Source organism: Neolamprologus multifasciatus, chromosome 7 (assembly GCF_963576455.1).
Source record: "Neolamprologus multifasciatus chromosome 7, fNeoMul1.2, whole genome shotgun sequence".
NCBI classification, from domain to species: Eukaryota; Metazoa; Chordata; class Actinopteri; order Cichliformes; family Cichlidae; genus Neolamprologus; species Neolamprologus multifasciatus.
In genome coordinates, this window is record NC_140445.1 from 59,388,698 (window position 1) to 59,674,028 (window position 285,331).

Consider the following 285,331-nt stretch of genomic DNA (forward strand, 5'->3'; position numbering starts at 1 on the left):
TAGCTCCTTTTGCCACCGGTTCCTCCTCATGTCCCTACAGGACATGCCTGGACATTGTTATATCATGAGTAATAATTTTAAAACATCTATACACATCAAATATGCACACACTGTGCAGAGTACTATACATACTATTGCCACAAGTTTTCATCATGGTGGTGATACATAATACTTCCCTCATTATTTAGTCATAGTGCTATAATAATAAAGTAAATAATAATAATAATAATAATAATAATAATAATAATAAAATATATTAATATAGCTACTCTTTGGACTATTCATCTATTTATTTGAAATGCGCCAAACTGCACAAAAACTTAACTTTTTTTAATTTTTTTGATGGAAGCACATATCTTTGCTGGAAGAGACATTTTGATTTTTAACATACTTTTTGTTTAATTTTGTATTTGCTGCTTGATCGAGTGTATAAGACTGATAAACACTGGAAAAGCCTGGAAACACTGTTACAGAGGAAAAAAAAGCCAGTTTCTTTGTCTCCCTCCCCACTGTTGTGGTTTTTTAAAATGTAAAAGTTTTTTTCTGAACACAGGCAACTGCCTGTCTTTCTTTCTGTAATGAGTTTGAGTAAATGAATTGCTGCATTTGGGCAAACTCCGAGGAGGGTGCATTTGCTCGCAGATAAGATAGGGTGCTGTTAAAACAGCGCTATTTCTTTTTCTGTTGACTTCTTCTATTAGCTCCATCATTATTAGCAAACTTACTCATGGGCAAATTAATAAATCGTCCTTGTAAAAGCAATCGAGGATAGGATAGTCGATATATTTGTCCAATCGCCCAATTATAATCATATGGTTAACTGAATGCACTTTGAAAAGTTGCAAAGCCACAATCTATTCACAAAACGCTCACCATGTACTCCTGCACCAAGATGTCAGGGATTGTAATTGAGACAGATGCAGAATCCTTTGATGAGGGACTCCCTTCGAGCATCATTTTTCTTCAAGTGTGCATCAATGTGAGTCCAGTAATCCCTCTCAGACACAAGATCCTTACAAGAACAGAAATGATATTTTAATGACAGTCCTGACTGATGACGACTAGTTTTAACAACATGACATCTATTCAAATGAATTAATAGTGTATTCCACGTTTGAAAAGTGCATTGGCAGCTTGCATGCACACCTGGAATACGATTATCATTTCCGTATTATTGCCCATGTCTCACTCGACAATGCCTCAGTATATGGGACCTACTTGGAAAAACTGAAGGGCAGGCCTAGCATTGCTACATTTATCATGTCACTGCAACACTTCTAGCACCATTCACAGTAAAAGAGGAAACAACGAATAATTTATATCTAGGAGGACAAAATGGTGTTTGACATTTCAAGAATGCATTTTTGAATAAAATGTGTACAACAACTAAAGAAAGGTATACACAACAGTAGTGCTAACCAAATGTGGGACAGAGCCTTTTTCAGGGTCAAATTCAAGCACTTTAAGCACTTTCAAGGTCCCTTTTCATGCTTTTCCAGCACATCTCCCCCCAAACAAAAAAAAAATGCATGTTTCAATTCACATCACCTCAGTAAGACCATGTGAAAATTAAAACAAATCATCCTAGGTGAACACCTTTGTTCCCCTTTTGTTAAGACAGAAAAACGCACCACACAAAAATACTGCTAAAGGGAACAGTCACCTGTTCCCTTTTTATACACTCAAAATGCACATTTCACTTAAAAATTAAGATGTGAAAATGTGAACAAATCAACTTGTTGGAGAAATTCTTCTGTTGAAAAACAAACAACCAAAACAAAAACACAAAAGGAAGAAATAAGTCTTCTCATCTGATATTGATGCTTCCTTCCCATGTGACAAAAAATAGAAGACAGATGTTTGTTTGTTTATTTTTTTAAGTTAATTCCAGATAAAACTGTTTTCTTGGTAACTACATTGCTGTCTCTATTATTGCTGAAGTCCTAAATGATCGCCTTTAAAGTGTTTGTGCTAATAACATCATGTACAGTCAGACAGGCATGGAGAACAGCACTGACTGGGAGAGGCTTTGAACAGATCACACAGTTCAATTCAAAATATAAGACTTTAAGAATGCACAAGCATCCAGCGAACAGCGAAGCACAAGTACGGAAACCAAGGGGTTGTCACATGATTCGGAAGGCATTGTAGGCTCAGCCAATCAGAGCCAGTGGATTTCTTTTTTCCACTCAATAAAAGTTAACGTGAGGGATTCTGGTGGTTAGGGACAAATGCAATCGCATAGCAGGATGCTGTACACGGGGCAAACTTCAGTCAGGAGAACAACTGAGATTATTCATCCACAATACGAGGTTAGTTATTAATATACTGCAACAATATGGGAATAGAACAGCTGCGAGAGAATTCAACATTAATGAATCAATGTTACGGAAGTGGAGGAAGCGCAGTTTTTGGCTTTTCCCATATTTCAAAAGTGCTTCATCTCTTTGCTATGACTGTCGCCCGGCATAATTTGCAGATGATAATGCAGGGCTCTAGAGTGCGACCAAATTTTTCAGTGATGCGACTAAAAAAAAATATTCGGTTGCACCTGTGCGACCAACTGTTCGGGTAGCAAAAAAAAAATAAAAAATCTGCAACCTTCCCTGTGGTCAACAACAGACACACATTAAGCCCCTATCATGGACTAGTAAGGGGCGGGACCTCTCTGATTGGCCGTGGTCCAGTTGAAAGTGCAGGTGGAAGTGGGAGGTGAGTAGCTTGAATAAAGCGATATCAATTCATTGAATCCTGAATCCACTTTTAAATATAACTGTGTTTTGCCAGAAACGCCCGATTCTCAGATTAAAGCTCACAAAACCATTTCAACAACAACCAAACAGCAAATGAGAGCAGGTACACGGATTCCACACAAAGACGTAAACACAGAACGGACCCGACGCTTCAGAATCACCTTTCTTTCTCGGCTTTCTCACCCGACGGCCCGTAGACGGACACACTGTTGGTGCTTAGCAATTCTAATGCGTCCGGTCCGCGCTGTGATTACGTCTTTTTGCGCCGATTCTGAGCTGCAGGTTTTGTCTCTCTCCAACCAAAATTCACTGAGCCAGAAGCAAAAGTAGCAGCAAATTGCGCTTCACATTTGATCAATGTCGTCATGAATTTTGCTGTTTTGCTTCCACGACTATTAAAATCACACTCCATGCACAGCTAGCTCTCTCTCTATCTCTCTCTGTACTTCAAGAACAGTTTCCCGTCTCCAATCTCTGTTTTCTGTATTATTCATTCGCTTATTACCCACCAGTCTACCGTTGTTTACAGCGCTGTCTTTTTCTTTTCTTTTTTTCACTTAAATGACCTCGGACAAGAAAGCCTATTTTTTCTGTTGTTCAATACTGAAGAAATTTAAACTTTATATGCAGAACATTGTAGAATATTTTTAAGGTTATCTGCTATAAAAAGCCAGACCAGGAAAATCTCCTTCATGTTTTTCTGTGTTTTATTCTCAGTTACTTTCACACAAAGGCATCTGCTGTGATGTTCACAATTCTGATGAAGTCAGTACTGATAAATGATCAGAATTATAATATTTCTGACTGTCTGAGGCGAAGTTGAATCGAATCGGGACTTTGAAAACCGGAATCGAATGGATTATAGAAATCAGTGATGATACCCAGCCCTAGTGAGCAGCCTAGGCACGACAGAAGTGGATGTAGCTGTAATAGGAAAAGAACTATTGCTAACTTTTCTGTTAAGTTAAGGCCTGATCCTTCTGAAATTCATAGCCAGTGCTCTGACACTGTGTCATCAATCTTTGAATGCTGAAAAAGCACAGTGTATCCAGAAAAACACATTATATTATATAAATTATTATAAAATTTGTGTGCGCCTAACTTTTGTGCCGGTACGCCTAACTTTAAAAAGTTAGGCGTACCGGTACGCCCATGAAAAAAAGTTAGTCTAGAGCCCTGTAATGGTTGTAGCCGCTGCGATGCTTTCGACCAAAACAGGCGCAGCTTGATGACATCATCAACATGCACTATCACGATAGAGCGGTATTGTCGAAAATCTCTATCATTGGCCAAATTTATATTGTTTCTATCGTATATCGTTTCTATCGCCCGCCCCTAGTGTCCACTATAACACAGATGAGAACAGCACAGGGATAAATCATGCAGGTCTGACAGCAGGTGTGTCACTCAGCGTTTACACTGCAATCTGCCTTTGGTGGCTTTAAGGCAGCAACTGTGACATTCACTAGTAGAACTGACACACAAAACAAAACAACGACTACACTACACAATAACTACACAAGACAACACACTAACTTGAGACTCCAAACACGGTAAATGTCACAAATCTTTCACGTATCCAAACTCTCTTTCCCCCTTTCGCTCACTCACTCTCTTTCACCGGTCACTCCTAAAACTTCCCCCTCTTCCCAAAAGACCAAATGCCACATGTCGCCATATCATTTGATTGGTTGACATGGTACATTTTTCCACCAATAGGGAAGGAGTGTTTTTTTTCTTTGTCTTACTCACAAACGCTCTCCTTAGAACAGTGCTGAAGGGCAGGGTTGTGTTGATCTGAGACTGCAGATTTACAAAGTCCATAGGAGAGATGGTATCTGATTAAACAAGTGTTACAAGATAATAATAAAATGCAAAGATTGGTGACAACGCTTGGAACCATGAGGCAACAGATTTAAAATACTGTGGGAAATAAAACAGGTTCTGCCTGTGACTCACTCTTTGCTTCTCTTCCTCCTTCCATCTCCTCATCTCATCTATCACTCTCCTGTTCCTGTCCATCTGAGAAAAAGGCACAATTTACTATTACATTAATTATTATTTAATTATCCACACACCACAAGTCTTGTACCTAATCCATAACAAAGTAATGATAAAAAATGTTACAGAACCAAATCATTGCAATTGTGTTTACTATTATTATTTTTATACTTGAATACCTCTGCAATTCAACAACTGGTACATGTGTTATTGCTGCCTGTGGTCTGGTGAAGGATCCACTGCCTTTAGCAGCCTCACATAGCTCCTTTTGCCACCGGTTCCTCCTCATGTCCCTACAGGATATATCTGGACATTGTTATATCATAATTAATAATTTTAAAACATTTATACACATAAAACACGCGCGCACACACACACACACTGACATTCATCATGGTGGTGATACATAATACTTCCCTTATTATTTATTCATAGTGCAATAATAATAATAACAATAATCATAATAAAGTGACAATAAAAACTAAGGTAAAAATATAAAACAATATATTTCTGATTATTCAATTAGTTTGACTAGCCACTCAGTGCAAGGCAGAAAGCTTATTATATGTTTAAACGATAGAGATACAATAATTTTGCTGCTGTAAAATCAGCAGTCATATTTGAAATTTAACTCTTATATAACCTGTTTCTTAATGTAATTTCTCGAAATGTGTTTTTAATATCATAATTATAATAATATATTAATATATAATAATATATTATAATAATCCATACTTATCCATACTAATATGCATATCAGGTCGTTTTTAATGTTCTCCAGAAATGCAGGGAATAGCCCTGTAACTTATTTTAAATGACACCTTTACCCATTTAGCAAACAGCTAATGAGCACCACTCCTTATGCAGCTAATACAAGTACAGGTAATGTCTGTCACGCGCGTGACGCGGCGGTTAAGCTAACCTAATGCAGCTGCAGACATTAGCTGAAGCTGTTCGATGGCCAAAATCTCACTAACACCACGGTGCAGTTAACACATAATGCAACTGAACAGTCAGTTGACAAACCACTCACACAGAAGACCAAAATATGTTAGGAGCGCCTCAGAATTAAGTTAAATGCGACATTACTGCTCCCACTAGAAAAAAATTTCAAATGAAAAAGCGCCAATTCTTTCACAACAGATAAAACAGCGCGAGCAAATAAACCAACGGCACTTATTTAACATTAACGTCAGATGGTGACACTCTAGACATTAAACTACATTTGGCTGAGATTTGGACAATATTCATACAGAAAAATCAAGGCTTACCAAAAAAAAAAATTAGCGGCGGACGACTCAACTTGACTTATTGCTGCCTTCCTCAGTCTCAGATCCAAAGCGCGCGAGACAAAATCACGTGCGGTGTCGCGAGATTTAAAATTGCTAGTCGCGATGTCCCGTTTAATGACTGTAGAAAACAGTTTGGATTTGTCACTACCCCATACCGTACCTGTAAGGATGCTGCTGCATTTTAAATGAATAAGGGAAATCCAACTGATGATTTGGGGAGTCCTGAAACTAGAACGTTGCAATAAACTAACCTCCTGGATGTGAATGCATAGTCCAATTTCTCACAGTCAGTTTGAGATAGGGATTTTCTAACATTATATTTTCTAAGTTACAGAAATCAGTTTTGGTAAACTTATTGATGTGGTTATCTGGTCGTTTTTGTTCTGATTCCTTAGCAAGTTATTTTTGCCCAAAGAAATACGGATCACTATATATTTTCTCTTTTTTTCAGACCTTTCTCTGTAAATTGATACAGATACATTGTTGTTAGGAAAATCTTAATATATCAGCAGTTTGTGAAATACTCAGACTAGCTTGTCTGGCACCAACAACCATGCAGCGCTCAAAGTCACCCTTCTTCCTCATGTCTATATGTCTAAATGCACTCAGTTGCTGCCATGCTGCAATATAATTAACTTGATATTTGCATTAATCAGTCGTCGATCAGTAGTCGATCCATTGATGTTTTATAGCGGGACGGCATTTTCGTAGAAGTTGCCCAATAAATCAAGAAACTCCACTAAAAGCACACCAGTTTAGTAAAAAATGAAACATTAGAGTCCAGTATGGCCATGATATAATGAAATATTGCCATAATGACCAAATATACCCTGTACAATGTGTCTTGTTCTTTTACCCTGTTAAAGCTTTAGGTCATGGACCTTCTTTAAATTACTTTTTTTTGGTCATCAAATATCAAAGTATCTTCCTGTGTGATGATGACAGAACAGTCTACATCTGTGTGAGTAATATTATTTGGGAGAGTAAACATGTATATCATGTTGTGTGTTTTGCAGGTGAAAGGTTTGGTAAAGCAGCACATTGACTCATTCAACTATTTCATTAATGTAGAGGTAAAACACGAGCATGTCTTTGTCTGTTGCTGCTTTTTCGTGTACACTTGGATTTTGAGCATCGATGTCTCATTTGTTCTGCTTCTAGATCAAAAAAATTATGAAGGCAAATGAGAAAATCACAAGTGATGCTGATCCAATGTGGTACCTCAAGTAAGTCACTGTGTGCATCCATCATCACTGACTTTAACACTGCAGACATGCACAACAAGTTGTTTTGTTTGTCTCAAAAGAGGAAATTTTTTTTAAAAAGAATGGAGATACGTCAATATCTACGTTGCCATACGTGGAAGAAAGCTTCAATGTGACCAGAACGGTCTCTCCCCATGAGGTGAGAGTAGCATGTGTTTCTGCTGTTAAATATGAACCATTGTTTACTGTGGTTTAATTAAAGTTGAATAAAGTTTTTGAGTAATCAAATACACAGCTTTAAATGAGTTTTTTATATATACGTATCATTGCACATTAATTCTCTGCACTTTGGATAGACAGTCGCACATTAAATACAGAGGGAAGATGTCTCACTCAGGCATCTATAGACTCACTTAGCACTTAATTGTTAATTATTATTTGTTAATTATATTTGAGTGCCTACACCTCCAATACCTTACTTTAAAGATGATGAGATATACCTCATAATCATCTGTCTCTTCCCAAAGACCTACTCTGCGCACATCACAGTGGACATGGAGTACACCTGCAGCAGTCAGAGGATGATTCGCAATGCTCTGGCCATCGGAAGGTATCTTTTTTTTCCCCTCCCCTGCTCCTGTTTTGTGATGCAGACATATTTATCCATCCATCCATTCGCTTCCGCTTATCCTTATCAGTGTTCCGGGGGGCGCTGGAGCCTATCCCATCTGTCATAGGGCAGGAGGCGGGGTACACCCCTGACAGGTCGCCAGTCTGTCGCAGGGCCAACACACAGGGACAGACAACCATTCGCACTCACATTCACTCGCACATTCACACCTAGTGGCAATTTGGATTATACAATTAACCTATCCCCACAAGTTGCATGTCTTTGGACGGTGGGAGGAAGCCGGAGTACCCAGAGGGAACCCACGCAAACACGGGGAGAACATGCAAACTCCACACAGAAAGACCCCGGCCTGAACTCAGGACCTTCTTGCCTTGCGGCAACAGTTCCACCGTGCTGCCGCAGACATATTTATATTAAATTTATATCACATATATATCAAATCCACAAATTTCAAACCTCTCCAGAAAAGCTCAGTAAGCCAATAAGTGCCAAAAAATAATTCAGCTTTTGTGATTTTTAAGCTTCATTTGCTGATAAACTGACCCTCTTCATTCATTTGCGCTGATGCATTCTTCGCCCATCGAGTTTTCAAATCTCAACGAATGTCCCCTGCATCCAGGCACGTAACCATAGCACTCTCATTTGAACGCTTTCAAACTCCGTACAGGCAGTGATCACCCTCACTAATTTTTGGTGCACACTCAGAAAATTTGTACTATAAGCAGGTCTGAAATATGACAGAAACGGCTCATTACTGAAAAGAGTTTCAAGGGGTAAAGAGTTATAACTGCCTTTACACACTCTGAAAGTAATTAAGTAAAAGAAAATGACTTGCCATCAGGTCATCCAGTTGAATTGATCCGTGCCCCTTGTCTTTTTCTCCACAGTGGTTTATTTCATTGTAAAAGGTCAGGAGAAAGTCATTCTGATCCAAGAACAGCTGTCCAAGTACTGAATCATTGTGGAGGAGGACAGGAAGGGTGCAGTTGGAGTCTCAGTTACCAGGTAATGTAACAACATTTCCATCAGCAGCTGTTCATCCATCACTTCATGCACTAATTACTAGGAATTGTGCAAAATTTCAGGCCCCTATTTTCATTCGTTTTTTCCATTTCAAGTGTTTTCTATTATTGTATTAATATTCGGTTATCTAGAAAAGTACTTGAGCTGGGTTCTCAGAATGATTTAGAGGACTGACACTTTGTTTACAAATTCTCGTACATAATGTCCATGATATTGTTTAATTATGATTTCAAATTAACAGTTTAATTCATGTGAATTGTTTTATAGAGATTAAAGCTTTAATATGAAAGGAACAACTCTTTTTATCTGGCTGTAGTGTCACTTTTCAAGAAAATCTCACATGGTCAGGTGGGAGACATTTGATGAGCTGACACTGAATGACCTTTGTACCCTTCCTCAGTTCTGCACTCAGTTCTCCAACTTTTGTTATGGTTCAGTCTGGTTTGCACTTTTCTGTGAAGGGTGTAGCAAACTCTACTCTTCTAATATAGCAAATACTTTAGTCTTATACTTTCGAGTATATTGTTTGGTTTTCTTTTAAGAATATGCAAGAAGTAGAGTGTATTGTTATATTTACATTTACCTTTGGGGGGCAGAAGCTTAAGCTTTTAGTCTTATATTAGTGGATCCATCTAATTTCTGACTCATTGTCCAGTTTGGGGTTGTGTTGGAGCCAGCTGTCATCGGGTGAGCTCTGCTCAGATTCCCAGATCAGCAGAGAAAACCATTCACACCTTTGACCAGTTTATTATCACTAATTAAGTTTTTGGACTGTGGGAGGAAGTCTGAGTATGCAGAGAGACCTCACACAGTTTTAGGGTGAACATGCAAAAGAACAAGAACATGACACTAATCACGCTCGTGCTCTGCTCTTTGTGTCCAGCTCCACTCATGAAAAGAAAAGCAGAACTAATATTACTGTTATATAGGGCCAAGTCTACCTGAGGCACAACATGCTGTCAGAGGATGACCCCATCACCATCATATTGAAGGTAGGGATGATTTTTTTTATTTATTTATTATTTTACAGAGGACTGATCCTCACTGCAGGCATCACTGTCTGGTATGGGAACATCACACAGGCAGAGAGGAAGGCTCTGAAAAGAGTCATAAAGACTGCAGAGAGATCATAGGGACAAAACTTCCTTCCATGTAATCTGTATGTACAATGCTACTGAAAAAGAGCAGAGGGAATTATCTGGGACTCACCATCCAGCTCACTCTCTGCTGAGACACAAAAACTGTACAATCTGAGACACAACAGAGCGGACCGGATCATGACACACAGAACAAGGTTTTTCAACAGCTTCTTCCCCGCCACAGTCAGACTGATGGCAAAACAAAACACTGGACGTGTGAAATAATACAACACTACCTCACCTCACTTCGAATGTACAATGGGATAAATCACTGTCTGTTTAATGTACGATATGCTTACTGAAACTGATTTGAGAAACAGGTGCAATATTAGGTAAAATATTCTAAATGTCAAAATGTGCAATACTATGTGTGAAATACCCAGAATGCTATTTGGATTCTCGCCAGCGAATACGTGCATTACCACCCTCTCTGTACAGAGTTTTCATGTAGGAAATACTATTAGTAGATTGCTCTATTTTTCGCTTTATGTCTTGGGGGCCTTATTGTTTTTTAAAATATCTACTTCCTCTCCAGCATATTTTGAGCCCGTTTGAGGACATTCGCTACCACTGCTATGCAGACGACATCCAGCTATATATGTCTTTTAAACCTGAAGATGTTTCTAAGCTGCAGATTGGTTGTCTGTCCCTGTGTGTTGGCCCTGTGACAGACTGGCGACCTGTCCAGGGTGTACCCCGCCTCTCGCCCTATGACAGATGGAATAGGCTCCAGCGCCCCCCAGAACGCTGAAAAGGATAAGCTGAAGCGAATGGATGGCTGGATGGAGGTTTGAAAAAAAAGAGAAAATATATAGTGAGCCGTATTTCTTTGGGCAAAAATAACTTGCTAAGGAATCAGAAGAAAAACGACCAGATAACCACATCAATAAGTTTACCAAAACTGATTTCTGTAACTTAGAAAATATAATGTTAGAAAATCCCCATCTCAAACTGACTGTGAGAAATTGGACTATGCATTCACATCCAGGAGGTTAGTTTATTGCAACGTTCTAGTTTCAGGACTCCCCAAATCATCAGTTGGATTTCCCTTATTCATTTAAAATGCAGCAGCCTTAGAATCCTTACAGGTACGGTATCGGGTAGTGACAAATCCAAACTGTTTTCTACAGTCATTAAACGGGACATCGCGACTAGCAATTTTAAATCTCGCGACACCGCACGTGATTTTGTCTCGCGCGCTTTGGATCTGAGATTGAGGAAGGCAGCCATAAGTCAAGTTGAGTCGTCCGCCACTACTTTTTTTTTTTGGTAAGCCTTTTTTTTCTGTATGAATATTGTCCAAATCTCAGCCAAATGTAGTTTAATGTCTAGAGTGTCACCATCTGACGTTAATGTTAAATAAGTGCCGTTGGTTTATTTGCTCGCGCTGTTTTATCTGTTGTGAAAGAATTGGCGCTTTTTCATTTGAATTTTTTTTCTAGTGGGAGCAGTAATGTCGCATTTAGCTTAATTCTGAGGCGCTCCTAAGATATTTTGGTCTTTTGTGTGAGTGGTTTGTCAACTGACTGCTCAGTTGCATTATGTGTTAACTGCACCGTGGCCCCCCTTGTTTTACAAGAAAAATGTTCGCGCCCTCCCCTCGCGCGCGCGCGCACGCACGCAAGAACACATCCTCCAACCACACACACCCATATTTTGCTCCATTGCGGTTTATTTCACACCTCAAACATTTAGTAAACAATTAAGCAAATACAAGTAATCTGCAATAAATTACAGGTAGTAAGAAAATAAACTAATAAAGTCTTTTACGCTATGTCCACACCTACACGGGTATTTTTGAAAACGCAGCTGTTTCGTCCACACATAAACGGCGTTTCGAATCACCGAGAATGGAGATTTTTTTAAAACTCCTTTTTTGCGTTTACGTGTGGACGAGGAATACAGAGTTCGTCATGCAACGTCAAAGGTATGTGCCTTTTTTCACGTCACGCTGTGCGCCACCTTATTGTTTACATGAGATGAATCGCAGAATGGCAGATAGAGACGAAATACTGTTAATCTGACTATCTGCAGGTTTTACACGCTTACATATACACGCAGTTACTGTCCCTCCATTTAGAAAGGCAGAGGCGTCACGGTGTAATTATTTTACATGTAGTTGTTTTTTTTTCCTGTGTAATAATATTCAACATTGCTATCAATACATTTTTCAAAAAATCCCTCTGCAAAATGGGTTCAAAAACATAAACAACTGTTGGATGCTGTTTGTCCGTGATTTGAACCGGGGGAACAAATTGTGGCAGGATCAGCCTGATATTATTTGTATCCCACTGTAACTTTAATGTATAAAGAGCTAGCATCTCCAAAATGTCAGGAGTAGTTAGTCATTACAACAAGTGTTTGTGAACTACAAATCAAGAATGTGGGATACTGTTTGTCCGTGATTTAAACAGCCCAGCGCTGCTCGCGACAAAGGGAAAACCAATCCTGCAGGGAGACCTACCTTGGCACTTGTGCAGGTAAAACCAAAGGGAAGATGTGCTTCACCATATTTTCTAGTCTTTGGCTTAGAATGAAGTTGGTTTGGAAACATATTCAGCTATGCTTCATCTCCTGCTTTGCGTTTGTGTGGGCGCCCCGTGCTAGCAGTGTCCAAGCGTTGTTGGTTTTTTTTTTCCCCTTTTCATGCCGCGCCCCCCTTGCAATGGGGGCCCCACACTTTGGGAACGTCTGGGTTAGCTTAACCGCCGCGTGTTGTGAAGCGCGCGACAAACATTACCTGTACTCGTATTAGCTGCATAAGGAGTGGTGCTCATTAGCTGCTTGCTAAATTGGTAAGGGTGTCATGGGTCTGTAGCTTTGTCCACCGTTTTAGGGAACATATTTGGTTTTAAAGTAAAACCAAATATGTTTGGTTTTACTTTAAAAAAAAATAATGTACAGCTCTATCAAAACAGTGTCTTTCCCTCAGAATACTTATTAACAACTACTTAAAAATAAATAAGGAATATAACAAAACACTTTTACAAAAAGAAAACATTTCAAGTGGGGGAAAAAAGAGTGGGCACGTCAGATTAAAGTCAGAATTCTGACTTTTCTCAGAATTCTGAAAAAAAATAATTTTGATGAAAAAAAATCAGAATTCTGAGAAAAAAATCAGAATTCTGACTTTAATCTAGGAATTCTGACTTTTTTCTCAGATTTTTTTTTTCCAGTGGCCCTAATCCTCTTCTGTAGGCAGAGCCTAGTTTATTTCCCACAGTTTTTTTTTTTTTTAATCTGTTGCCTTATGGTTCCAAGTGTTGTCACCAATCTTTGCATTTTATTATCATCTTGTAACCCTTGTTTAATCAGATACCATCTCTCCTATGGACTTTTTATTGTAATACTCAAATGAACAAAGGAAAGTAAATATTTCCTATATTCCTATATATTGTTTACCTTGCCAGTTTTATTTGTGTGCCCAGATGATTGAAAATTACCAGCAGTGCTGAAGATCCATTCTGATGGTGTGCTTGTGGCTGGGATACACAGATATTTCTGTGCCATGTGTGACATCAACGGGAAACGTTTTTCGTTCATTTTCCCACCAAGCCAGTGGATCTACGATCTCCTCACTGAGGTAACATTCCATTTCTGTCTGTGCCTTCTCCTCCAGTGTGCGGCAGGTTGGAGGCCTCACTCTCCCCAAAAGGCTGCCCAAAGAATGAGGTTTCTTCTTTGGTGACGGTTTTACTGTTTCTTCTCCTCCTTCATTTTTCACCTGAAACATGAAGAAGGGGGAAGATTAAAGAAACAGTCATATAGTTTTCTGCGGATAAAATGTCAGTGAAATCAGCAATGGGCCTCAGGGCTGCGTTCACGGCCTCCAAAACACTGATGTCCTGCCAGGTCAAGTTGGGAAGCAAACAGCAGCTCCTGTCTGAAGCAAAAACTCATTTTTTGTTTGGTTCCTCAATGAGGTGGATAATCCTTTAATCAAAGGAATAAAAAAAAATGTTAACTTTGTAACCCTGTGTGTTGTGCTTAAAAGAAGCACATTCCTCCTTTGCTTTGGCATGTAGGATATCGCAATGGTAGTTTTGGTGAAGCCAAAGACAGACAACAAAAGCTTTGTCTGCTGCAACTGGGGAGCTGGGGAGGTAGTTCTGGGTTGTTTTGTTGATCTCTGGCTGCTAGTGCAGTGAAGTGCACACAGGTCGAGCCCTGGTTTGATACCAGTGGGCACATGAGATTGTAGAGCAGTCTCTCCTCAGTACTGGGATCCCCATCCTTTTCCCTTCTCTAAATATTCTTTTATGTTCTTTGCCATCAGCTGCTTGGCCTCCACCTGTCAGTAAAGTATATATTATTCGTGTATTTAATTTGAAACTGAAAATTTAAAAAAAAAAATCAGAAAAAAAATCTAGACCCTTGGGACGTTTCATTCCATACGCATTAACGCATTGAAAATGGCCCAAAATAAGAAAGTGGACACAAATAGCCAGCATTAGAGCCCAGAGGGTTAAACAAAATGCTTTGTATTGTTCCCTTCCAGGATGCTTACTTGTAACATTTTTCAAAAGGTCTAATTTGTATGCCATGATGGATTTGACAAAACACAGAAAATTACAATTAAAATTATTAATTACATTACTTTACTGTTTCTTTTTATTTCAGTAGAACAGTAATGTCCATCCAATTTTTTACCTACTGTCACTGCAGTGAAATTAGACAGTTTGTTTTGAAAGGTTACAAGTGGTTATTGGCATCCATCTTGGAAGAGAACAGTACGATATCTGTTATAAGGCCTCCGTTGTAAAATTGTATATATGATACTAGAATACAATGTCATCATGTAATGTGGCTGTCTCAGCCACCCCAGACTTATTTAGACTTTTCCCTAGACTGAAAACAGAACTATGAAAACCTTCAGAAGACACATTATTCACATCATCATAGTCAAAATGTTCATATGAAGCTCTGGCCAGGCTGAAATCATGAAGCGGTGGCCTCATCATTCTCTCACCATAATCCAGGTAGGAAGGAGGCAGTCAAAGAGTGGTAAGGTCGAGGCGATGTAGAGGTGCTCGCCCGCCCGCCCTGACAGAGATGTGGACGACGTGGACATGCCCGGCTGCTGTGGTGGTGACGTGGACAACATGGACGTCCTTGACTGCTTCTGGGGCAATGTGGACGTGCTCCCTGTGCAAGTGCAAGTTTATTTGAATTAACTGTTTTTTCTGTAACACATCTGAGCCTGTTTGCTTTTTTTTGGGGGGGGCGGGGGGTTCTGTGTTACATTTTGAAAATTAAAAATGAAATTATAAAAAAAAATATTTAGGCTGGAAGAAAAAGCCAAAAAAAAAAAAATTCAAAATTGTTCATAACCAAGATCTCATAGATGAACTTATGGAACATCTAAAAATGAAAAGAGAGATTATTGAGAATCTCAAGGACCAGATGAGAAGGGAGGAGGAAGAAAAATATTAGCTCAACCTCAGGAACTTGATTCTCCTGTGTCTCCTGTGTAAACATTTCTTGAGATAACATTTCTGCTGAGATAAACAAGTTAAAGCCAGAGAACACAAATATCTTGCTCCTCAACCTGAGGACCTTGATTCTCCTGTGTCGGAACCACCCAGTGATGTTGTTCTGAAGCAGGAGCTAATCATAAAACCAAAAGAGGATGCGATATTAAAAAAAAAAATAGATGTAGACAATTTTCAGACCTCTGGTGAACTTCTGCAGCTGGAGAATCAAGTTCCTCAAACTGAGGAACTTGATTCTCCTGTGTCAGAGCCACCCCCTGATATGGTTCCGACACAGGAGCTAGTCATAAAACATCAAAAAAGGATGAGATATTAGAAAAACAAAATAGAACATCTGTTGACTGAGAATTATGACCTTAAAAAAAGAAAGGAAGAAAGAAAATTGAAAACTGAAAAAAAGAGATTATAGGGAAATATTTCGCAAGACAGAACTCATTTGAGCTGAAAAGAGAAATTGTCATGTTCCTGGGTCTGTTGACCCAGCGTTTTAAGTTTTAGCTTATTTGGATATTGTTTATGTTTAAGTTCATTAGATTAGTGAAGTTTATTTGGTTATTAGACTCCTTGTGTTTTCTTCCCCTGTATTTAAGTTTCCCTCACCCTTTGTGTTTCATGCTGCGTGTCTTATGTTATCAAGTTTGTATTATCATGTCTGTCTCATGTTTCCGGTTTTATTTTAAAGGAGTCGTGTGTTCTTTGTTCATTGTATTTAGTTTCACTTCCCTTGTCCTGTCATTAGGCTCATGTCAGTCAGCTGTTCCTCCATGTGTTCCCACTTCCCCTAATCACCTCCTGTGTATTTAAGTCCTCTGTTTTCAGTGTGTTATTGTCAGGTCATCTGTTGTCCTTTGTGTCATGTTTCCAGGTTCTGTGCTCTAGGTATTTTTGTGTCCATGTTAGGGTTCATGTTTTGGGTTTTTATGTTATCTTAGCTCTCCCAGTTTAGGTGAGAGGGGTCGGTAAGACATGCACTGGATGAAAAGCAGTCACAGGTCGAATCTCTGGAGGCTAAAATGCAGGAGCAGGTTAGCACAATTAAGAGGATGGGCCGTGACTTTCAAGAAAAAGAAAATCTCCTTAAGGAGAACAGCAGCATTGCTGCTGAGATAAACAAATTAAGAAAACAGAAAACACAAATCTCAAGAAACATTTACAAAATCTTGAGTATCAAGCAAAGACGACAGGAAGTCTGACACTACAAATATTTTGGTTGGAAGAAAAGGTCAAAAAGCAGAATTTCAAACTTGTTCATAAACAAGATCTCATAGATGAACTTTATGAACATCTAAAAATGAAAAGAGAGATCACTGAAAATCTTAAGGATGAGCTGAGAAGGAAGGCGCATTGCATAATGATGAAGTCTAAATTAACAGTTCATGTGACAGTTCAAGATCCTTCTTCAAATGCCTGTGTAGATGTGTTAAATGTTCAGGATATAGCAGATGTGTTGTAAATGTTCATTTTTATGCAGTCAAATGGAAAAAAGTGGTCAAAATAGTTTATTTTACTTGTCATTGGAAAGAGTTTGTGCAATACTGCAGAATGTTATCTAGCACAATTTTGTAAAATACATATTTTACTGATTTGTTTGTGTTTTATTACTTCCATACAATTGTGTTTTGAGGTATTTTTAGAAAAATGAAAGTATTAATTACATTTGAGCAAACTTAATTATCACCTCTCTCTCCAACCCAACGTCTTCAATAAGCAGCCTTTTATTTCCAGGACACAGTTTACAGTACACACAAGCCACTCCCATTGTAAACCCCCCCCCCCCCCCGGTTCTAAAAGATAAGGCACTATGTATGTATGTGTGTGCATGTGCAAGAATGTGTGTGTGTGTGTCATGGGGGTGCGTTTGTGTGACCTCCTGCTCACCAAAAGGATCATAAAAGCAGGAAGCTTACCACACAAGAAACAGATCTTTCAGATAAGATGTGCCTATAATAAAAAAAAACAAAACGTCAGCCTCCCCCACCAACAAATTGGCTGGAGAGGTGGTCAGAGACAAAGGAATGTCTTTGATCCTATAGTTTGAACTAAGACTTACAAATTTAAGTAGCACAATGACAGCATTTAACAATTTGACTCCAACACAGTCTAAAAGAACTTCATCTGCATCTGACAACAATATCAATATAACTCTTTGGAATTCTGTTTATGATCATCTGGAACTGAGAACATTTCGATACACAGACCATAATGTTCTAGACTTAGAAAAGGATATAGACCCAGAAAATAATTTCTTCTACAACATCAGCAATAACTGCTGCTACTTCACCGATGAACAGTTTAAACACACCATCAACACGAAAAACAAATGATCAATAATCCATTTTAATAGCAGCAGTCTGTATGCCAACTTCAACAATATAAAGGAATATCTAAATGAGTTGACAAATCCATTTGGAATTATTGAAATTTCTGAAACATGGATCAATGCTGAGAAAGGACTGGACTTTGGACTGAGGGATATGATGTGAATTTTGTAAATAGAAGGAACAAAAGAAAGTGGAGGGGGAGTAGCTGTGTCTATCTAAAGGAGCTGCTGGATACAATTACTTCAGAAATGTGCAAAATTAAAAAATGGTTTAACAGGAACAAACTATCCCTAAATCTAAGTAAAACTAAATGAATCTTATTTGGGAATTTCCTTAGAAATGCACAAGTGCAGATTCATATAGGTGGTGTGGAAATTGAAAGAGTACTTGAACATAAGTTTCTTGGTGTGATTATTATTATTATATATCTATATATTACAAATGTTCACTATCCATCCATCCATTCACTTCCGCTTATCCTTTTCAGGGTCGCGGGGGGTGCTGGAGCCTATCCCAGCTGTCATAGGGCGAGAGGCGGGGTACACCCTGGACAGGTCGCCAGTCTGTCGCAGGGCCAACACACAGGGACAGACAACCATTCACACTCACATTCACTCACACCTTGTGGCAATTTGGATTATCCAATTAACCTATCCCCACAAGCTGCATGTCTTTGGACGGTGGGAGGAAGCCGGAGTACCCGGAGGGAACTCACGCAAACACGGGGAGAACATGCAAACTCCACACAGAAAGACCCCGGCCTGATGGTGGAATTGAACTCAGGACCTTCTTGCTGTGCGGCAACAGTGTTAACCACCGTGCCACCGTGCTGCCCATGTTCACTATCATCAATCTTTATATTACAAAAAAGGGCCATAAGGATAATCCATAAATCTGGTTACAGAGATCATACAAATTCACTATTCTTAAAATCAAAAATTCACAGGTTCATTTTCTCACTGCACAGATTATGTATAAAGAAATAAATAACCTGCTTCCTGACAATATTCTGAAACTGTTTTCTAAAAGGGAACAGAGAAACAATTTGAGGGGGGAATTAAATTTAAACTTGTAGTAGTAAAATGTTTATTTTTAAAGATGGGGTTGATTTACTGTCATAAAACAAACATTTTGTTGCTGTTTCTCCCTCTCATGTTAACTTTGGGCAGACAAACAGGCTGTGTGGTCAATCAAATTTAACTTTCAGTTGATCTCCAGTGATTACCAAGGCAAAAAAAACTTGAGATAAAATGATCATAATGCAACATTTTGTTTTATTATGCTTTTAGTGGTTTGTCTTTCAGTGCACAGTTTCCTAGCTGCACTTCCTGCCGGGCTGTAGAAGGTTTGCTATAGAAACTAATAGTGTCAGCTGAATTATGATTATGGTACAAAAGTTCCCTTGTCAGAGGAAACTTTCAATAAATCTGACTTTTGTCCAACAAATTACTATTTTTCATCTGCCTCCATCTCACCCCATCTCTAGCATCCTCCCACATCACACCAACCCTCTGTCCTCCTTCATTCACAAACCTCCTCTGAGGTTGTCTTCTTTTACTCCTGCCTGGCAGCTCCATCTTCAACATCCTTTGACAATCCTTCCTCTGCACATGTACAAACAAGCTCAACTTTGCCTCTCTAACTTTGTCTCCAAACCGCTCAACCTGAGCTGTCTATTTACTTGTACTTGCTTATAATCCTGTTTATAAACAACAATCATAGCATCTTTAAATCTGTAACCCACACACACACACACACACACACACACACACACACACACACACATGTGGTCACTCTACAAGACATGCTCACATAGTTAACAAATATGCATGCTCCTGCTCAGAGGTAAACCAAGGCAGCTACATTCGTGGGCAGAGTGAGACCATTAACCTTTTTCCAAAGAGCTAAATTTAATCTAGGCCGTTAACTTTTAAATTTAGCATGTTGGTGAATTTTAAAGCACAGAGGCTTTCATTTCTGAGAAAACATTTTCTGCTGTTTGACAGCAGCTGTTTGAAAGCTCAGTACGCTCCCTTGTGTTCACGGCATAGACCCCTCTGCCTTTCCCCAGATTTACATTTCACCTTACTTTTGCACAGCCTACTTTATCTACTCAATGAATACAGTGTCTACCCTTCTCTTATCCCCCTTTACACTGAAACAATACATGAGAAACATTTCACTGAGACTCTGGATGGGACCTGATATTAAATTGTATCAAGTATGTGATGGTTTATAAGCTAATTTGCATGAAAAATAAAAATTAAAACCACCTGAAGCTGCATCGCTGTATCACTTTAGTAAAAGTTCATGCAAAACCATAGATAGAGGCTGTGCCCTGAAACGAGGCGCCATCTGGTGGTTAAAAGTGGGTCTCAGGCTCAGAAAGGCCCCTGCAAGATTCTGGGTGGAGGCGGGACCTTTAGACAGACAGGCTGTGTGTGAGTACTCTGCTGCAGTCCAGGCTGAAACAGTGGACACTTTCATTTGTCATGTCTGCGAGGTTTGTATTTTTATTTACTGACTGAAAATTAGTTTGTTTACTCCAACGCTTCACTGGCTGATGAGCTGAACAGGTTTTATGCTCGCTTCCACGCTGCAGCAATGAAAACAATTAAAACAACAAACGGCTGGGCACGCTCGGAGTGCACCAGTGAAGACGATACATTCATCATCACAGAGCATGCCGTGAGGAACACCTTCAGGAGGGTGAACACCAGGAAGGCAGCAGGACCAGATGCAATCCCTGGCCGGGTCCTGAGAGCCTGCGCTGACCAGCTAGCACCAGTGTTCACTGAGATCTTCAACCTTTCCCTGGCCCAAGCAGTGGTTCCCATGTGCTTCAAACAGTCCATCATTCTCCCTGTTCCAAAGAAACAACAGCCCGCTTGCCACAATGACTACCGTCCAGTAGCACTGACTTCAATTGTAATGAAGTGTTTTGAAAGACTGGTGAGAGATCACATCACTTCTTCACTTCCTGCCACCATCGACTCACTTCAGTTTGCTTACCGGACTAATCGTTCCACAGACGATGCCATATCTCACCTGCTCCACACATCCCTGAGTCACCTGGACACTGGCAGAGGGAATTATGTTAGGATGCTGTTCGTGGACTACAGTTCAACACAATGATTCCCTCTAAGCTTTTCACCAAGTTGACGGATCTAGGACTCAGCTCATCACTGTGTCAGTGGATCCTCAACTTCCTCACAGACAGACCCCAATCAGTGAGGGTGGGAAAACAAATCTCCATCTCACTCAGCACTGGAGTGCCTCAGGGATGTATTTTAAGCCCCCTGCTGTACTCACTGTACACTTATGACTGTGTAGCCACATCAGACACCACCTCCATTGTCAAGTTTGCTGACGAAACTGTTGCTGTGGGCCTGATCTCCGACAACATTGAGACGGCCTACCTGGAGGAAATTAGGAACCTGGAGACCTGGTGCCAGGAGAATAACCTCCTCCTAAATGTCAGCAAGACTAAGGAGCTGATCGTGGACTTCACTACAAAGCAGGCGAGGAATTACAAGCCCCTCATCATCAGTGGCACGCCAGTGGAGAGAGTGGACAGTTTCCGATACCTGGGTGTCCACATCACTCAGGACCTGTCATGGTCCTGTCACATCAACACCCTGGTTAAGAAAGCCCGTCAACATCTCTTCTTCCTCAGAAGATTTAGAGACTTCCATCTGCCACTGAGGGTGCTCAAGAACTTTTACTCCTGCACCATCGAGAGCGTCCTGAAGGGAAACATCTACACCTGTTTTGGGAACAGCACCAAGCAGGACAGACGAGACCTGCAAAGAGTGGTGCGCTCGGCCGAATGCATCATTCAATCAGAGCTCCCTGACCTGCTGTCCATCTACACCAAGCGGTGCAAGGCCAAAGCTAGGAAGATTATGATGGACCTCTCCCATCCCAACAATGGACTCTTCTCACTGTTGAGGTCTGGGAAGCGCTTCCGCTCCCTAAGGCCAAAACAGAGAGAATGAGGAGGAGCTTCTTCCCCCAGGCTATTTGGGCCCTGAACCAGGTGTAGGGCTGGACTCTCCCACACACATCACATCACTATAAGACTGGACTCTCACACACATCACATCACCACACGCACTCTGGTTTTTCTTCATGCACACTTCCTATGATTTTTAATCTCTTTCTGCTATTTGCACATTTTTACTGTAAATTTCTAAGTTAAATCTGTAAATTTTGTAATAGCCTGTAAATTGTAAATACTGTAAAACGACTGTCATTTAATGGTCGGGCATTGCGCAGCTACAAGCATTTCACCTCATGTCATACTGTGTGTCACGGTCTGTCGGGGCAAGCCGTGTGGGAACTATTTAGGACCCGGAAGCGGCAGCTCTGGTGCAGGTGAGTATTTATTAACACGAGTAGAAATAAACAGTAATGGCAGGTGAACATGAGCTGGAAAACCTAAACTGGGCAGAGCTAACAAAACAAACCAGAACAAAGATGCAGGGAGATCCGGGGAAATACACACAGAGCGACGGATGGAGAGACGCAGGGAGACCGAAGGGAAACCACACAGACGAACCAGCAATGACTAAGACAGAAGACACGACTTAAAAACACTCAGAGAACACAGGGAGATTACACACAGGTGGGGGACACAGCTGGGAGCGATTAACGTGACAAGACTAGGGAGGCAAACTGAAAACACTCACATAAGACGCAGACCTTCACAATAAAACAGGAAACACACACACGCAAAGACACAGACTAGGAAACGTGGACTTAACACAGGAATAGATGGGCAGAACAGGATACACTAAACAGGAGGAACAACAGAACCAAAATCACTAATAGAAAACACAAAACACTGGGTCAAAAGGACCCAGGATCATGACACTGTGTATGGTTGTGTGTGTGACAAATAAAATTTGAATTTGATGCACGAGCAGCTGAATACAGGTCAGAACATTGCTGCTTTTCCCATGTATAGAAAATGTTTTTACATCTGTTATATGCAGGTTGTTCTGTGGATTTCTGCTCCTTGCAGTGTTCCTCAGTGGACTGAATGGATCAAGGTACGGTGGTATAAACCAAACTCTGCTGATGTTTCCTCTATTTGTGTGTGCATGCGTCAGATGTTTGCATAGCCTCTGTCTGACACTTTCTATAACCGACCAGCTGTAAAGCAGGAGCTGTCAGCTATTCTCAATGAGCTGTGGAGTTTATGTGTAAATCACATGACACCTGGGATAGACTACACAATCTCTGTTCAGGTGACAAACCTTTTCTAGTTTATTTAACGCCTGCTATGTCTTGTGCTTGTACAAAGACGTGTTCTATGTTTGAACTGCCTAGGGTAGAGCAAGCTTTTTAAGTCAGGGCAGCCTCACGGTGCAGGATCACGCCTCCCAGCCGCTCTTCTCCAATGTTAATGAGAACAAACTGAGAAATGTAACCACTTTCTTTAGTGTGTACTTTCAAACACTCTGAGCTTAAACATTCAGATCGTGTTTGCAGTCATCACTGTAATAAATAGGATTTGTGGGCTCGCAGGTTACATGACAATCCTGGACAACTATGAGCGGTCTACATTAGCAATAATTAACAGTATCAATGAATTTTATGCATCTTTGTTTTTGTGCAGTGACAGAAAAACAAAAAAACTCCCTCTCAGCTTGTTCGTGGCCAAAATGGCCACCTCCTGTTTACGTACACAAAATGCTATCAAATTAGTATATATTAAATCATTTTCCTACTTTCATTGACTTGATTTTTTAAATTCGCAACGGTGCTAGTCATGAAAACCAATATATAATTTAAATTCAGAAATTATACCCTTAGAATACCAGTCAGATTACATATTATTACTACATTTTTCGGGGGGGAAATGGCAATAAAGTTCACATTTTTTCATGATGAAACATGTTAGGCTTGTCTAAGTACAAACCTTGCTGGAACAATTGAGACAACCTACTGCAACTAGAAAAAGCAAGATGCAAGGCACCAGAGCTCTTTGTGTGATCTCGTGCACGAGGGAGATGACCGGACCAAGCGCTGTTCCTGCCGCTTCCCCAGTCACTCTCGGTCAGCTCCCCTGTAGCACTGCCTTTTATTGTGGTTACATGAATATGCATAGTTTCATTAACATTTGGCATCTTAAACAAGCATATATGTGAACAAATTTTGAAGAAAACAGCCAGCAGCTAGTTTTCCTTCAACAACTCGAGGTGCTAACATCATCTCTAGGTTATCCAAGCTGTATTTGTGCCTACTGTAGTCCAGGATTGCTTCGTTCTTCCAGACTTCCTCTATTCCCCATCACTGACTGCTGGTTCCCTGTGTGTTGTGCTCAAATGAAGCACATTCTTCCGTTGCTTTGGCATGCAAAGATCAGGCACTATGTGTATGCATGTGCAAGAATGTGTGTGTGTGTGTCCTGCTCACTAAAAGGATCATAAAAGCAGGAAGCTTACCACACAAGAAACATATATAAATGCCTATAATAAAAAAAACGTCAGCCTCCCCGACCAACAAATTTGCTGGAGAGGTGGTCAGAGACAAAGGAATGTCTTTGATCCTATAGTTTGAACTAAGACTTACAAATTTAAGTAGCACAATGACAACATTTAACAATTTGACTCCAACACAGTCTAAAAGAACTTCATCTGCATCTGACAACAATATCAATATAACTCTTTGGAATTCTGTTTATGATCATCTGGAACTGAGAACATTTCGATACACAGACCATAATGTTCTAGACTTAGAAAAGGATATAGACCCAGAAAATAATTTCTTCTACAACATCAGCAATAACTGCTGCTACTTCACCGATGAACAGTTTAAACACACCATCAACACGACAAACAAATGATCAATAATCCATTTTAACAGCAGCAGTCTGTATGCCAACTTCAACAATATAAAGGAATATCTAAATGAGTTGACAAATCCATTTGGAATTATTGAAATTTCTGAAACATGGATCAATGCTGAGAAAGGACTGGACTTTGGACTGAGGGATATGATGTGAATTTTGTAAATAGAAAGAACAAAAGTGGAGGGGGAGTAGCTGTGTCTATCTAAAGGAGCTGCTTGATACAATTACTTCAGAAATGTGCAAAATTAAAAAATGGTTTAACAGGAACAAACTATCCCTAAATCTAAGTAAAACTAAATTAATCTTATTTGGGAATTCCCTTAGAAATGCGCAAGTGCAGATTCATATAGATGGTGTGGAAATTGAAAAAGTACTTGAACATAAGTTTGTGTGATTATAGATGATAAATTAAACTGGAAGTCTCATATTACAAATATATATATATATATATATATATATATATATATATATATATATATATATACATATATATATATATATATATTACAAATGTTCACTATCATCAATCTTTATATTACAAAAAAGGACCATAAGGATAATCCATAAATCTGGTTACAGAGATCATACAAATTCACTATTCTTAAAATCCAAAATTCAAAAATTCACATGTGGGAAATTGCCATAGTAGTGCTCCTGAACCCGACGAGCTTGTTTCTCCAGTCTCAGAACCATCTACTGATGTGGTCCCGACACAGGAGAATCTTGGTCCTCAACCTCTCCTGTCTCAGAACCGCTAGTACTCATCATCAGCGGTGATGCAGTCAGCCTCTCTGACCAGATCATATAGACCAGGGGTAGGCAACTCCAGGCCTCGAGTGCCAATACTGTGCCGATACTGTCCTGCAGGTTTTAGATGTGTCCTTGATCCAACACAGCTGATTCAAATGGCTAAATTACCTCCTCAACATGTCTTGAAGTTCTCCAGGGGGCTGGTAATGAACTAATCATTTGATTCAGGTGTGTTGACCCAGGTTGAGATCTAAAACCTGCAGGACACCGGCCCTCGAGGCCTGGCGTTGCCTACCCCTGATATAGACAGTGCTTGAAGCAGTTATGACCTTCTTGCCATATTGGCAGAATAAATGACCTGGAAGCTGTTGCACTGTCTATACCTGTAAACTCCAGGACACGTTTACAAACAATTTTCGTTGTTATTTGCGCTGCAGCTGCAGGTTAGGGTGGAGTTACTGTGTGTGTGTTTACAAGTAGTTTTAAACCTTGTGATCCACAAAACAGCATAACAGTAAAAGAAGAATTGACTGCGTTACAGTCAGTGCGGGAACGGCGGCTTTGCTCGTGCGCGATTCATTTGCAGTTTGGACGCACGTGAACATCTCCTGCCCTGATAGCGGCTGGAGGAGGACTATCCTCCGCCTGTGAGCGCTTTGGCACGAGCGAGGTGCCCACGGCGGCACCCGCTGCTTGTTGAGAGTAAGAGCAACAAGCGCTTTCACGTCAAAAGTCGTCATAAAAAAGCCTCCAATAACACCAGAAAAAGTCGCTAGATTTGTCGCTGGTCGCTTTTTAGAAAAAAACGACGTTAAGGGGGTTTGAAAATTCCCTAAATATAGCGACAAAATCGCTAAGTTGGCAACACTGTTTGGACTGTTTTCAGGGTATTTAAAAAAAATTCAAAACAAAACAAAACCGTGCATCTCAATGGGTATATTCTGAGCATGCGCAGAATTACGCACAGCTGTCCTGTGATCGAACAAAGGATCAAAGGCTCAAAGAGCGCTGACGTCAAATTCGCGGCCACAAAAGTCCTTAAATACCCCCTCTTCACCTTCGCAAACACAGTTTTACTTGGAACATTTTCAGAAACAGCGAGTTGTGTTTTGCAAACCAGAAACCTTTCAGAAAGGGACTATTTTTAAACTTAAACAATTAAGCAAACATTTTTTCTTGTCGACACTTTGCATTAAACGTTTAAAGAAATGTCACACGAAACATTTAATAATTCACAGTCTGACAGAGAGATTCGAGAGGAATCACAAAGACTGTATGGGATGATGGAGAGAGAAATATCGGAGCCTAGGGAGCTTCAAATGAAAATACAAGAACTCCAGTTGGAGTTAAGCACCCTAAAGCGCAAAAAGAATTATTACAAAAAAAATTACTATCGCTTTAAAAATGAGCGTGAACAGAATGGTACAGATGCGCAAGCAGAACTTAGAACCTTTCGGATGATGCGCCATGAATTTCAGGAAGATCTCAAGGAAGAGAGAGAGAGACTTGAGCACCAAGTGGGAGAGGCTCATCATAAAATAACAGAAAAAGAAGAGATAATAGAAAAACAGAACAGAGAAATAGATCACAAGACAGAACAGATAGTTGAGCTGAAAAAAGAAATATGTATTCTTCAGCGTCGGGTGAGACAGGCACTGGACGAAAAACAGTCACAGGTGGAATCTCTGGAGGCTAAAATGCAGGAACAGGTTAACACCATTCAGACGATGCACCATGACTTTCTGGAAAAAGAAGAATATCTCCTCGAGCAGAACAGCAGCATTGCTGCTCAGCTGTCACTGATTGAAAGTGAGAGAAACGAAAAAAAGAAAGAGAATGCAAAACTCGAGAAAACTTTAGAGACTCTTGAGTACCAAGTGGAAAAAGCTCATATTGAAACAACAACAAAAAATGAGATAATACAAAAACAGAATAGAAAAATAGATCACAAGACAGAACAGATAGTTGAGCTGAAAAAAGAAATATGTATTCTTCAGTGTAGGGTGAGACAGGCACTGGATGAAAAACAGTCACAGGTGGAATCTCTGGAGGCTAAAATGCAGGAACAGGTTAACACCGTTCAGATGATGCACCATGACTTTCTGGAAAAAGAAGAATATCTCCTCGAGCAGAACAGAAGCATTGCTGCTGAGTTGTCTCAGATTGAAACTGAGAGAAACGAAAAAAAGAAAGAGAATGCAAAACTCGAGAAAACTTTAGAGACTCTTGAGTACCAAGTGGAAAAAGCTCATATTGAAACAACAACAAAAAATGAGATAATAGAAAAACAAAATAGGGAAATAGTGCAAAACCAGAAACTGATAGTTGAGCTGGTACAAGAAATATGCAATCTCCAATGTCAGGTGAGCCAGGCTCAGGACGAAAAACAGTCACAGGTGGAATCTCTGGAGGCTAAAATGCAGGAACAGGTTAACACCATTCAGACGATGCACCATGACTTTCTGGAAAAAGAAGAATATCTCCTCGAGCAGAACAGCAGCATTGCTGCTGAGTTGTCTCAGATTGAAACTGAGAGAAACGAAAAAAAGAAAGAGAATGCAAAACTCGAGAAAACTTTAGAGACTCTTGAGTACCAAGTGGAAAAAGCTCATATTGAAACAACAACAAAAAATGAGATAATAGAAAAACAGAATAGAGAAATAGATCACAAGACAGAACAGATAGTTGAGCTGAAAAAAGAAATATGTATTCTTCAGTGTAGGGTGAGCCAGGCTCAGGACGAAAAACAGTCACGGGTGGAATCTCTGGAGGCTCTGCAGCTGGAGAATTTTGCTCCTGAACCTGAGGAGCTTTTTTTTCTTGCCTCGGAACCACCTCCTGATGTGGTCCCGACACAGGAGAATCTTGGTCTTCAACCTGAAGAGCTTGATTCTCCTGTCTCAGAACCATCTCCTGACGTGGTTCCGACTAGTGGTTCATGGCGTCATGGTGCCAAACGCCTACTTACAATAGGTTTAGGTGTTGCCGCAGTAGGCCTTATTATACCTGCAGCTTACTGGGGCTTTTCAATGCTTAGCAGTGATTGCCTGTTTAACTCTGTCATATTGCCATATTGCTACCTTGCTGGTGGATTAGTTCCCTTTTAAAGAATAGTAATGATGGACTGCTTTTCATCCACAGTCCAGTAAACCATACGTTGTTCATGTTAGACAACATGAGCAACATTTAGCTAACTCGTGCTCTCATTTTTCTTTTCTTTTGCCTCTCACCCCCAACCAGTCGTGGCAGATGGCTGCCCCTTCCTGAGCCTGGTTCTGTCAAAGGTTTCTTCCTGTTAAAAGGGAGTTTTTCCTTTCCACTGTGCCTAGTGCTTGCTCACAGGGGATCATTTGATTGTTGGGGTTTAATTTGTTAAAAAACATAACAAATTAGGTGAGGGGTTCACATAAGAGCACAACAAAAACTACAAATTTTTAAAAAATTTGTTAGTTGCAAATAAAAATAAAGAAAACAATTTCTGAAAAACATCTCTTACGGCTCTGTTTATTTGCTTAAATGAACACTTGTATTTTTTGTCATTGAAGAATATACATTGTCTAAAGTATTTGATCATTTTAAAATTAACACTGCGCTACATGAGATAAACTGTGGCACTGACAGCTGTCGGCCTGGTGAGGGAAAGTTCCTCTTCAACCTCCAAACAGAACCCAGTTTGTTAATCGCAGCATCGCAAAATTAGACACAGCAATTCCTTAGAGTCTGGTTTAAGTCCTAAAATGTAATCTCCTTACCAGCATAGGAGCATCCCACCAAGCATTCACAGTCATTACACTGTATGTACACTATATGTGGAAAAAAAGAAGAAAAACAGGAAGCTAAATAAGAAATGCTGCTACGCAGTAGAAGGTTGTTGACAGTAGCAAGCTACAGGTCTCTCAATATTGTTCTCCCTGAGAACCCTGTGCATTCCACAGCTAGCTTTAAGGTATTCCCAGGTATTAGAATTCTACATATTTAAGTATAGTGACATAGGTAAGTTGATTAGGGCAGCGGTCCCCAACCTATTTTGCGCCACGGACCGGTTTATGCCCGACAATATTTTCATGGACCGGCCTTTAAGGTGTCGTACACAAATACAACAAAATAAAACTCGTACCGGTACCGAAAAAAAAAGAAAATTTATTCATAACACACGTGAAAAGACCAAGGAAAACCGAGTAAACGATAAAAACGATAACAAAATAACGCTGAAAACCGATAAAAACCCTGAAAACTATACATGTTACACCTGAGCCTCAACTCTCGCGGCCCGGTACCAAACGACTTACGGACCGGTACCGGTCCGAGGCCCGGGGGTTGGGGACCGCTGGATTAGGGTGACCAAACGTCCTCTTTTCCCCGGACATGTCCACTTTTCACGTTCCGTCCGGAGCGTCTGGGGGGATTTTCGAGAATAATAAAAAGTCTGAGGTCATTGCCCATGTCTGGGCTCAAACTCCGCTGCAAGTCCCTAAGTCAAATGATCACTGCAGCATTACTGAGAGTTAAAAACTGTCTGAATTCTCTCATCTGTAATAAAATGATCAGTGTGGCTGCTCTAGCAGGCGTAACAATTAAGTTTAACATCCAGACATCCATGAAAACACAATTTAACGGAGTTAGAAGTTAGCAGGGAGTTAGCTCGCTAGCGCCCATCTAAATATAATATACCATGTTCTGACTGAGCAATTTATGAAACAAATTTAAACGTACAGCTCTGCTATCACTTCCAACATAAATGAAGACAGAAAACTAAACAGCAGCGATGTTTGTAGGGCTACTGATGTTGGGCCAGTGTTGGGAAGGTTACTTTTAAAATGTATTCCATTACAGAATACAGAATACATGCCTTAAAATGTATTCTGTAACGTATTCCGTTACGTTACTCAATGAGAGTAACGTATTCTGAATACTTTGGATTACTTAATATATTATCATGCTGTTTACAACTACATGAATGTACTATTGCTGTGATTTATTACTGTTACTGAAGGTTCGCGGCTCCGAACCGTAGTAAAGGGACCTCTGGCTAATACAGTGGGTTCTGTGTCGGCCAGTAGCCGAAAAATAGCTTTACTTTGTTGTCTGGGTCAACTTTGCTAGCGAGAGACAGAGAGAGGTGTTGAAAAGCTGCTCCAACGGAACTTATTGTTTTTGGAGGAAAACACGAACACGGTGTACAGTCGAGTCTTAATAGCTTACTTACAACTGGGCTCGTCAGGCTCTCTTCTTGGCTGCAGTGGTTATTATTATATTTACATGCTTCCAGCTCCCGTTTTTGCTCGATGACAGCTAGTACTTTACCTTTTTCTACCTCCCTCGCTCACAGACACATAACGGGTACAGCAGTCCATTCTCCCTGCAGCGGACTATGCTGCCTATGATGCTACATTCTTTAGAGCTATATCTGTAGCATTCTGCCTATTAGCTTAGCACAACAACAACAGGCGCTCTCTCACCCAGGAAACACGCAGAGAGAGAGCGTAACCCTGTAACCATGGCAACCGTAACGCTGCCGCCTGGAAATTTCATCACAGCAGTTCATTAAAGAAAACAGGAGAGCGATAGAGAGATAGAGTAAATATGAAGTTAGGTGAAATAAGATCTGGATCAGGCAGCTGGTTCAGAAATAACTCCAATAAGGAAGAAAGAAAACATTGTAAAGGCGTGCAGGCTGTTCGCTCACAGAGAGATGCAGAGTGAAGGGGAACGTGCTCTGTCCCAGTTTGTCATTTCTGACATATTGTTTTTTCTAGTGTTCAATTTGGAGACCGTGCATGCACCCAGTGCGAATAGTTTTCCATGATTTATGAATAAAAACCGACTTGTTGTTTATTTGTTTGTTTTCCCTTTTTAACTGGAAAAATGGAAGTTGTTACATTCCTGAAGGTAACAGAACACACCAGCCCTTACACACTTTTATAAATTTTAATGCTTCTTGATTAAAATATGTTTCAAGTATGGGAGAAACTAATGGGTATACAGTAACAGTGTGCTGAACTCACTGTCATGTTTAACCCTAGAACACTGTCGCTATAAAGAGTAACACCATCACTAACATCAGGTGATTTTTTTTAAATATACCCAACAAAAAGTACTTGTCATCTAAATATATCAAATTATGACAACAATTAGAGTGGTCTTCTTTTGTTTTCAACTGTGGTATTTTCAACATGTCTAACAAAAAAATGTCATGGGGGGACCCTAAAGAAATGCTCCATACTGTATGGAGCATTCCTTACTGACAGCATTCCTTACATGCTGTCAGTACACGCAGGGTAATAATGGCACGGACACACTTCCTGTCCAAGCCTGCGGAGCAGTCAGCACACCTCACTAAGGGAATACTACTTTCTGCTACTGCTGGTCCTGACTTACCTGCAAGAGTGACAAGGGTAGGGATGTCGAGCATGTTACAGATCAGGACTGTGAGTTGACGTGTCAGATTTGAAGAGGGGAGCCTCTGCTCTGCCAATGGTTTGATAAGTGCCGGTGCCAAAGCCTGCATATAATGCCTCCTCTGCATTTGGTTGTCACCTCTCTTCACTGCATTCTTATTGTGAATGATCCACGAGTTCACACCAACAATGATCATGCCATAGAAGACGCAAAGGGGCCATTTCTTGGTTTTTCTTCCACAGCCATCTGAGTGCACATCTGGTCAAAAGTATCAACACCACCTTTGCTTGGTTTTAAAATCCAATCACTTCAGGTTTTCAGTAGGTCCTATGCTTGGCTGTATGTGCATGGATGACAGGAGCAGGACAACCTTCTTTTTTGAAGCCTCATCAGGGAGGAAGGACACATGATTTTCTTTACTTTTCATCACTTGATCTCGCTTTTGTTCGCTTTTACTGTCCCCACAAGGGTCATGCCACAGTTCTATGTTCTATATATATTACATTGAATAAATGTTAATGCCTAGAAAGACTTGTTTTTCAAAAAAAAAACCTGTGCAAAATAAAAATGTTGAACTCCAAAATAATATTTTATTGAAAGCTACTGAGGTCACAGTGATCTTGAAATACATGTAAATGTCCTTTGCAGTACATTAGGCAGGTCAGTTCCTTATCAATGAGGCCACGTATTGCTGAACAAAGATTAGTTTTTATCAGAAGTGAATAAAATGATGGATCACATCAGTGCGCGTGCTGCCTGACATGTCTGCCGTTGCTGCTGAGCAGTTTGGGGTACGCCGTTCCGAGTGAGCGCCCGTGTCTGATCACCACCAGCTCCATCTGACACTGGTCAATGTTGACCACAACTGTGGTGCTTCTCTCCGTGTTCATGAGGAAGACGATGGTGAAGACGGCCATCTCAAACTCGGGGCTGGTGCCGATGAAGGCGCTGCCAACAGGCTTCACCACACCGTGCCAGCTGAACTGGAGGTTGAGAACGTGGTCATCTTGATCAGGCTGTGACAAAAGCATGAACATTAATGGTTATGTTACCAACGAAGGAAATGAATCTCTTCTGTCTGGTGAACTGTTATTCTTACCAAATCATGCTCCCTGGCCTTATATCCTTTGTAGTCCAAGTGTTGGTTTTTCTCTTGCAGGTAGAACTGGACCCAGTTGTGAAAACCAATGATTTCTGTTCCTGATTTTGTCTCGCCAACAAACACATGTTCAAATCCACTGGAGTCCAGGCTGGTGATGATCAATTTAAGAACAGAAACACACATACTTCTTACCAAAGAAATGAATATTAAATTATAGTGTTGCAGAATCTCATGGATGAATTCAACAACTGGACACAGTTAAAGCGGGATGGTTGGCAGGAGGAGATCTCACCCTGTGTTTCTCTGCCTGTGGTAGAGGTGGAACCAGATCAAGCTGAGCTGCTTCTTGAACAGCCTCAAGTCCGTGCTGGATTGACCTTTTCTCACCAGGTACTGATGAGCCCGCTGTGGAGAAACATCGTTGATGATATTTATGAATCTAAACTTGACTTGTCATAATAATAATGTTATTATTGTGATAATAACACGAACAGATGTATTTATGTCATTATTTTGAGCTTTTACACTTAAAATAATTATAAAAACGTAAAAGATGTTAAAACCCTGATGCCATCTTGGAAATAAAGCACTTTTGTTCATGTAATTACAAGATTTAACTCTTTAAAAAAACAAATCATACCTCTAGATGTTATGTCAACACTATATTTAATCTACTTTATAAGAGTGTCTTTTGGATGAATATGTCTTTAATTGTTAAATTAACTTATTAAATATTTAATTTAACTAAGCCCTAAAGATGGAGTCATGAGACTTTTTCTCCAAATGTCACCTGCAGTCATCTGGTTCATCCAGTGGTGCAAGTTTCATGTGTTTAAGAACAGGGTGCAGGGAGGGTGGAGTTGAGTGTCAGGGTGATTTGTGACAGCAGCAAGAGAGAAAGGGAAGGTTTACAAGATGGCAGCGAGACCTGCTGTGATGTATGATTTGGAGATGGTGGCACTGCCACCATGGATGGAGAAGATTACAAATGAGTACATCAGGGGGACAACTGGAGAAGATGATGAACAGGTTGAGATGATTTGGACATGTCCAGAGGAGGAATACTGGATATGTTGGAAAAACTGAAGATTTAAAGAAGAAGAAGGCAGAAAAAGTTCACTGATGTAGTGAAGGAGGACATGCAGAGGGTTGGTGTGACAGAAGAAGATTTTAGAGATTGGGTGAGATGGAAGCGGCCCCTAAAGTGAGCAAGATTCGATTCAAATACATGTTTATAGCAATTAATCACAACACCAGTCAGCTGAAGAGGTTGAATATTGTAAGGTAAAGACCCTGTCTTGGTTGACACGCCTCTACCATGTTGCGTGGAGGTCAGGGACAGTACCCCTGGATTGGCAGACCGGGGTAGTCGTTCCCATCTTTAAGAAATTGGCTAAGAGGGTGTGTTCCAACTATAGGGGAATCACCCTCGCATAGACCTCCTTCCTGGGAAGGTCTATGCGAGGGTGCTGGAAAGGAGAGGCCGTCCATTAGTTGAACCACGGATACAGGAGGAACAATGCGGTTTTTGTCCTGGTTGTGGAACACTGGATCAACTCTTTATCCTCTCGAGGACACTCGAGGGTGCATGGGAGTTTGCCCAACCAGTCTACATGTGTTTTATGGACTTGGAGAAAGCATTCGACCGTGTCCCTCGGGTTGTCCTGTGGGGGGTGCTCTGGGAGTATGGGGTGTCTGGCCCATTTCTATGGGCCATTCAATCCTTATACAACCGTTAGAAGAGCTTGGTCCACATACCCAGCAATAAGTCGGACTCGTTCCTGGTGGGTGATGGGCTCCGCCAGGGCTGCCCTTTGTCACCAATTCTGTTAATAATTTCTATGGACAGAATTTCTAGGCGTAGTAAAGTGGTGGAAGGATTTGGGTGGTCTCAGAATCTCATCGCTGCTCAGAGTAGAGCCACTGCTCCTTCACATTGAAAGTAGCCAGTTTAGGTGGTTCGGGCATCTGACAAGGATGCCTGGGCGCCTCCTGGGTGAGGCGTTCCGGGCATGTCCCATTAGAAGAAGGCCCCATGGCAGACCCAGGACTCGCTGGAGAGATTATATCTCTCAGCTGGCCTGGGAACACCTTGATGTTCCCCCGAACAAGCCGGAGGAGGTGGCTGGGAAGAGGGAGGTCTGCTTGGACTTGACTCTGCTTGGGCTGCTGCCCCCATGACCCGGCCCTGGATAAGCGAAAGAAGATGATGGCTGGAAAGACCCTACAGAACAATACCACTGTAAGCAATCACTTGGCTACAGTTGGAAGGGAAAAAAGCCCTTTAAGTGGGAAGAAACCTCCCAAGGAACCAGGCTCTGGGAGGGGAAGCCACAACTGGCTGGGGATGATAATAAACTTTGTGCACCTCACCTATCTGTGTTCTGTTCTGCGATGATTCTGTGAATCATATTGTCTTTAGCTGTGTTATTAAAGATTCTTTTTTTTTGTTGTTTTCTAATTTAAACTTTGTGAGAAGTAATCCTCTAATATCTGACGTCCTCCTCCATTTTCTTTCTGGCTTCTTCATGGTTGCAAACCTGAGCGTGCCCAGAGCCAGAGGAGAGGAGGAGATGCTGTGCTATTGCTGAAGAGAAAAGACCCGGCGCTGTTGGAGGGGTTATTGTGAGGAATTTGTCTCATGTGTCCCCCCTGAGATCTACACATAAAGCTTCACTGAAAAGCCTGGCTTTCTTCCACCTACAAAAAGTACATCATGTCCACATTCCTGCAGCGATCCCCTTCTGGGAGACCGCTGAGGCCAGAGTGACATTCCACAGCTGCACACAGATGTTATTTTGCGTCTGTAATGTCTTGAAGTAATGTGTGCAGAGCAGCAGTGCAACAGGAAGAACATAAAACTCCCTCTAGAGTTCATCTGCAGCCTCAAAACCATGAACTGTAGGAAACAATAGAAAGTTGTGCAATACCAAATAAAATTCTCTTGTTGCTGTGAGGAGACATTCAGACTGAAACTACCAAGTTTCTCCAACAGAATGGAGTAACTGAAGTGCTCAAATTTAAACTTTCTGCTCGACGGAGCTTGTTGTGACGCATACCTTCATGACTTTTGTCTCTAAGACGGCGTCCAAGAAGAGATCCATCTCTGTGAGCTCCTCTGTGGTGACTTGTTCCGTCACGCCAGTAGACCGCTCATAGTTGTCCAGGAGTGTCATAAAACCTGCGAGCCCAGAAATCCCATTTATTACAGTGATGACTGCAAACATGATCTGAATGTTTAAGCTCAGAGTGCTCACAACTACACACTTACGAGAGAAAGTGGTTATATTTCTCAGTTTGCTCTCATTAACGTTGGAGAAGAGTGGCTGCGAGGCGTGATCCTGCACCGTGTGGCTGCCTTGACTTACAAAGCTTGCTCTACCCTAGGCAGTTCAAACATAGAACACGTCTTTGTACAAACACAAGACATAGCAGGCGCTAAATAAACTAGAAAAGATTTCTCACCTGAACAGAGATTGTGTAGTCTATCCCAGGTGTCATGCGATTCACATCCAAACTCCACAGCTCATTGAAAATAGTGGAGAGCCCCTGGTTTACAGCTGGTCTGTTATAGAAAGTGTTAGACAGAGGCTATGCAAACATCTGACACATGCAAACACAAATAGAGGAAACATCAGCAGAGTTTGGTTTATACCACTGTACCTTGATCCATTCAGTCCACTGAGGAACACTGCAAGGAGCAGAAATCCACAGAACAACCTGCATATAACAGATGTGAAAACATTTTTTACACATGGGAAAAGCAGCAATGCTCTGACCTGTACTCAGCTGCCCGTGCAACAACGTAAACAAACTAATCTTTAGTCAGTAAATAAAAATATAAACCTCGCAGACATGACGCCAAAGTGTCCACTGTTTCAGCCTGGACTGCAGCAGAGTACTCACACACAGCCTGTCTGTCTAAAGGTCCCGCCTCCACCCAGAATCTTGCAGGGCCCTTTCTGAGCCTGAGACCCACTTTTAACCACCAGATGGCGCCTCGTTTCAGGGCACAGCCTCTTTCTATGGTTTTGCATGAACTTTTACTAAAGTGATACAGCGATGCAGCTTCAGGTGGTTTTAATTTTTTTTTTTTTTCATGCAACTTAGCTTATAAACCATCACATACTTGATACAATTTAATATCAGGTCCCATCCAGAGTCTCAGTGAAATGTTTCTCATGTATTGTTTCAGTGTAAAGGGGGATAAGAGAAGGGTAGATTCATTATTCAATGAGTAGGTAAAGTAGGCTGTGCAAATGTAAGGTGAAATGTAAATCTGGGGAAAGGCAGTGGTCTGTGACTTGAACACAAGGGAGCGTACTGAGCTTTCAAACAGCTGCTGTCAAACAGCAGAAAATGTTTTCTCAGAAATGAAAGCCTCTGTGCTTTAAAATTCACCAACATGCTAAAATTAAAAGTTAACGGCCTAGATTAAATTTAGCTCTTTGGAAAAAGGTTAATGGTCTCTGCCCAGGAATGTAGCTGCCCTGGTTTACCTCTGAGCAGGAGCATGCATATTTGTTGACTATGTGAGCATGTCCTGTAGAGTGACCACATGTCAACAGCATTATTATAGTAGGTTACACTGTAGTGGTGTGATGTATATCACCAGTACAGAGGTGTCAGCAGGGGCCAATGGGTGCATCTCACCACTAAACACAGACTTTTGTGCAGAACTGTAGAAAGGCTTTACTGTGCATGTATGAACATGTGGAGACATGACAAGAAGAAATGAGAGGAGAGCCAGACAGACTAGACAAAATAAATAAATCTGAGAAAGACTGAAAAAAAGAAGCAGAAATAAAAGAGACTTCGAGCTCTTGATTACACACAGAAGACGCATCTCATAAGTTTAGTGAGTGTTCTGTCATTTAGAACCACAGCAGTTCACACATCTAAACTTAGCAGCATTCAGATTTTGTGCCACTTCACAGCGGTAAACAATGTCAGGCCTGGATGCTGTAAAGGGTAAACTCCAGAACCGAGTGCTAAAGAGGAACAACCATTCTCCGTCTCTTTGTGACAATAAAATTGAGGCTCTATAAATAAAAGTCTTTGTGGAGGATTTAATCGTTGAACAAAACACAGAAATCCTGATTACAGAGCAGTTGTGTAGAGCAGATTTTGTCATCTCCAATTATCTGTCAACATTAGAGAGTTCTTGAGTCCCAGACTCTTGAAAAAAATCTGACATTGTGACAGGTGTAGATTTAATTTCTTCAAAGAAAACAAACGTATTTAAATTACTTTATTGATTTATTAATTGCATAAGTGTACAAAAAAGACATCCTTTCAGGGAAGGTGGAGAGCTGCAGAGGGCATTATCGCTTTGAGAAAACCAGACGTTTCCTTGCAGCACAACATTTCCCCAGAATTAACTGCAGGTTTCCATTAAAAATCATTTTTTGGTAAAAACAATGATGAGTTCTTATATGACAGTGTTGAAGTTTCAAAACATGCAGCGAGATTCTTGCTTTATACTGTATATGCACATTTGTAAATGTATAAGTGACAGAATAATATTTAAAGACTGTTCTCATTTCTTTAGCAGGGTTCAGTTGTGTAGAAAACATAGCAGCTGTTTGAGGGTTTTTTCTTTATAACTTCAAAATGGAAACAGTCTCAACACATCACTTCTAGTCCAACTCTTTCTTATAGCATTGCCACAGTCAAAAGGCAATTTAAAAGTCATATATTAAATCTATATAGGCATTTTCTAGATGTTTTTTTTTATTTTTTATTTTTGCTGGTTTTCACTTCAGTTAAAACAGGAAAGTACCCGAATAGAACACAGTAATAATATCTCCAGAAACCAGCTGGCAGGCAAACAGTGGTGTTATCCTACATGTTCCCTCTGACATCAGTCGGGAGTAATGAAGACTAAGTTCAGGAGTGAAAGTGGCCTCTGGACCGAAGGCTTCAACATTTAAAAATCAACTAGAAAGACACGACGCTAATACTTTTGGCTCTTCTTTGAATGTAACACTAAAAATGAGGAAAATGTGGGAGCATTCTTGTTTTTTTGTTGAGACGTGTGTGTGCAAGTGGAGAGGGTTGGCACAGAGTTTCATTCACAGCAGGATCAGGTCTGATGCTGACAGCCTCATGCGTTGGAGTCGTCGTCGGTTACGCTGGGGTTCGGAGAATTGGAGATCTCTTTGAAGAGTTCATCATCTTTCAGCATGCTCTGGTAAACGAGAGAAAAGCATTAAGTTTACTATCAGAAGCAATAATCAGTGAGTAATTGTTCCTGGTTCTCACCGTCAGATTCTGAATGCCCTCAGAGAAAGCACCAATCTGTCTCACGGTTCCCTCAGAGTCCTCCATCTGTGAGCAGAACGCAATAGAGCACAAATTTATGACTTTTTTTTTTTTAATTTTAAATTAAGCAAACCATTATTGAAGGCTGAAGAATAAGCTCACCTGTTCTAGCCGGTCGAGGTCATCTTCATAGATTTGGAGCTCGAAGCCTTTTTGGAAGCTCCGACCCTTTGGCATCTCCACGTCCATCGGACACACATACTCCTCGTTCTCTTCCTGCTTTTTCTTCCTCAGACCGCCAAAATTACCGAATGATAGTTTCTTTGGCTGGTGTGAACCGGACAGAGAGGACAGGTAAGTACTACATACATTTGCACAGGAACGCACACATACCAACCTCTGATTTAGAAAAAACACAAAAAGGTCATCATATTTGATCAGTGAGTTTTTGAGACCTCTGCATCATCAGTGTCATTTTTCCTCCTGGAATAAATTGCACAATAAAATTTTAAGTAATATGTTGCACAAAAACGCCAGATGGAGCAAAAAGGATACGAACTAAAAATCCTATGCAAACTGACATAAACTGATATCACAAGATTTAAACAAAACAAACAAACAAAAACTTAAAATGTTGAATTTTCTGGCAATAATTTTATGGTTACAGGGTTGATGCCAGTTTTAGTGACTTAAAATTCCTTTAAATTAATGTGTGGGCACATTTAATTTCCATGAGAAACTAAACTTTAATATCACGTTGTCAAATCAAATCTCTCAACTTGTTACCCATTTAAAGAAAATACGTAGGAAAAAGCATTTCCAACATATTTTCCTTGTAAGTACTCTGAGAAGTAGTTGCAGTACTTGTAAGTAAGAGCGGACGGTCTGTCTGTGGGAACTCGTGCTTTACCTTGACCTTAGTGGTTGCAGTAAGCAAAGTGTAGTCTGGGTTTTCGAGACACTCCTGTTTGAGCTGCTGGGCCTCTGAGCCAATGAGCAGGTTGAAATGTGTGGCAAGATGGCGCCGCAGCAGAGTCTTGTTGGGGGGGATGTTCAGCAACAAAGCCATCGTCTCCACATTGAACCGTGGCTCCAGAACCTGAGTGGGAATTTGGTGTATTAGGAGCGGACACAACCCAGGACAGCGTCTGCTGTTCCAGGGAAATTAACAACTAACTCTCTCACCATCAGGCCCCCATGGACGCCGCTGCCTCTCAGGTTGGGAGCATATTCAGCGAGATCCACAGACCTCAGCCACTCCATCACCCTGTGGTTGGTCCACTGGGAAATCTCTGCCGGTGAAATGTTGTTCTACAGACACAAAGTACAAACCACAAGCACAGTGTGTTCACACATAGCTATGAGTATGTAAAGTCAGTGGGCCGAGCAGCAGAACAGGCTGTTAAAGCGAACGCACCTCGTCTGACGGCCGGCGACGGAGGCAGTTAGGCTCGTAGTTGTTGAGTCGGAGGACTTGAATAGCTCTCTTGATGCTGAGGTGATGCAGAACGCTGCCCACCTTCAGGGAAAGCAGGTCATCCTGTTGGACAAAGACAGATATCAGTGATTTGCTCTAAAATTGACTAAACTGTGATTATTATCCTTAAAAACACAAGACATCAGAGCTTGAACAGGATCAGAGAGCTGAAATACAAATACCTGAGAGGGTGAATCTGGGATTAGAGAGGAAACTTTATTTTTAAAGTGCACAAACTCATGCTGCACATCTTACCTGTTCCTGTGAAACATTGTTTGAAATAACAGATCAGAGCTTTCTAAGAGCAGAGCATACCAACCAATCAGTTCTCTGGGAGAATAATTAAAATAGATGCCATGAAGTTCAGTTCACAGACTGTAAGGGGGTCTTACTGCCTTTCCCAGAGCACTGAGGCGCTATTTGCTGTAAATGTTCTTTACTTAAGGCCAAAGTTATGGAAGCTCCTTTCTACCACTGGAAAAAAAACAAACTCTTTGCCATCCACACAGCAAAAATTGTGATGAGAAAACACAGGTTTTTTCCATTTTCTCAAACTTCTGAACTGAAAATTGAGAAACTAACTTGAAATTTCAAGTTGTTAACTTGAATTTTTGACTTACCAATGGCAAAAGAAAAGAGAAAAAGTTTGCGCTTTTTTCAACACCAGGATTAAGAAGAGGGTACATTTAAGAATGAGTATTAAAGCTTACTTACCTTGAGGGAGCACCATGAGGGCCAAGTGAGAAAATGCACAAACCAAACATTTTTACTTTGCGTCTGCACCGTTCTTTTCAGAAGTTGACTACATTTTGTATTGACATTTTTCCTTTTCAAGCTTTTAATTATTTCGCTGTTAAATTTTCTGAAACCAGCTGTTTTTTGTCAACGTAAGGAGGGTTTAGTCCGCTGTGAGGCAGAACAGAAGAGGTGGAAGAGAAATTCTCTTGGTCTTTTTTTCCATAACATGATGTGAAAAGAAATGTCTGTATGCAAAGAAATATTGTTGCTATTGACCTCTCCATCCACTGGTGTAAGTGCTCAGAGTCTATGTAAAAAAAATTAGACTTTTTAATCCTCCTAATAAAAACATATTCCTGGTTTATTAAACTTGCTTTGTAGTGAGGCTTCCATCACCACTGGAGCTCTGTGCAGTAACACTAACATGAGGTGACACTAGAGTCATCAGCCCAGCTTATCCACAGGGTCTGTGAGGGGAGTGAATGTCTCCTATCGGCACTCACCACAGTCATGTAGTGCAGCATGCGACCGTCCACTCTTCCCTCATCAAACTGGGTCTTATACTGAGGCAGGCCGATGTCATCCAGCCATCCTGAGAAGAGCAAAGAAAATTACATGAATTATTAACTCAAGTAAACATCAACTAAAACATCACAAACATAAAAAACAGACCAGCAGACTCATATCTTCGACTAGCAGCTGGTACTTACTTGTCACCCAGTTGTAGTCCAGCTTTCCCTTATTGTCCTCCTCTTCTGAGCCGAGGGCCTGAAGAGCCAGCTGGAGCTTCTTTCTGTGCAGCGGCTGTTTGATGCCCAGCTCCTAAACATCCACAAGTTTGGATTAAACACACAACATTCCCCAGTTACTGCACAGGAAGTTCAGGGCAGGAATGCTTTTCTTCCAGCGTTGGTAAATTTATTAAATTCTTCTGCTTCATCGCACCCTCTCCAGGTCCAGCTGCGAGGCCTGTAGCAGCGTCTGTCCAGAGGAGATCCACACGCGAGCCATGTTTACATAAAGACCAAGACCCTGCTCCTGCAGCCAGTCGCACACCTGATCCTTCGGCCAGCGTGCAAAGGGAGCGTCTACGTCACTAAACAAGAAAAGAGAAGAGTCAACAATGAAATAGGCATGCAGACACGCCCCTGTGGACGTAGATCACTTGTAGTACATGCACTTGTTACATCTTTATTATTCAAACAAACACTACATTTCACTGTACAACACAGATTCAAAACAAGGAAACCACATTGTGACTTTCATTATTCATGCTGAATGCACTGACTCACTTGTTGACTCTTTGAAGGTCACGAGACCAACCCAGTCTGGGTCCTGCTGTGGCACGCACTCCTCCTCGCTTGAACTCGCCCTCTGGTAGATTGTCATCCAAGTTAAATGTGGTAGACTGGCTCCTTTTTAACCTGAACAATAAAACATTAAAGTTAAATACGTAAAAAAAAGAACACTCAGAGGGAGGATGTTTACAGGTTTTCTACTCACTTCCCAAAGAGCTTTTTTATTCCTTTGGATTTTTTTCTGCTTTCTGGAGTAGTGGGGAGCGTGTGTGTGCTGTCGCTGTTGTTCGACCTCTGCGGCAGCCCTGCCAGATCGAGATGGTCCGTACCCTGTCGTTCTGTTTCAGCTGTGCAAACAAATGCCAGCAGATCAGCATCAGCATCATGAGGATAAGGCAGACAGAGCTGCTGCACAGGGTCAGTGCAAAGAGCCAGAAAACACTGAGACAGGCACATGACGACTCCTGAGAGGTCACTGTGAGCAAAGCGATACGCTCTCTAGAATGGCATGCATGCAGACACTGTTCACTGCCTGAGGAAAGGATTGTTACTTTGTTTTAGATTTAGTTGGAAGGTCTTTGAGAGCCATTTAAATTATTTTATCGAATAACCTGGATCCCAGCACAGCTTTGTGCTCGGGGAAAGCTTTAAAAGAAACGAAGGAGTGTAGGCAAAAACATGCAGGAACATGGCAAAATCTACGTACACTACAGCACACTCAACATACACAGGTACAGAAGTTTGTGCAACAAAGAACAGAGACAAAGTACTGCAGCTATTAAACTAAAAGAAGATGTCAGCTGAATGGATGAGATCAGAAATTGCAGACAGAAATATTCAGCGGTTTGCTTTCTCTGGACAACAAGTGCAACTCTACCGTGACTTGTGATCTATACTGTACCTAGCATAGGCGCACTCGCACTCCTGCTGCGGTCTTCATGTGTTACAAAGAGCACAACACACAGGACAGGGTCCAACAGAAAAGAACAAGAGGCCAGAAATTATGAGTGAAATAATAACGGGATTGGGGAGATGGGATACAGATATACAAGTGTACAACACACACACACACACAAAATATAAAAAGCACATAGACAGGACGAAGGACAAACACCAGCCAAGAAACACAGTTCCATAATTAAACTGGGACCACAGCCTGTGGGCTGTAAATTATGGTCTTGGTCCATATAGTGTACTCCATGGGTGTGTCTTGGAGGGGGAGAAAAAAATGTGAAGAAACTCTCACCATGTAGTGGGTTAAAAGCTGAACAAAGCACATTTCCACTAACTCCATGATCTCAAATCATGCCGTTTGCACTCACCGAGGCTTGGGCTACTGGTCGTCTTCTTGCCTCCGCGGATCTTGAAGAAACCTTTTCCAAAAGACGACCGAGCCTTTCTCGAGCCAAAGGGATCGTCCTCTACGGTGGCAGGTAAGGTGGCTGAAGGATTTATGGGTGGCTTTTCACTGATGCTACCGATCTCCTCACTTGTCTTCTGAGAGTACAAAAACAAGAAGGACAGTCAGAGAGGCGGAAGTGACAGTCAAGGTAAGCGACTAATGTTGTAACTGACGTCAGACGCCGGAGATTTTGGCGGAAAATTAAAGCAAATGGTAGTTTAGATTTGAACAAATTTCTTTAAGCTTCAGTATTACCAAATACACTTATCAATTGTCTCATAACTAACAATATTTGTCTAAATTATCTCCAACACCCTGGAGAACAACGGGGAGAGTTTAGACGCTCTCCAAGATTATATTGATCAGTGCTTTCAGGATCTCGTGATGAAGAAGGCCCAGAGTACAGCTTCCCCGGCCAAATCTGAGACACCGTCGTCGAAAAGACAACGCCCGGCAGATTCCCCCGGCACAACATCGCCAGCTGGCAAAGATATTGCCGACATACTGGAGTCAATCGACAAGCGATTGTCCAGTTTCGACGCAAGGCTGTCCCTGGTGGAGATTCTTCACCGGGAATTTAAATGCTTGCGAGAATCCCTGGAGTTCAGCCAGCAGCAAGTGGAAACGCTCGCTGCTGAAAATGCCACGCTAAGGGAGTCGGTGAAATCTCTCACAGAAAATGTTACTCAGCTAAATAGAGAAAATAAAAAAATAAAAGAAACGGTTATTGATCTACAAGCTCGTAGCATGCGTGATAATCTAGTATTTTCTGGTATTCCAGAAGCCGCTGGAGAGGACGCGGAGACCACGGTAAAAAGCTTCATCAAAACCCACCTGAAGCTGCCGGAGGACATGGTGAAGAACATCGTCTTCGATAGGGTGCATCGCCTCGGCCCCATTCGGGCTACGGCCGGGAGACCACGTCCTATCGTGGCCAAATTCGGCCACTTCAAACAAAAACAACATGTGAAAAGCCGCGGCAGGGAATTAAAAGGAACGGACTTCAGCGTGAACGATCAGTTCCCCAAAGAGATCCTGGAACGACGCAGGGTCCTCTTCCCACTTCGACGCGGCTTCATCCAGAAAGGCTCCCGCGCTGTCATCGCTGTGGACCGGCTGTACGTGGACGGACAGCTCCACCGCGACCCCAACATCACTCCGTGGCTGTATTAACTTCAGACCAGATAAGAATCCGCTACACCCTTTCCCTATCCACTCACACTAACTTGGATTAACATTTGTTTAACTTACCGGTATCAAATCACATCTTAAGTGTGATTTCATAGCAATATTAACACCGTCACTCTCCGTCAGTGATTTAATTGGAATGTTTACGTTTTCTTTTCTCTCTTCTCGTTTTTTTTTTTTTTTCCTCTCTTTTCCCCCTCTTGTTGTTATGCTGCTCACCCTCGTCCTTGGTTTCTTTCTTTATTTCTTTCACTGCTTCGATCACCTGCTTCCACACTCTTCCACAAACAACATCATTTATTTCGACACTTACTCACTGCACGATCACGCACAGTCATGCGCTCAACGGCAGCACATTTACATCAGTCAGACAGCGCACACAGACCTACAGGATACACACACTTAAGCCAAGCATACTCATATTAGTAAATATGCAAACACATAGTCAGACTCGGGGAGCATCTCGCCACACATTTTTTCTCTCTCTCCCTCTCCTTATTTATGAACAAGTGATATATTCTCTCCACCTGTCTAAGCGACACACACAGAGTACACCCCTAGTTATGCACAGACATCTATGGGTGCACTAAGATTCGTTACATGGAATGTAAATGGAGCTGGCTCCAGAGAAAAGAGGTTAAAAATATTTAACCAACTCAAAAAACTACAGGCAGATGTTGTCCTTTTACAAGAGACCCACAGACCTCTTAGAGGTTCGAATGAACTTAAAACACCTGAGTTTCCTAATGTGTTCTCAGCCTGTTATAATTCTAGACAAAGGGGAGTAGCAATTTTAATTCATAAAAAAATTAATTTCACAGTACTCGATACAGTTATAGATCCAGAGGGCAGATTCTTAATCATTAAACTATCTATACTTGATAAAAATCTATGTATTGTAAGTGTATATGGTCCAAATGTTGATGATCCCTCATTCTTTCACGGTTTTTTCAGTGCACTCTCTGAACACTTAGATGGCACACTTGTGCTTGGAGGCGACCTCAACCTTGGACTGAATGAAGAAATGGATAGGCTCAATACAGCAGGAACTCAGCGTAATTGGCAGTCCACAAATATAATCAAACAGTATATGAGCGACTTTGGTCTTTGCGATGCATGGCGCTCCCTTCACCCCACCAGTAAGGAATATACTTTTTTCTCACATGTTTATCACTCCTACTCTCGTCTGGATTATTTTTTGGTCAGCAGCTCACTGCTGAGCGACATTTCAGACATTGAGATTCATCCTATAGCTGTCAGCGATCATGCTCCTGTATCTCTAACACTAATGCACAAGAATAATACTATGCCAAGTAAAAACTGGAGATTTAATACATCACTGCTTAATGATGAAGACTTTATTAAATATTTTAAAAAAGAGTGGACTTCATATTTAGACTTTAATGACACTCCCGGAACATCAGCTTCTGTTTTATGGGAAGCAGGGAAAGCTGTGATGAGAGGTAAAATAATTTCTTTCTCATCACATAAAAAGAAAAAAGAAAACAAAAATATTCAGGAATTAGAAAAAAACATCAAATCACTAGAAGAAGCCTACGCGTCCCACCAAGATCAGGAAACATTGAACAAAATACGCAAAACAAAACTAGAATTAAATGAGATAATTGATAGAAAAACAAAATTCTTAGTACAAAGACTACGCTTACAAAATTATGAACATAGTAATAAATCCGGTAAATTTCTAGCAAACCAGTTAAAAATAAATAAAGAAAAAACAACTATATGTGCTGTTCAAGATTCATCTGGGAACACAATATATGAACCGAAACAAATAAACAACATTTTCAGGGATTTCTATAAAACGTTGTATTCACCACAAATAAACCCATCTAAAAAGGAAATTGATCAATTTTTAGACAACATAACTCTCCCAAAATTATTAGAATCTCAAGCAATGGCACTGGATTCGCCACTGACATCAGGTGAACTCCAGGAAGCCCTGATAAATATGTCCAATAATAAGGCTCCAGGTCCAGACGGCTTTCCTGCAGAATTCTACAAAGAATTCTGGACGATTCTAGCACCAGTTTTTTACAGAACGTTGTTAGAAATCAAAGAAAAGGGCAGACTTCCATCAAATATGAATTCTGCAAACATTAATCTCCTGCTAAAACCAGGCAAAGACCCTGTATATCCCTCAAGCTATCGTCCAATATCCCTTATTAATGTAGACCTCAAAATAATCTGCAAAGCTCTCTCGAAGAGACTAGAGAAAATAACCCCCCTCTTAATTCATCCTGACCAAACTGGTTTCATAAAAGGTAGGCACTCATCAACAAATACACGTAGATTACTTAATTTGATAGACTACTCATACAGTAAAAACCTTGAAACTACAATATTTTCCTTAGATGCAGAAAAAGCGTTTGACAGAGTTAACTGGAAATTTCTATTTGCAACTTTACACAAATTTGGTTTTGGATCTTCTTTCATCAACTGGTTAAAAATATTATATAATTCCCCAACAGCTTGTGTCAGAACAAATGACCAGACATCCTCCAGCTTATGTCTCCTGAGGGGCACCAGGCAGGGATGCCCACTCTCCCCTTCACTGTTTGCAATTTTTATCGAACCACTAGCAGCAGCAATTAGACAGAATTCAGCAATTAAGGGCATAAAATGCAAGAACGTAGAACATAAAATCAGCCTTTATGCTGATGATGTGTTACTCTTTCTCCAAAATTCACAAACCAATATCACTGGGGTGATTGAATTGATAAACTCTTTTGCAAGAATATCAGATTACTCAATTAACTGGTCAAAATCTACAGTCCTTCCTATTAATTGCTGCTTCCATAATTCCTCTTCTACTCCACTGCAATCGGGAAATATAAAATATTTAGGTATTAATATTTCTCCCAAGCTTGCAGATCTAACTAAATTAAACCATACCCCACTTTTAAAGAAAGTAGAAGGTGATCTGGCTAGATGGAAATGTCTACCCATATCACTCATGGGAAGGGTTGCTGCTATAAAAATGATGGTATTACCAAAAATAAATTATTTATTCTCAATGATCCCAACTAAACCGCCGCAAGATTGGTTCAGATCTCTAGATTCATATATGTCCAAATTCCTTTGGAAAAATAAGCCCCCACGTATAAGCTTAAAAACACTACAAAAGACCAAGGATAAAGGAGGATTAGAACTACCTAACTTTCAGCACTACTTCTTAGCCAACAGGCTTCAGTTTATCTCAGGATGGCTAAAACATACCCTCTTAGATGAACCTTGGCTAGATGTAGAACAAGCACTTTGCAATAATCTAGAGATTTCAGATCTACCATTTATCAGCTCAAACATCCAACGACATGAATGCTTCAAAAGCATCAACATCAGCTCTTCTCTGACAGCATGGTGGGAGTTTCTGAAGTTGACAGAGTCTTCATTAATCCCATGCAAACGTACACCTATCTGGAACAACCCTGACATATTACAAAACAATAATATGATAAACTTTTCAGATTGGAATGGTAAAGGAATCAAATATGTAGAACATATACTAGAAGGAACAGAATTTATTTCATTTGACAGACTAGTTACACAATATGGGATCAACAAGAAAAGATTTTTAGAATATCAACAAATTAAATCCATAATAAAAAAGAAATTTAAACTGGGTCAAGTTGAACTACAAACACCACCAAGTGTGGTTCACTTTTTTACTCTTAAAACCCCCAAATTACTATCCAAAATATACAGAATGCTTTCTAAAACAGATGAATCAATATCACTTCCTATTGCAAAATGGGAAGCGGATTTATCAGTTAACTTAGACCAAAACTTCTGGTCTCAGATTTGCTTAAAAACCTTTCATCTAATCAGAAATCCCAGTCTTCAATTGATTCAATACAAAATACTACATAGAGTGCACTATACAGGTCATCGGATGTTCAAGATGGGCTTTGCATCTACCAACAACTGCTCACACTGCCAAACCAATTCACCGGACAATTATATCCACGCTCTTTGGTTCTGTCCACCAGTTCAGAAGTTTTGGCGCGAGATATGTGAAGACTTATCAAAGTGTCTGAAATGTAACATTCCAACTTCCCCCTTAGTGTGTTTGTTGGGCAGCTTAGATAATGTCACTTCAGAAAAGAATATAGCCCATATGGTTTTCACTGCTCTATGCATAGCCAAGAAAACAGTCCTCATGAACTGGAAAAATAAAAACAATCTTAATTCTAACCAATATAGAAATGATCTATTAGATTACATTAGTCTTGATACAGCCTCTGCCACCACATCAGATCAATCGCTCTGGGCTCCTCTGATCAGCTCCATCACCTAGTGGGGGTGGGGGGTCATATTTTGGTCTCGCCTTCACTGTTGTGATTGGTGTGGGGGTAGGGTCAGGCTTGGGGCGTCGGGGGGTTCCCCGGGAGCATCTTCCTTGGGGGGCTCAACCCGGGGTAGCGGTCATGGCCAATTAGGGGCTCTGTTGGCTCTTAGGTGACGGCTTCCTCGTGGCTACGTGCAGCGGGGCTAGGGGAGGGTCTGTGCTGACGGACGGGGATTACTGACCTGGTAGCCTGGCTGCCCCTGGGTGGGTCCGGGACGGGCGTGAGGTTCTGGGGGCGCTCCGGCTCTGGCCTGGGGCCCTGGCCGGGCCTCGGGGGCCTGGGTCCTGGTTGGTGTGTTGCCGGGGTTGTGGGCCGGTGGGTATATGGGGGCCCGCCACTGGCGCAGGGTGCCGCCGGTGCGCCGAGCCAGCTGGGGGGCTCTTCAACTGGTGGGGGGGGGGGTTGTCACATCTTGCAGGGGCTTTCCTCTCTCAGGAACTCTCTCTGCAAGAGGGGGAGATACAGGAGAGGTGGAGGAAGATCTCAGCCTGGGCGTCTATTGTCTTATGTAGTCTGGAAGATGAGTGGATGATGGGGTGGGTGCAGTTTTCTCTGTTGTGGGGTTGAGTGGACTGCCCCGGGCTCTGTGGGGCCGGGCGGCGCCGCTGCGCTGGGCCCCGGTTCGGATGGGCCTGGGCCCCCCTTCCCTGGTGGGTCGCGGAGTATGGGGGTGCCTACTGGGGTCAGCGGGGGAGCTGGCCCCAGGGAGGGGTCACTTGCTCCTCCCTTCCTTCCCTCCCCATCTCCAGCTGCCTCCCTCTTCCCGCTCCACCACAACCACCCACACATGCAGGGCCTTGGAGTGGGGGTGTGTCACCAGGGTGCAGAGGAGGTAACCCCCCCCCCCTCTGTCCCCTTCTGGCTGCCTCTGCCTCAATTTTATCCCGCAACTTAGACATTCACATTACTCACATTCTCATTACACATAAATATAGGATCTTGGGGGTGGGCACGCTACACGGAATCCCAATTACCATCAGGGTGTACACCTCACCCCCGGCGTCGTTGCCCACCTCTCAATTTTAAATACACGTAGACATTGAGGGCTAGCAGGAGGGACTATGCGCTTACCTGCTGCTCTCTGGCAGGTAGCTCCATGCCCTCCTGGGTTTTAAACGCACCTTAGAACACACATACATCAACACTACAATGAGCGGGTGGAGGGAGGTTAGGAGTCTTCTCTCACCCTCGTTCTCTGCTTTCTGCTGGAGCAGGGGGGCTAGGAGGAGGAGTTGGCCGTCCGACTGGGGTCCGGAGTGTGGGGCCTCCCTGCTGCTGCGGAGTCGGGGCGGTCTGCTTCTCCCCACTGCAGGGAAAAGGGTAACACAACCTGGGTCTGGGTGCAGTTCCCCCCTCCAGGGGCAAGGGTACCTAGACCCGGTTCGTAGAGTACGCTTGGGGAGTGTGATTGTGTGTACAGCGTCTCTTTATGTCTGTCTCCACGTTGGTTGAGTGTGGAGTAAGTGCATATGAGAGCATGAGGGTGGGAATGGATGTTTGTATCTGTGTGTGCCTGTATGTCTGTGTCTGTATGTCAGGTTGGGTATCAGATGCCACCTCTCTGAGGACAGCTCAGGCCCTCCAAGGTTTGGAGGCCTATCTCCCCCCACCACTTCCCCTGCCGGGGGCGGACTCCCTCAGACGTCGGTGCGTTGGTGGTTCTTTGTGTCCGGGGGTGGGCGTCCGGGTACACACCGGCTCACTCCTTGGCGGCTGCTTATCGGGGCCTGGAGCCTGGGGCTCGCTTGGGCCACTTCGGAGGTGGGGTGCCCCCAGGCCTCTCGGCCTGGGGCTCGGTCACTCAGGCACAGCTGGCTGCCGGCGGAGCTCACGGGCACGTCACTGCAGCCCCCCCTGGCTTCTGCTCCGTGGCTGCTGGGTGACCCCTCATCTGGGACTCTCCTCAGCTCTTTCTGGGACAGTGGCGCGGCTGCCCCTCTGTTGGTCTTCCTTGGTCTCTTGTGTTCTGGGGGCCTCTGGATGTCTGGGGTTTTGATCTCCTCCATACCTGCTTCATGCCCTGGAGGACGGGGCAGTGGCCCCCCACACCCTCTAGCAGATCATTACATGAGGGAACCTTTTAAGAAAACAAGCGCGTCCATGCTCACAGGTGTACACACGGGTGATCACACACACAAACTACACCCTTTTTGGCTCCTACCTCAATGCACACTGTGCTGTCGATCTTACGTGCTGCACAATAATGTTTAATATTTAGTATTTACTGTCATATTCCCATATATCATTGTGATGTGGTTTATTGTATTACTCTCGTTTTCTTCTGCTTGTTTTCTTTTTTCTTTCTCAACAGGTGATCCAGGTGATCGATATATGTATTTTTTTTTTTTTTTTTTTTTTTTTCTTCTGCTTATTCTGTTGGTTTTTGTTTTTTGCCCTTCTCCCCCGTCCCTCTTCTCAACTGTTTTTCTTCCCCTCTTTCTTTCTCCCTTTTCTTTCCCCCAGTCAAGTCTGTCCCGTATTCAGCAAGTGAAAATAAAATAAAGAATAAAAGGTGAATCAAATGGACCATTACGGCAAAGCTGGGATGGTCAATTTGGTAAAGAAAATCCGTTGGGCATCTTTCTTCGCCTTTAGACAATAATTCTGATGGCAAAAGAACCAAACGGGACAGGCAAAAAAAAAAAAAAAAAAAAAAAAAAAAAAAAAAAAAAGAGAGTACAAAAACATTGCTTGTATACAGATTCTGTACTTCCATATACTAAATGCCAGAAAAACTAAAATGAAAGACAATTCAAATGTGAAAGAAAAAAAATGGGTAAGGCTGGAAAAAGCAGTTTGAGGTAAATTAATGCGAAAAAAAAAATCACAATAGACAAAAATCAGTCTTCAGTTTTTAGCCAACGTCATTTCTGCCCATACCTGCTCAGTTTTACTCCCATCCAGGTGATCCTGAGTCACAGTCTTTGTGTTCTCTTGACTGCTGAAAGCACAACGCAAATCACTTTAAACATTATACTTCACTTAGCAGTGCGAGTCTACAGGACATTATTAACCACACGTAGATACTTCCCGACACACCATCTGCAGGAAATGGACAAAACATGTGTCAGCCTGCTCACGAGGACTACAGCAGCATCTGTCAAGTGAATGGTTTAGTCGATCCTAATATGTTACGTCTTTATATTTCCGTACTAACAAGCATGCAAACATGCATTCACAATAAAATGAAATAAAAAATACTAAGGAGATGACCAATCCTTAACAATAATCACACTCCTTTCTCCTTCCTTGAATGCACAATACCATGCCTTATACTTATTAAATGCTCCATTGTGTTCATTTTGCAGTGGAGTGTGACAGGAAATTAGATGAGAACAAGCACTCAGTGACACGTCAAACACGTGGTGCAACGCCACATGGACTGCCCCGGATAATTTAAACATATACGTGCATTAAACAGCATGCTTCACCGCTCTTACCACAATTTAGTGTAAATTTACACTTTATTTATAGCGTAAATTGCAGTGAGAGCTTCCAATACTCTGAGATTTTAATGTGAAAATATGTAATTCCTGGCAAGTTACAGCATTTTAATATAAATACAAGACACATGCAGGCAGAATGAGCACTATTTCACAGTGTTCGTCAGTGAAGAATATGAAAGAGATTCCACTAGGATTCGTGGTTTGCCATGTTTGGATTTGCTGTTTGTTTGGTTCTTTGGCGTCTAGTGTTCTCCGGTTATTTGTTTTTTAATTTGTAAATTAAAAATATTGTTAAAAGAAAAACAAAGTCATGTATAACACATAAAATCTTTACCTTTCTGCATCTGCCGGTTCAGATTCTGACATTCTCTCTGGATCAGACGGGCTGGGTGAAGGCGAGGGCTCTTCACTTAGTCCACTGGGGCTTTCCATCTGAGTCAGAAAGACAAAAGAAAATTTAAATGCATTAAAACTGTGACTTAAAAACTCTACAGAGTCCCTGAGAACAGTCTAAATCTGCATACAGAGATCTGACAAAAGACGTTATTCAACTAATTGGTTGTCCAGCTCTTCAACACTCATTTCCAAAGGAGTGAAATTAATGTGAAGTTTTTGTGAGAGTGTTTTACTGAGCACTTTAGAGTTTAATGATATGTGAAGTCGCTCCAGGGGAGGAAAAAGAGTAAAAGCAAAATTAAAAATATCTCATGTTCTCTGCTATTTAAATAGTGATACCATGGGTGCCAGTTTAGCTTAGTGGGTGAACAGGCAACCGCATGCCACGTGACTGAGACGCACCGACCAAGTTTGAGACCGACCCGTGGCCCTTTGCTGCATCTCCTCTCCCTCTCCACAAACCTCATCTGGGCTTTTCCCTCTCAGTTGTTCAGCATCCGTGCCTTCTTGTTTTTCTGACTCCACAGACGGAGGGCTAGCTGGGACTGTGGCCCATCCATCACCAGAACTCTCAACGTGCTCATTATCATTTGTCTTTGTTTCTGTAATGGACCAAAATATAAAATCAAATTATTTAACACATGATCCTGTTCACAAGATGTAGGAAGTAGCTCAAAAGTTTTCGCACACAAAACTATACAAACAACAAGGGGAAAAGGCAAGCAACCCAGGGATAGCTGAAGGGTCTGTGTGGCAGCTAAAGCTTAAAATGAATTATTATAGCACATCATTAATGTCAGTTTTTAAATGCTGTGAATCAAATTTTATGTAAATTTGTCAAAATACTTAAATTTTTAGATTGTAAGTCTGAGTCTAACCTTTCTTTCCCTGCACGGACATCACCATGTCTTGTACTTTCTTGTACCGCAGCAGTGACTGTTTCAGTTCTTCAATTTTACGATCCTGCAAAGGAAAAGGTAATGAAAAAGAAAAATGAGGTCAGTTTATCCCCCCCGGAGCAGCTTTGGGTAGCTGGGATGTGATACACGGTGAATCCTAGTTGGTCACATGTACCTTTTCTTCATTTGCTGCCATCAAAGACTCCACTGCCTTCTTCATCCTCTGGACTTCCACATCTAGAGAGGAGAGAAAAAGATTACTGAAAGAGTTCCTGGTGTGAAGTTTGAGGGTGTTAAAATGTGAGGATATGTAAAATTTAACATACAGGATGCAACATTACAGGCTGTCAGTCCAGCAACATCACGGCCACACTGCTTTTTAGAAACCAAACGTACACACAGTGTTGGTGTGAGCGGGTGTTTTACATGTTAACCTTTGCTCAAACATTTCCACTTTTCAACACACTGACACACACTCTGATAGCGGTCCCTTTCAGTACTTGTGTATTTTGGCATACCTCAGCCTTTTCTACCAGTTTCCCTTCTTTCTTCACAGCCACCCTTTCACTGAGAACAACAGATGGATGAACAGAACTTTTTTTGTCCTCCACTTGTTCAGTTTCCTAATTTTTTTACACTGCAAATTATGCTTATATCTCTCAAACTGTTATTGTTGGCAGTAGGGATGCACCGATACCGATACTGGTATCGGGGCCGATACTGTAAAGTGTGTGTGTACTCATACTCGTAAAAGTTAACCGATACCATGAACCGATACCAACTTATTTCATTAATCAGAGGGTGGCTTGTCATTTCTGTTGTAGTTTTTTAGATTGGCCACTAGGGGTCCAATTATTATTTTATTTATTATTTATTTTATAATTTTTTATATTTTATTATTTATTTAATAATAATTATTTTGTTTGTTTGTTTACAATATGGACACTCTGCAATAATTTAAAAGTTTATTTTATTCGCAAACCTAATTTGTATTTATTTTATTCCAAACAGAAGTGTTTATTTATTATTCTGAAAGCTCGAGACAGTGCCAATAGTTCAGTGATATTTTGTAAAATTACAAAGTGGAGACTGCAATAATTTAACAGAAGTGCTTATTTTTCACTTGAAATTTTTTTGTGGTCATTTTTATTAAGATTTTATTTTTTATCGGCAGGGAATATAATAAAACCTGTCTTCCAATTAATTGTATTTGTGTGTGTGGTAGAAGTATCGTTTTTTGTACTCTGTATCGGCAAGTACTCAGATCCAAGTATCGGTATCGTATCGGTTTGAAAAAATTGGTATCGTTGCATCCCCAGTTGGCAGTGAAACAAAAGGCCAAAACTTTGAGATAAATCTACTCAAGGATGACTACAAACAAAGAAAATCCTTCTTCTGGAGTGAACCTGATAGAAAAGCTGCAGAATGACCTCAAGAAACTCATTTATACTGAAACATTTTGAGAATCTGGCTGAGCAGAAGCAGTCCTAAGGATAAACTGTCTGTTAAACATTAAACTGGTCTGGTCTACAGCTACAAATGTTTATTCAAGGTTACTTCTACCCAAGAAAAGTTTGACTAGTTATTAAACTCGGGGGCCTCGCTTATTTTTCCTCACCTGCACTGTAAATGTTTAAAAGGTATGCTCAAGACATGAAGGAAGCTTGTGTTTTTGCTTTAGTCAATAGGATTCTTAAAATGGACACTTGTAATTTGTACTTCAATATAGAGAATCATGGAGAGTGCGTGTGCTGTGCATGAAAAATGAAACTGTTCTATACAGATGAATGTAGAGTATAGTATATATAACTGATGGGAAAGTGGACATTTATTAAGACAGCTGTACATGAAAGAAACTGAAAAGCACAACAGCAGGACAGGTTAGCAGGGTGCGCACACACGCACACACAGGTTGCTGGTGAAGAGAGGTAGGTGATTAACGTTGGAAGACATGAGTCAGAAGGTGGAGTAAGCAGTCTGAAGGGTCACAACAAACAGTTCATTCTTCATTCCTGCTAACAACACAAAGCAAACTGTTCTTGTTGCTGTTGTAGCCGGGCATTAAAAACTCAGTGACAGGATTCGTGCCATTAAAAAAAAAAGTTGAGATGTGGCGCGCTGTGGTCGGGTACTAGCACTGGAACTGGTTATAATGGACAAGCAGAGTTCAGATGGCTCATGCTCGTTCATGCAAATAGGGGTGGAGGTGAGTGCAATAATAAAATCACGGACATAAAAACCCCCCTTACGTTTTTCTTTCAGCCTCTTTCTAAGAGTTTCATCTGGATGAGAGACTAAACAGGACAAGAAATTATAAAGTAAAAACTTGCTCCAAATAAACATCAGGAATGCTGATCTTCAGCGAGGCGTGTGATCTGTCTGGTTTCCCCACCTCTGTCTGTGGGCTCTGCACCGTTCAAGCCGATGGCCTTGAAGCCCGTCTCGTCCTGCAGTCTCCTCATCTCTCCGTCTTTGCCCTCCAGCTGCCGCCTCAGTATGGATAGCTCCTCCTGTTCACCAGGGGACAACAGTGAGAAGATTTTGCCACTTCCCCCACTCCCAGTCCAAACAAACCAAAACACAGGGGTTCACGACATGGCACACAGGCTGCAGGAGGGTAACAAGTATGAGGAGGGTGATAAACACTGATCTCTGGAAGTGTTTGGATATTATTAAATATGCAAGCCATTTCTAAAAAGAAAACACCAACATGTTTAAATGACCAAAGCAGGAGTCAAGCACAGAGACATATCTTGTACATGTTATAATAGAGTGGATTAAAAAAAGAAGAAAAAGGAAATGAGTGGGACAATTGTAGCGAGGGATAGGAAAGAAGAACTCTGCCAACTCTCAACAAAAGCCCAGCATTAAAGCATACTTGTGGTTTAAAAATTAGCATTTGCTAAAATTGGTGCCTAGTAAATGCAGACTTAAGGAAGTGGTGTTTCTGATTGCACTTGACTTAACCATGCATTATAGCAAAATGCAGTGATGCGTGGTCAAGTAAATTATTTGCAAAAATACATACATTTTTGAGCGTGAAAACAGAATCTAACCAGATTTAATCGTTTTATGCCTCAAAAATTAAAAAGAAGAAGAAGAAGAAGAGGTGCCAAAGGGAGAGGTCAAAAAACCATAATCATACAGCAAGCACAACAGTCATCCTGGGAAAAGCCGACCTTCATCGCCTGGAGTTTGTGCTCTTTCCTCTGTTTCTCATACTGCATCTGGCCCATTTTGATTTTCAGGCTAGAAAGCTTGGCCATTAGTGACTAGCAGTAAAGAGACAAGCCACGGAAAGAAGAAGAAAACAGAAATGGGAAGGAGAGAAGATAAAAAGAGATCAAGAAATGTTGAATATCTAAATTTCCAGGAAAATGACCACTAAAGCAGATTAAAAGTAGGCACCGCAACAAACAACAAAACCCCCAAAGCTACACGCAGTTACTACATGCAGTTCAAGAAGCATACGATAGAAAACATCCAAAGCAATCATCTGGAAAATTCTAGTAAGCAGAGTCCCTCCTTCACCTTTTCTAACGTCAGCATATAAAAGGGTGGTGGCAGTCTGATAGTCAGCTGGCCTTCACCTAGTTTAGTTTAGCTTTTTGTGTTCTTGGTTAACTTCTCTTTTCAAACTGTAAAACAAACAATTTTCTTGCCTGTGTTGTAACAATTAAGGGTCCATTTGATATTTGAACTCGTTTCCTTTTGCAACCAAAACCTAAATTCACAGCATTCAAACAGCCATGAGAATCTCTGAATGAGAAGGAAAAAAAATCCTAAATAACACGAAAAAATCTTAGATGTTGTTAATGGAATTGGATTAAGAGGCAAAAGGGTGACAAACTCTTTGGGACCAGGAGAGAGGAAAAAAACATGGTGGTTAGTAACCCCCCAGCCTCTGACTGACCACCTTCAAAGCAATTGCATCAGTTACCTGGCAGAAGGCAATTTGACTCAAAATAACTGAAGTCCTTCTCAGACAATTTGGTAAAGGTTTGTCAATATGTCATCTAATTCATAACACCAGAGTCACTGTTCCAGTGAGTGCAAATCATCTATGATGAGCCTTTTTGCAATAGAGGACTCAAGTCAGTGGTTGCATTGTGGTTATATCCCACATAAAAAGGAAGGCTGCTGAGCACCAGTGTCATTTTGAAGAAGCTGAATCACCATCCTGCAGCAGTGTGGCACCATTTGTGGAGAAACTTTGAAATTTCTGTTTCAAATTTATGATGTTCTGGCTGGACCCTGAATATAAATACATTTTTTTGATGTAAAATTCTGTGTACGTAGACAGCAACAGATTGGCCACATATGTCAACAGATTTGCAATTTTTGCAGATTAATCACAAACACATTGCAAGTACAAAAAAATTCCAAAAAGTTAGAACTCCTATGGACTTTCTGTCCATAGGAGGTGTAGAAGTGGCGGAAGCTTTTCGTTTCAGTGGTCTCAGAATCTCCTCTCTGCTTTTCAAAGATGATGTGATTAAGCTGGCTTTATCAGATGATGGCCTCCAGCTCACACTAGAGCAGTTTGGAGCAGAGTGTGAAGCAGTGGGAATGAGAATCAGCACTTCCAAATCTGAGGCCATTGTCCTCAGGCGGAAAAGGGTGGAATGCCCACTCTGGGTCAGGGATGAATTCCTGCCCCAAGTTGAGGAGTTTAAGTATCTCGGGGTCTTGTTCATGAGGGAGGAGAGAATTGAGTGGGAGATCGAAAGATAGATTGGTGCTCTGGGTGCAGTGACGCGGATGCTGTGCGGGTCCATTGTTGTGAAGAGAGAGCTGAGCGTGAATGTAAAGCTCTCAATTTACCGGTCGGTGTACGTCCCATCTATGGTCACGAGCTTTGGGTAGTGACTGAAAGAACGAGATCGCAGATACAAGGGGCAGAAAAATGCGCTTTTACTGAGTGGCTGGCCTCTTCTTAGAGATAAGGTGAGGAGTTCAGCCATCCGGGAGACACTTAGATTAGAGCCGCTGCTCCTCCATGTTGAAAGGAGCCAGTTGAGGTGGCTTGGGCATCTGACTAGGATCTCTCCTGGGCGCTTCCTGGGTGAGACATCTGCCACCTTGAGGAGGTCCCAGGGCAGATGCAGGATATGCTGGAGACATATCTCTCAGCTGGCCTGGGAACACCTTGGTATTTCCCTGAAAAAGCTGGAGGAGTTAGCCAGGGAGAGGGAGGTCTGGGCTTCTCTGCTTAAGCTGCTGCTCCAATAGTGTAACAGAGCCCCGGATAAACGAAAGAAAACATAGATGGATGGATGAATAGATTGCATTCAGTTTCCCCCCTCCCCTTCAGATTTTACACAGCATCGGAACTTTTTAGGAATTAGGGTTGTAAATGCCAACTCAACCCCATTTCAATTTAAAACCGACACTGTATTATCACCATTTTGATCCATCAAATCCGCTCTGCAAATACCAGCTGACTGAGTGATCACAGTCCTCGTCCACATCTGCAAAGGAACCATTTCCAAGGCAACAAGATCCCAAGCTCATTGCATAGTTGCAAAAATTCTGGCTGTGCTGTGGTCTCAAACCACTGTTTTCCCTACTGTGACTACAGCATAATACTATACAAATAGCAGCTGAAATGGTTGCATGAATAACTTTATCCAGGTAACAAGAGATGTACAGATATTATATTTTTTTAAAGGGCATAAAAGAACATTTCAGCTGTTAAGTATTGACTTTAAACAGAATGGTGGATTTTGGCTGTTTAAAAAAGGGTAAAACTAGTCCTTAAGATACATACACAGCCAGTAAAGGGCTCTGGGATGACTCACCTTAGTGGATTTAAGTTTCTTTTCATACTGTAGTTTTTCAGTCTCCAGTTCAGTCAGTCTGTACCGCAGCTCATTAATTTCGAGAATCAAATCCTGACAAAAGAAACAAAGAACAGGTCACACCTTAAATACTGAAGGATAATTCCCCCCCCCCCCCCGCACACACACACATTTTTTTTGTCCTCTAGATAAAAATTTAACTCTAAGATTCCAAAATGAAATTTAAGTGAATAATTTTAACATCTCATTAACTGCTCCCATCTTGCAAATGTGACTTGTATCAGCAAAAAGTTCTATAAAGTGACTACAAATGCATTTGAAAGCAGCAAATCAGTGCTTCCAAGCAGCAGCAGTGACAAAATGAGGGGAAGCTGCCTGTAGAAAAGAAGTGATTTATGTGCTGTGAGGCGGAACACGGACAGCAGCTTTTTGTTCCAGCGGGGTGGAAGAGATGGCCGCGCTGCTACAACAAGACCATGACGTGTTTGAAAGCTTTCCAGACATTCTGCTCGGTCTATCTGGGAAGCAGAGAGCTTCCCATCTCTAGTAAACAAATGACTGACAACATCTTTATAAAAATCTTGTCTAATAAAGTAACAAAAAAAAATTCCAATTAATATTACAATAATGTGGGTATACCTTCAATTGCTAGTTTAGCAAATACTAACAAGGAATAAAAATGACTTTGAGACTGATAATAAGACGGGATCCTCTCTCCCCGAGGTTTAGGACAAAATAAATGAGTGTTTCATTATTGTTGAGCCTGTGTGTGTCTGTGTGTCTGTGTGTGTGCGTGTGTCTGTGTGCGTTAAGTGAGATAGAAAAGAAACATTCAGAAACAAAGAGGATTAGTTCACCTCGCTGTCCCTAAATCCGTCATCAAAGTCAAGCCTCTCTTTTTTCATACTGTTGAGTTTCAGCTTAAGGTTGGACACTTCAGACATAAGCTCAAGCTTCTGAGTCTCCAGAGTAGTTCTACACAGAAGCTCCTGTAATAACAAACAAATAATCTGTGTAAACAACACTGGTAGTACAGGAATTATTGTGTAAAGGTGGAGACACAAAAAGTCATTTGCAAAACCTCAATGAGTAACAGTTTTAACAAGACGCCCCTGTTACATCCACTTATAAACTTAGCACAGCAGTGCACACAGTAGATGTTTACTTGACAGGAGGGTGTGAACTCAGCTCTTCCAGTTGAGAGTCAGCACCACCCAAACACATCTGCACCATATGTCCATTTGCAACTTTCACTACTGGGGGGCTTTGGTTTGGGAACAGCCTTCCCGTCCTCAGAGTGTAAGACAAACACACAAACACACACAGACCTGTTGCAGCATCTCCTCTGTGGCGTTGAGCTTCTCCCTGTGCTCATCCAAACACAAGTCCAGATCCCGAATCTTCTCCCCCTGAGCCTCAACCTGGTCTGTCAGTACACTCACCTGCATGAACACAAGGTAACACATTTTTAGAAAGGACAGCAAAGCCTGATATTAAACAAACCAAGGGCCAAGTTATTAAAGAACATGACGAGCCAAAGTTATCAGTTCCACTCTTTGTACTATTATAGATTTTTAAGAGTTTCAAGTCAGAAGAGAAATCTCTCTTAGTGCGTCAGGGGTGGCGGCAGCTGTAGAATCATGCAATCAACACATACAGATACCCTGCTCCTAAAAACAGTGAGGGAGAGAACTAAACAAATCTGATCACAGTTCAAGTGCAATAAATCTTTTGCATGTGGGGCAGAAACACGAGCAAGCTTTGAAACCTCCAGTTAGGTTTTACAATGTTTCAGTTCCTTTCCAGATCCTGGAGAGTCCACCTGTAGCTACCCATAAATTATACAAACACTGTCTAATAATTACATTAGTAACCATTTGCCACCCCAGGGAAATTCATTAAAAATCAACAAACAAAAATGAATTCAATAATAAAGCATTATGTGAACTATTATTCAGAAATTCGCAGTTTCTTGACGTTTTCAGAGCTGCAGCAGATTTATTGAGTTTATTAAGGACGTCAGGCTGTGCTCCATTTTCACCTTTTAACTCTGCGTTGGTTTAAGTACTAGGAGTATTTTCTTAAGTAAAACAATATTTATCAGTAAGTGTTTTTTGTGTGTCAAACTCCTGACCTAATTTTTAGAGCTTCAAGCATTCTTTCAATGCTTGATGTTGCTAGGTTACAAAAATGGTTTTCTCCCCTGCCATTGTTTACAGTGTTGATAACGCAAGTCCTGCCCCTTCTTGTTTTTGACTGGTCGATGAGAGGGAGAAGTAACATCGATGAGCTTCACAGGACTTTTACAGAAAATAGACGGTGGAGGAGATGGTAAAATTATGGAATTACTGCTAGGCAGGTACCTGAAGCACAAGAGACTCCTTATCACTCTCTAGTCGTGAAAGCCTCTCCTGGTAGTGGTCACCTCCACCCAATGAAATGTGTCCGTTAGACTGGGGAGAGAAAAATAAATTATTAGAAGAACTCTTTAATGTCTACTAATGTTCTCAGCTGAAATTCTTCACATCAAAGTGCCTGAGCAGCTACACCACTTCACCCTGCACAAATAAAACCTTAGATGGTTGAAATGGAGAGCTCACATTCAGACTGCTGTACACAGAGTGGGTTACAGCATTACACAAAAACTCTCACTGGCCTGCAGCCAGTCACTGCCCTGATTCACAAGAAGTCTGTGCGTTTCTTGCTGCACATCAACTGTGACACCAACACAGCTAATCCTTCTTGGATTCCATGGGAACCCAGCAGAGCAGGACAATTGTTCTGCGTTTTCGCTTAGCAAACAAGCCATTTGTGGACTTGGATACAAGACTGTTTGCCCACACTGTTCTGTATTAATACAGCTTTAATTTGGCACAGGCAACAATCAGAATCAAACCAGCTGTGCTACAGTTTGTTTGAAGGACTTCATGCCCAGCCATCACAGGAGAAACTCCTTCCATGATTTTTTGATTTATTATTAGTCCTTTATTTATCCAGGTAAAAAAATCTCATTGAGATTAAAAATCTAATTTCCAAGAGAGATCTAGCAAGATTACACAACTTGCACCGATTTCAAAAACAGAAAATGCAACACGAGCGCTACAACGGTTTACCCTGAGGCTACACTTTTCTGGATGGCAGAAGAGCAAAAAGTGGTCTGTTTGCTTTAATTTCTAAAGACCTGCTAATAAACTTTATCTCTTTCCATGAATCCAACTGATATTTCTAACATCTACAAGTAAGGGTCTTACCATGTGACCGTGGAGCCACTCAACAAGGCTGTCAGCTGTGGAGTCGGGGATCTGGCATCGTAGACTCTCCCTTTCCTCAGAGTCCATCAACTCTAGGACACTTCTTAGGTCTTCCAAAAGGTGAAGCGCTCGCAAACTACCCATAAAAGGTGACGTAGGCGACTGGCAGTCAAACAAACCATTGGAGTAGTCTATAGCTTTGGAACCTGAGACAAAAGAATCACAACAGGAATAAATATGAGGATAAAATTAGTCCAGAGACAGACTGCAGTGTCATCTTATGCTGCATGTGATGTTTGTTGACAAGCTTTAGTGAGTAAAAGAAAAAGCGTATGTTAAAAAAAAAGTGTATTTCATAAAGGTTGGAACATGTTTACCACTGTGTTGCATCACCTCTTTTTCTAGCAACATTTTAAGCCTTCTGATGAGGACACAAAAGGCTGGCAAAGTCACAAATGTTCCATCCTTACAACAGGTTTGCCTCTCCTTTCTGGACCCTTCTTATAGACCTTTGCTACTTTAATTAAAGTAGAATCTGGTTTGGCATAATCTTGCTAACATAATCAAAGATCTTAAAGACATTGTCTGGATGGCAGAATACATTACAATTAAGCTGCAGCATCAATAGCACCTTTACAGATTTGCATGTTACCCATGTCACAAGCACTAATACACCTCGTCACATCAATACTGATTGATCAGACTAAAGAACTTCTTTTTCTCTCGACTTTTCACCAGTTCATGTCAAATGATGTCATGCCAAGTCATTTGTTTTTTATATATATATATATATATTATATATATATATATATATACACACACACACACACACACACACAAGCATTGTAACATTACTCTGAACAGGTGAACAGACATCTGGGCATAGACCCACTGAGGGGGGAAGGGATATGGAGAGAAATGTAATGCATATAGGTGACTGAATGAGATTTACATAGGTAAAAAAAAAAGAAGGGACGACCCCCCCCCCCAAAAAAAAAAAAATGATGCTATGAGATTGACCTTCACTTGGATTCTTTTATTGCTAAAGACTGATAAATACATGGGGTGGGGCATTAACTTTTCCCAGCTTTTAAAAGGGGTAGAAAAAGTTTAAGAACCACTGGTTTAGAGTTACACAGACTCAAAGTGCAAAGAATAAAGGCTAGATGGAGCACAAGATATCACATGACAGCTTGAATGTCAGCTGTGCAACAAGCCATAACAAGACACCAGATAAGGGCTTATCAATGTTGACTCAACCTGGAAGACCTGCAGAGACTTTGTTGCTTTAGGCTTTCACGAGTACTAAAAGTCATGGTAAAATATTGCGCTGATGCTTTTTAACGGGAGAGGTTTACCTGCTATAATTCCATCCATCTGCTCAAGAGCAGCAGCCAACATGTCGCTGGCATCAGACATCATCTTCAGTCACTGACAAACCTATAAAGACCAATAAAACCAGTTTAAAGGGTTAGCCCCGAAACACAGTAAATGTTTTAAAACTATTTTTTAAACTACAGTTCAGTTCACATTTCAACTTACAGGCTACAGATTTTTTATTTTTTCAAACATGCCTGCTCATGAACATAAAATAAACTTTTATTGTTATGTATTTCCAGTTCACTCTTGAACAGGATGATTATTTTTAATGTTCCAGCTTTAACCAGTCATACATTTTTAAAAACTTCTTTGAGCCACAATAAACAAAACGAAACAAAATAAAATTTCCTGATTAGCAGAGGCAAATCAAAATTGTTAGAGACCCAGTTGGGAATAATGATTACAAATTTTGACGTATGGATGGCAGCAAAGTGGCAGAAACCTAGCGCACCGTGGTGCTGTAAGATAAAAATTGTGTTTTGCTAAGAATTTTGATTTTGATCTGATGTTATGCATATTTTGATATGCCAGTTGTTTCTGTCACAGCTAACCACATTCATTTTTCACAACTTAAAAAAAAAAAATATATATATATATATATTTTTTAAACTGCAGCCAAATCACTTTTACACACGTTGTGTTATGAGGAGGCGGCTAAATCTGATAACACACTGCCTGCTTGGATCAAGGCCTTTTAAAAAGTAATTTTGTGTATCATTAAACATTAATTCAGCTGCAATACTGTTGGGTTTCTTTGAGCCATGAATTTCGAGTCTTTAACAGCTGGTAAAACACCATAATTCTGAGTAGGGTTTGACTGTATAAAAATAAGTCAGTTTTTGCATGGTTATATGATAGCAAGGCATCTCTGGCAGCTTAAAAAACAAAACAAAAAACAAACAAAATCAGGTGCTTTGTTGAGTTCCTTTAACTTCCTGTTCTTTAACTCTGTGCTGAAGAGTTCTCATGTATATTTTCTAAAACTAATGAATGCCACACATAATATTAAATTAAACCAATATCTAAAACACTATTCTGAATGTCCTATCAACAGGACAGTGGGAACTTTGTTTGGATTGAAATAAAGATGCATTTCCGTGTCCCAGTCTTGGAGATTTGCCCAAACAACACAGCAGTCGCTTTCTCTTCTGATGTTCGAAAGACCCTGCTGTATATTTGTACATGTTTAAGCATGCAAATAGAGATGTTCATGTGCACACAAACATCCACTGACACCTCTTCTTTATTCAGCTACCTTCAATCCTGGGAGTGCCCAGCACTGGGACGTTCCACCAGTTTCAGACTTTATGGAAACCACCCACAGACTGAGCACTGTTATTTAAGCATTTCTGTGGTCACAGTTTCCATTATGTGTAAAAGAAGCATGTACTAAAACACAAGACTCGACACAACACACAGCAGACTGAGAGGAGATGAGCACCCAGCATGCCACTGGTCCACAGTAAAGTGCTGGGTGGTTTCCAACAGTAAAATCCTGAATGTGTGTAAAAATGCTTCTCTCAGTAACAACAGTAGCTGCTTACTACACATTTTGCAAAAGACCTGACATTTAGAAAAGGCGGGGCAGAATTCGAGCATTTTACAATGTTTCCATGGAAGGACGAGGGCTGGTATACAAATATTTCTGCACATATATCCATAAATATTTCATGCCTGTGTGTGTAGACACCCCGAAAAATCAATTGCAACCCATTAGAAACCCTGCAAGGGATGACCTTTGAATGGTTGTCAGCTAAAATCTAAACTAAACTGACTAATTGATTAATTATACAAATCATGCTAGTTTATATAAGAATTTGGTTTGCTAATAAGCAGCACGAATTCAAAAGTCAATATAATTTAGAAGCTAGAACTAAGAAATAGTTGACATAATATCAGCTACAGTAGTGTGCAGGGGTACTAATGTACATTTTTTACTTTTTTTAATTTTAATTACACTCTCTTGTTAACACAATTATAACATCAGAGCCATCTTTGGATCCTTGGTTAACATCCTTGCAAGCTTTGATTCGGCTGCTGTTCACAGTATACTGCTCAGTGCATGGTTAAGCTGCTCAATTAACACTTTGACAAAGTTGGATTTCACTCACTTTGCTTTTGCAGGCAGAAAAGCAGTTTAGAAGTTAGTAAATTAGAACAGCTTTTCAATATTTTAGTCATTACAAACAGAAAAGTAAAATCTCAGATGTTAAGAGTCTGCTGATAATGTGAATGCTGTTAGCATCGTGATGTGAAACCGGAAACAATGGGACAACATCTGCCCATATCTACTGCCAGTGCTGAGTGCTCCCTTAACAGTTTCTGACGCTTGAATCCTCATCTCAGGGATATGATAACCAACAAAGGACTGGGTGGATTGATGAACATCTATCCTTCAGCTGATGCCAGTTTACAAAGAGCCAATAAAAATTACCTGCAAACTAGTGGTAAAAAAAAAAAAAAAAAGAATTAAAAACAATTTAAAAATAAAGTTATTGTCTAATCTGACTGTTTGTGTACTGCAGCAGCTTGGTTCGCTCTTTGAGCTTGTTTTTATGAAGTTCTCTGGGCTAAAGCAAATATAGATGAAATTATTTTATGATACGGAAATGTTTACCTGGCTGCTGGTCTGCTGTTTGATTCCAGGCTCATTACAGATTTATGGGCATGTGTGCTATTGGTGAGGTTTGTGCAACTTGAGAAAAGAAAAAGGACATCCTGCCAGCACTGCTTGAAATGCATAAACTACAAACAGATTGAGGGAAGGCTTTTATTGTGGCGATATCTCAGCATTTCACAGCAGCCAGCACAGAGTTTGGATCATGATGAGACAAAACTGGAATCCAGACCTGCAGGGCATCCCCTTCAAAAGCCTGAGTCAGCTTTTCTATCACATCAGAAAAGCAAATATGGGTTAGCACATGGCCTTTAGCAAACATACTTCAAACAGCAGCTCAAGACCAGACATGCTGCTCTGAAGCCTGCTAATAAGTGCAAACAGCCTTCTGAGCACTTCCACAGCTTCATCCTGGATGTAGGATGGACACAGCAAAAAGAATTCCTAATTACAGGGACATGCACTCTTTCCTCAAGTCCCAGGAAGCCTCCATGTTGCTTTAGTTATGTGTAAACATAAGATGGTTGTCTAGAAACCAGCCAAGGTAACAGTCTGTGCCCTTTTTTTTTTTTTTTAAGGGTCTGGAACAAGTGATTGTTTTGAATTACAAAACAAGTGTTCATTAAATGTCATAATTTTCCACATTTGAAAGAGACCGGTACATATTATATATGACAAACTGTAACAAAGCACTTTTACTTTATGATGCATGTAAAGCATCTGTCCAAGACTGCCATCAAAGGAGACATCTCAAAATTCCCAATGAGCAAGCATCGCTCTCAAACAGAGTCCCTCTGTCTGCCTGTCTATAAGCACCACTTACACCAGCCATAAGACAAAACAGAGAGCTCTATTGTTCATCATACTGGTTTGTTTTGACTGAGCTGCATAAGCACACAAAGGCTGGGAGGGAGGGAAAAAAAAACGGCATTGCAATGCTACAGTTGACACCTGCCTGCATACTCTTTTTAGTCTCAAAAGTAAACTGAAAGAACATGCAAAAGCAGCTTTTCCCCTTGGTGAAATCAGCCATGTAATTCACAGAGACATGCAGAGAACAATGAATACAGGAGGGAGAGTGGCCCACTATAATTGCTTTTCAAATCCTGCAGCTCAGGTCCCTTTAGGCAACATAACCCTACTTCACTGGGTGCTCCCCTAAGAGCTCCAGTACTTGTGGTATAGAAAGAAAATAAAGAGTGTATCTTAATTCCTGAGTTACACGTGACCAGCGAACTATGCTTCAGCACATGTGGCAGCAGCACACAACAAAACACAAGCCTCTGGCTCATTTTCTTTCACAGATAGTTGCATGTGCCTGTAAAAACTGATAGCAGTCTGTACTGAGATGAAAAGCTGTCATGTTAGAAAAGACTAGAAAAGACAAACCAGGCCAAAATCACACCACAGTTTGTTTTACTTAGTCTGTTTTTATCCAAGTTACGTGGCAATTTCCGTGGACATGACAGCGTAGGCCCACATAATAACACTTTATATGTTTTGACTCATGCAGGCCTTGACTCATTCTTCACCTTTACGCAGTTTTTCTATGACAAAAGCCAAACTCCTTTTCTACCACAGACAGAAAACAGTATATTTAGCACAAAATAAGGAATCAACTCACTGCTTTTCATTTAGAAATCAGAAGAGTATCTAAGATATTTATCATATACAAGAGGCCAAAAAATACCTATATTCCCAATGTTTTTCCTGATTAAAAGTGGGCTTTTATTGAGGTTACTTTACTTAGCCATAAGCAGTAAACTCCTGTGCCTGCAGGGATTTGGTGTATGTGTGGACACATCTAGAGTATTCATCAGATACCTGCAGGAATAACCTGCAACTATTTCCAACATGGCTGAATACCTGGATGCCTATCTTTACTTTTATACCTCCCGGCAAGAGGTTTGAAAAGTGGACAGGGAATTTTCTCTCTAACTTTAGACTGGCTGGAAATAAAATCATGAAAAACCTTAATGGTATTCAAGCAATTAGTGATGTAGCAATGTAAACACAGCTTCCAAAAGGAAAAGTTTTTAAGTAATGTAGTTTTTAAGATGAAGTGTTTCATGTGAGAAGGGCTTCCAAGAGCTTTTCCTGCCTGCATGTATGTGCACAGTCGTGGCAGAAGTTCATTTGTGTTGGATGGAATCACACATTCTTTTCATATTACTCACAAATGCACAACTTGTGTCTTAACTTGACTAAGAAGTCCTTCATCTTCATGCACATGCAATGAAATGCAACACTGAATAATATACACGCCATACAGAAGATTGGTTATGCTGCTGCAAACAACAGTAGGCTTGTTTTTTGGGGAATTTTTCTTAATATAAACTCCTTGCATTTCCTTTTTTGGCTGCAATGCGGTGAAGACAGGAAGATGCTGAAAAGTGACCCCTGGGAGTGTGTGAATAACAAAGAGCAAAGACATAAACTGCTTACAATTAGCATTAAAAAGGGGATTAAGTTAGTAAATCAATGAATTCAAGGAAAAGCTCCCAAAATTACTGTTGGCAACATCTGGTTTCCAGACAAGTGTGCTGCTTTCAAGAGCTTTTTTTAAGAAACAAAAAGGCCAAACTATAACACAACAACTGATTAAGTTCCACATCTCTTAGAGGAACTCCAGAAAGTCTACTTCACATTCGGGGGCAGTTCACGATCACTACTAAAGCTAAATCCCACTAATTCAGCACCTAGGGCAAGGCAAATGAAGCCAAATGAATGTTACTTTAGAAACCGATAAAAACACAGAGGGGGAAAGAGGGTAAGAGCAGCCTCAGGCGATGGAAAACAATGGCACAGTGCAGAGATTAGATATGTGGCAGGTCATAAACAGACTTCTTCCAGTTAGCTTCTGTTACATATTTAACGTAAAGCTGAAACATTAACGTTTTGTCTACAGTCGGGTATTTAGGACACTTTGCGTCATTCGTTTCTTACAGTGTTAACGAGTCAGTTTTCACTAATACGAGTCAGATTTCACTAACCAGACAAAACCTAACAGCTCAGGGACCTGCTGGTTATAAAAAGTTAGAAAAGTGACCATAAAACGGTCGCTTTGTGAGACATGCGCGCGCATCTGCGCGAGCCTCAACTGCGGCAGCTTGTTCGGACTAAACGGTAACTTTAGCAGACTACAACAATAAATCACAGCTGTAGCCTCAAGACGGACGCGTACCCAAACTCTTCTCGAAGAATTTCAGCGCTTCCGTAGTTTCGTCTTCTCGTTTTTTCTGAGAAAAATCCACAAAAGTTGTGTTCTGAACTTCTCCGTGCCCACCAGTACGACCCTGCCGTCCGTGCACATCGCTACGCCATGATGTCGAAGTGACAGGGTCGCTGGAAAACTTTGCCTGTCATGGCTGAAAAATCCCACCCCTGCTACAGGCTTGGATTGGCCTGGAATTTAAATGGGAGTCCTGGTGCGTTCACTGTAACGTGCCTAACATAGGAGCTGTGAGTTTTCTGCGGGAGATTCAGTCATCTCCGGTACGGGAAATGATTCAGAGAAACCAGAAACTGTTTGAAAAACAACAACAAACAAAACAAACATTTTTATTGTCATCTTGATGTAGGAATAGTCACAACCAACAGCTTTCACACACAGCGGTCCGTCGAGCTAAGTAACGTAAAAATGAAATTTCCCATGTTTTCCTGGATCAGGGAAGAGACGTATTCCTTAAATTCTTGGAGGCCTTACTTTTGTGGGTAGTGAGCTTTAAAGAAGTACAGGCGACACCAAGTGGTGTAAAAGCGTCAGTGACGAAAAAAATACAAATAAATAAATACATAAATAAAATAGAATAAAATAAAAATAATAATAGCATGATTCTCCGAGCGTAAATTTTAAGAAATAGATGTGTAAAAATTACATTTTTTAAAAATCACATTGGTCATTGACTGTCCTGTAATTTCAAAAATACATGTTTAAAAATTATGTTTTTTTCCACAGAAAATGTTTTAACACTATATATCTACTGTAAAAATAAATAAATATTTAGTAGTAGTAGTAGTGAAAAAAAATTCTTTAATTTTTATTAGTCTATTACCCAATTACTTTGATGTAGCATGAATACCCATTGGTGAGGCCTCATTAGTGGAGATGTCATTCTTATAATGTTATTAGGGTCCATTACTTTATGCAAGTTAATCTGGCCACAAGTGCAGAATTTAATAATAACAGTTCTTTTTTTTTGTTTTTTCACTCACATGTGTCATGTGTACATTATGGATTTACATATGTAAATTCATACTTTTTTCTAAAATCTGGTATGGTTGAGGAACATTAATAACCCAGAACAGAGCAATACATAAAAACAAAAACACAGCATTTCATCTTGTGGAAGCTAGATAAAATAAGCTCCAAATGTTACAGCACTCTAAAGCAGCTACGACAAAGTTAGATGAAGATAGAATTTAATTCCTTGAATTTTTAGCCCAAACACGGGCTGGTCCAGTGTGCCTAAATAATGAACCACTTCAAATTAACCGTGGGTTTTCCAAAGCGGTGTCCCTCTTCAGCGGCCTCTCCACCTTCACGGTGCTCGGGTCACATTCCAGCATCTCTCTGATCCAATTATCATCCAGCGCTCCCTCTATGAACTCTTCCAGACTGATGATCGCTGCAAGGACGGGCACCGATTAGACAAACACCACTGGACTGACTGTTAATAATCTGTCTGTGAGGGTTGATACTAGTGAATGGAAAGTTTTGGGGCTAAATTTGGGGAACCACCGTCAGTAAAATATGCCTCTGTATATTATCCAGAGTATTGCAAATCATATCTTTTAGATTAACATTTTTACCTCTTACCTATTTTGTGGGTTGAGCAACCCATTTGCATTTTGTTATTTTTAATCAGCATCATACATGCTACAGTTTTGTCTTCAATTAGATGCCTTATTAGGCTTCAAGGATGTTTTTATTGTTTAAAGTTGTTACTAAAGATACTTTTAAAAAAACCCACATTTTAGTGGTGGATTTATTTATTTATTTAAATTGGATTATTTACCTTTTCTATAGAAACATATATAATCAACTTTGATACACATAGAAATAACATTGCAGTATGATTACACGCAAAAAGGAGGGAAAAGTTGCCACCTTTCCTCACCGTTATTGTCTTTATCTAATCTCACAAATATCCTGCTGGTGCATTCTTCAGCTGTAAGTGGGTTGGGTTTGGTTAAACCAGCAGCCACGTTCATCTTATAAACAGCCTGTACGAACAAAGAAACGCACATCAGTCAAACTGCACTATCTGGCACATCTTCTGTTTTATATACCACGACACAGAGCCTGCACACCTGCATGATCTCCAGCATTTCCTCCTTTGTGATGGCTCCGTCTCGGTCTTTGTCATAGAGCTTGAATGACCAGCGCAGTTTCTCAACAGCTGAACCTTCAATAAGCATGCTGATGGCCATGACATACTCTCTGAAGTCAACCACCCCATCCTGAAAAAAGAAAAAAAAAGCACCACACAGTTAATGTTTTGTTTCAGTTTTGTGATGCATGACTATGAAAGCGTGTCCTTTCTTTTAGTTGTCTTCAATATGCCTGGAGAACTATTTCTGAAGGACATTCAAAGATATTTGGATGTTTGCTGCCTTTTGTTCAGTTCTGTCAAGATGATCTCTCAGATACGCCTTTAATTCACTGGCAGTGTGTTTGGGATCACCATCATGCTGAGAAACGAAGCTGTTGCTAATTAGTTTCCTTCCAGATGGTATGGTATGATGGATCAAAATTTGATTGTACTTTTTGACAAGATCCCCACCACCACTGGCCGCCCCCTACAGAGCCTCCATTGCGTTTTAGAAAATGGCTCTACACACTCACTGTTGTACCCATCCCCTGACATGACCCCTACATTCTGACAATCATTTAAACATTTCACATTTGGATTCACCTCGCTACCAGACCTGTTTTAGCTGATTTTCAGTCCAGATCTTGTGTAATTTTCATTCCTCAGCCTTTTCTTCCCATTTCCATTCTATATGAATGGTTTCTTCACAGACACCCTTCCACCGAGACCATTTCTCTTTAACCTCCAAAGACCTGAACTCTTCCACGGCATGCGTTTTTATTTTCTCTTTGATATTTGGGCTGATTGGGACCTGATGAATGTAAAAACAAAGAATTACCAGATTTTTATTTTTTTTTTACCTAATTTTTGTTTCTAAGAAAAATGAGAGCCACATATGAGGATATTCGTTTCGATAGAAAAGTAGCAGTATAATGTCCTCGTAAGTGGATATCAGGCCCTTGTAGAGCAAAATTGAGTATTTATGTCTAAATAACCCCAAATGTGATGTCCACATATGTGGACACCAGGCCCTAGGAGGTTAAGCTTCAGCATGATAACCTGATAGATGGATCAACTGAAGGCTCAGATGCATCTCTGAGCAAAACTACCACTAATTTATGCCTGTCAAAATATCTAATTTTTGGCACTTTTCATAGATTAAATGACAATAAATGCTTTGAATCTCTTTGAATCTAAAGATATTGGAACAAATTAAGTACTCTTGAGACTGGCTCCCAGGCTTCCTACAGATACAATTTTAAATGGGCTATTCGCTAAACTTATGTGACGACAACACTGGTTCATCCCTTGAATTAGGTGCCCTTTTATTGCCTGAATGATTCAGTGTTAAGTGAAAAAAATAATTCCTCTAAAATATTTCAGGCACAAAGAGTGAAAAAAAGGGTGTTTTTCTATGAATACTTTTTTGGAAGACCTGGATAATTATTACTCAGGTTTACTTTAACCTCCTAGGACCTGGCGTCCACATATGTGGATATCATATTTTGGGTTGTTTTAGACCAGAATACTACATTTTGCTCTACAAGGGCCTGATATCCACTTACAAGGACATTATACTGCCACTGTTCTATTGAAATTTAAAGCCAATGTCCTTATACGTGGATCTCATTTTTCTCAGAAACAAAAATTAGGTTAAAATAAATAAATCAATCAATCACATAATTCACTGTTTTCACATTCATCAGGTCCCAATCAGCCCATACAGCAAAGAGAAATTAAAAATGCATGCCATGAAAGAGTTAAGGTCTTGGGAGGTTAAAACTTTGCAATTCTGGATTTCATGGAGATATAAAGAAGTGAGTGGTGACTCAATACTTTTTCAAGACTCCTGTACTGTATAGACCTACTCTATAGAGTCATGCTTACCCCATTGCTGTCGAGCGTGCGGAAAATCTGTTCTGCATACTCTGCTGACTCACTGCCCACAGTTCCATCACAGAAATGCCTTTGAAACTCGTGAAGAGCGATCAGCCCACTTGGACACTCGATAACAAACTTTCTGCCACAGATAAAAACAACAGTTTGTGTTTTAATACATTAAAGGAGTTGGAAAACAAGGGTAGTTTGAGAGAGGGGTCTGATTTTAGAGAAAATGTGTCTTAAATTGAGAATCAGTGGAATTAAGGTCAACCCATCCCCAACCTGTGTGGATTACATGTGTTTGAAAGCTTATTTACAGAGTGCGGCACAAGTGCCAAGATAATTAGGCCAGATGACATCATGGCAGAGTGAAGCTGATCAGTCCACAGGAGATAATACTTTACTTTGTTGCTGATGCTGGTAGTTTTGCAGATTTGCCTGCAAAAACAACAAATTCTAATCTGGCTAAATACACTGGCAATCCCTACAATGCTAAAATCAATAAGAGTAAAAATAAATGTATTGATCCCAAATTAAAGTACACTCTCGCGCTGATGGATGCTTATTTTAAATATGCTCAAACATTATTTAACAATGAAATTAGCATATGTGCAAGTAATTACAATGAGCGCCAGATTGCTCTAAAAACTACATTTCAGATTTTTGTAATACTCTTGGCTCTGGATGATGTCAGTGAGAGCAGATTTCCTAATATGGTCAAAAGCTCCCATTCAGCTGCTGTTTATACCTGTTGTTTGTTTTGATTGGCTGCCCCTCCAAAGTTGCCTCAGGAGGTAAAACTGCTTGTTTCAGTCAGAGAATGAATTGAAGTCCAGGATAATAGATGTGCATGGATTGTTTTGAACAAAAAAATCTCTTGAAGTTGTTCTATAAATTTCATTCATTTTCACCCCTGTGTTGAGCAGCTGGATAAAACAATGACAGGTCACCCAGTCTAACTCAGGGCAATGCAGAGGCAACCACTCAGCTTATATTTACGCCCATGGTCAATCTGGTTTCAGGACTTCACCTAACAAGGACATCTTGGGACTGTGAGAGAAAGCTGGATTACCTAAAAAGAACCCACGCAGGAACAGGGAAACCATGCAACCTCCACACAGAAAGGCTCCACCCAGCTAGCAGGTTCAAACAAAGAACCAACTTGCTTTGAGTCTGCAGTACTAACCACTGCACCACCATGCCATGTCTGTTCTGTTCCGGGCATGAACGTAATAATCAATTTAAGGCTAAAGAAAATCTGCATTCGTTTTCAACTTCCTGTAAAAATTTAAGACAAATTCAAAAGCTTACCTGAACCATTCATACAGCTCTGTAACATATGACTTGCTTCTTCCACAAGTCCGGACAGCGGCTTGGCCCATACTGTAAAGACAAAGCAGCTCCGCACTCACCACTGACTTTACTTTGCAGAAATCCCAGCTTACGCTATGCTTTCTTAGTTGCTCCAAGCACTGCCTTATCACATCTGACAAATTACTCTGAGCTAATCTCCTCACATGAGGGGGGTGTTGGGGACAAAGAGAACAATGTAATTACTCAAGACAGTGCACATCACCAAGGGCCATGCAACTGCAGACTGAAGGGTGTTTCTATCAGAGCCAAAAAATCATTTAAAAATAAATAATCGACCAAAGTTTCAGCTGAAGTTTCAGTAAACTAATATTTATTCACAACCTGGGAAGACGGCCCAGACATGTTGATAATAGCAGCAATAATCCACCAGACAACATCGTCTGGAGCCCAAATATCGAACATGACTAAACTTGTGGCAGAAACCAGTATGGACAGCGGCAGTAGCAAACTGGCAAATAGCCTGGAAAATATAAGCCCAAGAGTTCAGGTCCTGCCTCTGGTGGAGCAACTGGTGCTCAAGTCTCGACTTTCCGTTTCAAATAATGCAATTGTTTTTAAAAATTAAATCAGTAAAACCAAAGCAACATGCAGCTACACACAGACACGGACATGAAATAAAACATTCCCTACCTTACAAAAACTATTTTATTCTGAACAGACAGAAGCAAAACATACACCTCTTTAAAAAGGTTCATCACTAATAAACCACATAAGCTGATGTGGGCCGATTCCTTCGTTTTCTGGGAAAGTGGCGGTGACAAGAATGCAATGACATCCACAATACACAGGATGAAAAAAATACTGACTTTTTGCCTTTCAAAACGACCAGTCTGCATCTATGGCACAGCTTCATAGCTCTACGCGTTCGGTTACAAAGAGAGCACTGATGCAACTACGTGCAGCTCCAGTTTCATCTCTGATGTGCACAGCATGCCACGTTTCATCAGGTTTATTCAGTGATACGTTTCAGCCCTCCTTTTAAAGTCTGCAGAGGCGCCACGTCAGAGACTGTTTCCAAAAAGCCGTGGAGGTTCATTTGGTGTCCAAAGGCACTTCAGACCGGACACAAGTAAGGAGGAGTCCTCTTGAGAGTTCAGCTGCTCCATCAACCGGCTCCTTAAAAATTCAGGCATTAGATATAACAGACAATTTTCTGCATGATCCACAACAAGCTTTTCCAGCCTCGAAATACAAGTTCTTGTTGAAAAATCTTGACGTGGCCTTCAAGAAATGAGGGGAAAAAACAGTATTCCCAAGAATCAAACAGGAACTTTTTTTTAAGACTGCACCGTTTCATTATAACGATTATGTGAAGATAACACATAGACGTGCAGCCTTTTTGACCCAAAAAGCTCAGTGGACAACACTGGTATATGTGGACAACTGGTATCTCTCTCTCTCTCTCTCTCTCTCTCACACACACACACACACACGGTATAAAAATCCATGTGCCACAAACCAAATGATTTTGCTGGATTTCAGTAGTTTTAATTGAAAAACAATCTCCTTAAAGTTAAAGATTTCAGTTAAAAGAATGTGTAATCACTAAATGTTTAGACATAGAGGATTTATTTTTAAGTAACTTATAACAGGGGATGTATATACTCAAGTTGTTAAATTTCTTATAAAAACAAAAAACAAAACAAAACAAAAACAAAAAAAACAGCCAAATGCAATAACTTTATTATAATGGACCTATAAAGTAAATTTCTACATTATCTGGTCTCACCAGTATCTCAAGCTGACACCCTTTAATTTAGCATACGACAACACTTTGGTAACTCCATAACTAAGAGCCACTCATGGCCACGCTCAGCAGTGGATCACTAACAAATAGATCATCAAATCATGGCTATCAGAGGTTTCATTACTTTAGTAAAAAGCTAGAATGTGCAACTGAAAGCATGGCCAATCCTAAACTCTACATGAGGTATATGGCAATGGGATCCATACTGCTCCGTGGACCATTCAAGTTCTCACAAATGTCACACCACAGCTCTGCAAATGTTCTACACTCAGGAGTCATGCACGTGGCTATTACACAAGAGGAAATAAAGGGGAGGGGGGGGGGGAAAGTTTGGAATGACACTTCTGCATAGCACAATCCCTTAACAAACATATCAATTTCAACCCTGTCTGCCACATAACAAGCACATAAACATGTTCTCAGACTGTCAGTGCATAAAAAGAAGAAACGGTAGAAGGTATGGCTTACCTGCACGACTATAGAGACAACAATAAGAACAAAGATTCAGAGGTGAACAAGTACTGATACTACTTGTACAGTATGCAGGGAAGTGTGTAAAATCTTAAAAGTTGATAACTCCCTGACTCGCATCAGTCTCAAACACGTACTGAGAAAGTGTCACAGATGTGAAATGGGTTCGCTCGTCAGCCATCGCTACCAACCCTCAATATCAGCACTTCTAAAGTGCCGTTCTGATTTGCATGAAGTCGTACTGTAGTGCTCATAAATGACCAGCCATCAAAACTGGCAGCTCATCAACTAAAATTTTTTGAAGGTGGAACTAGTAAATTCTGAGGCTTTTTATGCAACCTATCCCTTTAAGACACATGTGGCCTGAAGACATAGTGTTTGCAATCATATCGACCCCACATATGTACAGCGACATATGTTAGCATACAAGAGAAGAGGTTACTACACCGTTTGTGAGAAAAATGTTCAGATACTGACAAGAGAAAATCTCAGAGCGCCATGTCTGTAGGTGACTCTCAAAGAGAGTAGAGGTTATGGAAGTGTGGTTCTGCCGCGGTAAGCTTTAAACCCACGGTTTTGGATCCTGAGGGAAGGGTTTCAAAGCTTGGCCAGTTTTTTAGGGTGTCCTCTTGCATTTTAGTCAAGCATACAGTACCTAATGAAATTACAACTTTAAAAAAAGAAAGAAAAAAGAAATTAATTCAGTGCAATTGTTTTTTGCGTCACCACTCCCAACCTGTGTTTAAATTTAGGTGGAGAGATGATGTACATCATATCACTCTTCTGTGCGTTCACGGCTTCTTCAACCTTTCTGAAGCTGACGGCAGATTTAGGAAAGCAGGGAGGAGAGGAACAGCGTTTCAAGGTGAGTGGGCGGGCAACTGCAACGTTTAAGAGGCACATCCTCTTTCTGAAGAGGGAAAGCAGGTGTCCCTTAATGTCGCCGATTCTGCTCCTGTTTGAGCAGCCACCCAAATACTAGACAGCTTATGTGGAGAAGAGTAACTAATATATTAAATTTTAACAAAACAAAACCAAAAAAATAAAACAAAAACAGAATGCTGCTCCTTTGAGTAAGCTTCAAGCAGTTTCTGCCATCATCAAAATGAGGATCTGGGTGTTTTCCAGCGTGCCGTTTCACACTGTAATGCAGATTCTATAAGGACCAGTGCATCTCTTCAAAGTCCACAGCTTCTCCCAAGTTTGTGTCCGTCTCCAAAAGGCTCCAGATCACTGCCATAGCTGCTTCATCACTGCTGAGGCTATTCAGGCCTGGTCCAACCACGCTCTCCAAATCCAACTGGGAATTTTCTCCTGGGGTAAGGTGGAGTGAAAACAAAAAGGAAAAGTGACCAGGTTACAATAGGGAAGAAATAAATACAGCGAGTAACTCAGTTTATTATAACAAAGTTTATAGACAGGATGAGTGGAAGTACCCATAAGAGTCTCTCCTCCTGAGAATGCAGCTCCTTGAGGCTCACTCTCCGAGCTGGACTTTCCTGGTATTTCCATGTCTGATGTTTCTCCATTTGGGACCTGAAGACCAAAAGGGAGCACACTATAACCCTCACATCACATCTTAGACATAGTTCAGCTTCTAAAAATGTTTTATGTGAGCCAGAATAGAATAGAATAATCCTTTAATTGTCCCACAAGGGGAAATCTGGGTGTAACAGCAGCAAGAAAGACACATATACAAACAAACAGTACACAAGACAGAACAGAAACATACACAATTTTTACATATTTACATCAAGGACAATGAGTACTGTACTGTTATTAAATTAAATAAAACTAAATACAGATAAGAGGCAAACCCTGGTTATAGTGTGAATCGGTTGATAAAATAGTGCAAGTTACAGCGCTGATGTAAACCTCTATGTTTGTTGGGAGCAGTTTTGATTGTACAGTCTGACAGCTGCAGGGAGGAAGGACCTGTGGAAATGCTCCTTCATGCATCAAGGATGCATGAAGTTGATTGGATTGATTGGATAAACAGCCGGCATGACTCACGCTGTTGCTGATTTGATTGTGAATTTGTGGGGACTTGTCCTGTGGCAGACTGAAGGGACTGACGTTACCACTGGAAGGAGATGAGTTCGTCCTAAAGGAAACCCACACAGAACAACTTAAAACAGCAGTATCCTTCATCTACAACAACACCAAGTAACCAGAGCATAGATGCAGATGCTGGACTTGTGTGTTTGTAAAGTAATTATATCCAGTACATACCTGTTGAAATCCAGCAGCTCATTGGCAATCTGGGTTCCTATGCTTCCGGCATATATCATAGTCCCAGGTGTGCTGGAAATGCCAGGTATAATAGGAGGGGACTTTTTACAGTCTGACAGGGAAAAATAAGACAGAGCAGAAGAGTTAAATAAGTGAAAGGGGGGCCCCCTACAACCAAATAATGTGTTGATAGAATAATTTTATAAAGACCTTCAGAAGCCTTGGGATTGCTCGACTGTTCAGATTTATTTCCTGACCGGCCTGCTCGACTGGGATCATATCTGGTCATAGGATGAGCAAAGAGAAAAATTTAAATTAACACAAATATATACAGACGCATTCACAGATACATAAGCAAATGTACAAATCCACTGAACCATATACTCACGAGATGACTGTGTTAGTTGACACTATATATTCTAGTTCTTTGGTCCACGGATTTACAAAACTAAACCACTGACTTTGCAGAGTGACAAAAGAGCCGTATTTTGTTTTGAATTTGTAGCAGTTTGTCTCTATTTTTTCTTTACTCCGCAGCACTGTGGAAGAAAAACAGCAAGAGGACAAGTCAGAGAAACACTAGAAAACAAAATCTTTAGATAACGCTGTAACCTAAAAGTACATCAGTGATCACAAAATACTTAACACTAGAACCGCCAACAGGGACATATTGATCCCCTTGCTTTTAAAATCATATAACTTAAACCAGTGGTGTCCAAAATCAGGCCTCAAGGGCCGGTGTCCTGCAGGTTTTAGATGTGTCCTTGATCCATCACAGCTCATTTAAAATGGCTAAATTACCTCTTCAACATGTCTTGAACTTCTCCAGAGGCCCGGTAATGAACAAATCATCTGATTCAGGTGTGTAGACCCGGGGTGAGATCTAAAACCTGCAGGGCACCGGCCCTCGAGGCCTAAAGTTGGTCAAGCCTGACTTATACTAAAACCATCAGCTCATTTCATGGCTTTTTGTAAAATGGATTTATATATATATATATATATATATATATATATATATATATATATAGTTACATAAAGGATTGACGCTTTCTGCATCAATGGAATGTAATACTAGGGTACAACAGGTCGGAGTGAACACATGGACAACAGAGTAAAAACTAGAGTAGAAATTCAGAGCAGAGCTGCCATGTCAAATGGGTTTCATGCTTGAGGAGATGAAGCGCTGCAGCCTGAGGTGGAGCAGTGTGGATAGTGTGCTAAACTGTCAGTTTTACTTTTACAGTAATTAATTTAATATAATGTGTTTGACTCCCCACCCCTCCCCCCATAACCATGAATTGGATAAGTGGAGGAGAATGGATGAATGGAGATATATTACTTAGTATTTGTTTGTTAATTAATTGTAATAATTTTGATTTAAAATCATTTGTAAATTAAAAAAACTTAAAATTTTACTGCAGTTTCTGCAGGATGGAGTTAAAAATAAAACAAACAAACAAACAAAACACCCACATTCCTGGCAGTTTTGTGTTAATTAGGTATTTATCTGACCTATATTAAACCTAAGAATGAAACCATTTGTTAAACATGGAAATGGCTTTAAACATATCCAAAATAGAGAAAAAAAAACCCACACATAAATAAAAACTGCACCTTTTCGATGTCTGTCTGCTAAATGGGGTAAGTCATCTTGATGGAAGTATTCGTAGCACGATGTCCCGAGCAATTCTTGGGGAAGATAACCTAGAATGGTCGTCGCTCTGTCAAAGAAAATTGAAATATAATTAAGAGAGATCCAAATATCCTATTACATCAGCTAAGATTTCCTTTAAAATGGAAAAATTTATACAACATAAACATTTCAGACAGTGCAAGAACAGAAACATTTTTAATCTGTTAACTGAATGTTTTACCTACCACTTTTGTTATGTTGCTATAGATACACAAGCTAGTTATTGATGAGCACTATTATTTATGACATGAACTACAAACGAGGAAAAAAAAACAATAAGCTAACCAATTAGCTTTATTAGAAATGCTAATCAGTTGTACATTAATAATGTGCGCTGGACTCTCTGGGACTTTTAAACATAAGGCCAGATTAAAAATCAATAGTTATTTTAAAAGTAAAAATCACCACAACTGCCACACTTTGACAATAAACCCCAGTTTTACCTTTGATCAACAAAGGTGAACTTGCCATCCATGGCATAGCGCGTGATGAACTCTGTGGGTTTAACTCGGACTTCTCCATTAACCTGGGGAGAGGAGTGGTTGTGGACGCGTCCCACCGCCACTAGACAGCTGAAGTGGGAGCTTTCCTGCTTGTCCACTTCACCCTCCCCTTCTGCTCCCAGCTGACTGGTCGGCCAGCTGCGCATGTAGCCTGTACAGTGGACTGTGCAGTACTTCTGCGACTCTAAAAGCCGATGCAGACACAAATCAAAAGCAGAACACAATTAACATACTCATTAAAAAGCTTTTTTTGAATTTAGACCTAATAAAACCTGCTGTGTAACATCTCTACCTTTCTTTTTGGAGACATTTCCCTGGGATTCCTTCTCTTCCACTTTGATAGAAATTTTGTTATACTTCATGCGACAGAAGAATGAACGACGAGCACCCGAACACAACCGTGCTGCACCGATTGGAAGGTCAGCCTGAACCTGCAGACCGGCTAAAGACACGAGAGAAACGTTAACCGTAATCTCTTACACACAAAAACAGAGACAAGAATATTTGCTTTACTTTTAGCATCTATTAGCCGTTCACGAGGATATAATTCAGAAGCGGACAGCTGCTCCTTCACTTTTCCCATGTCCTTTGGGTGTATGTAATCAAACAGGCTCTGCCCAATCAGCTCCGCCTAGAGGAAAACAAACAGCTCATCAAACTGACCTAAGCAAGGCTCCTATGGCGTATATAAAAAAAAATGTCAAAGCCACTCTAAGACCTAAGGCAATTACTTCTTATGATGAAACCCCCTCCCAAAAAACCCCAAAACACTGATGGTTAACTGTGACCCTTGGAGCACACCAGACACTGTGTGGAGCACAGATGGCTTAAATGACAGCTTAGGACTATAGTGTTATTTTGATCATTATTTTATAGTCTTATCAACAAGCACACGAATACACTCAAAAGCCACTTTGTTAAGTACAGCTGTTCAATTGGTCATTAAACACTCATCAGCTAATCAATCAGCAGCAACTTGATGCATTTAGGAATGGTCAAAACACGCTGAAGTTCAAACTGAGCATCAAAATGGAAGAAAGGGTGATTTAAGAAACTGAATGTTGGAAGGTTGTTGGTGCCAGATGGGCTCACCAGAAACTGCCATTTCTATGGTTTCCAGTGCGCTGAGGAGTCTATTTCTCCTGCAACATTTGGATGGTAGGATTAGAAACTGGCATAAACAACGTGAAAACATGGACCCATCCTGCCTTGTGTCAACAGTTGAGGCTGCAGCTGGTGGTGTAATGGTGTGAGGGACATTTTCTTGGATACATGAGAACACTGTGTCACAAATCATGACAATAATTTCACTCAGTGGCCTCAACAATCACCAGATCTCAATCCAATAAGAGCACCACTGGGATGTGGTCGAACGGGGGATTAGCATCATGGATATGCAGCCAGTAAAGCTGCAAAAACTGTGTGATTATGTTGTATCAATATGGACCAAAACCTCTGAGGAATGTTTCCAGCACCTTGTTGAATCAGTGCCATATAGAATTAAGTCACTTGTAAATGCACAAAGAGATCCATCTGAGGTACTAGCATGGTGTACCCAATGAAGTGGCTGGTGAGTGTATGGCATCTTTCCAGTAATCACTTGTCCTGCAACAGACTATTGTGCACTAACTATTAGGACCAACATAACGATAGATTTAGATGACATTTCCATTTCTATTGAGTACTACAATACATAACAAATGCTGTGCACTCAAACATCTCACTACAGAGTCACCTGATGGTTGTGAATTGAAATCTATTTACATTAGTTACAAGATAACAAAAGCCATCTGGTGTGTCCCAGGTTTTCATAACAAAAGACACTGCAGAAACAGTAACAAATGTAAAAGTTTTACCCGGCTATAATTTAATATCTTCGTGACAGACTCTGAGACAAAAACTATTTTCCCACGATCACAGCCCACTACAAACAGGAACCCATCTGCAGCCTGCACGATAAGGAAACAAAGGGGAGAAAAGGGGAGCCAAAGTGATGAAATGTTCTAGAAAAAAATAGCAAGAGTTTGTTATTAAAAAAAATTTTTTTTACAGTAGTAATGTAGTTTATTGGCAACATTTCAACTACTTTGTTACACTGTTGTGTGTCTGCAAAGACAAAAACGTTGAACCATGTTCAGACTTTTCTTTATAATAAAATTACATGAATAAAAAAAAACAAAAAGATGAGAAGCTTGGCATTGTTATTTGAATAAATAACAAAATAATAATCTGCAGCATATGTGGACTGTACAGAGTGTTGTTCTGCTTTTTAAGGAAAGGTTAAAACATCCCCAAAGGGACTTGCAGGTTACACTTCATACCAGAGAAACCGTTAGATTTGTCACTTCTGCATTTACCTTGAGAACAAGATGTTTGAGCTCCTCATCAGGAAGGAATGACGGTTTATAGTTGGCTTCAGAAAAAGAACTTGCTGAACCTGAAAATATACAGATATTACACAAAGTTACACAAATAAAAAATAATGATAATTAAAAAGAATACTGACGACTGCCAGTGCTGCTCAGCTTCCTAGTAGATGCACCTATGGTATAAATTTGAAAGTCCTTGACAATATCCTTCTTCAGTTATTGTGTTGACAATCCCCCATCAGCCTTTCACAGCTCAGGGATATAAGTAACACTCCAGCACAATGCCAATAATCTAAATAACTGGCAGTTACCACCAGTAACAACAGAGTCAGAGTAGATTATTTGAACAAATTTAAAAAAACAACAACATTGAGTTGGTACCTTTGAGAGACTTGAGGTGCTGTACTGCCATTCGAAGCACAGTGAGTTTGTCCAGCTTACGAGACATGGGGTTACAGGTGGGGATCATGGCTGAGAGCTTGTCAATCAGATTGTTCATTTTGTCCCGTCTCCTCTTCTCAATTTGGCTATGTGGCTCCCTGCAGACACATGAATTCAGAAATAATGCCACAAAAATAGAAACAACTTTTCTGCTTTGCCTTTACAGACTTGCAGTATATTGCAAAACTTAACCAATTGGCCTTTTAAGATTCCCATGATCTTGTAACATTTCTGGTAAAGTTTTATCAGTTAAGTCATACTCTACCTGAAGCATTTAACTTTGACATGTTGGTCCTCTCCATCTGACCTGCAAGTAAAACAAATCTGAAATGGTTTAATGCTGATTAAAAGCATACAAAAAGGTATAAAGAGGTGTTAGCACCTGAAGAAAATCCTTTAGGACTTCAGAAAATTTCTTCTCAACAAATTCCATGAAAAGCAATACACCAGCAAGTAACATACTAAGGCCTCAGTTACACAGGCTTAGAAACCAGCCAGTGACCCCCAGGCAACCTCTGATCACTAGCAGATTGCTGCAGAGCAGACCATCCCAAAGTGTGGGGCCTGCCCCCTAGGGGAGGCAGAGCCATTGCAGGGGGGGTGTGGCATGAAAAGGGGAAAAAAAACCAACAACAATGCTTGGACACTGCTAGCATGGTGCGCCTACACAAACGCAAAGCAGGAGATGAAGCATAGCTGAATATTTTTCCAAACCAACTTCATTCTAAGCAAAAGACTAGAAAATATGGTGAAGCACATCTTCCCTTTGGTTTCACCTGCACAAGTGCCAAGGTAGGTCTCCCTGCAAAATTGGTTTTCCCTTCGTCAGGAGCAGCGCTGGGCTGTTCAAATCACAGACAAACAGTATCCCACATTCTTGATTTTTAGTTCACAAACACTTGTTGTAATGACTAACTACTCCTGACATTTTGGAGATGTTAGCTCTTTATACAGTAAAGTTACAGCGGGATACAAATAACATCAGGCTGATCCTGCCACGATTTGTTCCCCCGGTTCAAATCACGGACAAACAGTATCCCACAGCTGTTTATGTTTTTAAACCCATTTTGCACAGAGAAGCATTTTTTTGAAAAATGTATTGATAGCAACGTTGAATATTATTACACAGGAAAAAAAACCCAACTACAGACGAACTCTGTATTCCTCGTCCACACGTAAACGCAAAAAAGGAGTTTTAAAAAATCTCAGTTTTCGGTTATTCGAAACGCCGTTTGCGTGTGGATGAAACAGCTGCGTTTTCAAAAATACCCGTGTAGGTGCGGACGTAGCATAAAAGAGTTAGTAGTTTATTTTCTTACTACCTGCAGATTACTTGTATTTGCTTAATTGTTTACTAAATGTTTAAGGTGTGAAATAAACCGCAATTGAGCAAAATATGTGTGTGTGTGGTTGGAGGATGTGTGCGTGTGTGCGTGCGTGCGCGCAGGCGAGGGGGGGGGGGGGGGGCGCAAACATTTTTCTGTAAAACAAAGGGAGGCCCAGCGAAAAAAGTTTGGGAACCACTGCTGCAGAGTATTTCCTAACCAGCTGGCGAGTGGCTGCTTGAGTCTGTTGGTCAGTGAAGAGTGAAAACAGTTGCAAAGAAGATGGCAACTACTTTGTTAACTGCAAATGCTCACTACCCAACCACCCATCTGTACTGAAACTTTGAAGGCAAACTATCTCCATTTCCAGTTTGGATTTTCACACTTTCAGTACCGTATTGAGTAGTCAGCAAGTGTTTGCAGACAAGTCAGCGTCTTCCATGCAACGTCCTGGTGACTGCAGCAATTTGCAAGCGATCAAAGCAATCACAAGGAGGTCCTTGGTACAGAATGGTATACCTCTTCGAGACCAATTTCTTCTAACGACAGCCAGCTACCACCTGTGGTTACCAGAGGTCACTGACCAGGGCTCATCAACACAATTTCATAGCGACTGCCAAAAAATGCTCACAACTAGTTGGGGAATGCTAATTTTCTAGGCTTGAAACTGAGGTTTAAATACTACCGTCTCTAAAAAGTAGGTCTAAAGTTTCATGTAGCATTCCTCTGCATCACATTGTGTCATTTATCAGTTAAACTGTACCTGTTTTGGTCATCTTCCATATCTACATCAGGGACTGAAACACATTTTGAATCCCTAGAAAGAAAAACAGCAGTGTCTGTATTAAAAACAAATATTAGTGTGGGTCTTAAGATTTAGATTTCCCTGAAGCAAGCACTCCCATACGTACTGGTTGTCCACGCTGCCCTTGCGCTTTCGGGTTAACTCCACGCTCAGGGACATACCAGCAGCTGAGGGTGGGGTCATCAGGCTGGGCAGAGACACAGAAGTACTTTGTTCTTCCTCAACCAGCACATCATCTGAAATGCAACACACGGAGAAGTGTACCTGGTCATAAAACATGAGGAATTGATATAATTTTCAAATACAATATAAGAGACCACACACTACTGCAACAGATTGCTCCACCTGTTTATGTTGAGCTAATATATAATAAAGATGCCAAATATATGCATATGCAATGGCGCTAGCATGGCTGGCAGCCTTAACCCAATTTCCCTCGGGATGAATAAAGTATGATCAATCAATCAATCAATCAATACTACCTTCTGGCTTTAAAAACAATTTTAAATACTTGATACAGAAGTTACACATACAGATACATTGTGTGATTTAATAGGAACATAATAAGTGGTTCTCAAACTGTCAGGTGGGCCCAGTGCTATGGAAGTGGGTTAGTGGACAACCAGGGGCAAAATATAAAAGTAATTTAAAAGAATGTGTGAATGAATGATACTTTACATTACTATTGAATACAATTCAAATAACAATTCTATGTCATGTCGCAACTGAAGGAAGAGGAGCTTTTTGTATTGGACAACCATGTGTGTAGAGTTAAACAATACACTCAATCAGCAACTATTGAAGATGAGTTAGGGTGTGAGGAGCTGCTGTAAAAGCCTCTTTAACTTGTGGCATTTGTGGTGAGACTAACCTGAAACGGTAGAAAGAGTATCATTTGTTTAATAGCATTTACTAGTAGTTTGTAGCATCTTAAATATTTAACTTAACATTTCTAGCACATGAAATTATAATAATAATAATGGATTGGATTTATATAGCGCTTTTCAAGGCACCCAAAGTGCTTTACAATTCCACTATTCATTCACTCTCGCATTCACACACTGGTGGAGGCAAGCTACGGTTGTAGCCACAGCTGCCCTGGGGCAGACTGACAGAGCATCGGCCCCTCTGGCCAACACCAGTAGGCGGTAGGGTAAAGTGTCTTGCCCAAGGACACAACGACCAGGACAGAGAGCCCGGGGATTGAACCGGCGACCTTCCGGTTACAGATATGCTTCCCAACCCCCTGAGCCATGGTCGCCCTAATTATTCCCATTATTCCCAAATTATTTCTTCACTTAGCCAGGTGCCCCCACAACAATGGACAACACCACAGAAAAAGGGTTGTTCAAGTGTAGCTGCTCTAACTTGACTTGTGGTAATCTTTGTTATTTCGAACATAAGAAGTTGCATTTTTATTGGAGAGGATTTATTTTTAGAGCCACTTTTATTGAGCCAAAAGCTCGTGTTTCAGACTATGCAAAACACTCCGTTTCAGCCATTTTCCCTGCTATTGATGGCTTTAAATGATGCCAGTAAAAGCAGATATTAAAAAAAAAAAAAGAGCCAGACCCACCCACCTGCTGTTCAAAAGTTACATTTACAAGAGATAAGATAAGATAAGATAAGATAAGATAAGATAAGATAAGATAAAACTTTATTCATCCCTCGGGAGGGTTCCTCTGGGAAATTTGTTTTCCAAAAAGCACAGCACCGACATAAGTTACAGAGTTAAGAATATTATATATATATATATATATATATATATATATACACACACACATATATATAAATACAAAGACATATATAGATAAAATATACAAAGGGGATAAATAGAATAAATAGGAATAAAAATAAAAATAAAAATACAAGTGAATTGCACATTCAAGTATGGAGTCTATTGCACCGCTGATTATTAACAAAAAGTATTGCACAAAAGGTGATTGAACAGTGAAGTGAAGAGGCACTACAGCTTAGTTGTTCCCCCCTCCTTTGTCCTCCTGTTTCCCCTCCCTCTCCCCTCCAGAGAGGAGTTAAACAGTTTGATGGCGTGAGGGACAAAGGAGTTTTTAAGTCTGTTGGTTCTTGTCTTTGGGAGAAGCAACCTGTCACTGAACAGACTCTTCTGGTTGTTTATGGCCGTGTGCAGAGGATGCCCAGCATTGTCCATAATGTCCAGCAGTTTCTTTAGTGTCCTTTTCTCTGCCACTGTCACCAGAGTGTCCAGCTTCATGCCGACCACAGAGCTAGCCTTCCTGATCAGTTTTTCCAGCCTGGATGAGTCCTTCTTTGCTGTGCTGCTCCCCCAGCACACCACAGCATAGAACAGTACTCCAGCAACCACCGACTGGTAAAACATCCTCAGGAGCTTCCTGCGGATGTTAAAAGACCTCAGCCTCCTGAGGAAGTACAGTCGGCTTTGGGCTTTTTTGTACAGGTGCTCTGTGTTGCATGACCAGTCCAGTTTATTGTCCACCCACAGCCCGAGGTACTTGTACTTGTTGAGGCAGGGAATCAGCAGAAGGTTGTCTTTAAAGTAGAATAATGGAGCTAAAACAACTAGCTTCAGATGGTCACTGAATCAAATGTCTCAGAATAATTTTGAACTGTGAATCATGCAAAGCTATTCTAGTGAAGTGCAGGAATACAAATACAGAGTTGGAAATTAGCACAAGCACCTTGAACATTAGCTCAAAATAACAAAAATGAAGCTAAAGAGGAAAAAAAAAAAAAAGCTGGATCCTATTGGTAAGGTCATCTCCCTAAAGGTGAAGTGGGTTTCCAATAATATTTGCCAGTGAACCTTCAGATGTTAATGAATCCAGCTCATTATGTTCCTACAGCTCAAAGACTTGGCCATTAACCAGCCTTCAGAGAGAAAACAGCATGCTGTTAATGCCTGATCATCGCTCCCACGGGGATGTATTTGAACTGAGGCCAGTGTGTGCTAACAGAGACTTATAATGCACAAACTGCTTTAGTAGAGCTGTTCAGACACCACCAACTAATAGCTCTACACCTCTAGACTGTATAATCTATTGTGGTATAACATGAGCTGCCATGACTGATGTACACATGGCCTCAGAGGCACTCAAGTTTGTATGCGTGTGAGAAATTAATACAATGGCAAGAAATAGCCAAAATGTGGCTGATATCCATGGCGCCTAGTTTTAACAGTTTCACACTGTCTGTGACCCAAACAGTTGTTAACAGCTTGACTGAAGCTTAACTTTTAATCCTCATCAGATTCTGTTGGATTACAGAGAAGGCGAGTACTTGAATGGACATCAGGCCATACAAACATCCCCCTGTCAACTCCCACAATCCCTCTCTTAAGGTCACGTGCCCATTAATTTGCTCATTCACTCAACACCTGAATGAGCATCTGCTGCACCCAACTCACCCCACACCCTGTGCTCACACAATGGCAACAACATGAGAAATGACTTGTTTCTCATTAACTTTAAGTTATACTTTCAACAATGTTGCAACAGCTGCCACTGAACATTAAATGGTGAGTGTTTTCATTTATAGAACAACAACAAAAACACAGAAATGGGAACAGATGTGCAAGAGTGGAACATAAAGGCAAACAGTCTGATCAAAATAGGTCATAGGATACTCTGTTCCACCCTGCTCACACATACACCCCGGGCCTGCCCAGTAACTTTGCATTCTTCAGTCATTACCAGCTCAACAGCTTAAATGATAAGGTCCAACTTCTGGTCAAACATTTATAAGGCACGCAGTTAACTGCATGATGACTGTGCAAAGGAAAGCATAGATATACATGTTACATAGAGAAGAAACTTATAAAACAATGAAGTGATATTTATTTCAATATAGGATTATTGGATTTTGCTTTATTTGCCCAGTAGATAAAGTTTAGTTAGTAAACTGTGGCATTTTGAGCTACTCCAATAACAGCACAGAAACTGTGAATCATATCCGAGTAACAACTTGAGATGTGTCCCTGTTTGTATCATTTATACAGACTAGAGATGGCACGATACCACTTTTTTATGTCCGATACCAATATCATAAATTTGGATATCTGCCGATACTGATATGAATCCGATATAGTGTGTTTTTTTAAACAATAAAACTGTTTTTTTGGTTTGATGGGTTGTCCCAAAAGACAGGAGCAGACGTAATGGCATTGTTAAAAGCCATTACACAAAGTCCACTTAACAGACCTGATTTTAATTCTGAAGAAACACATGGTTAAGAAAGTAAATGGTATGAGCATGTTTTCTTCAGCCAATTTATTTTACTGTTCTCAGGTCAGCGCTATATTGCACTTAATAAAAAAGAAATAGCTACTCATATTCCTTCATGCCTTCTTTTATTAAGATGCTAAATGTAGACTAGTAAACATTCTTATTTACACTTGCTTATATGCAATGCTGTGATAAAAGTATTTTCCCTATTCTTAATTTTTGTTTTTGCATATATGCCACAAACTAATTTAATGCTACATAAAAATACCCAGAGTCAAAATGCAGTTTTTAAATGATGATTTTACTTATTAAAATGGAAAAAGAGTTATCCAAACTTACCTCGCCCTGTGTAAATTGCTCCCTAAACCAAAAAACTGGTTGTGCCACCTTTGGCAGCAATAACTGTATTCAAGCGACTGTGATGACTGACAATGAGACATTTGACAATCGGGAATTTTGGGCCATTCTTTCTTGCAGAACCGTTTTAATTCAGCCAGATTGTTCATGCTAGGAAAATCCTCCACACTGTTTAAAGACATGCCAAAGCATGACACGGCTACTCCAAAACCTTCACTTTGCTTGTTTGAGGGATTAAGAGGCGGACTGGCAGGTTTGTTTCGGTTCACTGTCTCGCCCAGCCCCTTTTTTATTGTTGAATTGTGAACGCTGACCTTAACTGAGATGAGTGAGTTATGCAGTTCTTTAGGTGCTACTCTGGATGAGTTGTCGATTTGCTCTTGGGAGTAATTTCGTAGGCCAGCCACTTCTGGAACGGTTCACCAATGTTCCAAATTACAAAATGAATAAACTGTTGTTGAACTCCCAAAGTCTTGCGAAACTGCTTGATGTCAGTAACTTTGCTTCTCAGACATTTCTTTAGATTCCGGCATGATTTGTTGCTTTTGAGATCTTTTAGCCTACTTCACTTTGTTAGACAGGTTCTCTTCAAGGTTCTGTTCTGTTTTTTGACTTTTCTACTATGTTGAATATTAAAAATGCAATCAGCCTAAGAAATCAGGAAGTAGGCAGACACTTTTTCACAGCACTTTATAAGTCCTAATGTTTCATGTTTCATGTTAGACTGGCTATAGTTGAGGCGGTAGACCAGGTCTACTAATCGGAAGGCTAGTAGCTAGATCCCTGCATAACAAAGTATCCTTGGGCAAGATACTGAACTGCAAGTGGCTCTCCAATGCATTCACCAGAGTGTGTAGAAATGTTTCACTTATAAAGAAAAAGCATAGAAATAAAGTGCTTGTATGAAAGATTGTGAATTGGTGCATGAGTCCTGTTGTGTAAAGTGCTTTGAGTGCTCAAGCTGAGTAAAAAGTGCTATATAAGAACTAGTCGGTTTACATTTATAAGATTACTTTGAAGGTGTTCTTCTAATTAGACTGCCAAACAGAATTACAATTGCATGGCAGGATACTGTAAACGGACAAAGCTTCAGTCAGGAGAACAACTGAGATAACACAAGTCTGCAACCAAAAAACTGCATACGATTTTTTTGATTGTGTCTTATAGATTTTTACTCACTGAAACCAAGAAAAATATTTTAAAAACTCCATCTTGTCTGGTTTTCTTGCAAAACTCACATTTTTAGTTGAATTAAGCATACAATTTCCCTTTTTAAACTGAAATCTGGTATTCTATACTTGAGTAAAAAACACGTTTTCAGCCCCCCCCCCCCCCCCCCCCCCCCCCCCCCCAAAAAAAAAAACCCCAAACAAACAAAAAACTGTACGTAATGGAGGGAAATGGATCCACAATACAAGGTTAGTCATTAATATACTGCTGCATGGGCTGGGCAGTAGTTACATCGTAAGGTTTTAAAAACTGAGCTTTAAAACATGCTTATAGTGGCAATAAAAACCAAGAGAGGTTGGCAATGATCACTGACTTTTTTTTTTTTTTGACGGGGGGGACACCTTGTTCAGATTAAATATAGCAAGGTACAAAGCATTAAAACATGTTAAAAACACAACAGCCTTAATAAATGCAGATTATTAAGGTTCTATGACATCCCATTCCATTCAGTGCTCAACTGAACTGTTAAATGTAAAAATATATACAATTGTGGGATTTGTATTAGGGCTGCCACGATTAGTCGACTAGTCACGATTACGTCGACTATCAAAACTATAGCTGCCGTTAAACCCCGAAGAAGAAGAAGAAGAAGAAGGAAGCTGTGTCCCAGAATTCATAGCGCAGCCCAGCTCAGTTTCCAACAATGGCGGCAGCTAGTTGGTTTTAATAATACTCTTATTATTCTTTCTGGGTCACAAAATAAACGTTTAACATATTTTCAGGCGAGAATGTAGCTGTGTAAACCTCAAATATCTGCTCAGTTTATCAAGACACCACATATTTTCAAAAGCGCTCCGACGGTTTCGAGACGTCTGTTAGCCACTAGCTCGATAGCTAGCCGGGGGCAAGGCTCATTAGAGTCGCTGAGAACACCGGACACCCGGCAGATCGTTTTCAAACCCACCGCCGTCTTTCGCTACTCAGGTTAAATATATATAAGTCACTTAGATAACTTAAAAATGTTATTGTTTGGCTTTTTTTTTTTGTATTTTATTTGTTCCTGAGTAAATCGGTTTGGCTGAGATTAAAGTTATACTTTTTACACAGCTGAACAAACATCAAGCAGACAACTGATTATCAGAAGTGTGAGATGCTGGAGAATATACTCCGGTGTCCCGTTATATTTTAGATAGCAAGGAGTTTATTAAACTTCACCGAGACAATCTGCAAATTTCATTAAAATTTAAAAAACTATCATCTTGTCTTTATTTTTAGTTAGCACATACCTTAAACACTTAAAGCTTTAAGCTAATGATAGTTATATAAGATCAGATGCATGCTGGTGCAATAGGCGGTATGTTTTACGTCCAATGGATGCATGATCTGATTAGTCGACTAATCGCAAAAATAATCGGTGACTAGTCGACTATCAAAATAATCGTTTGTGGCAAGCCTAATTTGTATACGCACTATAGATTATGGCACTCAGGGTGACCTAGGTAATGTTGATCTAAAGCTTTATCAACATTGGTCCACTTGTCCAGAAGAAGATGATAGGTATGATGATAGATAGACACACAAGCTACAATCATTATAGTATGATAATGAATTAGTGTCAAATATTTGCAAAAGGCACATGTAAATAAATGTAACTGCTGCGTTTCAGGCCACCTTTTGCAAAGTATTTACAGTAAAAAAACAAAAACAAAAAACACATTGGCTCAATATTATTTTGTAGATGTATTACTACAACCTGAACACCAGCACAGTTTACATCAGGGGTGGGCAATTCAAGGCCCCGAGGGCCGGTGTCCTGCAGGTTTTAGATCTCACCTTGGGCCAACACACCTGAATCACATGATTAGTTTGTTACCAGGCCTCTGGAGAACTTCAGGACATGTTGAGGAGCTAATTTATCCATTAAAATCAGCTGTGTTGGTTCAAGGACACATCTAAAACCTGCAGGGACACCGGCCCTCGAGGCCTGGAGTTGCCCACCCCTGGTTTACATCCTAAAAGTTGTCTCAAATTGAGCAGTGTGAACAAAAATTGAACCTATGCCAGTAGCAACAAGTTCAGTTTGAGCTCACTCACTCTCACACTCACTCTTATTCAATATTATGCCTTTACTGGACAGTTAACTGTTTATATTGCGCATATGATGGATTCAAAATGGCAGTAGTTATGTGGCAAGCAGTACTGTAGCTTGCCATCACCAGTGTGTGAATGTATGTGTGAATGGGTGGATGATTGTGTATAGTGTAATGCGCTTTGTGGTCCTTAGGACCAAGTAAAGCGCTATACAAATACAGGCCATTTACCATTTACTCAGTTACTGGGAGCTTTCAATACAGCAAAGCAGAGGAGGATATCATCTCTTTTATTACACACACAAACACACACACACACTTTCTACCACTATATAATCAATAGCTTTAGTTTCAGAGTATGAATATGAGACCCTCACTTAATGGAAAATGAATTTGAAAGCGTGTTATTTATAGTAAAAAGGTGGCCAATTCTTAAATCAACTCGCACCCTTTTCTTTTATGGTTCCAGCTGCTTTATTAACTACTCATTTCCTATATACTATTCCTTACTTTACCATAACATTAAAGATTGTGTGTTTAAGTGTATTCGTTAATGCAAGATTTTTATCCCAATGAAGCATATTTGAGGGAATATATAAGCAATAGCTGAAGGTGATCATGCTATTTGACCTTGATTACACTCACATGACATGTTGCACATACATATATATTATATACACATGTATGTATGTACACACATATATATATATATATACACACACACACACACGTATGTATGTACACATGTATTATATATATAGATATAGATATATATAGATAGATATATGACTTCAGTTCTTATTATAGGAATTTATAAACTACCATTTACGAACTCTGAATTTGAGCGAAGATATTCTTTACATATGTTGGCTTTGACTCACCAAATTACACTATATACAGTTATGTTTATTTATATGGGCACTGGTCTTTAGTTTGTACTAAACTAAAAGGGTTCCGAGTATATTTTACACTGTGTAAAGAGACCGCGGAGCTTTAAAAAACAACTTACAGAAATGTCTGCTTCATCCAAGCTAATGTAAGACAAATGGCCGAGCTGAGTCAACGGATAGAGGCACCGACCTTAGTTGGGCCTAAATAGCAGCAAGCACTGACGCTGATTAAACACCACTTTCATCAGAAAACAGAACATAAGCGTCAGATATATCCGCAAGAACGATCTGTCCTTGGCTATGACAGCACCTCCTCTAACAGACTCATCTTAGCCGAGTGTGTAGCCCCGGCCTCGCCTCGGTGCCGCTGCTAAGCTAACATTTACGTGGTTTAATCTTTCGAGTTAGCATTAACAGTCATTAAAACATACAATTTACATATAAAAACCCTTATCCTTAACTGATAAACACGCAAGGCGGATATTTAGCGCAATTCGCAGAGTGGTATCGCTTAACAGCGTCGTGTTGTCTTACATAAATGGCATAGCGTTAGAGGGCGAGCTTGGTCTACTGATCTACTGACCTAGTTTTTGGAATAGCGCAAAGTTACAGTCAACGAGCAACAAAAGAACTGCCGGAAAAACATCGCTTCTTTTTTCTACTTGTCCTAAATGTCAGTGCCGCGGAGACATTTGAATTTCACCCCTATTATTCAAAGTGATAATAGTTTTAACATGTTTGAATTACCTGCCGGTTCGCCTACCGCTCTGTCACCGCCGGTAGCCGTTGCATTCCTGGCCGACATGGCTGGAGCCGGAGCCGGTACGCTGGGGCCCGGGACTCCAATGCATGGATGAAGCAGTCGACTCCTACCAGATAGTGTTTGTTAGTGAAGACGCTGCGAGAGGGGGGCACAAAACGAGCAAAAATATTCTAAAACCCGCTTGTTTATCGCTAATGAAGATTTAAAAGCAGAGGGAGGGCATCGAAACGTGCACAAAGGTACTAGAGCGAAGTGCAATTAGGACATAGTAGGGAAACACGGAAGACAGAGCACAGTCTCCTCCTACCGGTTCACAACCAGAATCACCGCTGTAGCTTCACCGACCTCCCGTCAAAATGGCTGATTGGTTATCCCAATAACCATATAATAATAAAATAATAATACAAATAATAATTAAAAGCACTTATTTATCCTGACAAATCCTGGGACAGTTAATTAGTTAAAATTCCAAGTTTAAGGGAGGGGGTTCGGAAAAGAAATCTTAATAGCAAATGAGCATAAAGAAAAGCTTATTAATAAAGTGTCTGATAGAGCCCCCAAAAGAGATCAAAAGTCTCAAAGCAGCCGTGCATGCCTGTCAGAGTGACACAGAAAAACAAAATTAAAACGTTTTTGAGACAATACTCGAGGATCCTAGCAATATCAAAATCTCAAACTTTTCTCAAAGTTGGTTTTAAAGTATGTTTAGTTACCTAATTTAATGAGATAATGAGATTTAGCCATTATCCCGATAGTTCCTCTTATTAATAATACTTCATATTTATTATTACAATTATTATTATTATTGCATTCAAAGTGCTTTAAACAACATGCCACATTTACCCATTCACACAAGCACTTTCTTCTATGCTTTAAGTGTTTTCTATCTTTCTATCTAGGCATTCACACTCATATGGGTGCATCGGAGATAAATGTGGGGTTAGTATCTTGCACAAGGATACCTGGCATGCAGACTGGGATAGCCAGGGACCAACCTTCTGATTAGTGAGTGACCTGCTCTACCTCCTGCGCTACATCCACCACATCCTTTCCTTTGTCTTTACATTAGTTCAAAAAACAATTAACAAATAAAATAAAATATAACATACTTGGATCAATTGATCAATACTCTTGTTATTTATTGGACCCATTCTGGCTGTAAACATGGACATAAGACTTTATTACTCCCACATCAGGGAAATTCACTTGTTACATCAGCACAAACATTGGGGAAAAAAGGAAAAAATAGTGTATAAATCGTCCAAAATACTATACTGTGTACAAATGATTACTATATACAGTAAGACACACATAGATTTTTTTTTATGTGGCCATAAATTGCAGTGGGAGCGATGATGCATAAACCAGTGGTTTTACAGAAAGGCAAGCAGAGACAATTTCTGCACCCCCAATTAAATATACAAAAAACATTTTCCTCCACAATTTACATTAATATAGATTGGAGCAGATTATGAAATACCAGAGAATTTCGCTTCAATCGTTATCAGAAACAGCCAGCTATTATGTCAGTTATGTCTGTAACTTAGGTTCCCTGAAGAAAAGAAACAAGGTACAACACGTATAGCATGGTATATTACACCCTATGTGTCTTGGCTGAAGACCCTTGGTGCTATATGCCAGTGAGTAAGCTTCTATAATCCAGTGAGACAGCAGGTGTTTAGACAAAGGTCTACCTCTGGTTGGATTAGCAAAGCAATCAAAGAACTGTTCACACGATGCCCGGGGCTGCATTGTGGTCGATTTTGGAGAAGAACAGGAGGTAAACAGTCACTGCTCATTTTGGTATCAATCCGATACCAAATAAATACAGGGCCAGTATTGCTGATACCAAGTATAGCATAGCAGACAACAATACTTCTTCGCTAGGGGCTTGGGAGAGCCAATTCAGCCACCTGCGGCCTCCACACCAGCTTCTGAGACCAAGCCAGTGGGTCCCATTTCCCCTGAAACTGAGGGACATCCATTCTCTGAGCCTGCTGTGAGACCTCTGCAGCCCCAGCTAGTCACATCTCAGCCACAGGTCTGTGCACCATCAGGACCTGCTTAGCACGAGCTGGAGGTTGTTGCTCCTGCATGTCCTGCCCAGCCACGGCATAGATACAGTTGGGTGTCATCTATTTAGCAGTGAAAATGTATGCTATACCTTCTAATGATACTGTCTAAGGGAAGCAAACAGAATTGGTCCTAGCACAGAACCCTATGGAACTGCATAATGAAACTTAATGTTTGAGGAGGACTCTCCATTTACATAAACACGTCTGCCGTGTAAGTCTACAACTCTGCTTCCGGGCCTGCAGCGCCTCCTTTATCTCTGGTCATGATTTTTAGAAATGACTGCTGCGTCATCTAAAGTGGGATGGATGCTGTGTCTCTTAACAAGACCAGGTTTCCTCCAGAAAGTTTCCCAAGTATCTATAAAGCCCACATCATTTTATTGGACACCACTCAGACAGCAATTTAAGGAGAATATGCGGCTAAACATGTCACTCCTGGTCAGTTTGGGGAGGGGACCAGAGAAAACTACAGAGTCTGACATTGTTTTTGGCAAAGTTACACACCGATTTAATTAATTTTAGTGACCTCTGGGTATCATTGCTGCCAATGTGAATTATTATTTTACAGAAATTATGTTTATCCTTAGCCAGCAGTTTTACATTTCCCTCTATGTCACCTGCACTGGCCTCTGAAGACATTTCAATATGGTTGCTCTAGCTTCACATTTGTCAAAACATTTAAAATCCATAAAAACAAGATTGAGGTAGAAGCTTGCTTATTATTCTTTGAAATGATGATGACATGGCAAAAGATTTCCAAGCATATTGACCGGTGATCCAGGTGTGGAGGAGTCATCACTAAATGAGATGTCACTTCTAGGCTCAGGTGTTTCTCTCACTTAACTGTAAACCATCCTGAACCACATCCTGTCCATTGGCCTTATGTTGGTTCATGGCAAAAAACAATTCACAACTGAAATAAAATTTGAGATTAAAGACTTGGATTAGATAGTGGTGAAGTAATACAATTATGACACTCCATTGTCAATCTTCTTGTTCTTCTTGTTACTTATTGGCACTGTGCTGGCTGTAGACATAAACTTTATTACTCCCTCAGTGGGAAATTCACTTGTTGGAGCAGCACAAGGGACAGGGAGAAAAGTCAATTAGAGCTATATTAGAAATTAAAAAACAAAAAAACAATAAAAATAGTTTACTGCCAAAACACTATACTTGGTCATTCAGTGATGACCCTCCTGTTCTCCACATTGTTACCCTGAGATACAAATCCAACAATGGCTGTATCATCAAACTTTAGGTGGACTTATACATACATGGTCCAGTGTAAAGAGTGTAAAGAGGAAGGAAGAGAGCACCATCACCTGAGGACCCCCCCGTGCACCACTTCGGACACACAATTCTGAAGCCTCACATACTGTGCATGCCTGCAAGAGGTCAGATGTGACAGAGGATGCTGATTTTAAATAATTTCCTTCACAAATGGAATTTAATCATCAGCCACTGACTAGTAGTTTGTTTCTGACAAGTAATGGACTTGTCAGATTTACAACTTTGGACTAAAATCAGTTGCAACCTTCCAGGAATCTGCAATGTTTTTCAGTGTTGCAGGGACAGGACTAAAAAGTTTTTTTCTTTTATGTGAACATAAGCATATTGAGATGTAAATTCAGCAATCCCTGAAGAAAATTACGTATAACATTGATCTCACATTCAACTCATCAGTCTAAACATATACGTTACTTTTGTCTCACGTCAGTTCCCAATTCTGGCCACTAGGTGGCAGGAATTACTTGTATAGAAATGAAGAGAAGCCTTCATATTCAGAAATTTCTTTCTTACTTCCAAGATGAATCTACAGTATCCATTTTAATCTGAGAGTTTAGATATTTTTACAGATATTATGTTGGGAATATTCTGTTGTAGTCACCCCATCTATTATGCATAACTTGTTTCTTTATTATTATTATTTCTTTAGATCGAGTTGTAACAAAAAAAATGTAGTGAGACTAATAAAGATTATTATATCATCAATCAACCTAAAATTGCATCATAAAATGTTAATAAAAACATAAAAAATCTGAAACTAGGTGCGACATTTCTAGTGAAAGGAACATTATTTGTTGAAAGAATTTCACTGGGGGCTGAGCTCTTACTCTGTGTATGCAGTAAATAAATGGCATGAGTGCCAGAATTGCCCTGTTCAGTCACTTTTCAAGAGTTATGACAGACTCTCTGGGTTCAGGCCAACACCCACCAGTCTGCTGTTTAAATTTTAAAAACTCAATGTATTTGTTTTTAAAATGCTGCATATTTAATGACGGGCAAAGACGAAAATTCACTCTCACACAGTAAGTATTTCACAGAAATGCCCATTAGTGTCCAATGGGTTAGAAATATGGTACTGTTGCTGGCACCAGCGTTGTTGCAGCAGTTCTTATTTCCTTTCCTTTCCTTTCCTTTCCTTTCCTTTCCTTTCCTTTCCTACTAAATTTAGGCACAAAACTGGCAGAGAACAGGATATAAAACCCGATCCTCGATGGCTCTGTCTTAGGTTTCAGCTACTCCCACTTTACACCACACACGTCCAGTTACTCCTGTCTCTCCTCAGTGCAACATGTCAAGCTCATTCATATTTAATAGTTTGTCCACTGGCCTACTATCAGATGAACCCAAGTAGCTTCAAGGGGTGGCGCAGGGAGGTGATGTTGAAGATGATGATGTGTAAAAGCGAGGGGCTGGGTTTTGAAAACCAGCTGCACCTGCCCCTCCTCATCAGGAATGGATAGGTTATGAGATGGAGAGGAGATCTAAGCAGCTCATTCAGTTCAGCTGCAGACAAAAAAGAGACCACAATGCCTAGAAACTAAAAACTGGATTCTATCCTTTCATTTGCTTCCTGCCTCTCTGGTCAGTCCTGGATGGATCTCTCAGAGATGAAACAAGTTCCAGATGCTCTGACCAAACGGTGCTTTGGTAACTGATGAGTACTTTAGTATCCCATACCAAAACTCCTTCTTACCTCTGAGGGACTCCTGGTACCACTGAAAGGTGGAGCCAATCCTCAGTGCCACAAACTCAAGGAATGAGGAACAGCTTTTAGTGGATTTTTGTGTCCCTGATCAGAACAAAGGGTACCTCTTGAGGTATAAAGAATCTATTTTGGGATAAAAGGTGAGGAGAAAAACCCCCGGAGAACAACAATGCCTTTTGGTTTAGCAGGGTTGAAGGAGCAGGTGTTTAAACCAGGGAAGGAAGAGGTGAAAAACACAGTGGGAGACTCTCTGGGAAAACTGCAAAGGTGAGTGGAGTTTAAATGGCGAGTGGTGGGAAGAAGGCATGAAGTGTCTGTGCATGCTTTATAAGCTGCAATCTGCACTGCATGCATAAAGAAACCGTGGAGACTTTGTGAAAATGCTCAAATAAGAAGAATAAAGCATCTGCAGTAAAAGGGATGCAACACTGTGAGCGAGCACATTAAGCCCGGCGTGTTCTCCCCAGATTCTGACGATAAATAAATATTTTATTCTTTTGCTTCTCAAGCAATGTTGATGATGTAATCACAGATTTTATTTTAAGATATTAATGCATATTTCATATCTGATACATATTTCACAGAGGACTCTGTGTGTCTGTGTATGATGAAGGAATCTTCATGAATAAGGAAGAGTAAAGGCATTTTAGGAAAATTTAAATACATTTCTTTTTTTTTCTTGTGTCAAAGTGGCAGATATTATGAACTTGTGGAAAAGGGAAATTCTTCACTTTTTTAAAAAAAAGATTCTAAATTTCTAGACACACAACAATATGCAAAAGTATCTAAGTCTGTGACAATGAGATAAACATCTGAATTAGTTTGAGTAATGTCTTAATTAAAAAAAAAACAAGCAAAAAAACCACAAAAGATATACATGACAGGCTCCATACAATTTTAAAAAGTGGAAGTCCATATATGGCAGTAATGTTTGGTGAATAATATAGAACATATTAATCCATGTTATAAAACAGATAATAAGAATTAGTTTTAGTTGGTCATATAATTGAGCTCCACCCAAAACCACCTGCAACACCAAAATTCAGTTTTGAAATAAATGCATGGTTACAATAACGTGCTCGTATAATATTTATAAGTAGAATGAGTCAGAGGGGACATTTTTTGAGTACTTTCATGTTTTCCTGATAATGACTTCCTTTTGCTTTTGCAACATTTTCATTTCAAGACTTCAAATGCAATTTTGCAGTGTCGCAAACAACACATCTAATTCATTATATTTCAATATGGCAAAACTTTAAAAAATGTTATTCCTTGAGATATTCCTCAGTGACTGTACACACCAGCTGTCATCACTGTAGCTCCTCAATCACAAACACAGACAGCAGTGAGGATAGATAGATTGTATCTATTTACATTCATTAATAAATAATAGTCATTTATTATCAATGGTCTCAACGGACTTCTCTAAATCTCTAAATATAGATATATATATTTACTAATAATATTGTCATTGTTATTTGTGATAAATTTATATAATCCTTTAAGATTTTTTTTTAATGTATCTTAGAGCATTGAGATAGTGGTGAAATAGGCCTATAGTTTGTGAGTACATGTAGATCTCCAGCCTCATACATTCGTACAATCTTGGTTGTTTCTCGCTGGAGGAGAACTGCACTAAATAATAAATCTTCTGCAGGCAGATGAGAGGAGGGGGCACTGAAAAGGTGGATCCTGGGTGGCGGAACAAGCAGAGGGGGATGCATTTGAAAAAAGCAGTTTGCTGGCTTTCTTCTCCTTTTTCCTCTGCAGGATGTGGCTTTGTTACTGATCTACTTTTGTCATCACGAGTTACCAAGAAAGTCCACACACAAAGCCGCATTCTGTGTAATCTCGTCTCAAACAAATTAAACTTTAAAAGATTCCCATCGTGTCGAGTCCACGAGACGCTAAATTATAAGAAGACTGTGGAGATAAAGAAATATCTTTTTGAAGATGATATTTTGAACACACAACTTCTGACTGATTTTTGCTCTGCAGGAAAATAGATGGCAGTAATGTGGAGGAAGAGGGGAATATTGAGCTGACAGAGGATGGGAGACCGGTGGCATCAACGCCACGCCCCGCGCCGCTGCTGGACTGCAGCTGTGGCGGCCTGCCTAAGCGTTATATCATCGCCATCCTCAGCGGCCTGGGCTTCTGCATCTCCTTCGGCATTCGATGCAATCTTGGTGTGGCCATCGTGGAGATGGTTAACAACAACACCGTCTATATAAATGGGACCCCGGTGCTTCAGGTAGAAGATCTCCGTATCTCTCCATTCCACCCCTAACAACATTGACAAAACTGCTGTTTACCAATGTGAATCATGCCTTTATGGGCTTGTCTGTGATATTGCCAGTATCTCGAGACACTGCAAGATCTAACCCTAACCCTAATTAGGGTTAGGGTTAGATCTTGCTTCAGATCTGAAGCAATAATAATTGAAAAAACTCCAAAGCACCAAACTGAAATATATCAACACATCTGAAAATTGATCAAGACCACAGAAAAACCCTTTATCTCTTGAATGGAGTACGGGTGCATTATTGTTCACCACTGAATTTTAAGAAAATATTAATTTATAAAACCTCCCTGTTGCATTTTCCCCTCTTTGCAGAAAGCTCAGTTTAACTGGGACCCAGAGACGGTGGGGCTGATCCACGGCTCCTTCTTCTGGGGCTACATCGTCACTCAAATCCCCGGTGGTTTCATCTCCAACAAGCTGTCCGCCAACAGGTCGAATACATTTCATGACTAGTCTCTGGTTTCACAGTAACATTGCAGTCCCTGCTTCACATCATTACTCGATTTTACACTTTTGGTCATTTTAGAAAACAAGCAGTTTCATTATACTACTTTGGAGCACTTGTGAATTAAAGAGTACCAAAAATAACTTTGGGTTGTTGACCACAGTGCATTATGGGGAAAAACTATGCTGTTTATAATGAAGATGAACTTGCTGCAGCCCAAATTATTTATGTTAAATGTATTTATTATACCTTTATTGTGTATAGAAGAAATCCTTTTGAATGAAAAACTACTTAGACTGCTCTAAATGCTCCTTTTCAGGTTGTTTTTTCTATTGTTTGGCACTCTGTGATGTCAGGGACAGAGGATGTGCCTAATACATATCCTCTCAGGTGCACTGCTGTTAATGAAGGACAGCCAATCAGAAGAAATGTGGCTTTAAGTGACGAGTAAGCGAAATAAAACAGCTTATTTAATAGACTGGATGCACTTAGGAACTGCCCCAGGCCAATAAAGTAAATAAGTATTATTGTAAACAATCACAAATCATACAAAATTATGCTAGAAGAGTCCAAGAATAAAAATATAGAATTCCAAGTGAGCATAACAGGTCCCCTTTAAGACAGGATCACAAAGAAAAAATCCCAAAAATCCGGTATTTTTATTCAGGATCCTCCTCAGTCCGTGTGGTTAAAGGGTTAACGCTGTACGGTGTGGTGAGCAGTGTTGATGGAGCAGATAGCAGTCCTGTAATAAAAGCTTCACAGGAAAAGAGGACACGCCACTGACAGAGTTAATAATGAAAGATCCTGCCTCTGATTTCTTTCTGAAACACCAGCCGCTGGAATATTACAAGTGTCACTTACACACTGTTTTGGAAACAGAGAAGGGAGGGCGAAGGAGAAAAGAGAGGGGGAGCTATAAGCGGCACTGTGGCGATAAAGCAGAAACTTGTGGATTGAATGGGATGTCTTTATCTGAGGCAGTGAAAGACAGAGGTGCGAGATATGTCTCATTATAAGGCCGACTGAGATGCTTTGACCGCCAGTTAGTGTGGAGACATACTGCCTGCCAATATCAGGCATCTGCAGCAGCTTTGCAAACACTGGGTTGCAAGTCTTTGTTTTGTTTTTATGCTTCACAGACCTTGTGGACCTTAACTGGATCCACGGTTTTCTCATATATATTAAAAACAGACTGTATGAAAATACTGGGTTAAAGTTTAGAGACTTGTCTGTGAAATGTATTTCTCATTTTAAACTGATTTTCCAAGCAACCTGGCTCATTCTCTGCTTCACATCTTTATTCTAAACTTATCCAAAGCCTTGCTGGTTGTATCGAAAAAGTACAATTCCTGGAAAGTGTGTTTGATTATTATGAAGATTAATTTATCCAGATTTACTCCTTTTCACCAATGGTACAAAATGATGACATTCCAGTTTTTCTGCAGGGTGTTCGGAGCTGCCATTTTCCTGACATCACTGCTCAATATGTTCATCCCATCTGCAGCCAGAACGCACTACGGCTGCGTCATGTTTGTTCGCATCCTTCAGGGCTTAGTGGAGGTAAGCAGAGGGGGGGACCAAATGTGAGGGAAAACAATGAGTAGTCTGACAAAAATAGTTTGACATTTGTAAAAATCTGAATATTTGTTTTGTCGCAGCTTGCCTGATTCGGTATGGAGAAAGCAAAATGTACCAGATGTTTATGTGAGGTGCAGACTCTTTGCGTTTTTACTCGTCAGCATTGAGGCTGAACTATCTCGCGATGCTGGCACTAGAAGTAGGCATGTTTAAATTGGGGGGGGTGGAAGGTCAAGTCAGAAGCAACCACTAGCAAGATAGGGTAGCATTGGTCTAGCCATAGGCTCTAATGGGTATATCACATAGATATACGGTGCTCAGTAAAATTACATTAAATGCTGTAATTTAACATCTGGACTTTTTGGCTATGTTAGCAAAATGTACTCCAAATGACTCAGTTAGAAATGCTCCAACTGGCACCAACACAAAAATAGAATTGAGAGGTCCAGTTAAACGACTAAATGACAACTGTGAGCTTTACATATGTGAGTGGGTGGGTAGAGTTTTCTACCTTGGGTTTATTTTCAACTGTGGAGCTTTCTGTTCTATACAGAAGAAGATTTGAGCCAATGGGGTAAAAAAAAGAAAATAACGTATGATTTTCTTTTGCGAAAAACATCAGAAATCTGACTTTTATCACAGTTATTGGACAAAAGTAAGAACTCTGAGAAAAAAATAACCCCAAAGTATTACTTCAACGACCCTAATACTCTTGGTTTTTGCACTAACCCAAGTTAAAATCTATCATCTGTCATCTTTAGAGGAATTACACTAAGCATTTAACCAGTTTCTGGCTTTTTATTTACCGTACATATTTAAAGAAGATTATCAATGAAATGATCAAACTCACTGCAAGAAAACAGAGAATGTTACCCAAAATGTCAAACTATTGCTCTGAAGCATTTCCACCTTATCAGTCTTTGATCTTTCCCAACTCCCACGCCATGTCCCTGCTAGGGTGTTACCTACCCAGCATGTCATGGGATGTGGTCCAAATGGGCGCCTCCTCTTGAACGAAGTCGACTGGCAACAACTTCATTCTGTGGTGGGTGATGCCTGTGATTCTTCTTGTGAAAATTGTCTGCGGATTCTATTTGTGCTACACGTGTCACACAATCGGCCAGCAAATGGACGTGAGAGAGCTCATTTTTTTTGTTTCGCAGATCCGGTCCCCTTGTTGTGTCTGCTGAAATTAAATCACCATGTTGCACTTTAAATTGGTACCATGACAACCCATGCATCAAAACACTCTTGACATTGTCTGCAAATGAGCACAGCTCATCTGCGTAATCTGAAGGAGCTTCTCCCTCTATTCACCTAAATGAAGTGTCACCTTGCTCACTGTCCAAAAGCACTCTCACGCTCCCGGCTCTATTCAAAACAACAGCGTTCATGAATCTGTCAGATAATAGAAAATGCACTAAAACACCCTCTCTGTAATGGCAGCGTTAATGACTGATTTTGACAGCATTTATTCAATGAAACTAATGTGTTTCTTTGATGTTTTTGTTGACACATCTTCACTGTGCAGGGTAGTTTTGTTGTGTTAGAGTCATTGCAGCAACATAACGATTTAGGTTAGGCCTCGTTTAAGATTGCGTAAGGGAAAAAATGTGCAAGAAGCAACATCAAACATCATATTTGAATATCACAGCTGGAATGATAATACACTGGCAATGACATCTGACATCCATTGTTCCCAGGATCCTATGCAGGAGCAGTGATCGCCATGCCTTTAGCCGGAGTGCTCGTTCAGTACGTCGGCTGGTCTTCGGTCTTCTATGTTTATGGTAAGGCTGATGTTTGATCAATGTAAGAGTAAGTAAAAAATAAGAAATGCTTCAGAAATGCTTGAAGAAAAAGAAAGTACCTCCTCTGGTTTAAGGTTTTTACACATAAAAAACCCCATCATGTAGCACTACAGAAACAGTGTGTGAAAAACAAAAAACTAATCAGTGGGTAAGTAGCTGCCAGCGCTCGATTAACTGCTTTGGCACTGTGCTGGTCTGGAGCATTCAGGTGTGTGTTTTCACACAACGCCAAGGAGGAAAGCAATCAGCAGCAGCTCACCCTTTCTAAAAGTTGTAAAAATCAGACTTTGGAGCTGCCAGATTGTTACTTTATATCGAACAGAATCTAAAATCTAAAAATCTATTAATTAATGTTAATGTGTGAACATGATTCACTGCAAACTCAAATGAAAATTAGAAAGTCTTCATTATTAAATGGTTACCAATATTCATAGGTAGATTATTAGAGCAGATGAAAGGTGTGACAATAGTAATATGCTGTTAGACATTATTAGGTCTATATGAATTAAATGAATGGCTGGATAGACTGTAAATGAAATGTTGAAAGCACAACTTAATGTCACGAAAAGTGGCTTTAATCATCCTCGACTGTCACGCTGTTCTCTGGCGTTTTTATGCTTTGCACAATAAGCCTTATCTGCTCTGCTTTTGAGTTTGATTGGAATGATTAGCACTCACATTAAATTCACACTTTGGCAAACGTGTTTTAATAAAAGAGCTACTCTGGTTCTGATGTGATACCATCTCATGATTTATTGATGTAAATTAACATTTTCCTGTCTGGGCTGTATGTCTCACACTTGTTTCATTTTTTAATAATGAGAAATTCTTGTGGTCCAAATGAGGTCTGGACTTGGAGTAATTAATCTGTCCTGCCCTCAAACTCTTTCATACTTTACAAAGTCTTTGACTGCCAAGATAAGCTACTCTAAGGGTACATGTGTAAGAATGCGTGAATTCACCTGTTGCCACTGTTGTTTTGTGAAAAGGTGTTTTTGGGATATTATGGTACACGCTATGGCTCCTGCTAGCTTATGGAAGTCCTGCTGACCATCCTACAATCACAGACGAAGAGAGGACGTACATAGAGTCCACCATCGGTGAAACAATGAACAAACTGAGTGTAACCGAGGTGTGTCTACTGCATCTATATTGACACACACATCCACACACAACAGAATGGCTGAACCCTATTAATTAAAGCTGAAACTCTGAATTTTGATCACATCTTGTTTGATTTAAAATCCAACGTGGTGGTGCACAGAGGAGAAACTACAAAAGCTGTATCAGTGTCCAAAAATTTAGTGAGCTAACCGTCCATAAACAGTACACACTGACTCCTCTTCTCCGGTTATAGAAATTCAAAACTCCGTGGCGTCGCTTTTTCACCTCCATGCCTGTCTATGCGATCATTGTTGCCAACTTCTGCCGAAGCTGGACCTTCTACCTGCTTCTCATCAGCCAGCCAGCATATTTTGAGGAAGTATTTGGATTCCCCATCAGCAAGGTTGGCCTCACAATAACAGCCACAGTTACAGAAAATGTCCACAAAGATTCAATATTTCTTAGGTTCAAAATATTCTAACCTTTATTACGTACAGGTGGGGATCCTGTCTGCTGTCCCCCACATGGTGATGACAATTGTTGTTCCTATTGGAGGACAGCTGGCTGACTTCTTACGCAGCAACAAAATCATGTCTACCACTAACGTGAGGAAACTCATGAACTGTGGAGGTACATCAGTGTAAACACATCGTTTTTCTGTTAATCCCAACGATCTGACTTTGGCATTTTGTACTAACCACAAAAATAACATAGAAGAAAGTCATTTTCTGTAATGATTTACTGTTTGGTCATTCCTACATTTTTGAACCTTGTAAAGCCTGAAATATTTTTTTGAAAATGCCAGAAAATTCACTTTAAAAAAAAGAAAGAAAAAAAAAGTGAATTTAAACAAATATTTAAACATATTTGTTTAAAAAAGTAATTTTCATACGTGACTTTTAATTTGCACCATATTTGCTGGCATTTAAAAACAAAACAAAACATTGCTTAAAAATGTATTATGCAATTTGTTTAGGTTTTTTTCAGGGGCAAAAAAGCCAACATGTATAAAACACGTATGGTGGTCTTGTTAAGCACTGTGAATAATATTAATATAAAATAATTATATTACAAATAAAACATTGTGCACGCTAGATCCAGGACTGATCCAACTTTTAAAATTGTTAGCCTATAACACTGCAACAATGTGAGTAAATTACTGGAAAAAAAATAGTATGAAAAAGCATTTAATTACTAGTTCCTTTCATTTTGATTTAAGAAAGCAACTAACATACCCTTTAGACCACCGTATGCCAAACATGTTTCTATATTTTCCAGTATATCTACTTGAATGGTGTCACTGGCATTCCCTCTAGCATTCCCATTTTTTCCATTAGGTCAGTAGGTTGGGAAGCTGGGGATACATTTCTTACAAAGACCTGGTGTTGTCTAGTACATAATGTGATTAATTAATAAAGAACTTTTTCTCACAGGGTTCGGTATGGAGGCTACTCTACTGTTGGTGGTCGGGTTTTCTCACACTCGAGGTGTCGCCATCTCCTTCCTTGTGTTGGCTGTAGGCTTTAGTGGATTTGCCATCTCAGGTATTTGACGTTTAGTGTTTTGCTTTTAATTTAAGACTTTGAGCTTGACTGCATAAATGATAAAGGTGCACAGATGTTGCAGATCTTTATTTGTCTTGTGTTTTATATTGCTTTTTCTAGATTCTGAAAGACCTTTCAAAAAGTTATTACATCTTTACCAGCCACAGCAGGAAAGCTGGTATTGTTTTTACCTTGTGATCATATCTGTTAACAGATATGGTCAATTTAATAGCAGTAAAACAAAACAAGCATGCACGATAAACCTTAGAGATTTATGGCTGGGGTCAAAATAAAGCTTTAAAGATTTGTGTTTTTTGACCAATAATGTGAGTCTGAAGGAGGTTTAGGCACACAAAGTATTCAAATGCTGTAAAAATGAAAATTTGTGTTATAAGTATGTTTACACTGTGTGCACTGTCTTGTCAGGTTTCAATGTCAATCATCTGGATATTGCTCCTCGCTACGCCAGCATCCTGATGGGTATTTCCAATGGGGTGGGAACGCTGTCTGGAATGGTGTGCCCGCTAATTGTTGGCGCTATGACTAAACACAAGGTATTTTTCCCTCCTATAACAATATAGTTTTTGTTTTTCTTTGTCTCCTATTCTAAAATATATACACAGAACATTACAGGACGCACTGACATGTTTCTTCCCATTTCGTATATAAATAATATGAGGAATGAGTGTTTTGTGGCTCATTGAATTGCTGTATGTAATCTTGCACCTATCAAAGGATACTGTTAAAAATTTATGGCAATGTTAAATTTATTATACACATTGCAACTGTAGGACTTTCAGTGCCATGAGTAAGGGAGCTGATTTACAGCATTACCTCAGTGGTACATCAGTGAAATATCAGTAATTCTTCCTCTGACAGAAAATTCATTGACTCTCTTCATCTCCCTACAGACTCGTCTGGAGTGGCAGAATGTCTTTGTTATTGCAGCCATGGTGCATTACTCAGGGGTCATCTTTTACGCTATCTTCGCTTCAGGAGAGCAGCAGGAATGGGCCAACCCTGAGAGCACAAGTGAGGATAAATGTGGCATTATTGATGAGGACGAGCTGGCTGAGGAGTCAGAGCTCACTTGCGAGAACACGGTGGCTCCCAAAAAGACTTACGGAACAACAGACAATTCGTCCGGTCGAAAACAGGGCTGGAAAAAGAAGAGAGGAGTTACCATGCAAGAGGAGGAGGAGCATTATGAGAACGGGGACTACCAGGAGCGGTACCAGTGAGACGGCACGAGGGACAAAGGACTTAAATTTTACAAAACTGATCTGTGTCAGAAGCAGCAGCATCATATGTACCTCAAGACACCATCCTCTTTTTTTCATCCTTGGTCAGCACATCCATTCAACTGTGATATATGAAGATTCATTTAAAAATAAATTTGCAAACTGCTAAACTAAAACTTTTTTAAAATCTCAAACCAGCTGATACAAAATGAACCATCAATAAATATCTGCTGATAAAGTGACTCTGTCATGACATGTATTATAAAGTAATAAGCTTAGTAAACCATAGAAACCACAGATCAAAACCAATGGCTCAACTAGTGCTGTGTTAAAGGAACATTAAATACACATATCAGCTTCTACCCCTCCTGCACCCTGTCACGATCCTTTCCTTGCAAATCCATCTGTGCAAACCATGACTCAGCTTATGTAGCTTACTTTGATATGTGAAGGGTTTTGTGTCAGCTATGCAATGTGAAAAGAGGCGCACTGCCAGAATGTATCGATGGGTTTGACAGAAGATCATAGTTAATGTACCGAGTCTCACTGTTTTTGTTGCTTGTATGTATTTGCTGTTGCTGAATGACTGCACCCTGTCACCACTTTACTCGCTCTCTTTGTCTGAAGCAGTCTTAGTTCACCATCTGTTTGTGATGCACTAATATATCAGCTTCATTATTTATGGAGCTCTGAGCTCATAATGGGACAAAATAGGTGGTGAGTTCAGTTTCGTGACATTGTTCTTCTGATGTTTTGGCTTTTTGCAGTTTCTCAGTGTTTGATAAATGGAGACCCAAGTTTGTTTCTAACAATGTGCAGTAAGAATTCACTTTAATCCTAAAACTATATGGAACATTTGCACTTGCTGTTCATCATTACTCCTAAAAGAGAAAAAAAAAAAACCTGTTTTGTATAGTAAATGATTATCTTATTGTTTGAGAGAATACACGTCATTCACACACAAACAGACCTGACATGCAATAAACTACATTTCTATTCAGTGTTGAGATTACTGTATATGCAAAAATAGCATGAATTTCTTTAACATTTCATGATACTTGCATGCATTCATACTAAACATAAAAATGTTGAACAACCTAGCCAACATACTGGTAATACAGTCTATAAGGATGATTAGCCAAGCTAGCTAAATGTTGACAGTACATTGTATATATAAAAAGAAATGGGCATAGCTAATATGAGATCACCCATTGGCTTGTAGACAACTTTTCAAACCTTTAGCTTGGCTGTGACAAAACCAGAAGTATGTGTTTACACAAAAGGGTGGAGAGCTAAGTTATCAGTTAATGCTACCTAGCTGTAGTGGTACCTGCTAATTACTACAAGCTAACCTTTCCTACATGCTGGAAGCTGGCAGTCATTCCGGATTCCCTAGGTAACTCTCTAATTTATTTACTATCAGGTCAATTTAATTCAGTTAAATTTAGTCCAATGTATATAGTGTCAACTCACAACAACAGACATTCCAAGGTGCTAAATATAGTAGGTAAATCAACAATATTCATCATTATTATAATATAGTTATAAAAATGAAGGCAGTTTCAATGGCGTGCCTGGAAATGCCAGCAGTTTTTCTACCCTTTTCTACCCTACCCTCACTTGATGTCATGGAAAGTCTTTCCCTTTCTCAGATAATTGCATTAAAACACAATAACACTGCAAACACAGACAAGGAATCAAATTTGGCTACTTGAATTTGCTGAAGTTTAGTTTCAGATTAAATGAAAACAAAACAAATATACATAGTATGTTTGTTTTTAATAAATCTAGGCATTTTAACATTGTTTGTTTTTTCTTTTTTCTTTTTAAACCTAAAACACTTTAAAAATGTAATGAATCACAAATTAACCAGAGAGGGACTTGAAACTAAAAATATTTTACATTTTAATCACAACACAACTGGTAGTGGCACTTGAGGGAAAGTGATGTAATCACCAAAGTCAACAGACTACTTGGAAGTGCTGATAGTAGATAATACCCAAACATATTTTTGCCTCTTTTAACTTCATGTTAACTCTATATCATTAGGTTTAGTTCAATTTGTGTCTACCCAGCTCCTTGACTAATTATTCTTTAATTATTATCATTAGCAAAGTGTGCTGTCTCTGTATTTTGATTCTCATTTTTTGACAGAATATGCTGTTCCTTATGGTGCTCGCTTATGTCAGCTTGCTCAAATGAGACATTTTTGAGTATCCCTAAGATGGGTCTGCGTTCCATCTCACTGTAAACATCCTTTGTCTTATCTCTCCGCCTGCTTTATTTACACCCCCAAACATAATTGCTGGACAGGATGTTCATTGCCAGCATGTTACCCTCTCTTGTACGAGCTATTCACCCTTTTATAACACTTAATTAATGCTATGTGTGATTTGCCTTCGAAAAGTCCGATGATTATTACCTTTCACATGGTGATAAGACATTTCAAGGACTGTGGACTTTGTTGCTGGTCAGCTGTACAGGGATCCAAAGCGCTGGTGAATATGCGGCCTGTTATGTCACGTATGACACCAAGGTGTGCCTCTGTTACATTAGGAAATGACAAAGCCTAATATCTGTTGGAGATTGGCATATTATAAACTCTAATTATTTTAAAGTAACATTGCCCATACTTATAAGAGCTCTGAATATTACAGACATATGCAACTTCTGTTTAGTGGAGTTATTTCCATCCATTTACAGTTATAGCTGCTGGCTCATTCTTCACATGCTCTTAAACACAGAGCAGATAGTCCACAAACAGTTAGCAGCCAATGGCAAAGGTTCTGTTTATTTCAAAGAGACTGTCTGTTGACTCAGAAGGGCCTCTTTGGATGGAGCAACAACCCATCAATGATTAAACTTGTTTTGGGGAAAACTAAGAATTATAAAGAGAAGAAAATTTTCCAGAGTGCATGCTCGTCTTAGAATGTACACAGACAATAGGGCAGGTACCCTGGGGTCTGCGGAGTGCCAAAACAAACAAATCTGGTACTGCATACTCCAATGACATGATAAAATGGGTAGAATCAGTTCAAGGAGTTTTCCATGGAGTTTTCCATTATACCTCAATTTTTTTTTGCACTCATGAAAATATTGTAAAGGAAAACAAACATATCCCACAAAATCCACAGCTCTCCCCGGCTTTCATTATTACAAGTAAACTATTAGATGATATTAACAGACATGGCTTATACTCGGCCGGCTCCCACTCATACCAGTTTTTGTGTCATGCTAATGACTGGATATGGCTCCATGTGTGTGATGTTTGTGTATGTGGGTGGGAATTCATGCGGTAGCCTGTTGTCTTATTCAGATAAAGAGGGATTTGGCTTGGATAGGGAGGAGGGTTAATTAATAACCACGATCCATTTCTCCCTGACCCCAACTTAGTCACACATGGTCCCACTGATGTCCAGGCATCAGCAGCTTAATGTTCATTAGAAAGTATTGATGGAGTTGTAGCTCACAGCGTGGATATTCCCCCCTCCCAAACCAAAAAAAAAAAAGAAAAAGAAAAAGAAAAGAAAAAGTCACAGGAAGGAAAAATTCAGCAAGAAGGAACTCAACCTCAGCTGCCAACGAGAAGGTAAGAATTGTGAGATTGAGAACGAACATATTTCTAATTTACTGGTGACTTATTATTAAGGCTGTGGTGTGGCATTGTTTGAAGATTTGGTTGAAGTGTGGGCAGTGGGTTTCTGAATTCTTGTGGGTAGCTTTAGACTCAAGGGAAATTACACCTAGTTAATTAAAAATGTGGCTGGTGAGGTCTATAAAAGTCATGTCTCACATGGGAACATATTTTGTCCCTAGCAGCTGAAAGGCCTCTGACACATTTGAGAACTGGTATTAAGATATTGTACGCGATGCTTTCAATCTCCTCAGCTGTCCAGATTTTAATATAAGATTTAATAAGCAGTGCTTTTTGCTAACAGGTGAGGCCTCCATATGATATGTTCAGTGAAATCAAATTAACAAAGACAATGATCTTGTCATACTAATGACACAGTCTTACATGAATCTGTAACGGGACAGGCAATAACAAAGAGAAAGAACAGACTTCTTTCCATGATTTGGTCTTCCTGCGGCAGTCTGGTCATCTGACCTTCATCCTCCACCTCTCTGTAGGGAAGTACCGAACATCTCTTCCCAGCGTGGGAGAGACCTGTCAGGTGCAATGATGTGGAGACTCCCAAGATGATTTTTAATTCCAGTGGGGCGCAGATGTCTAAGGGACTTGCGTTGCTTCATCGCGGTTGACAAATCACTTTTTCATGCTTGTTACAGAGCTCACCAAATTCAAAGCGTGTGACTGCTTTCCAGCCCAGTCCAACCTGTGTTTTCTGAGGCGGTGACAGACAACGCTCCTGAATGAATGAGTGGATGGGCCCCGACATCAATGTGGTGGGACCACTGCAGCTCCCACCCAACGATGAATTCTCCATCTTAGAGAGTTCCCACTTTTATGGTAAGTTTACAGAAAGACAAAATCAAAACTGAGCAAGTGACAACATTCGCATACTAATTTCTTTGCAATTATAATCAGTACAAGCATGGGGAAATCATCTCTGCATTTAACTTGTACTGGTGTTTAGAACAATAAAACAAGAAATCATATATAAAAGATGGCTGTAGCCACCCTGGCATCACCCATGCACGGGTCTGTGAACTATTCTGAAGCTTGAAATTGTTGCAGATTTGATTTTAGGAGCTACAAGTGATCACATTTGTATGAGAGGAGGGCAGTGCTGAATTCCAGTTCTAACAGTAGAAAGGTTATTTGGCAGGCTACATTGACAGACTCATTGAGTGCAGTTTAAAGACGGGGATCCCTGCTAATTAGTGCTAAGTAACAAGAGAAATAGTAGGATATCACTCAAGCTAAGTTGTAGTAAAGACAACGTTGGAGTAAATACACATTAATAGATGAGTCATGCATGCACCATAAAAACCCAGTCTTAGCCTTAACCTTCACCCTACTCTTTAGCACATTTTTAGAACAGAAGTTTCTGTACAGGTTTTTATGTACAGATGAAGGAGCCATGAGTGCAGACAGTACAAACACAACCATGAGTATCAGTGAACTGATTTAACCAAAGCGAAGCTTAGCAAATAGCTATCACTATGTGGGCTCTCAGCCACTAGTCAGGGTTTCAGCAAGAACTGAATATTAGACCTTTTGCAAAGATATAATTTATTGATGATTTATTACTAATTCACAGTGACCTGTAAACAAACAGATACATTTAATAGTTTGAGGCTACTTTGTGACATTTTTCTGTCACAATAGTCAGTTATCTGCCAGTGACTAAGGATCTGTAACAACTCAACAGAACGCCAATCTTCCACTAACAAGCTGAACAAAATTATTTTTTTAAGGTAAAAAGTACACTCTGCACACCTGCTATCGCCTACTTTAGAAATCGGATCTTAATTTTGAATGAAAATATCAACTAACAATAGGTGACTCTCATCCAGCACCTGTAAAGCATTTATGGATGCTCAAATTCCTCCGAACAATTGCATGAGCCGGATCTGACCTGTCCACAAATTCAAGCTCACTGAACAGTAGCAGTCAGCTTGTACCTGTGTCCACATCTGGAAATGACTTCTGATATCAGCTGGCTACTTGTAGCAGTGTGAAGAAATGTGACTATGTGGTTAATAAGTAGCTGTGACAACCTTTGCTCTTTCTGGGAATACTCAAGCAAGTGCCAAGTTGCTACAGTAGGTACTGTACTCAGATCTTTTGGGAAAAGCACGCCGATCGAAAGGAAGAAATTGAAGATGACTGTTTTGGTTAATAAAAGGAAAGATAGACTTGAACAACAGAGCACAGCCAGACAGTGTGAATCAGAGAGCAAAGTTTCAAAATAATCTGTGTGTTTGGGCTCACAGAAATGGCCATGGTCCAGACTAAGTCTTCAAGAGGTCAGTGTTACATTATACTATACTGATATTCTGTTAGTATTAGGTGGTCTGATGGCTTTAAAAGCAAAATTGAACATTTCACAGTCATTTTAGTCAAGAGATGATTGCATTGTGTTGTCTTGGCAGTAGTCATCCCTGATAAGTTTTATATGAAGGTTATAAAACTCATAAGTATGTAATAATGAACCAAAAGTACGATCCTGTTAACATTCTTCGACTGGATATCACTTGCAAATGTGTAATTTTGTTCGTTGCGCTAGTGTGTTCAAAAGGCCACAATGTGCTCTGTGTAAGCAGGTTGTTAATCATTTATGGGTTTATAGTATATGTTATGAGAAAGTAGTTAAACCTTCAACTTTGTTTAACTGTCACGGTTTACAATTCTTGAAAGCAGAGTTTCGATTTTTGGATTTCTATATGACGGTTTATTTGATATTCTTTTCTTGAATTTTAGCTTGTAGCTTTATCTTGATGTATATACTTTTGTATTTTGAGCCTTCAGTTCTTCATCCGCTCCCTAACATATTTAGTTACGTTGTTGCCTCAGTATTTTCTGTTTACTCTCCTGCGCCAGTTTCTCTGTGTCAAATTTATTTATGCGTCTGTGTTTCTCTCCTTAGGTGTTGTTCCTACTTCCTGTTTTATTTATTTATTTATTTTTACAATAGTTGCCTCTTGTATCATGTGTCTGCTTCTACTTCCCTCTCCTGGCTGATTATCTCAGTCTGTTCACCTGTGTCTTGGTCTCTGGCTGTTTCCACGTCCCCTGATTGTCCTCCCTGTCTGTCTTTATCCTTTGTCATGTAATCTGTTGGTCGTCCCAGTGTTACTGTCATGTAAGAGTCTACTAATTCTCTATGGTTGGAATTTTTCTTTTACCATTGTGGTGATTGTATGTTTTGGATTTACCTTGCCTTTAGTAAAGCTAGTTTAAAGGCAGGAGTCAACCGTTGCAAAGCTTTTCTTTTAATATTTTAACACTTTGACACTTTAGCTTTTCAAGGAACTTTATTATTCAAGCAACTTGTTCATATTAAAACTGCAACAACTGTACTGCGTCTCTGATTACATTTGACTAAGATGAAGCCACATATCATTTCTCTTCTTCTCTTAGATATCCTCACAGATCAAGGCAGCCCTCTCCTGCAGGATCCCGACATCTTACCCTTCACCAGCTATCCCAGCATGCAGTATCAATTCATGGAGCCAACAGTGTCTTCCACTCCATACTATTCCACTCAGAACTACTACCCACAGTATAATGGAGACGAATGGTACTCACACACAGGGATATATGAACTGAGGAAAGGACCCCTCGAGGGCAGCTATGAGGCGGAGATGGAGGAGGGCTCCTCTGTTGTGCCGGCTGTGTGCAAGAGAAGCCGGCACCTGTCACAAGCTGGAAGGGTTAAAGGGGAGGAACTGTGTGTTGTATGTGGAGACAAGGCCTCTGGATACCACTATAATGCTCTCACTTGTGAAGGATGTAAAGGTGAGACGTAGAACAGGAAACAGCAGTGTAATCCTTAACCGTAACTGTTACTCTAAATAGCCTGTCTTCTTTACAGTGTAATGATAAGAGCAGTTGGTGGAGCTGAAAGACACTAGCAATTTAGGGATTTTCTAAATGTGGTGACTTATCAAGGATGACATGGGTGGGCCTCATGGGAAATGGAAAATTTTGATCGAATAAAAACAGGGTTGAATACAGTGGAGAATAAAGCAATAAAATCCTTTACTTTAGTGAAAGCACAGACATCCTAAAAAATAATACATAACCATGGTGACATCATCCGTTGGTAAATGGTAAAAATGGTAAATGGCCTGTATTTGTATAGCGCTTTACTAGTCCCTAAGGACCCCAAAGCGCTTTACACATCCAGTCATCCAGCCATTCACACACACATTCACACACACATTCACACACTGGTGATGGCAAGCTACATTGTAGCCACAGCCACCCTGGGGCACACTGACATAGGCGTTGGTCCACAATGTCCTGTTACAAAGGCCCAAGCAGAGCAATTTCAATGTCATGGCCTCGGTGACTCAAACCGGATATCATGAGTAAGGGGTGGGAACTGATGGAATCTGCATACTCATATGGGAGCGACCTGGTAATGAAAAGGTTGGCTTATCCTAAAGCATATTGTGGTTGATTAATCTTCTTTTGAAATTGAGACCATAAACTAATGACAAAATTACCAGCTTTTCAATGCAGTCGTATTTCTTATTGTACCTGGAGGAGTTGCCCCTGCTAGCCATTAGAAAGAAGTAAAGGTACTTCTGCAGTGGCTTCACAATGCTTTAGTGCAGGGGTGTCAAACATAAGAACAGCAACACGAACAAGAATATCTCCACTTTAAAAAAAATATTTTACAAAGGGGCGATCGTGGCTCAAGAGTTGCGAGCTCGCCTTGTAATCGGAAGGTTGCCGGTTCGAGCCCCGGCTCGGACAGTCTCGGTCGTTGTGTCCTTGGGCAAGACACTTCATCAATGGCACGATATGGCAGCCTCGCTTCTGTCAGTCTGCCCCAGGGCAGCTGTGGCTACAGCTGTAGCTTGCCTCCACCAGTGTGTGAATGGGTGGATGACTGGGTGTGTAAAGTGCTTTGGGGTCCCTAGGGGGGACTAGTAAAAGCGCTATACAAATACAGACCATTTTTCATCTAAGACTGACTGTGTGTCTAGTGTGCAACTGCATAATAACAAGCTGAATGACATTTGCCCCAAATTCCAACATCATGTTATTGTGTTTAGCTGTTGACTTTAAGGGGTCTAACCATGATGACGATGTGTTTAAATCTACAGTTCAAACAAATAGAGAAGAGAAAACATGTGCTTTTACAATCTTGTTAATTCCAGACGTCTTCAACAGTTTGAAATGCCCATGTAAGCGGCTCCAATGCTGGACCTGATACCTTACTCAGTTCCTGTAAAAACTGTTTTTTTAATCTGTTATCCTTTACAGCTGCTGTACACTGAGAACAAAATACCATTTATTTCGTATTTAATAACCCTTCAAGGACAGGAGGTTAACTATGCAATCATACACTGAAGGGTTTGAAGCTGATTTTAAGGTAACAAAAAACAATAAAATTAGGCAATCTTACAATAAGAGCAAGGACTTTACAACTCTTTTTGTCCCTTTTACAAATCATTAACTTGGGGATGAACTGCTGAAGGCCACCACTCTGCTGTCACCATGTCTTTATGACACTGTTGATTAGAGGTGGGAATCACCATACATCCCACGTTACGATATTATCACAATACTTAACGCACGATACGATATTATTGCAATTTTTTAAAATATTTTGCGATATTCAGATTCTGTACATAAAGGTAAACTTTATCAATATTCATTTTATCTAATATCAAAGTCTCGCACTCAGTCTTTCTCTCATTTCAGTCAGTTTTAATGTTGACAAACTGAACTGTTTGTATTACAATCTAGTCCAACTTAACTGAATGCAACCATCTGGTACAATTATAGCTATTCTGAACTATGAAATTTATGAAAACTATGCAGCCCATTCAGCAACTGAAGAATTTGAAAGTAAATTAAAACAAAATATAATTTTACATTAAATAAAAAAGTTTTAAACTTAATTAAAATAAAACATGTCTTAAATTAAAATAAGTAAACTGTCATGTTTATTGCTGCCAAAAAAAAGTTTAACAAATTTGGACAGTGAAGGAATGTCAGGATTCTTGCTCAGACAAAGGATCAACATGCTCTGAAGTCAGAGCACAAAAACCTTTTTTGTAACAAAATATCGATTTCTGCTGTCCCTGTATCGATATATTATTAGCAAACAAAATATCACGATACTACACAGTATCGATTTTTTCCCACCACCCCTACTGTTGATTTGGTGTGGATCCTGCCAAACAACAGGGTGAAACGATATAAGTGTAATTCCACACTGTGAAGTGGGACAATGCCAGGAGTGTGGCTGCTGACCTGTCCTGCCATTTGACTGAGAATAGGCTCAGGTCTACCTGGTACTGCCACCAGATTGGGTTCCTTCTCAGCTTTCGGCTGTACAATGCACGAGCAACCTGAGCTCAGTTACTCTACTGCATGCCATTGTGCTTAATGATGTCAGAATGTCTGCTAACTGTTCCACGGTTATTCTGAGCGTGTGTGTGAGTGTGTGCGAGTGCATGTCAGTACTCCAGGTATAACTTATTAGTGTGGTGTTTGGATTAAACCCAGTTGGGTTCAATATACAGCTAAATTAGAACAGTTAGTGAAGCAGTAACTCGAGTTTTTCCAAGTATAGTAACACTATCATTTATAGAAAGCTGGAATCTGGAGCTGATCCTTTATTTACTTTCTAAGTACCAATACCACAAAAAAAACAAATCAAAAGTATTCAGCATAAGCAAAAGTAATGACACACACATTATAGCACTGATAACTTCATACCTTATATTAGCAGAAATTAGCTTTTTAATGCTATAAGAATATATGTGTCACTCAAATATTAAAGAAAAAACTCAAATTCTTGAGTTGTATTTAACAGGGTTATTTTTCCACATATAAAATGTGCCACTTATTATCTGTAATGAGTTCTTTTTTTTTAAAATAACATAACTTGTGTCACAACCTGATACAGAAGCTGTAACATAACTTTTATTTTTTTCATTTTTGCCAGTCAGAGTAACAAACGCCACAGCATTCGTCTCTCCATTCACTTCAGTTCATCTCAGTTCAGTTGCGTTCTACTTGTATAGCGCCAAATCACTACAACAACAAAGTGCTTTAAATTGCAATACAGAGAAAACTCTGACAATCAGAAGACCTCCTCTGAGCAAGAGCTTGGTGACAGTGGGAAGGAAAATTTTCCTTTTAACAGTAAGAAACTTCCGGGAGAACCAAGCTCAGGGAGGGACAGCCATCTGACAAGACTGGTTGGGGATAAGGGGAGGGAGACAAGACAAAAGACGCACTGTGGAAGAGAGCCAGAGATTAATAACTCACACAACTTATCGATGCAGATTATGGAAGCTTTGTTTCTGCCAGTGGAAAAAAAAATGCCGGTCAGAACAAAGTTGAACTTTTGGGTTAATCGAGATTTTGAGTTAGGTATGTCAAAATTCTGAACAAACTCTAAGTTATGAGATAATTACCTGAAATTTTCAGTCATGGATGATTTTTTCCCAGGTAATTTAAACAAGCTTCCAAGATTTTTTATAGCTCTTAGTTAAAATACATTTTTTTGCCTTTATCTAGCCTCTCCTTTCTTTCTGTCAGTTGCTAAATGTTCACAGCCTAAATAATACTGTAAAGGATTAAGATAACACAAAATAACTTTAAGGAATGATCATTGTTTAATCAGCTCTTTTTTGGGCTTATCTAGTATAAAGGTAGATTCTGAGCATTCAGTTCAACTGATATATTGCAAATTTACAACATCCATCACCTCAAGGAGCTTTATATTACAATGATGATAACGATATTAAAAAAACCCCCCAACAATTACATGACTCCCTATGAGCAAGCACTTGGTGACAGTGGGAAGGAAAAACTTGCTTTTTAACAGGAAAAAAAAGCTCTCCAGCACAACCGGGCTTAGAGAGGCGCATTGATCCACCACGACCTTTCAGGGTGAGGTTGGGGGTTTAGGAACGTTGTGTCAAATTCCCTAAAAATCCAGTGGCAAACACTCATGTGCGCATTAAAGATCATAACATATCGGCGTCCCTTGTTGTTAATACATTTTTATTTTTACTACGTCCAGGTTTCTTCAGACGGAGCATCACCAAAAACGCTGTGTACAAATGCAAGAGTGGCGGAAACTGCGAGATGGACATGTACATGCGCCGGAAATGCCAGGAGTGCCGGCTGAGAAAGTGCAAGGAGATGGGCATGCTGGCAGAATGTGAGTATCGCTGCATTAGAGGATGCCGAAACAGGGATTTTTTTTTTTTAAAGAGCTTTAACGTGTTCCCACAGTAACATCTACTTATTATGATTAAGAGAGACTGCTAAATATAAGTGTACATTTTCCATTCTGACATGGGCTGTTGGATTTTAATGGGGGATTACATGTCAGTATATATCACACAGTACAAACATCTGTTTATCTGTTTAAGCTGCATTTAAAAAAATAAGAACATGACACATTTGCTAAAGTGATTTTTGCCTTAAGTTGATGTTTCTCAGTTGTCTCTATAGTTTCAAATGCTTAGCTTACCTCAAACTGAAGGCAAAACCTGTAAATAGGAGCACCCACGTTTCTGAAACTGGGTATTAGAGGATTATTGGGGTCTATTATAGAGCTGTCAGCTGAAAAGAGAAGAATGAGAGGCTGGACTCCTGTTGCTCATAAATAGTACAGAGAAGATGTGATGAATAATGCAGGGTGAAAGGCATTCACGACTCTCTCTATCTGCTGCCTCAACAAGAGACTAGTGAGTTAGATTTTTGATCAAAATGTGAGAAGACAGATGGTAACTGAGAACGCTTCTCTTCTCGCTTCTCTTAAGTGTAAACTTATTATGCAATTGATCAGAGAAATCTAAAGTAGAGGCAGTTGCAGTGTTTTGTGGAAGGAATAAGATAGAAAAGGAGTCACATTTAGTAGAGTGCAGTTCACATATATGCATTATGATGTGATGTTAAAATAGTAAACAGCAAGAGTTGCAGTAATCTGCCTGCTTGTTGCACATAGTTTGACCAAAGCCATCCTAGATGAAAATAAACATTCAGCACTGCCACTGCATTAAAAACCTGCAAGGTATTTAACACGCAAAGTGAATCCTTCGTCGCTACTGACAGGCCTGCTGACAGAGATCCAGTGTAAATCTAAAAGGCTGCGGAAGAACACCAAGGCCTCCCCAGGACAGTCGACTGGGGATGAGACGGAGGGGCCAGAGAATGTCGACAACAAGCAGGTCACCTCCACCACCAGACTGTCAAAGGTAACCTCAACATCTGCAGATGTCCTCAGAGCTCGCTGATGCTCTCAAACAGGCACAGAAGACGTCACCGCTTAATGATGGGCTGTTTTTGATTTTCTCTTTAAATCCAGGAAAAGGTTGAACTCACCAAAGAGCAGCAGGCACTCATGAAACTCATCGTGGATGCTTACAACAAACATCAGATTCCTCAAGATTTTGCTAAAAAGCTGGTACGAAACAGAAATATTGATATTAAATAACCAGGGGAACAGTGCTGATGAAAACTGGCTGCGGGGAATGCAGCTAAGAAAATAAAACCTGTATGCACAGACATCAGACAAGCAGCACCAGCTTGTTGGGTGAAATAATGTTTGCATGACTACATGCCGCCAAGACTGTTGTATTAGTTTGCTGTTTGCTCCCTCTTCCCTCTGATCTGTTTTTCCCGCTGTTTTTTCCTGAAGCTACAAGAACAGTACAGCGCAGATGAAAACTTTCTTCTACTGACAGAAGTGGCAACAAGTCAAGTTCAAGTTTTGGTGGAGTTTACAAAAAGTATTCCAGGTAATTCTTTTTTCTTTTTACCAATCCTGTAGAGCACACTGCAGTGTTATCTTAAGGTCATGGACAGAGGCATGACAGATGCTGGGAGAGTACGTTAAGTAAAAACACAGTATCTTGCCTGTTGTAATGACAAGTGTTATGTCTGTCATAGGGTTTCTGTCTCTGGATCACGAAGATCAGATTGCTCTGCTGAAGGGTTCAGCTGTGGAAGCCACATATCTGCGCTCAGTTCAGGTTTTCAGCAAAAAGATGCCCACTGGATACGCGCAACTTTTAGAGGAGAGGATACGGAAGAGTGGTGAGTCTACAGCAGCACTGATAAATGTAAATTCAGCAGTTATAGCAGATGCAGGTTTTTATGTGTGCAGCTCTTGCTTCATGACCTTCAGCAGCCTTGGTCTTCTGCAGCCAAGCAGCTAAGTCTTTCAGGTCCTTGATTAATATTTGATCTGTGTCGGTTACGTATGCTGACCTGTTGATCTCTGGCTGGGTATAGATTACACATGAGCACACACCTTCACTGGCTATTGTTTCACTCCGTTTGGCGCTACATGTGCATCCATGCTTGCAGATTAAAGGAGAGTGGCTTTTCTGGGATTAATTTATTACAGCGCATGAGTTTCTTCTGCTGTTTTAATCCAAACCTATAGATTTTTGCTCATATGTCCCCTGTGTTGTCTCCTTTAAAAGAAAAAAAAACATCTATATTAATGTGGGGTGTCATTATGTCAACCAGGTTGGACAGTTAGACAGACAGCAGCGGTGATGGCAGGCGTGTGTGCGCGTCACTGGGTCCCTCAGTGCTGCTCTGGTGTGAATAGTGCCTATAAGAGATATTCACAGTAAAGGCCAGTCTGGGAGAATAAGTGATCAAAGCTGTCTGAGGAGGCCATTGTTTCTTATCAAAACATCAGAAGTGCTATTGTCCACTTCTCTCCCTCTGAGCCCTGCTGGCATTTCTGAAAGCTCGATGATGTGCCCGAGCAGACAGGCACCCTCCGCTAGCTGAAGAGCTTTAATATCAGGAAGTGCTGCCAATGTGCAAGAGCATACTAAACAAAAACTTTTAAATAATATAGAGAGTAGTTTGAAATGTGTATATGAAATATGATTATTATTTAATCGCTGCTTAGAACCAGAGAAAGGCAGAAAAGGTTTTAGAAATTATGATTTGGAGGTGAATGAGCCTGGTATGACTGTGCTGCACAGTATTCTACATCCATCCATCCATCCATTCTCTTTTGGTTATCCTTATCAGGGTTGTGGGGGGCGGGGGGCTGGAGCCTATCCCAGCTACCATAGGGCAAGAGGCGGGGCACACTGTGGACAGGTCACCAATCTGACGCAGGGCTAGGATAAGGATAAGATCTATGATTAACTGCAAATAATTGTGTCGTAATTGCTGATGGCTTCACGTACTGAATACAATTCACTCATAAAAACTCTTTCTTCGCTCTCTCGTTTGCCTCGCTTCTCTCACACCTTCATCTACCTCCTCATCACTCTTCTCACCACAATGCAGCAGAGCACATCCACCTCAGACCCTGTATATGTGTTTTTGATTTAACTTTGAGAGACTCCAGTCTTTGATCATATTAGCTGTAAAAGCTTAAAACTGAATGTATTTTACATGAAAAACGTTACAGCATCTTTTAAATAAATAAAATGAATAGTATAATACAACATTATAGATTATCCTGGTCAAAGTACAGGCTGTTACATAAAACAGGCCGTCTCTGTGCGTCTTAAAACTATAAAACCTCGCCAGCTTTCAGCAGCATCGACAATCCTTTATTATCCATCAAGTTAGTGCACAGACTAACATTGTCTGCGTAGAGCTGCAGATCAAAGACTTTTTATTATTAATTTGGGAAGGTCAATTTACTGTGTTTAGAGCACTTCCAGTCAGCATAAACATGTTTATTGGCTCTTCCACAACATGAACAACAACAACAGAAATTGAATTACTCTACTTTAAGTATGTCTGTGAAGGTTCTCAGTCATCCAGGTCATTGTAGTCAAAGGAGCTTGCAAAGAAAAGTGTCTGGACTTAAGTAATTAAACCAAAGCTTAAGAGATGGCTTCTTACTTTGAGGACTTGTTTATTTACTATTCACTGACTTTATATATAAAACTTTTTATTTTATTAGAAAAAAAATATGTTGCTTTCTTTTTCTGCAGGTATATCACAGGACTTCATTACACCCATATTCAGCTTTTACAAAAGCATCAGCAAACTCCACATGGCACCGGAGGAACAGGCTCTCCTTACTGCCGTAACCATCCTGACACCAGGTGAGCCCCCCAAAAATAGTGTTAAGGGCATTGATTTGGATGTATTTTGTTGTTTCCTAAAGTAATATTTGATTCAAATTTTGATTTCTGTGAAGACGATGATGATCACTATCCACTCTATTCCTCTCCAGATCGGCCTTATGTCAAAGATCAGCAGGCTGTTGAGAGACTTCAGGAGCCCATGCTGGATGTGCTGAGGAAGCTGTGCGCCCTGCAGCATCCGCGGGAGCCGCAGTACTTCGCTTGTCTCCTGGGCCGTCTGACAGAGCTGAGAACGCTCAACCACTTCCACACGGAGTTGCTCACATCCTGGAGAACGAACGACCACAAATTTACCCCGCTGCTCTGTGAGATCTGGGATGTGCAGTGACGGGCCAGGACGAGAGAAGAAGGCGGTAACACAGGGGTCATAATGTGGACATTAACTTACAAGACAACATCATAGCTCACACTTACAGTCCTTTCCCAGCCTCTGTTGTGAAGCCATGACATTGGCATTAGTCATGTAGTGATTGGTTTAGAGTGCTGCTTGTGCCTTTCTCATGGATTACTCTATTATTTTTAACCATTCACAGACAAAGAGGCTCCTGTTCAAATATTGTGATTTGGCCAACCTTTTTTTTTTTACTGTGTATATCATGCAAAACATTGATTAGTCAAACAAGTACAAACACTGGAAAGCCACGGTGGTGCTCCTAAGAAGTGGAAGGCTTAGATTAAGTGTGATAATGGGTGAATCCTACGATCTGCCTGAATAAATATTTTCAAGAAAAAAAGGGTTTACCTGGAAATAGTTTTCATAATAGTTAGTCACAACATCTGGGATGCAGTTATTCAATAAAGAGTAAGCAAACCCCCCCAAAAAAACATTGTCACCTTTTCTGCTTGATCATATTTGTATAATCTTTCATTTTTACATCTTCCAGAAACATTGACTTTTTATTCCTTATTTATGCCTGTAGGTAGCCATCTGGCCAAACAAAGGCGTCTCAATTAGAGGGCCGTGACTGAGGGATTTTTTTTTTTTTTGCATGTTTTAACCAATTTTCTAATAGCCAATAAAGATTATTTAAGATAAATGTTTGGCTCTTTTTCTCTTTCTGGTGGTAATGGTGCTGTGAATCAGAAGCTTTAAGAGCTTAAGTAGAAATGGCAACATTTAGGAATTCATGTTTGGAAAGAGATTTATCAGATGTTATAATATAGTGCCGTGTTATAATATGTTATAAAAATCCTTAATTAAATGGTAAATGGACTTTTTTTTTACAGCACTTTACACTACATTCAGTCATCCACACACTGGTGATGGCAAGCTATATTGTAGCCACAGCTGCCCTGGGGCACACTGACAGAGGCGAGGCTGCCGGACACTGGTGCCACCGGGCCCTCTGACCACCACCAGTAGGCAACGGGTGAAGTGTCTTGGTGAAGGACACAACGACCGAAACTGTCGGAGCCGGGACTCAATCCGGCAACCTTCCGATTACAAGACAAACTGCCAACTTTTGAGCCACGATCGCCCCGTGTCTGATCTTTAGGTTTATCTTAGGTTTATTTTCATCCACAAACCAGCATTTGTTTGATTTAGAAGAAAAAAATAACATATGTAAAACTAATCTAAGGAAATTTATTTATCATTTTCCCAAAATGCACACAAATCATTTAATCAGATCGTTCTACAAATAAAAGTTAAATAACTTTAACATGGTGCAACTCTAAGTCTACATTTTGTAGTACATAAATTTGAATAAACTTTACATCATTTACAATGGTTCTTTTTGTCATGTAATGTTCACTTTTTTAAAATGAAAATTCTCAGATAGTTGTATCTGTGCACCTAAACCCAAACTGTATCACAGATTTTCTAAGAGAACATTGCACTTAGCTGTATCATAGCACCATCTGGTGGCAACAAATGTTACCTTTTAAAATAACACTGTTTAATAAAAACAAACAAAATGTTACAAAAAGAAAGAGAGAGAGGAATCTGTTAAACTATGCTGACCACAGTTTAAATATTCTACCTGACTCACTGACGTGGAGATAAACTGCAGGCTGGGAACAAAAAACAGCTACAACCTTAAGACATTTATAGGTGACCTCTGTCCTCCTGGCTGGTGGCAGGTGTTTCTGTATCTGGATAAACCAGGAAGCCTGAGAACGTGGTGTACCTGCCCTGGTTGCTGTAAACAGCAAAGCGCTCATCCTGTTGACTGTACAGCCACACGCTGTCGCCCCTGCTGAGAGACAGCAACAAACTCTGACTCTGCATTTCCCTTCTCTTTGATGTGTCATCATCAAACACCATCGCCTGCACCTCGCCCTTCCCGGTCATCAGCTTCACTGAAACAGCCCTACGAGGGTGTTTCCCCACAGTGAAGGCGAAGAAGTACACCCCTGGGAAGTGGCAGGTGAAGCGGCCAGAGGTTTTGTTGAAATGGCCCCCTATGTTGACATATTCTACATCAAAGGTGATTGGTGGCTTTTCTTGTGTCCAGATGCTGTGACCCATGAGAGTTGATGTCCGTGCTACTGAGAAGGCAGACCGTGGCTGCTCTCTCTGGCCTCTGACCTGAGGTGGACAGTTTGGGTAGGGTAGAGCAGGTGTAGACAAGTGGTTGCTGATGTAGCTGGTTGCCATGGCATCAGGATAGACCAGGTAACCTGAGAAGGTGATGTAAGGCCCAGCGTTGCTGTACAAAGCATACTGGGGGCTAGGCTGCAAGCGCAACCACACTATGTCCATTTTCTTCAAACCGATCATAAGACTTTGGCTCTGAACTTTTCTCCCTTTCTTGCGGAAGTCATCATAAGCTATAGCCTGCACCTCCTCTCCGTTCTTCACCAGGATGACAGAAAGCATTTTTTTGGGAAATTTCCCCACAGAGAAGGAGAAATAGTAAGCCCCGGGGATGCGACAGCGGAAGTGGCCAGTGTCTGGGTTGAAATCCCCTCCAATGTTGACCACGAGCCTGTTGAAGGTCACTGCCTTCTGCTTGCCTCCCACCACGCTACTGGTTTGTGTGGCAGAGAAAGCAGAGAGGAGACCTGTTGGCGCGGGAGGAGCATAAAGGGGAGAAGCTGCTCCAAAGCAGTTGATGAGGAGGAACAAACATAGCACGTAGCAGTGTGTGCTCCACTGATCTGAAAACAAGACAGAAATACCTTTGAAATTACATAATGAGATATCAGTCACTCAAAGCACAGGTACGTATATACCTGTGGTGTATATATTGTATCTGTTGGAGGGAACAAACGATTTTCACCTTTAAGATATCATGCTAACCAAGTTATAGCTTCATATTACATATTATTATAAATTTTGGTTACATTTTAAATCCAAATCACTTTCTTTAAGTCATCTAAGGGCTCTATGAGTGCTTCTCTAAGATACCTAGACTAAAAATCAGTGTTTAACTGAACTGCTCACAGCACATATCTATATCCATCAGGTAAAGCTCTAAAGGTCACTTAAAACTAAAAGGCTGGCAGTAAAGTGAAGTACACTTCATTTAGGCCTGGGAAGTATGGCTGCTCTCTGTTAACATAAATCTTTCTACTTGAATTAAGCCCTCGGTGTGAGCAGCAGCCCCTGTAATATGGCTGGTATTGTCTGTTCTCTCTGTGCACTGACGGAAGGGCTGCATTAGGTGCTGGTTCATCTGTTCCTCTGTGTGTCGAACAATGGAAAATTTCAAATGGCTGTGGAGGTGAAGCAGAACAAAATGCTAAAAGATATGAGAGCAAAACAATTTAGGAAACATCATTTTATAAGTGCACAGGTTGACATAAATCAGCTATTATTATTATTACCATATTATCATGAATATTAAAAAAAATGTTTTTTACAAGCATAACTTATTAAATTTTACCGTCACACACATTTGTGAGCACAAACCTACACAGACAGAAATTTATGATCCTAAAATTTCGAATCCTTCACAAAATGTAATACTGTGTACGTGCATGCATAAAAAATACATTTTAAATACTACAAGGTCAGATCTGTCTGATGATAGTTAAATATGTAACTCTGAGCACGAGCTGTCTTAACCAAATCCAAAAACTCTTGCTATCTAGTTGAAATTAAGTTTTCAAAACCTAATTTTAACCTTTTAAAACAATCTTGCATTTGTTGCATTCTTTAATGTAAGTACTTACATTTATATAGCAGTAACATAGGGTGTAAATACATACAAAATACATAAACTAAGTCACAGAAATACATTTATGACAAACAGCATAATAAAAGAAAAAACCCTCACACTCATTCAAACACAGTGCTTGCATTAAAACATAATCTATCCGTAAGAGACATAAAAACGCACCTGTGGAGCTACAATGGGGCAGAAACCGCATGGTGAAAGTTGTTGCTCCGCTAATGTCCACATTATAGGCCTGAAACCCAAAGGGGAAAAGCTTTTGTCCATTCAGATATGAGAGGAGGAGGAGGAGCTCCAAACCCCCTCCAATATATTCTTCCTATTCATCCACGAGACAAAAAATATCCCAAAATTCAACAGGACTCTGCAGGTTTATTGGACCTTGGAGATGTTCAGTCTAAGAAATGCGTTGAGTTGTCTAACACTGGGAAAGACAACATCAGGCACTGTGGTAATCTCTGAACAACTTCTGCTTCAGGAACAAGCACAGCTGGGAAGCACACGTAGGAAAAAAGGTGTTGCCAAATGATAAAAAAAAACAGCCATGTTGATGTTAATAGCAACTATTCTACTACAGCTTCTGCAGTGCAAAAAATACTGATGCTGCCAGTGCTACCCCTCAGCCTCCTAGTAGATGCACATGGTATACATTTGAAAATCCAGGTGACTTCCTTCTTGAGACACACGCACTAATCTGCTTCTGTCCCCTCCGATATGAACATGCATGCTGACTTTTGAACTGTGGTGCTGATAACAAGGCAGTTGGTCACTGCTCACTTTATTACATGATGATTATTATTTATGAGTTTGATAAAGTAATTTTTATTTCGCATTTTTATTAGCCCGAACTGATTTCTGGGTCAAAGTAAGATGTCAACCGTCCAAAAACATGCAGCTTGTGGGGATAGCTTAATTGGATAATCCAAATTGCCACTAGGTGTGAATGTGCGAGTGAATGTGAGCGCGAATGGTTGTCTGTCTCTGTGTGTTAGCCCTGCGACAGATTGGCGACCTGTCCAGGGTGTACCCCGCCTCTCGCCCTATGACAGCTGGGATAGGCTCCAGCGCCCCCTGCAACCCTGAAAAGGATAAGCGGAAGTGAATGGATGGATATACTTTTGTATATATTACCAGCTTTAATCTCTACTCCTCTTATGAAATGAAGTTGATGCTATACTATTGCACTGTATGTTAGGTGTGCAAAGTAGAAAATATATGCATACAAGCGCAGTGATACTGGGTTAAATGTTGGTGCAACATTTACTGGATGAAACTGGATGAATATCTGAACACTCTTCTTGGCAGAATTGGTAGAGTTCATTTAAATTGGTTGGTTTTCTTGAATGGACACAGCTTTTAAATGCAGCCCACAAATTTTTAAGTAGGATTAAGTTTGGGGCTTTGGGATGGCCATTTGAGAAGTTTAATGTTAGTATGCGTTATCCATTCCAAAACCGCTTTTGATGTGCACTTCAGATCACTGTCAAGAATCACTGAAGAATTTGAAGTTAATCCCCCCTTTTTATTATTACATCTATTTTGTGCAATACACCAGAACTAATGACAGCAGAACAGCCTTAGGAAATGGTGCTACCACCACCATGCTAGATAGTTAGTACAGTCTCCTTCAGCTTAAAGGCATTACCTTGTGTCATTGTGGCCAAATAGCTAATTGTTTATTTTGTCTGAACATAAAACTTTTCTCTGGAAGCCATTTGGCTTGTCCATGTGAGCCGCTGCAGATATTGGTCAAGCTCAATTTTGGATGCATAAATATATATCACTATAAATATCACTCATGTCACATAAATCTTATAAATCTGTTTTTTCTTAGTTGAAAAAAAAAATCAATTCCTGTAATTGTTCACTGCTTCTTCTTTTTTTGTTATGTTATGCTATTAAAAATTAAACGTACAGGCCAGTTCATGTTACCCATATTTATCGTTTTCCATTAGGACTTACCTTAAGAAGACGTTACCTTTACTTGGAATAATATTTTTTAACCATTCGAGAAACATGTTTGCATCGTGAGTGTGTTAGACAAGCAGCTGCTGTGTAAGTCACGTTCACGTCCCTCCACTCACTATCACCGTGACGCAGAGAACCCGGAAGACGTGTGTTTGCTGTCAATGCCAACGACAGAAAGAAGGCACTGAGAGCTAAAAAGCCCGCATTTAAGACAAGATGGCAGGACTGCCCCGCAGGATCATTAAGGTAAAAAGAAAAAAAATCACGCCTCAAACAACAGCATGCCTTTTGTAATAACGGCAAAAACGCCACAATCACAGCCACAAACTCCTAAACGCTCTGGTGGTGCGCCCGGCGAGCAGTTTTGTGTGCTAACATTAGCATCTCGCTGGCTAACGGGTTGTTTGTTAAAGTAACTTCCGCTTCGTTTCTGCACCCACATACGCCGAGACACGGCGGGTTAAAAATATACCACCGTGCTGTAACGATGGCGGATAAAAGTCCTTACCTTTTCTAAATATACTTGTCTAAATATATTTTTCTGGTGTTCTCAAGTTGCTTGTAGTGCTGTCAGAAAGGCTGGCTAGCTAAAAATGCTAACGCCGGCTAGTTGTTTAGCATTGCTTGTATTTTAATAAAGCCCACTGCAAGCCTCGTGCCTTTACTGTATACTGCAATAACTTAAAATCACACACCCGTTTTATTTTTTTTCGTTATTTATTTTTATTTTTGGCAACCATTGAGAGTTAAAGGTTAGTAAGGTAATTAAAACGTGTTTTAAAAACTGCACAAAAAATTGGATGAATGAAATCGCTCCCACTGTGGTTACTTCAACAAGGCCGATGACTTTCTGTTAATGATAACATTATGACTTGCTAATTTACTTAACGAGCTTAATGATTTGTAAAACTGTTGTTAAGTTGACATATTTAAGGCCTTTAGAGTTTCCTTTTCTGTACGCCAGCCCAAATCAAAAATCCACACCTGCGTTACACTCAACCTGACAATTTTTTTTTGGGCGAGGGGGGTCCATGTTTTTAGAACGAGTATGACTGCTTGTTGTATTTGTTATGTTACGTTTAGGGTCACAGTTCAATGATTAAAATACATTTTCACTCGTTTGCCTTCTTAGCAGGGTAATGTGTTATTTTCCCGTTTTTCTGTGTTTTCCTGAGTGTGCATTTTCTCAACCAAGCTTTCCAAATGTAGTTGATTCCTCACTTTTGTTTCCTTCTAGATCTGTTGTTGCAGACACAAGCTTTTTACTAGCACACACATCAATAAAAAGGGGACCTTTTGTGGTTGACTATCCACGTTCGTTACCTTATTATACAGAAATGTGTGCAAAAATAATTGAGTGAATGTTAAAACAAATACAGTACAATTGATTTGGTGGGTTCCAGCCTTCATCTATGCAGGAAAAACCTTTGTTTAAAACATGTGTAGTGTCCAGGTGTGTGAGGAAGCAGGCCACAGCCCAGACTTGGTGGGAAAAGGTGGAAGGGCTGGGAACAGTACTTGATGGGACGAGACCTTGAGCCCTGAGAGCGTGTGACTGGGACTGGGAGCCCCTCTACTGTCTGTGTTTTTACTGCATGGTTTTGTCTGTGGGTTATCTGAAACATTTCAGGAATCTCACTCCCGGTTGCATGGAGGAAACGAGTGTCAAAAATGAGTGTGGTGGTTGTTGGAACATTTATTCAATTATATTTTGAATACTGTAAAGTTTGTTTTGTTGGAGTCAGTTGTGCATTTCAAACAGCAAAAGAAGAGACTATCATTTTTAAAACTGAGAAAACAACGAAACAGTTTTGTTCAACTTATTCAACAGTAAATACTTGAGTCCTGTGAAAACCAAGTTCATCCTTACTGCTTCATTGGGAATCAAGAACGAAGATAGCAGCCAGGTGCTGCTAATCAAATGCACATGATTAATTGATTGGCAGGTTTTGCCACGTTGGGGCATTTAGGCACAATCTCCCAGGAGTGGGCATCCCAGCAAATTTCCCTCAAGCTCGGATTGTGCAATGCTCAAAGAAACTGCAAAAAACCCCAAGAGCTAAATCTCCAACTCTGCAGGCAGCCGTTGGAATTTTAAAGTTCTTTACAACACAGTTAGAAAGAGATTGAACTAGTATGTGTTGTTTGAAAGTGTTTCCAGGAGAAAGTCTCCTCCTAAAAAGAACAAGGCAGCGCAACTTAGATTTGCAAAGTTGCATGTAAGCCAAACCTTTAAAGATAAATCATGATAACTCAAGGAAATATGTATTTATTATATCACGATATCTCAAGGAAATTGAGATGTATTTTGTGTTGAGCTTGCTAACCAGCTGCTTAAAAACCTGCCTTTGTATTATGCAATCAGATCGCAAATTTGCATTTGCGCTTCCTGTCATATTGAGTGCTTCAGCAGTGTTTGGTTGTGTCATTTAAGTAGGGGTCACACATCACCAGCTGCTGGTATCTTATCTTTTGTAGCCTGTTTACATCTTCTGTAGGAACAGTTTTCTTGCACATTTTGCAGAGTACTTTGTTAGGAGCTGTTAAATTGCCCCCCCCCCCCCCCTTTTTTTTTTTTTTGACTAAGACACAACATATCAGCACAAACACCTCATGCCAAATGTCAAGCACAGTGGTGGTAGGGTGATGATTTTGCCTTGTTTTGAAGCCACAGGACTTGGGTACCTTGCTGTCATTGAGTGGACCATGCACTCCTCTGTATATCAATGTATTCTAGAGTCAAATATGAGGCCATCTGTCCAAAAGTAAAAGCTTGGTGAAAATTAGGTCATGCAACAGGACAATGATCACAGCAGCAAATCTACAGCAGAATGTTTGAGAAAAAAAACATAAAGTCAAAGTCCAGACCTTAGCCTGACTGAAAAGCTGTGGTGGGATTTTAAGAGCGCTGTGGACAAGTGGAAGTCTGGAAACCCCAATGAACTGAAGCAATGTATTAAAGAAGAGTGGGCCAGAATTCCTCCAAAATAATGTGAGAGACTGATGAATGAAGTCATACAGAAAAGAACGTTAAATTACGTTAAGTAATAGCTAAAGGGTCCCCCTCCAAAAAGTTGATTCTTTTCATCTGGACGTAGTGTTTCGTGTGACCCTGTGACCCTTTTTTTCGTCACTCATCCAAGTGACTTCTTCAGTCTCAGCTGACTGCAGGTTTCCCCAATCTTATAAACAGTACATTTGCATAATGACTGAAACCAGCCCACTGAAGGAACAATGGGCTGGGAGGTCAGTTCCTTAATCTTAATTATGCAAATTCTCATGACCATTGATCAACAACCACCGACCAAAACCCACTAATCAAATTCCACTGATCAATGGCCATGTGCCAACCAAGGAAAACCCATTGTAAACTGTGCGTTTCATTGTCACAAGAATTTGTTTTCACTTGGTGAAGCAGAAAATACGTGAATGCTTTGATACTTATTCCTAACCTGTGGCCAAGTTTGTTTTACACTGCTGTAAATAGAACCGAGATTAGAAATTATGCAGGACTTGATTGGTCAGTTTTATATGGAAGAAAAATGAAATAATGTGCCAGACAACATCTTTTATGCAAGTATGCATAGACTAAAGCAGTCTGACCTAACACAGAAAGTTGAACACCACTGCTGTGATAGTCATTATCTCTGATGGAGATTTAGGCTCTCTGATGTTTAAGGACCCTGATTGTGATCACCATGAAACGCTTTAACTCAAGTGCATAAAACACACAGCGCCCATTATTGCACTGTTTCTTACGCGTCTGGGTTTTTTGTGAAGATCTTTGGAAAGATTTCATGCTTTGGGGAATTATTTTTAAGGATATCTGTTGCCTTCAACCTTCTTTTGGATGTGTTTAGAAACTGCAGGGCTGCGTATGGTGCAACTCTGCACCCACAGTGGATAACAGGAGAGGACAGGGGGATTTATTTCCCACTGCAACAATTAAACACATCCTGATTTATGATCTATGAATATCAGCAAAACTTTTTAAAAATTACTATTTTTTTGCTAATTAGATGCATTTATTGGTGTAGCTCTACGAGATATCACCGGAAATGCCGTTAATGACCCAGAATCAATATATCAGCTGATATGAAAAGATAAATTATTAGTGTCACTTATTCTTAAGAATATTAAAATATATATTACTATTATTGACTTCCAGTGATGTATTTTATAAACTACTTTGCACCTGTATATAAAGACTGCACATTGCCTTTATTCAGCTACAAATGCTGCAGACTGTAGAAGCATAATAAATGGACTTCCAGTCACTCTACTGGCCAGACCATGTAAGGAATGTGTAACGTCTTATTTTATGTTATATTTAGGTTTTTAAAAAATTTCCTGTTGACACAAATCTGGAACCATATTATCTGAAACCGTCATACCTGTGATTGCCCGGTATTATCAGATGTCTCTAATACAACATTCAAAAGCCGTTCCCCAAAACGACCTGATTTATGGACTTGGTATTCTAATTTATCTAATTCTTTCTCCTTCCTTTGTTTCCGCTTTCTTTATTTTTCCAGGAAACTCAGCGCTTGCTTGCAGAGCCTGTCCCAGGCATCAAGGCAGAGCCAGATGAAGCCAACGCCCGCTACTTTCACGTGGTCATCGCTGGACCTCAGGACTCACCTTTCGAAGGAGGCACATTTAGACTTGAACTCTTTTTACCAGAGGAATATCCCATGGCAGCTCCTAAAGTACGTTTCATGACCAAAATTTATCATCCAAACGTTGACAAGTTGGGAAGAATATGTCTTGACATTTTGAAAGGTAAGCCAGTATTGTAGCTTAAAAATCTATGAGAATATTAATCATGTCTTTCACCATCATATTAAAAGTCTCTTCCTAAACAGGATCATTGGTCACTTTTCATGTGTTTTGCCCGTATGTATTTTTATTTGACTACACTTGTCTTTATTTTATGTTTTTTTTTTAATAGATAAATGGTCACCAGCTCTGCAGATTCGTACAGTGCTGCTCTCAATCCAGGCTTTACTAAGTGCACCCAACCCTGACGATCCCCTAGCAAATGATGTTGCAGAGAAGTGGAAGACCAGTGAAGCTGAAGCCATAGAAACCGGTGAGAGCCATGATCTGGCGTGGTGTAAAGACGAGATTTACCACATTATTCATGATGTTGTTAGCCAGTTTGATGCTCCTACGTTGTTATGATAATCTTGGTCCACAATCAACATTGCAACTAACCAGTGATGAAGAAGTTAGCAAATGCTTTTAAAAGCTATCACAGGCAAACCACCATGACTAACCAAATTTAGGTAACAGCAATCCTAATTTGATAATAAAGTTATTATAGTCTCGAAATTATTAAAGAGAACACTTGAAATGCTTACCATTCGTTATCAAAGAGAGTTTTATATAAACTGTGACCCTTTTTTTCTTTCCCCCTCCCCACATTGCAATGTTATGACATCACAACAATGTGATTGGGCAGTTGTGATGTTGATCCTTGACTAAAATTATGGCATGACGATGATAATACAGGAGCATTACCCATAGTCGTGCCACTTCATCTCTGTATATAAACAAGTCACTTATATCACACACAATTAATATGGAATATTTTTCTTATAAGTTATGGTTTCCTTTAAAATTGATGTATTTTTTATTTTACTTTGCAGCCAAGACATGGACCAGGCTTTATGCTGGAAACAAAAATGAAGTGTAAAGCAGCCTCTTGGAGACAGAAGTGGAAGCAAATTGTATGAACACAACTCATGTGCTGCCAAGACCACCTCCTGCTTTATTTGCATTTAAAGGACACCATCTTTTAGTGTATATACATGTCAGATTTTCTTATATGTATACACACTAAAAGTACACACACAAAATATATATATACTGCTGACATTTGGTGATTTAAATGCACACTAGAAATTACGAGCTGTCTTTGTCCTGACTCACTACTATTCAAATGCATGGGCAGAGGTTTTAGATCTACTCATCTAGCTTTCTTTGTCCACTGAGGGGAAAAGGTGTCTTGCATCACACGTTTTTTGTTTTGTTTTTTTTCGGGGGGGGGAGGGGGCACAATTTTGGAGCAGAGGAATAAGCTGAGTTAGAGACTGGCTTAGATGTGGATAACATGATATGCTTTTTATGTTTCTTTTAACTTTGTTTTATCGTGTTGCTGTTCATTAAAAGCAGCTAACTCTACTAGCCCACTGTTTTTGTAGGCGCTCGCCTGGAGAAGGTTTAGTCCTGTGTAGGTTTGCCCAGTAGGACGCATAAACAATCATCGCTGTGCTGCTTCTTCGAGTCAATCTGGATTTGTTAAATATAAACTGAGATGACTGAGAACCAAACTGAGCCTGCCGCTGTCACATTAACTTTTCCAGCCACTCTCAGTGTGGACTTGGATGTACAGTACTTTTGTGGATGAGAGTGTGTGTGGTGGGTTCAGTGGACATTGTGGACCTTTCTTTAGTTTTAGCACATACAGTATGTGTTGTTACCATATCTTGTCTTTTACATGTGAATCTTTTCTTGCTATTAGCATACTAACTACTCTTGCTTTTCGGCCCCTTACGTCATCAGTTTAATTCTGCAAAACTGTGGTTTACCTGCTCTCACTGGCATTTATTTTAAAAAGCAGTGCGGTTACATTTGAACAGTCAGTTGATGAAAGTGGGAACTGGGGTGTTGTGATTGGTGTGTGAGAAGAGATGCTGCATTGTGGAGGAGATCACACTCCAAAAGTACAATGAAGGCTTTGACTCTTGGCTGTTGTGACTGGGTTTTGGCTATAAAGTCTGTATTCATTTCACTTTGTGTAAATTCATTCTTTGTTAATCTGAAGGTGAAATGTTTTCCTGCTCTCAGAATGATATGAAACAGTCCAACTACAAACTTTTATGTTCTGTAAATAAATTCTGTTGATTAATAAATACCTGACTGTGATTCTTATAGGACATGTGGTACATTGTGTACAAGTTGGTTTGTAATTTGTACACACACAGTTACGAACAGTTCACCGTTCAAGGGGGACGGGCGTGGAGTCTAACCCTATATATCTATCATAAGGTGAAATGCCATTACAGGGCAAACAGGGAGAGACAGATTATAGACCCAACTTCCTCTTTACATTTTAGGAAAATGGGAAACCAATGCAGTGAGCAATGTGCTGACTAACACAAAGACAGTGACTGCTTTATATATCTGCAAAATGCAGCCTTTCATTATCTTTAGCGGCATGTTGCATACTGGTCAACAAAAACAATCCAGGGTGTTTTTGTACTTCTTCCAATCTGTAATAAAAGGACTGGAACCATAATAACACTTTGGGATGTTAAGTATTTATACGACAAAAACAGTAACTGGAATCCAAGTGAAATGAAAAACTGCAAACTTAAGAGCGTGTTTTATCAGCCACCACTTTTTTGTTTTTTTGAGCTGGTATTAGATATTTGTCACTAGAATGGCATTCATACTTACCAGATAATGCTAGAATAGTATTGGAACTGCTTTCAATGCATGACGGCAATCTTTTTTTCAGTACTCTACAGTACTGGGCAAATGTCTTGGGCCTTCTCTCATTTCTTTTTAGTTTGCGAGGAAAGTGGGAAATTTATTGAATAATGCAAACGTTCATGTAAATATGTAAATACATTACATAAGGCAAAAACTGAGTTTGTACAATTCTAAAAAGCTCGACTGAATATTTGATCTGACCACCTTTATTCTTCAACACAGCCTGAACTCTCTCAGGAACCTTTCTTGTATTTTCTTTAAGTAGTCTTCAGGGATAGTTCTCCAGGCTTCTTAAAGGACACGCAGAGCTTTTCTTTGGATGCTGGCTGTTTTTTGTTCTTGTCTCTGTTAAGATGATTCCACGCTACTTCAGTAATGAAGTAAGTCTTCAGTAAGTCTGGCAAGCCAAACCACGACTGAAGATGTTTAATGTAGGTTTTTTTGTCATGTATGCTTTTAATGTATTGGCAGTATGTTTTGGATCATTGTCATGGCAAAAATGAAGCTGCTGCCAATCATGGCAGATCTTTCCAGATGGTATTGCATGGATAAAAATCTGCATTCACGATTCCATCATTTTGACAAGATCCTGAACACCACTAAACTGAAATGGAGCCCCAAACCATGACAACCTCTGTCGGGTTTTGCAGAAAGCTGTAAGCACTGTTGTACCTTTCTCATCACCACCTCTGAACACACTGAAGACAGTTTGAACCCAAAATGTACACATTAGGATTCATCCCTCCGTCAAACCTGTTGCCACTGATTTACGGTCCTGTGTAATTTGGGATGCCTCAGCCTTTTCTTTCTCTTCCTTAAGAAAGATTTGTTGACAGCCACCTTTCCACTAAGACCATTTCAGTGAACATTAATGGATCAACGAAAAGTCAAATTGGATCTGTCCAGTTCTATTTCAGGTCTTTGCTGGATTTTTTTTTCTAAATCTTAAAATGCTTGAATAATGATTGCTTAGTGTTACGTGGCTCAAGAAACAAAAGCATTCTTCTGAAAGTGGCCAGGTACAAGAACTGTACTGAAAAGGAGTTGGATAGCAGCCAATATCCAAAGAAAATCTGAAAAAATTGTATGCTCAGCTTGCAGTTGTGGCAAAATATATTGCACAAAAAGACCTTAAAATGCATTAATATTGATTTGAAACCCTGCTACTCAAGTTCACTACAAGAAGATCTTAATATTAACATTTGTTTGCTAGTTTAGTCCACACAAAATCAAATTCATGACGTTCTTATAGCTGTGACTGACATTATTCAGAATTCCAGTCAGGGTTAAAAGCAGTAATTTCAAACTACAGAAAATCATGGTGCCTAAAATCTTCAGTGATTGACACTTGCCACATGGATGTGGCTTGGATCTCTGTCTTGCGAGTTGTTTCCTCTGACCTGGAAAACTTCAGCTGGCACACTGTACTCCTGATATTTTAATACCTGTGTTTGCAAAACATGGTTCAGTTCTTAACTTTTCACAAACCCTTTTAATCCTTGTGTGAGTCAGTGCAACTTTGGATGTATGTTAGGCTCATTCATAATAATCAAGACTATTTGTTTAGCTTAAGCGCTTTCAAACAGAAACGGCTGCCAGTTATCATTGGTTCTGATTTGGACAGTCACTAATAATACAGACACACCAACTTTTTTTTTCTTTTTTTTAAACACATTGCTTCCACAAGTGAATACAGGTAAATAAGGACTGCCTACTTCCACTAGAGGGCACCCCGAGCTTTGAAAGTTTTACGCAAGCCTGCATTTTTTAGTTTTGCTCGTTTATTCCTGAAGCCACATGGCTCAAAGGGAAAATTTGACTATCTCAAGAATCAGGACGCAACAGGTAAGCGTTTTACTCACGTGCTCGTGCAATAAATAAATAAATCAGAAAGAATAAAATCATCTGTGTGCCATTTCGTCTTTAAAAAATAATTTACCTTTTCTGTGTTATTTGTGACATGAAATGTTTAGATCCTTCTGTTTTCCGCATTAAAAATGAGTCAGTGCACTTATTATCGTGGGCATTAACACGCTCTTCAAGTCCATCCTGGCTGGATTTGGAGATTTTTAACAGCAACTCCAACTCGCAGCTCAGTCACCTTTTCTCTTCCATAAAGGAGACTCGTTTCTGTTCGGCCTGTGCGTCGCAGTGATAAACACGGATGTAAGGTGGGGTCTGACGGGCTTGTTGCTGCGCAGCTCTCAGGTCAGCTGGTCGCAGCTCAGCCACCACAGCGTGATGTGAGGCAGTCTGCGTGTTGACAGCGGCACTAAAGCAGCAGAGCAGGTACGGCACAACACCAGATGCAGCCTGACGCGCGCTCGGAGCGCAGGAATGAATGGACCAGCTGCATGGTTTGTCTGGAAGTGTCTGAAGAAGCCAAGCTGCGATATTGTTGGATATTACTGAAAGCACTTTAATCAGCGACTGGTTGAAGCCCAATTTCCCAACACTTACCTGCCACCGGAAAAAAGGCGTCTATATGATGAAGTTTAAGCCCAACCAGACCAGGACGTACGACGTCGAAGGGTTCAAGAGGAGAGCGGCGTGTCTGTGTTTTAAAAACGAAACAGAGGACGAGGTAAGCTGTGAAGTTAAACCATTTGTAGGAGGAGAGGGCTTTTATTAACACGCTCTATTTTTGACACAGTCCCAAATTAACCGCTGTGCCTAACAGTACAGCAGCCTGCTTTATCGCGCGTCTGGCTGACTTTCAGTGTGTGGGGAGCGCGTTCACGTGGCTCGTCTTTAATTGAGGTGCTGGGCAGAGGTGAAGGTTGGAGGGGGGCAAATATTTGACCTGTTACAGGGTGTGTGGCTGCAGCTGGCACTCAACAGGAGATCATCGTTTTTCACGTTCTTGCCAAGGAGGACATCCAGATTACTCATAAAATCATCCCCTTATCTCTAACGCAGAGCAGTCTCTGCATATATTTCACAGCTATGGGCCTATAAACACCTCCTGTCATAAATAAAGTAGTTCAGAGTTTGTTTTCCAAAACATCAGCTGATGCGGTTTTACTAAATCTACTTTTGCTGAGATACCTGCTACTCCTGAGGCCAGTTGGTTCTACTTTTTGATTCAAATGATGACGCAACCATAAAGCAAATGTTCTCAGCCATTTTACTCACGTGAAAGAAATGTTTGTCTTTAAATTAGAGAGCTGAATATGAGGTTTTAACTTGTTACATGTAATCAGTCGCCTATCATTTTGTCATTCGTGGAAATGTGTAAGTATACAGCACATGTACGTAGGTTCTGATGTATCTCATATAACAAGCACAGACATTGACTGAAACACAAATTATTATTCAGTGATGCGCCAGTTTGGATAAGAAACTTTTAAGTTTGTTAATATTACCGTTGTTTTGTGCTGGGTCTAAATGTGTCTGCCTAGTGACGCAGACTAACTCTGGGCCACATGTGATAGGATGAGTAGGGGGCTGAGTGGCTGTTACAGTGTGCTAAACTCCAAGTGACCCATCAGTTGCAATTTATAGAAACAAGGTACAGCCACTTGCTATTCCCTGACAGATTTCCTTTCCTGCTCCTTGTGCCTGGGCCCCTACCAGGGGCGCCCCCAGAATTTTTTCATAGGGGTAGACGTATGGAGGTCACCAAAAATATTGGGGTGGCACACTACAGAATTTCCAGTTTTATTTTGCCGTTTTCAAATATAGGTTACTTGAAAAGTATGGCTGGCAAAGAGAGAAAGAAAAGAATTATATGCCTCGTTAGTTTCCTGCTTTTATAGATGAGATCACTGAAAATGGGTACATATAAAAACCAAACAAGAGTTGGAAATCCATAATAATCTGTTTTAAGTGACTGACTTAAAGCCCCAACCATCGCTTTAATGAAACAGCAGAGCTGAGCAGAAGCAGCTTATCACTCTCACAGAATGGAGTTGACTTTTAAATTGAAATTAGTATATACATTTTTATTGGATAGAGGTACAGTGGAGAGAAAAGGGGAGAGGCACCAGTTATCCGCCCCCCCCCCCCCCCCCCACTCAATGGCACCTGATGTATGGTTTCACAACATATTGATACGTTATATATTTATTCATTTATTTATTTTCAAATGTCCACAGCTATGTAACCACACATTTCTGTGGAAAAGTCTTGATCCGTAACTGATTTCCTTATATTATATTCCACAAAGCCTGCCTTGTCTTGAGAAAAAGTTCTCCAGGCTTTCTGAAGGTCTGTCAAAGTTTTTATTTTGACCGGTTGCATCTGGTATCGATTATTGTAATTGTATCCACACAGACTTCCCTCTAGAGTTCAGCTGGTCCAAAATACTGCTCCTCTTGTCATTACCTGAACCCTTTCCACAGAACATATCACTCCTGTCTTTCAACAGTTTCACTGGTTTCCCTTTAAATCACATTCATTTTAAGTTTCTGCTTCCTACTTGAAAAGGTGCCTATAGATAAAATGTATTCTTCTTATTATTTGCTGATAAATTGTTATTTTTAGACCCCAATGTACGTATTTTACAAGCAGTGAATCCTTAATTAAGGCATTTACTGAGACAAAGGTTGCCCTTAAATTTAGCTTCTTTTGAAAGGCATTAACACATCGTTCAGCCCGTAGAGTTTGGCCGGACTGGGATCAGACTGTAAAGATGTCGGGGTTCTGCCCACTCCAAACGCTTCCTCACTTTCCCCCGATCGTGTTTGGTGCCTGTTGGGGTCATTAACCTCCTCTCCTAAGCTCTTTGTTTTGATACAGAGAGGTAACTGCTGATCTGGTGGTTTTAGGAAAGCCTGTTGTCTGCGTGCGAGTAGCTGTGTCTGTACAAGTGCCTACGTGCTTCACATGCCGTTTGTGTGAAATTGCGCATGCATGTGTACCTTGTGTGGATTTGTGTCACTAAGGCAACTTGCGGTGTTTCTACAGTCCCCTGGACCCTGCGCGGATTAGTTTAAGATGAGATGTGTCACTTGGAATACAAAACCAGCTAAAATAATTGGCCTTCCTGTTTGTAGCTTAATATGATTCGCCATAGAAAGCAGAAGGATGTGGAGTAAACACATACATTTGATTTTAACTAAGATTTTGGCAATGCCATGGCTAAATAAATTAGCTCACTGAGCAGAGTAAATGCGTAGAGAGATGTGTCTGCTGTGGAAGAGTATGAACTCGGACATTGAAGTGACTTTTACCCTAATAACTTAGTATTTTATTCACTCATAAATATGGACAGAGTTGCACTGTTAAAAATAAATCACATGGTTTCTAGAGAGTTTGTAAATAAAGGAGCAGAGTGAGAAAGTGTTACACTCATATACACTGGGTATATATCACCCATATATATTGGGCGATAAATGACATTAAGCATTTATTGCCCAAAGAGATCAGCTTTGATGGTATGAAAGTTGCTTCCATTTTGGAGCGTGAGCAGAAAGATCTTACCAGTGGGGAAACCTCTGCTGTGACAGCTGTGTTTAATGCGGAAAGGGTTCATTCGACTGGCGTTTTTAACACACGTGTGTTAGCCGTGACTGGAGAGTGAGTTGGTTGCCCAGTGTTAAGGTTTCAGAAGGCAGTCCCACATGGACTCAATGTGGGTCAGTGATGCTGGATTGGGTTTAAGGTCAAGTAACTTCGTCATCAAAACACCAAACTGCATTGGCTGGACGGCAGTTAAAAATAGTGTGCAGCTTTAGGATATTTCTTTGGGTTAGAACTTTGATTTGTACTTCGTCAAATGCAGTGGGATTAAATATAACACTTGATGTTGGTACTACTCAAAACGTTAAAGCAGGTCGTACTGTAAATAGACTCCAGATTATGAATTATCTTTCATTAAAACCACTGACAACTAAAAACAGGTTGATACATGAATCATTACATTGGTTGCTCTCATTCGTCTATTTGAATTATGTGCCAAAGAGTGTGACACGCAGAGCAGCATCATCCTCACAGCGCTCATGTTGCATTAAGTAAATGAAGTGAATGACCGGAATGATATGCGAGATGTTCGATATGCGTCTGCTGAATGACGAGCAGTTCGTTTGGCCACCGTGTCCGTGCTGACGGACGCTGAACTCGGGCATGCTGTTGCTGTGCTTTTTGCACCCCAACCTCAGTAGCAGAGGCCTGACGGAGGGCTCTCTCTCCTTGGCAGGTGCTGTTGGTGAGCAGCAGTCGCCATCCAGACCAGTGGATCGTGCCAGGAGGGGGAATGGAGCCTGATGAGGAGCCCTGTGGAGCTGCTGTCAGGGAGGTGTATGAAGAGGTGAATTGATTGTTCATTAATTAAACCCATATTGTTTGCATGCATTGTTGGTTAAAGCCTAGGATCTATACAGTACTGCGCAGTGATGAACGACACCCCATTTCTTTATATTTTGCAATGAAAATAGGAAACGGGTGCAGTGAGTTATTGAAACGTACGTGGGAATACGTGTGTTTGTTGAAGGACATTTAAAGCTCATCTGGGATGTTGACTGCCGTTTATACCGTTCTCTGTCAAGATGATCTTACACTGCTTTAATAATGTTGAAGTCCAGGCTCTGAGGGGCCAAATCCATGACTGATGGTATTTCATTGTTTGTTTTCATATCCAGGTATGATTTTACTGTACTGGCAGTGTGTTTGGGTTCATTTTCATGTCATCTATTACATGGTGAATCTACCATGTTAAACAGATTGCCACTAACTGCTGTAGATACATTTTTTAGGTGTAAACCTGTCCAGTTTTCTCTATTTATTAGTGTAAAAAGGCTGTTTTGTATTTTTCAAGCTGTGCTATCATTTTTCATAAACTAAAGAAATGCGTACAAATGATTTTGTTTTTGGGAAAGGACATGAAGTGGCTAAAGATACAATTAAAAATGCGATCTTTGCTAAGTTACCTGCTATTTGCCTTTTCTATGCGTGAATTATTCACAGATTTGCCTTAACAAACCAAAAACTTTCATATGAAAATTATGAGGTACAAGAAGCTGACTTAAAATGAGTGAAAAAGCAACTAATGTCCAAACAAACAAACAAAAAAATCCTTTGAATAAAGCCTGGAGAACTATTGGTCAAAACCACTTTTTAGTACTTGGGAATCAAAATGTAAAGAAATGAGAGGTAGCTCCAGACTTTTGCATAATCACCTCTCATGGAGACAGTGTTATTTTTCATGCAGAGCACAATATAAAAAGCAGCATTCCGAAGTTTCCTTGAGATTAGTAACCATTTTATTGGAAGTGACACAAAGTTACCATAGTGTTAAAAAAAATAATAAGGATAGGGAATTTTATCAGTTGTCAGCTGATAATGTTTATTGGTTTTCCAAGGAATTATCTCATTATTTAAGTGGAAGATAAAAAAAAAAAAAATCATGACATTTCATGACTTTGAATACTGGGGGCCTAATTTCCATCTCAGTATCATATATTCTGATTGCAATGTACGCATCATGGGCTCAAAGGACAGACACATTAAACTGAAAGTGAAATCAGTAAATCTTTGTCAGAGGTGTCATTGCTGTTCACAGTACAAGTCGCTCGTGTGCCAAAAATTCAGAACAGAAGTAGAAATATGTGGCAAGGATGCATGGATAGCCAGCTTATCATGCTGTGGTTTAAGAAAAGAGGCTGTTGGTGGCTCGCCAGATTGTTCACAGCAAAGTGAGCTGTGAGCTTCTGACATGGATAGCAGTGTGCTGACAGCTTTGAAGTATGGCAGTGACATTTGGAAAGGGGTTCCAGTTGCCCACATCCTGCGCCTCACGGAGCTGACGCAGATCAGGATAAAGGCGATTCAAAGCGGATTGAGCCTCATATGTTAATTTTTATTTGTGCATAAATTTGTAAAGCCTTGTAGGCCGTTGTGTGCATTTTAGTGTGCTTTTTTTTAAAGAAGTCTGGAAGGCATTACAGCAATGACCGGGATGTCTGTTATGGTTTGATACTGTAAATGATAGCTGTGTCCTAACTGTGTACTATACTTGAGCTAAGCCCCCTGTCTCGTGTTTCTGTCATTTAGACTATGTTTATGTCTACCTGGGATCATATATGACGCGAATCCAAGTGATCTCGCTGCACAGTGTGTTGAAAGGACAGTTTCATCTGAATATTTTAGATTATGACTTGTGGACAATCACTTTTAATAATGACTCTGATTTATGTGTGCAGGCTGGTGTAAAGGGAAAGCTCGGCAGACTGCTTGGGATATTCGAGGTATGTTATGAAAAATTGTAATTTGTAATCATGTCGCGATACATAGTGCTGTATAAAATCATCCTACTGCCGCACCTAGCGTTTTTGTATGTCTGTGGTCAGACAATCAACTTGTTTAGTTCATGGAGTTTCTATAAAAGAAATGGTACGGCTAATCACAGTTTTTGCCTTTTTTAATGAAGGCTTTGCACGCACTGCGTTGGTGGTTTGTCAGAAAAACATAAATTCATTTTCTCTTCATGTAAACCTTTGCAGCACAATCAAGACAGAAAGCACAGGACTTATGTCTACACCCTCGTGGTGACGGAGATGCTGGAAGACTGGGAAGACTCTGTGAACATTGGTATGCCTCTGTGTCCCTCTTTGTCTTATTATAGTATCTTATTCTAGCAGCCAAGGGTCACAAAACTATGTTACAAGGGGAAAAGAGTGAAAAATATTCCTGTGGTAACAAGATTTTTGAGGGGTTTTTTTGTGTTTTCCTTTTTACGGGCATCTCTCATATGCATGTTTTTTGAGATCTTGTGATTTATTCAAAAAAACAAAAGCAAGCAAAAGGTTTTAGCAACTTTTTGCATTACATGTTCTGTTTCAGGGTTGAGTTTCGGGGCTTTCAGTCTCTTAGTTCAAGATCTTGGCTTAGGATCATACATTGGCAAGGTTTTTTGTTTTTTTTTACCGGAATCACTTGCTCTCATTAAACATGCCTCAACTAAGTGCTTAGGTTACAAATTTTGATTCGCATAAATGTGAAAGGGATTATAAACTCATATATAGCATTAGTCTTCAGACAATCTACTGCCTTTTAAGGTGGCACACATAAGATGACTCCATAAGCAGAATGAAGAGGAACAAAACACAACGAGGAATGTGTAACAGCTCCACTGATTCATTTGATCTAAATCAGGGATGGCAAACTCATTTTACACCGAGGGCCACATACAGCTTTGATCTTGAATGGGGCGGAAGACTGAAACCCCCACTTCCAATCCACTTAAGGAAGTTTAACTACACATTAAATCCCTCAGATGTCTTAATACTAAAAAAGAAGTGCAATTTCAAAAGTTTGTCATTTAGAAAGAACTGAGATGAAGAAATGTTTCTGTTACTGTGGACCCATTGTAAAAAAAACAAAAAAACAGAAATTTCTATTGTAGATAAAAACAGGAACTTTTCGATTAATTATCTTTTACTTTGGTGTAATATGAATGGCATGGGAGCAGGTCTTTTTCAGTAGGAAATAAAGTAAAACTTATTAAAAAGCAGATAATAGTCCACAGTTTAAGCCATCCTTCACATTTTCCAAAACCATCAAGTGGGCTGGATTGAAATCCTTACCCGGCCGATTCTGGCTCGCGGGCATTAGGTTTGACACCCCTGATCTAAAATTCTTAACAGAACAATTGGACAATTGAACATGTCTGCCCATGTGTCTGTTTTATGGAAAACATGAATAACAGATTCATGAACTGAGTAGCAGTTTCCCAGATTATGTCTTTCACAATGGCTGTATTGTCTTTTTGCCTCGTCCTCCATCCTGTGTTGGCTGACTGTCAAAATAAAATGACATGCAACTGTGCTCATAACTTTCCGCAGGGCAGTTCAACACTTCATTTAGCTGTAGATTTTATTTTTATTTTTTCACAAATTCAGCCTGAATTGTAAATAAACTGGTTTAAATTGATTTATATTAGCATACCTGTTCAACTGCTCATTAATGCTCATCTAATCAACCAATCAGATGGCAGCAACCAAGTGCATTTAGGCACGTGGGCATGGTCAGGATGACCTGCTGAAGTTCATCAGAATGGGGAGCTAACGTGATTTTTTTTCTTTCTTTCTTTCTTTTTTTTTTTAAAGTCATTTGAATGTATCGTGGTTGTTGGTGTCAGGTGGATCTGAGTATTTCAGAAACTGCTGATCTGCTGGGATTGTTCCACACAGCCATCTCTAGACTTTACAGCTAAAAAGTGGCGCTCAGCCAGTCAGCTAAGAACAGAAAAGGCTACAATTCACTCAGGTTCACCAAAAGTAGACAACATGAGATTGGAAAAACATCTGGTCTGATGAGTCTTAATTTCTGCGGGCAGCAGGGTCAAAATTTGACATGAACGCCATGAAAGCACTGATCTATTCTACCTTGTGTCAGCAGTTCAGGCTGTTGCTGGTGGTGTAAGTGTGTGGGAGATATTTCCTCATCACGTTTACCCCTCGATACCAACTGAGCGTCGTTTGAATCAATGCCACAAAGGGTTTAGGCAGTTCTGAGGACAAAGGGGGTCCAGCCTGGTACTAGCCTGGTGTGACTGATTAAGTTGCTGGTGGGTGTATGTTGTGATTACATGTAGGTCAGACATTAAGTATGCTCGAATGGAGATCTCTAATATAGCAAGTGGTTCGTTACACGTCGCCAAAATCTATGTTGACTTTAAGTTAACATAGAATCTTTTTCTAAACGGTAAGGTGGATGTACATGTTTAGATATGTTTTCATGGATGTTTTCACTGTCTGATATTTTAAATGGAATACTTTTCCTGGGATTGAGTAACTTGTAAACTATTTCTAACTGGACTGGAAAATGTGGTTGTGGCCATTTACTCCCTTCACCCACAGAAGTAAGAGTTCAGCCTGTTCATAAGGGGGAGGAGTGTTTGCTGTGCCCAGCTGTTTTCCAGTTATCATCACTCACCACAGCAGCCCCCCTTACTTGTCCTCTTTTGCCCTACACAAAGGTTGCGACTGAACAGAAAGGGTATACTACTACAGGTTGAATTGACTCCCTCGCCTCCTTAAATGCTGGTAGTGGTGGCACTCTTCAGGGTGCCAACATGAAGTGAAGGCATCCTCCTCCTCATTATCACACCAGGCTCCAGTTATCACAGAGCATGGCAAGTTCCTTTAGCAAAGTGCTGGAATTGAATGGGAGGAGATGAGTTTGAACAAAGTATAAATAACTTCCAGCTGTCGCTTTGCTGGACAGATCATTTTTATGGAAGATACTTTTTTTAGGGTTTAGGGCTGTCTGAAGTATGCCCATGTCCACACCGACACCCACTGGTGCCATGACATGCACAGTTTATTTTTGTGTGTGGTGAATAAAATGATCCTTTAGTCATCCTTTCATTCAGCAGTCTCACTCAGCGCTTATTCAGGCTCTCTGTGACAAATTATACAATGTTTGCTTAATGGTGGCGTGCCCTTTGGAGCATTTTAAATACAATTAACACACAGTGTGGTTTGCTTTGTGGATATTAGTATCCAAAATTTGTTCAAGAAGTCTTTGCTAAGTTTAAAAATAGCATTATATTTCTATGTTTGCACCTATGGACTGGGTCCAGTCGGAGTCTCCTCCATTTTCAATCTCATGCATTTTGAACACTACCTGACCCATATCATCTAAACACTGAGTTTTTGCAGTACGCACACTCCTTTCCTTAATCTTTGCCACAGCTAGTTCCTCCTAACTCTGCCTTGTTTGTATTTTGGATACTTTGCCCTTTCCTGTTTTCTGCCTTGTGCCTTTTTTGGATTTGTTTGTTACGCTTATTTCCTGTGTGCGACCCATAGTGCTCAAATCAAGAGCTTCATTGTGGGCCTTTTATCTTTTTTTTTCTTTCTGATTTGCGCCTCATCTTCTCCACTGTGCAAGTTATTTTCACTGTATTGCCCTAAGAAATGTTTTAGTTGCTTAAATGCATTTGAAGGACACGGAAGAGAGGAGGTTTGTCTGAGGAGCAATTATCTAGGATTCACCAGTGTATCATTGTGTATCTTTCTCTGAAGAGTTTTTACCTGCTATCAGTTAAACATCTGGGGTATTGATCTGGTCAGTTAAGTAAATGGATTCTTCAAAGCGCTCTATACAACATGCCACATTCACCCATACACATCCATTCTCACAAGCACTTTCTCTATACTTAGTGCTTTCTAACTACATTCACACACATTCATACTCCGATGGATGCATCGGAGAGCAACTTGAGGTTCGTATCTTGCCCAAGGATACTTGGCATGCAGAGTTGGAGGAGCCAGGGATCGAACCACCAACCTTTCGATCAGTAGGTGCTCTACCTCCTGAGCTACAGCCACTCTGCTGCTGTGGTGTTATTGAAATTAATAACTAGAGGTAAACTAGAGGGGCAACAATGAGACAACTAACAAAACAGGAATGATCCCCATTCTTTCCCTCCATTGGCTAGGGTCAGTATCACTACCGGCAGCATGCGGTGATGCCTGGACTCGGACTCTACAGAGGTTTCCCATGTAGTCCAAATCTCCTAGAGGGAGATCCCATCAGCAGGACGAGTATCTGTTCCTTTATGAACAGGATGGAGCTTTACCTGACTTCCAGCAGGTGACTGGTGTAAATACCTTTGACCAAACAATCAGAAACAGACTTCAACATTGTCTAGTGGACCCTGCGCTCACTGCCTGCCATTGTGGAGCCCAACTGGCATTTACCATAAAACACCAGAATTGACTGGTGCACCAGTGAGCATGTATGACAGATTTTAAGAGGTCTGCAGAAGCTGTGGAGAGCGTTATGCTGCCTGTAACATTGTTTAACATGATTGATTTAGTGGTGGGTTAGTGAAAGTGTGGAGAGGCTTATTCATGGAGGGACACACAGAGCTCTATGGGGTAGGCAACAGCACCCTGACCATTAGATATCGGGATTATATTCATTGTCAGACCCAATGCTGGTGCAGCGGGTCAGGGTTCCTCATGGTGCAATAGTAAGAGTATGCAGGCAGTTCCTGGTGGACGAAGGAACTGATACACGCTACTGGGCCCCATGCTTGTCTGACCTAAATCCACTCGAACACTTCTGGGACATCATGTTTCGGTCCATCTGATGCTGCCAGGTTGCATCTCAGACTGTACAGGAGCTCAGTGATGTGCTGGTCCAACTTGTGAGAAGATCCCCCAGGACACCATCTGTTGTGCACACATTGTCAGGCATGCATACAAGCATGTGGGGGCCATACAAATTACGGAGTTCTATTTTGAGTTGCTGCAGTGACATTTCAGGAAAATAGACTAGCATGCTGTAGAATCTCTTCACTTTGATGTGGGGGTGTCTTGAATTGAGCCCTCTGTACGTTGATAATTTTTCATTTCCATCAAACGATATGGCATGCTTTCGTTCCTAACACATTACCCAGTCCATATCAGTATAGATGTGCGGCATGATTTTTTTTCTCTGATGTGTTTTCAGAGTGTTCTTTAATATTTTTTAAAGGTATATAGCTCACCAAGATCATAACATGATATCAACTGCCTTAAAATGACAGTTGTGAAACAAAGACGTGTCATTTTGCTAACACCCTTTGCCTCATCTCTCTCCTCATCTTTCTTCCTCTCCTTCTGTGATCACATTTCTGGTGGGAGGGACCAAGATGCAAGGAGATGAGGAAAGGAATCGAGGATGTGCCAACTGAGAAATGAGCAGAAGGGATGGACGAGCTTATGGTTTCCTGTGACCTAATATCTGAAATGTTGCAATCATATGCTGAGAAATGTTTTGTTTCTTGTTCCTTGTTTAGATGACCTTAATCAAGACCTTATTGTGATCTTTACGGTGTTACGGACTTAAAAATTTTTCCCACACATTGTATTGAAGTGTCATTAAGCACAACACTGATTGTGTGAGCCACATGCAAACAATTCAACTTTACTTGAATCTCTTCACAGGAAGGAAGAGGAAGTGGTTCAAGGTCGATGAAGCCATAAGGGTGCTGCAGAGCCACAAGCCTGTCCATGCAGAGTACCTACACAGACTTAAGGGCACCTGTAATCCCACCTGCACTCCCATGTGTGGCCCAGCTAACGGCAATGGCCTGAGCTCCCACATGACAGATGATGACGCACCCCACTATGTTGTTTGCTCCACACACTGCTCAGACCTAGTTAGCAGATAGGAGCCATAATGGCAGAGAGCAGGTCTTCTGAGAGGAAATGAATTTTCAGCTGAACTTCTTGAGACTGATTTGAAGTGACACTGAAAATGTTTTTCAAATGTATTTAAGACTTTTTTTAATGTATTATTATTATTTTTTAATTCCTGTAAAGCATTTCCTTTTCAACTTTAGGCAGACTGCAGTGCACTGATTATGCAATATAAAGGCCTGTTTAGTCTTAGATGTTGTATATTTGACTGGCGGCACACACTGTGTGCTGGTGATTTCCTGGAGGCGGTATGGGGAAGTGATGGCTCCTGGAGGAAGCCTTATTCCCACAGTGACTCAGTGCCAAACAATCTGCAAGATGTTTGAAAAAGAGTAGCTGCAAGTCTATGGATGGACTTTACAAACTGCTACCTTGGGAAGTTTGTGAGGAATTCTGCTAAAATAGATGAGGTAAAGTCTGCAGCAAGTGTGGACAGCATTGTTATTACTTCCTCAGCGCACACAGTATCATCTCTAAGCACTAGTGACACTGAACAAGCCTTAAATCTTGTGTGTATATATTTGAATGCTGTCAATGTGAGTGAAAACTGAGTAAATTAGAGAAAGACTTCTATATAGTGAACTGAATCAAACATGAAATGGCACATATCCTCAGAAAAACTATAATCTAGTGCATTATAGCAAATGTTTTATATAGTGTATCTGCAGAGATGCCTTAGAAGAGTCTGACAAATGCTGCACAAAGTCTCCCATTAAGTGCCTTCATAAACACAAAGTAAATGAACAGAACAAATCAAACCTTATACACGCTGTCAAAACAACCCAGTTTTTGGAAGCTGGGCTCCATAGGACATTAAGAAAAATGTGGGTTTGTTTTTACGACGGAGGGTGCACAGTGACTGAATTTATGTTCCGCTGGGAAACATGGACCGAAAAGTATGACAGGAATTATGGTCGCCTGATTCTATTTGATGCTTTGCTTTAAACTTTAATCCAGTTTCTTCACAAGTTAATATTATTGTTTTTATTTATTGCTTTTTAATTGTCCACATTTAGGCTTTTGCTTCAGAACATAATCATATATTTATATATATTTTTAAAAGTAAGTTTTTCATCTTTTTTCTCCCTGTGATTAGTTTGGGCTTAGTGTTTGGACTATACCATTAATACCAGGCTGTAGACTACTCCCCCTGGTGGCAATGGTACAGTCCAACCACAAGCACAAAGCATAGAAATGGAAAATTAAGTATGCAAAGAAGGAAAAAAACTGAAGCAAACCCCCAAACGTGCACAGGTAAAAATCAAACTGAGAGTCGTTTATTTGTGGAGAAATAAACTGTGGATCGTGGAAATCCGTTTCTTTATGTGATTATTTTTGATGGTGCTTGCTTCAAAGCGTTGTATTGTGCATGGAAGTCCTTTAACACATAGGGGGAAAAAAAGCTCAAATATGGTCATAATTTAACTTCCTAGGCTACCATTGACAGGAAAGCCCATCTAACATCTTTCCACATTGTCCATGTGTGACTGGGATATTCTATTGTGTGCAAAATATTTAAATAAACACCGTTTAAAGATAATTACTATTGTGACAGATTTTTATTGAGTGCTCCAGAGCATGACGGCTCTTGTATGTAATCCTGAATATCACCAGGTTGTGTATCCTCCTGGTGCTGAGCCATCCTCTCCATGACCCGCCCATCCGTCGCTGCTGTTCCCTGAGTCCGGTCAGGTGTTCGCCGTTCACAGACGTAAACTTGGCATTTTGAAAACTGTCAGGATTTCTTGACGGGACAAAACACAATCGAGGCTATGCTCAGACGGATACTGCAAATGGTAAGCTATCCGGGGGACAAAGCAATCATCGGGATCGATTTTTGTTTAGGCAACTGGAGACGTTTTCCTCAGAAGACACAGGCCTGTCTATGTCTGGTTTCGTGGTGGAGACGAATGTTTTGATACAAAACGTATCGCTGATGGGCGGGTGTACGTTTAGCTAGTGAGAACTGGTAGGCTGAAAAAGTTGCTGCAGGTCGGAGTGAATACATCGAGCGCTCCTTGTGTTGGGCTGACACAGCTAACCATTAAATGCTAACTTGGATAAAACGAGCATGCTAAAGTGGACAGGAATGAAACTAGTCTGTGGATTATAATATACTTAAATTTTATACCTCTTAAGGGTTATTCCATTATGGGAGAGGTTTAAATGCTGATATATTTAGTCATTGACACAGTTTCTATTCGTACTTTCCGTTAGCTAGCTATGTTACAGGAGTAGGTAGGTTAATTCATCGTCTTCTCGTCACATGCTAACAGTGACGTTAGCTACCTACTAGTGTTGGGAAGTGTTGTCATCTGGCTCACCACAACGTAGAAACACGTGTTTTAACCAAGTAAACACCCAAACTGTTCATGCTGGCTGGGTTAATTAAACTGGCTGCTTGTCTTTAAAGTTAATTGTGAGAGTAAAGAGCAGAGGTCAGCGACTTGGCTAGCTTCTTAGAAGACTACATTTACCACAAGGCATCGCTCCTCGCGTTAGTTTGTATACATTAGTTAGATCACGATTTAATAAGAAAAATCTTTACCCATTCCGTTTTTATTTAGGTCGGTCCATTTTTAAAGCACTTAGTAGTGTGTTGTTCTGTGTTTTTACACATTATCTGTAGCCTTGTAATTATTAACAGCGAAGCTGCAAGGACGGGAAACTGTGAAGGCAGAAGAGGTTAAATATACCTGGAGATCGTGAACAGAGAGGTGGAGATAAGTGTCAGGGCTGATTTGGGACAGAAGCATGGCAGGAAGACTGAAAAGTCCTATTATAAGATGGTAATATAAGAAACAGTGGGACTGACAAAAAGGCCAGGTTGAGTGGTTTGGAGACAAAGTTAGAGAGGAAAGGCTGATATAGTTTGGATATGTTGAGTACATGCAGAGGGTTGGTGCAACAGAGGGGGATAGTATGGATAGGGTAAGATGAAGGTAGATGATCCCCTATGGCAAGTCCTAAAGGGAGCAGCCAAAATAGGAAGTAGCAGCTTTGTAACTGTCACCACCTTGTGGCTATTATTATGGGTTAATAGGACTAAAGGGAGACATACTCTGTTTAGTGAAGACAGTTCACATCTCACCCCTTTTTTATATAAGAGAAGTTGCTTTTGAACCACCTCATTTACAGAGTGATTAGACACTCAGGTAATTTTATAGGTTCAAATACTTATCAGGCTACAAGATACTGATTGCAGTTCATTTTATAACTTTGCCATGTCACAGCTGCAACACCACCCTTGACCTTAAAGGGATTTCAACAGGTTTTAACAGTAGTTTAAAAGATGACAAATATTGTATTTCCAGTCCATTTCAAAACAATAATAATCCCACTGGTAATGCAGTTGCTATTAGGCCTGTAGTATAATACAGTTTTTGTATATTTTTTAATGTATATTTATTTTTGAGGCTAGTAATATTACATCACACACACACACACACACACATACACACACACACACACACAATTTGTTGAACTAGGGTCAAAGGTTGCTCCGTAATGCAACCCAACCCTTAAGTGTTTTGTCAGCCTTTAAACAAACTTAGGCCAGTCTTTGCTGAATGCTCAACTTGCACAAACACAAATTTTGACCTCTGTCATTCATGTCACCCGCACCAATAAATCCTTTTTGTGAATGGAAAACATGCGGAACACCTAGCTAATGTGTTTGTTTTTCAGGCCAGTGGGCTAAAGCCTTGCACATTTCATGAAGTCACAGAAAATTTGTAAACACATATGTCAAATAGTTATTAATATGCAATAACACAGGAAAGGCAGATAGTCTAGGTAAATCATTGCTGCTTTTAAAACCGAATCTGTGACTGAAGCATAGCCACACCAGCACCACAGCGTCATACATGTGAAATGCTGGAAGCACTGATAGGGACTGTACAAGGAAAATCAGTCTTGGGGAAATTTAAAAAATATTTCCTAGCCAGATTACAAAGTGTGCTCCTGACATGACACTTAGCATTGAGATCAAATAGTTCCTGCTTGGTTAGTGGATGTTGTTTCTCACAGTCGAGGTCCTTTCTTTTCGTAACTCCAGGCAGCTTTCATGTGTCTCTTGCTAGAAAGGCTTCTTCTTGCCTCTTTATCATGAAGCCCAGGTGTCCGATAGCTTAGTTTGGCCTTAGCAGTTAGGGCTAGAATGACTCTTGGCGTTCTAAAAATCTTCCCTTGAAGAAGTGTCGAAGCTCCAGATCTGTGCCTTAACACAATCCTAGATCCAGGCTCTGTAGGGTGTTTTAGTTCCACATGGTCAGGTTGTGCACTGGTAAACACTGTTACACAGTAAGAAAATTCAGGGTTTGAATCTCCTGATTGGCTGGGACCTTTCTATGTGGAGTTTGCATGTTCCTTCTACACTCAAAAGACATGAATGTTAGCTTGGCTGTGGAAGTGATGAAGATAATTCGCTTAGAAGTGCATAGAAGAACTTACTGAATGAATGTATGGGTAAATGTGACTTTAGGTTCTTTAATATGTCAGCCTTTACATAGACAGATATGTGCCTTTGCCAGAGATTATTAACTACTATAAATATTACAGATGAAGAGAAACATGAGTCATCTCAGTTATATTTTAAATCTTAAAACAAATGGTGTTGTTAATGCTTATAACAATGTGATTTCAATAGATCAGAATGTTATAAGTTATGGACTTTTAATTTTGTCGCGTTGAGGTATTGAGCTTCAACATAAAAGTCTTATTTTCTGTTCACCAGACTCCCGGGAAGGGAGGGTCCCAGAATGCAGAGTCAGAGCAGCCCAGCACCGACCTTAACCACGATCAGACATCTGAGGTAATGTGGATGCACTTTGCTTTTAACTGAGAACTTCTACTTTTGTTTTTTTTTAGTTTTTGCTGTTTTATGTATTTTTAACTGAAGCAGTTTTCAATGATGGCATGCTTCTGTGTGCAGGGCTTCATCTGTCCTCAGTGCATGAAGTCTCACAACTCTGCAGAGGAGCTGTTCAAGCACTATGAGCTGTTCCATGATACCGGAGACCTCCCTGCTCACGTGGCCCCCACTAGGTGAGATTAGCGTTTATGATCAAAGCATAGAGACTGACCTCAGTACGTTTGTGGCAGTGTTTAATTTAGTGTTTGTTTTTTTCTCTTTTAGGGAAGACCTCACAATGCTGCGGCAGGAGGTCCAGGACCTGCACGCTTCTCTCAAGGTATAGCTGCGTTTAAACTGTACCTGTTAGCGAGCGGTGTAAATGATTCTGCAAACTTGATTTATGAGTGTGTTTTTCATGGTTAGGAGGAAAGATGGTTCTCTGGTGAGCTAAAAAAGGAGTTAGACAAAGTCCAAGGACACCTGAAGCAGGTAAATGCTTCAAGATTTAAAAAAAAAAACATGTTTTAATGAAGAGGTGATTTTGTGAATGTAAAACATGATGCTAATGCAGTGTTTCTCTCATTTGCTCACATCCGCAGAACGATGGGCAGATGAGCGCGGATGATTCAGGTAGGGGACCCTTAAAGTGCACGTGTAACTACACAGCAGATCATCAGTCGCTAATATGTCATGCTGTTTTTCAGTACTTGAAAGGAAGCTGAATGAAGCTGAGACAGAGAAGTTCAACATCAAACAGATGAAAGACCTGTTTGAGCAGAAGGCTGCCCAGCTGGCCACAGAGATAGTAGGTTAGTGTTCGGCCGGACAACTGGGAGGCCTGAGTCTGTGGGTCTGCATCATCATTTATTTATTTTTCTTTTACAAAGCCATTTGTTCTTATTCAGAATTTTTTCGTTTTTCAACCCAGCCTCAAGGAATGAGTATTTTCCAGGATAAATCTGATTACATTTTTATTTTTATTTTTTCCCATTTTTTCCATCACTGAATCCAACAGATTTGAAGTCCCGTTACGATGAGGAGAAAAGCCTCAGGGAGGCTGCTGACCAGAGATTAGCCAAGTTGAACGAACAACTGCGGGAAGCGAAGGAGGAGAACGAGCGACTCCAAACAGAGCTGGTACAACAACACGCTCCAAGAATCTTTTGTTATTTATTCTGTTCTCTCGAGTAAATGTTTTCTTTAGAGTTTGACCTCCACAGTGATTTCAGTTTGACTCTGAGCTGTGTTCCTGAAGGATCAACACAGGCCCTGTCCACACATTTGTCAAAGACGTGTTGAGAAAAAAAAAGTTTTATCACCAAAAAAAGTGAATTGGCCTCAGCAATAGTCGCGTGGTTCAAACGTACAATTATGCTCATATTCCTGTGCCGTCTGGCCTGAACAGGTGTTAACTACTCCAACTGGTTTATGGAAGCTTCACCCAAAAATGCAGCTAGATCCTTTTTTTGTGTCTCTACATCATTTCGGTGGATTTTAAATCAATCAATATGTGATATAAGTGAGACTTACAGCTTTAATTTAAAGGGCTTAATGAAAAATTTGCATTACCTGTTTAGAAATGACGGCCATTTTTATTCATATTCCCCCATTTTCATAAGATCAAAACAATTGGAAAATTGATTGATAACCAGCGTCATGGTTCTTTGATTATTCCACGGCAAACTAAGCAAGTAAAGAATCTCGAGTTGATTTCAGGCATTGATCTTAGCTTTGATAGCTTTTCATTCGAACTCTTAATATCAGGTCCATAGTGATTTTGGCGCAAGTGAGGGAGGCTATAATTAGGTTTAAAAACCCAGATAAAAACATTAGAGAGAGAGTAAAACCTTTAAAAGTGACCAAATCAACAATCTGGTACATTCTTAAGAAGAAAAGAAGAAACACACTAGCCAGCTCAAAGTGCCTGAAAGACCACAGAAGATAGCTAAAGCTGATGATCGCAAATTCATTCTTAGTTTAAAAAAACAAACAAAAACTTGGCAACATCTAACCAAGTCAAAACATTCTCGAGGAGGTAGGAGTATCATTGTCACAGTCTACAATCAAGCGATTCCTTCATGAGTGTAAACGCAGAATGTTTACAACAAGGTGCAAACCACTGGTTACGCTCAGGACCAGGAAGACCGGAGTAGACTGCTCTTAAAAAAATCCAAACAAATCTTCGGTCTGGTGAAAACTGAACGATGGAAAGAGAAAAGTTTGGAGGATGCGTGATACAGGTCACGATGTGAAGCAAACATTTGCTCTCAAACATGGTGGGCACAGTCGTATGGCATGTGCATGTATGGCTGCACTTCAGTCACATATTGACAGTTTGATTTAAAATCAGCTATCCACTAATGGAACTAACAGTAGATTTAATCCTAAAACCACTGAACTGTAGACTCTTGGATTTACTGAAGTCAGAACATCGTACTGGTGCTGTTCAAAAGCATTTTAAAGTGTGCACGCCTGGTGAATTTCATATAGCTTTTGTCTTTTGCTGGACTTGTTGTGACCCGGTCCTTTTTTCTTCTTTTTTAAAACATAGTGTTTTTTTGTCTCTGCTCCCTAGCTGCAGCGACCGGGCGTTGAGGATGTCGAGGTTCTGCAGAAGGAGCTGGTCCAGGTGCAAACGCTGATGGACAACATGACCCGTGAGAGGGAGGAAGAGTCAGAGCGCCTCAAAAACCATTATGAGCAACTGCAGGCTAATTACACTACCTCAGAGGTTAGAAAGCCGAAACACCTGTTGCGTTTGACGCTCTCGACTGTCACAGTCACATAAAAGCGATTGTTGTCATTGTCTGTGTAAATATTTGAAAAAGTTTAATTTGACTTACTTTTCACAGTTCACCAAAGACAAGAAACAGTTTTGAAATAAGTTATGAAAAAGTTCAGATGTTCTTTGGGCTTTGTGCCTAATTCAGCCTTTAATTAATGCATGGTGAATAATTCAGCCCTATTTCCTGCATTTTTCTCCCAGAAGGAGAGAACTATTTTTAGAGCTCTATCAGGCAGCCGCGGGCCCTGAACCTCTCCTTCTGCAAATGATCTTAAAGACCTACTCATATTTTTTACACACTGAAAAAAGCCGATTTTGAGAATATTTAGAGGTCTGGGTTTTAATTATATAATAGCTGTCAGATATAGTTGACGAGGAGCGCTGTTAGGAATTTGTCAGCTGTCTCCAACTCGCTGTCGTTTTAGTATATTGAACACATGTTTGTGTGAGATATTCAGATTTTTATTCTCTCAGCTCAGCAACTCTGTGCTGCTGCTTGCTGTTGTTTCGTGACTCACTTTTGTCCCTCTGTCTTTTTCCCTTTCTTCCTTCTGCTTCTCACACACCCCTCCGCAACACTCACAATACTCAAGATTCGTAAACTGGAGGTAAACAAGTTGGCCCCCAAATTTAGTTTCATTTCTTTGGAGCTTCGTTTCGTTTTTGTCTGAGGTTTCTTTACTTTTATTAGTCTGTGAATTTATTTTATTTACTTATTAGCTTTTGTGGAAGTGAAGCCTGTTCATTACTAGTCTGTGTTTTATTTTATGCCAGTCCTTTACAGTGCTGCTTCTGTTTCTTCAATATACATTTGTTTTTGAGAAAGAGTCTAACGTGTCTTTTTTACTGGACTGCAGATGACCATATCCCAACTGAAGGCAGAGCTGGAGAAGGGTCCTCAGGAAGCAGCCGTCTACACGCAACAGATCCACGAGTTGCAGAGCAATTTGAATAACTTGCAGCAGCAAAGTCAGGTAACACACGCTCACCACGCCAGAACCAGCTACAGCTGTTGTAGCTATTCTGGACGAATAAGTGCAGGTGCAAACGTGTCTACCTTTACATCTGTTGCACTGCAACAATGTGTAGGATTTACTTTTTCCCACAGTATCATTACTTAGTCTCAGCAGCTGCTGTAAACCTTCCTCTGTTGCTCAGTATCAGGTCTCATCACAATACCCTGCTGTCACCAACTGTCTTTGACAACCCAGATATGTTGGCAAAACTTGCACGCGGCACTATAATTAAACCAGCGCTGCACTGGAACGCTCTATCACTAGGGGTGAAATGCAGTCACAGGTAACGGCACTGCTGCAACGGGAACTGGGGAAACGTAGCCAGAGATTAAATTCTCAACAGCAGTCCTCCAGCCTTCTGGTAAGAAGGGGATTAGAAGGGGATCCAGCACGTTCCCACTGCCCTGTGCTTCTCCTAACAACAGGACACCCGAGACCTGATACAGATATTTATCTCATGAGAATAAAAAGGGGCAAAAAAAAGGTTGAGCAGATGGTGAGAGATAGGAGGAGGTGAGCGAGAGGAGAAAAGCAAAAACACGGAGAAGGAAGGAAATGCATAAATGCAGAGTGGGGGTCAAAAATCTAACGAGGGTTCTTGGATGTCTGTGAAATCCAGATCCCCTGTCACTCTTCCTAGTTAGCGGCATGCTTCACTATTAACATTATTTTCTTTGTCGCCCTGTTGCCAAGTTTGCAGCCGGAGCAAGTGCTGTGCAGCTCTGTGTTCCTCTAGAAATTGCATACCTCACTTTATTCTTGACTCTTGACAGGCCACTGTTCTTTTCCATTGCTCGTATCACATGAGGTCGTGCGGGGCGGGGTGTGTTCGTGACGTGGTGCAACTCCTATCACGCTAACGGTTTTAATTTAGAAAAGACAAATGGTTCATGTTCCGCTGTGACTTAATTAGCGGCTGTAACATTATCAGTCTTTTTCAATAAGACCCTGCTCACCGCCAAGAAGTAACACAAGGCAGTCATTTTTGCTTGCTATTGTTTTGTCATTCACAAGTTTTGTTCAATTTATGGAAAAACTTCACCACCATAAAGGCCAAATGTCTTGGCATAGATCGCATAACTGACTGATGTTGTCTTCTGTTATACTTGCAGAGCCTGTCTGAAAAGCTTGCACGCAAGGAGAAGGAGTATCAAGATCTGGAGGAGCATCTAGGGGCTGAGAAAGCTTCCAAGAAGGAAGTCCAAGAAAGCCTGAGGGAAAGGGAATTAGAAGTGCAAGAGCTGCAGGCTCGGGCCACAGGGGCTGAGGCGTCCCTGCACAAAGCCCAGATGGAGGTCTCAGAGAGGGCTGAGGAGGTGGCAAAGTTGAAGAGTGAGATTACAGAGCTAGAGGTGAAGCATGCAGAGTTAAAGGTTGAGAGGAAACAGCTGGAACAGCAGCGGGAAGAAAAGGAAAGCCAAGGTGCTCAGCAGCAGACTGAGATCAGTCAGGTGAGTCAGGCAGGCAAAGAAGTCGTTCAGTTTAGATGAACGTTGTTGCAAATTAGTATAAAAAAATACTCTAAATATAATTTACTACTTACATTTCAGTTACACACATAATATCGTGTCAAATATTTTGGCTGGGAGGGTGAAAAAAAACCAGACTTAAACCATAATATTGGTTTAAAGTGCAGCAAAAAACATGAATAAAAAAACAAACACAGTAGAGTTGATTTTCCACATCTAAATATCTGGTATTTCTTGCTCTTGGACTTTGTCATCCTTTGTTATCTACTTTACTCTTTACTGTCATCTCTGCGCTTTTCTAGCTGCATGCCAAACTGTTGGAGGCAGAGAGGCAGCTGGGTGAGGTGCAAGGTCGATTGAAAGAACAGAGGCAGCTGTCGGGGGAGAAACTCAAGGACCGCGAGCAACAAGCAGCCGACCTGCAGCTCAAACTCTCCCGTGCAGAGGAACAGGTGGGCATCTGCTGGAGCTTTAATGATTCTTGCAGGGAAATTGGGAATTGGAAAGAGCGAACATCAGAATATCTGTAGATAGATTTTTGTGCACTGAAAAATAGTCAAATATACTTTTGATTTGTTTATTTGACTAAGATTTAGGAAGGAATCAGTGATGGACAGGACAAAATACCCCCCAAAAAACAAAAGAAAAAAGCCCACACACAAATCTTGATGAAAGAGTTAGAAAGGTGGTGTATAATTTAGAGGATTGGTTAACAAATGGTTAACAAATTTACCTGATGTTAGGTGTATAGGCAAAAAACAGTGTGAAAGCGATAAAATTAGTAATGGTGCTCATTTGTTTTTGCCTCAGTTGAAGGAGAGTGCCAGTAAGAGCACAGACCTGCAGCACCAGCAGGAGAAAGCCAAGCAGCAGCACCAGGAGCTGCAGGCACTGCAGCAAAACACCAACGGCAAACTCCGCGAGGCGCAGGTAAGGCTCCTCTGTAAACTCTCACCTCAGACATTTATTATATCGTCGTAAGCACAAAGCATAAAAAGACAGCTGTGTTTAAGATTTATTAATTTGAGTATTTAACTGAAATCACATTTAATTTCATCATGATGGAATAAGATTATATTTACGGAAAGATTCAGCTCAAGTCAACATTTTTCCATGTATATCACATCACCCCCAATGAGATAAAGGATTTACAGTTTTAAAAAAATGAACAAAATACCAAAAGTCTTGTTTGTCTTGCTTTAGAATGACCTGGAGCAGGTGTTGCGTCAAATCGGAGATAAAGACCAGAAGATACAGAACCTGGAAGCTCTGCTTCAGAAGAGTAAAGACACAGTGAGCCAGCTGGAAGCTGAGAGAGAGGACCTGTGTGCCAAAATCCAGGCCGGGGAAGGAGAGACAGCTGTCCTTAACCAGCTTAAAGAGAAAAACCATGCACTACAAGAACAAGTGGGCACACACACACACACAAACACACACACACACTCTTCTAGATTGCCTCAACTCATGTCCGTTACTGTTGTATAGAAGGAAAAAAAACATAGCATCATATAGAAAGACCAGCATTGAGCTCTTAGTCATTCCCCGAGTTTATAACTTTTTTTCATGTGTGGGATTTAAAGGTAACACAGTTGACAGACAAGCTCAAGAACCAATCAGAGAGCAACAAGCAAGCACAAGATAATCTACACAAGCAGGTCCAGGAGCAGAAGACTCTGCTCCGCTCGGCCCAGGACCGAGCTCATACCCTGGAGACTTCAGTCACTGAACTCACCACCCAGCTCACGGAAAGCAAGGAGAAAGTGGCCCAGTTGGATACTCAGGTAAGCCTCTGATAAACGTGTCTGACTGTAACGTGTCGATATTGATATAGGTGTGTTGCACACGTGCAGCTTAACTGAGCCAAGTACACTATGTTGTGTCTTTAGTTTAAATAGTGAGAATAACAGATTGTTTTTCTGCAGCTGAAGGCAAAGACAGAGCTGTTGCTCTCTGCAGAGGCAGCTAAGGCTGCACAGAAAGCAAACCTCGAGAACAGCCTGGAGTCTGCCCAACATGCACTACAGGACAAGCAGCAGGTTAGCTTCCTCTCTGTACCACTGGTGTTAAAATTTGGCTAAAGCGCCCCACTGCTTCCTTTGTAATGTGTCATATTTCTTTCCTTTGAAGACCGAAACAGTGAAACACAGTTTTCACAGTTTCATTTCACTTTGTGCTTTTTTTTCGTCTGTTCCACCTCTGCTCAACTTTTTATTGCTGCTGTCCTTCACTCTGCCTTGCTGTCCCTTGTAGGAGCTGAATAAGGTTCAGAAGAACCTGGAGGATCATGGCCAAAGGCTCAAAGAGAGACAAGAGCAGTGCACACAACTGGAAAGCAGTCTGAAGGAATGCAAAGACAAGTTACTGGCCTCAGAGCAGCGGATAGAGCAGCTGGAGGGACTCGGCAAGGTCTGCGTTGAGTTCTCGGTTTAAGAGATTTATTTTTGATCTGAATGATGTAACCTAGAAAGTACATCCATGAATTTCTTTTATAAGTTAACGTGGTGCTTTATTCTAATAGAAATTGGAGTCACAGGTAGGGGAGATGCAGGCTGCACGGGATCAGGCGCAGCAGGAACTGCAGCAGCTGCAGAAGGAAAGTTCGGAAGTTAAAAAGAAAGCCAAGGAGCTACAACGCTCGCTGGAGACTGAGAAAGCAGGGTGAGAGATTGTGCTTTTTAGTTTTCAGAGTAACTGTATTTTACTGATTTTTCTGTGTTTGTGTTTTATTGAATAACCACCTCTCTTTCCTCTGCCAAGTGCTACAAGTCTGCAGGAGGAATTAAAGAAAAAGGCAGGTGCCTTGAGTGATGTCCAACAGAAGCTAGCGCAATCCGAGCAGGGGATTGCTACTTTGAAGGCAAACCTGGAAAAGGTGACCCAGGAGGGAAAGTCTCAGCATGCAGAGCTGGATAAAAAAGCTCAGAGTCTGGCAGCAGAGTTACAAAAGGCCCAAGAGGGGAAAAAGGCTCAACAAAGGGAGCTTGCAGCTACTCAGGAGAGTCTCGGAAAGGCTAACAAGGCACTGAAAGAGAGTCAGAGTCAACTGGACACTGAGAGGAAGAACCATAAATCAGCTATAGCGGAGAAGGTAGGTTTGGTTAATCTGCAGAATGTGAGAAATTCTAGGAAACAATTACTCACATGAATCCATCTCTCCCCAGGATAAATCTAATGAAAAAGCAAGACAGGAGCTTCTGAAAAATAATGAGTCCATCACAAAGGCAATGAAGGAATCCAAAGAACAGCTGGAGCAGATGAGAGAGGTAAACGTCTAAAAAGAAAATGCAATATCAAATGTTAGAGACTTTAAAATCCAACACATAAACATCTGTTGTGTCTGAAACTGTCAGACAGAGAAGCAGCTGAAAGTGCAGCTGACCTCATTAGAACAGCAGCACACAAAGACTCAGGAGACACTGAGGGAAAAGGAGAACGAGCTGGAAAAGCTGCGGACGCAACTGAAGATGACCCAGGGATCTTTGGAAGAAGAGATTAAGAAACTGAATGGCCAAGTGACAGAGCTAAAGGAAGCTGGTGTCAAGAAAGTAAGTACTGTCTTTAAACTAAGAAAAGAGACAAGCATTGTACATCTCCTCATTAACATTGTGGTCAGTGTTTCTATACTGATACAAGTCATTCTCAATGAGTTGAGCTTTGTAACAGTGGACAATCCATCACAGTCTGTATATGAATTTGTTTCTTTAACTGTTATCTCCAGGCACAAGAAGAAAATAAGCTGAGGGCACAGGTGTCGGGGCTCGGCCAGGAGCTGACCTCCGAGAAGAGCCGGACAGCAGAGCTGCAGAAGGCCTTGGAGCAAAGCAAGGAAAACATCAGTAAGCTTCAATCGGACGTGTATGGAAAAGACTCCGAGGTTTCTGCCCTCCGTCAGGATCTCAAGGTACATTAATGCAAGCGAGACGAGGCTGTTATAGTGCAGCTTCAGGTGATTCTCAGTCTCAGATTGAAATTTATTAAATTATACTTGCGGATTTTGTAGTGAGTGATTCTAAGTGACTTTCAAACTTCTTCTGTGTGCAGGCGTCAGAGCAGAAACTGAGCGTGGCTCAGGAGGAGCTCGCTGCTAATCAAACCCATCAGTCAGGCTTAGAGTCCCAGATCCAGGACTTGAAATCAGCCCGTAGCTCGCTGGAGCAGGAGCTTGCCAAACGGGACGAGAAGCTCCAACAGAAGGAGCGAACCCTGAAGGAATTGCAGAAGCAAAAGGTCTGGGAAACTATTAACAGCTAAATGTTCACAGTTATCAATTCATTTAATCTAAACCGTGCCAACTGATTCAGGGTCAAGTTAAGGAGGAGCTGGACAAGGAGAAGAGCAATGTGGAGGAGCTGAACAAAGCAAAGAGCGTCCTGGAGAAGAACAACAGCAGGCTGACTTCAGAGTTAAAGACACTAACAGAGAAGAGCAAGAAGGTCAGTCACGCTGCTTAACAAGCAGCAGTGTTTGTCTTAAGATTTAAGATATTAGATATTGATATATCTCATACTGATATTTCTCATGTTGGTGTGTCAGGGATGCAGCAAGGCTGCATTCTAGCCAGCAATTTGACATCATAGCTGTGAAGAGATCACAGATGAGTTATTTCTTCTTTTGTCCCAGAAACTTGACCAATTTGTTTATCGATGCCCATAACTGTGTCTTCTCAGGAGCTCGGCGAATTGCAGGAAGCCAAACAGCTGTTGATCCAGCAGAAACTTGAGCTGCAGGCTCAGGTGGAGGCAGCACAGGGTGCTCTCAAGCAGGAGCAGAAGGAGCACCAGACCACCAAGGACAGCAGGAGTGAGAGGGAGGAGCAGCTCCTAGCCCAAATCAGGGACGCTCAGGATCAGCTGGTAGGCTCCCAAATCCCAAGAAATACAGTATTAGGCGCTTCCCTTCTTATTCCTTTCTCTGACACGGTCAATTCTTCCATCAAAAGGCAGCAGAGAAGAAGAGATGGCAAGAGCAGGTGAAACGTGGGGAGGAGGCAGAAGCTAAGATTGGTTTGCAGGTGACAGCCCTGAATGAAAACGTGGCCACGTTGAAGAGGGAATGGCAGGGCAGCCAGCGGAGAGTCGGCGAACTCGAGAAACAGACGGATGAGCTGAGAGGAGAAATCGCTGTGCTGGAGGCCACCGTGCAGAACAACCAGGACGAGCGACGGGCTCTTTTGGAAAGGTGAATTGATATTACTTCTCTTTGACCTTTGACACTTTGCTTAGTAGAGATGCTATAAACCCTGAAAAGGTATGAAATATCCTTGAGCGCCTTGAAAATTCACTGCTTTTAGAACTATTCACAGTATTTTATTGGTCATATATTCAGTTCCAAGAAAAAAGAAATAATACTGTATATGTTGCCATCAACAGCAAATCAAAAATAAGTGGGAAATTCTCTAAATGGAAAAAAATAATGAACAAAATAAATATCAGCCAGCAGGTGCAGGTCTAACTATATGTCCACTTTCTATAATGTTTTTTTTTTTTTTTAATAAACCGAGAGCTTGTCTTTGTTAAATTGCCTACAGATCAGTTTCAGGGTGAAAATGCAGTTATAACAACAGAAAGATTGTTGAGCTGGACTGAATAAAACTCCACACTATGAAAAGCTGATACGCCTCATTTCCAAGTAAAATTCAGTAGCTGTCAGGAGCCAAACAACCAAGGATGTACAGGCACACTTTCTAAAATGCAGGTTTCATTATGCCCCCAAAAAGATGCAGATAATATTCTAGAAACATAACCATGAAAATAGGCTATTTTAAGAAACAAGTGTAAATAAAAAAACAATCCTTCTCGTGGCGTCACAGCAGATGGTTAATTCGATTTGGTTGGCCTCTGCACTTAAACCATTTCCACTCCCAAGCCACCCACAGGCTGGAGCAGCAGACAGGTAGCAGATCAGCTGCGTGGCTGTGGATGTGACCATCACGAGCTTCACTGATGCCTTACAAATGAAAACGTGTAATGGGGCCCATCAGGAACTGAATGCTAAACTTAGTTTATAGTAGAAAACTTTAAATGATGCTTAAAAGCGTTTTATATTCATGTGATGATGTAGTTATAAAAAACTGTCACACCTCCTAACAAATGAAATCATCTTACCCATTTAGGAAATGCATTTTGAAGCTTAAACCATTAAATAAGATGACGTCACTGGGGCTCTACGGTTGTGTTTCAGGTGCGTGAAGGGTGAAGGTGAGATCGAGAAGCTCCAGGCCAAAGTGGTGGAGCTAAGGAGGAAACTGGATGACACGACGGCTGCCATGCAGGAGCTCGGCAGAGAGAACCAGTCGCTTCAGGTCAGCACCAAAACAGAAATTCTAAAATAATGAGATGATAAAAAAGGAGGCTCTTTACCATAGCGATAAAGTTACACGTTGTCTGATTGTGCCAGCTTCTGTTGATCCCTTTAGATCAAGCAGTCACAGAGTCTGACCAGAAAGTGGGCTGAGGATCACGAAGTGCAGAACTGCATGGCCTGTGGGAAAGGCTTCACCGTCACAGTCAGGAAGGTGGGTATGACTTTTGTTTTTAACCCATAAGAGAGCATGTTTGAGTCGTTCCTTACCCTGAGCCTCTCTTCTTCTCTCTGAATGTCCAGCACCACTGCAGACATTGTGGAAACATCTTCTGTGCCGAGTGTTCGTCAAGGAACGCCCTCACTCCATCCTCTAAAAAGCCAGTACGCGTGTGTGAGACGTGCTTCGAGGAGCTCCAAGGCTGATTTTCTTTTGTTTTCCCCCCCTCTCATTTCTTTAACCCTACTTACCTGCCCACTCCTATCTCCCCCCATCCCTACCCTACCCTTCCCTTCATCCCTACCCTACCCTTTCTATTCCAATGGGCAGAAGAAGGCATGTCTTTGTCATTTTTAATGTGCACTATAAAGGACAGACGCTGTGCAAAGACTCCCACCTGAATGTGACCTCTGACTCTGGTGTGGAGGGAAACGAGGAAAGGAGTTTCGCTGAGGAAACACCGTGCGATGGGTCGGGGTAGGACTGGTTGGGATTGTCTGTATCTGTTTTTGTGCCTTTGCTACTCCTGTGGACTGCCAGAGAGCGGAGACAGTGAAAATCAAAACACCTACCATTTCTTTTAAGTTCGTATCCCACTAGTAGTTATAAGGCATACGTTGTGAAATGTTTGGCATCATATTTGTTAAGACACTGCAAAAGTGAGTATTGTAAAAGTGATGTTGTAATCTGCCCTGCAAAGGTAAATGCAGTTAACTAGTATTTGCTTTTTATCGCTACAAAGCTCTGCAGCAGGCCCATCGCACAGATATGTGAGTTCTAATTTTTGTTGCAAGAAAACTTTTAAAAACTTAAGCGATCTTGCATTTTTTTATACGTCACCTCTCAAAGTGTAAAAACAGACACGCACACACTTAGTTGCTGGCAAAACGAGGCTGCGAAACCCTGTCGGGTTCAGGATTTCAGCAATCTATAAAAAAAAAAGTTGTCTGCAACACTGTGCAGTGGAAATAATTAAACATCCTTCTAGGGATTTTTAATCTTAAAAAACAGAAAAACCCTCCGTCAAAAGACTCGTGCACCAGCGTGTTTCTGTACAGACCTTCGGATCAGTTACTGCGTGTTTCCTTTGTGCGGCAGAGCGTTTGTGAGTCCGTTGGATTTAATGTATTCATGACCAAAGAATGTGTGCAGCAGGAATACAGCCGAGGTCTAAGCCCTGACTTTGTTTCATTTATCAGTATTTTTCGACGTGTCGTCATTTTTAAGTCACGGGGTTGCATATTTTTATCTTGAAAACGGCATATGTGGCAATCTGAGAGGCTTTTTTTTTTTTACGTGAAGTCGTGTTTTTGTTTTGTTGTGTCCTGTGCCACATTACTCTTAACGTGTTATTTTCTTCAAATCGTGGTGCTTTCTGCAGACTTAAAGGTGCCTGCATGTTAATTTTTTTTTGTTCCTTGCTGCTTGTCTCCACTCAGCAGCACTGACCTACTGGCTGGAGTTGTGTGTTTTTTGTATGCGTGTTCTGCTTTCAAGCAATAACTGTGGAGGCGTGTGTGTGTGTGTGTGTGTGTGAAGTTGCTGTAACAGAGTGTGTATTTTAGTGTTAGGCCTGCTGTGTATGCTGAAATGCACTGTATGAATGTCGGCTGCTCAGAATCTCAGCTTCTCTCCGGCATGTTGCTCTTGGGGGCTTCGGTGCTGCTTTCAGGAGCAGCGGTTGCTGACGGCTCTCTGTCCAACGTGTCTGCTGCTGAGAACAATGTCAAAGTTGATTCCTGCTTTCTTTAATTTATAATTGTCGATCGCTCCTGGTAAGATCTCTTGTGCAGTTGTCAGTAGACTGGAGAAGGTCACGATGTAACAAGCAGCTTGCTTCAGACTTACTACGTTAGCTCTTATGCTTGTATGCTCATTACAAAAGAATGTCCGTCTCAGTTGCCATCTTTCGAAAACACCAGTCTTTTTGCTTCAGTGGTTTTGTTATGTCTACCTCAGATTGGCCCAGGAAAAGCACTATTTCTAAATGATAGACATCACAAATGTTGTATCTCTGCCTGCATTCGATGAGGGATTTTGTGACTGATCTATTATAGTGTACAGACCGGAAACTCTACAGAGATGATTTGCACCTTATCGTATTCTGGGCTTGTCCGTATGAGAGCTCAGCTACAAACGTAGGACCACCGACTTTATACAGGCTTCGGCATTTCTAGCACCGCTGTACTCAACTGCTCATTAATACTAAGGCTGTCATCTTTGTAAATGTTTGTAATGAAAGAGAAAAATAAAATCTATATAACACTCGTGGGTGTAGAAACATGATAACGGTGAAACTGTGTGTGGATTCATCGGTGTCTTACTCATTTTTACCAAACGGCACCACAGACGTGAAGACACTGAATTGTGGCTTGCTTTGTGTTGCTCTCACTTATCATGCATGATGACTTTACTGGCCTGTGGCTCACATGTTTCTCCATTGTTTAGTCATCATATTTGGCGGTTGTGAAAGTGTGTTTTCACGCAAAAACACACTTTCGCCGCTCGCCTTTAGCAGCGTCGACGTGACTTTGGCTCACTGAAGCTGGATGAGGGAAGTGATTTATGTTCACGTGCACCAGATGATTTTTTTCTAATTGTCATGGCAAACGTTAAATAAAACCTGCAGTATGTTTGTATCTTACTGTGTCATGTTTTTGTCGCTTTGCAGGAATGATTCTCGAAGCCTCTAAAAGCGCCGAAGTTTGAGAAATGCACACAGCACCAACAAACCGCAAATGACTGAAAGAGCAAATCACATCTGAACCCGATGTTCATTCAGTGAACATTTCCTACTATACTGATTAATCAAGTAGTTTTTTAAATGAATTCTGGATGTTCTTCCGTGCTGTCTCAAATATCGAATCCATGCAGTGATAAAATACAGAAAGTCTGAAACCACCCCTCATTTCTTTATATTTTGCTTTTCCAAAGGTCTTTCAAAGTTTTCCTTTGGATACAGGTTGCTTTTTCACTAATTTTCAGTCCTGTCCTTGAACCTGACAATTCAGACAATTTTTTATTTTTTTGTTAAGCAACTTAAGAGTGTGCCATGAATCATTCAACCATAAAAAGTGCTGAACCAGTGTAGTATCTACAGCTAGCAGACTACTTGGAACTTGGCATATCTTGGATGCTGTGCAGTATGTCCTTAAAAAGATGAGTGGATGACAAAAGAAGAACAGATGGAAAATCCAGCAAATACTGGATCTGGCACTGGTCTCAGGTGAAGGGTGGCTGTCAAGAAGTCATTATTAAGGAAGGCAAACAGACAGAAAATGAGTGGTAACGGGTCTTGAATCCAAATTTTCTTTTCGTTTATACGTATTGATGACAATTTGAAAGGAGGTCAGGGAGAAAGGAGCGGCAGTGAAGGTCCACAGCCATCTGTAAACCACGGTGGAGGCTGCATTTCAGCCAGTGGTGTCTGAGATCTTGTCAGAATTAATCGTAAATGTATTATAAATGCAGGAAAATACCATCACCACCACCTGCTATGCAATAACACTTGGAAAGCATCTAATTGGCAACGGCTTAATTTTTCAGCATGACAGTGATACATACTGTCAGTGCAGTAAAACCATACCTGGATATAAAAACAAAGCTGGACCTCAACATTACTAAAGCAGTGTGGGATCGTCTGCACAGAAAATGAAACAAAAGTGAGAAACATCCAAAGAAGAGCCTTGAATGTCTTTCAAGAAGCCTGGAGAACTGTTCCTGAAGGTCTGTAAGACGTTACAAAAAGCGTGCCTAAGAGATCAAGCTGCAGTGGTCATACTAAACTTTCAAGCTCTTTAGAATGCACCTATATCCTATTTTTAAAATATTAAATAATTAGCACAGTACTGTATGAAGCACTATGAAACATCAGAAGTGATCAATAGCTCACAGACAATTTAAAAACTGCGTGAAATGATGTGTGGAACGCTAAACCCAACGTTTTACTACATGATGAGATGTTTATTTTACACTACTGTAGCAGCTGCCGTCACAGGCAAACCGTTTACAAAATCATCCTAGTGCTAGTGCAGTCATTTACAAGACATCAGGGGGCAGTGAAGTGCACATTAACAGTAGAAACGTTTTCACGTGGCTTCTAGTTCTGCTTGATGGGTCATATCTGTGAAGACTCCAGCCACAGCGAGGAGCTCTTTACTCGTGCCTGCTGAGAGTCCTGCTTCAGCAGCGCCGTCACTGCGCCCTCTATCTTTGACATCCATACTCTCTGGTGGGGAAAAAATGTTTAGAAAGAGAAATATCAGATTTACCAGTTTGAATAACTGGTAATATTATAAATTGTATAGCTTATTATTTCTTTGTTGCTGTAAGCTGTCCTAAACAGCTTCACACAAGTAAGATTAAACAATACAGCAATTTATTTTCCTATACATTGTTCATCTAAACCAAAATAACAGAAACCTTTAAAAAGATTAAATGTATAGCTATGATTTTTTACTATAAATAAATCTGAACAGACATGCATACAAACTGAATTTAGAAATCATTTAAAATATTTTAGCTTCACTTTCAGGGCTCTGTAGAGTTCACATCTCGCACTGATGTTTTGCACAAGGCAGAAATGTTTGGATAAACTTTTGACACATTGTTCTTCTGAACATAATGTGATCTGTGTCCTGCATGCTCTCTTTGGGAACATTTCAGGTATTCACAGTTGAATTGATCTACCTTGACAGCCTCTGACGCAGCTTGCAGGATGAATGCACCAATACACTGTTGGTAGCGGTTCTGGTGCATTACTATGAAAGAATGAGGCAACCCCGATGCTGTCAAGAAAGTACAAATGCTTTCATTTAATAACACCAATGCACCACATGGCATGCAAACATAAACAGAGAGACGTGACCCAGAAGGATATTTTGATTCTGTTGACTGCTTTGCTATGATGTGCTACAAACGTGTGTTCTATTAAAAATGGGTTTAGAGCTAGAAAACTCAATTCGTTGAATCTTAAAAATTTTACTTACAGGAGGCATTAAGTTGATCGATGTTTCTAAGTTGGAGTCGATCCAGAGAGATTGGCTGGTCGAGAACCGTGAAGGTGCATCCCTCCTTCAGCATCTGATCCAGCTCCAGGTTTTTCAGAGGATTCTGCTCTGGACCTACGGACCTCTGCACAGGATGTCAGGACATTTATATGAAGTTATGAGGGATATGTAGTTAAGGCATCCTTGCACTAAATATCTATCACTAGCCTAGGTTAGAGTGAGCAAAGGTTAAAGAGTGACCCACCTTCTTGTTTCTCTTCATCTTTGTAATCAGCAAGAATTCATCAAAGAGGAACATGTAGACGTCTATGAGCTTTGCGTTCTCTGGGAATTAACCACAGAAAGATGACGTAAAGTTTTTAGTCGATTCGAAGCAGGAAGCGTGTGAAATGTGTTGGATTTATGCCAGCTGACACACCTGTGAGGACGAGTTTCCCTTCGTGCAGCAGACTCCTGTGAGAAATCAGATTATCCAGTGTGACAGCCTTCAGAAGATGTTTCAGATTCTGAAAGAAAGCAGTGAGTCACATTAGAAAACATTTTCACCTTTTAGTGCTTTTCAGACACATTTGTCTTTCCATTAATCTGACAGCAACTCAGCATGTTGGCTTCTGAATGAGCACCCTGGCCCTCTACTACTAACATGTACATATCTCTTTAAGCATAGCACGTCTTAACTGCATACTATTGGATTAATAAATAGGTATGCGCATGATAGCGAAAGAGCAAGTCACTTGTGTCTAATTTAAGATGCATCTTTGGTATTTCAAATCCAGATGAGCTGTCTGTGTGAGGGCTACAGGTAGCTGCTGCAAACAGGTAGCACACAAAAACAAACATGTTCACATAAACAGATGACAATGGCGGAAAGAACTAAATGTTCAAAAATGTGGTCACGTTTAACTACGGTTACATGCTGACACTACCAGTACCACGGGTGCAAATAAGTATTGTCAGCACTGATGATAGTTAAATGCTCACAATACTTATCTGCAACAAGTCATTTACATGTATGACTTACACATCGCAGTTCAGTTCAGGTTTGTTTATATAGCACCATATCACAATAGCCCCCCTCAAGGCAATTTATACTTTACTATATAACTTACAATGTAACAGCAAAGACTACAACAATTATACAGTCCCCCTATGAGCAGGCACTTAGGAAAAGCTGTCTATTAACAAGAAGAAAGAAGATCAGAACCAGGCTCACTGAGGGGCAGCTATCAAGGAACTGGTTCATGGTGAGGAGAAAGAGAAGAGTTTAAATTGACAGGACAAAACACAAATTTCGGAAGAGAACGTGTGTCACAGTGTATGACAGGAAATCTCCCAGAAGCCTGTAGCAGCAAAACTAAAAGGTGTTTCAGGGTCACCTGATCGAGCAGCAACTATAAGTTTTATCAAAAAGGAATGTTTTAATCAGTTTAGAAGGTATCTGTCTTCCAAATACAAACTGGGAGGTGGTTTCACAGTAGAAGCTCTTTCCCCATACAACTGTTGGGTGGACTGGTCCAATTAAAACAAAAGGGAAAAAAATAAGTGCAAGTTTCTCTCCTCTGGTGTCTGAGTCTTTCTGTTTCACAGCGTGCTCTGCACCTGGATGACAGACTTATTACCTTAGTATAAGTGCTATGAAATCAAGCTATTCATTAACTGACTTCTTTTCACTGCTCTCACTTACACCAAGTGTTTGCTACTCTTTCTATTTCGCTCTGTATGCAAAGCCCATTCCCTTGCCACATGTACGGCAGAGAGGAGAGAAAGTGAAGATAAAATAACTGCAGATGAAGAGAATTCAAACATAAGTGTTAATCCACCTACAATGACAGGGACGAAAGACTCTCTTGGAAAAAAGAAGAAGAAGAAGAAGAATAGTGCTGCTTTCATCCTCCCATTCAAATTGAAGCGAATATTTAAAGATGTGAAACTGAACTATTAGCAAATGACACTGTAAAACTCTAAATACTGCTATTCATTGCTTTCAGATCTGATTTTCTGATAATTTGATCAGTTTATGTGATGATCATCAGGCACTGGAGGATAAAGTGTTGGCACATCTGTGTGACACGTTGCTCTTTCAACACAGTTCCTGAAGACACAAACACACCCAAATAGCAATATATACACAAACACAGGACAGACCTCAGGGATGAAAGCACGCTTGTCCCTCTCCCATACAGGCAGCCAAACCAGGGCATCTCTCAACTGTTTCACTTTCTGGTAGTTATCCAGCCATTTGACCTTTCCTTCTAAATCACCTGTAAACAGAGAGGACAGGAGACTGAATGTCATTAAGGACAAAAACGGGTCCTCAGACTCAAATTGATCACCGACAACTTCATTCATGTCTGACACGTCACACAAAACTCCTGCTACATTTCCTATACCTTTTATTTAATGATTACATTCATTTACAATGCTATACAGTGATGCCATACATGGACGTGACCATATCGTGAGAGATTTCAGCTGTCTCTGCTTTTACAGTAAATATCCCCCACTCCCACAGAGGACTTTGGTCTACACATCCTAGCTGTGATTGCATTACTCATTGTCACCTACACTTTACACAATCATAACCTTTTAAAAGGTGTGGTAAAACACACCTTTTTAATGGTTATGGGACAAGGTTTAATTAAAGATTTCTAAACCCCGCGCTGTTTTGTTTGGTACGGTTATTTGTTCAACACGGCAACATGACATTGAGTTGAACGGCTGTAGAACATTTCCCACAGCCTGTCCTTCCAGTTATATAATAAACCGCCAAAACAGGTCTGCAAGCAGAGGCTTGCAGTGAAAAATAAATGGTCAAGGCCGCCTGGCTGATATCCAAAGCATGCAACCTGTGTGCTGACAGGCATGGATACTAGCTGGCCTGTTTATGTTGACAGACTTACGTCCACTTAAAAAGACCTCCTATCTAGATATGTTTGTAAACCACCAGGAGGCAAACACCTCTAGAGGCGTGCTGAAGAAACACGTGAGTCATGATCAGCTGATTAACATTACTCAGACGCCTGACTCAAAACATTCATTTTGCAAGGTGACGAGACCTGTGCAGGCGCTTTAATTTAGCAGGACTGAAACAGGAAAAGCTTATTTAGCCAAACAGGGTCTCCTAATGAGGTCAGCCGAAATCAAAAGGAGAGCATTTTGATAACAGAAGGGAATTTTCGAATTCAGTGCTCACATATCGATTTGTCCACTTGCTCTGCTATAAGTTCCAGCCCTCGTGTTTCGTCCTCCTTCTGACATCTCTTTGCGATATTCCGCAACAGCAGTGGGTATCGAGTTAGCCTCTGCAGCGGTGCCACCAGCAGGTCACGCAGGTGAAGCCGTCGGCACTGCTTGCTCCTCTCACACCACTGAGGAGAAAAAAAGGAGGGACAAAGAATGGGTACAGTGACAGAACGAGTGAGGTCAAATGTTTGAAAGGACTTGACTTTGTAGGGAAGGAGGGAGAGGATGGGCAGTGAAATGCCTGTGAGAAGAAATTATATGTAAGACCAAACACAATGACAGTTTCAGCAAACACGCCAGCATGATGACAGGGAAAGTTACACAAGGTACAAACGGTGACATTCCTCCCATTGGCCGGCCGCTGTGACACTGAACTGATTGTTTGCTATTTGGGCACCAATGCTCCTGTGAGTCCTCTCTCACATTGGCACACAACACCTGCTGCATTGTCATGGTACACAGCGTCACACTGTGCTGACTGGCACGCTCACACACACACAGACACACACCAGTAAGACCTCTCCTGTACCTTCACGTAAGTCCCAAAGTCCTCTCTGGGCTTCAGACTGTCCAGATACAGAAGAGCCGTGGAGTAGTTGAGGCAATACGTCTGCAGGCAGTGGCATATGCTCTCCTGGAAAGCCTGCCAGCAGACATTAGTGTTAGACAAACACTGGCATACAGGCTGCTGGGTCGCATCAGCTGTTAAGCTGCAGATAAACATATCGTAAAAAAGCACAAAGAGGAGGCCGCATGCACACATGCACGCACAAAAATGTCCAGTGTGTGTTTGTAATGGCATAAATGTGTCTAAGATTGTCCTGTGATGTTTCTGTTAAACTTTTAATAATTTTATGTAATTGTAACTAGTGTTAGACCTTTTCCCTTCTCAGCGAGCTTTGAAGATGCCATATTTTCAACACGCTCTTGTCATGAGAGAAAGGGAGATGGAACAGATAATAACAAAGCACATACTTAGATTTCAAAGTACAGTTTAAATGCAAGCGTGCTAAATTTGGTCAGTGAGAGCATCGTGATGGCCGTCCTCTTTTCTAAAAAAGTAAATTCAGCTGTGTATTTGTGTTCTCATAAAATCATCTGCATTAAGGGAGCACTTTCCCGAGCACTAGTTATCACATTTGATTATTGGACTATAAGACTGTGTGGAATGTGTTTTGTCCATGTGGGCAGCTAGAAATCTAGCCAAGCTTGAAGCTGTCGATTTTAGAGCAGGAGCTTCTCTCGGTCCATGGTGATGTAAAACGCTTGTGCAGTTCCCAGTTCATAGCAGGCTGGAGCCTCAGTGGTTCCTAAGTTGTTCTTGAACATCCTAAACAACTTCCTCTCATGTGGCTATGCTTAAAGGCCAGGTATGTGCCGACAAACCAACCAATTTAAATTAACTCAAATTCCACCCTGACGAGCGATTAAATATTTGTATGTGCATTTTTAATCCTGTGTTGATTAGAGAAAATCCAAAATAAAGTCCAACTTGTGTACCCAGTTCTTGTTTTTTGAAGTCATTAAAGATATATGCTATACAATCAGCCTACCCTGGAAAATGAACAGTTGAAAGAAATCATAAAAGCCCAAAATTACCAAAAAATGATCAGTGTACTTAAATGTTTGACCTCAACTGTACGAGAATATTACATTTTGGCTTTTCTGCACATTATATCAAGTCCAGCTGATCCTTAATAGCTAGAAGAAAATAAGAATGCTTCCCAAATAAGAGCTTAAGGTTAATATATTCAAACTATGCAGCTATTTTTCAAGTCTTTGAAAAAAAAAAAGCTGTTTATGAAAATACTTTAAGGATTGTATAATAATTAATCCAGATGAGCATATCATTCATACTTTTTCTATCTATTTTGATTGTCTTATCAGCGGACTAGTGAACACTGCTGTCACAGAGTCCAAATGTGAATCAAACTTGCCTTCCCCAGCAGATCCAGCAGGGTGGGACTGCCACCCTCAGTAATCTCCAACATGTTCTTGATAACGCGGAGGAGGCTGTTTAGGAAACCTGAGCTCACCTGGAGCAGAAAACAGTGTCAAATGTCACCACAGGGCCATGTGACATATTTATAATATCACCGAGGTATTATGTTAAGATAATTGTTAACAAAGGTTTTTTACACCACATTATTTTTTTGCTGACCATTAAATAAGCTTTAAATAAAAAGCTAGCATTTTAAAATAATACAGCTGTAACGACTCATCATTAGCTCTTTCATAGTAACCTTATGTTGATGTGACACCAAATCATGTTGTTTTAAGGATATGAAAGAAACTGTTGTTAAAAATTATTTACACAAACTCCTCATGCAAATGATTTGCATCATTTCTCACCAGGCAAAGCTCATTGAGATTCGCAAACAGCCTCCACGAGTCAATATCAGTCAGGCAGTGCGTCACCTGCAGGTTCGTGAGCGTAGCCGAAAACACCTGAGAGGCACAAAGAAAGCAGAAAGAGAATAGGTTCAAGGTCTCTCTCATGCCAGCATTGAATTTCAAATCCACTGGTGGAAAGACGGGAAAATCCAAAGAGACTTTTACACGAACTCCAAAGGCGGGAATTCAGTGAGAAGAATACAAAGAAGCAGGTGTTCAGTTGCATCTGGGTTTGGTCTATTTATTTGTGATCCTGTGGGTGTTTTTGTGATTGTGTGCATGTGTGCATTGTGAGGCTCTGTAGGGAAAGAGTCACCTCTTTGAGAACCATGAGTTGATCCATGAAGTAAACACACTCGCTGGTGAAGAGCTCCCAGATGGTCTCTTGTCTCTTGAAGCCCTGAGGGTCAGAGGAAGCACTGACCTGGGAAGACTGGTCTTGCAGGAACTCAGCCAGAGAGTAGTCCTGCTCACAGATACACAAAAAGACAAGAAGCTATAACTCAAAGTAAAGGCTGCATCCTCCACAGAAATCTCAGCAAACATGTTTATTTTATGGCTGTAAATTTCCATCTGCCACTATTATAGATTCAGGAGTACATCAGTGTTTGTTTGTGTACATATACAGGTTGACTTGTGTAGTCACTGCCTAGAAATTCTGGTTCTTACACAGTCTGTGTCATTCAAACATTGTAGGAGCTTCCATGTAACTGTCATCTTCTCATTTCTGAGTCATCTGGCAAACACTGAGTTGTATTTGACTTGGGAATCTGGATGGCTAAGCCTGGATCACAAAGTCAGTGAACGTACAGAACCAACACGATGATTTACAAAACAAACAGCAGCTAATAGCGCTCATTTCTTGCCTTAAATCTCTGAAGCTCCGAGTTTCTCCAGTCTTGAATCTGCGCAGTTGAGAGATATTTCTCAATATCTGACACCGTGCATGTCTGCGGCTTGCCTTTACTCTGAAAGGAAAAAAAAAAATTAGGCAACACATTAGGCAGATTTTTAGGCCTGTGCACTAGCCAAGAAAAAAGGGTGTGTGCCTAATTGTTGTTAATATCTGTTCACATAACAACCCAGCAGTTTCGAAACTAAATTAACAAGTTTGGCTCAAGTTCTGCATTTCAAGTGTTGACCAATTACAAAAAGCTGTGTGGGCCAAAAGGGATAAGAGGAAACACACTAATCTGCTTTGGGAAGTGGGTCAGAGAACAATGTCCAAACCAACTGCTCACTCCTAAAACAAAGTACATCAAAACAAATTACAAGCACGCCACTGGCACCAGTCACACACATCGATGACTAGCAGAAATACAAATGCACTTACCGTATTACGCCTCGAAAAAGGCCACTTTGACTTCTTGGTATCTGTAAAAGTTGTGACAGCGAAAAGAAGCGTGAGCATTTTAAGTTATACGCACATGACAGCGCCAATCACAGCTTACTGAAAATGTCAAAAAAATCTTTTGTTTTTTGTAAAGTGACCACCACAAATTCTGTCCTTTTGCTTTTTTAAATTCTAGAAATACAAATAATGCTCCCTTTACGACACAACAACACTAGACTGATGTTTACTCATAACTCTATATAGCACTTTCTACAGATTATCTCTAGTCTGTCTGTTTTATAGGTGTGTAGATAAAGTTATAAACCGCACTTTTAGTAAAGATGTAATAATAAAATAAGATGTAACTTACAATAATCTTGACTTTGAATAAATTTAACGCTATAAAACCATTACCTTCATTATAAAAAAGTAATTATAGTCATTAATTAACTTAGTTTGAGGTTCGAAATTCAGCTAAAAAAACAAACTTTTATTAAAGTACTAAATTAAACATTTTGTCAAAGTAGCTTTCAAGTATTTCAGTAATCAATAATGGTGGGGGAAAATATTTTGCAGTATTTTCGTAGTATTTTTACTATCATCTAAACAGGAATACCAAATAAATATAATTTAGTCATAATTTAAATATTCTGAGAATACTATAAACAGAAAGGCTCGTCTCATGCACCATCATCTGACATAACGTTAGCCGAGCAAACTTAATTGATATCAAAGTGATTAGCAGTTTGACTCTGCATTAGGGTAACATTTATGGGAGGTTTTATTGATGGTGTTGGTATGCTTAGCAACCTCATTTTGCAGACAAAAAACATAAGTGAAGTGAGATAACTTTATCTTTGTGTTACTTGATAAAACAGGTAGGGATGTAATTAGCAGATACTCAGGATATCGCATGCCTAAAAATTGCGATGATATTGTATGGTGGCGTGCCTGGTGAGTCCCACGTCTAAAAATAAAAAGTTCATGGAAATTCATAAAGTAAACCGGAAAAAAAAATCGAACTGTTGTGCACACATTTGAGTGCACACACCATAACAACAAGAAAGGACACGATACAACCAAGCAGGAAGCAGGAAGTTCATTTTGCTGTGAAGCATTACAACAATAGACATATTGACTCAATAACAGACACATACTAGTTCATGAGCAAGCATCCCCTAAACAGAGGGCAGACTGCAATCTGCCGGGACTGACAGAGGTACCTGCGAAGTTTGAGTCATTTAGTAAGTCAGCTGCTCCATTGGACACGAAAAGATCTCCTGGAGAAACATCCAAGCCGGGCAAACTCACGACGACGGAGCTCCGTCTCCTCTGATAAAGCCTGAGGACACAAAAGCGGACAGGTGGACAATTTAAGATGGAAAAAAATCCAAATACGCAAACAAAGAAAAGACAAAAAAAACAAAAACTAGTTCTTCATACTAAGAAGAAAAGCTCATCAGACATCAGAAATGTACAGTTCAATGATTATTACTCCATTGTAAGTGTATTATATTCTAAAAGAATGGAAATCATACAAGCAACAGGAAATTACAGAATTCCTATTTGTGGTTTTACATTGTTGGGATACCACTGAAATACCATCCGCATTGTGCAGCAACCCGGCGATTAACATAGGATAAGTGTTATGTGTCTGATTATCCGTGGATAGATGCTTGTTAATGGATCGCCCTATTTGTGTGGAAGGAGGGAAGCTGTCAGTGTGTGCCAGTTATAATCCGCTTGGTCTGCTTTTCATAGTTAGTAACTGAGGCATGGCTGTGGCTGGAAAAACACAGGCCTGCCTCTCAGCCTCAGGCAGGGCTTAAACGGCCACTGTTCTCAAGTGTTTTGACTTATCCTCGGCTGCTGCTGCACTTCTGGGATTACTGCTGAAAGCAAAAATGGACGTTCATATGTTGAAATTAAAAATTAAAAGCCCAGTGATAAATCTTCATAAGCAATGGAAGCTGACCCTGGAATATGCAGGCTAAATATCCAGAAAGGGCACGGCCATGGAAATGTTTTCATTTGTTGTAAAAGCCCAAAAGGAAGAACTTGATTGGTGACAGCATGACATTAAACCGTCCCAATGCTAAATAGACAACTGCAGTTATTAAACATGACTGCATACAGCCATAAAAAAGGACGCAAAGTAGCCAGACGAGCTGGTTCTGCTAAAGCTAAGGCTCACTTTGAACACGCTGACACTGATCGACAAGCGGTCAGTGACCCACGTCAACTCTCTGCGGTTAGGCTTTTAAATAATTTAGTGCCTTTGACTTCAAAAAGGCGAATTTAAGCAGGAATCAGTAGTGATGAAAGTAACAGATTAAGGGCAGATAACAGCAACGCACAATGTGGCTAAAAACCATAAGGAAGTGTGACTGACAGATGAGGGCTAATGGCCCTGTTTAGATTGACAGTACAATACAGTGGAGCAGAAGTAAAAGCAAGGGGAAGAAAATGCAGGAACAGTTTATGTAAAACTTCTTCATTAGATTGAAGGAGGAAGTGTTCTTCCCCTCACACAGGACCTGCATTCTTGCTGCTGTGGCTGCACAGTTGCAAAAGTACCCTACGAGACTAATTCGAGTGCACATGTAGGCCACATGGCTGCAGGGGCAACTCGTACACTTGGAGGATAAGTCAGTCTACAACTGAGCGGGTGTAACCTGGTACGTTTTTCCTCTAGGACACTTTTGTTCAACTGTGAAAGCACCAACTGTTCTTCGCTCTCACTGGATGGGCCGTTTTCTTCCTGGTAAACTGATACGACACCCACGTCCAGATCAATGTAAAGATGCTGAACAGAGAGACAGATAACAGTCGGCAGTAGCACCTGAGCAATGTAGGGGGACATGTGGCACGAAAGGTACGATTACCTCTTCATACCAGGCCAGTGTCGCCTTGCAGTTCATTCCACAGCATCCTCACAATGACATCCTGTTGGTTTGTGGCAGCTCAGAAAGCTTTCTCTTTGTCCGCCTCTCTGCTACAGAGAGCACTTGTAAAAATGGCCGCTTTGTTCATGCATAACAAGAGAAATAATGATGCTCCCAAACAAGACTGTCCCAACCAAGGCTCGCAAAGGCCCGGTCACTGTAAGAGGCACAGTGCCAGGGTGTAATTACAGGGACAATAGCTGCCTAATTATCCGGTGAGGGGAAGAGCCTGGACGCCTATTAGGAGGGGTGTGGGCGGCAGTAAGGGAAAACAGCCTTAATGAGCCCATACATAACCATAGGACTCTCAAAACTTAACCCACCAAGCTTATGAAGCATTAACAAAGACACGAGTGACAATGAGTGCACAACAGGGATCCTCAAAGCAAAGGTCCAATCATCCTCGCTTGCTCTCAAGCACCAAGAGAGCACACAACTCAGAGGCACTCTGACGTGTTGTAGCTCGGATTTTGGGTTGTTTTTGTGAGCGTGTGAAACAGAAGGACAAAAATAAAAAAAGAAACCATATGTGACAGCTGTATCCGTTCCAGGAAGAGTTTTACGACAGGGTAACACAGACAACATGCAAAACAGTCCAAGGTACACTTACCTATCATGACAGGGTTCCTTCTCCTGTAAGAAAAACGAACTTTGTTAGTGACCTCATCTTTCCAAATCAGCAGTTATACTACACGCCACATCGGCACTGTCTCGCTCCACAGTCAGGACCAAGCAGAGGGTTCACAGACCTCCTGCCGCTAACAACACCACTATATCACTTTCAAAGACATTCAAATTTGAGTCAGTATTTTAAGTGGTCGCTTGCATTCAAAAGCCTCTGATATTGGAGGAGAATGCCGGTGCTCTATTGAGGATCGGCTCGCTTGAATACCGTGAGCTGATGAATAGATCTCCCCATTATCTTTTTCCATCGCTCACTGACCCCTCCATTATTAGGTGACTGCTGACTGCGGTGAATAGGGGCCCGAGGAGAGCACTTCCCAGGGCTCTCCAGGCAGTGGGCTTGGTCAGAGCTGTCAGTGCATGTAACTGCTGATTCATTTGCTGTCAAAAGCTTGCATTGTGAGTGACCACTGCAGGAGGCAAGGCCGATTGAGGGAATGAAGGTTTTCCTCAAGGAAGGAATGTGCAAGCATTTAATTTTTAGACTTTGCCAAAAAAGAAAAAAAAAATCTGCAGTAGATTACAGGAAATTTATGTGTGGTGATGGGGAAGAGGTTGGTGTGAAGGTTATGAAAAATCGTCTTTTTCCTGAGTAAATATGCAAACGCTAAATTTACAAATACGTGGCAAAAGCTCACCTGAACTTCATCCTCAGGAAATCCATTGTCTTTAATAAGAAAAGGATGAGCACTGTGACATTCTTGTTCCACAGAAGTGATACTGTTGTCAAAAGTCTTTGATCTATGCGATCTGCTTCGCTGTTGGCCTGAGGATGACACTGGCTGATGATCGGCCTCCCCGTCAGAGAGTGGGCTCGCTGCAAGAGGGGAATCTACTCGGTGTACTGGTGACAGGGGACTTATGGGGGATCCCGTGCTTGCAGATGATTGCTCTTCCTGAGTGCTCCCCATCCTGTGAGGCTCTCTAAAATCTATCTGAGGACGTCGGGTGCTCCTCATCCTCCTCAAGGTGGGAGATGTGGAGATACGTCCAGGAGCCTGGCGGTCAAACTGAAAGAAAGGTGGAGCCGAGTTGTCTGGGTTTACCAAAGACAAATGTCTCATTTTGGAGTGTGTCCGTTTGAGATCTATGTGCATTATGACTGGGTTACTGGTCTGGCTCTCTTTGTGCTCAAAAGATGGCGAGTCCGTTTGCGTCTCAGCATCCGCCACACCTGTTGTGACAACTTCATTTTCAGCCCATTCAATGTAGCTCCAGTCCAGCTTCTTTTCATTGTCCGTGTCCTTATCCTGCAGAATGACGTGCTTTAGAGAAGACATTGTAACCTCAAAGGCATTGTAGGGCTGCATAGATCAGGAAATGTGTAATCTTATAGTCTGATTTTTTTTCTCCTTTCACTCGAGCTCAGATGATAATCCTGCATTCCAGTCACTGTTCACATCGCTTTACTTCTCCTGATTCTGCTGGGAAAAGATGAGAGTTAGTCATCAGAAAAAAGCAAATGAAACCAGGCACAAGCCTATATCCAAAAAAAAAGAGTTTTAAAAGGTCAGCTGGCACTAAAGAAGCCCTGAAAATACATCGTGTGTTTATATAGTTTACGATACAGATGGAGTAGCTCACATATCCAACAGCAGAGTCACAGCACAGTGTGGCAATAGAGGTCTTGGCAATGTGGCGCTAAAGAGGCCATGCACCTTGCACTACCTCTACTGACTCAGGTTACCATCTGCTCCTGCTTTTGCATATTGATGTAGCCTTTCTCCTCTTTACTATTTACTTTTTACTACTGTCCTAATGTACTACAACACTGCCTTTCACTGTTTACTCAAAGCCGAAAGAGCAGTTAACTCGGCACATCCACGAGCGGACAAAGGTTAAGGGAATAAAGACAAAAAAAATATCGATTTAACCACATAAACTATTTATCTTAATAACAAATAAACGCGTTAACGTGAAGAGTGAGACCGCACATGCGCCGAAAGAGGGAAAAATTAACAAGCCTGGTTTACTTTCATCCTCCGGTGCCTCGCGACCACTCGGACCAACAGCTCGCGGTGAAGGCTGACCGAGGGGAGTCCTGCTGGATGTCTGGATACACGGCCGAATATTAAGTTATTACTTATTTGTTCCTCCAGAGTGGAGCTCCTACTGCTGGTCCGTGTAGAGAGAAGTGAAGGAAGGAGTGGAGCGTTTCATTGTTCAGAGCTGTGAAAGGTGCGACTGCTCTGCTCTCTCTCTCTCTCTCTCCAGCCCAGTATGTCACACACAAGTTACACGAAGCCACCCGGTCAGTGTTTGCCTCACTAGTACACCTCATGTTAAATTAGTGCCACCTACCTCTGTAACATGCGCAGTTCATTCAGATGCCTCAACTTTTTGGTAAGTGTAAAGATATAGACCACAACTGTGGATGTATTATTGTGAGCAAGTATCAGAAATTAATATCATATTAATTTCCATTAGATACACTAGTTTTAGGTCTATGTATATTTAAAATAGTGTAATATTTAAAATATAATTTAGTTTGTTTTTTCTGATGCTATATTTTTTAAAACCACTGCTTTTGATAAAAACAAGTCCAGGATTTTTTTCCCCAGTCGGTGGAATAAAAATTTGTCAGCATAAAGTGCTGCTCCCAATTATGTTTATTCAGTTTAGGCTGTTAGCCCGTCACTGTCTGTGTGCCAGCATCAAATTAAGAAGAGCCTAACATTATGCAACCCACTCATTTCTTCTAGTTTCAGAAATAATCTCCTTTTTTTGTGTTATTACTATTATTATTTTAGTTATTAGTTAGCTTTGTATTGCACTGAATCACCACGAGGAACCAGTTATTGAAACCAGTATGAAACAGCAGTCGGTAGTGTTTATATTTAACACAGAGAAAGTGGAACAGCTGAATCACCTGTTGGTTCAATGAAGTGAACACTACAAGGCCAATCATCTGAGCTGTATGAGTGACGTTTCCGGAGGAACTCTTTAAGATTGGGTCTTGCGCGCCCCCTGGTGTAAAAGAATGGGTAGTACATGAAACCGCCACAACTTTTCTTCCTCGTGAGCTCCTGCCACTCTTCCACTGCAGCTGATTTCCTGCTGCTGATTTAACTTTCCCAATAAAATTGGGCAAATGACACTTTCATTTTAAGCCTTTTCACATTCATGTGCCATAATGATCGTACATTCAGTATTGATTTAATTTAATTTAACACTATGGTCATAATAATTTTAGTCATTGTAAGAAGTTACTCTCAATAAAATAAAAGCACGGATTATTTCTAACTCTAACTCTAGGACAGCTGGATGGATCGAGTGTAATGTATCCTTTTTGAGTTGTGAATGACATAACTGTGTATGTTATTACGTTATTAGTACTGATACATAACCATGTTTTAACAGCACCATGGTGGTTTAGTTCAGTGGTTCTTAACCAAATGTAAATAGTTATGGCATAAGAAAGGGTGAGCAAAAAGGAACAATAAGCACAAGTTTATATGATTCTTTAAAATATATATTTGTCTTTTTTTAGTTAAATATTTTGTAATTTTACATTTTTATCCTCAAAGTTTGGAGGAGAAACATCTAATCAATGGAACTGATAACAGGTAAAAAGACACAAGAAAGTGTTTTTTTTTTAAATTTGGGAACAACTGCTTTAAAAGTGTACTTTACCCCATAATTACATGCCTATATCTTCTCTCATCTACAGTGCAGTTGATCCATCTAAATCAGTTTAGTGACAGTTGGGTTGTTTTAGAGAGAACAGCTGCAGAAATGTCTGAAATCTTCTGAATGTGATCTTTTAGATGGCTCTGACCTTGTGAAACTCGCAGTCACAATGAAGAAACAAATGAGCAAGTTTCATACCAGGTTCTCAAAATATCTGCAGACCTTCCTTTCTTCTGTTTTAGTGAACATAAAAGCTTTTTTTTTTTTTTTTTTTTTTTTACCATCTGTCACTCTGGATGATTTTTCTGCTGACTGATACCAGTGTAGCTCGATAGAAAAATAATAGCTCAAGGTAGCATTTTTTGGAGTAGCTGGGTCGTAATTTCTACTCCCCCACTCTTTTTATAAACGCAGTTTTTGCTGCTTTTAGCACCAAAAGTTATACGCAACAATTTTGTTGTACATGTACAATGACAATAAAGGACATTGTCGTTTGGCTTTTATAAGCTTATTTGAAAAAAAAAAAGTGTAAAAACAAGAAGCTGCTGAAGACGCGAGTCTTTATGAGTGAAGGAGCAGATACTTCAACACAAATGAGTCAAACTGTGAAGTTTTGTGAAATCACACAAAAATTTTATAGGTTACAAAAGAGTGCAGTACCATGTTTGTCCATTACAGTGCTGAGCAGTCAGAAGTTTGCACTGTGTTGAGACCAATATGAATATTTACACGGAAATGAATAGTTTTGATCAAGATAACAGAGATGACGTCTGACAGTCTGATAGTTTGTGATTTATAATGTGGGATCTTTGTCCAGCTGCACAAACATACTCATGGCTTGTGCCCAGTTTGTAATTTTAATATATTTGAATTGCTTCCCCCCCGTGTCTGCTGTGATACATGTTTACAGGTGTCTTTCCGCACACTTATGCAAGTGCATTTCCTTGTAAAACGCCATTTAATGACTTGTGTTTTTCAGTGCGCCTGCTCTGAGCAAAAACCAAAAAACTTGTCATTGAACGGAATTTGCTCACAGCCGTGACAGCGGCAGTCTCCTCCCCCTGAAGAGTGGATGTGAAGACTGCGGGTCTCTCTGACATACAGGAAGAAGTTGATTAAGTGCAAAAACACAGCGCTTTTCTCAAACTCGCCTGCTTGTTTTTCCTCTTGCGCTTTCACCTCACTCGATCGACTTTGCCGAGCGCCAGATCTGGAAGAATGACGGCGAATCTGATGGCTGATGCCAAACTGGAGGCGCTGTAACGTGTGGATTTGTTCATAAATGGAAAAGCAAGAACGAGTGTGAAACATATCTTCGGTGAAAATGCCAGAGCACAGATCCAGTTTTCTTCACATTGGAGACATTGTGTCTCTGTACGCGGAAGGCTCGGTGAATGGCTTCATCAGTACTTTGGGGTACGTTCCTCCTTTCTATCTCACTTTCTAATCGCTCAAGAGTCCATGGCTTAACCCTCCCATATGCACGCTTAAAAACTGCTTTCACTTTACATCTGGCGTGAACTTCTTCAAATGTATGTTTTATGCAAATCCAACAAGTGAAAACCTAAAGTGCGACCTGCGGTCAAGGCCCATCGGCGCGTAAACAGCTCCTTATCAGGAAATTCTTCACGTTTACGCAAATCTAACAGGAATGCAAACCAGCGTGTTCCCAGGTACACTTCGCGAGAGGCTGCGAGCGGATTCTTGTTACTGTGGTCACCAACATATGGTTCAGGGGCCCAGAGAGAGGCACGAGGAGGTGTCAGGGTGACCAGATTGAGGGAAGAGTAGTTGTTCATTCATTTGACGTTAAGATAAGAAATGTCCAGTGACCCTGAATGCCACTCCTCCTGTTAAATAGACCACGTCTAACAAAATAAATTGACACCGAGTGAAGCTCTAGGCTACCTCTTATTTGGATGATGTTCAAATATTTATAGTGTTCACTTAAATAAAGGACTAGACTTTTCCTGTTTAGGTGAAGGAATAAGTGTGCTCTATATGTTGCACACGCTTTGAGGTCATCTCTTTGCAGTCCATGTACAGATTGAAAACGAATCTGGTGGATTGCAAGATAAACACGAGAGGGTGCAAGGTGAATGTGGAGGCTAAAAAGAAGAAAAAACGTTCTAAAGTCATATTAGATATTTAAAACCTTTTCACTGATCCCCGTTTGCTCTTGTCATTTATTGTTAATTCAGTGAAATGATCTGTGGAGTTTGTGGAGGTGCTCATAGATGGTGTTTACTGTGTCATTTTAATGATATTCAGGAATATTAAAAAAAACAGAAATGAGGAAACCATTGGTTTTGACTCCTTCCTATGTTGTAGCACTTGCACTCAGTAGATACCAGTTTTACTTGGTGAAAATAAAACAGCTTTTCTTTGCAAAGCAGTGCAGAAAAAGAAGAAGCTGCACACACAGTTTGTTTGGTTGTCGCCCCTCATGAGCTGAGAGCTTCAGTGCAAGGTGAAATGCCTCGGTGGTTCCGGGTTACACTCTGGCCTCTGAGCCTGCTGAACGAGTGTGGAAACACTGATTGGCCCTGAGGAATGGCTCTGCCCCACCCATGTTCTCTCCTTTCCCCCCACTCTTGTCCTCTCTCCTTTGTCCTGCTTTAAGTCGTTCCTGCCAACAGGTACCTCACATCAGATGCTCAGATAATCCGTAGAGTTTTGGAGCAAATAGAAGCCGAACTGTGTGTAACCCTTGAATGCAATGCTGTTTCCTAACTTATCATCTGCTGGTGTGAACTAAGCTGCGATATTTTACTTTTAAACGAAAAGCTCCCATAACTGTTAAGGCGTGTGGTAATGCAAATCGAAGCGACGGCACCCTACATGGTACACAGAGGCTGTAAATTTCAAAAAAGCAAAAGTGCACAGCAGCGATTGTTCACGCCTGCTATTGTTGCAAAGGGATCTTATCAGCCTTTCAATAGCTCACGTAGTTTGACTGGTGCCCTGAGAATTTTATCAAGGACGCTGCTGTGCCAGAGCTCACTCAGGCCCAGAGAGAAGCAGCAAGTAAAGCAAAGAGCCTTCAAGATCCTCCCAGAGCTGCAACCCCTGTCAATGCAATTAAACCTGATCTACCCAACCGTGTCCATGTTTGCATAAAATAACATCAAATCTGTTAGTTCCACAACTGTCATTGCAAACTCTCAAAAGCTGGCTAACCTCCAAGTGACATCACTAACCTGATCTTTTAAGTCTTGCGGTTTAACTGGCAGATTTCCCATATTTTAATGGGTCGTAACAATCAGTCCAGTTTGTTGCAACTAACAGTAGAAACTGATGCATAGATGCAACACAAAAAACCCCAAACATTTTCACATTCATACCTTTTTACCAAAAGTGAATTCACTGGAAGAGTCTGTTTAATCAGTATGTGTGTGACTCATTTAGATTACCGTGGTATCAGCAAGTTGAAACATGCATTCGTGTTGAAATTGTTCACATGCATCCACTTTTCTTGCAGATGAGTCATTGTTCTGTTGCCCTTCGCTGTTCTTTGAAACATTTAACAGCAGTTACATAGACTTGCTGCTTTGCATTACATGCTCTCTATTTCTTTATTTTGTCCGTGTTATTTTCTCAGTCGACTAAACACAGGCAATAGCTATAATTAGCTCCCCTGTGTCCAGCCTGCTAGATTTATCTTTGGTTCATGTTTAACTTGGTTACAGAGTGTCAGGCACTGTCAGAGTCTTTCTGTTTGTACTAACGCCCAGCTCTCTGCGGCCCTCCTTATTTATGAGCTTTCCCAGAGAGCCCTTCTCTTTAGCCAGTTAGCTTTGTGATAATTCTTCCTGTTGGTCTCTATTGTTTCTCATTTAGATTGAACTTTGATACAGTGTTGAAGGAAGCAATACACAGCCTGTAGATTGACTGATTGACTGCGGTGACTTAAAAAGGGAAATGGCTCAGCTCTGTTTAGCAGAACTGCCAGCTTTGTATGAATTGGAGGAATTGTGCATTGCATTATGTTTCTCCCCACCGGACAGAATGAATGGATGCACTTGTGCAACTCAAAATGTGGTGCAGAGGAGATAAATGGAATGGGATGATTATGGAGTCTTTAGAAATTCATTAGCTGGTGTCATTGCCTGCAGAAAAAATGGTAGCATTTCTCTTTGGGGAAAGTGAAAGCTATATGCATGCTACAAATACTGCAAGAAAACCATCTTTGGTAGTGTGATAATTTCCCTTACAGGCTTACTTTACATGAATTCTTCTTGCCTCAAAAGGGCCTTTTTCTCCACATGTCTCAGTTTTGCTTCTGCAGAATGTTCTGGTGCCTTTGCCCAGCAAGAAATGGAATTTCACTTTATAGTTTAAGGCACTATAAATAAAAACAAACAATGGGCAGGATACAGATTTAGATAAAGTAACTAGTTCAATAGTTTGGTAAGATCAGATATCAGAGTCTTCTTCCTTATGTACACAACAAGAGGCAAAGAAATTCACAGCTGGAACTTAAAGTTGCATTTTAGCCATAAAAGAAAAACCTGTAACTCCACAATCACTGAACTGTTATAAGCCTTCATTATTTAATGATGCTCTTTTTCTGTCGCTGCTTGCTTTTTTCCACCGATTCCATAATGGGCTCTTAGCCATTAAGGTTTTTACAAGCACCTTCAGCCTCAGCTCTCTCTGTGCTGGCTGCTAACAAAGGTTGCCCAAATTTCTCAGTTTAAAGACGACATGTGCAGAAGGACACTTTTAATAAAAGGGATCACTGCTTTTGCCTGCCAAAGATCTGCTTCTGGACCAATTTAAACCAGTTTAGGACACCATAGTACATAATGAATACACTTCATGACATCAGATAACTTTAAATGGCTGTTGATGAATGTGCATTCTTAAAATTGTTCTTTCCTCAATAATTTTTTTTTGCCAACCTGAACTGGGTTCTGTTTCCTTAGTTATCAGCCATCATCAACTTCATAGCTTTAACTCTGTGCTCGTCAGATGTGTCAGAAAGGCGAGTTTTGCTGATCTGCTGTGTCCCTTAACCCTTTCAGTGAAACATGTCTAGCGTGTGGCAAATAAAAGGCGAGGATATGTGGGAACAAGACAGTTAACTGGATGACACCTATTGAAAGCCCCCTCATCCACTCTGAACAGAAGCCACATGGTTTCCCCAGGTGGAGGTGGCTCAGTGTGCACTTTATGAGCTACAAAAGACTTCACAGGGAGGCCTGATCTTCCGTGACCAATTCACTGTGCAGTCTCACAGCTTTATTTTAAATTATCCTGACACTATTTATTTTACAGTTTTAATCGGACCCATGTAAGTCATAGAAACTTTGACGTCAGTTTCTTCTAGTTCTTTTATCTCAGCACAACACCACATTACCTATGTTGGTCAGGAAAGCAGAGATCAAAGCACTGCCAACGTGGATGAACCCCACCCAGAAACACATCCAGATACTGGGACTGCCTTGGATTAAATGGATGTGATGGACAAGAGAGACAGTAAAGCTTTTCTTCCCATGGAGTGCTATAAACTGTCTATTCAAATCATGGTATTATTTGTAGTTTGAGATTCTGCCTTATGTATTTGCATGTGAGTGTGATATCACACTCACAATAATAGAGTGGATTACTGCTTAATAAAATGCTCCCAAAGGAGTTTAAGTCTGTAATAACACACCTATAGTAATCATTAGGGCTGGGCTATATCATACCGTTCACGGTAATACCGGTGTAATTTTGGGCAACGATAGGAAAATGAAATATCGCGATAGAATATGGGTAAAACGCGCATGCGCAGTGCCTATGTTTACATACGCACATGGCGGCGACACAGAATGAGAAGAGCGAAAGTGGATCGTTAAATGAAACAGATGAACCAGAATTGGTTTGTAAAAATGCTGCAACTTCAGTGGTGTGGAACTGGTTTAGCTTTCTTCACAACAAAGCACTATTTTAGTAGCGCATGCTAGCGGGCCGTCGTTATTACCGTGTTGTTTGGAAAATACGGCACACTTAAAATCAATCCTTTGATTTTTCTGAAAATCGGCAGTTCCCCTTATAATCCGTGTGCCTTATGTATGAATTCTGGTTGTGTTTACTGACCTCGAAACGATTTTATGTCGTACACGGCGCTCGAAAATCTGTCAAATGTTGTAGTACGACTTTGCTAAGCTACGAACCCGCACCGCTTGATGGATTGTTGGAGCATTACGGCTATATTAGGCAGGCGCCTCGCGGAGTGATACATACTGTGCTTCAACATAATATTACCATATTGTGTGTGTATAACCTCTTTTTAAGTTTTGTGGATATTATACATGGTTATGCTGAGGATATGTCGGCCAATTTCCACTGGAAATGCCTTTTGGTTAAACTGTCTGCAAGGAATTTGCACATAAAAAACAGCTGCTTGTTTAAGTGAAAATACATTGATGGCGTTTATTTGCACTAATAAAGTTGTGGAGTTGTAAAGTATTTTGTCTAGTGTCAATTATATCGTCAGTTATATCCTTATCGCAAATTTTCAAATGTATATCGTGATAAATATTTTTGGTTATATTGCCCTGCTCTAGTAATCATGTTGATGCAATTCCATGTTTGTCTTTCTCTGCAGGCTTGTCGATGATAGGTGTGTTGTCCAGCCTGAAGCTGGAGACCTGAACAACCCACCCAAAAAGTTCAGAGGTGTGTACTGGTCACACTGGTTTCTGGTCATACACACACACATGCGCACACACACGTGAACTTGGACTTTTCTGAGACTGCATTATGGGTTACAAATAAGCTTTGATGTGTTGAAATGACTTCAAGGCTTCAAGCTCTACATGTGGACGCTTGAGTGTCATTTTATCTGGCTCAGGTGAGTCCTGTGAGCCTCACTGCTTTTTTTTTTTTTTTTCTCTTCTGCAGATTGCCTCTTTAAGGTGTGTCCCATGAACAGATACTCAGCCCAGAAACAGTTCTGGAAGACAAAACAAGGGAAACAAGGAAACAACAACACACAAGGAGAACTCTTTAAAAAGTTACAGGTATGAGGATTTTTAACTTTATGAGCATTTCAAAGCCTTAAAAGTTCTACAGAACTTTTTAAATTGTATGCAGTTGTTTTCTTTCTGTTTGTAATGGGCCTATTAGCAGAGAACAGACAGAAGAAACATGGCCACAGATGTAATGATATGATTACAAAACCTGACCAGAGTGTGACCTAGGATGTCCTTGTACCAAGTGCACTTATAAACCCCGTTATTCTTGAACTTGGAGTTTGGTGTGGACAGACTGTTTGTAGCAGAAAACACTAATTGGGTTTATAGTGGACAGGCTGCCCCTCCCAGTCACAGCCCTCTAGGTCACACTGTTGTTGCCCATGTAAGCAATGAAGTCCCTCAGCAGGGGTACCTTCAAGAACTCAAACCAGGGACGCCGAGAAGACCGGGTACTCCGAACCGTTGTTGGGCACATGAGCTCAAATGACAATCAGGAAGCAATTATGCATGAATTTATGCCTAATTACAGTTTAAATCAGGGATGCACCAATCCAGTTTTTCCATCTAGTACAGATATCTGGACTCCGAGTGTTAAATTATTAAGCCAGAAGTTCCCAAAGTGTGGGGCCCGCCCCCTAGGGGGGGCGCAGAGCCATTGCAGGGGGGGCGCGGCATGAAAAGGGAAAAAAAACCCAAAACAACAACGCTTGGACACTGCTAGCACGGGCGCCCACGCAAACGCAAAGCAGGAAATGAAGCATAGCTGAATATGTTTCCAAACCAACTTCATTCTAAGCCAAAAACTAGAAAAATATGGTGAAGCACATCTTCCCTTTGGTTTCACCTGCACAAGTGCCGAGGTAGGTCTCCCTGCAGAATTGGTTTTCCCTTCGTTGGGAGCAGCGCTGGGCTGTTTAAATCACGGACAAACAGTATCCCACATTCTTGATTTGTATTTCACAAACACTTGTTGTAATGACTAACTACTCCTGACATTTTGGAAATGTTAGCTCTTTATACAGTAAAGTTACAGCGGGATACAAATAACATCAGGTCGTTCCTGCCACAATTTGTTCTCTCGGTTCAAATCATGGACAAACAGCATCCAACAGTTGTTTATGTTTTTGAACCCATTTTGCAGAGGGATTTTTTGAAAAATGTATTGATAGCAATGTTGAATATTATTACACAGGAAAAAAAAAACAACTACATGTAAAATAATTACACCGTGACGCCTCTGCCTTTCTAAATGGAGGGACAGTAACTGTGTGTATATGTAAGTGTGTAAAACCTGCAGATAGTCAGATTAACAGTATTTTGTCTCTATCTGCCATTCTGCAATTCATCTCATGTAAACAATAACGTGCACACAGCGTGACGTGAAAAAAGGCACATACCTTTGACGTTGCACGACCTCTGTATTCCTCGTCCACACGTAACCACAAAAAAGGAGTTTTAAAAAATCTCCGTTCTCGGTGATTCGAAACGCCGTTTACGTGGACGAAACAGCTGCGTGTTCAAAAATACCCGTGAAGGTGTGGACGTAGCGTAAAAGAGTTAGTAGTTTATTTTCTTACTACCTGTAATTTATTGCAGATTTCTTGTATTTGCTTAATTGTTTACTAAATGTTTGAGGTGTAAAATAAACGCAATGGAGCAAAATATGGGTCTGTGTGGTTGGAGGATGTGTTCGTGCGTGCGTGCGTGCGTGCGCGCGCGGGGGGGGGGGGGGGGCGCGAACATTTTTCTTGTAAAACAAGGGGGGCCCAGCAAAAAAAAGTTTGGGAACCACTGTATTAAGCTTTATTTGTCAACGTGAGGATAAGACGCAATGTGTTATGAGTAAGCCAACATCATTATTGAGTTTAACATCACTTTACTAATTTAACTGTAAAACACAATTTTTCTTTAGACCTCAGCGTGAGAGCCTCTACTGTGTTTTGCTGTCAGTTGAACTATTTTCTTTCCGTTGCTCTCTGATTCACCGCGAGGGTCTCCTCTGCTTGACCAGTGACACACGAAGCAGAGCAGAGAGGTTAAGAGAGCATACTTCAGTTTATTATGACCATCCAGCATATTTTTAAAAAATGGCAGCGTTGGCTGGTCGTTGATCTCGTGTGGACAACCTTTCCGTTTGCAAACAAAATGTGGAATGAGGAAGGATGTGTATGTAATAACTTTTTAACAATCGTCTGCTTCGTCACGCAGCATGCAGCAGAACTGGAGCAGAAGCAGAACGATTCAGAGAACAAGAAACTTCTTGGAGAAGTTGTCAAGTACAGCAGTGTTATCCAGGTAGAGAGAATCTCTTAAACTATGGTGTTACACTCTGTTGTGTGCTGAGCCTACCTTTTGTTTTATTGTTTACCCAGCTTGTGTTACTGTCATCTAACCCCTGACACCTCAGGCAGGTTTCTAAAAAAACAATGCTGGTATTTGATTTCACTGATTGCTGAACTCTTGCCTGCGTGGTTGGATTGGGAAACCACACATTTAACTGCTGTTGTGAAAGGTACCGGCCATTGTTCCCTTACCTTAGTTTACTCGCCTTATGGATAAGCAATTTGTCTGTATTGACTCAAAGCACGGGCTAATTTAGAACCTCGTTTGTTCAGTGAATTCAGGAAATGTCTCCAAATGAAGTCAAATTAAATAACATAGTGAAGTTGCTCGTGTATTCTACAAATGAGCGGATGGCTCATTCAGTCCAGTCCTTGTACCTGAGCATTTTCAGAGGAATGTTTTTGCTTATTGTTAACACACAGAGACCTATGAAGGCACCTTGTTACTTGCAGGCTCTCAAAAACACATCATTTGTCCACTTTTCTTTAGTTGAATCTAATATCAGCGTGGTGTGCAGGGTGGAGGACAAAAAGATGTGAGGGCAGACCTAAAGCAGCACTGTTCTCTGAAGCATCATCAGAAATTGCACCTGCAGCATACACATTTTGCCAGATGATTATTCAGATTATAACTTAGATTTGTTGAGCAAAAATGTTAAATATTTCATGGTTTTAGCATTTTCTGTTTTTCTTTTCTTCTGAATCATATGAATAATTTTTACATACATTTTTTATGTTGTGTTTATGTTGTTTTAGTCACCTGCTGGTTGAACATAAGAAGCATTTTCTCTGTGTAACTATGATGCAAACCTTGAGACCATTTCACTGCACATCCCTGCCTACATTTACTTTTTTTCCCCTAACAATGATAGATAAATGGTCTGAATACATCCTCCTCCACTGCTCTGCCAGTGTCTAAACTGCCTATTTTTTCTGTCTCAGCTCCTGCACATAAAGAGTAATAAGTACCTGACGGTGAATAAGCGACTCCCTGCTTTGCTTGAGAAGAATGCCATGCGGGTTTCTTTGGACTCGGCTGGAAATGAGGGCTCCTGGTTCTATATTCAGCCCTTCTGGAAGCTCCGCAGCGAAGGAGACAATGTAGGTTTCTCTCTCCTTGGCATCAGCTCGTTGTAGACACGAAGTACTGTACAAAAACTTGACATTCCCTCTGTCTAGACTGTCAGTTCATCGTTTGTCCTGTTCAAGTAACATTTCTGATTTTGTCCTTCTCCTTTGGCTTTAGCATCCTATGGTTAAAGGTATTGCTTCTGATTGTGCATGATGTGTGTACGTGTGTTAGGTCTGACACAAAATACTGTGGAAAAGCATGGATGCAACACCATTTCGAATGCATGTAAACTGTCAGGTTGAGATTAGAAATCTAGTCAGCTGGTTTGCTTTTTATCTACTGTTTGCCACTGCTGAAATATTGTCGAATACTCCAGAACAGCACAGGCCACCTGTTTCTGATACCACAGTGTGCTTGTGTGTGGATGCTTAAGAGGAGAAACAGTTGACCGTGTAGAGTCTGTTACAGCTTTCTATTTTATGGACTAGAAAGCATGTGTTAAGTAAGCAAAAGGAAGTGCACTTTTAAGTCCTCGTGTCTTTCGAATGCTGCATTCACATCCTCTGGCCATGGTATGAATAAATCTGTTTGCTGTGAACTTTTCGACCACTCTCTCAAGTGAAGCCCAGCCTGCTTTGCTGCTGCACCCTTGACCAGAAAAAAAATGGGGATGTTTGAAAAACCCTTTGCATGGATGCATTCTTACTTTCCTGTTAAGCTCTTGGAAAACTGCAAGAAATTGACAAAACAGGGTCTCTTTTTGTAATTTGACTGTTCTATTGGTTTCAAGGTGGTGGTTGGAGACAAAGTGGTGCTGATGCCAGTGAACGCCGGACAGCCGCTTCACGCCAGTAACATTGAGCTTTTGGATAACCTTGGATGCAAAGAGGTGAGACTAGTGCACTTGGATTGTTTTCATCAGCACCGGGGTATTAAAAGGAGGATGTCACATTATTACTATATCATCAAAGTGATTTCGGCAGATGACTCTTATTTATCCGATTGTCTTCTACTTGTGTGCATGCCCTAGGTCAATGCTGTTAACTGCACCACCAGCTGGAAAGTCACCTTGTTCATGAAGTTCAGTGACTACAGGGACGATGTCCTAAAAGGAGTATGCTTTTTTTTTTTTTCCTCCCCCGTCTCCTCCCCTCTTTCTTTATATTCTTGTTAGCCATTATTTTTAATGGAACCACATTCATTCTTTGTGTCTTAAAATGTGTAACGTGCAGTTTTCTTTATGTAGCACTCACGTTTTTGTTTGATGTCCTCTGTCAGGGAGACGTTGTGAGGTTGTTTCATGCTGAGCAGGAGAAGTTTCTAACCTGTGACAAGCACAAGGATCATCAGTACGTTTTTCTCAGGACCACACTGCGGCAGTCTGCCACCTCTGCTACCAGCTCCAAGGCTCTGTGGGAGATTGAGGTAAAGCATAGAACAGACTGAAGATGTGACCGTAGTATGTTTGGTGAATTCAGAGCTTTAACAGAGTAAAACCCTGACTTGTAAACTGTGCTCAGCACAATTTGGATAAGCAGATATTAAAATTGCCATGAAAAAAGATCATTTAATCATGACTTTCTGACATTATTTCCCCTTTATGTAAGATATGTGCTCGTCTTTAGTTCTGTATAAACCCGTCTGTTGTGCTGCACGTTCCTCTTTATCAGCTTGCAGTAAGTTGAAGTTCCTGTTGTCCCTCTGTTTGTGCCAGGATGTACTTCTCTTACTGTATCAGTGTCTGACATGTTGTTGCAACAGTCTGTGGAAAACAGAATATTCTTGCGTTCTTGCCAGTGTGTAAGAGATGACGCGGACTCTGACTCATTCTGATACTGCGGTGCAAAATGATGTTGGCGTACCAAAAGCTTTAAAATCAAGGCATTTATGCCAGTGTGACTTTTAGTTCATAATCTTCCAGGTCATGTAACCGCACGGTGTTACGTTCAGCGAATGAATCTCAATGCTTTTACACCAGCTGTCTTTTTTTCTTTTCTTTTTTAAATGTGCAGATATACGTCTAAATATATGTGCAGTACTCTAATTCACATACAAGCTGTGAGCAAGATAATTAAAGCTCCTCTCAACTGCTGGACACTGAAATACATTCTTTGGAGTGATACTGTTGAAAACATGCTAATCTCTGATAAAAAAATAAATAAATAAAGCTTCTTATTTTGTGTCCTTATGTCAGGTTGTGCACTATGACCCCTGTCGGAGCGGAGCTGGACAGTGGAACAGTCTCTTCCGCTTCAAACACCTGGCGACTGGAAATTACCTGGCAGCTGAGGTTTTTTTTTTTTTTTTTTTTTGTTACCTGCTTTTAAAAATCAGCTGACATTAATAATCATATGGTGTTTATTGTTCAAGCTAAGTGCACCTGCTTTTCAGTTTTGAGTGAGCACAGCTGAAGAGGATTTTAGATGATGTGCTGTAGGTGGCAGTGTTCCCATTGTTATGCCCACTATCACCCGTGCATTGCTGTTGAATAGATTGTATTAGGTGTTGATGATGATGATGAGCTTTCTAGATCTGAGGCCACTGACGGGTCATCTTCTCTCTGCAGGTAAACCCTGAATTCATACCCAAAGCTGTGGAGACCAAAGGAGATGTGAATCAGGTAAACAAGCGGATTTACATGTATTATCACACCCCCTTGACATCAGACTGTGGTTTACTTTAATTTTGCTTATATATTCTTAAGACTAAGGCACTGTCAGTATTAATGAATTTTAGAGCACGTTTAATTCTTGTTCTTTTTTCAAAATTCAACTGAAATAAGACGAGTTAATTAACACGAGAGAAACTTCAAACTGTGTTTTTAAGGTAAATGCGTTGTAACTTCAAACTTCTCTGTCTCCCCATTATTTGGTTATGCAATCCCACCAGTTCCTTTCTCTCTTTCTCTCTCGCACACACACACAAACTCTGCCAAACTCCAAATCTATATCTAGACATTTCGTTCAGCTCTTAGCGAGCTTGCACATTTGTATTCTGGCAATGCGAGGAGCATGCACACCAACTCTCTCAGTCTCGCACACTTTCTCATGCACATGCTGAATTTCAGACACACAGGGGGCTCCTTACATAACGTCTGGGTGTGTGGGGGTGCCCTGCGAGAGGGGATGGAGGGGAGGCAGACGTGCTGTCTGCTCTGCTCCGCTCGGCTGTGCTAAGCTGGTGGGGTGAGTCACTAGCAGAGCGGAGGGGGGAGGTGGAGGGGGGGAGGAGGAGAGTGGGAGGATGGAGAAGCTGAGGCATGGAGGCAGCTCCGGGGAGCTTCCCATTGACATGCAGAGAACAGTGGGAGAAATTAACCCTCACCATTATCTGCAGTATCTGCGCTCTTTAGGAGCCTAAGTACTGCAGTGTCTGACACAACACACCGAGAAGTCCCGGCTCTTTGCGTTTTCGGTGTAATTTGTACTCAATTAATCAACATTAGGTCTTATTTAGGTGTATGCATGAAAAAACACAACAACTTGACACTAGGTATGTCAGTGGAGAGCCAATACTTTCCATACTTACAATTTTATTTCAGCGTGGCTGAATATTTACTGTGCAGCCCGATGTACTGGATCTTTTTTCCATTGGGTACGCGAGTACAATTTGAATTATTGCCTTGGGATGTTGCTAGATTGCACATGAGGAGAACAACAAAAAGTTTTTACTGCCTTCAGTGCTAAACTGTTTATCAGATCAATCAAAAGTTTTTACATGGGTGGAAAAATTGTAGAGTCAACGAAACGCTTGAATCAAACATTCTGTTTAATCTTTTAATCCGAAGTTTTTTGAGTGCAGCTACAGAAAAAACAAGTTTTTTTTAATTGAAATAATCTGAATTACTGTCATTGATTTGTTTTTCATCGCTATTTTCACAAAACCAGACTACCTTTTTGTACTCGCACTTTAGGTTTTCGTTTAGTTTAAGTTCCCACTGAACTATGTTTGCAGAGGACGTGAGCTGCAGTCGGAGTAGGAAGCAGGTGGAGGTATGCACTGGAGAGAGGAAGAATGAAACACATGGGTGTGAATGAGATGGGGGAAGATAAGGGAATGATAAAGATTTGAGGAGTGGAATTACAGCGAACAAGAGAGGGGAAGAAGAGGGTGCGGAGGAGGGTGAAAAGGTGGAAATAAGTGTACAGGGAGATTTGTGACAGAAAGATAGCAGCAAGAGTGAAAGGGAAGGTTTACAACATATAGTGAGACCTGCTATGATGTATGACTTAGAGATGTGACACTAACAAAAATACAGGAGGCTGAGCATGAGGTAGTAGACTTAAAAATGCTAAGATTTAAGATTCTCTGGTGATGAACAGGAGTAAGAGGATTAGAAATTAGTATTTTGGAGGGACGGGTCTGGTTACAGAGGTGACGCTGAGATGAATATGGAGCTGCCAGGCAAGAGGAAAAGAGGAGGTAGTGAAGCAGGTCATGCAGAGGGTTGGTGAAACAGAGGAGGATGCTAGAGATGTTGTGATATGGAGGCAAATGATCCACTGTGGCAACCCCTAAAAAAGGAGCAACTGAAAGAAGTAGTAGTAAAAGATAATGACTTTGAATGGTAGTGAAGTGTAGAAAAAATAGGAAAGTGAAGGAAAGCAAGATAAAAAATAACATTGTGATTCGATGCATGCTTAATCATCCAGGTAGGTAAATCTCCAAAAGTTGATTCTGTTCATCTGGACGTAGCGTTTTGTGGGAGAAACGTTTCGTCACTCATCCAAGTGACTTCTTCAGATTAAGGAACTGACCTCCCAGCCCATTGTTCCTTCAGTGGGCTGGTTTCAGTCATGCAAATGTACTGTTTATAAGATTGGGGAAACCTGCATCAGCTGAGACTGAAGAGGTCACTTGGATGAGTGACGAAACGTTTCTCCCACAAAACGCTACGTCCAGATGAACAAAATCAACTTTTGGAGAACATCGTGATTTACATACATGAAGTCACTCAATACGCTTGAGAGTTACCAGTCCCATCCAGAGCCTGTTAGCCTGTTAATTACTTTGTGTATAATGTCATAAAAAAAAAAACTGTTTTTCTTTCCTGTGCAACTCCACTGTATGTATGCAATATTACATGCTGTATTTAAAAGCAATCATGAATCCATTTGAGCAGCTGGAACTAGCATTAACCCAAAAAACAAGCAAACCAAAAAAAACTTGAACAATTTGAGTCACTAAAAGTTTAAAACTTTTCAGTCATTTTTTTTTTTTGACTTTTAGACGTTTGAGCAACAAAAATAAGCATTTTGATGCAATGGTTCAGGAGGATAATTTGCACAATAACCCCGTTAACCTGTGTATTAATGAGTTGCACTCTGTACGACTTTCTTTAATTGACCCATTTGCGTAGCCGAGCTCTGCAGAGAGATTCTTTTTTTCTCAAGTTGAACCAGCATCGACTCTGCGCTTGCTGTGCTGCGTTGAGTCTAATAGTTGAAACAGACTCTGACTGACGAGTAACTTGACTGTGCCATATAAGCTTTTAAACTGCACGCACAAATGTTTACCTCCTTTGTTTTTGTGTGTGTGTATGTGCGTGTGTACGCTTCAGAATGAGACAGATATTGTGTACTCGAAGAAGAAGAATCAAGCAGCAGACAGGATTGCTTTCACCTTGGTTTCTGTTCCTCATGGGAATGACATTTCATCTCTGTTTGAGCTGGATGCCACCACTCTGCAGCGTGCCGACTGTCTCGTGCCCAGGTCGGTTATTCCCACGCGACGCAACGCTAAAGAAAATAGGTTACAGCTTTAACTTTGTCCACAGGAGGCTCACAGTAGCTCATGTCAGAAAATCTTCCATTTCTAATTCTAACTTCTGAGCATTTTTCTTGAGATTACTTCAATTTTGTTGTTAGTAATAATTATAGTGACTCATGGGGGATGGAGTAAAACAGTGTTATTAAAGGTTATTCCAGGTGGAACACATTCTAGATTAATATCTGTAACTTCTTCTTCAAATCAATCACAAATCATTGGAGTAAAATTTGGAATAGCTGTTAAAAACAGAAATTTTAGCTTCGTAATGAGAATTTATGACTTTCAGTATCCTAAAGTCTTGCTGCTGCTAAAAATAACAATTTAAGAATCGATGTAGGGTAATTGACCTTACTGGATGGATCATTTTTAATTCTTTTACCACAGATAAATAATTAACTGACATTCATGCTGTGAATAAATTGTCCTTCCTCAGAAACTCCTATGTAAGACTTAGACACCTGTGCACCAACACCTGGGTGACCAGCACCAACGTCCCCATTGATTTAGATGAGGAGCGTCCAGTTATGCTCAAGGTCTGAACATGGCCACACTCACACACTCGCACTAACCCTGGATAGATTACTTAACATATTTTTTTTTGGCTGTCACAATAGATTGGCACCTGTTCTACTAAAGAGGACAAAGAAGCGTTCGCCATTGTGTCTGTTCCCCTATCAGAGGTCAGAGACTTGGACTTTGCTAATGATGCAAACAAAGTCTTGGAGTCCACTGTGAAGAAGTGTCTCAACGCCAGTATTACTCAAAATGAGAGGAGGTATAGAAAAGCAGGCACCGCGACACACGTAACACCAGATGATGCGCGTACTTCATGTTCCGATGTAATATTTCATTCATGCATATTTCAGGTTTGTCACTAAGCTTTTGGAGGACCTGGTTTACTTTGTGTGTGTGGTGCCCAACAACGGAGAGGACGTTCTGTCTGTGGTCACATCCACGCCCAACCGGGAGCGGCAGAAACTCATGCGGGAACAAAACATCCTTGCCCAGGTCAGGAATATGTAAACACAGGTGCTGATTGGTACTAAGTATTAAAAAAGGCCCCGGTGCAAAAGTCTACTGCAACGAACGATGCAGCTAAATTACAATAAAAACATTTTATGTTCAGTTCTTTATCAGTGCATTGTTGTTTTTGCTTGTCTAGATATTTGGCATCCTGAAGGCTCCATTTACAGATAGTGGCGACGGGCCAATGCTAAGGTTGGAGGATCTGGGAGACCAGCGCTATGCTCACTACAAGTATATGTTCAGCCTGTGCTACAGGATCCTACGCCACTCCCAACAGGACTATCGCAAGAACCAGGTATGTTGTCATGCTGTATATAAGTTGCTGTTTTTGGGTTTGATCAGCTAACCAGTGCGGGGAAAATCATAAAATCATGTAGCAACAAAGTCTCTGGCACTTTGTTGATTTTTTTTTTCAGGCCAGGAAAGTTGTTCCCTGGCCTCCGTACAAGCTGATATTGAGTTTTCATTGAGTTGTCATCAGGGTCATTAACAGTGTCAATAAGATGTGAGGTAGCTAAGGGTAGAGGTGGCTTTTGACTGAAACCAGTATAGATTCTGCCAGATGGTCTGAAAAAAATCTATTGGGGACCCCAACTGATGTGTTAATGGTCCCATTCGAGGTAGTAGGTCTCAAAAAGAAAAATGGCAAATGCATGGCAACATTCAGTCAACAATTGCGCTACGATGATCAAAACAGCAAAATGTAACTTTCCCTTCTTTAATTTTATTCCAAATCCAGTTTTTTATTTATTATTATTTATTTTAATAAAACAATAGTCTGTAGATGACCTAACAAAACCCCCAATCCTTTGGTGAGTCTCACCCACATACACATATACACACACACTTTTATTCCACCACCTTCTGCATTAAGTGTTGATAAACGCATGTTTGTTTCCTCATGCAGGAATATATAGCCAAAAAATTCACAATCATGCAGGCTCAGATCGGGTATGAGATTCTGGCTGAAGACACGATCACTGCACTGGTGCACAACAACCGCAAGCTGCTGGAAAAACACATTACAGCCAGAGAGATTGAGACCTTTGTCAACCTGCTGAGGCGCAACAGAGAACCCAGGTCAGTCAAGCAGACGTCCCAAATATTAGACAACCCCAGGGAACAATTACATGGAGGGAAAAAATGCTGGAAAAGTGTTAAATTAGTTCAAATCTATCTTCCAGCTGCTGCTTACTTACTTGATATCTTTTATTTCTTCTATTTTTATATATACTGCTTAATCTTAAATGTAAATATATTTTTGAACAAATCTCGGCATTTCATGTCTGCTCTGCTTTGCACAGATTTCTGGACTATTTGTCTGATCTCTGTGTGTCCAACAAGACGGCCATCCCCATCACACAAGAGCTTATCTGTAAATTCATGCTGAATCCTTCCAATGCAGATATCCTCATCCAGACCAAGTGAGTCCCACCTGGTGATTGTTATATTTTAAAATGTCCCAGACCATTAAAAAAACTTCCAATATGTGATGCCTTTGCACAGCGTGCGAGACTGCCGTTTCCTCCAGAGCATCTACCTCTTGTGAAATGTATATTTTCAGCAGCAGCAGCTCTAAGTCAGTGTGTAAAGTGAGCAGTTTTTCTAGCTACTACTTAATGTCTCACTCGCTCCTTTATCCTTCCAAGACTAATCTCAAACATAGAGACCAGCAACCTGGAGTCTTCTCTGATACAAGAAGATGGGGAGGAGGAGGAGGTTTGGCTCTATTGGATCGACAGCAACAAGGAGCCTCATGGCAAATCCATCCGCCACATGGCCCAGGATGCTAAGGCCAGCCACAAGTGTGATGCCGAGATCATTACCTACTACAGGTCTCTTTAACATCCAGTTCCACAAATGCGTGCACAGAAACCATTTTCCCCTTTTTCTGACAATTTCTTCTTCTACTCCACAGATACCAGTTAAACCTGTTTGCTAAAATGTGTCTGGACCGACAGTACCTAGCCATCAACCAGATCTCCAGTCAGCTATCTGTGGATCTGCTCCTGCGGTGCATGTATGACGACTGCCTGCCCTACAACCTCAGAGCCTCCTTTTGCCGCCTCATGTTGCATATGCATGTGGATCGTGACCCACAGGAGTCCGTGGTTCCTGTGCGCTATGCCCGCCTCTGGACCGAGATCCCCTCCAAGATCAACATTAACGAGTGAGCATCTACATGTTGGGTTATATGTGTATACAAGTATAATTTGTGAGTGACTACATGTAGATTTTAATGGCTTCAACAGGTTCGAGTACGAGTCAACTGACAGCTCGACGGAGGAAATGAAGAAGACGTTTGCTCCAACTATGGAGTTTGTGGAAGAATATCTTAAGGATGTGCTAAACCAGGCTCATCCTTTTGAGGAAAAAGCTAAGAATGAACTCACATTGGAGGTAGGATAAACAAAACTTCAGACCTAACTTTGGCATGTTTTTTTTTTTTTTTTCATTTACTGGTTTTATTGGGTTGTTTTAATGATGGATCATGTTTGATTTCTCTTTCAGGTGGTGAACCTGGCTCGAAATCTGGTTTACTTTGGTTTTTATAGCTTTAGTGAGTTGCTGCGCCTCACGCGCACTCTGCTGTCCATCTTGGATTTTGTCCAGTACCCGGCCAGCCCCTTGAACAAGCTCAGCAAAGGCCCAGAGGCTGGCGGTTAGTGCAGTTATGTGTTTAAATTACTGTATGTGTGTCTTTGAATTTTTTTTTTTTAATCTAAATTTAATGCGAATTTATGCAGGAGTAAGGCTGTGAATGAAAACATGAGGTTTGAAGTCAACTGTTAAAGTAGCAGGAGAAAGCAGAGGAACAAACTTCATCATTAATTATGCTCTGTTTATTTTTTAGATGTTTTTAGGGAAATAAAAATGAGATCAATGAAACCAAGATATGAACTTATAACTAATGAGACGTGGAGATGGTTAATGAGGATTTTCTGCAGAGAACAGGTTTTCAGAATATCTGTCACCTCTTATATTTTAAACAACTTGTAAAATCACACAAAGATAACCAGCTTAAATGGAAAATGCAGTTTTTAAATTATGATTTTAATTAACTGAGGGGAGAAAAAGATATCCAAACCTACCTGCCCTGTGTGAAAAAGCAATTGCCACCTAAACCTAATAACTGGTTTTGCCACTCTTTGCAACAAGAGCTGCTGTATAAAAGGTCCCAAAGTTCATAATAGTTTTAATGGTGTTTATAAGTTTATATAAGTTCATTTAATGTTCAGTCTTCTGTCAGTTTGGGCCGGCCCACCTTCTAGTGACATCATCCGGTTAGTAAGGTGGGCAGTTTAATGTTGGATGAGCAGTGTTGGTCCGGAGGGGGTGCACTGATTCCTGGGGAAAGTTATGTGTGCGTAAATGACAAGTAAGTAGTGACCTGTGTTGTATTTTGCCTTTGTTTGTGTTAGTACTGTAGTTTGTTACCATTTAGGAGCTAAAGTAGTCCATAGTTGGAGCGGTAGGCCACGCATGCAACGCGTGAGTTCACCCTCATTTCATATGCTAATTTATGTTGTTAGCTTACCCCGGTTTAGCTTTGTTGACGCATGTACGGTCGCTCGTATGTCCATGTCATTCCTGTGTTCCTTCTCTGTATGTTGTATGTGATGCTTGTGATTGTTTACTTTGAAGTAGCGGAGTTTGTAGCGAACAATTAGGTACGAGAACTAATAAAATAGGAATGACATTATGGACATACGAGCGACCGTACATGCGTCAACAAAGCTAAACCGGGGTAAGCTAACAACATAAATTAGCATATGAAATGAGGGTGAACTCACGCGTTGCATGCGTGGCCTACCGCTCCAACTATGGACTACTTTAGCTCCTAAATGGTAACATACTACAGTACTGACACAAACAAAGGCAAAATACAACACAGGTCACTACTTACTTGTCATTTACGCACACATAACTTTCCCCAGGAATCAGTGCACCCCTTCCGAACCAACACTGCTCATCCGACATTAAACTGCCCACCTTACTAACCGGATGATGTCACTAGAAGGTGGGCCTGCCCAAACTGACAGAAGACTGAACATTAAATGAACTTATATAAACTTATAAACACCATTAAAACTATATAATGAACTTTGGAGCCTTTTATACAGCTGCAATCAAGTGTTTGCGATACCTGCCAAAAAAGTGGTTTATCACAGTTAATTAATGATTCATGATTTGTCATTAATGTGACTATATGTGAAAAAGTAATTCATTTATTATTCATTACTTTTTCACATGGGGCAGGTAGGTTTGGATAGCTGAAAAAAAGTTTTATGATGTGAAATGTGACAAATATGCAAAAAACACTAAGAAATCAAGAAGAGGGCAAATACTTTTTCATAGCTGTGTAGCATTTTGTTTCTCTTGACTTTCCTAGCTTTTAATGAACGTAATCTAACTTCAATAGGCTTGACACACACAAACACATAATGAGACATGTATAAATCGTATTTTCTTTAGGCAACAATGTCCTGCGAACGATCCACGGTGTTGGTGAATTGATGACTCAGATGGTGATGAGTCGAGGTGTGCCACACATCCTCCCTGACTCTCCTCCTCCTCTACGCTATGGGAAGGTGCTCTTCCTGCCTGAAAATGAGGATTTGATGGTGATGGACACAAAACTAAAGATCATCGAAATCCTGCAAGTCCGTGGCACTTCTATATGTTCTGCTTACCATCACTGCTGCATTTTTTTTTTCCAGTGCTTGACACTTTTTTTGTGAACTTTGTTTCTTTCTGACAGTTCATCTTGAGTGTGAGGTTGGATTACAGGATCACATACTTACTGTCGATCTACAAGAAAGCATTTGGGGACAGGGCCTTAACTGACAGCTCGATGTCTTTGACCGATGTGCCTCCAATAACACGTGAGACTTTCCTCTCTTACCGTGCTAATGCAGAAAAGTTATTTTATTACATTATCCTGTGTTAATTACTGCAGTCTGCTCACGTCACTTTTTCTTTCATTTTATTTTGTCTTCAGCTTGTGAACCTGACATAGATGAGATTGTACAAAAAGCAGAGAGCATGTTTGTAGAAAGGTAGGTGAACATGTGCCTATTTATTGACTCCTGATTTGTTGGGGCATTTATGCCTTTATTAGATTAACAGTAGATACAGACAGGAAATGTATGCCAGTGTTTTTTTTATTATGCTTTCAAACACACATATAAAGCAAATTAAAATTTAAATATGCACAGCTCTGACTTCAGCTCTGAGTGGAGCGCGGTGGAGCTGGACGGTGAGGATGGCCGGACATTTTTGAGGGTTCTGATCTATCTCATCATGCAAGATTACCCCCCACTGGTATCTGGGTCTCTGCAGCTCCTCTTTAAACACTTCAGTCAGAGATCTGAGGTGCTGGAGGCCTTCAAACAGGTAACAACAAAGCAGTTGCACTTTCTGAGTTAAGTGATTTTTTTTTTCAGTACTGGTTGATGTAATCAGTTTGGAGGAGGAGTGTTCTCTAAAGAGCCAACAGCTCTAAAATGCATCACTAAGAGATTCCTCAGATGGAAAAACTGTCTCAGAGCTAGTTTGACTCCAAAGTGGTGCACAGAGACTTATTAGAAGATAGAAATTTCTTTTGGTTATACATATTTTAGGAATATGCCATGGCCTCCAAATCTGAGGAGAAGGGAGCCGGAGATCGACAGACGGATTGGGGCTGCAGCTGCAGTGATGCAGACGCTGCACCGGTCCGTCGTGGTGAAGAGGGAGCTGAGTGTAAAAGCGAAGCTCTCAATTTACCTGTCGATCTACGTCCCTATCCTCACCTATGGTCACGAGCTGTGGGTAGTGACCGAAAGAACGAGATCGCAGATACAAGCGGCGGAAATGAACTTCCTCCGAAGGGTGGCTGGCCTTTCCCTTAGAGATAGGGTGAGAAGTTCGGCCATCCGGAAGGGGCTCAGAGTAGAGTCGCTGCTGCTCCACATCGAAAGGAGCCAGCTGAGGTGGTTCGGGCATCTGACAAGGATGCCCCCTGAGCGCCTCCTGGGTGGGGTGTTCCAGGCATGTCCCACCGGGAGGAGGCCCCACGGCAGACCCAGGACACGCTGGAGAGATTATATCTCTCGGCTGGCCTGGGAACGCCTTGGTGTTCCCCCGGATAAGCTGGAGGAGGTGGCTGGGGAGAGGGAGGTCTGGGCCTCTTTGCTTAGGCTGCTGCCCCTGCGACCCGGCCTCGGATAAAGCGGATGAAGGATATTTTAGGAATATCCCTGACTGACTTTACTCTTCATTGTGCACGTGTGTGTCTTAGGTCCAGCTGCTCGTGTCAGAGCAGGATGTAGAGAACTACAAGCAGATCAAGTCGGATCTGGACCAGCTGCGTCTGACCGTTGAGAAGTCAGAGCTGTGGGTGGAGAAGAGCATAGTCTACACCGGTGAAGAACTTGCTGCCAAGATGGCCAAAGAGCCAAACACTGAGGTGCTGTGCTCGTATTTAAAAGTAAAGCATCTAGAAGCAGCATCTAAAAGTAACGTTTTACATTTTAGAGTTGGATATGACATTTTCAGCTCTCTCAGAAATTACTGTTTGTGTTAAATGGGCCATCAGTAATTCTTCTGCACTGTAAATGGTTTCGATGATTGTTGTTTTTTCTTCACAGCTAATGAAAAAGTCCAACTGTTCTGTTAGCTTAATTAGTAAAAAATGTCTGACTTCACAGGGAACTGCATTTAGGCACTTGTGTGTCACAAATTGTTATCTTTATTGTTATTTTTAGAGCATCTCCGTGAGTGCTGGAAGTCTTTGAACACACTTTAATAACTCACTGAGATGGGATAAGATTGTTTCATATTAAAAACAGACCTGTTTTAAAGTGGACATTGAGCACAACTGTTTTCACATGTCTCATGTCTCTCTCAGGAGGCTGTTCTGAGCCCAGTGCAGGATGGGGAAAGTAAACCTCAGATTGACGGTAACAAGGCAAACAACTATAACATAGTAAAAGAGGTGCGCTGCACATCCTTATCTTAAGTGTGTTCCTGTAAAATGTCTGTTGGGCTCTGGGGCATCTGAGAAAAAATTTGTGCGTCTCTTCTATAGATCCTGCTGCGGCTCAGTAAGCTGTGTTACGGCAACAAGAAGAGTCGCGCGCAGCAGCAGAGGCTGCTGAAGAACATGGGAGCTCATACAGTGGTGCTGGACCTGCTGCAGATCCCTTACGAGAAGGTAAGCCGTGTACACAACAGCCAGTTCAATGATTTTCTGCTTCAGTCTGTGTGCAACATAGTTACTGGATGTCTTCCTGATTCTGTAATCATCTTTTATTTCCCCGGCGCCATGTTCTCACAGAGTGATGACAAGATGAATGACATCATGACCCTGGCACATACATTTCTCCAAAACTTTTGCAAAGGAAACCATCAGAATCAAGTTCTCCTACATAAACAGCTGAACCTCTTCCTCACTCCAGGGGTGTGTAGACATGACTATGCTCCACTTTTTCTCATGCTGGCATGCCTTTGGGTGTCCTCTTTCTAGTAGCGCGACAGCCGTATGGTTTCTTTTGATGAATGATTTAGTGTGCCGTTTAAGTGGACGTTATCATCTTCACAACTCCTGCTTTTCTCCAGCTGCTGGAAGCTGAGACGATGCGCCACATCTTTATGAACAACTACCAGCTGTGCAATGAGATCAGTGAGCGGGTGGTCCATCATTTTGTCCACTGCATCGAAACGCACGGAAGACATGTTCAGTACCTCAAGTTTTTGCAAACCATTGTGAAGGCTGATACAAAATATGTAAAGAAATGTCAGGACAAAGTCATGACAGAGGTTTGTTTTTATTGTTTGTTTTTTGTGTGAAAAATGGGGGGAAAAAAGTATCTTATGAACAGGAAACACTCATGTGGAAGTTCTCCAAATCAGTTATCATGTATTTTTCTTAATAACTGCATTTTTCTTAATCTAACTGGTTATTTAAGAATGTAACATGTGACAGATTGTTATTACTAATCATAACATTTCATGTTTGGTTTTCACTGAACTTGAAAAGATGAGAATACTTGCGCACTACACAAAGAATCAATTATAAATTGAAAGGCTTTACTTTTAAATGAAAGCCGGTGTGCGAGACTCTTCCTTAAACCTTTCTTTTTCTTGGGTTCTCTGTTTGCGTGTCCAGCTGGTGAACGCCGGTGAGGACGTGCTGGTGTTCTACAACGACCGCTCGTCTTTCCAGGTGTTGTTGCAAATGATGGGCTCTGAGCGGGAGCGGGCCGATGAGTATGGAGCTCTGGCGTATCACAACACACTCGTGGAGCTGCTGGCTGCCTGCACCGAGGGAAAGAACGTCTACACTGAGCTGAAATGCAATTCCCTGCTGCCGCTGGATGACATTGTTAAAGTTGTCACTGATGTGAATTGCATACCAGAGGTAGTGACCAGATAGTTTTACGACACAATAAGAATACACATTGAGGTGTAGGGTAAAGATAATATATATAAGGGTTATATTTCAGTGCTGTGAGCCTTCAAAAACTAATTGGGCAGTGCTTTTTCTAATTTCTCGCCCTAAGGTCAAAACTGCTTATGTGAACTTTGTGAATCACTGCTATGTGGACACAGAGGTCGAAATGAAGGAGATCTACACCTCCTCCCATATCTGGAAGCTCTTTGATAACTTCCTGGTGGACATGGCCAGTGTAAGTCAGGTTCATTCACCTCTTTTTCTTTCCTTATGAGCCCGTGTATGTGTCAAGACTATTGCATAGGAAATGATAATAGACATATTCTTCTACATGATTTTTGTAATTTAGGTGTGCAACACTACAACGGAGCGTAGCCATGCAGATCTAGCCCTGGAGAAGTATGTGACGGAGACGGTGATGGCCATTGTCAAGGGTTTCTTCAGCTCTCAGTTCTCTGTTAATCACTCTAACCTACAGGTATCTCTTCACCCCTGACAAGCATGCAAATGTCATGGATTTGGATAACTTTATGGTGAACATATTTAATAAAGATTGAGTTCTTTTTTAGCAGTAATGCAGTAATTACCTCAGAGACATTCAATTTTCAAGTCATGCCATCTGATTGTTCCTCTGTATTTCTCTGTGGTTATGCCTTTTTAAGTTAAAGCATCCTGCTATTTCTTCTTCTTCTTCTTCTTTTATTTAACATATAGACAAACCAGTCTATCTTCATCAAGCTCCTCCAGTCAGCCTTCCGGATTTACAACTGCACATGGCTCAGCTCAGCTCAGAAGGCTAATATTGAGAGTTGTATCAAAACACTGTCCGATGTGGGTGAGTGATGCAACTTTGCTCTTCAGCCTCGATAGGAGATGGTTTCATTACTTCACATTCACTGTATATTTAAAAAGTTTCAATCCATATCTTACAGCGCATATGCTGATCTGAATTTTTACCAATATTTATTGCTGTAATGTTGCTTTTCAATTGGCCTTTATTTTACTTATTATATGACATAATCGTGTGCAGCACAGTTCCATTGTCCTTTGCTGGATCAGCCAAAGTTAGGCTTTGGTTGCATTTGAGGTTGAAACATATTTGAAAAAGAGATCTTTCACAACACCTCCACGCAGTCTTATAAAAAACTAAATACACCCTGTGACTCAGTAGCTTGAGGAGCCGCTTTTAGCAGCTATACCTTGAAGTAACTAGTTTCTGTATGACTTTAACAATCTCTGACATCATTGTGGAAGAATTTTACAGTGTTGCTTCACTCCATTGATGTTTGCAAGCAGTACTTGGTGTGTGCTTAGTTTTCCATAGGGCTGCATAGAATCCTGTGAAAGCCTCCCTTTTCGCATGACTGTAAAGTTAAGCTCACGATGACATCTCCTACATGTTCTACGTGTTCTTCCTTCAGCTAAGGCACGGTCCATAGCCATCCCTGTTGATCTGGACAGCCAGGTCAACACTTTGTCTCTCAAGTTCCATAGTAATATGGTGCAGCGGGCAGCTAAAGATTGGAGGATCTCTGCACGTACACGACCTCGCAAGGAGCCACTGGGTGGGCCTGATTATAAGAACATCATAGAGAAGCTGCAGGTGAACCTTTATTCTAACACTGGGAGTCTACATCTATGCTAGCAGCTCTGACACTGCAGTGCTTTGAGTCTATGATAATGTGCAACATGCTCAAGAAGGAATATTAGGCAAATGAACATTTTGATCTGACGACTGTGCTAAGAATTTATCCTCTGGGTATATAGAAAGTTTCAATAGTCACAGTAGTGGCCTGACAAACTGACATTGCCAGCCCTTGAAATTACGTAATGTATGAACATGCATGCTCATCAGCACTACAGTCTCTGCTGCAGCATTTTTAATGCGTCTGTTGTGTTGTGCAGGGAGTTGTGTCCCATCTGGAGGAGCAGTTCAGTCCAAAGGTTCAGGCAGAGTTTTCTGTGCTGGTGGATGTTCTGCACAGCCCAGAACTGCTGTTTCCAGAGCCTGCTCGTTTACGCTGTGAGGGTGGAGCTTTTATGTCCAAGTAAGCAGCTCTCTATAAACTGTCCTTAGAACAAAGACAGCCCACAGGCCACATTTTAAAGTGTTTGTCTGACGATTGGGAAAACTAGCAGCATGATTAAGTTAGTATTTGGAGTTATGTGCAGTTTTTGACTGTTTTTTTCATCTTTTTATCAGCTGTGTAGATGCTGGAAAAGTAAAAAAAGAATAAACTTGCAAAATACACTTTAAATGATAAATGAACGTCATTGCATAGAGCCACATTCAGCTTTAAATGAAACGAATGAGAGCATGGAAGCAAAAAAAGTCAGTATTTATGGCAGTGGTCTGCATGAATTGACAAATACATTTTGTAAAAAATACTCAGACACATCATCAAACCTCTGAGGGTGCTCTCACTATTTCTTCTCTATGACACCCTCTGGGAACAGAGAGGGAGATTTCACCTGCGGTGATCATTAAAGCGTGGCCTTGTTTTGTGAGCAAGTGAGTGCGTTAACCAGAAACCAAAATGACGCAGCAACTCTTATCACTCTTCCAGACTAATCAAACACACCAAGAAGCTGATGGACAAAGAGGATAAATTGTGTCTGAAGATCCTGGAGACGCTCAGAGAGATGCTGGAAAAGAAGGAAAGCTTTGAGCAATCTGTGAGTACATGACACTTTAGGTGACTTTAACAAGTTCACCAAGTGAATGGTTTTAGGGTGTCACATTCACCTTTGCATACAAATTACATTACGTGAGTGAGAACATCCAAAAGTTTGCTTTGGATTTATCCTCAACTTCATGTGTTGGCAATGCTGTGCTCCTATAGCAGTGCAGCGTAGTGCTTGTTTTCTCTCAGGTCTGTCAGCCCAGAGCCCAGACTCCCCTTCATCAGTATGCTGTGGGCCTTTCTGTGTTACATAAGGCAGGGAGGCACTTGAGGACACACTCACACTGAGAGGGAGAAAAGGAAGGAGGAAGTAAACGAAGGAGGAGGAGGAGGTGGTGGTGGGGGCACGCGCTGAACAAACAAATCAATACTGCAGCGAGTTGGGGGTACAGGAGCCCCTGTCCTGCTGCACCTCCCTCTCAGCCAGAGGCCCGGGAAGTGAATGACTAGAGTTGGTAGGATGACACGCAAATTTGTGTAGAGGAGACTCGAAGAGGTGGCTACGTGTGCGAGAGCGCGCATGTTTGTTCACACTGACAGGGGTGGAAGGTGAGGGCCAAAGTACAAAAACATCAAGCTTGTAATTACTTCTTGCTCCAGCTGTGTGGCGAGAGAAGGTGCCAGTGTGAAGTTCACACAGGATGCGCCGTTCCTGTAAAGACCTTTTATCAGTTCGCACAAAAACATGACGTGGCCTGTTTTAATCGTCCACTGCTTTGCTCAGTTTGCAGCTCCGTTTGTCTTTTTTAAAGAAAAGTGGTAGGAAAGCACGTTTGCATGTTTCATGCATGCATGTGATTAGTATTAGTCCACTTAAGGCACAGCTTATTAAAGCAGAACAAATGTGTGTTCTATTTCAGTATAATGGTATTACTAATACTGTCAGGACTATGTTGCTCAATATAGCACACGGCAACTTGTTTGACTTCCAGCTGCTTGAGGAGTCAGAGTTTTGCTTTTCCCTATTTGTGTTTGTATTGTGTGTCAGTCAGCCAAGCTATGTGTTTTGGGTTTTTTTTGGTGTGCTTTTTTTTATTTATTTGAAAGGCAAATGATTCAACAGTTGTGTGGAACAAGATAAGAGGAATTCAAAGTGGAAAAACAGTCACTTTTTTTAAAAGCGGCTTCGAGAAGCCAGACAGTGCGGTAACGATATGTGAAATGTCAGTTTGTGTAGGTGTGCATGAGTGTGCTCGAGCATGTATTTGCGGCCTCTCTTTGTCATATCCGCGTAGCCCTGAGTGTGGAGCTGCAGCCTTACTGCACGAGAGAGAGAGAGAGAAAAACGATTGATGGAAATAATGAGAGAAAGAGAGAGAGAGGCAGGCAAGCAGACAGACAAAAACAGAAGGAGAGAGACAGAGTGACAGCAAAGGCAGTAGAGGTTGGTGGCTCCCCTGGGGTGCAATGAGTGGGTGGAGGAGAGTGAGTGAAAGAGATGGAGGGAGAGTCATTGAGGGAGCGAGGGAAGCAGCCATGTGAGGAGCCATGTGAGTGAAAGAGAAAAAAAAGTGGGCAGCGGCTGCAGGGATAGGGATTGGAGAGAAGCAGAGTCTGCTCAGACCATGAGGAGACAGGGCAGGGGGTGCGCTTACGTAACAGCCTGCAGTGGCTGAGCCAGCGTCACGTGTACCACCACGTTCTCCCTCCCTCCCTCCCTGCTTACTCTCATTCTCCTGTCCGCTTGCTGCCTCTGTCTTCCTCCTTTGCTCCCTCTACGCTTTATCTTAGTCTGTGGCAGTCTGTCTGCCCGCCTTAGTATTATAATTTTATTTTTTTTTGTCTCGCTCACGCCTGCTCCCACCCAGGCCCCGCTCAGGTGTTTGCCTTGATCAGAGAAGGCAAGATCTGCAGTAACTGCACAGAGATGTGTTGGGTCTGACTGCTGCGTGTCACTTATTTTGGCTGTCAGTAAAAGGCCACTTTAAATGTTTGTGCTCTCACTTGCCCTTGGGAAGTCTGGGTTGTATTGTTCGGGGTAAAAAGTTTAGTGATTTATTTAGCTTTCTTTCCTTTTCTAAGGTGGATATCAGTCAGGACTACTTATAAAAATAAATAAATAGAAAACCGAATGATCGGCGCTTTTCTTTTCTTTAATGAAGTGAAGCAATTCTCCAAAACAGCTGAGCACTGTAGATTTTAATGGCACACATTTGATGCCAGCCAGTATTTACAACGCAAGGAAACGCTCATGTGTTTTTTAATAGTTTTGTTTCGCCAACAATGGGAGGCTGTTGAAAGAGAAGGATGTAAACGCCTTTGGCTACACAGAGAATACTTCATAATAGGATCAGCTGGTTGCTGGTTTCAGGGATTTGTTAGCAATAAGATATTTTTATAAATCCTTGCAGTTACAAATGTTAGCAGCCTGTGATTAAACTTTTACTAGCCTGTATTTAAGATATTTTTTAAATTGATATGGACGTATGCATAAGTATGTAAACAAGTGACATAGGAATAAAAAAACCAGCTAATTATGTAATCTAAACCACTCTCACGTGGTTTCTTTTTCCTCTCTCTATCACACTCATCTGTCATTCACACGATGTCTGTCTGTCTCTCATTCTGTCTTGCTTGCCAAGTTTCACACCACCTGCCCAAGGCAAAGCAGATTTACAGATTACCACCCTCTCGATGCTAAGCGCATCACACACAAACACACACGTAGATGCAAGGACTCAGACTCGCACACACTCCCAGGCATGCAGTGTCATGCTGGCTTGCCCTGCGTGAGCTCATCCTGCAGGCCTTTCCTTGTTTGTCTCTCTGATGGGAATCATGATGGACCATGCCTTTAGGTTTTCTAGGTGGAGAGGGTCAGGCTGGCAGAGAGCTGCGTGAGCTCATGCGTACATTGTAAAGGTTGACCTTTGGCTTGACTCTGGCTGAGACAGCATGCTGAGTTGAGTCAGAAAGTTGGAGATTGCAGAGGTGTAACCAAAATAGTTTTGATTTGTGAAGTTTAACTTATCTAATACAAAAAAAGTGTTTATTTTGCTGCGTGAACTTGTGCTGAGGAGGTTCTTCTCAGTTCCTCTTGCCCTTGCTTCCCTCGATCCATCAGCCAGGTGTCTGTTAGGGGAGCATTATGCTTTGGTTTCCATGGCGATGAGGGATTAGAACACGTTGTTTTGTCTAGTCTGGCCGTGACTGGGCGCTGGAGGTCTGCGTACACCATGTAGAGATGCCTCCAGAACTGGAGCACGATGCCTGCTGAACTCTTTTAGTTCCAAGCCGAGAGAGACAGAGAGAAAGTTTCACTTGTACTGCAAGAAGATATCCTACTAGAATATAAAACACTGAATTATACTTATTTGAACTTAGAAATAATCTTCCTGTGGGTTGAGCAAAAATATTTCAGTTGCTCCAGTTGTTCTTATAAAACCTTGAACATGGGTGGATAATTATTTTTAACCCTGTGTAGCTTTATAAAAATTAAAAATATATATAAATATAAAAATTTATAAAAAAAAAGTTGAAGATGCTTGAAACTAGACCATCACGTTCATTTGTCGGACTCCTTTCTTGTTTAGCGCTGGCTGAAAAATTACTTTCAAATCACTGATTTACCTTGACACGAGCAAAATAACAAATGTATTACGTGTGCAATGAGATTATTTACCTTTGAGATTTTCTAAAAAGAGATTGTCTTTATTTTTAGCATGCAGGAATTTTGAGGTTTTGAGTTACCTACGTATGGTATCTAAGTGTTTCTATGAATCTTAATGGTTTTCAGTGTAAACAGAGTTTCACAAGTTCATAGTGTGTCGTTAGGTCACTTGTAGTCTGAGAGGCACATGACAAGAAAAGAGCCGAAATGACATGAATTTGAAATTGTTTGCGTTTATTGCTCATAGCTGGTGGACATCACGACACAAACCATCCAGTGATGATAAAATACTCAAGACAAACAAGAGTCTGGTGAAGAACACTGTTGTGTTTCAGTCAGCGTTCAGTATCTGCTTCAGTTTTTGATTCATTTCTTATGTCATGGTATCTCACATGTGCTCACACCTCTGTTAAAGCCTTTTATTACAGGGTGGACAAAAAAATCAAAGTCTCACTAAGCTTTATTAACCATTTATCCTTAGAAGGATCTGAGCACCTGAACCGTATTTGATTGGAATAAATGCAATATTCCTTACTCTGTCTCTCAAAAATAAACGTCAACGTCTCGAGGGTGTGTCATCAGTAACCAGCAGCTTAGAATAAGGGAAAAGTTTGATCCGCTGCAATTGCTAGACTCAAAGTCCGTGGATCACAAAAATCAGATGGCCCCATGCTCTCTGAGAACCATGAGTGATTCTGCCAAATGTAATCTTATTTTTATGCTGATGTAATTTTTCAGAAGCCACATGGCTGAAACATAAGCTCTCAAAAATTATTATGTTTTCCACATCCTTGCCTTTTTATGTCGCCTAAATTGCCTGAGTTCCAGTGAGGAAGCAAAACAGACGAGCCGTGTTTGCCAGTCAGCTTATCTTCAGCATCATAGTCTTCTTAATAAACTCAATTAGTACATAATGATATTAGCGAATAACACATAACACTTCCACCGTAAACCCGCTGGTTAAAAGTCAGGCCTTCCCTAAAGCAGACCTGTTACTGAATGCTTGTTTACTTGTTTACGCTTGTATTTCCCTGAATCGTTCTCACCAATTGCTCTCACATGTGGGCTTAATTTGTTTTGCTGATGTGCTTGTTTGTTGGGTAAAAGCATTTCATGTGCTGTGGAACTGCAGCTTGAAAACATAAATGGCACCACTTGATGCGCATGTCTTGCAGGATTCCAGGTTTCAGATACCATTTGTAACCTCTTGGCCTCGCACACAGCGCTCCACAGCTACTTCTGAACACGTCATATTCAGCAGCAGGTAAAAGAGTTGGGATGAAATGCAAATATGCAGACATGGTTCACCCTAATGGACTTGACTAATGGCAAGAGTTTTAGGTAATCCTGAGCTCATCCAGCCACAATTTCACCAAAGAACGATGAACCCAGTGATCAGTTATGGGTGGCAGTTGCACACCAGCCTATGTTCCCTCGTGTTTTGTTTTTAATCTGGGCTCATGTGGTGTTTATGGTAGAACAGCAGAAAAATGTGAAAGAATAAAATACATTTTAATTTCTTTTCTTTTTTAAAAAAGAATAAATATCTTGGAGAAAACACTTTATAAAACATATTGATATGGATTTTATTATGACAGGTTCCCACTTTAAGCTTTTCATTTCTCCTTCAGCTCCAAGCTCGCCTTAGAGACAACAGAAATTTTTATTAGATTACATGCAGCGCGTGCTTTTAAACCTTTGAGTTTTTGTATAACAGAAGGTAGATTTTCAGTTTGACACTGTACTGAACAGTGTATTGACTGAAGTAACATAAGCTTTGTGATGGTGAAGTTGTTGGTCTCTCACAGCCTGTGGAGAAACTGTGCTATGCCACCGTGTGCTTGAGTCATTCTGTTTATAAAAGACAGACTCGGATTCCTCTGTGGAGGAAAAAGCAATGCAGAAAAGTAAAACTGTTAGTCCACCCCTCTCATCTCAACCTTGTTTGGGGAACATTGTCCTCCTGCACAGCCTGACACGCTGCTGCAGTTGACCTTATCAGAGCTCAGCAGCTCTAACTTCTCCACCCAGGCAGTGTATGTCCTGGTTTACAGCTGCTACTGCCCTCCGATGCCTGCATACGTTTTCAGACCACCTAAAGAAGCACAGAACAGGCTGTGTTTTTTTATCCATGCTTCTCACCGGAGTTACAGGAATCTGTAGACAGCAGAGCTGCGAGAGGTCTGGAGGGTGGTGGGGGGGGGAGTGAAGCCGGAGGTGGGGATCGGCAGCTCATCCTCAGCTTGGACAGCAGAGCCGCAGTGTGGCGTGCCGGTGCACATTTTAAAACACCACGACTGTCTGCTCATTGCTAGGTTTTGTTTGTTCCTCTCCTCCTCCTCCTGCCACCCTCCTCTTACTTTTGTCAGTTCTTCTCTCTCTCTCCCCCTCTCTCTCCCTCTCTCTCTCTCTCTCTCTCCCCCTCTCTCTCCCTCTCTTTTCTTCTCTCTCTCTCTCTCTCTCCCCCTCTCTCTCCCTCTCTCTCTTGGCTCTTACATCACCTGACTAGAGTTTTTCTTGTCAATGCAGCAACAAGCAGATGAGTCAGGCAGGGCTGACTCTTCTCTACTGCCATCCTGCTTCCTCTATCCTCTCCTTTCTCTCTGCAGACCTAGCCAGCACACTGCATCACCCAGAAGGGAGACAAAAAAAATCCCCCCAAAAACCTGTCACCACCCCCACCTTTCAACTTCTCAAAGTCAAACATGTTTAGTTTGCAAGGGAGCATGCACTGGGATGCATTGCCTTATAGAGTGTAGTGCTGAGGTTGGAGATGCACTGGGATTGTGTCTGTGTAGTGGTGTGTGGAAATGAGAGACACTGACTCAATGGATCCTCACCTTCAGTTCAAGAAGTGTGTGCGTGCACGTGTGTGTGTGTGTGCGTGCGTACGTGCGCGTGTGTGTCTATGTGGGTGTGTGTCTGTGTTTCTGTGAGACATCTCAGCCAGACAGTGCAGGCAGACAAGTGTCTCTGCTGACTGCAGATGAGATAGAGTGTTTACTGACACAGGGAGCATCAGCTACACGTGCTCATCCACATCTTTGCTCTTCGGTACACTTAGTTTGAGGATGCTTAGCTGAACTGTATCTGGCCAGCCTTTGTGATGAGACATAGGGGTACCTCATTTGCCTGATGCCTTGCTATCGTATAATTAGACTTTTTCTTTTTTTAAGGTTGCAGTTTGGAGCTTTCTTTTTTTTAAAAAGAAAACCACATTATCTCTGCTTGATAATTCAGTTTCATTTTGGATGAACCACACTACATTTGACGCATCCAAATGCACCCACAATTTATTATAAGAAGCAACTACTTACAACTTACAATGGCAGCTACACAAATGAGTCATATACATCTGAATACTAATTAGCTGTATGTGTCAGCTTTAAAGGAGGTGTGACAATCACAGCAGGGAAACTTGCAAAGGAACAAAGAGACCAGATAATTGCTGAACTGCTGGTGCGTCAGTCACAAACTGCAAAATTCTGAAATGTATAATAAAGGAAATGTATTTATTTTCATGCGAGTATTAGGACAAATGGAATGGGAAAAATTTCCATTAAATGTCTATAGGGTTGTAGGTCAGGTGAGGTGAGGTGACTTGTCTAACCAACAATGCCAGTTAATGAATAAATCAATCCTTCTTTGTATAGGACCTTTCATGAAGGTTGACGCAGTTCAAAGTGCTTCATAGATGATTCAACATGTTATAAAAGCTACATAAAAAGAATTAAAAGTACCAAATATAAAACAAGATTTACAATATAAGTAAAATAAAAGGACAGTTAAAGAAAGAAATTGATTGTTACTAATCGTTCAAACAGAGCACGCACCAAATATTCACATTATTGAAGCAGGAGTCTGAACTTTTACTTAAACTTTGAATTAATTAACGTTAACACCTAATGAACAATTTCAGCTTTTAGTTATTTTATAGCCTAAAGGTTGCATAATTAGAGCCTAAAAATTATCACATATATTCAAAACTGTTAGGTACACCTGTTCAGCTGCTTGGTAATGCAAACATCTCATCAGCCAGTCATGTGGCAGCGACCTGATGGCAGCCTGCCCGATGTTCAATCTTTCGTCCTTCTGACTTTCCTTCTGAGTCTTTGGAAGTCTTTGCACTTCCACCGGATCTCTGGACTACAAACTCTCTCTCTACTTTTAAATTGTGTCTTAAAACCCATCTATTCAGAATTGCATATTCTTCACCATGACTCTGTCTTAGTCTATTTTTACCTTACTTAGCTTTTATACTTACATACTTTATCTTATGTTTTTATTTTGCTGTACTAATGTAAGGTGACCTTGAGGGTTTTCAACAGGCGCCTATAAATAAAATGTATTATTATTATAAACTGAGCATCAGAATGGAGAGAAATGGCAATATAGGTGACTTTTTCTGCACAACCACCCAGAGCAATTACAGAGACTGTTCTGCTGATGCCAGAGGTCAGACTGCTTCAAGTTGATAGGAAGGCAACAAATACTGATTCATTAAATGGCCTGCATTTGTATAGCGCTTTACTCGGTCCCTAAGGACCCCAAAGCACTTTACACTACATTCAGTCATTCACACACACATTCACACACTGGCAATGGCAAGCTACGTTGTAGCCACAGCTGCCCTGGGGCGCACTGACAGAGGCGAGGCTGCCGGACACTGGCGCCACCGGGCCCTCTGACCACCATGTTTGCCCACCACCAGTTAGTATCTTGCCTAAGGATATTTGGCATGCAGCCAGGAGGCAGCCTAGGATCGAACCACCAACCTTCTGGTTAGTGGCTGACCTGCTCTGCCACCTGAGCTACAGCCACCCCATTACAATCAAGTAGGGTTGCGCGATCATTGTCAAAATTAACTGACAAAAAAGCAAGAAAAGAGCAAAAAAAAAATTTTCTCTGTCACTTAAACATAACACTGTTTTCGCATCCAAGTTGTGCTACATTCCTGTTCATTTACAAATCTTTGCATCAAAAGAAAATGTATCCTCATTTGCGTAAATTCGGTGCATCGCTTGGAAGAAAACTAAATTTGTTGGACCTGCATGAGTGATGTAGCATAGTAATTTACTGTTGTGAGATCTATCTCTTTTTCTCCTGCAACATTTTGCAGGTTTTTCCATCTTGAAAAAACCCCCAAATGCATTCCTGAAGCTTTCAATAGTAAAAATGTTTAGTGAACGCTTTGCGTTAGTGATTTCAGTACATCTTTGTTAGCAAAGTGGTGTGTCATACAGCCTCACTTTTATGAATGTCTGAGTTGATGTTGAGCAATTCATGTTAGCAACCATTGCATTGCTTCTCTTGTCCTTCATGCATTAATTATACTAATTATTTGGTGGTATGTTTTCAGGCCGCTGGTTATGTTAGTTGTGTTGCTTTGTGGCACAGAGACAACTCTACAACACTCTTCTTGGTCGATGTCACTAACCCTAAATCCGCTTTGAGTGATAAGCTCTTCACCTTCTACTGTGTCAGTCATTTGATTTTTTAATATATCTGTCTTTTTACATTGGGTTATCGGTCTAGACTAGTCCAGGAAGTTTCAGGCTTCGTAATGCAGTGAACAGTTGTGATTGGATGTGGTTCAGCGCTGATTTAGTCAGGTGGGGGAGTGCCTCATTTGTTTTTGCTTTGCATTTGATTTAAATAACACATTTTCAAGACTGTCTGTGTTTAAATGTGGGAAGCCAAAATTGTGTCCCTACAACCAACCTATGCACAACGCAAAACACATCAAGCACATCGAAGCAGTTGGGCTACAGCCACAGAAGACCACACTGGGTGCCACTCCTGTCAGCTAAAAACAGGAAACTGAGGCTACAATTTGCACAGGTTAACTAAAATCTGACGATAGAAGATTGGCTAAACATTGTATGCTTTTTTTTTTTTTTTTGACAGCAGGGTCAGAATTTGGCATAAACAACATGAAAGCATGGGTCCATCTTGCCTCGTATCAGCAGTTAAGGCTTGTGGTGGTGGTCTAGTAGTATAGGATATTTTCTTTGCACACTCTAGGCTCTAGAAACAATTTGTTTAACACCACAGCCTACCCGAGTACTGTTTCTAGCCATGTCTATCCCTTAATGACCACAGTGCACAAATCTTCTGATGGCTTCTCACAGCAGAATAATGTGACATGCCACAGAGCTCGGATCATCTCAGACTGGTTTCTTGAACATGACAATTAGTTCACTGTACACAAATAGTCTCCAAAGTCACCGGATCTCAATCACATGGAGCACCTTTGGGACTTCAAATCAAATCAAATCAAAATTTATTTATATAGCACATATTAAAACAACAGTGTTGACCATAGTGCTTCACAGTCAGTAAAAGCATGATACAATTAAAACAAACAATAAAAGAGGACAACAAACAATAGGTAACAACACAACAAGCTAGACCAGCCAACTAGACAGAATCAAAAGCCAAAGTAAAAAAAATAAGTTTTAAGACGTGATTTAAAAGACTGGATAGACTCGGCAGTACGAATATGAACAGGGAGGTTATTCCAGAGTCTAGGTGCCACGGATGCAAAGGCCCGGTCATCTCTCGACTTCATTCGAGCAGTAATCCTTGCACGCAAATGACCACATTCTGTATAACCGTTTTCCACTTGTTTTCACTTGCGTGTGTGTGTGTGTGTGTGTAAGAAGGACAGTGTGCTCCTATTTTGCACAATAAGAGAGGGAAAACTAGCCAACTAACCAAACCAAATAGTTTGGGGTAAGATCAGCGGTTCATCATGTCAGTTTAAGAATTGAACTGTTTGGAGACTTTCATTGCCAACTAATATTAACTAAAAATAAAAGTAACATCTGTCATCATATATAGTTGCTTTTCTCTAAACACACCCTGGCTGCTATCTCGGAATCTCTCATAAATGCTCAGATAGGATCAAGATATTGGACAACATTGTAACCATCATGCTCTCTCAAGCTCCAATTTCTTTGTTGATAAGAGCATTGTCATCCTGCAAACCACTGCTTCCATCAAGGCAGAAATGTGTCATGGGATGATGGCGATGATTCCTATTAGGTGAAATGAGATGAAATCTGCTCAGCCCTCTGAGAGATGATCGGATGGATTTCATGCCAATGAATGCACCTTACCACCAATGTTCCCTTCTTAAGATTTGTCCTTCATTTTGATCATTTTTATAGTTATTCCTCTTTCCCTTTCTGTAAGGGGAAAAAAAAGCTTTATCAAAATCTATTAAATATGTGTGAATTTCCTAGTTTAAAGCTCATACTCAGTCAGACTTTTAAATGGATTTAACATTATGATTTCTGTCTCCACAGGGAAACGACTTGAGAAAGATTCTCCTCACACGCTACTTTGGAAATCAAAAGCTTCTCTCCAAGTCAGAGCTCGGGAGTGGAAACAGCTCATCTGGTGGCTTTGTCAAGCAGTCACCTGGAGGTACCGAGAACCCCAAATAAACCGAGTAGATGCTGCAATAACTACTCACAGCCGAGGAAACAACAGGAACTAAAATGACAGCGCTCTGTTTCTTAGGCAGTATGCTGTTTGACAATTGTTGGCAGACATAAGAGGTTTATAATGCATCCCATAAATATTCGGTCCAGGCAGGTGTGGAATATAGTAGATGAGCATAACAAATAATCTAACATTTGTAAAGTTTTTCCTGTTCAATTTCTCAAAAAGAGATTATTTCTATCTACAATTATTTATATATGGTATGTGCATGCATGGAACGCCAGAGGCAGGGAGAGCAGCAGCACAAAAATAACCAGGCAACATAAATGAGACTAACTCGGAAAGAGCATGAGAAGCAGAAGCTAGAATTTAAATTTCTACATCATTGCAGGAGGTTCTCCCATGGTAGACGCTGACAAGCCAGCCACCAGTGTTTCGGATATTCAGTGTCTTTTGGACAATGTTGGGGCAACAGAGATGGTAATTGAACTCATCGTCAACACCAAGAATGATCGACTGTTTAAGGAGAGCATCGAGCTGGGCATTGCCCTTCTCAGGGGTGGAAACACACAGATACAGGTTTGCTTCACAGATACACGAATCCTGTACTTCTCCTTCACATGTTTTAGAAGTATACTCATGGCCATTTTTGCTCCCAACTAGAACTCATTCTACAGCCAACTGAACAAGCAGAAAAAGTCCGAGAGGTTCTTCAAGGTTTTCTACGACCGCATGCGTTTGGCCCAGCAGGAGATTCGAGCCACCGTGTCGGTCAACATGTTTGAAGTCAGCTGCAGAAAAAGGGACGATGACAGTGATGTCAGTAGTATCAGGGTTAAAAAAGGTACCGTAGAGTGATGGTGCATTTTTCTTTTTCTTTTTTACATTATTGACTTATTAGAGCAAAAACACCACATAATGTCCGGATAACGTTTGTGAGCTCAAAATGCAGCTAACTACTGTGTCAAAATGTCAAAGGGACGCTGAAAGTAAGTAAGCAAAGTTCATTTGAAGTGAATCACCTCTGTTATAATGTCAGAGGTATCTAGCGATGAGGATTTAAAAGTGCAATACTGAGTCATGAGGCTCACGTCCTCAGCACATCCAGGCATTTCCATAGAAAGAGCGAATTAAAAAGCCACAGACTGGAAAAAAGTAATGCTTTTACAGTGTTTGAGGTCTACAAGTTTAGTTTAGTTTAAAACAGTTGTAGTGGATAAATCCACAATGATTTTTGTAGCTCTGCTGACTTCTGTTTAAACTGTTGTTCCAAGTTCAAGCAGTCACATGTCTGAAGCATGTGACAGCCCACATTGCAATCCTATCAAAAGGCCATTGTATCAAGTTTGGGTGTTTTTATGCTACAGAAATCCACTAAATTGTTGCCTGCTGGTCAGTGAACGTCTGTAAATAAATATATATATATACACACACACATATCAATTTCTCTTGAATACAATTGCCACACTTATGAATGGAAGCAATTTGCTCCTGCCCTGCAGCTAAACAATGTTGTGTGTCTGTGTGTGTGTGTTTCTCTTTCAATAAATCCTTTCTTTGTAGGGAAAGATTCTGGGCTTCACATGAGGGACGACATGCGAGGGCAGCTAAAAGAAGCCTCCTCAGTGACCTCAAAGGCCTTCTCATCCTTCAGAAAAGAGCTGGACCCTGACCTTGAAGGCCTCGGCCAAAACAGTGAAATAATCGGTACTGAGGAGGCATTGGAAGACACTCAGATGAGCCCGGCTGTATCTATCATGAAACCAATCCTGCGTTACCTACAGCTGCTCTGTGAGAACCACAATTCAAAGCTGCAGGTACTGATGCTCTGTGAACTTTGCCCTTTGAAGTCCAGTCATTAAAATGACCGCTGATTTACTCTTTTTTTTTTTTCCTGCTCTGAATCCAGAACTTTCTGCGCAGTCAGAACAACAAGACTAACTACAATCTGGTGTGTGAGACTCTTCAGTTCTTGGACTGCATTTGTGGGAGCACCACTGGAGGTCTAGGGCTGCTGGGACTTTATATAAATGAGTTTAATGTGTATCTCATTCTCCAAACGTTGGAAACCATTACAGAGTATTGCCAGGGGCCCTGCCATGAAAACCAGGTAGGAGGAGGGTGACTGGTTAGTTGAGAGAAAATGCTCGATTTTATTGGATAGTCAAGTTGTCAACATATTTATTTAATAGAGCCTAAGATTGTGAACATATTTGAAAAATTGTTCATCTTTTCCTAAATGTGAAGCATCATACAGTATCATTAAACCTGTAGCGAAAAGCTTTTATTTCATGTGTTCAAGTCCAGTCAAGTTAAGAGTACAGGAAACAGGAAATTTCTGGTTTCGAACCAGCTGAGCAGCTGGGGCCTTTCTGTATGGAGTTTGGATGTTACCCCTGTGTCTGTGTTGGTTTCTAATTAGAAGGGGGAGGAAATCTGGTGATTCTAAATCTACTGTTGGTGTGAATATGAGCATAAATGTCTGTCTACAGTGGACCTGGTCACTTTGTGATCACACCGCTGTTTTAATCATGAGCTGTGGTGTAGTAAGCCGTCTTAAACTATCTTCTATTTGGATTTAACCCGTAAAGCACAGACACTTTCTTCTGATGAATTATATTATTGATTTTTTTTGTAATGTAGCCAACATTGACTACAGCATGTCCATTTTTTTCTTTTCCAGAGCTGTATAGCTAAACATGAGTCAAATGGTATTGATATTATTATAGCACTGATTGTCAATGCCATCAACCCCCTGGGTAAGGATCGCCTGGACCTGGTGCTGCAACTCAAGGTGAGCAGTAGTTGTATGAGAGGTCTGGGAGGCGACACATTTCCATTACCCTATTATATACTTACATTGCTGCATAGTATTAATTAAATATAGATAACAATTGTGCAATGATGAAAAAGGCAACAGGGCAAATAAAGCCCATGTTTACTGGCTGTCTGACTGCAGATGTCTTTAGTAGTACAACCCTTTAGTCGAATCACAGCACTCTGAAAAAACTGTATTGTATTGTTGGTTTTTTTCCCTTCAATTATTCAGCTTTGTGTAACTGATCAAAATATAAAAGCTGATTATTTTGAAACGTGTATCATAGAACAATGCCTCCAAGCTCCTGTTAGCTATCATGGAGAGCTGCCATGACAGTGAGAACGCAGAGAAGATTCTCTACAAGATGAGACCCACTGAATTGGTGAGTGTGGTCATGCATGCACGCAAACTACATCTGACGTGTGCTGCAAAAACTGTGACTTCTAAAACACGTTTGCTTCAGGTGGATGTCATGAAGGACGCCTACAAACAGGGTTTGCAGAGTGAAGATGACGACGACGGCATGGGAGACGAGATCAAACCTAAAGATGTCGGACACAACATTTACATCCTGGCCCACCAGGTAAAAGAAAAGATTAAACTTGAGTTAGTCTAAAGTGGTCAGACAAACTCAGGAAATGCAGTGATGCTTTAGTCTAATGACCACTGGGCCAGTGCAGTGCAGGAGTACCAAGTGATGGAAGAGTGCTTCTCTGAATGAACTGCTCTGACAGTTTTCTGAAATGAGTTTTTGTGTTGTGACATTGGCTCTACTGACAGATAGGCTTTAGGCGTTTTCACTGAGGAAGGTAGTCCCTGCACAACTAAATACACATGGTTTGCTTTGTCCAGGGATCAGGAACAAGGGAATGAGGCAGGAGTACTGTACCCCTGAGAAATGTGTTTTTGTTCTAAATGTGTGTGTCCATCTGACGTGTCTCAGTCTTTGTCTACGCTGTTTGTAAGTTGTTGAGAGCAAGCCAAGTCTTGTGGGTTTTCACTTCTGTCTCTTTAGAGCAAAGTGTCAGACAGGATATTTTGGTCTGCAGAGCAGACGAGTTTCATCATGACAAGGAAGTGTGCATGTTTTTTTTTTTGTTACATTTTATTTTTTTATGTTTGACTTTTTTTAAAAATAACCTTTCAGCTTAAAACAGGAATGCACAAATGTGTGCATCAGCTTTGAAATATATTTTCTGATTATCTAAATAAATAAATTAAATTGATAAAATAAAATAAACAATAGATAGGATGCACAAACTAAATGGTTCTTAATTTCTCTACAATTGCCTATTTTAAAGGAGTAAAATAGATGTTTAAAATATAATAATAATAATAATAATAATAAAAAAACCTCAGCAAGCATTCAGAACTCAGAATGTTTTCCACAAACCATGTTAAGTTTTCCTCACCTAAAAAGAGAAGCAGAAAAGCAGAAGCAGAACCTAGATTTCTAGTTGACCTCAGTGTACACAAAACAGGTAAACAACACAGGAAAGGAAAAAGGCCAGAACCTGTTTCTTACTCATCTATTAATTCTTGTGCCACAGGTGTCCTTTTCAATGTCTTTTTATCAACAAGGATACATAAAAACTACCTCTGCAGAGTGTGGGGAAAGAAAGAAACTGTTGCTGGTTTCTGGTTTGGATCTGGATCACTTTAAAACTGTGAAATAATTCAATTCCTTTAATGGGAGATGGCAGCTTTAGCTCTATTACAAAAAACAAGGCCATAAAGCTTGAATTTGAACGGTATATAGACATTACTTACAGTTGTTGTGGGCTCATCATGGGTACGAATTTCACAACAATTTAGGGCTTTTCCAGGGTGGAATCATTGTATACTTTACATCTTTAATGGCTTTAGAAAACAAGAATTGGGTGCACAAGATTGCATTTATTTTGGACTTTCAAAAATATATAAACAGTGATCAAATATATGTATTAAATATCTCTTAATAAGTTGCATCTCGACCACACACACACCTTTTGATAGTGATCAACAATTTTCTGGCATAATTCTGCTTAGATATTTGGCCACTCTTCTTGGCAGAATTTATTTAAATTGGTTGTCACACACCTGGGTTTTAGACCTGCTCCAAAATCCTCCGATAGAGGTGAGTTCATGGAGTTGGGAAGGCCATTCCAGAAGCTTAATGTTAGCCTGGTCTGTCCATCCCAAAACCAGTTTTGATGTGTGTTTGGGATCATTGCTCTGATGGAAAACCAAATTTTGCCAAATTTTCAACCATTTAGATGTTAATTTAATGTGAAAGAACTTCCTTCATTATTCCATCCACTTTGTGCGGTGTACCAGTACTACTGACAGCAAAACTTCCCAGAGCACAATGCTACCACCACCATGCTTGGCAGCTGAGTGTTCTTAGTGTGAAAGCCTCACCTTTACTCCGCGAAACATACCTCTTGTCATCATGGCACTACCTTTGTCTCCGCTGACCATAAAACGTTTCTCCAGAAGGAATATTTCTTGTCCATATGGGCTATTTCAAATTTCAATCAAGGTTAAAGCAGCACCCAGTTCTTGTTTTCCAAAGTCACAGTCGTGTCTTGTAAAATCCATAAAAATGACCATGACATTAACGCTCATGAGGAGATTTTGTAAACCATATTTGTTTAGTTTTGGTTCGCTACTGGTTACAGTATCCAGTGTAGTGCAGCAAAATCATATCTTCATATTAATCATATTTCTTCATTCCTAGTTGGCCAGGCACAACAAAATCTTGCAGCAGAGCCTCACCCCTGGGTCAGGGTTAGGTCTGGGGTCAGGCATGGACTACGATAAAGAAAAGGATGATGCCCTCCGTTACTATGCGAACCACACAGCTCAGATAGAGGTAACCCGCATCATCAATTTGTCATTTATCCTAAAATCTCTTAAATCTTTCGTCAAACTATAAAACTGTAAGCCAAACCTTTAATCTTTGTTATCAGATTGTGCGTAATGACCGCAGCATGGAGCAGATAGTCTTTCCAGTTCCTAACATCTGCGAGTACCTAACTGAGGAGTCAAAGACGCGTGTGTTCACCACCACTGAGAGAGATGACCAAGGCAGCAAGGTTAATGACTTCTTCCACCAGTTTGACAACCTCTACAATGAGATGAGGTGGCAGAAGAAGATCCGCAGTAAGTCTTCCTTACATTCGGCATCCAGTTCTTGGAAAATAATAATGATTGTGGTGGTGGTGGTGGCAGCAGGAACAGGCTTCAGGACGACAAATCACGATTCCCATCCAGCAAGTCTGGTTATGTTATTTTCACAGTAAACTGATGGGCCTGCAGTGATGTGGTGTGTGCTGAATTCGTGTGCCTGTACTTATGCTCCCTGTTGTGTTTGCACAGAAAATAAGGCTCTGTTCTGGTTCTCACGTCACATCTCTCTTTGGGGGAGCATCTCCTTCTACTTGGCCCTCCTGCTCAACATTGCTGTGGCTGTATTCTACCCTTTTGGTGACGATGAAGATGAGGGTAAGAATTTCTGCATATTTCTCAAATTGTAATTTGTAATTTCAAGCCATTTTTTTAAAAACCTTTTGCTAAGCAAACCAATGTTTTAAGGCAGTGGTCTTCAAATGGCTCCTACTGGACATGGATTAACTATTTAATCTGCAGCACATCTGCCAATATTAAAGTAGAGATGAACTTACCTTATGAGGCAGACAGAATTATTGTGTAAAATTTGTATAGGGCATAGTATGGACAGCTCCTGGTGCTGAAATAACATCTCATAAATGTACTAGAGAAAATGTATGTGAAGAATAAAAGCCCTTAATATCAGCTAAATTATGCTGTATCTCTTTCATTCAAATGCAGACACACTCATTAGTATTATCCAACTAAAAGAATGAGGGGATTTTATTATTCTAAGGGAGTCAAGCATGCAAAATAAAGAGGCGTACACACAGAGAGTTAAAGAGACTAGTGGCTATGTGATGAAAAGAAAGAAAGAAATGTAGTAAATTTTAAAGCAACTGTTGGCAAAGGGCCATTTATTTAAACTAATTTCAGTTTTGAGACGGGCAAATGAGGTGAATACAGCATGAGACATGTGACATGAGGAAAACCTGTGCAACCATCAGCTACAACGCAATGAACAACAGGCAGATCTTTAAAAAAAATTAGGCCAAGAGCCCACGTCACTGTCTATTCTTCTCCAAAGTGACTGTTTTCACTAGGCGTAATTTCTTACAGATTTTGAGGAAAGGGTGATGTTTTTTTGAAAATCAGGAGGCCTTTAGCCCAGCTTAGCAGCAGACATAGTGTTGAATAATTCAGAAATAATTAATTTTATGCATCTGTCTGATTTTAAGCGCAGGTATACTACATCATCTATTTACAGCTGTTTTATCAAGCAGTTTTAATCATTTTAAAAAAACCTATGGAGGAACACTTTGAATGTATTAATTTTCAAGTAAAGTAAGTCTATAACAATTCTCTTTTTTGGAATGTTAATTATTAATGATTATTGCTTTCTTTTTATGACTGAAAATGCGTGTTCTGTGACACGTGATGCTGCATTTATTTAAACACCTTGGTCACTCAGATGAACTCCCATGAACGCTGGTGATTTATCTAACATACAGTATCTAATTGGATAAGAAGCAGTAGGTGTGTACAAAATGTGCTTAAAGGAAATCCTTCACACGTCATCATGATATCGTTTTGAGGTGGGACAACTTGGACTTTAATCGTTTTTATCGGTATGTTGATACGACTTCATGTCATTGCCCTCAGCCTGGCTTTAGCCTGAGACCTAATTAATCAGATGAAGTTAAATCACCCAATAATCATCCTATTTTACTCTTGAAAATTCATTTCTTTACGTGCAATGTTAGATTACCTGATTTTAGGTTTTGCGAAATGTTACTAGAACTTGCTGTATTTGCCGGCTTGCCTTGGTGTAATTCGCTGAAATGTAAACCTACTGTACACGTGGTTCCTGTGGCGTACAGAAGTGTTAAAGATGGCTTTCTGATAAATACTTCCTCAATGATTTGTCGGCACTTTGCAGTTTCCAAAAGACCCATGAGCATCACTCTGCTGATTTACTCAATGAGCTGAAGAAGAGTTGGTTGTTTTGACTGCTGTCCCCATGGATGGTTGTTTGACATTTTTAAAGTGTTTCCTTTGACTCTTTGCTAAGTTGAGCTCTTAGCTCAGATAAATAATTCATTAGAGGGATGTTGTTGCTTTAAAGCATTGATGTTTTGTGCCTTGTTCGATTGTTTATTCTTCCACACAGGCACATTATCCCCATTCTGGAATATCTTACTGTGGGTGGCATTGGGAGTCTTCACCGCACTGCTTCCCGTCTTACCTAAACCAATAGGCATCGGGTTCTTCCTAGTCTCCCTTATTCTGCGTGCTATCTACACAATGGGCCTCGGCCCTGCGCTGCTTTTGCTCGGTGCTGTCAATGTAAGTGAACAAAGGCTTGTTTTTGAAGAATGTGTCTGTTCTTGCCTCTTCACACGTACCAGTTTTTTTGTTTTTATTCCATTTTCAGCTTTTCAACAAGTTGGTGTTTCTTGTAAGTTTTGTGGGGAACCAGGGGACGTTCACTCGAGGCTACAAAGCAGTCGTGATGGACATGCTCTTTATCTACCATTTGTGGTATGCCATCATCTGCGTCCTGGGCCTCTTTGTTCATGAGTTCTTCTACAGCTTTTTGGTAAGAGAGCTCGTTTGATTTGTGACAGTGTTCTCCGAATATTTGCTGATGGCTCACAGATGACGATTTTGCAGCTGTTCGACCTGGTGATCCGAGAGGAGACGCTGCTCAATGTGATAAAGAGTGTGACGAGAAATGGCCGCTCCATTTTTTTGACAGCGGTTCTGGCCGTTTTTCTTGTCTACTTTTTCTCCATCATCGGCTTCCTCTTCCTCAAAGACGACTTCCGCATGGAGGTGGACCGCCTTCCTTCACCAGGTCAGAAACTTTAACTTTTAAAGTACACCAAGTCATTACTGTGGTCTTCTCCCTGTCGTAAATCCCTTGGGCTTCAAGCTATCCTTTGATATTGCCATTTGAAAATAATGCTTCAAAAATGCCGCTTATGTTTATCACCAGTCTAGTGTGATATTTAAAACAAACTACACCAAATAGTGACAGTTTCACTTCCACTTCCACTTTTATGAGGAAAGCAGAAAAAACACTGAGTGAGACATGTGTGGGGTTCAACATCTTCAGATTTAGCTGCAAGAAATGTGATGCAACAGAAATCAGTTGCAAGAATGCCACATCTATTTTAGTCATAGTACTTATACCTGACCTTTCCAATGAATGTGTCATACTTAAAAACCTTTAAAAATGCACTGATGGATCCAGTTTGGCAATGTTTAAACAATTAAATAAATAATCATTTCTACAATGTAAAAAAAGATCAAATCTTCTAGTAGCATGTGCAGTAATTGCATATCTGGTGATATGTATTATCTCTCTTGACTTCATTTCAAGTCTATACTGTGTAAGGAGGAGAAAGAAAGTAGTGTAGTTGTGCTTTGCGCTCTCTCTCAGTATAGAGCGCAAAGTATTATCTTTCGTGAAAGTTATCCTTAGTTGACCTGAAACAAGTTTGCTCTTCTTTTTTTAATCTTTTCCAGCCATGAACATCTGTGATTTGTTAGTGAGCTGTGTTTTCGTTTTCTGAATTTGTGTAAATCATAGAACGTAATGTACAAAGTTGTTCACATTTTAGAGTTGCTGGATGCTAGTTGATCCAGCGAGTTAATTTTTTCCCCCTCACTTTTGATCTGATCTATAATTTCTTAATTACGATGATCAAATCAGCATTTTCTTGTGTATAATCTCCCCATAGAAATTGTCAACCATCTAGAGTAAGCCATATATATATATATATATATATTTATATACCCAGACACATGTTTTGAAAACACTGTGGAGAGTGTGGGTAGTGTTAATGAGCTCCAGCACCCACGGTCAGGAAGACATCCTGCTAGCACATGTGCACCTGTTGCATAACCTGGTGGCCGCGCCATCCTGTGTTTTACTGAATAGAGCACAGCAGACAGCCGAGCAGTGGTGGGTTATGTAACCAGCTGGGCTCACGCCTCTCTGGATGTTAGCTGAAGGCTGAGTGGAGATACGGCGTGAGGGAGCTTCATCAGAACTGGGGAGCACCCTTCCCAGGAGCTGTGACCCCTGCCCCCCCCCCCCCCCCCCCGTGCTCCCCTGTCCCGCCAAGTTGTCGTCCTCTTCTCCTTCCTAAACCTCCCGTCACCTGCCCTCAGTTCTCCAGACTATCATTGTAAAAAGCTCTTTTAGTGACACTCTGATCCAGATGCACAGTTCTTTCTTCTGCCTGTCTGCCCAAGCAGATCCCGCTCAGGCGGTGCGGCTCCTCTGCTGCTCGGGGCTTTGCCGATGTGCAAATGATTTGCTCAGGTTTTTTCAGCAACACTTCACCGCCCACCCAGCAGCTGCTGCCTCAGTTTACATAATGTCTGACTATATCTTTCTTGCTGATTTCTACCAGCGCTGATGAGAATTAGCGGGAAGAAGGTTTAATGCAGGAGCATAATTTAATCGTCACCTTTCATATGGAAATTTTTTGTGCCGTTGTCACTGACACAAACTTCCCATGTTTTTGTTGTTCTTGTAGGAAAAAGGGATTTATTGAGTAACAGCGAGGTTGCAGGCTCATGTTTGAATGAGAGATGCCCTGCTTCTACACCCACATCTGTTCCTGGTAGGTTTTGGGGTAAAATTAAACTGAATATGTCCTACCCATGGTGGAAGTCACTGAGTGGATAAGTTTTAAGATTTTGTGTTTTGACTGGGGTGGTGGGCGTGTATGTGACCTTTCCAGCGGTAATCACTTCCTGAAAGGTTACTAACACACGTACTGAGACATAAGCACGCACGCATGCACACACACTGAGTTTGTGCACACAAAGAAACTTGATGAGGCAGGAGGGTGACTCCTACTCCTGTTTGTTCTCCTTCGTCTCCACGGATCACCTGCGCCATAAGGGCACACACGTGATCTCAGCCACATCCTTCACCTCTTCTTTCTCCTCAGCAGTCATGCTGTGCGTGGCTTTATGCATTTACAGTAGGAGTTGGAGGTGTTTTATTATCAGTCACTTGTCAGCGTCAGCTGAGTCACACTTTTATCTGAATTAGATCAAATTGTTTCTGAATGTTTTCATTTCATGAACTTCTTCAACTCTTCTAGCTCAGTTTAATAAAATTAAGACTAATATAAAAATCAAATATTCTTACTGTGAGATTAATAAAAAACAATCTATCAAATGAGCAGAATGTAATGATGGAAAAGGGAAGCACCTTTTTAGAAGAACTTTTAAAGAACAACAGTATTGCGTGTCAGTCCAATCTTGTGTAATTTCATACCAGATGTAACACAAATTTAAAGGTGCACATTTATCCGATTACACACCAAAGGTCCTCTTGATCTCTCTCTCTCTCCATTTCTTCCATCACATGTTTTTCTCTGCGTTTTCGTCTTGTTAGGTGAAGATGATGGGACCGAGCGGGTGTGCGACACTCTGCTCATGTGTATAATCACTGTATTGAACCAGGGCCTGCGTAATGGAGGTGGTGTGGGAGATATTCTCAGGAGACCCTCCAAAGAGGTAGGACAAGCCTAAAACGAATACAGGGAATACAGAAAAATGGCATTTTCTCATTGTGTGTTCTGTCTGAAGAAAAACCTGAAATAAAACTCTGCGTTTCTTCCATATTTCCAGGAGCCGCTATTTGCAGCTCGAGTGGTTTACGACCTTCTGTTTTTCTTTGTTGTCATCATCATCGTTCTCAACCTCATCTTTGGTGTTATCATTGACACCTTTGCAGACCTGAGGAGTGAGAAACAGGGGAAGGAGGAAATCCTCAAAACCAGTTGTTTCATCTGTGGTGTGTACAGACAGCTTCGTGGTAGAGCTAGCATGCCTATGATAGACAAAATGGTCTAAGGTAGAATTCGTAACAGAGCTAATGTCTTGCAGGGTTGGAAAGAGACAAATTTGATAACAAAACGGTGTCCTTTGAGGAGCATATCAAGTCTGAACACAACATGTGGCACTACCTTTACTTCATGGTTCTGGTGAGAGTGAAGGATCCAACCGAGTACACTGGCCCTGAGAGCTACGTAAACAAAATGATTGCAGTAAGTAGGCCAAATATATACACACTATACACACAGGAAATTGTTACAGTGTATCTTTGTAATGCAGATTCATGTTCTTTAAATGTGACCCATTATGCTCATTTACACATCCATATTTTTATTCTCAGAATCTACTAAAACAGTTATTATTCTTATTTATATTATGCTGGGCTTTGGTGCAGTGTGTCAGTTCACCCACTTTGTAAAACAAACTTTTTAAGTGTGCTTAAAAAGCTTGACTGAAAGCTTCTCGTAAAAAGAAGGTTTGAGCAGCAAGCGGTTGGGGCTGCTGTGTTCACAGCCGGCGCTCTGTGTCTGAGATGACGATGCTAAGCGAACACACTGATCTTTTATAGTGATGAGTAGAAAAAACAGAGCAGCTCAAAAGGATCATTTCTACTCGTCCTCATATGCTAACCTTATCTGAAACTTTGGCCAGCTTTAATATGAACACACACAATTAATTACAGTTTGCTAGTACTGTGTTGGACCCTCTATTGCCTTCAGAACTGCCTTGATTCTTATTGCATAAATTCAAAAGGATGCTGGAGACATTGCTTAGAGATTGTGGTCCATATTGACATGATAGCACCGCACATTTACTGCGGATTTGTTGGCCGTACATCCATGATGAGAATCTGCCGTTACACCCCATCCCAGATGTGCTCTATTGGTTTGAAATCTGGTGACTGTGGAAACCATGAAGAAGAAAACATGTCGAGTTATCCTGCTGGAAGCGGCCGTCAGAAGGTGGGCAGACTGTGCTCATAAAGGGATGGTCATGGTCAACAACTGTACTCGGTTAGGCTTTGGTGTTTAGGGTTACATTAGTGTTTAAACCATTCTTGGTTGGTACTAAAGGGTTCAAAGTGTGCCAAGAAAACATCCTCACACCACTACACCACCACCGGAAGCCTGAATGGATGATATAAGGCAGGATGGATCCATGTTTTTTTTCTGCGTGACCAATCTGTATGGCACCAATAACCATGCCATGCTCAGTCACTTATATCAGCTTTCTTCCTCTTTCGGATATTCAGTTTGAACGTGTTGTCTTGAACACATCTACATGCTTTAATGTACTGAATTGCTGCCATGTGATTGGCTGCTTGTTAATCAGCCATTTTTCGGATGTACCTAACAAAGCGGCTACTTAGTGTATATGCGCACACACACGATAAGTCAAAGCGTAATAGATCCACTTTAACAGGTACACCTCACAAGCTGTTGTCTGATCAAAACAGCTTAACTCTCTTTATACAGATCACGTTTAAGAGACATACAGCAGTGTAAAGATTTAGGAATTTGAGACTGCACATTTTTAAGGTGGTACATAAACACACCCAAGCCTCCTTATTATTCCAGGAACATATGGACAAACAAACACATTCATTTCACCCCCTAATTCATATTTTGTTGGCAAGCTGCACCAAGCAGATGAGCATACAGATGTCTTCGTGTTAGAGCCTTAAAGATGCACCGCCTCTTTAGTTAGCAGACTTGCACAGTGTGCTATAGAAGCGTGATCCTCTACAGCAGACGAGTGATCAAAAAATGAGACTGAGCCTCTAGGACTGTGCCAGGCATCCCAATTTATTCTCCTTTCCCCTCGCTGCTGGAGAGAGATGAGGTTCTATACTCAGGTAGTCCTCACCATACTGAGCTGCTAACCTGCAGGGACACAGTGTGGTTAAATAGTAATTAAACCCAGTCCAGGCCCATTATCATCAATGTACCAACTTGCCGCACTGACACACAGACAAGAAGTTGAAGGATGTAAGGGCAACTAAAGGTGTTGCTGTTAGGTTAATGGATTCAAATGAAGCCTTGGAGCACAATGGCACATTTTGTGATTAACATTCAGCCGTGATGGGCATAAGAATGGTGGCATTATAATGAACAATTTGCATAACAAACAGGTGATAGACGTTGAATTAATATGCATCAGCAAGTCGTCCAACAGGTCGGTTCTCTGATGCCAGGCCAGTATTGCCGGGTGATGATGCAATGATGAGTCAGGAATTTACAAACCCAATTTTAAAAAAGAAGTGAGGACACTGTGTAAAATGTACTTAAAAACAAAAAATCTCAGAAACTCTTAATTTATTGTCAACAGAAAATGGAAAACATATCAAATGTTTAGGCTAAGAAAGTGCACCATTTGAAGAAACACGAGCCAATTTTGAATTTGCACACACACAGCAACCTTTTTCTTTTAACAAGAGCCTGTGAAGATTTAGGAACTGAGGAGACTGGGTGCTGGAATTTTCGGAGAGGAACGCCGTCCCATTCCTGTCTGATACTGGATTCTACTGGCTCAACAGTCCTGGGCCGTCTGTCGTATTTTTCTTTTCATGACACACCAAATGTTTTCGAGGCAGGCAGGCCAGCCCAGCACCTGGCTCTTCTACTATGAAGCCATGCTGTTTCAATGGCTACAGTATGTTTTCTTGCTGAAATATGCAAAAATATGTAAGGCTTTTTCTGACAACAACATCATCTGCATTCGTTCCTCTTAAATCTGTATGCTGTATGCCTTTCAGTATTGATGGTGCCTTTGCAGATGTGCAAGCTGCCAATTCCATAGGTACTAATGCACCCCCGTACCATCAGACGGTCCTGCTCTCTTTAAAAAGAATTTCAAATATCGATCTGTCCGATCACAGAACACAGTTTTCCACTTTACGTCAGACGATTTTAAATGAGCTTTGGCCCAGAGAAGGCAACACAATTTCTGGATCATGTTCGCATTTGGCTTCTTCTTTTTTCTTTAACCTGCATTTGTGGATGACATCATGAACTAAAGCATTTCTGAGGCTGTACAGTGATTTCCTTGACAGAGTTTAGGCCTGTTTTCAGTGCACTGACACCAGAGGGCCTAAAGATCACAGGAATCCAGACGTTTACACAGAGATTATAAAAAAAACCTTTGATTGTAGGTCATGAGATGTTCAAAATCTTTACAATTTTACATTCAGGAACATTATTCTGAAACTGTTCCACAGTTTTTAGATGCAGTTTTTTGCACATTGGTGAACCTTTACCGATCTTTACTTCTGAGAAGTTCAGCTGCATGTTCTTCCACCTCTTTCTACTTAGTACCACTTTCTATTCTAGCATCTTGTTGCCCCTATCCGAACTTTGAGACATGTTGCTGCCATAAAATTCAGAATGAGCTAATATTAATATTATTGTGAATAAACTGATTTGCAATTTATTCATTTTTAAAAAAAATGAACTTCTAACTTCTTTTGGGTTTTACATATTAACACCTCTTAAGTGTTGCAGAACCCACACACTCACATGCGCACGCACGTGGATAACTAAACAAACAGCCTGTTGTGTACAGTTTGTTTGTGCAGCGCTTGTGTGCTTTACTGCAATCTTTCATATAAAATCCTACCACCATGTCAGAATAAATATAAAGAGGTTGTGCTGTAGTCAGAGTGCAGATGGTGCAGGTTTCACCTACGTGCAGGTTGCACAGGGAACTGAAAGCAGACTTTTACATTTTTAAAATCTCCAGAAATAGTTTTACTGTCTGATGCATTCAGCTTCTGACATTCCTTAAGTTTAAGTTTGGTATATGTTTAGGGTATTAGTTGTTTGCTTACTTTACCTTAACTTCAGCTTTTTAACTCATCTTATTTTAGATTTATTTTTTTTGAACAGAAGATGCACAAGTTGTGTGAGCGTTTACCAGACAGTAAGGATCTAATCAAAAAATGCAATAAACTGCTCTGCTAGGGCATAATGGGACTCGTGTTTCAGACTGTGCTGCCTTGATTAGGATTCCTGTTTTTGTTTTTTTGTTTTTTTTTCGTTGTTGCTTTTTTGTTTTTTAAACAAGTCTGTCTCTTCGCTGCCCCGTCATCTTAATTAAATTGCTCACTTGCTCACACATAGTAACTTAGTCTTGATAAGAGAAAGTGTCGGTGTTTTGACGTAAGCTGTAAAAGAGCAGCTGAATTGGAGAGAAGTGCTAGTCCAAGATGTGTCATGATGCAGATGTCTGCAGCAGCTTGCACCGTTTATGTTCTCCACATCCCAACGCAGAGTTGTGCTTGATGTGACGTTCAGGTAGAAATACTGCTGGTGCCAGTTCACTGATTGGATCTTTTTGTTTTTTTAAACTCTATTCTCCGCTACTTCACTACAGTTTTAGGGTAACACTGGCAGCAGCTGCTGTATGAACTAAACTGCCCTCCCAGTGATGGAACAGAGCTGTAACCTGATGACCTCAAACACACATGCATGCAGGCACACACAAGCAGCTCCTGACTAATGATTTCATCTGGTAGGATAAAGTGATGTGGTGCAAAGCAAAAAAAAAAAAAAAGAAAGAAAAAAAGTAGGATCTTGTTACACTGTGACTGTTCTTGACGGTGTTGTGCATGTGGATGTGAGTCAGTGTGCGGGTGTTTGTGTGTAAAATTATGACAGCGACTACAGGCCCAGCAAGTACTGCAGCAGCCACAGCGTTACATAACCCATCTCAAGTGGCCTGCTAATAGCTCAGCCCTGCCTGGCACGTGCTCCCCTGTCCCTTTCTTTTTTTCTCTCGCTCTCTGTCTCCCTCTCTCTCTCACACACACACACGCGCACACACGTACACGCGCACACACGTACACAGTCACTGTCACATCATGAACCCTTTATTTCTGATATAACACACATGCAACACATTGCCTTTAATAGAAGAAGCAAACAAAGGGCCGGCATTTGTGATGTAAATTGAGGACAGAGGTTAGAATTTGCTTAATGAGATGAAATACTGCTGTGCTTTTTTTTTTTTTTTTGTTAAATGTCCCAGTCAAGAACGTGTGTGTGCGCGTGTGTGTGTGTCAGATACTTGTGATATGTGTATGCTTGTGTGGTGCACTGTTGTGTGCTGTGTCATTGTATACTTTCACACTCTTCTGTGGCTGCTGATCACAAGGACGTGTTGTGCAGCTACGTCATTCAGGCTGAACTCCATTATTTTAACCTCACTGAGCTTGACTAACCTCAAAGTCAAGCGTGTAGGGTAGAGGATCCATGGAGTTGTGACACATAATACAAAAAACATATTTCATAGCACTTTAATAATTATGTGCTGCATACTTAACTGATAATTAAAGTAAAGCAAGTAAAATCGTTACTGCACAGATACTTTAAATTAAAAATAAATTTTGAGAAAGATGGTTTTAGCTAACCAGCGACTCTCAACTACTAATTTTACCCAGTAGGCTGCACTGTTTTAATGAATATGTCCTTTTATTGTACTGTATGCATATAAATGTGTGTTTCCATGCTTACAGCATGTCTAATACCTTCAGATATGTCAGGAAGTTTAATGAATCCTGTAGAATTACATGGATAGCATTATTGTTCATGATTAAAACCTATGATTTAAGCCTGGGTTTTTAAAAAGAAAACAACAACAACAACGAGACAGTGGTTGGAACCTTTTAGCGTTGATGATATTTGATTATACAGTGTTTGTCTTTGGTGACATCTAAGGTTGTTCCCACACTTTTATATCAGTAGCCTGACTTTTCTGGAGTATATTACAGATTGTATGTACAGTATGTACCCGTACGTGATGAAATAAACGCACACTGGTCTGGTGACGACAGCAGAGTGAGAAGCACATGAATGTCTGTAAACGCTCAGTTATGTGTTTAAATTGATCATGAAGCGACACTAAAGCCTGACTCATTGACAGTGCAGCATAGCCCACAGTGGAATACTGTACAGTCAAGACATTGGTGGGATTTAGATTCTATACAGTCACTGTTTAACTTTATCTCTTTAATTAAACAATGAGGGACTTCACATACAAAATGATATTATGTTCACATTTTTGAGGTGTTTTTTTAATCCGGCTGTTAAGAGTGAGCTTTAGATAGTCCTCAGATGTTGGAGCTTTGTCTCTGAGCTCTCACAGCCTTTGCTGTGTTGTTTTTTTTTTTTCCTTTTTTAATTTTATGTCCCCTGTGATGCCAGATGCCTAAATTAGAAAAGATCTTCAGTCAAGCTCTTATAGAATGACTTAATTCATACTTTACAGCAGACGTTCCCAAAGTGTGGGGCCCGCCCCCTAGGGGGGGCGCAGAGCCATTGCAGGGGGGGGCGCGGCATGAAAAGGGAAAAAACAAAACAAAACAACAACGCTTGGACACTGCTAGCACGGGCGCCCACGCAAACGCAAAGCAGGAGATGAAGCATAGCTGAATATGTTTCCAAACCAACTTCATTCTAAGCCAAAGACTAGAAAATATGGTGAAGCACATCTTCCCTTTGGTTTTACCTGCACAAGTGCCGAGGTAGGTCTTCCTGCAGAATTGGTTTTCCCTTCGTTGGGAGCAGCGCTGGGCTGTTTAAATCACGGACAAACAGTATCCCACATTCTTGATTTGCATTTCACAAACACTTGCTGTAATGACTAACTACTCCTGACATTTTGGAAATGTTAGCTCTTTATACAGTAAAGTTACAGCGGGATACAAATAACATCAGGTCGTTCCTGCCACAATTTGTTCTCTCGGTTCAAATCACGGACAAACAGCATCCAACAGTTGTTTATGTTTTTGAACCCATTTTGCAGAGGGATTTTTTGAAAAATGTATTGATAGCAATGTTGAATATTATTACACAGGAAAAAAAACAACTACATGTAAAATAATTACACCATGACGCCTCTGCCTTTCTAAATGGAGGGACAGTAACTGCGTGTATATGTAAGTGTGTAAAACCTGCAGATAGTCAGATTAACAGTATTTCGTCTCTATCTGCCATTCTGCAATTCATCTCATGTAAACAATAACGTGCACACAGCGTGACGTGAAAAAAGGCACATAACCACAAAAAAGGAGTTTTAAAAAATCTCCGTTCTCGGTGATTCGAAACGCCGTTTACGTGGACGAAACAGCTGCGTTTTCAAAAATACCCGTGAAGGTGTGGACGTAGCGTAAAAGAGTTAGTAGTTTATTTTCTTACTACCTGTAATTTATTGCAGATTACTTGTATTTGCTTAATTGCTTACTAAATGTTTGAGGTGTAAAATAAACCGCAATGGAGCAAAATATGGGTCTGTGTGGTTGGAGGATGTGTTCGTGCGTGAACATTTTTCTTGTAAAACAAGGGGGGCCCAGCAAAAAAAGTTTGGGAACCACTGCTTTACAGCATTGAGTAGCGAACAGACTGTTCTGGTTAAAAGAAAAAATAGGAATAGAAAACAAAGTACAGTAAAGGAGTGAAAGGACCCTTTTATTTACAGAGTGATCTGACTCAGATGTACATCTGCAAAATGGCCAATGGAGCAAACTGTAACCTCACAACTTAAACTGACCTGCTAACAGTGATTCAGATAAGTGATGTTACTTAAAGTGGCTGTCGCCTCTCATTTAAAATAAAAGCTGACATTCTGCGAAGAGGGTCTGCTTATGTGATAACGCAACTAAATGGCACCTAATCATAAATCTACTTCAGTGAAAGAGACTCAACCGTGTTTTAAACTCAGTTTTAGTAATATGTGTACTTGATCATATTTCTCCAGTTCCATTCTTCACCCTTTTCTCTGTTTCTAACCCCAGATGACGCATTTTGATTTTATATAATAACATCAGTTAAATGTGATAATTTAAATACTTCATGTTGGCGTCAGCTAAAGCCTATCAAAATGCTGAAAATGCAAAGTTTATAACATCACTGGCCACTTCATTAGGTACAATTGTTCTGATCTGTATAATGTAAGTTAAACTATTTCCTTTAGAAAACGGCTTGTTTGATGCATCTCTTAAAGTGGATATATTATGCTTTTACTTACTGTGTGTGTGTATGTATACACACTCAGTGGCCACTTTGTTAGCTACACCTTTTCAGCTGCTTGCTAAATATCCAGTGAGCAATTAGACATGCAGACATGGCCAAGACAACCTGCTGAAGTTCAAACTGAGCATCAGAATGAAGAAGAAAGGTGATTTTAGTGACTTTGAACATGGAATTATTTTTGGTGCCAAACAGGCTGGTCTGAGCATTTCACAAAATATTGGGATTTTCCCACAAAACCATCTGTAAAGTAATATGCTAAGATTGGTTGTTCTTTAGTTGAAAATGCCTTATTATTGCCAGAGATTAGAGTAGAACGGTAGACTGCTTTGAGCTGATAGGAAGGTACCGGTAACTCAAATAACCCATCAACAAAACCAAGGCATGCAGAAGGAGCAGAAAGGCTACGACAGCTGAAGACCACACCGGGTGCAACTCCTGTCAGAATTGGAAAAGAAAATTGGGACCAAAGTTCACAAAAGCTTTGGTTTCTTCATCATGACAATTAGACTGCTGCACCTGGATGGCTTTCACAGTTGCCAGATCTGAATCCAATAGAGCAACTTTTGGGATGTGGTAAAATTCTCATCATGGATGAGTGGCCAACAAATCTGCACCAGCTGTGTGATGCTGTCATACCAATATGCTAGCAAGGTAAAACTAACAGTCTCTGGTGAGTGCATGTGCATGCTAAACTGAAATTACTTTGAAGGTTCACTTATGATTTGGGTAACAAGGTAACTCTAATTTACTCGGTTCCTGGAGTTTCTCATGTATTCCCAGTGCTATTATTATAATTTCAGTCTATATAGTAGAAATTTATATTTTGTATACAACTGTCAAATTCACAACAGTTTTTCAGAGTTTGAATGTTAAAAATCTGACACTGCGAGCATATATAAAACTGATATGAACTGTTTCTGAGAGTTTCCATTTGTATTGTTGACGAGGAATGGACAAAGCAGTAAACTCAAGATATGAATGTTTCACCTAGCAGAGTGGTTAAACCCATCACATGAGGAAATGCAAACAAATAACCGACACGCTCCACATCCCTGTCCGCCCTCAGACGGCATGCCCTCTTCTTTGTCCTCAGCGTCTCGCACTCCGATCGGTCCTTCTATCCCTGCGGTTTATTCTTATATAAGAGAAGGTGGGAGAATACCTCACTCCTCCTACCGGACTTAACGTGGTGCCAGTCAAATCCCACTCTCAGCACCTTTTAAGTAATTTTTATCAGAAGAACTGGCTAAAGAATATTACATAAGATAAGCCGATGGCAGTCTGTCGCGGTGAAACCTATCTCACTTTCAGCGTTGCACAAGAGCCACGCGTGTTGTAAAACACACACGCTCGCTCACACCTTTCTGTGTACATAGCCATGCAGTAGCAAATGAACAGCACACACACCCACACAGAGACAAACACAGTCACGCTTTACATAATTCTATAGGTTTGCATGCGCCTTGTTTTCTTATACCGTTGCTGCAGAGTGTTTGCTCTGCTGCCGCTGTGCTGTTAGAAAAACAGAAAATAAACATCCGCGTTTTGCATGTGACCACACAAACACACGCGCGCGAGCGCATAAGTAACACTATACTCCCAGTTGTGTTCTTGATAGACGACAGTGACTCATCTCCTGTGTGCATCAACAGTGTGCTTATGGAGTGGGTGAGAATTGAAATGCCAGTTACTGTTCATTTAGTGTATTATTGCTATCTGCTGTATCCAAGAGACAGCAATGGTGCTTAAAAAAATTTACACTGTCAGGTGCAAAACGGAGAGCAGCTTCCATTCTGATGAAATGATTAATATTAAACCTCCACGCCTGTCTTCACTTACCACTACCTCTGTGTTTACTCTCCTCCTGCAGTCTGGCTTCAGCACTGTAATGCTCCTGACGTGTCTATGCAAATCTTGCGTGTGTGCCAACATACTGTTGCTTCCATCTCTCTGACCGATTGAGGCAGCTTTATTTCAGGCGTTTATTCTTTTCACCTTTCTCTCCGTTTCTCATACATGCCATCTCTCTCCCCCTTTCCTCCAGGAGAAGAACTTGGACTGGTTCCCCCGTATGAGAGCCATGTCTCTGGTGAGCAGCGAGGGAGACAACGAGCAAAACGAGATGCGGTCTCTGCAGGAGAAAATGGAGAACACTGCCAATCTGGTGGCTCAGCTCTCAGGCCAGCTGGCTGAGCTCAAAGAACAGGTAGAATGCTACTTCAGGCATTTTTCATGCTCTTGTGGGAAAGGTCTCTTATGAGCATTGTGCTATTTGTAACTGCTTAATAGCACAAAGTAAAACTGCGCCTTGTTCGGTAGCTGACTGCCACGCGTGTGCTGTGAAGTCCACGTCACATGACTCCTCGTAACACCAACAGGGGAGGAGGTCACATAAAAGATATAGCTTTAGCAGAGTCCCTATGCTCTCGGTTTATTCATGCAGATGGATTCTGCTACTGAACGCAGCACGACAGGTGACTATCACGTCAGCAGTCGACACGACTGAGAGCCGCCAGTGAGCCTCTGGCTGTTTGGATGACTAGCACCGCTGCTGCAGTGTGACTGATCACTCTCATCACCTGCCTCCTCTGCATGTGATTCCAGTCACAGGCCTGTCCTTGTTCCTCTTCTGCCTAATGTGTGAAAACAGCTCCTACTGGGGCAGAATAACACTCCACTAAAAAAAACTAAAACAACAACAAAAAAAAGAGAACAGCTACTGTCGACCTCTGCAAGCAGTAAAGTTGGTAACATCTCCCTGTGAGCTGGGATCTCTCATGTAACCGCCAGTAACAGCTCAATATGTCTTTTATTACAGCGCGGTTGAACAAAGATGGCAAGGCATTATCTTTGAATCTGTTTTGCGTCAGCTGCAGGCGGACCTATTCTAATCTAAGTTTGCCGGTTCTATTCTGACTAATAATGAATCATAGGGTTAGCATGATTACTACTCCACCTATATGGTAAACAGAAAGTGTAGTTTACGCCACAGGAGGTGAGTGTGTTTATGGAGGGTTAGGTGAGGCCCAACCACAACTCTGCAGTCACAAGGGAGGTCTGCAGGTTTCACATCAGATATGAACTCAAGACTGTTTCTCACTGGGAGGAAAGTTCTCCTGCAGCTCCTCCTTCATCACAACCTTTTGCTGACCTCTGCACACGATCACAGCTGAGACTCTGTGTAGGTTTATGTGTGTCGCTACTTAGCAGTGTGGCTTTCTGCACAGCCTGCTTTTTTTTTTCACCCCCTTTATTTTGCATATACAGTTTACGGCTCACAGAACCCATGGACCCCATTTGTGACGTCAACACTGGAAACCACTGTAAATGTGAACCAGCATTTCTGATTCATTTACACACACACGCACTTACTCTTATACATCCACTGTGCAGGTCACAGTTCTGCACACTCCCACACATGACTGTGTCCTCTAATGAAGTTTCCAAGGGACATTTTAGTTTCCAGTCATAACGGCAGTGTTGAACACGGCAGTGTTATTTTCATGCAGCCGTGCAGAAGATTACATCTCAGGCGATTTAAAATTGATAGAAGAATGTTGTAGAATAACTGTGTAACTTCTGAAATGACAAATTCAATGATTTTTGTCTAAACTAAAACAGTTTGTTCACTCTTGGAGGAGAAATCTACATGTACTGCAAGTTTATTCATATAGATAAATATATAGATATAGATATATAACTGTACTACTACATTAATGGCAAGAGACCAAGTTTCTGTGTGTGCTACATACAAGCAGAGATGTGTTTCTGTTAGAGGAGTTAACCTGTGGAATAGTTATGACAGTGATTTAAAAAGGTGTAGTTCATTTTCCTTGTTTAAAAATATGTTTAAAAATAGAGTATTAGAAAAATATATATATCAAGAATGAAAAGAGCAGAAAAAAAACAAAAACAAAAAACCTCTTGATTCTTTTGCTTTGATGTAGTTACTTACTAAGGTGGAAAGTTTTCTGTTTTTTTGTTTTTTTCTTGTTTGTTTGTTTGTTTGTTTTGTTTTTGCTTTGTTTGCCTTCTCTCACCCCAACCGGTCGCAGCAGATGGCCGCCCCTCCCTGAGCCTGGTTCTGCCGGAGGTTTCTTCCTGTTAAAAGGGAGTTTTTCCTTCCCACTGTCGCCAAAGTGCTTGCTCATAGGGGGTCATATGATTGTTGGGCTTTTCTCTGTATCTATGAAGCGCCTTGAGGCGACATTTGTTGTGATTTGGCGCTATATAAATGAAATTGAATTGAATTGAATTGAATTTTATTATTTGCTTCGAGCCCTGTGTACAGGAGCTGCATGCTAAAAGATCTTTTGTTAAAAGGGTTGGCGTAATAAGCAAATGCTTCAGCCAATACCTTTTGATTAGCCTTGTCTCATGCTTTCTTGCTTTGTGGTAAATCTTTGTTCTGTTTTCACTGAGATATTTGAATGCTAATCAATAAAAAACATATCACTCAAAAAAAAAAAATATACAAACCTTACAGCTTTTGTTTTCCTCCCCTTCTCCTCAACAGATGACAGAACAGAGGAAATACAAACAGAGGCTCGGATTCCTGGGTCCTCCTCAGCCCAATCATCACATTCCAACTCACTGAGCGCTGCTATTGGCTCACTATAAAGCCAGAGAGAAACGCAGACACATGAACTGCAGCCTTGAGAACAACATTTGTATTCAAATGTACACTTACAATTACTGATGTCAAAATTTGCAAGGGACCAGCAAGTGTTGATGCTTAATTTTAGACATAGTGCCTTTTCTGTGACATAACGTGACACAAACACGGCCTTATTTGGAGACAGTGTGCCTTATGTGCCCACTCAGCCATAAGGGCCCTTGTGTACAGAAAAACTGGTCTGTCAATGATTGACCAGGCACAGCACACACCTTCCAATGTAGTGATAGCGTGCCAGACAGAAGCTGAGGGAAATGTTAAGGTAGGTTAATGGTTAAGTGCTGTCAAGCCTGTGGACAGCTGTCTTGGCCTCTGCTCCACCACTGTCACAGTGCTGATCAGCCAGCCCCACAGAGGTCAATGATTGGCTTGCAGGCTTCCAGAGGAAGAGTGTGCACACTAAGATCAAGAATTTTACCTTTTTTAGATTTTTGTTGGTATTTATGAGAAAATTGTTGGTTCATAACTGGAGGAGTATTTTTGCATTTTGGGGAAAAAAGACTCATGCTGCCTTACTCGTTAACTTTTATAAATGGAACATTGCAATTGCTGAAAGTGCACTTTTAAAAAAAAAAAAAAAAAAGGGGGTAAAAACCTTTAACTGCAAACAGTAACAGGTTGGTTTGAGGTATTATTATTATTGTTATTCGAATGCTTTGTGTTCTGTTTAAATACGCATTCACCGCACCATTTCAGTTGCCTTTTACAGATTTCTATGTCATATATATATATAAATGTGAATAAACTTATTTCCTGTGCAAAACTTTCTTGATGGTCTTAAATCATGTATTGATACATCTTGACTGAAGATGGTAAGCTCACAGTTTTTTGTTACGTTATGAGCATCCTTGTGTTTATAGAGATGTAAGCTAATACTGTAATTCACTGTATCTGCTCTAACATCCATCTCCTACTGTTTTATAAAGTGTCTTTTAGTGTAAATAATTTTCACTAGTCCCTCGTGAAGTGCAGTTGAGAAGTCTGCAGTTGTTTTAAAGTTGCACAGATGAACACCAGACTGTGGCGTACTCCATCACTCAATGTCCTGAGACACCGTTAGCTGAAAGGCAGTGTGTAGAAAAATGTTTCAACTCTCTAGTAAAGTTCAGTTCAAATCTTCTTGTTGGAAATGGATGAGTACTCACCGTGAGCCCCTCTACACCAGTCTTAACTTACTTGTGCTCGTCCATGAGGGGGACGCAAGATGTCACGTCTTCTTTTAGATGAGCTCATATTTCGGCTCAGTTTCATGACTGTTATGACAAATTTACTTCTTCCAGCTTTGCTACACCCCTTGTATTTAAAGGGGACTAATTATGTACATTTCAAGCCCAGTGTTTTTATTCTTGTACTTTACTTGAGTAGCTATGCGTGATTCAAATTACAAAATAATCTTTATTAATTTTGCTTATATCTAAGTATAGTGCGGCCCCTTGCTTCATCGTCTGTCTGTAACAAGCTGTTTTACTTGCTTTGCCCTTAAGTTAACGTTCCACTGACTGTCTGCGCCTGGCAAAGATGTTGTCTACATTAAATGAAACTTTGACTATGTATAATATAAGTATCCATGAATAAATGTGATGGAAAATGGCAAAAAAAAAAAAGCATAAGGCCTCCTTTCATTCAATACAGAATCATCATCAGATTTTTATCAAGTAGTTTATTAAGTCTGCAGCTCTTCATGTGTGAGATGAATGGCTGCCTGACCTTATAAAGTTTGCAACCATTTCCCTGAAAAGGGGATTTAAGTGTCTATAGTTTCAAAATGTTCAATAGCTGAATTAAATGGGTGGGCGGTGTTGAATCTGTACGCTTAGCTGTCTAGCAATCGGAGATACCAAATGTTTAATTAGATAGCCTTGTCATTTCAATCCATCATATCGGTTAATGAATAGTTCAAATAATCACATCCATCTAATTAGATTTATTTAAGTCTAATTCAGTACGTAAAAAAAGAGTTTTTAAACTACAAAAATAAAAGATTGTACAGGATTTCTAGAGCAGTAATTAACTATCAGTGAAAGTGTGGTGGGAAAGCAAAATAGGTGCAATTATTCATTAGTTTTCGCAACAAATTAAGCTGTAACACCTGAGATTGGATATGTAAAAATAGTTAAAAGTAATGTAGAAAATGTTGGTGTAAAAACTAACCCCGCCAAAAGCTAAACGGTGATGGTTTTAAGAAGACAAATATTTACGGCATTAATGAACTGAAGCATTAGCTACATTGAGCTTTGTTTCCACACATGGAAATCCCCACTGGTAATTCCACAGTCATCACTTGAGGAGGTTGTGAACTCAAACCTGTCTGTATGAAATTTGAAATGATTAACAAGTCTCAGAAAGTAAACTGGTCTCTTATCCTGTTTTGCCGTTTACCCTCTGCAGAGAAGCCCATCCTTCTTGGCTTCAGTTCAGTGTTTACGCTGGCAGGCCTGCATTTGCTCCTGCTGCCTGTGACAGCCATTAAAATTAGTTCACGCAGTGCCATAATGGCGAGCAGCTGTCACTGCGCAGACAAGAAGGGTTAAGTGCAGCTTCACTGGAATGTGTTGCACTCAGAAATGGAAAGGAGGGAGAGGCTAATATCAGGACCATCACTGCCGTCTGGCAAAACTCTTAATGCTATATTGTAACAACACTGCTTCACCTTGCCTCACTTCCTACATTTGATCAGCTAATATTTATTCTTTGACCCTGGAGAGAAACCATTTAACTTTGATGTCCATTTACTATTAATGGCTAATAGCTTAGACTCTACAGTCTGCTTAACTTCATCCTTGGTGATTACCAAATGATTACCAAAGCCCTTTTAATGCACATGAGAAGTGTTTTGTTTACTTTATGAACACAACCTCAGACACATTTGGATCATCTTCAAGTCACATGCTTAGCTTTTGTGTATTCACTAGAGCAAGTAGGAAAACACCCAGATCAGTAAATATCAGGCAACATCTGAGACACCTCTGTGCCTGGAAGGCGTTTTGACACCAATGCACAGAATTAATCAAGCCATATTTAGCTGGATATAAAGAGCATCTGCATATAAAATGATCAAAAACACTTGATGTTGTTCAGTCTATTTTAGAGATGCAGTCTGCATCGTTTTCCTTCGTGTCAATACACATATTGATCTTCTGTCTTCTGCAGTTTTCTCTAAAGACTCACAGCAGCGTCAGTGGCCACCAGAGTCAGATATCAGACGATGCTTTTTTTGTTGTTGTTTTGCCTGGAAAGACAAACTGACCACACAGAAAGCTGTTACCTTCCAAAGAGGTGGGTGGAAGGTCCCTCATCGCACTCATTTTTATAAATAAACATGCCCTCATGACGACTGGCATGTGACTTCCTTTGTATGGCAGTGAAGTTGAGTTGTTTCTGGTCACATGATGCATTGACATATCACAGAAAACAAGCACATGGAGAATATTGTTTGCCGTCACACACACACACACACAGTTGTGTATCGTGCAATGTGTGTGAATAAATCATTAAATGGTAAATGACACACTGAGTTAATATTTTTTAAGTTATGCCATAGTCTTTGAGGAAAGCCACATGTGAGCAGTCACGTGTAAATTATGATCAAAGCATATTGTAACCAAACCTTAACAGAAACATTTTTGTCTTCACTATGGTCACATACAGTTTGATATTGTGCATTTGCAGTGCATCTTTACTTTGAGAACTACATATTTTGTTAACGAACAACAAGTTTCAATGCCTGCTTTTACGTTTTACATTATCATGATAGGCTGCCCTTCTGCCTGGATATACTGTGGCTTGTGAATGGATGTATAGATTGGCGTAACTTGAAGGTAGCATAGGTAAAGCTTACTCTACTCTGTTTTCAGCAATAATAATACATGTTTTAATGTTAAGATCAAGTACTTATTCTAAATGCAATGTTCAGTCTCCATTTGATATCTACATACAATCACTAGACACTATTAGGTTCACTGTGCAAGTACTAGATTTGACCCCTTTTGACTTCAGAATTACCGTAAATGTTCATGGCATAGCTTCAACAAAGTGCTAGGAACATGACTCAGAGTTATTGGTTAGTTATTGACATGATAGCGTAACACAGCTGCAGATTTGTCAACTGTACATCCCAAAGGTGCTCTATTGGATTGAGATTAGTGACTGTGGAAGCCATTTGAGTGCAGTGAATTCATTGTCATGTTCAAGAAACCAGTTTGAGATGACGATATGGTGACATGGTGCATTATCTTGCTAGAAGCAGTCATTAGCAGATGGGTACACTGTGGTCATAAAGGGACTGACATAGGCAGCAACAATACTCAGGTAAGCTGCAGCATTTTAATGATGCTCAGCTGGTACTAAGCGAATCAAAGTGTGCCAAAAAATGTCCCCCACACCATTACACCAACACCGGTGGAATTGCTGCCATGTGATTGGCTGATTAGACCTTTGTGTTAATAGGCAGCTCAACACTTTACCTAAAGTGCCTGGTACCTGTGTATGTAATTACAAAAAAAGGAATCTGCAACTGCATACAGCTGACAAAAAGGTTTCTATTTGTGCCCAAATATGTTAAGACAGTCTTGAAAGAGTAACTACTGCCATTTTTTTATCCACATCAAATTAATTCATAAAATTTAAGACTTCAGTAAGTTAACCTTTTATCACTGACAAAACAATGTGAGGTGTATTTGATTCAGCACTAGTTACACTCTTCCTCTGGGCATACATTTCATTCATATGGAAACTGACTCATGCTTACGTTTCCTGCTTAGCATGTTGAGATTGCAGCTAAATATTGCTAGAGTAGTAATAAATAACACAGAAACATATTTCATTTAAAAATAAAAACCACCATTTATTTTTTCCCCCCGCTTCCTAACACAGCTCAAACACTGTGAAATGATTCACCATAGGTCACTTCAGTCCAGCTGCCGGTCTGAGTCCCCCCTTTCCTCACCCCGTCTCACCCCTCCTCTCTTTGTGGCTGCAGCAGTTCCACTCCTACAGGCTGTTTGACTCATGCTGGCTGCTGGCCACCTTCCACCACAGCCCAGTTCAGTCTGAAACCAGTCTTATGAAGTGTAGCCTGCTCAGGTTATGCTACTGCACTCAGAACTGTGTGGCGTTTACTTGTACCAGCTGAAAAGGACTTTGATAACGTTTTTTTTTATCAAGGGAGTGAAGTCTGTATTTAGCGAGCTGCATATGTTTAGTGGCAAAATTAATAAACTAAATGATTTTCATCAAAAAAGATTTTTTTAAATTTTTAAAACCTGAAAATGAACCTCAAAATGCACATAATATAAAACAAGGCTTTAATAAAAGGGGATTTTATGATGTTACAGTAATCAATAAATAAAGCATTCATTTTAAGGTTTAAGATTCATCTTACTAATATTTGCTTATGTGTGAACACTGCTTTTTTAATTCTTGAGGCAGTTTCATTCTGTAATTGAAAATCATCACACAAGAACACCGCGATTTGATGTGTTTTAGATTTCGTGGTCATGAAATTTCTGTGAATGAGATGAAAACATAACTAACAAAAATATGAAACACAATAAGCTGCTTTTGGCTTTACAACATCTTTTCAAGGACTAAAAATTGGAAACTGAAAGTAGAACTTTATTTATATAAAATACAAAAAGCTGTTACAAAGCTGGTACAACTTCCAGCATAAATACATTGAGCTGCTGCCACGTGATTGGCTGACAGAAATGCTGACAGAAAACAAGCCAAGGCACACAAAAAGACAAATATTCCAGTCCGCCAGAGTTAAGTCAACCTCCCTCTTGAGCTGACTGACCAGAGGCACCTCGTGACTTTTGCCATCTTCAATTAAACTTTCTGCCACTGCTGGGTTGAGGGAGAGCCAATCTGAAGACCAGCAAAGAAGACCTGATAGCGGTGCTTCCACATGATGAAGGCACCAACGGCACAGATGAGCGCTTGGGCCAGATTGAGGAAGATCTGGATCAGGAAGTAAAGTGTGAGTGTACCGGTGATCGCCTCGCAGTCACCGACTCCCTCGTAAGTGAAGATGCGAGCTAGTAGATCTTCTTTATCGAGTATGCAGATGCAGGCTTCTACCTCCTGCTCACAGATGAAGCTGCTGGTTTGCTCGTAATGGTGGGCAGCAAACGCCATGACCAGCACAGAGATGACCAGGCCAATCATGCACAGGACAAAATACAGGAGCTGTAGGGGCAGAAAGCTAGCGTGAGACCAGACACTATGAAAGCTTTCATCAGAAAACATTTTCTATCTTTTATTCAATGTGTTTTTATATTCTAATCCGGCTCCCGCTTTAGCCTGTTGTCTCATGATTACCCCACAGTGCCAAAACTGTAGCTTAGAAACAGACGTGCTGGCTCAGTGCCTATGGCAAATTAAGATCAAAGAGATTACCCAGAATACGCCGACCCTAAGAGTACTGGTCCAGCTCTTAGCACGAAGGGGAGATATCACATATATTCCAGTGCCCTGCAGCTACAGCCACCTCTAACCTTTAGTGCATGTCCTGTGTGAGAATACTTGCAGAGAGCGTCTAAAAATACAGTTTCAAAATGTGACAGAGGCTTTGTGCTGTTTATGCAACTGCACGATTGCAATAACACTAAACCTTCATCTTAATCCACCGCTTATATAAAAGAAGCCCTCATTCGCTGGTGTATTTTGCTTTCAGTTACATGCTGCTTATAGAGTTATGCAAGTGATGAGTGGTGCTTGATTTGAAACTGCATTTATGTTAATTTTGGAACAGCTGTGAGATGGAGAGTATGGATGATTACAGGGGAGATGCATGTAAAGCAAGTGCATCAACAAGCAGTCTGCTGAACAGTGTGGGCTTCACTAAACAGGTGATCGGAAAGCCCAAAGTTGAAAGTGAGGATGCTGTTGTCGTCGTCGTCGTTGTTAAGAGTCTATGTGCTGTCCACTTTTGCAGAGCACTTCAAAACTCATAGTCACGAGTGTCTTTACACAGTTAATGAGAAATAAAGTGGTCATATGAGTCCCTATCTAACAACACAGTAACACTTAATGTGAGAACGGCTCCCTCTCCCTTTGGTCTCTCTTTGAACCAAGGGCAACTGGAATTAATAAACAAGCTCACTGCGAGGCCACAGATTCTTCAGAAAGAGAGACAGTGTAGTCGCGTATTCACTGACAAAGTAAATTAACAAATTAAAACACATTTGTTTTGGTTTGAGGGCTGTTTGAAGGGCTGTTTCTGCTACACAGAACTTTTGGCTAAAAAAAACTACAAGAAATGACACATGACATAAGGACATACTGTGCTGTGAAAAAATATTTGCCCATTTCCGGATCTCTTTTTTTATATAACTGTCACACTTACATGTTTCAGATAATCAAGCAGATTTTAATATCAGACAAAGATAACCCGAGTAAACAAAAACAAAGTTTTTAAATGATTGCTTATCTTATTAAAGGAAAAAAAGCTATCCAAACCTACCTGATGCTGTTTGAAAAAGTAATTGCCCCCATTGTAAAATCTTGAATTAACTATGATTAATGAGTTATGTTCACCAGCCCCACCCAGGCCTGATTACAACAGACCTTTGAATCAACCAAGAAGCACAAACAGAACCTGACTGACAAAGTTTAGTAAGTTTAAAGATATCAAAAAACACATGATCTAAAGAAACAGCTGAGAAACAAAGTTATTGACATCTATCACTCTGGAAAGGGTTACAAAACCATTTCCCAGGCTTTGGGAGTCCAGTGAACCACAATGAGAGCCATTATCATCCGAGACCAACACAATTTTTCCAGAAGGCCAAAAAAGGACCCAAGACCTGCAGGCCTCATGTGTCTCAGTTAAAGTCAGTGTTCATGATTCAACACTAAGAAAGAGACTGGGCAAAAATGGCATCCATGGGAGAGTTCAAGCTGACCAAAAAGAACACAAAGACTCATCTCACATTTGCCAAAAAAAACATGCTAATGATCCCCAAGACCTTTGGGAAAATATTCTGTGGACTGGCGAGACAAAAGTTGAACTTTCTGGAAGGTTTATGTCACGATACATCAGGCATAAAACTAACAGAGCAATTCAGAAAAAGAACATCATAACCAATGGTGGGTTAATGGTCTGGGGCTATTTGCTGCTTTATGAACTGAGTAACTTGCTGTAATTGATGGAATCAAAAAAATTTCTCTCCAGCAGAAATTTTTAAATGTTCGTCAGTTTGTGCTCTGAAGCTCGAGAACGCTTGAGTTGGGCAGCAGGACGATGACCCAAAACACACCAGCAAGTCAACCCCTGAATGTCTCAAAACAAAAGGAAGGTTTTGAAGTGTCCTAGTCAAAGTCTGAACTCAAATCCAATTGAGATGCTTTGGCATGACCTTAAAAAGACTGTTCATGAACAAAAACCTTTCAAGGTGGCTGAATTAAAACAATTCTACAAAGAAGAGTGGACCAAAATTCCTCCACAGTGATGTGAAAGACTCATTGTATCAAGAGGCCAAACACTTTTTCACAGCACTATACTTTGCTGCTATGCAAGACAAATGGATAAATGAACAATGCAGTCAAATTTCAACAAGTTCAATACTGTCTCGTCTCATTTAGGGATCGGCTAATATCACTAGTTTGTGAACTTGAAAATGCAAATAATCAGAATCTGTGTCTTTCTGGTGACTGAGGTACATCGATGACATTTAAAGCTACACAAAATAGACATGCTAGCATTGTTTTGTTTTTTTTAACAAGCCTTTCTGCAAATTAGCTGCATTTCCTAATACAAAATACTGCTGAAATGCTGTCTTTACATCATTTACATATTTGAACCTAGTATGCACAGAAGACCCAGACAAAAAAAAAGGATGCCCCTTCCCAGGAAACAATGATCGGCTGATTTTAATTGCTTTGAAATTCCAGCTGCATACATTGTGTGGCTAATTAAGCTGTACAATCAAGTCGCATTAGTGAAAGCACTCCTCCGCTCACACGGATTCCTGCAGAGCACTTTTAAACAGGAATGCTGTTAAATGCTTTTCTCTCTATGCTTCTGACAGTTGCAGTTCCCCACGACCAGCTTTGTACTTTAACAGGGAGTAAAATAATGTTTTCTGCAGAGGTTTTCTGTCTGAACACTAAGCCTGGTCATACTTTTGACTGATTCTACAAATCGTTGGACAATTTCAGACACTTGTTCTCGCATTAATAAGCAAACGTTGTGAGTCATCAGGCTTTCGCTAAGCTCACCTTGACAATGAATTGCTTCGATGTTCTCTCATCAGGAACATAGGTAATACAGTACAGGACAAAGCCCAGGATGGAAACTAAACACAGCTGAAACATAACAGAAAAAAAAGGGTTTAGCATTATTTGGATAGACTCAGTCATCAAGGCATTAAAAACATCTACATGATTTGTGACAACATGATTTTTAAGCGCCACAAAGATCCATTTCATCCATATATATAGCATATATGAATGACTTGAAGATCATACATTTACATACAGTTTAGACCATGAATAAGAAAAATAAATACTTTCCCCCAGGTTTTCAGAGGTGTTTTCTGTTATTACATGATTCAGCAGTAAGCTGCCATCTGATTACTTTACTCTGTCTTTCCCTTTCACTCCCCTCCTCTCTCTTTCTTGCACACAAACACACTCACACTCTATCTCTGTGTCTTCAGTGCAATTGGAGTCTTGTGACTAACGTGAGGCATCTTATTTAAATGTTTTTCTCAGGTTCTTAAGCACTCAGGATTCTCTGGAAAGTTCTTGATGACCTCAGTGTTTTTCACTTGGCTGAATCTCGTGAGGATCTAACTCGGGATGTTGATGTCCAGGGATGTTTTCGAAGGCAGATGGCATCTGCGATAGGCTGGGGTAGAGCCCAGACACAAAAAACACATTTTTTTAAAACATATTTCACTGAAACGTGACCTGAAGTCTTAGCCCAAACTATAATAATAAGTAAATTTGCCACATTTCACAAGGAAAGATGAACACTTTGTGCCTCATTGGTTATACAAGTTAAAGTGCGTGCATTTGTTACACTTCAACTTACAGTTTATCCACTTTTTACGTGTTACTCTTAACAAAGTTCACCTTTGTGAGCTGAAACCTCAAAGTGCGTTTCATGGTTTACGGTTTAACTGATGCTCCCAGTCAGTTACACTTCAACATTAACCTACTTTCAGTGCTTTCGTGACCTTTTTGTTAATTTCTCTTGAAATTCCGCTTCTCGTCTTAACCTAAATGAAACACGCGACTTATCTTTCATTTGTTGTTTGCATCGTAAAAGTAAAAGTAAAACTTTTGTGTGAAACTACATGTGATGTGTGCGTGTATATGGACCGGATGGCAAGGATGCAGAGGTACTCAAAAAGATGTACATCATATTTGCAAATAATAATGAGGTCTTCTGACACTGTGTGGGTGTTCGCGGGTTAGTTTGGAATGTGGCATGCTGTTATTGGATGACTCATCTCATCTGTCCAGATGTTTAAGATTTCTTGGACATGCAGTGTGAACAACAGAAGGTGCAAGCTGATGCATGTGACTGCGAAATAATGGAAATGCAGGTGTATGCATTCAGGTGAATATGACAGATGGAGATTTGTTACCACATGACAATATTAGTGATTTCCCATGGCTACGGTGCCTGTCTGGCAGAGACAGCCTGGTGGGGGCCGGTGTTGACATACAGTGTGCTAAAGATGTACAACACAGGTGTGTTGCTGAGGCTCATGCAGAAGTATCAGAAACCGGAGGTTCCATGCAAACAAATGAGTGTAGTGGCTGATGATAGAGCGTAAAGTATGCAGCTTACAATGATCCCAGCCCAGTGTGGAGTCTCCCTGGCCAAAAGTGAGGGACTGATAGCCAACATAAGGAAGGCCACGGCTGTGACAGCCACCCCCAACAGCAGCTGGAGCAGAGCGATGAGCAGAGGGAAACGACAGACTCTGCACTTATGGCCATCATCTGGTGTTGGGCTCTCTTCTCTCTTCTTCTTGCCCTCCTTCTTGTCTGAGGAATCTTTCTGTGTCTGTCTCATTTCTCTTTCTGCCTTCACTTTCTTTTCCTGTGTCTCTACACGACTTTTACTCTTTGGGGTGTATGAGCCCGCCTGCGGTCTCCCTCCCTTCCCTCTCTCACCATAAACACAGCTATGGCTGCTATTTGGAATCAGAGACTCTGAACTAATATGGAAAACATTTGGACTGGAATCCTAACGCGGCTCCAGTGCCACATATAGAGCAGGCAGCATACTGAGGAGGGAAGGAAGAGAAGGGATGGGAGGCAGGAAGACACAAAGGGGGATTCCAACTTACGACAATAAGACGATTTCTCGTGTACTCGCATTAAAAACAAGAAAGGGAAAGTACAGAGAGGGATCAGCAGGTATGAGTTAATGAACAGCCAGCACAGAGGAGGTGACACTTCATTAAAGAGCCAAGTGACTGTTTCATTCTTTGTCAGCAGTTACACAAGACAACCATATGCCGCCAGCCAGAACGTGTCACATGACTTACAGGAACGAGTAATGTGATCACAAGGCATGTGAGGGCATTACAGTGGCGCAGATTTTAGTGTTTTTGGATCATTTTAACGTTCGCAAGGGAGGAGCAGGTGTCAGTAACAGATGAACTTTATGTGGTTAAACTATAAACATGCAGTAACACATTTATATATAAAAGGTTTTTTTTTTTCTTTTAATCCTCACGCTTCACGTGTTTATCGCGGTCAATACAGAAAACTAACGGGCTTACGAGAAACCGAGGTGTTTGAAGGGGACTGTGATCACTCATCATTTTCGGCACGTCGGACTAACAAGTCACAAAACTTTATCCCGAGACTAATAAAAGAACTGCGACGCACGTGTTTCAGCACACAGCTGGGCCGGTGCCATGGTTACTGACAACGCAGCTTTGGGGAATTGATGTACAACTAAGGTTATCCTGTCGCACAACAACGTACATAGAGCGTGCAGGGTGCATGAAAACGCACGAGCGCACACATTTTGTGGACTTTAAAAAGCTCACACCCCCCATGTTTACGCTCCGTGTTTACGCCACAATAACCTGTCTGCTGTTCAGGCTCGGTCACGTTACGTGACCAGTTCTTGTTTTTATCTCCCGAAGTGCGACTGTTCGTGATCAGTTTAGAAGTCTGTGTCTCGCTCCGGCAGCTCAGCGCTTGCACAGCAAACACGAGCTGTGAAGTTTTGTAGCCCATAAAACTAGATGCAAAACCGCTGCTTCTGGGGATCATTATTCTGCCTCGCTCCACGCGCCTGCGTCTGCTCCTTTGCATTTTGCGCACGAATCACGTTTCAGCAGCCTGGTCAAAATGGCCTGGACTAAGTCGCCATAGAAGCAGCGTCGATAGCTGCAATATTACAGACAAGGTCTAATTACCGGACTTTGTGCTGGTGCAGCCTACACGTGAGTCGGAAGCTGTTCCCAACCGGAGGCGCGCGTGCGCTCTAACCACAGAGCCGACGGCTTTGCAAAGTGGCAGCTCAGGGAACTATAGACATCAGTCTGACGCGCAGCTCCACTGGAGGACACGCACTGTGCATTATCTGCCTCAGCCGTCCGCGCGTGGGTCGTTGGAATAACAAACATTCCCAAAAGAAGCTCAGAAGAAGCAAAGAACCAGCAGAGGAGAGATGGATGAACGAATACCGCATTTACAGGACAGGCAGTTCATGGAGCACGCGGATTTCTTGGGGTGAGTATCGCTTTTGGCAAACTCTGTCAAAGTATGCCTAATAAACTGTCACGACGACCTGGTGAATAATCTGACACTTTCCCCGTGTCCGTAGGGTGGATTACCCCTCATTCTACATGTGTAAATCCAAAAGAGGAATAAAGCGAGAGGATGGTGGGAAGGTGCGCGCGTTGTTTTTTTTATATTATTTTTCTAATATGTAGCTTGTTTTCACAGTTGTTCCTTAAAAATACCACAAATGATATGAAACACACTGTAACTACTGTTATAGTGTTAATAGCGTGTTCCTGTTCTGATTAATTAAACACGCGTATTTTGTCAGCAGGACGCATACAAGTTACCACACCGGTTGATAGAGAAGAAGCGGAGAGACAGAATCAACGAATGTATAGGGCAGCTGAAGGATTTGTTACCCGAACATCTCAAGCTGTCGGTGAGATCACGAAATCATGAAAAGTTTTATATGTGCTCAGGACATGGCTTTACATGACAGAGACCTCGTAAACAGCCAAACACAACCTCTGATTTTCTCCACAGACGCTCGGGCACTTGGAGAAGGCAGTCGTCCTGGAGTTAACGCTGAAACACTTAAACGCGCTGACTGCTGTCACCGAGCAGCAGCACCAGAAGATTATTGCTTTGCAGAATGGTAAGATGAACGAACTCAATCCTCATATACATAAAGTTTTGTAAAGAAACTGCACTTCTTGACAATAATTAAATGCATATGGTTTTTTTTTTATCATTTAACTGACCGGATTTGGGGAAACTTTATTAATCTCCGTTTTTAAAATAGCAGAACGAGCAGAATTGAAGAAAGAGGAGCTAGAGTAGACTCAGCTTGGATGCTTTATTGTGTATTTCAAGATTCTTCCTATTAATACCGCATCTGTTCACTTTGTCTGAGTCGCTAGCCTCGTCTCGTCACTGGTTATGATGAGTATCTTACAGAATAATGATCTGTTACTCTTCAAACTCCTTGCTTCGCAGGAGACCGGTCGATGAAATCTTCCATTCACGCTGATCTGGATGCGTTCCACTCCGGATTCCAGGCCTGTGCCAAAGAGGTCCTGCAATACCTGAGTCAGTTTGAGAACTGGACGGCACGGGAGCAGAGGTGCGCGCAGCTGATCAACCACCTTCACAAGGTGCTGGCGCAGTTCCAGTCCGGCGCGCAGCCACTACAACACCAGCTGCCCGCCGGGGACGCACAGGATGGTCAGAAATCTGACAGCCAAGCCAACTGTGTCCCCGTCATCCAGAGGACCCAAGGTGGAGAGTTCAACGAGAATGACACAGACACGGACAGTGGATACGGGGGCGAGGCAGAAAAGAGCGACGGCAAAGATAAAGAATGTGAGCGCAGTAAGGCGCAGGGACAAAAGGCAGTGAAAATCAAGCAAGAGTTCGGAGATGAGCGGGCTGCCAAAAAACCAAAGATGAGCTGGCCTGGGAACGGGGCAGGGGGCGCAGACCTCACCAGGCCCGACGTGGCGTTTATGAACTCTCTGATGGGAATAAGCAGTGTGGGACAGCAGACACCGATTTGCATGCCTTTCTACTTCATTAACCCCTCAGCCGCTGCTTCTTACATGCCTTTTTTCGACAAGAACAACATTGAAAAGTACATGTATCCTGCGGCGGCCGCCCTTGCTTCCCCTTTCCCTTGGCTATATCCCGCTCACGCCTCAGCGGCGGCGGCGGCGGCCGCTGCTGCCGCGTTCCCCGGCCTGTCTGCGCACTTTGGAGCCGCTTGTCAGTCCAAGGACTCACCCTCTCTAGACACCGACGGGTCACTCGAGGCTGACGAGGGCTCACCTGAGGAGCGCGGGGAGAGTCCCGCTAGTGACGACGGAGAGGGTGACGTAGGCGACACGTCCCAGGAGAGCAAGAGTAGCTCACACGACCAGTTTTCTGGGTGTCAGAGGAGCTAATTAGTCCGCGTTACCTCTCTGCGCATTCTCGAGGAGTTTATGTATCTTCATTTTTTAATAATTAGGCTAATTTTAAACGGGGTTTCACAGGAGAGTTGCTCGTGTATAATATCTTGGCAAAAGAGAGGACAGTTGTGACGGCGCGTGCCTTTTGCACTTATGCTAGATTAAACAATCTGAATGATTATCGACAATGATTGACACTACACGGCCGTGTTGTGCTGGAGTTAGTTTTTTTATCCTCTTTGATAAACTATTTTGACATGGCAGCATTGGTGCCAAAACTTTGAGTACTGCAGCAGTGCGCAATATTCCAGTCAATGAGTCTCTTTGGATGTATGAAGTTGCAACTGACCTCTGCCAAGGTTATTAATAACTTGGCTGACTCTGACTGTAAATATTATTACCTGAAAGATTCATTACCATGTAAATGTGCACTAAATGGGGCCTATAAAATGGGTGGTCCTGGAAGTGCATCTATCCCCAACTTTGCATGGGTAAGCTGGGAGGCACATTACTGTACCTCCTGAGAACTGAAACGCATCCCCCTTTCAGAACATACACAGACAGCATCTCCATCATACACAACACATATAAAAGTCTCATGTTTTAATAAAACATTAGTAATACATTCACGGGAGAGGTGTTATGCATAAATTCCTTCATTTCACTCCCACTAAAGTTACTCTGGTTTCCGTTGCTTTCTGTATCCTTGTGGCAAAAAAAAAGAAAGAAAAAGAAGAAAGAAACAGATGTAATAAAACCATTAATGGAGAGACAAAGCCTTCATTCATAAGGATTTGCTTGACCAGCATATTGTACATCCCCTGACTGAAGCATTTCTGCACAGAGATGCAGTGACCTTCTGTACCTCCAGGAAACATTGTAGGATAGCACCTTAAAGATCTTTGATATTGAATGTACCTGTATTTTCCCAGCTGTTAAAGTTTGTATGTAGAATGGCATTGCTCTTTGAGTTACTCTTTTAAGTGCACTTTTTCTGCTTTTACCCACTCCACCCTGAAAAGTCACCTCATCATTAAAGTAAATCATTATAGTTCTCTTTGAACCTTTCTATTGTGTTGTCTTGAAATAAAAAAAAGAAGACTTTGTTCCATCAATGAAAAGAGATATTGGATATTTTGTGATGATTCCATGCAGTAAAGTGGGAGTTAACCAAGTTGCCAGATTTTACAAAAAACACACTGATTTCTAGCTCTTTCAGGGGTTAAAATCACAATCAAGTTTGAAAACCCTGAACCCAACTACACATCAGGTCATCATCTGGGATACTGTGCTATCATCATGTAAAACCATAGTTTGTTTTTTTTTTAAATGAACTAAAACTGGGAAAGAAAGTCTGGTCATTTTAAAAACTTTATCCTGGCCTCTTTTTATAAATAATTCCTGCAAGTATAGTGCTGTTCTGCTTTTTCAGATTTCTCACTGTATTTCGCCTACATGACATTGCTTTTGTAGTTTTCCCTCAGCTGGGTTTTTGCCTCAGATCTGTTATCAGCTGTTCTATAAAGTGGCATGTGTGTTTGTAAATAGGTTTTTGTGAATATATCAAGAAGTATACATGTCTTTGTCAATGTTGTAGAAGTCTATGGATTTTTTTTAAAGATTTAACTGAGCAACTGTTGCACATTTCGTTAATGCTTTACACATATGCTGTTCTAAATTATTGCTGATGAGTTGTAAAATAAATATCAAAATCTGAACATTGCAGATCACTTCTTATTCTACACCAGTTTTTCATGTCTTCACAGTCTTACGTGCAATAAAATCCAGCTTCGGTCATTGTCTATTAATAAGCAACGAGTCACGAGAAACAATACAAAATATTGGACAGCATTAGTATAATGGGATTAATGAATAATAAAAATATTAGAAGTTCAATGGGTGGAATGTAATGCTACACATCAGCTGACAGGTCACAGCAGAGGAATGTACAGTAAGCCAAGGCTTTAAACAAAAGTCATGTGATAAAAGGGGTGATGAAGTGAGATTATAGTCTGTCTGTACAGGCTGAAGAAAAACAGGGGGCCCTCATTCCAACCTGTCAAAAGCTTTAAACAAGGTTAAAACTCGTCTTTGTTGTTGCCGTTAATTGGCTTGTAGCAATATCATTTTAATATTAACATGGCATTCCAGTTTCTCACCCTTTTTTTTTTTTAAAGCAGTCTTGGTAACGGTATAAACAAGTTCATTATGCACGTTTCATTACTGATGGAATAAGACCCACACTATAAATCCAACAACAACAAAATTCAAAAAAAGTCTTAATTATGGTACAAAAAAAGAAAAACCCTTGAAGGTTTAGATTCAAAGTTTAGATTTTTTTTTTTTTTTTTTTTTTTTTTTTAATATATAAACAGCTCATTTTCATATTCTAACATTATTCTTTTTCCACACTGCATGTAAACATACCCAACTTCTGAGCATTTCCCACCATGTTTGCCTCAATTACAAAGTAAATGTCTCCCCCTACTGGTGAAAAGCGGAAACACTATACAACGTAGTACAGAATCCTTTTCATTTACACCCATGGGCTGTTTTTAACACTTACATCAAGCACCAGCGACACATTTAATTTTGTCAGATGGTTTATTGAACCATGCAATCCATGTCATATCAGCAGCCTGTTACAGCCATACATCTGTCAACACTTTGCAGTATATTAAGGCAGAGAAGAAGAAGAAAAAACAACAACAACAAAAAACAGGTTATGTACAGTTGACATCTTACGCTTTTCTAGAAGATATGCAGCTGTAAACAACGACCATAACTATGAGACAGTACTGATCCAAACTACAGTATAAATGTGCTGCATGACAAGTAATAAATCTAAACTAATGTTTACTTCATTTTACAGCACTACTGTTATGGTGACAATAATACACCAAGGGGGGGGAAAAAAAGCATGAAAACTAATGTACTTTCCTTCCACAGGGACACAAAAAAACAAAACAAACAAAAACAAAACAAAACAAAAAAACAACAACTATAGAAAAAAAAAATACTATATACTCTTTGCTGCTGTGCCGTTTTAGCTTCTCTCACTAATATCTACTCACATTTGGTCTAAACTGGCTATGCTCATTCCTTAAATGGCCCCACTAAAGATTTACTGTACATTATTTGAATACACCCACTGTGGAATTGATATAAGGCACTTTAATGTTAATTAGCAGCTGGACTACAACCCAAGGAGTTCACACGTTTGTGTTCGCGTGCACACACAGTCACACACAGTCACACACACAGTCACACACGATTTACTACTTAATAAGGGCTTCATACCTTGGCTATTTTGATGCGCATAGTTACAAACAAACTCTAATAGACACACTAGCTTAGCTGGAACTATCCACCCTATTACTACATGCCTCCATTTTCAGATCTAACTAACAGATTAAATGGAGTGTGGTTGCTGTGCACATTCATATATGGACAACATAATCATGCATCAAGACCTGCCTATCTTTGGCCATATGATAATCAAGAAAAACAAGCATAACACATTTGGCAAAAATATAGTGTGAGGACACAAAATGAAGAAAAAACACAAACAAAAAACAAAATCAGTGTAAAAGGATTAATAACACCATTTCAGTGTGCAGATATTACTGCAGGAATGAGGAACAGCATTGGTATGACGGTAAATGCACCGCTTGGTAATAAAATATACTAATCCACTAAATAAAGATGAAAAGTAAGAAAACATATTTACAATAAGCCGTCATTTTGGTGCATACAGAATGCAACATTCTACAGTAAGGAAAGCATTTGTGCATAGTTTTCATTTGAACAAAGATCGCAGGAATAGATTCTGATATGCAAAATGATGGATTGTTCACAATTTTACTCTAAGTAGATCCTTCACTTATTTAAGAATCAGCTGATTTTAAAGACATAAGGTTCATAGGTTCACATAGCCAAAATTCCAAAGGCAATAGTTTTGATTCACCATGCTATGCAGAAAACAATAAACATCATTCAGCAGGTACTGAAGTGAGAGTACATCAGGTGGATATGTTTATAACAAAAGGCCAGATGTTTACATGGTAATTTATTGGTTCCGTTATCATTTTTTTTCATGCCATAGCTGCTAACCATCTCTCATTCCTACCAAGTGCTCCATGCCTTTTAATCAAAGATTACATCTTCAAAGTAAAGGTTGCCTTAATTGAGAAAAACACAAAAACAGTGCATAGTAGTGTGCTACGGAGGCATTCTGTACTAAAATATCAACTTACAAAACTGTTCTGGGGTGAAACTGGCTGTTGGCACGGGGGCGAGATGTGTTGCTTCCACAGCAGAACCGTCTCACACATAGATGCCTTCTGGGTTCAGACCAGAGCTGAGAGGACTGTGAAGGGCCCGGAGATGATTGGGCATCGGGAGGGTCGACACAGGGCGCTTTAACGAGCCAGACAGGGGCACTAAATCTGACAACAAATATAAAAACATCACCAAAATGAGAAACAATACTCTAACTATCAAGTGCATTTCAAAATTTTAATAATAAAAGCATTGGACTGTGGCAAGCGGCATCAAAGACTAACATTTAGCATTTTTTTTAAATTTAAAACTTGATTTATGATCAACTAATGCCTCAAAGCTTATGAATAAACGCAAATTTTAATGGTGAGATTTCCAAATGACAACCATTAGTTAAAAACATACACATGCTGATGATGTAATGCAGTGTAATTTTGCTAAACGGGCACCAGGGGGCAGGACTGGGCCGTGCAAAGAATCAGCCAGTGCAGTTAATTTTAATGGCCAGGAACTAAAGCCTTTGTTGATTTACACTCTGCATTGAAGGTTACAAGAAGATCATCATCAACCCTCCATTATTACTTTTCATAATGAGAAACTATTACCATGAAGTGCATCCAAGAGATCCAATGGTGTAAACAGCTCAATTCAATTAGCACAAATCCAATGTGGCATACATTATTACACCACCAGTATAACCAAACTATATAACCAGCGTCACTATATGCACAGTAAATGGAATTCATTCAGATGAATGACTTCATTTAAATAAAGCGATTCAATATTCAGTATTAATAAACGGAAATCCAGGTTTTTATTTACTTAAAAATAAATGCTCAGTTTTTAAGGAGGTGTGAATGTGGAGTACATTTATGATATCATATTTATGCCTTTGCATTTATACATTTGGTTCTGAGGTTGTTGTTTTTTGTTTTTTTTAAATATATTTTTATTGATTTTATAATTGAGCAGTATACAACAATCACCCTCAAAAGAACACAATAGAAGGTGGACGGCAAGTCAACAAGGTGGTAATACAGCATACATAAATGTTAAGACAGAGTATATTTCACTTAAGTTTATCCATCAGGCTAATGACTGGTTGCCAAATCTTATAAAACACACTCTCTCGGTTAGACAAGGTAAACCTGATATTCTCCAGATGGAGTACATTTCCAAATTCTTTCAACCACATTTCGAAGGTAGGAGGTTTATCAGACTTCCAGCAGAAAAGTATCAGCTTTCTGGCCACAAGTGTAGTCATTGACACAACTTGCGTCTCTGTCTTGTCCCTTGCCCATCCCGGTTCAGACACCCTGAACAATGCTGCAAAGGGGGTACATGGGACCTCCCTGCCAATGGCTTTGGTCAGAAAATCAAACAAATGATTGAGGTTGGTTTTTTTTATGTTTTTACAAAGGCTGAATTGCAAAACTTAAGAGTTATATCAAACTGTGGGTTGGTATCGTAAAGTTTTTAACAACTAGCTGGATGATGGTTCATTTCCTTTGTTGCATTACTTTCTCACTGAGTGCTCTTAATTTACGTGTCAGCTGTCTGACGGTTTCTTGTAGGACGAGATAGCTTTGGTCCAATGACCCACCACAGAAACGTCTGAAGATGTGAAGGAGTCGAGAATAAATAAACGAAGCAAACAACTGATACTAGGTCTCCCTTTATTCAGACTGATGTGGAGATTAAAACTGCCACAGAAGGGGGTAATAAACTAGGTCTGAGCCCTTTACCTACCACAGTTTTCAGCAGGATAATCTCGCTCTCTTTCTCTCACGCAAACATACTCTTAAGCTTTTATCCTACATAATAAAGAACTCTCACTCTTGCTCCCTATGAACATACATGGGCATACTGAGCTCCCTAGCAACCTTGCCTTGAGCCTTTGCCTTCCCAGTTTAACGAGTCAGTTGATGGGACAAGGTGAGGGAGAGCCATCGAGATACTTTTTTTCTACCTAATCTAATTTGAATCCCTAAAACCAAGTCTTGGCCCTCAGCAGTTAGTCTCTACCTGCTGGTCCAAGGTGAATACAATCCCTACAGTTTACAATGAGATTAAGCTCAAAGAAAACAAACACTTAAACACACAGCAGAGTCATTTTCACTCAGCATGCTGTTAAGACACGAGGCAGCAGAATAACGAGCGCCTCGATGGAACAGACTGACTGTATTAATGCACAGGCAAACTCAATCTCAGCTTTCTTACTTCATTAAAAAGAGATCACATGTTAAGCATGTGAAAAACCACCAAAGGCACGCTGCACTATGACATACTATTAGTTCAAAGCACTTGCTTATGAAACCACTGTTACAGACTCCACACTTTGGCTACAAAAGCATCCACGTTGCAATACGGAGTTGTAGTTACATATTTTACTCCAAAGAAAACTCCTCAGAAGACCCGAAACAGCTACTTATTCAATGTTTGGAAGAAAATTTCATTACCTATACCGGGGCTGTTGTGGGTACTTCCTTCCTCAGCAGGCTCAGCTGGCAGTACAGTGACCTTGGTGCCAGTCTGCTTGATGAACTGCTGCAGGTTAACCTGCCTCAGCTCCTTGGTCAGCTGCTCCAGGTCGTGCTGCATGTCCTTCAATAAAAAAAACGCAGCAGTGGGAGAAATTATTTTTCAGAGGACCGCAAAGCATTACCAGCAGCTTCAGACAGCTTTCAGTTCAGACAAATGCTCAAAATGTTTGACTAATTAAAAAAAAACAACAACAACAAAAAAAACATCAGCACTTGTTTGTTATCAGTGATTCCTATTGATTCTAAATTGAGTGAGTAATACTCAGCACTCCTCTATCACTGTTCCTCACAGATTAGAGGAGCAGTGCTAAAGAAGAGCTTGCTGATAGAGTTGTGTTATAATTACATCATTCTGCAGCAGTGTTTTCATAGAAAGTTTGCACACTGCATTCAAATCAGTCACCTGCAATTTCTTGCTACTCTGTCCAAGCGACCTGTCCACAGCTTTGCAACTGCTCTCCAGCTGGACAGCCTGTCTTTCTTGGGCCTTCAATTCTGATTTGATCCTAAGGACCTGAGCCCGAGCTTCAGCCTCACTGACCCACTGCGTCTCCTGCCGCTCTCTCTGCAGTTTCTCTTCTTCCAGGCCTGCCTCTACACCCTGAAGGTGGAAGAAAAAAAAAAGAAACTAAACTACTCAGGAAAAGGAAGGAACAAAAGATGACTAGAAAGTCTGTAAAACCTTTGAAACAATGATAAACACTTATTTTCCCCCCACAAATCCAATCAAAGAAAAAAAAGCTCCCACATACAACACACCTGCACCATTGCCAGTTTCTCCTCAATCTCCAGTTCACAGCTCTGCAGACGCCCACGAAGCTCCTGCAGCCTTTCCTCCAGCTGTCTCTCACTTTCGAGCTCAATTTGTAGCTCAGTGGCCCAAAACTCCTCTTCCTCCATCTCCACCTCATTCTTCCTCAGGTACTTCTCCAACCTCAGGATCTCCTCTATTAACCCTCCACCAACACCCGGGTTCCCAGCGCACCCTTCACCTCGGCCCCCTCGTCCTTCAGCCCAGACTTGAAGTTCAGCTTCATAGGCCTCAATCTTTTTTTCCAACACGTTGAGAGTCTCTCTCTGCAGACCGACCAGCCTGACCAGATCTTCCATGCGGCAGGCCCAAAGGCTGGGGGACGTGGTCCCGATAGTGGGTCCAGCATGGTGAAGGCTTCCTCCGTTTCCTAGAAGAAGCCTTCGTTTGGCTTCGGCTTCACCAATCCGGCCTCCGCTCAGTATCTCCCTAAGGCTTCTGGGTGCACCAGTGAATGTAAGAGACTTGCGGCGGGGTTCACGGCGGCGAAGGGAGCGATCATTGGGATGACGAAGCTTTGCAAGCGGAGGGAGGCTTTGCCGATGCAGACCGCGTTCTGGCCCCCTGAGAGGGGGCCCTTCTGAGGGGGGTCTTTCAGTCAGTGAAGGGCCTGTGCGGTGCAGGATCAGCTGGACATCACCAGCATACTGGCCCCAAGTGTTCAGGGAAGCCACGGGGCTTTCGTGAGGGGCTAAGTGACGCTCAGTGTCGCGCCATTTTTCTACAAGAGTGTATCTTCCAGTGCGACCTGAAAACAACACAGTATAGCACATTTACATTTACGTGACAACTGCTGCTAGGAAAAATCTCTAAAACAAAGTCATAGAAATGCAGTCGTGATGTGATCAACATACACCAAACATTGACTAAGAAAACTTGGGTCCTAATATTCAACTGGATGTTGAGACGACAAAGTCTGAAAGATGTGCGTCTAGCATTCAAACTCCAGAGATCCCATTCCGATCAGGTATTGGAGGGAAATGCTGGAAAAACTACCTAAAGACCAGCAAACCAGTGCCAAGAGTCCCACTTTCACACCATATTCTGGCAGGACAAGGGAGACCTACAAATATTATGCAAGTGGTTTTAATTGATTGGTGTTTACAATCTTTCCAACCTTTAAACCATTAGCACACACAGATTAGAATGATGACCTCATTGCAATGATTTTTCTGGCTGCATAAACAATACCAGTTAACAATTTCACCCAGCTTATTTACATGGTTTCTGAAACACCTTATAGTGGTTTTTATAATTGCAGTAAGAGCATTGAGTCTCACACTATAGAGTACAATCTGAACATAGTGTAAAAATACTGTCTGGAATACAGAACATTCAGCCTAAACAGGATGTGAGCTGCACAGATCTGCATTGTTGGGGTGTTATTAAGCGATTTCAGCTCAATGAGCAATCCTTTCACAGTACATTTCATTCAATGATTATAACAAAGAAACTGCTTTCTGCTGTTTAGGGAAAACGTAGACGCAACACTTAGTAGTAGAGTGCAGACAGAAAAGGTTTAAGCACCAGATCAATTCTGATGTCTGATCACTTAACATGGCGTTAAAAAGCAAAGGAGGGGGCTCAGAAGTGCTGCTTTCTCAGTTTGGCAGGAGACTGAGGGATGAGTCAGACTTTCCTTCCTCCTCCCCCTCCTCCTCCTACCCTGGGCTTTGTGGAAAGTGATGTCAATACAGTATGCTCAAGTGCCCCTGTTCTTGCAGGAGCCATATGGAAAGAGAGAGTAGGGTGTTGAGATCTAAGGAAGTACCAATGAAGCCTACGACCCACTACATCTCTGCAGGGACTTAGCATGTAGGCTAAGGAGACTCTGTTTTTTCACTTCATTAGGACTTACTCGGCATTTAGGGGATTTAAACCAAGATTAAAGCTTTGTGGGTTGGCTAACGCATAAAAATACACTTGATGAAAGTTACTGTCTGTTCAGTGTTTGTGGTATTAAAAAAAATAATTGTAAACTATTCAAGCTTTGGCCAACATGTATAAGAAAAATAATTTATTATTATTAGCCAATTATCAGTGTCTTTTTACAGCAGGTGTAACCTTTCATGTTTTCACGATGACATTTTTGTGCAGAAATCAGTTACTTACTGATGCATGACAATACTAATACATTCACACTACTTGAATCAAGAGATGCAAGACAGTTCTTGAATTGTGAATGACCTTCTTTAGGTGTGCTTATTGTAGCTTTCATAAAATAGGGATTATTTACCTATGGCCTGTGCCAGAGCAATCACCACTTCCTGGCAGGTGGTTGCCTCAGTGACCCCACAGACAACCCTCTGGACTCCATCCACCCATACTTTGAGCTCCATGCTGGGTCAGAAGCAAGGGGGCCGGGTGCTGCGTGCTGGCCCCAACATTACTGAAGGTGGCAATGGCAGGGCAGCGGAAGCCCCTCTGATTAATTCGCTGTGGAGAGAACAAGGGGAAACAGGAAGTCTTTAGTCTGCATGTACTCAAGGACAAAGGTGTATACTTCCTACTTGTTAACAAGAACCCAGTTGGGGGAAAGGGAAGGGAAAAATAATAATGTGGAGGTAGAGTGGCTATTTTCGCAGTAGGTTAAGGTAAGAAATAATCCAGTGAGAGTGACTCAAAGAGGCTGGCATGCCAGGGCCAGCTGGCCATAACGCTGTTGTTTTGTTCTTCTCTATGAATAGGTACATGTCGGTTGGGGGTGCAGGAAGAGAGTGCCAGGAGACATTCCCAAGGCCAGTTCCTGCTTTTGTACAGCTGCGACGAAAGAAAGATTAACTCAGTTATGCAGGGTGGACAGAAACAGAGAAGGAATGTAAACGTAATTTAAAACAAAGGAAAGAAAGAATCACAACACAGGGGAGTAAAGATACGTTTTGGATGTGTGCTCACGGTTCTGTAAAATGCCCGTGGCATGTCTATCGTATTGACAGAATCCCGTATTCTCCACTGTGGAACAATACAGCTAAATACAAGAAAAGATGTATCCTCGTGAAGTTTAATATTAACATTGACTGATTTATACCAACAGCTATGTGGCTATGCCTATGAAAGCTGGTTACTTCCACAAAGATGTAAATAACCAGTGACAAAACACCGCACACGAAACAAGAATCTACACGGAGGCATCCGTCGACATGCACTTCAAGGACAGCGACCGAATGAATGCATACTTTCTCTGCAGACCTGTATCACTCTCCATGAATCTAACCTTCAATGCACCTACACGACTGTGTCAAAAGGTTCTTTTGTTCACCCCCCGCCGTTAAACCTCCTGTACGCCCCACATATCTCCTGTCCACAACCACAAAGTCACCATCGCCAATTGTTTTTCTAAATATGGTCAAGACGTTGTGCAGTGCTACAAGGTATGGTATGCAAGAATAGAGAAACAGAAGTAGACTTCTTAATAATATTTACTGTTTTAAAAGATGGTCCACAAAGCCTATCAGAAATTTAAGTTGATATTTTTAAAATGATTGTTTTTAGAATAGGGAATTTGTGGGAATAGGTTAATTGGATAATCCAAATTGCCACTAGGTGTGAATGTGCGAGTGAATGTGAGTGCGAATGGTTGTCTGTCCCTGTGTGTTGGCCCTGCGACAGACTGGCGACCTGTCCAGGGTGTACCCCGCCTCTCGCCCTATGACAGCTGGGATAGGCTCCAGCGCCCCCCGCGACCCTGAGAAGGATAAGCGGAAGCGAATGGATGGATGGATGGATGTTTTTAGAAATTTAAAAACAGCCAAAGTGTTGGATTAAAAAATATATATATTTTTTTTAATCCTCCAATTTTCATAATACTGACTGAAGAATTTTGTACCTATCTGCAATACAAAAAGCAGAAAAGCAGAAAAGCAAAAACCCTAGTTTCAATGCAGTGTGTGTTATGTGTGTATGTGCACTAGTGTCATCTAGTTTCAGTCTATTCTCGGCACATTATGCTTGTAAAGTGCTATTATCCGTCTTTTAAAACAGAATCTAAATGCTTGAAGGACGTAGAGGAACATGAATAACGGGCAACACAAGCAGACGCTTAGATTTTTCTGCCATCACTCAAAGACCTTTTTCCAGGGGGGCGTAGAAACAGTAACAGGCACTGATTAGGTCTTGATGCAAAGCAGTCATAGTGGAGCAGCCAGAGGTGATCAGCCATTCTGATTGGAAGAAAAAAAAAAGAAAAAAAAACTATAGCAACACTTCCAGACTAATGGCATCTGGCTGAAAGGGATTTTAAAAAGACCACTGCATGGAACACTTTGTATTTCACTGGCATTAGAAATATCTGCTGGCTGATTCAGGGCCTCTTCTTTGCAAAAGCTCTATAAGACTCAGAGGGGAATTTACAAATGTCACTTGGTTTAGTCCAGGCTTGCAACATTTGTATTCATTACCATTAACCCAGAAAACCCAACTGATGATACAGGCACAGCGGTGCGGGGCAGAGTGCCATCCTGAGCCCTGCAAGCTCCATTCCTCTGGCCAGTCAAAGCCACAGCCTGGGGAGATGCCCGCCTGCTGATTTGGGCAGCTTGTGTTTTGCCAGAGAAGCATTTCACAAGACAGAGAAACACTTGAATTTCTGCAAATTCTGCTTAAGCGCATTTGAGCCAAGATCAGCTGCATAAAAAAAAACATCAACCTCAAATGACTTTAGTGACTGCTCACATTTGTTTCGCTCTGGTATTGGTTAAGTACCACTGACTGATGACGAAGTCTTCTTTGAGTGGTGAGGTGGACGAGCAGAAATGAGCAGCCTGCCTGGCCGGCTGCTGATGACACTTCTCCAGACCTACAGGAGCACACCAAGCTGGCAGGGAAAAGGCTTCTACTGGCTGCTGCTGTAAACAAGCTACCATATGCTCCTGTGGGTGTTTCAGCACAACCAACACATTTCAGTAACATACAGTACACAGAAATACTGTAGGAGTTTCAATGTTAGAGCTTAAATACGGAACTGCGTCTTGGATTTACAGTCTGTCAGCCATCGCGATCTGGCAGGTGTATTGTGCATTTTATCAGTATGCTGAACAAGGGGACATCAAAGCCAGTGTGCTTCACCAAGGAAAAGGCCTGTAAAGCAGCAAAAACAAAACAAAACACAAGACTATAAAATAAAATGTTTCTTATAAAATTCCAGTTCCTGTCTATATTTGCTAACCATTGTTCAACAAGGTGGTAAACAATGCTACTAGCAGAGGTTCAGGCATTGCAATATTACTGGAATTTGCATTCAGCATCTTTATTAATAAAGATTTATAGCAGAAGCCTTCTGAGATTTAAACCTCCCCCACACTGCTGTTAACTAAACACAATAGGATCCTTCTTATAGACTGGAGCAACAAAAGTCTTCTCTAAGCCTTCCAGCCTATTACTTACCAAACTTTAATTCAAATTGCACACCCTGCGGGGTAGCATGTAATTAGCAGCAATTTATACTCTGCTGTAATTGGTAGCAGACCTGTTGTGAAATAGATCTCTGTGAGCAGCCAGAGACAGATGATGGTTTTATTGTGGAGGCGACTGGGTTGGAACAAACTGGAGTAATCTACTGCTTCCCTTTTAGTCAAGCGCTACAACTACATAAACAAGTATAATCCCTGGCCTTAAATCACTTGTGTGAGGCAAAAGTTTTTAATTAATGTAAGACATGATATCATGGAACAATTGTGGCTTAAAGTTATCCATCTTGCACTGATGACCAGATAAAGAAGTTCGTGATCACAGATATGCCAGCCTAGAGTGTGTACAATTCCTGTGCAACTGTAAACATCACAGAGCATGGTAAGGACTAGAGAAAAGCCTTGATCCTGGAGAGTGGAAACTGATAACATACAGGGTATGCATTCCTGGGCTGTGAGAATCCAATAGGCCGTGACTAAGAGATAAGAAAGCTATGGGGTCCTTTGCATAGTGATACTGGTGGCGATGGAAAATACAACAGTAGGTAATGGCACCTAAATAACATGAACCTACAATAATAATAATTACAAGGTCAGAAAAATTGCGTTTGCAAGGCTCAAACTGAGGATTCCCAATTGATGGTTGTTGTCCATTTATTGCAAATCCGCTGAAAACGTAGCAGAAGATAATGGATTGCATTCAACATACTTATTACATGTGAAGCTTTTTAAATGTGTGTGCCTTAAGTAAATGCTCCAAGCCACCAAAGTAACCCCAAAAATAAGGACAAACAAGTTTCCAGCACTTCCTCAGAATTTGTGTTTTCGCTCTGAAGATAGGAGAGTTTGGGATTAAACCCCCATCCAGTTAGGCTACACCCAGCACCCACAGCTCTTGGGATGTCTCCAGTGGCCCCTTGCCCTGGAGCTACTCCTCTCTCTTTTTTTTCTGTCTGGTTGATATTAAACTATTAAGCGCTGAAGCAACCTCCCCCATTTGGGAGGTCAGTGCTGGCAGAATCTGGAACATCTGGACAGCACGTTCAGCCAGCAATAATGCCGCCTTTGTTCCCTTGCCATATTCTCTGCTCACTAGCCAGCTTTAAAGAGCCAGAGGGCCAAGCAGCAGGCTCCTGCAGCAGGGCAGCACAGCGGCGGCTCAGCGGGGCAACCAGAGGCCTTTGGCCAATTTCTTTTACATGTTACTGTGGTTTGCAAAGCTGCAGCTGTGAGTCAAACTGTTGCGTGTGCGTTTATAGAACTCAAATGGTTTTTACAGGAGCAACTGAAGTGGCAGCCACGAAAAAATGTGCCAATTATATATATTTTTTCCAGTCTGTAGGTGGTTGTTTTCAGCCTGGTCTTCATGGTTCTTTACAGAATGCAGAAAAGACCACCAAATGACTCGATTTCGCTACCAAACCCAAGTAATGCTCCAAGGCTGCAGAGAATAAGACATTGTGCAAGTGCAACAACTCTACAGGTTGGTTCTGCTGCACTTGGTGTGTGTGTGTCAATGTGGTTAAAGCACTGGAGCTTTAGACAGAATAAACCAAGTGTCTCTATATGCAGATTATTAAATTATTAAACATGCATACATACTTTTGAGACCATACAAGCTTGACATATTTGCAGAAGAAGCTGCAGCTTACCCGATATTGTGGAAAAACCCGGGGCAAGCCAACACAACACGGGCAAACATGAGTCACATGATTGTAACTGACAATATTTCTAAAATTCACGTGAAAGAACGCAAGGAGCATTGTGAGCTGAAACACCTCAAAAACAAGCACCTTCTAGCTGCTTGTGTAGCTCGAGCTGTAGTTGGTGTTGAGTGGGAGGAAGCCGGAGAAATGGCGATAGTGGGCTGTAGTGGGTCCTGAGCAGCCCAACTAAATTCTACTACAGAAATGTTTCCGTTATCTCCGCCTTACACGCAACTACAGCGGGCTCAGCTGCGGCGCAATCTGCGAATAATCAACGTTGCGTAACGGTCTTACCTTTGCTGGATTAAAGTTAGTCCTTCCTGTCCGGACTGAAGTTTAGAGGGAAAACACAGGTAGAGGAGAGAATTCCGCAAAATTCGTCCTCCTTTTTCAGCATTGCCCAGTAAATCACTACCAACGAACTGCGACAAAGTCACGTTTCGAAAACAGAAAAAAAACAGAGGCTAAGGAAACCCACCGAAAACAGATGAACTGACGCTTCAATCCGCGGTCCGAAAG

The 285,331-nt window shown here is 40.8% G+C and overlaps 16 protein-coding genes and 2 long non-coding RNA genes across 38 annotated transcripts in view; 10 read left to right on the forward strand and 8 right to left on the reverse strand.

Annotated features, from left to right (window-relative positions):
* Positions 1-6,283: 6,283 nt before the first annotated feature.
* LOC146515717 (uncharacterized) lies at positions 6,284-19,908 on the forward strand. Its single transcript, XR_014874895.1, has 8 exons — positions 6,284-7,119; positions 7,208-7,450; positions 7,779-7,861; positions 8,770-8,887; positions 9,789-11,313; positions 13,473-13,627; positions 15,024-16,543; positions 16,840-19,908. It is a non-coding gene; the product is annotated as an uncharacterized LOC146515717 (long non-coding RNA).
* Positions 19,909-26,372: 6,464 nt separating this feature from the next.
* On the forward strand, positions 26,373-28,952 carry LOC146515718 (uncharacterized). The gene is made up of 2 exons (XM_085165029.1): positions 26,373-27,469; positions 27,830-28,952. The coding sequence occupies exons 1-2, from the start codon at positions 26,675-26,677 to the stop codon at positions 28,571-28,573; spliced, it is 1,539 nt and encodes a 512-aa protein (XP_085021155.1). The 5' UTR covers positions 26,373-26,674; the 3' UTR covers positions 28,574-28,952.
* Positions 28,953-32,435: 3,483 nt separating this feature from the next.
* Positions 32,436-38,066, reverse strand: endouc (endonuclease, polyU-specific C). The gene is made up of 8 exons (XM_085165030.1): positions 36,814-38,066; positions 36,631-36,687; positions 36,433-36,532; positions 36,239-36,350; positions 36,027-36,148; positions 33,260-33,372; positions 32,965-33,115; positions 32,436-32,881 (listed from the first exon to the last, which is right to left on the reverse strand). The coding sequence occupies exons 1-8, from the start codon at positions 36,822-36,824 to the stop codon at positions 32,606-32,608; spliced, it is 942 nt and encodes a 313-aa protein (XP_085021156.1). The 5' UTR covers positions 36,825-38,066; the 3' UTR covers positions 32,436-32,605.
* Positions 38,067-38,203: 137 nt separating this feature from the next.
* ppfibp1b (PPFIA binding protein 1b) lies at positions 38,204-70,847 on the reverse strand. Of its 13 annotated transcripts, none has more exons than XM_085165017.1 (28): positions 70,676-70,847; positions 64,853-64,934; positions 63,495-63,700; positions 62,607-62,696; positions 61,572-61,685; positions 61,101-61,232; positions 60,244-60,336; positions 57,622-57,714; positions 56,835-56,952; positions 56,692-56,736; positions 54,618-54,679; positions 54,422-54,506; positions 53,946-54,145; positions 53,482-53,579; positions 52,582-52,639; positions 44,067-44,238; positions 43,646-43,678; positions 42,950-43,091; positions 42,739-42,870; positions 42,392-42,542; positions 42,157-42,268; positions 41,950-42,038; positions 40,649-40,771; positions 40,417-40,542; positions 40,142-40,330; positions 39,394-39,558; positions 39,232-39,297; positions 38,204-39,157 (listed from the first exon to the last, which is right to left on the reverse strand). In XM_085165017.1, exons 2-28 carry the CDS (start codon positions 64,914-64,916, stop codon positions 39,074-39,076), a joined length of 3,042 nt encoding a protein of 1,013 aa, XP_085021143.1. In that variant the 5' UTR covers positions 64,917-64,934; positions 70,676-70,847; the 3' UTR covers positions 38,204-39,073. The 13 variants fall into 13 exon arrangements, with proteins under 13 accessions (XP_085021143.1, XP_085021141.1, XP_085021140.1 ...); XM_085165015.1 differs by having other exon boundaries at positions 44,067-44,241; XM_085165014.1 differs by having other exon boundaries at positions 52,582-52,642.
* A 560-nt stretch (positions 70,848-71,407) lies between these two features.
* Positions 71,408-76,253, reverse strand: LOC146515721 (guanylyl cyclase inhibitory protein). Its single transcript, XM_085165031.1, has 5 exons — positions 75,999-76,253; positions 74,694-74,826; positions 72,805-72,954; positions 72,612-72,717; positions 71,408-72,119 (listed from the first exon to the last, which is right to left on the reverse strand). Exons 1-5 carry the CDS (start codon positions 76,067-76,069, stop codon positions 71,977-71,979), a joined length of 603 nt encoding a protein of 200 aa, XP_085021157.1. The 5' UTR covers positions 76,070-76,253; the 3' UTR covers positions 71,408-71,976.
* Positions 76,254-77,613: 1,360 nt separating this feature from the next.
* On the reverse strand, positions 77,614-97,441 carry bmal2 (basic helix-loop-helix ARNT like 2). Of its 2 annotated transcripts, XM_085165026.1 has the most exons (17): positions 97,122-97,441; positions 87,754-87,883; positions 87,606-87,659; positions 85,783-85,824; positions 85,458-85,615; positions 85,065-85,144; positions 84,564-84,656; positions 83,221-83,338; positions 83,000-83,149; positions 82,648-82,891; positions 82,126-82,232; positions 80,900-81,050; positions 80,722-80,792; positions 80,512-80,623; positions 80,293-80,383; positions 79,716-79,815; positions 77,614-79,593 (listed from the first exon to the last, which is right to left on the reverse strand). In XM_085165026.1, the coding sequence occupies exons 1-17, from the start codon at positions 97,177-97,179 to the stop codon at positions 79,436-79,438; spliced, it is 1,917 nt and encodes a 638-aa protein (XP_085021152.1). In that variant the 5' UTR covers positions 97,180-97,441; the 3' UTR covers positions 77,614-79,435. The 2 variants fall into 2 exon arrangements, with proteins under 2 accessions (XP_085021152.1, XP_085021154.1); XM_085165028.1 differs by lacking the exon at positions 84,564-84,656.
* Positions 97,442-101,860: 4,419 nt separating this feature from the next.
* Positions 101,861-112,952, forward strand: slc17a8 (solute carrier family 17 member 8). The gene is made up of 12 exons (XM_085168429.1): positions 101,861-102,471; positions 104,203-104,458; positions 104,822-104,940; positions 106,403-106,517; positions 107,493-107,580; positions 108,239-108,325; positions 109,336-109,478; positions 109,704-109,853; positions 109,948-110,080; positions 110,884-110,994; positions 111,421-111,548; positions 111,906-112,952. Exons 1-12 carry the CDS (start codon positions 102,374-102,376, stop codon positions 112,233-112,235), a joined length of 1,758 nt encoding a protein of 585 aa, XP_085024555.1. The 5' UTR covers positions 101,861-102,373; the 3' UTR covers positions 112,236-112,952.
* A 2,531-nt stretch (positions 112,953-115,483) lies between these two features.
* Positions 115,484-129,590, forward strand: nr1h4 (nuclear receptor subfamily 1, group H, member 4). Of its 3 annotated transcripts, none has more exons than XM_085168434.1 (10): positions 115,484-115,824; positions 116,562-116,706; positions 119,284-119,661; positions 123,920-124,060; positions 124,960-125,102; positions 125,213-125,311; positions 125,546-125,645; positions 125,797-125,943; positions 127,827-127,940; positions 128,072-129,587. In XM_085168434.1, the coding sequence occupies exons 2-10, from the start codon at positions 116,610-116,612 to the stop codon at positions 128,308-128,310; spliced, it is 1,458 nt and encodes a 485-aa protein (XP_085024560.1). In that variant the 5' UTR covers positions 115,484-115,824; positions 116,562-116,609; the 3' UTR covers positions 128,311-129,587. The 3 variants fall into 3 exon arrangements, with proteins under 3 accessions (XP_085024560.1, XP_085024559.1, XP_085024561.1); XM_085168433.1 differs by having other exon boundaries at positions 115,486-115,824; positions 116,526-116,706; positions 128,072-129,586; XM_085168435.1 differs by lacking the exons at positions 115,484-115,824; positions 116,562-116,706 and adding an exon at positions 116,744-118,169 and having other exon boundaries at positions 128,072-129,590.
* On the reverse strand, positions 129,588-134,081 carry c1qtnf13 (C1q and TNF related 13). Its single transcript, XM_085168440.1, has 2 exons — positions 132,269-134,081; positions 129,588-131,084 (listed from the first exon to the last, which is right to left on the reverse strand). Exons 1-2 carry the CDS (start codon positions 132,297-132,299, stop codon positions 130,030-130,032), a joined length of 1,086 nt encoding a protein of 361 aa, XP_085024566.1. The 5' UTR covers positions 132,300-134,081; the 3' UTR covers positions 129,588-130,029.
* Positions 134,082-134,180: 99 nt separating this feature from the next.
* Positions 134,181-140,988, forward strand: ube2na (ubiquitin-conjugating enzyme E2Na). The gene is made up of 4 exons (XM_085168447.1): positions 134,181-134,317; positions 138,607-138,853; positions 139,023-139,163; positions 139,723-140,988. The coding sequence occupies exons 1-4, from the start codon at positions 134,288-134,290 to the stop codon at positions 139,767-139,769; spliced, it is 465 nt and encodes a 154-aa protein (XP_085024573.1). The 5' UTR covers positions 134,181-134,287; the 3' UTR covers positions 139,770-140,988.
* Positions 140,989-143,822: 2,834 nt separating this feature from the next.
* On the forward strand, positions 143,823-157,018 carry nudt4a (nudix (nucleoside diphosphate linked moiety X)-type motif 4a). Its single transcript, XM_085168445.1, has 5 exons — positions 143,823-144,155; positions 147,711-147,821; positions 149,713-149,757; positions 150,013-150,100; positions 155,452-157,018. The coding sequence occupies exons 1-5, from the start codon at positions 144,057-144,059 to the stop codon at positions 155,676-155,678; spliced, it is 570 nt and encodes a 189-aa protein (XP_085024571.1). The 5' UTR covers positions 143,823-144,056; the 3' UTR covers positions 155,679-157,018.
* Positions 157,019-157,349: 331 nt separating this feature from the next.
* eea1 (early endosome antigen 1) lies at positions 157,350-178,623 on the forward strand. Of its 2 annotated transcripts, XM_085168418.1 has the most exons (30): positions 157,350-157,502; positions 160,442-160,519; positions 160,640-160,752; positions 160,844-160,898; positions 160,985-161,050; positions 161,161-161,191; positions 161,266-161,370; positions 161,577-161,698; positions 163,137-163,292; positions 163,940-163,954; positions 164,204-164,320; positions 165,475-165,813; positions 166,134-166,283; positions 166,642-166,761; positions 167,035-167,238; positions 167,412-167,612; positions 167,754-167,867; positions 168,082-168,237; positions 168,350-168,489; positions 168,589-168,919; positions 168,993-169,094; positions 169,182-169,376; positions 169,550-169,732; positions 169,873-170,058; positions 170,133-170,264; positions 170,499-170,684; positions 170,771-171,009; positions 172,012-172,132; positions 172,247-172,345; positions 172,435-178,623. In XM_085168418.1, exons 1-30 carry the CDS (start codon positions 157,479-157,481, stop codon positions 172,555-172,557), a joined length of 4,203 nt encoding a protein of 1,400 aa, XP_085024544.1. In that variant the 5' UTR covers positions 157,350-157,478; the 3' UTR covers positions 172,558-178,623. The 2 variants fall into 2 exon arrangements, with proteins under 2 accessions (XP_085024544.1, XP_085024545.1); XM_085168419.1 differs by lacking the exon at positions 163,940-163,954.
* plekhg7 (pleckstrin homology domain containing, family G (with RhoGef domain) member 7) lies at positions 176,294-190,213 on the reverse strand. Of its 3 annotated transcripts, none has more exons than XM_085168421.1 (17): positions 189,933-190,213; positions 188,598-189,383; positions 187,886-187,908; positions 185,554-185,672; positions 184,331-184,371; positions 183,864-183,965; positions 183,314-183,463; positions 182,956-183,051; positions 182,541-182,639; positions 181,133-181,246; positions 180,554-180,728; positions 179,506-179,621; positions 177,779-177,866; positions 177,605-177,684; positions 177,340-177,484; positions 177,041-177,138; positions 176,294-176,579 (listed from the first exon to the last, which is right to left on the reverse strand). In XM_085168421.1, exons 2-17 carry the CDS (start codon positions 189,267-189,269, stop codon positions 176,469-176,471), a joined length of 2,229 nt encoding a protein of 742 aa, XP_085024547.1. In that variant the 5' UTR covers positions 189,270-189,383; positions 189,933-190,213; the 3' UTR covers positions 176,294-176,468. The 3 variants fall into 3 exon arrangements, with proteins under 3 accessions (XP_085024547.1, XP_085024548.1, XP_085024546.1); XM_085168422.1 differs by having other exon boundaries at positions 188,598-189,380; positions 189,924-190,213; XM_085168420.1 differs by having other exon boundaries at positions 188,598-189,380; positions 189,933-190,212.
* Positions 190,214-192,610: 2,397 nt separating this feature from the next.
* Positions 192,611-257,022, forward strand: itpr2 (inositol 1,4,5-trisphosphate receptor, type 2). 2 transcript variants are annotated; one of them, XM_085168415.1, is made up of 57 exons: positions 192,611-193,005; positions 198,185-198,255; positions 198,481-198,599; positions 200,763-200,849; positions 201,839-201,997; positions 202,759-202,857; positions 202,999-203,082; positions 203,247-203,393; positions 204,163-204,258; positions 204,535-204,588; positions 207,529-207,680; positions 208,171-208,270; positions 208,352-208,512; positions 208,604-208,745; positions 208,900-209,058; positions 209,671-209,843; positions 210,068-210,187; positions 210,413-210,598; positions 210,682-210,933; positions 211,016-211,163; positions 211,275-211,425; positions 213,240-213,427; positions 213,526-213,649; positions 213,766-213,823; positions 213,983-214,160; positions 215,047-215,214; positions 215,656-215,742; positions 215,836-215,961; positions 216,085-216,207; positions 216,366-216,566; positions 216,916-217,167; positions 217,310-217,435; positions 217,550-217,678; positions 217,915-218,035; positions 218,622-218,803; positions 219,106-219,248; positions 219,768-219,876; positions 230,805-230,925; positions 231,335-231,522; positions 231,607-231,787; positions 232,507-232,760; positions 232,853-233,053; positions 233,627-233,737; positions 234,048-234,143; positions 234,225-234,344; positions 236,481-236,615; positions 236,713-236,905; positions 237,122-237,247; positions 239,022-239,197; positions 239,286-239,450; positions 239,525-239,708; positions 241,402-241,488; positions 242,274-242,395; positions 242,510-242,675; positions 242,768-242,928; positions 252,788-252,949; positions 255,260-257,022. In XM_085168415.1, exons 1-57 carry the CDS (start codon positions 192,914-192,916, stop codon positions 255,338-255,340), a joined length of 8,097 nt encoding a protein of 2,698 aa, XP_085024541.1. In that variant the 5' UTR covers positions 192,611-192,913; the 3' UTR covers positions 255,341-257,022. The 2 variants fall into 2 exon arrangements, with proteins under 2 accessions (XP_085024541.1, XP_085024542.1); XM_085168416.1 differs by lacking the exon at positions 192,611-193,005 and adding an exon at positions 193,041-197,455.
* On the forward strand, positions 198,607-199,796 carry LOC146515731 (uncharacterized). Its single transcript, XR_014875351.1, has 2 exons — positions 198,607-198,812; positions 198,889-199,796. It is a non-coding gene; the product is annotated as an uncharacterized LOC146515731 (long non-coding RNA).
* Positions 255,999-266,568, reverse strand: sspn (sarcospan (Kras oncogene-associated gene)). The gene is made up of 3 exons (XM_085168441.1): positions 266,220-266,568; positions 264,638-264,724; positions 255,999-261,604 (listed from the first exon to the last, which is right to left on the reverse strand). The coding sequence occupies exons 1-3, from the start codon at positions 266,445-266,447 to the stop codon at positions 261,245-261,247; spliced, it is 675 nt and encodes a 224-aa protein (XP_085024567.1). The 5' UTR covers positions 266,448-266,568; the 3' UTR covers positions 255,999-261,244.
* A 998-nt stretch (positions 266,569-267,566) lies between these two features.
* Positions 267,567-272,240, forward strand: bhlhe41 (basic helix-loop-helix family, member e41). The gene is made up of 5 exons (XM_085168438.1): positions 267,567-268,126; positions 268,221-268,287; positions 268,452-268,559; positions 268,664-268,775; positions 269,117-272,240. Exons 1-5 carry the CDS (start codon positions 268,065-268,067, stop codon positions 270,058-270,060), a joined length of 1,293 nt encoding a protein of 430 aa, XP_085024564.1. The 5' UTR covers positions 267,567-268,064; the 3' UTR covers positions 270,061-272,240.
* A 411-nt stretch (positions 272,241-272,651) lies between these two features.
* The window catches only part of rassf8a (Ras association domain family member 8a), a 12,819-nt gene continuing 139 nt past the window's right edge, over positions 272,652-285,331 (reverse strand). Inside the window, exons 1-6 of one of the 2 annotated variants that reach the window (XM_085168437.1) lie at positions 285,291-285,331; positions 279,938-280,137; positions 277,650-278,449; positions 277,294-277,491; positions 276,807-276,951; positions 272,652-274,514 (exon numbers count right to left, since the gene is read on the reverse strand). The exon at positions 285,291-285,331 is cut by the window's right edge and continues 139 nt beyond it. In XM_085168437.1, the coding sequence (XP_085024563.1) occupies positions 274,393-274,514; positions 276,807-276,951; positions 277,294-277,491; positions 277,650-278,449; positions 279,938-280,040 (1,368 nt within the window). In that variant the 5' untranslated portion in view covers positions 280,041-280,137; positions 285,291-285,331 and the 3' untranslated portion in view covers positions 272,652-274,392. Of the gene's footprint in view, positions 274,515-276,806; positions 276,952-277,293; positions 277,492-277,649; positions 278,450-279,937; positions 280,138-285,106 lie in introns of both variants that reach the window. The other variant, XM_085168436.1, reaches the window with a different exon arrangement.

Coding starts and splice junctions, on each gene's coding strand:
- bhlhe41 (XM_085168438.1), top strand. CDS start 268,065: ATGGATGAACGAATACCGCATTTACAGGACAGGCAGTTCATGGAGCAC. Junction 268,560..268,663: donor CCGAACATCTCAAGCTGTCG/GTGAGATCACGA, acceptor TTTTCTCCACAG/ACGCTCGGGCACTTGGAGAA. Junction 268,776..269,116: donor GATTATTGCTTTGCAGAATG/GTAAGATGAACG, acceptor CTTGCTTCGCAG/GAGACCGGTCGATGAAATCT.
- bmal2 (XM_085165026.1), bottom strand. CDS start 97,179: ATGTCGGCCAGGAATGCAACGGCTACCGGCGGTGACAGAGCGGTAGGC. Junction 85,616..85,782: donor GTCAAAGTTAAATGCTTCAG/GTAGAGTATGAC, acceptor ATGTGTCTGCAG/GGAGCCACATAGCCAAATTG. Junction 85,145..85,457: donor GCACCTCAAGTCTCTCAAAG/GTACCAACTCAA, acceptor GTATATTTTCAG/GTTCAGCAAGTTCTTTTTCT.
- ube2na (XM_085168447.1), top strand. CDS start 134,288: ATGGCAGGACTGCCCCGCAGGATCATTAAG. Junction 138,854..139,022: donor ATGTCTTGACATTTTGAAAG/GTAAGCCAGTAT, acceptor TTTTTTTAATAG/ATAAATGGTCACCAGCTCTG. Junction 139,164..139,722: donor AGCTGAAGCCATAGAAACCG/GTGAGAGCCATG, acceptor TTTACTTTGCAG/CCAAGACATGGACCAGGCTT.
- slc17a8 (XM_085168429.1), top strand. CDS start 102,374: ATGCCTTTTGGTTTAGCAGGGTTGAAGGAGCAGGTGTTTAAACCAGGG. Junction 108,326..109,335: donor TTCGGTCTTCTATGTTTATG/GTAAGGCTGATG, acceptor TTTTGTGAAAAG/GTGTTTTTGGGATATTATGG. Junction 109,854..109,947: donor TTGGATTCCCCATCAGCAAG/GTTGGCCTCACA, acceptor TATTACGTACAG/GTGGGGATCCTGTCTGCTGT.
- eea1 (XM_085168418.1), top strand. CDS start 157,479: ATGCTCAGACGGATACTGCAAATG. Junction 160,520..160,639: donor ACCACGATCAGACATCTGAG/GTAATGTGGATG, acceptor TTCTGTGTGCAG/GGCTTCATCTGTCCTCAGTG. Junction 161,699..163,136: donor AGCGACTCCAAACAGAGCTG/GTACAACAACAC, acceptor TCTGCTCCCTAG/CTGCAGCGACCGGGCGTTGA.
- LOC146515721 (XM_085165031.1), bottom strand. CDS start 76,069: ATGGGCCAAGCCGCTGTCCGGACTTGTGGAAGAAGCAAGTCATATGTT. Junction 74,827..75,998: donor GAGCTGTATGAATGGTTCAG/GTAAGCTTTTGA, acceptor TATCTGTGGCAG/AAAGTTTGTTATCGAGTGTC. Junction 72,955..74,693: donor GCACGCTCGACAGCAATGGG/GTAAGCATGACT, acceptor TTCTTTTTTCAG/GATGGGGTGGTTGACTTCAG.
- plekhg7 (XM_085168421.1), bottom strand. CDS start 189,269: ATGCAGCCCTACAATGCCTTTGAGGTTACAATGTCTTCTCTAAAGCAC. Junction 187,909..188,597: donor TTCCTGAGGATGAAGTTCAG/GTGAGCTTTTGC, acceptor TTTTTCTTACAG/GAGAAGGAACCCTGTCATGA. Junction 182,640..182,955: donor ATCTCAATGAGCTTTGCCTG/GTGAGAAATGAT, acceptor TTTCTGCTCCAG/GTGAGCTCAGGTTTCCTAAA.
- sspn (XM_085168441.1), bottom strand. CDS start 266,447: ATGAGACAGACACAGAAAGATTCCTCAGACAAGAAGGAGGGCAAGAAG. Junction 264,725..266,219: donor CACACTGGGCTGGGATCATT/GTAAGCTGCATA, acceptor GTTATGTTTCAG/CTGTGTTTAGTTTCCATCCT. Junction 261,605..264,637: donor CGAAGCAATTCATTGTCAAG/GTGAGCTTAGCG, acceptor CTGCCCCTACAG/CTCCTGTATTTTGTCCTGTG.
- ppfibp1b (XM_085165012.1), bottom strand. CDS start 64,916: ATGATGTCTGATGCCAGCGACATGTTGGCTGCTGCTCTTGAGCAGATG. Junction 63,701..64,852: donor GATGGATGGAATTATAGCAG/GTAAACCTCTCC, acceptor CTTTTGTCTCAG/GTTCCAAAGCTATAGACTAC. Junction 44,242..52,581: donor ATGGGAGTAAAACTGAGCAG/GTATGGGCAGAA, acceptor TTGTACTCTCAG/AAGACAAGTGAGGAGATCGG.
- endouc (XM_085165030.1), bottom strand. Junction 33,116..33,259: donor CACAGGCAGAGAAACACAGG/GTGAGATCTCCT, acceptor GATCATCACCAG/CCTGGACTCCAGTGGATTTG. Junction 32,882..32,964: donor AGGCCAGGGAGCATGATTTG/GTAAGAATAACA, acceptor CTTTTGTCACAG/CCTGATCAAGATGACCACGT.
- c1qtnf13 (XM_085168440.1), bottom strand. CDS start 132,299: ATGCGGTTTCTGCCCCATTGTAGCTCCACAG. Junction 131,085..132,268: donor GCCCCATTGTAGCTCCACAG/GTGCGTTTTTAT, acceptor TCTTGTTTTCAG/ATCAGTGGAGCACACACTGC.
- LOC146515718 (XM_085165029.1), top strand. CDS start 26,675: ATGTCACACGAAACATTTAATAATTCACAGTCTGACAGAGAGATTCGA. Junction 27,470..27,829: donor TATGTATTCTTCAGTGTAGG/GTGAGACAGGCA, acceptor CTCCAATGTCAG/GTGAGCCAGGCTCAGGACGA.
- nr1h4 (XM_085168434.1), top strand. CDS start 116,610: ATGAATGAGTGGATGGGCCCCGACATCAATGTGGTGGGACCACTGCAG. Junction 125,944..127,826: donor GGAGAGGATACGGAAGAGTG/GTGAGTCTACAG, acceptor CTTTTTCTGCAG/GTATATCACAGGACTTCATT. Junction 127,941..128,071: donor CGTAACCATCCTGACACCAG/GTGAGCCCCCCA, acceptor ATTCCTCTCCAG/ATCGGCCTTATGTCAAAGAT.
- nudt4a (XM_085168445.1), top strand. CDS start 144,057: ATGATGAAGTTTAAGCCCAACCAGACCAGGACGTACGACGTCGAAGGG. Junction 147,822..149,712: donor TCAGGGAGGTGTATGAAGAG/GTGAATTGATTG, acceptor TTATGTGTGCAG/GCTGGTGTAAAGGGAAAGCT. Junction 149,758..150,012: donor GACTGCTTGGGATATTCGAG/GTATGTTATGAA, acceptor AAACCTTTGCAG/CACAATCAAGACAGAAAGCA.
- itpr2 (XM_085168415.1), top strand. CDS start 192,914: ATGCCAGAGCACAGATCCAGTTTTCTTCACATTGGAGACATTGTGTCT. Junction 242,396..242,509: donor TCAGGAGACCCTCCAAAGAG/GTAGGACAAGCC, acceptor CCATATTTCCAG/GAGCCGCTATTTGCAGCTCG. Junction 252,950..255,259: donor TGGCTGAGCTCAAAGAACAG/GTAGAATGCTAC, acceptor TCTCCTCAACAG/ATGACAGAACAGAGGAAATA.